Here is a 284208-nt window from a genome sequence, read left to right on the forward strand (position 1 = left end):
GCCACACCAAGAGGTCTGACTGTATTTCTCGAGGTAATGCAAAAACTTAGAGGTTGGTAAGAAAACAAGGGGCTCCTTCCACCTCTCCTGGACCCTCCGGTCACGTCTGAGAGCATTTTCTCAAGAGAAGAACTGGAATTTCTCATCTCTCCCACATTCCTGCTTGTTTTTAAACCTCACGAAGCTCTTTTTCCAGCCTGTGGGCTGTTTCTTGCCCCAGTAAAGAGGAATCTTAGTTGTTGTCATCCCATGGAGACTGGGTTTATAGAAAAAGAGATTGCCGTGGCCTACAGACCTTTTCCCAACCAATTTGAAAAGGACCTGGCTTTAAAACACACACACGCGTGCGCACACACACACACATGAACACACATATGAAATCATCACAAAACTGCCCACAGATCTTTAGGCTTTCTGCATTGACATAAATACATTTTTTAAGGGGGAAAAAAAAGAAATTAAAAAACACCTGTTTAATTTTAAACACATTTTTTTAAGAAAAAAATAACTAAAAAAGAAACAGTGCTCATGTCATAAGCTATGTTGACAGTTGCCAGTGGAAATGTTGGGTTGGTTTAAAAAAAAAATAAAAGCTATACTTATATCTCTCTAAATACAGCTTGCTTCTCCCATGTTTCTTCAGGAAAAGGTCCAGGGGGCCACGTGGGGTTTCTTCTGGAGCAGATGTGGTTGAGGTGAAAGTGTCTTCTCCTATTTGTATCTCCTGTTGGCATCTGTTGTCCCCTCAGATGCCGGTGTGGCAGACCCAGTATTTTTAAAGCAAAAAATCCTTCAGGGAAATGCCACCTGTCAGAAGCTAGACGTTTGGACACTGGGGTACAGAGGTAGCAGAACTGTGGTGATTACAGGAAAGAGCCTTTTGAATCAGAGAGGCATGGTGGGGCAGGAGTCCAGCCGGGCAAACGGCGCCCTGCATTGATTACCAAGAGGCACATTCGTTCATGCGTTTACTCGTCGCCCATTCCACAGGTGGATTTTGAACACCTTCTATGCACCGATCTACACTCTGGTGATACAAGGAAGACCTCAAGCAACTCATAGTCCAGAGGGGGAGGTAACACTTTTTTAACCAAGACTCTTTTGGTTACAAGAAACAGAAGCCCATTAACTTAGCCCGAGAAGTGGAGGGGGGCAGTGCTGCAAAGGGCCGGTGGGGGCTCTCGTGGAAGCCAAGGCAGAACCACAGCTGGTGATGGGGTGCTGAAAGCCCTCAGGAACCAAGTCCGCTCTCCCCATTCCCCAAGTGGCATCGTCTCCCCAGTCCTTGCTTTCTTCTCTCCATCAGACCCAGCTGCTTCCCCTCCCTTCTGAGGTGCTCCCTCTACTGTGCTTGTCTGACACAGGGCCAGGCACCGCCACCAGCCCTGACACTGTGTCGTGAATGTACAGCTCCATTCCCCCAACCGACTGGGACATCCCTCTTTTTCTCTGGGCGTGAATTCTCAATGGAGTGAATGTGACCAATCCCCCCACCCCCATCCTCAAAGGGCCACTCCCAAAAGGCAGAACCCTCTGTAGCCGGCTGCGTCATGGTGCTGGAGTGCCTGTGGATTGGTAGCTTTGTCCGAATTCCTGGTCTGAACAACTCAGGCAAGAAGAGGGGTGACAGCATTGTATGTGCTATTGCCCTTTCTGAAAAGCGAAGTGATGGGAAGGAGCCTCTGAAGCATATGAACCAGCAAGGTAGAAATAAAAATTACCTTTCTATGCCATGAGTGCTCTAGGAATGGCATAAACAGGTGCCATGGGAAACACCAACTCAGCCTGGAAGCACTGGGGAAATCATACGGAGAATATAACCTTTAAGTAGGGTCTTGAAGGAAGAATACAGTGATTACCTTGGTGAGGGGGTTTGGTGCTGAAGGAGAGGCAGAAGGAAGCGGCACGCTCCAGGGCACAGGGATAGAACAGGATCTGGTGTGGTCCTGGAATAATGATGGTTGGCATGGCTGGCAGATAGAGTTCAAGAGGACACAGAACAACACAAGAAAGTAGGCGAGGAGAAGGGTTTGGCTAACGGGCTCGCTTCGTTCTTTGCCAGCCACCACGTTGACAATGAAAAATGCCCTTTAGCTGATTACATGGTAGGTGTAACGTCATGAAATCCATTCATACCTCTCATTCCCCCCTTTTGAGTCATTTCTGGGTTATCTCAATGTTAGACTCTGTCAAGGGAGAAGCTGGGATAAACCAGAGAGAATGGGAAAGAGGGTTGAGAAGAAGAGCCTGGGAATCTGAAGACCTGGGTGCTGGTCTAGATGCCACCACTGCTTAGTTCCAAGGACTTGCACCGCTGTCTCCATCTGGGTCAGCTTCCTGAACTACACATAAGGTCCTAAGAGATGGCCTCGGAGGCCTATTGTATCTTTAACACTGGCATTCTGGAATATACACACTAAGTGATGTGTGCGTGTGCGTGTGCATGCATGTGTGTGTGTGTGTGTGTAACATCAAACTGCCTATCCACCTTATCTGACGGCACTGCAGATGTCCTTTTGAAATACCTTGGCCCTATGGTCTGTGTATTAGTGTGAAAAAAGACATTTCCGGGCATTGTGCACACGTCCATCTTCAGCACTTTTTACTGCCTGAGACACACATTCCCATTCCCTTGATTCGTTTCTTACTTAGGCTAATGGTAGCTGCTATAACAAATAAACCCCAATATTGCAGACCCTGAGCAAGATGAAAGTTTGTTTCTCACTCACATGATAATCCAGTGAGGATGTTCCCAGGTAGCAGGTGGCTTTCTCCCACATGATGATTCAGGAACTCGATTTCCTTTCATTTTGCGATTCGGCCACTCTCTGAGGCCTTAGAGCCCTCTTCATCCAGTGGAAGATGGGAAGAAAATTAAAGAAGGAACACAGACTTCTAATCACCTTTGGCTCTGAAGCGACACTCATTTACTTTTGCTTATATCCCATTAGTAAACACTAATCACTTTATCCCACCCAAATGCAAAGGAGACTGGAAAATACAGACCTAGCTGGCCAAACACTTCCCAGTGACCGCTCTATTTTATAGGAGGATGAACTTTTTGTGAATGTGTGCCTCTGCCACAACCCCTCCGTGATTAAAGATAGAATTTTATAAAATTTATTTATTTATTTATTTATTTTTGAGAGAAACAGAGAGACAGAGAATCCCAGGCAGATCCCGAGCTGTCAGCACAGAGTCTGACACAGGGCTCAAACTCACGTGACACAGGGCTCAAACTCACGAACCATGAGACCACGTGGTGACCTGAGCCAAAATCAAGTGTTGGACGCTTAACCAACTGAGCCACCCAGGTGCCCCAGAATTTTTTTTTTAAGGAGGCTTCACAGCCAGGGTGGAGCCCAACATGGGGCTTGAACTCATTACCCTGGGATCAAGACCTGAGCTGAGATCAAGAGTCAGATACTTAACCAACAGAGCCATCCAGGCATAGTATCAACGGCCAAAAGCAATCTGACCAATGTGTATGTGAGGTTTTATGGTTTACAAAAAGTTTCTTATATACATGTGTTTCAGCTGGATAAGAACCACAGAGTAGATATTATCCTCATTTTATCAATGAAGTTCTGAGTGGCTAACTGATTGCCAGGAGTACATAGATCATCGAAGCAGGACACAAACACAAGTCTTCTGATTCCAAATCTAAGCTCTTCCCAGAATATCATGGCCTTTGACGACAAACACCAGAACAGAGAACAAGACCCCCAGGAGGCTGATCTAGCCAGGGAGGGAGTCCCTTGAAAGCAGCCAGGGTCTGGAAGGGAAGGCAAAAGAAATCAGCCAGCAACTGGCCCTCTTATTCTCCTTCAGTTCCCTTCTCCTCCCTTTTGTCTCCATCCTTGCTGATCAAGGAGCTTCCTCTAGAGGCAGCTGAATGGACTGATGTTCCAGTAGGAGCCAAACTGGTAGAAATTTCCAAAGGGGAAATTACACCATGGTAAAGTGATTTGGATCGAGGAGTCTAATTACAATTAATGATGGAGAGTTACCAGGCCCCAGAGAAGGGGTGATTCAAAAAACATCTTGGGAAAGAGTACCCCGAAGAGATTCCTGGAAAACTGCCCTAGTAGGTAAATCATGTGATACTTCATGACATTTTCAGAAGACTCCAGGGGAATCAAACTGTCTTAAAAGAAATGAGATTAGCTTTTACTCATAAACTCAAAGGGAATTCATCATTCTTTCTTTTTTTTAAGTTTATTTATTTATTTTGAGAGAGACAGAGAGAAAGAGTGGGGGAAAGGCAGGGAGAGAATCCCAAGCACTGTCAGTGCAGAGCCTGATGCAGAGCTTGAACCCATGAACCGTGGGATTATGACCTGAGCCGAAGTCAAGAGTCAGACACGTAACTGACTGAGCCACCCAGGTGCCCCTCATCATTCTTTCTTAAATATCTGGAAAGGAGGTGACCCAAGGGAAACTATTCTGGTGCCTCAAAATCCTCAGATTCTGATTTCTAGTCTTAGTCCTTTTTGCTGTATCTCAGGTTCATCCTGATATCCACATCAGTGGAGCTGGTTGTCACTCTGTTTTTCCCCAGTCCCCTTTATTAGAATTGCATATTACATGAATGGCGTTGCTTCTCTACATTGTGTGATAACTATTCACTCTTCTATGATCAACACCTCTGGCTTGGATCCTCATTCAATCAATTTTTTCTTTCCCTGATCATAGGATAGCAACTAAAACCTGGTAGCCAGGAAGCTTGACACGTTTGGTCAACAAAGCGGGGTATTTTTTGGGAATAATTATTAATGTTTTGAAATTAAAATGTTTTGTGTAAAAACGTGGACTTTGGCTTCTTTGGCCATACTACATGGGCATTATGGGTGACTGAGCCTGGGTGGCTCAGTCAGTTAAGCCTCTGACTTTGGCTCAGGTCATGATCTTGTGGTTCGTGAGTTCAAGCTCTGTGTGACAGCTCAGAGCCAGGAGCCTGCTTTGGATTCTGTGTCTCCCTCTCTCTCTGCCCCTTCCTTGCTTGTGCTCTCTCTTTCTCTCTCAAAAATAAACATTAAACAAATTTTTAAAAAATACTACATGGGCATTATCATGTGGAAATCCAATGGAACTGATAAGCGGCCACCCCATGTAGACAGGGTTTGTGCTGTCAGATCACTAGAGACCCTCCCAGCCAACCTCTATCATTCACATGACCCACCTGGCCCTTGTAAGTATTTGTACATGTGACACCTGCTATGGGGTCAAGGCTTGAGGTATCTGCCTTTTGGCTTTTCACATGTTGGTGCTACAGGTTCTACCATTTTTACACTTGTGGGATTTTAAACAAGTGACTTTAACCTCCTTGTGCCTCAGTTTTCTCAAACAAATGTACAATTGTTGCAAAGGTTAAATGAACCATTTTTTTAAAGGCAAATACCATAGTGCCCAGTACCTGGCAGGCACCCTGGCAATGTTCCTTTCACTTTATTTGTGGTAAAATACTTTACAATTTGTGTCATCAAGTTCTGAAATGTTTCAGAGGTCTGGCAATGCTCCAGGGAGGTAGGTGGATGGCCTCAGACCAAGGCCACCATGCCATCCCTCCATGTGTCGGGCCAGGCCGGCTCCATGAAGATGGAGAAAAACTCCATAGTCTTGCTTCTGTGGAAGGAGCAAGCCTGTATGGGACACAGAAGTTAAGATCTGGAGGGACGACCAATGGGCACCAGGACCCCCAAGTCAGGGATGCCCCTTGGCACGGTGGAAAAGTGAGACCGCTATGTTTGATATCAAAGAAAGAGTGATACGTAATAAATAAGGTGGATAATGGTGGACAGAAATACCTGTGGGCTTACAGAAGGAGGTGAAGCCTTGAGAGAATCTAAGTAGTCTCTCCAAGGTCATCCCACGAGTAAGTAGCAGAGTTGGATTTAACGTCTAGGTCTACCAGATTCCAAAGTAGCCACTCATTATCTTCACATGCACCTGTTGGGTATGTAAGACAAGCATTATTTATTTCATGGTATTTATTAATGCAGAAAGTGAAAAGCATAAATAGGATGAGTTATTCTCATTTTCCAAGGACTTTCCTGGGTTCTGTCACTGACATTCCTGTGTCCTAGGAAACCCTGAGTCCTGGGAAACTGGAATGGTCGGTCACCCTAAAATATTACAACCATCTTACATGGTGAGAGTACGGTACCCTGGCTACCTGTGAGTGGTAGTCTCTATGCATACACCTCCTACTGTGTAACGCTGTCATCTTTTACCAGCCATTCCATGGGACCCAGCCAGCACCTCAGCTGGCAGGGTGGCTCCAACCTTCATTCCCACAAAATCTGAATTATTGGTATGTTGCTCCCGTTTTTTATTGACCAGGTCTTTCAGGCAAGGGACATCCCTAGTGAATCCCCAGTTTCCAAACATAGTCCTTCTTTTTCTCATTGTGTAGCAGGAATACAGTTTCTTCCAAGTAATTAGGATAATCCCCCCACCCAATTCAGTGATCTTCCTCTCTGCTTATTGGTTTATTGGCATAAAGTGCCTTGAATGATTAGGAGACATACTCAGCTTTTAAGTCGTGAGAACCGTAAGCGTTCCCTGGTGGAAGCATTTCTCCCTTGGGCACTAGGGCCTCCAAACCTACTGAGCCCAAGGTTGTAGGAACAAAAAGCAGAATTCTTCAAGGGCTTAATTAGGCATAATCATGAAAAGGATCACCCCGTCTCTACCCCTTGGTCTCCAGACCTATGCATCCTAAGGGGCAGTCAGCACTATATGCTGATCTCTAAAGTATAAGTGCATTCAGTAGGAGAGCAACTCAACAAGGTATTATCTCTTAGCTGGTACTGTATTCGAGCATCAGTCAGGCCATTCCAGTATTATGTCAAGCTAGCTGCCTTTGAGTAATGGGTAATGTGCCAAGACTAGTGCCTCTGATCAGAGGCGGTATTGTGAAAGATCTCTTGCAATGGATAAGGCATTCTGAAGTCCATGAATGGCAATGTTAGCAGGAACTCTATGGGCAACCCCACACCCAGAATTTGTGTCCATCGCCTGTGAAAACTAACTACTATCTCCTCTATGATGGGAATGATCCAATGTAATCAACCTCATACCAAGTAACTAGTTGATTGGGGAGATAGTACCATATCAAGGGCTTAGCAGTTGCTATTAGCAGGTTGTCTAATTCATCCATGGGTGTGCCAGATGAAACTCAGTGAGGGGACCCATGTAATTGAACTCAAGCATAGCTTCCATCCCTATTGCCAAGGCCATTTTATAGACGGGTCCACTGAACAAGCATCAGAGTGACTAGGAAAAAGGCCAACTAAGATCCACAGCATGAGTCAGCTTGTCCACTTGATTATATGGAGCCTCCACTACCCTGATTGTTCTCAGGATGGCATTCATGCAGAACACCGGTATCTTCACACACTATGGGTCTCATTTAAGAGGTCCATACATACATACCTTCCCCAAACTTTCTTATCACCAGTTAATTTTCTTTCAAAGCGTCAGTATCCAGTCACCCATTCTCCATTGCATATGAGTCAGTGTAGATCCACAGTTCAGGCCAAAGTGGAAAATCACATATACTGCCTGATGTTCTGTCCCCTGGGAGGATCTCCATTGACTACAGTCTTTGAAGGCTGCCCAAGTGGGGCTGGAGCATGGCGCCGTTCACTTCTGGCTTGTGCTGGCACACTGTGCAGATCCACTCCCAAACTGGTTGTGTGCTTTTCCCGTGTTGTTAACTGGTGGTGGGGACTTCTCTATGAAACTATAGTGTGGTTGAAGCATAGGCACCACAGTTGCAGGTACAGGTACCACAGGAGTCTAGGTCATCTGTTTTTGCAGCTTACTGGTGCCTTCTTGACCTGACTGGCCTGGGTTCAATATTTGTACCTTCCATTTTATAATGGAATTCTGCCTTGCAAGTCTAATTTTATAGTTTTTGGGGTAAGGCACCGGTTCTTCCTGAGTAATGTAAGCCACATGTCACTTGGTTTCTTCCCCATTCATGTCCTTAAGAGAACTAATGATATTGAGCACATACTTGACACAGTGACTTGGGCTTGGTCTGTATCTCCGTCCTCCCAGTGCCTACAGGAGAGAAGGGACTGGTTTAGAGTTTTCTGGGTGTACTTCCACTTGCCCTTGTGCACATTCACAGCTTTTAATTTGTCTTTTCCCCCTATGTATGATGTGTAAGGTCATACAAAGAATCAGGTGACTCCACACCTTTTAAATTTTTTTTTTCAACGTTTATTTATTTTTGGGACAGAGAGAGACAGAGCATGAACGGGCGAGGGGCAGAGAGAGAGGGAGACACAGAATCGGAAACAGGCTCCAGGCTCTGAGCCATCAGCCCAGAGCCCGACGCGGGGCTCGAACTCACGGACCGCGAGATCGTGACCTGGCTGAAGTCGGACGCTTAACCGACTGCGCCACCCAGGCGCCCCAGACTCCACACCTTTTATAATCACTGTTGTTACCCTGGTGACTAGGTGCTAGAACCACTTGATCTCCCAACACTTTGCCCTCCATCTTATGCCATGCTGCCTTCAGTGATATTTTGTTATCATGATGCCACCATCTCCCATGAGCTACTCGTGTCCCATTTGCCCTCATCAGGGAAGTTTTCCTTGGGCTGCTCACACATGACCAACCCAAACCAGAGTCCCATTGTATGAGTTTGCTCCTGGGACCACTTCTTCTGTCAATTCTGTATCAGTCAGAATCCAGTAGAAGCAAATGGAACATTGAAATTGGGGTAGTCCAACGGTGGACAGGGTTGGAAATCCAGGGCCAACAGCAGTGGAGATGTCACCACCGCTTGGTACAAGTTTCAGAGGTGAAGAGGTTTTGGGACCTGAGAAGGAGAGTCATGTAGACAAGCCTCTGAGAGGGGAGCAGTTTCAGTTGAAAAACACAACCAGCCCAAGGCAGCCTCACTGGAAAAGCCAGGAGAATAATTGCCCTGTCCTCCTTCCCCTCCCACTTCCCAGCCATTTCCTGCTGGACTCCTGGCATCCAGAGGGCACAGGAGCTCCATTGACACAGTTCATACAAGCCAGCCTCCCGTGGCAGAGCAGACAGCAGGTAGAGAAGGGGAAAGAATGGACCTGGAGAGTCAGGCAGGCGATTTCTGGCACACCATATGGAGTTGTTGCAATGATTTTATGAGAACAAACCTAGCAAAGTGCCTGACATATAGTAAGCACTCACAAGTGCAAACATTGAGGAGGCCCAGACAGGTGATGCTAACTGCTCAAGGACACACGACTAGGTCATAGCAAGGCCAGGTGGAGACTCCATACTTGATGCTGTCTTCACTGTCCCTTCCCGCCCTGATAGTCCATGTGGCTCTGCTACTGACATTAAGTTGTCCCTTCACCCTTAGTTTCTCCTCAAGGAGTTATCTCCCTATAATACAGCTTTTCGCAATGGGATGCACATCTCATCACGCTATTTCTACCTTATTTCATTGCCTCGGCGAATATATCTCATTGACCTCCTTCCTGAACATCTCGGGTTTTAGATACCGACGTGATGCACCGCTCAACATCGTAGTAGACATACTCCTTTTGCCACGGTTAATGGATTTTTCTGTTCATAGATGTCATACCCCTCTTTCGATACCAAAGTAAGTGCTATTAAGAATACTAAATTAAGCATCACAAGAAATGGGTTATAATTCTGGCTCTGCCATGAGCTAGGTGCCTGATCTGGAGAAGGCCCCTTCACTTACGGGGGGTCTTGCATTTTTCACGTATAAGCCATAAAGCAGGTGACTTCCTAGGTTCCTCCCAGCACCAAAGTTCACTGATGATGCAGAGGAAGAGCGGGAGGAGGATGGCTCACAGAATGAGCCCCGGCTTTGTACCAGGCACTGTGCACAGTACTTTACCCTCATTGTCTCACTGAGCCAGCGTGACCACCATTATCCTCATTTTACAAATGAGGAAACTGAGACTCAGGACAGACTAGTGATGTACCCAGGGTCACCCAAATACCTTTTAGCAGCACCAGAATGTGTACTGGAATCCATCTGATACTAGAAACCAAACCCTAAACCAATGGTTCTCAAAGTACAGCTCCAGATAAGCAACAAAAGCATCACCTGGGAATTTATTATAAATGCAAATTCTCGGGCTCCACCTTAACTCCAGACTACTGGGGATGGGTCCCAGCAAACTGCGGTGGTTAACAAGCCTTCCATGAGTCTGATGCATGTTCAAAGGTGGAGTCCCCTGTTCCAGTCATTATGTCTACTGTTCCCCCGCCATCAATCTCATCATATGCATCTCATTACATGCTCAAATATGCAGCTAGCAATATTGCTCTATAAATACAGACTCAGTGTCTTTCTATTCATGTATCCAATTTTACCACTAAGTGTGCTAATTGCATAATTCTTCCTACATTAAGATCTCAGTATCTCTCATACTCCCTTTATTTTTCTTAATTTATTTATTTACCTTGAGAAAGAGAGAGAGGGTGGAAGGGCTACAGAGAAGGAGAGAGAATCCCAAGCAGGCTTCACACAAATGAGCACAGAGCCCGACATGGGGCTCGATGTGGGGCTTGATGCGGGACTCACTGCAGGGCTCCAACTGACAAACCGTGAGATCATGACCCGAGCCCAAGTTGATGCTTAACCAACTGAGCCACCCCGGTGCCCCTTTCATAGACCCTTTAAGTGCTTTCCTACAACTGCCCTCATTCAGGTTTGGAAGATATTCTAAGCCTCAAGTTGGTGGCTCCTGGTCTAGCAGAAGGATTAGACATGAGAATTGATTATTTCCTGGTAGGGATATGTGCTAGGATGGATATAGGAAGCAGCAGCATTAGATTCTAAAGCGGTATGTTACGAACAAAGAAGTTGGGGATTTTTTCCAAACAGAAGTGATGCTTGGATAGAGTTTCAAACATTAGCAAGAAGAATAGTTACTGTTAGTGAGGAGATATTTTCGTGTTAATCTTGGTTCATTTCAAAAAAATCAAACAAAAGAGAAAATCATTTCACCAACTCAAAGATTTTAGCTAGCTGCCCCCTGCCATGATAACTGAGAAGGGACCTTAAAACAGAGACTCCAGTTTTAACTATCTTCCCCCTGAAAGCTCAGGATTATAGCTGAGGTTAGAACAGGGTGGTTTGGGGGCATTCAGGAAAAGCACCGAGATTCAGATGAGGTGGACAAGTTTTGAAGGACCAGGCATCGTTAACCATAAAGACAGATGAGGGCATTCATTCCAGGCAGGTTAATAATGCTGTAGGGAGACGCGATTGAGAGCAGAGAGTGGTTTATTATTTGTGAAGATCTGCTCTCACATTATGGCAGGGTGACCTTGACTGTGTCACCTAAGGTACTTAAGACTTGTATTTTCCACTTGGTTACATACTTAAGATACTGTTCTTTAGAGTTTGGGAGGGACTAAAATACATAACTGCTCTAATTTGTGCATCACACTGCATCGTAGATTCGCGATTATTAGGTTGTTGACACTGCAGTTGTTTAGGAGAAATGGGAAGGCGTTTAGTAGGTGGCCCAGAGCACTGTCACTTATACGACTTACAGAGTGTGTGGCTGTGCACCGGAGCTGCATGTCAATATCACAGTAATGAGACTGTGTATTTTGCAGGAAAAGTGTGTGTGGGAGGAGTGGCTGAAGAAGAGGACCAGACCGAAGAGTTTAGTTTCTTGGGCTAAACTGAGGCTATTGTGTTAGTCTGCTCTGGTGACCATAACTCAGTACCACAGGCAGGTGGCTCAAACAACAGAAACTTATTTTCTCACAGTTCTGGAAGCTAGATATTCATGGTCAAGGTACCATCAGGGTTGGTTTCTGGTTTGGCCCCTTCCTGGCTTGCAAATGGCCACTCTCTCACTTTGTCTAAGTGGCTTTTTCTCTACACAGAGACATTCTCTGGGGTCTCCTCCTCCTCCTCCTCCTTCTTCTTTGAGAGAGCACATGCCCACAAGCAGAGGGCAATGGGGGAGGGCAAAGGGGGAGAGACGGAGAGAATCTCAAGCAGGCTTCATGCTCAGCATGGAACCTGACACGGGGCTCAATTTCACAACTGTGAGATCATGACCTGAGCCGAAATCAAGAGTTGGATGCTTGGGGCACCTGGGTGGCTCAGTCGGTTAAGCGTCCGACTTCAGGTCGTGATCTCATGGTCAGTGAGTTCGAGCCCCGCATCCGGCACTGTGCTGACAGCTCAGACCCTGGGGCCTGGAGCCTGCTTCAAATTCTGTGTCTCCCTCTCTCTCTGCCCCTCCCCCGCTCATGCTCTGTCTCTGTCTCTCAAAAATGAATAAAGGTTAAAAAAAAAAAAAAGAGTTGGATGCTTAACCAATTGAGCCACCCAGGTGCCCCTCTTCCTCTTCTTATAAGGACACCAGTCCTATTGGATCAGTCACACCTTTCTGACCTCATTTACCTTAATTACCTCCTTTAAGGGTCCATCTTCAAATACAGTCACATTGGAAGTTAAGGCTTCAATACTTGAATGTTTGGGGACACAATTTGGTGTCTACCCCCCCCCCCACTTAGGGACTCTAAAAAGATGAGTAACATGGTCTGATTTGCCTTTCACTTAACTCAGTCCCAGAGGTGGGGAGTGGGTAGAGACCAGAGGCGACTCACAGCTAAGGACTCCTGCAGGAAGCACATGGAATGGTGGCAGTGTGGGAAGGAGGGCACAGAGACTTAGTGGGGGGACGATTTACAGGACATGGTGACTGAAGAGACAGGGAAGGAAGGGCAGTGAAAGGAGGAGGCACAGAGGGCTCTAGGGTGCCAGGCTTAGGGAGGGACTGTGTCCAGCACCAGTGAGAGGTGGGTAGGGATGATGTGTCCAGTTTTAGGCATATTGAGTTTTGGGGGGCTGTGGGGCACCCAAGGGGAGGTGTCCAGGAGCCTGGACTCTGCAGACACCCGGGCCGGAGTCTGAGACAGGGACAATCTCAGTAGCAGATTTCAAGCGCAGTCACAACTCTCCTGAGCATCTATTCCGGACTGAAAATAGCTCACACACGGCCCTGCAAGCCTTCTAGTCACAAATGCGAAAACCTCAAACACCAACAGCCTAGTGGGGGCAACACCTTAGCCTATTTCTAGTTTGTTTTTCCAGTTGGAGGTGCCTCGTTCCTCCCACCCCTCTTCCTCCACCCCCACCATGCCTTTCATCCCCCCTCCCAGGCTTTTCTCCTGGGGCCAGCCTGCCAGCCTCTCTCGGCCCCTCCTCCGACTACTCCCTGCCTTTCTTCTGTACATCTCTACCTCTTGTTCCGTCTGCATCTTATCTCCTCCCTAAGCATGCACATCTCCTGTCTTTTCTTCTTCCTTCCCTGCTAACGGGCCCCTTAATGTGGATCCCCTCCAAGGGGACCTACTCACAGCCGCCCCACTTGCTGAGGGGCACTAGCCCCTCTTGTCTCTGTTGGCCCTCAGCCTGTCCGGACCCCTCCCCTCTCGGTGGGTGCCTCCCCCGCCCCTGAAACACATGAGCCTTGGATGCAAGACCAGCTTACTGGTGCAATGGAGCACGGAGCCCGGCCAGAAGGAATCCAGGTCTGTGAAGGTGAAGGGAGCTACCCAAAGCCAAAGGTGGGGGTGCAGTGGCTAAAGCAGATGAGAAGCTGATCTTCTGACTCTCAGTCCAGAACTCATCCGGAGGCGCCTGGGAATTAACATCACAGGTGTCTAGGACCACGCAGACCCCTACTCTCTCACCTCGGCGGGGCATTCGCTGCTGCCCTGGGGTCCTCTTCATCATCTGCTGATGCCCCATCGCCGCCCCCCTCCAGGATAATGCTGCAAAGCTTTCCCGCCCTCCTGCAGCCAGCCTGTAGTCCTGCTCTGCTCTCTGGCTGTGCGGCATCCTGGTCCCCACCGGGCCCGTCCCACGCCCAGTTGAGGGTTTTGAAGGGACTTGTGTTCAGGGAGGTCAGCTCAACCGTCCTGGAGTCCACTCAGCCCAGCACTGCTCTACCTGGGTCTCCAGAAAGCAGAGTTCCTGTCTCTAACAGGGAGGAGGTCCGCCTAAAGGAAAGAATCGCTGAACACTGGGCAGCGGGGAGCCTGGAAAAACTGAAAAGACTGGGGCTCCCTCTTGCAGTTACAGGTCACATCTCTAAAAGGACTCCCCTTAAAGAGAGCCAACTGCTTCCACTGTGTCAGCATCGCAGGGGGTCACTTGTGGGAATGTTGGCCATGTTTTTACACAGCCCAGAGGGCAGTGTGAGGAGTGATGAGTGGGTCCCCAGGGGTCCTAGCTGGCCTCGGGGTAGACGCCCTAAAGGACTGTCTGGGACAGCAGGCCCACTAGCGGCGGTCACTGATGATGGGAGCCCGGAGGTCCCTGGTCCTGGGGTTGGAGCTACTGGGGGATTCTCTCTGGGATCTTCTCTTGCATCTATCCCTCAACCCACAGTAACAAGACTTTGACGAGGGACAACTCTATTTCCCCAGAATAACTGATTAGGGTCCAAACTAGGAAAAAAGATGCTAAGTATCCCATACCCTAAAGAGCAACAGCTGGGGCCTGACACCCTCCCCAAAGGGAGCATAACACTTGAAATAGCTCTGCACTTGGCCACCATTCCCCACTCCAATCCATACAAGAAGGTTGGGGAAGAGCAAAGAGGGAGCGGGCCAGGAATCACTACATTGCTTCTTCTCCTCTCCGTGAAGCCGAAGAAGCTGGGAAACTCAGAGAGAACTGCTTCCGGAGATTTAGGCCAGTGACACCTCATTTTGCAACTGGACGTCTGTGACGTAGCAGACTTGCTGACCAGCCTCCCCAACCTGCTGCAGACAGGCAGGGGGGAGGTGGGAGAGAGGCAGGGGAGAGGTGGGAGAGACGCAGGGGGGAGGTGGGAGAGAGGCAGAGCCAAGACGGGAGGCACTGAGGATCCCCCTGCACCCGCGCAATGATGTGTGCGTTTCTCAAGGGTGAATGGACACCCCAGAAGGGAGCCAGGCATGAGCCATATCGCAGATACAAAACCAAAGGCAGGCTCCTTAGAACGAAGTGGGTGTGGGGAAGTATAGAAGAGGTCAAGTCTGGGCTGAATTTCCCACAGAAAGGCCCTACGTGGTGGGGAGGCCCCACTCTAGGAGCTGCCTTGGGCCCCCTACGAGAGCCAGCATTGGGGCACCTACCACACGGCCGTCCATGCTAATCTGTGAGGCCTCCACAGTGAACAGAGGGGAACGTGACTGTTGTCATGGTTTCCGCTCCCTCCACGGCCCCATCACTCGCAAGAGCGGAGTCATGAGAAGGCAGAGGAGGGGTTGTCTCAGAGCCTGAGCATAGCCCCCGATCTCCTCCCAGAAGTCAGGGTGCCCGCTCAAGAATGTGCCAGGGCGGGGGCGGGGGGAGAAGGATCTAGATCAAGCCGGAGATTGAAGTTTGTAATGGGCAGAACTGGGCTTATAAAGAAGCGAAGTAACCAGGAGGTTCCCAGAAGGGAAGGCACATTTGTACTAAACCATAAATGTGATCTATCAGAGCAGTGGACACAAAATGCATAAAATGAGCCTGGGTGGCTCAGTCAGTTGAGCATCTGACTCTTGATTTCAGCTCAGGTCATGATCCCAGGGCCGTGGGATCGAGCCTCACGTTGGGCTCCCAGCTGAGCAAGGGGCCTGCTTGTGATTCTCTCTCTCTCTCTCTCTCTCTCCCTCTCTCTCTCTCTCCCTCTGTCCATCTCCCCCACTCCCACACTCACTCTCTAAAATTAAAAAAAAAAAAGTCCTTTTCTTCTTGGACAATGTAGGAATTGCAAATGTTTAATCAACATAGAAAAGAAAACACAAAGATAATCTACACTGTGAAACTCACCAGGTTGTTCGCTAAATGTTTCTAATTCTACTCTGGGCACTTACCAGCAAGCACGGACATACTTAGTGGCAGGCGTATAACCAAGGTCATGACCCTTCTCTGTATCAATTTATGGAAGTCACACAAAGGGGACCAGTGACCCAGGCCGTAGGGGTGAGGGCTTGATTTGGTGGCACTGCGCGAAAAAGGTCAAGTTTCACGTCCCCGCCTGAACAATCGAAAAAGAGGCAAGTGCCACAGGGCAGATGATGGGAGTGCCCCAAAGGTCTTCAACCCCACTGGTGGCTTTATGTGGGTCATTCGGGAACTTGGGAGGAAAAGGCCAGATGATCAGTCTGGCTCTTTCTGGTTTTTTTTGTATAAGGCGGTGGGTGCTGCCAGCTTCCCATCCCACCCTGGACCCCCAGAGAACCAAGGCTAGGTACCCATCCGGAGGCCCCTCCTCTGATGCGAGCGCAGGCCCACATCCCGACTGAAAATGTCCTCAACCCTTCCCTCCCTGTAGAGGCTAGGCATGGCTCAGGAGCCTCTTGGTGAAGGAAGAAACAGGATGGATCCGTCTTTTCCTTGACTGCTACTGGTGATGGCCCTCCTGTCCTCGGAGAGAACAGAGGAAGGCCGAATGGGGCTGCAGGCTGGCCCTGCACTCAGCTGTGAGCTGGGGCCTGTCCTCTCCCATGCCACGCTGGGCATCTCTGCTGGAGGCTAGGTCTGCCCCAAGTCTCCCACTGATGTCCTGCGTGGCCCAATGCCCCCCTTCTTTCTCTCCCCCCAATCCCTGAAGCATATGATAGGCCTCTGCAAACCAGTAGGCTTTTAACGTGATTCTAAACTGCTCAGAGAGGGGCGCCTGGGTGGCTTCGTCGGTTGCGTGTTCAACTTTGGCTCAGGTCGTGATCTTGCGGCTTGTGAGTTCGAGCCCCGCATCGGGCTCTGTGCTGACAGCTCAGAGCCTGGAGCCTGCTTCAGATTCTGTGTCTCCCTCTCTCTCTCTGCCCCTCCCCTGCTCACTCTCTCTCTATCCCCCCTCAAAATTAAACAAACATTTAAAAAAATTTTAAAAAAAGTTGTTTTTAACTGCTCAGAGAAAAACTGTGCTCGCAGCTGAATGCAAGCACCTGGGGTCTGAGCTGGATGGGAGGGGAGAGAGGTGGCTATTCTAGCTCCTCGAGGAAGGGAGGCGGCAGTGGGCAGAAAAATCTGAGGGTGGGTGCCACCAGTAAGTCATTGGACTCCTGAGTCTGAATCCTGTGAAATGGGGAGAAAGAGACACGTGTCACTGGGCTGTGGCATTAGGTATAGCAGGGCCTGTAGACACCGGGAGCTCTGGAGCCTGGAGCGAGCCTGGAGACACAGTGTCAGCACTAAACCTGTGTGACAACATTGAAGGGCTTAGACCCTTTCCCAGGAACACTTACCTGCAGAGAGGGTTAGGGGAGAATTTTCGAGAGGAATTATCCTGTTCGCCTACAAAGGACAAAGGGATGGGGTGTGGCAAAAGAAACCTTGGGGGTTTCTCAGAGGGTGGTGGGGAAACCATTTCCAGGCACAGCGGTGCACGGGGAGAGGGGGCGAAAGAAAGAGATACCAGTAGCATTGGAGAAAATCTAAAGCCTCACCTTGGCCGCCAGTCCCCACCCTGAAGCTCTCCAGCAACGTGAACCAGACTAGCAGCCTCTGCCTGAATATGTACCCCCATCAAATTGGGGCAGAGACAGCATGCACCCCTTTGGGGGGGGCTGCACCCTGTCCACAGCTGCTTCCCACCTGGGGTCTTAAGATGGGGATTATGGCCGAGGTGCCCACCTCCACCAGCCTGAAGCCACAGGGCAGGTTTCCCCCCCCCCGAGCCCTGCCCCCGAAGCACGGCCAGCAATGTTCACTATGTTCCAGTGAGGGTTTGTGGGGGCAGCTGTCTGAGGAGGTAAGAGGGAGAACCGCAGAGATCACAAACATGGTAAGCGAGGGCCAAAGGGACCAGTCAACGTCCTCACGGCAAAGCGTGGGGGCACCTCGTAGCCACTCGAGGGTTCCCTTCTAGTCTGACAACTCGGACTTCCTAGGATCAGAGCGAGGGCACCTGGACCGGGGAAAACACCAAACTTTTAAGAGAAAGCAATCTTCCCATCAGAGTAAGCCCCCCAAAGAAAGAGGCAACGGCTACCAAGGTTTACCCATTTTTATTTTTTTTATAAAACCAGCTACAAATAGTCTCCTTCCCTCCTCACAAACGAAAGCCACACAACACAGCCTACACGTGTGTGAGAGAGAAGATGGCAGGGTTGGGTGGGTGGGTTCTGAGTTTCCGCAGGCACCCCCTCTGTGTTTTCATGCTTCCTCTGGGCCCGGGAAAGGGGCCGGGGCATTGAGGAAGGTCGATCTAGCTCCAGGACACCAAGTCATCTGGTCCAGGCCAAGGGGGATGGCGGGGTTTCCTTTCCTCCCTACCATGTTGGGATGGGGCCTCCAGTCACCCCTGAGATACCTTCTAGGATTTTCTCCATGATAGCAAGAACCTTCTCTAGCCCGAGGCCCCACCAGAGCATGTCTTGAGAAGGTGCACTCCCCTCTCCGGGCCCTCCCTGAGCACGGCCTTGAGTGGGCCAGTGCTTACGATGCCAATGCCTTCCAGACCCAAAATGGGGTACACAGTCCACCGAGGTGGGCACACTTATGGGAATGCTGGCTGGGATGTGAGAGGGGCAATCCAACAGGGGCATCAGTCTTGGGCTACCTGCCTTCCTTCGAGGCCACCATGGCCGCTCATGGGAAAAGAGGCTAAATGTCACTTGTTGCCCTCTGACAGCTGTCTGAATGGGCGCAGCCACCAGGCCAGAGGAAGGCTGGACAGCCCACAATGGAATCCCAGTAAAATGTCTGCAGAAAGCTAGGCCTCATTTCCTCCTAGCTGGGCTATTATCCCTGCACTTCTACAAGAGGCAGAGGCAGGAGGCCTGAGATTAGTTTTATTCTGGAATTGGCCTTGAGCCTGGGAGCCCTTAGAAGAGCTTGAGAAACAGGAAGAACTTCAGTATTGGGTTAAAAAACAAACCATTGGGTTTACCAACAAGGTGGCTCTCTGGCCCACCCCCCCCCCTCCCAGCTTGTAACCACTGAGGACAGGATGGCAGGGGAGATAGAGAATGGATGGGAAGCCCCAGTCTGACCTCGCTGCTGAGAGTCTGTCTTGGGAAGCCTCACTCGTGCATTTGCAGGAGGCTGGCACTGCACTCATCAGTGTGGGCCTTCTGTCCTCTTCCCTCCACTGCTTAAAATTGTCAAAAATCGACTAATAGAAGGCCCCACTGTGTGTCTTTTTCTTCTTTGCCTCCCCTCTCCTGCTTTACAGAGTAGATGCTGAACGTGGGTGAAAATGTTTCAAGTGGCTTCATGCAAATGGTCTGAGGGTCATTTGCTCGGTGGGTCATGAGGATACTGGTGTGCCCACAGATGGATTCTGGGCCACCCAACGGTCTGGAGAGCAGGAACATGTGAGCAGGGGGGAATTGACGCCAGTGCTGGCTACTGCCTGCCCTCCAGGGGCAACTCCCACCCGCCCCCCAGCCCAACCTCCCTTGAGAAGGCCAGCCTCCCAGTGACTTGCCAGATCTGACAGCCAAATCAAGGGGCAGTGCCCTCCTCCCACCAGAAAAGACCCCATGGAGTCTACAATGCGATCACAGGGCTCCCATCTACATGCACACAGGGGTCGGTCTCCGGCGTGGCTGGGGATGCCGTTCTGGGTTCTAGAAAGCCGGGCCGTGTGTCCGGAGCCCCACAGCAAGAGCAGGGAAGGGGGTGGAATAAACAAACAGCAATGCCAACACCTGTACAAAAGAACTATACAATTTACATATATATTTATGTACAGTATATAAATCTCTTTCTTCTCAGTCCCAGCAACAAACACCTTCCCCCCCCACCCCAAAAAAAAAAACCCTCAAAGTTGTCAGTAGCAGATCCAAAAACGTACAATAAGAGAGAGAATAAACAGTCTTTTTCCCTTTCCTTTTCCCACTGTGGTATTAGATATTGGTATTTAAAAATGAAACCAAAAAGAAAACACGCAAATGGGAGTTATCAAAAGTGCAAACATGGTGGGCACCACTTATGTTACATGGGATGTGGCTGGGCCGGGGCGGGCGGGGAAGGGGGAGGGGGGGCGTCGCGGAATCGGTGAAGGTTGGGTGTGTCGGATGGTCTGGATGGTCCGTCCTGCCTCCCTGGTCTCTCCACCTGCCCACTGGTTTTCCACTCCTTAGACGAGGCGTCCTACTGGGAAAGGGAATAAGCAAGGAGTTAGAGGTAGGTTTCCGAGGAACCCAACGACACGCATCAACTACTCCCAACCTGGGAGTGGCAGCGGTGGGCTTACAGGTGGGGACAGCAGGACCCTTGTAGTGCTAACCAATCCTTCTCTTCGTTCTCGGCACAAAAAAAAAAAAAAAAAGAAGACGAAGAAGAAAGAAAATGGGAGCCAAAGTTACTTGGCCGATTCCTCCACTCCTGCCGTACTACAACGCTGCATTTAGGGGGCCCGTGGCAGGACCCCAAAAAGAAGACAACTTCCTGAATCGGTTTGGACCTGCTCATTTTTCCTGGGGGAAGCTGCCAACACTACCACCTGCAACAAACAGGAACATACGACACTCACGTGGCCTTGGCCCCGAGAACTGGTGGAGCTTCCTTTCTACCTGGGTGCCTGTCTCCTGCAACCCCCTGAATGAGGAACGGACTCGAGAAAGAGCCAGAGGTTGTGTGGCCGTGCCTCCTGCTCTGGGGGTATTGGTGGCCCTCTTCTGCCCGGGTGAACCCACTGCTGGCCAGCATCTTTAAACAGAGTCGCTTTTCCAAAAGGCCAGGCCCTCGTTGGGGTATCTCTCTGAAATCCCCTCAACTATTAGCTAAGAGGGCTTTGGTGCTGAGGGACATCGGCATAAGCTTCTTGGGTCCTGGTTCTCCAGGTCACAGAACATCAGGGTGGAGAGAATCTTGGCGGTGACCATGTGGTCCAGCCTCATCATCTAGAAACTGAGGCTTGCAGCAACTGAGGGACTTAGCCAAGGCCCAAGCCTCCCCCTGCTAACGCCCACTCTGCCCCATTGGGGGCTTATGGATCTTGGAGGCTTCTGCAGGGCCCAGGTCTCCTCGAAGAGGAGTGGGAGCTGAGAGGCGGATGCACCAAGAACTGGGCCAGCTCTGCGTGACCCCTGGAGGCCGCGTGACTTTGTGCGTGTACCTCAACGCCACTGGGTCAGTCTACAGACTGGGAATCGGGGCCATGGCTGTGCTGCCTCCGCTCTGCCTCTGACAGGATCGCCTTGAGGGCTGACTGAATTGATGAAGTGGAGAAAGGGCTTTGAAGAGCATGAAGTGCTGAGGGGACCCGCGCCCACCCAGCCGGTCACACGAACCCACAGCTCAATGCTCCCGCCCCCGGTTTTGCTAACATTCCTAAGCCCTGAGAAAGTGACACAACCCAGGGTGGGCTGGGGTAGATGCTGGTATGTCTGATTTGACAGGTGAGGAAACCAGCCTGGAAAGGGAGTGGCGGGCCCAGGGCAGGCAGGTGGGCAGTGACGGGATCCGGCCTGGCTCTGAATCCCATCGCTCATCCACTCGGCCCAGCAGCAGAAAGATTCCCACAGAGAAGGAGGGCCCTCTAATCGTGCCGCCCGCCGAGCTGAGAAGTGCAGGGCCCCTGGTGTCCAGGCCTGGCTTGTGGAGGCTCCCAGCACTAATGCTTTGCCTACATCGCATGGCTTACTCCTCGGGGCAATTTTATATGATTGTTATAAAATGACCACGTTGTCTCCATCGTATGACGGTGGAGCTGTGGCTCGGAGACGACACAGCTTTTACGTGGTGAAGCAAACTCGGACCTGGCTACCTTCTCCCAGGACCGTGCTTTGAACCACCGAGGAGGGCAGGGGACAGAAAAAGCCTGAACCCAGGGCAGGCGGCATCCTTGGGCAATTCCAAGGGAGGGCTGGGATTTTTTTCACCAACGGAGGAACTAGTCTCCACGCTGCCTGTACTGACGCAGGGTGGGGACGATAATCCTGATGAAGATGTTTTCAAACTGAGGAAATGCGGACCCTCGGACCCAAAGCCACACTCATCCCTAAACTTCGTGCACTCCCCCAGCCCCCGGGAGCCCCCCACCTAGCCTGCAAGCCTCTCTCAGCCCACCAGAGGGCACCGCATGACACCAGATGACCAATGCAAGGGCTCATTCCCCACATACCTTCGGCCCAAGCGACTTTTCTGGGGCTCTCCAGAGCAGAGTGACCCAGGGACGCTGCCTTCAGGCCCTGGGTGTGTTCGTCCACTACTAGCAATTTCTTTTGCGCGTTCACTACGAACCGGGTCACTGGGCTAAGTTCCTCACGTGCACCATCTTGTTAAACTTTCGCACCCAATCTAGGAGGTAGATGCTATCATCTCCATTTTGCAGACGAGGAAACTGAGGCTCAGAGGTTCCAGAGCTAGCAAGCGGCAGGGCTGGGATTAAAAGCTAGGTCAGGCTGCCCTCAGAGCCTCTGCTCTCACCCCCAGCTCCCGCCCCCACCTCCCCGATGTCTCTCACTAATGCTCCCTTCTCCTGCAGGCACTGCCTGCTTGGAAGCTACAGGTCTCCCCACCCCGAGTTTGAAGGTGGTGCCCCGGGCCCAGCAGCCTCTACTCCTGCTCATGTCACCCCCAGCTGGGCCTGCTCCCCCGCTTTCCCGGACTCACCGCTGGTCTTGTCTCCCTTGGCCTTCCTCAGGCAAGCAAAACTGGCCTGCTCACACAAGGGACCACCTTCAAACACTCTGGGGTCCTTCTCATGGAGGGGACAGCATTCCGGCCTGGGAATCCTGAGGCTGGGTCCAAATGCCAGCAATGATGCCACCTCACGAAGGCCCTCTGACCTCGAGCAAAGTGCTATTCCTCTCTAGGCTCGTCTAGACTCCTCGACTGCAAAATGGGTTGAGGACGCACACACACAGTGACCTGCTTATATACGTACACAGACACACACACACACACACACACACACACAGAGGGACACATGTACAGACATGCACACATGTATGCACACGCACAGACCATGTACACACATAGGGAGACATGCACACAGACACCTGCACACACACACACACAGACATGCTCGCAGGGACACTCACGGACATGCCTATGCATGACACACGCAGAGACACGCACGCGGACACAGGCACCCCAGCCATACTTTCAACCAGGCAGTGCATTCAGGGGTCAGTGGCGGCCGCAGTGCTCTTGGGCCTCTCTGTCCCACTTCTGGGGTGAGGAGCTCAGGGGGAGGGTCGAAGGTGTTGGGTGAGGAAGGATGGCAGCTGCACTCTAGGGGCCTCCCTGGGCACAGCTGTGAAGGTAACTTGAAACTATCGCCTGTTCTCAGCTGAGTCCGGCTTGAGGAGGAGCAGTGCTCCCTAAATACCACAATCCAGGGGACAGTTTTCCTGGGTGCTTCCCTTAGGTCCCGTGTATCGCCCAGGGATGGCAGACACCTGGGGCCTGGCAAGGCTTCAGAGAAAGCCTAGGAAGCCCCTCTCCGCTCTGTGGCCAAGAGGTCACCATACTCGGCCTCCCCTTGGCATCTGTGTGCTGGGTAGACCAGAGGGGACTGAGGGCAGAGTCATTACAGATCCCTGTGGGTCCATCCCTCCTCGATCCTTACACGCCCCTACGTGGGCCTCGGGTCTACGCTAACGCTGGGTGGTCTCTTTCCAAGACTGGTCCTCTGCCTATGCTCTGAAAAATGGGCACAAACCCCACGGGTGTCAAAGCGTGATGTCACCACAGGGGGCAAGCCCCTCATTCATTCATTCATTCATTCACTTGTCCGACAAGGATCTGATGGCACCGTGCACCGTGCTGGGGGTAGAACCGAGGTGACTCAACCCAGGGCTCCACGGGGGAATCAGAAAAGTCAGCTGCAACACAGTGTGAGAAGTGCTGCTGACCGAGGCAATAATCTGAAGAAGAACAGTCATGTGGAACTTCGATTCAGTTCCTTCATTGTCTCGGGCACCGTGATAAGTGTTTTCACTCACTGTCCCACTGAGTCAGCACAACAGTCCTTTGAGGTAGATACCATAGTTGTTCCCATTTTACAGATGAAGAAACTAAACTCCAGAGTGGTGGAGTAATTTGTATTTGGTGAAGGAGCCAGTCTGTGGCAAAGGCGGGGTTTGAGCCAGGACATTGCACTGTGTCCTGGGGACCCAGAGTACTATGGGAACACAGAGAGTCGTCCTCAATCAGACAGGAGTGCCCAGAGCCATGAGCTCACTCACCCTGGGTCACACACCCCAGAATGAAGGCCAGAACCAGCTACGGAGGGGGCAGGTCCCGAGACACGGTACTTGGCGGTAATTCATCCACTTCCTGTGCTATCCTTTGGGTTCACCGAGGGTTATGAGCCAGAAAAAGCCCTTAAGTTTTCTCCCTGGGCAATCTCAGCTTTTTTCAAAGCTTCCATTTCAAGCAAATCGGTGTCACCCAGGTTGGCATCTTCAGCCCCGACCCTTCGCCTGCACTTAGAGAACCACTGGTCCTTGAGATGCATCCAACTTGACACGTTCAATCCATACCGGTTGTCTTCTCCATCCCCCTATGCCTGCTCTGTTCGTCCTTCCATGTTGCCCAACTCGGTGAACAGACCTGCCCTCCAGTTGCCCAAAGCAACTTCCATCCCTATATCCACTCGGTCACCAGAACTGCAGCTCTATGTTTCTCAAAACCACTCACTTCCCTTCACTCCCACTGTGCTTTCATTAACTCAAGCCTCTGTCGCCTCCTGCCACAGCCTCCTGGGGGGACCTTGCCTCGCTCGTGTGCTATCTTTTTTTCCCACACTGCAGCCAAAATGCATTTTTGAAGCAAAAACCAATCCTATCATTTCTTGGACTGAACCCCTTCCATGGTTCTCTGCTGCCCTTATGAAGTTGGGACTCTCCCCTTACCTCCTGTCACCCCCCAGCTCCTGCCACCTTTACGTACGCATTTCAGTCCCACTAACATCTTTCAGTTCCTCTAGAACCGTTCCTCACCGCTACATCTTCGCTCTAGGCTGTAGCTTAGAACACTTCTTCCTCTGCTGACCCCTTGCCTCGGCCATCTCCTACCCATTCCGCAGGTATCGGTTTAGATTAGGGGCTGGCAAACTCATCTGTAAAGAACTAGGTAGTAGATACTTTAGGCTCTGCAGGCCGTGTACAATCTATCCTTTATTCCTGTTTTTTGAAAATGACGTCCCTTGAGAAATATAAAAACCATCCTTAGCTCACAAGCCATGCAAAAATAGGCCAGCGACTAGATTGAGCCTGTGGCCCATGGCTGGTTTAGACATCGCTTCCTTCACAAAGTTTTCCGAGGCTGTCTGCCCCTGAGCTAATTTAAGTGCCCCTACATATGTTCCTACAACACTCTGCACTTGTTCTATCATGACAGAGATGATTAGGTTTCCACCAGAAAACCTAATCCACGTTCTCCTCCTCTTCCGGGGCGCTCCCAGATTTCCTTACTATTGGGTGTGGTCTGGTGGCAGTTCCAGCCACTACGAGGTATGAGAGGTAACGTGTGTCACTTCCTGGACTGGAGCATAACCCCCCCACCCCCCCATGAGCACTGTTCATGCTTTACTCCATCTGGTTTACTGAGAATGGAAACAACCGCCATGGTGACCTTGGAAGCCACCTGATAAAGAAGGAAGAGTCATTCTTAGCCAAGATAGATCTCACAGTGACTGCACAGTACAGTCTCCATTCGTGTTCCTCCCCTTGCACGCACAGGCACGCGCGCACACACACACACACACACACACATGCATGCACACACCATGACCTGGAATCATGCTGAAGTATTACAAAGGCAAGATGAACAAATTTCTCCTGTGTTGGGCCACTACATGTGTGGGTCTGCTTGTCACTGCAGCCTGGCCTCTCCTAATACCCTCTCCTAGCGCTTACCACAATGCACATAAACACTTTAAGATCTATCTCCTCAGTAGGCTGTGGAAGGACAGGGACCTTATCTGTCAACTGTACCAGGCATCCAGCATAAAGCATAACACACTCTTCATAAGCAGTTGAATAAATGAGTACCTGGGATCTCGTCTATTGAAGGAGCCCGTGGTCCCTGTGCCTGGGTGGGGCACGTACTGGAAGGCCAGGAACACCCGAGTGAGCACTCACCTTCTTTGCTAACACCCAGGCAGCCCTTCAGCTCAGGCAGTGAGATGACCTTGTCCTTGTTCAGGTCACAGTAGTCAGTGAAACGCCGGGCACACTTCTTGGGCTTGGCTTTCTTCTTCACGTAACGCTTGAAGGGCTTCATCTCCCGCTTGTTAATGTCATTGCTGCTGTTGCTGTCCAACTGGCTGAAGTACCAGTGCACCACTCGCTCCTCCAGTGTGTGGCTGGGATCTGGTTCTGAAAACCTGGGCCACAGGCAGACACCCCCCCACCCCCACCCCAGACAGCACCACTCAGGATCCTGCAGGAACCAATGGCCCCACTGCACGTCTCTCCCACGTGGTCAATGCCAGGGTGGTCGTGCTGAGCTGCCAGCAGTCAGGTAGCAAAGGCTCTTTCAAGCCAAAGACCTCCCAGCCCCACTCAGCCTGCAGCAGAATCAAGCCATCCTCTCCAGCTAGACTCTCGAGACCAGATAATTTATTTCTCAGGGGTCCCCGAGTGGGTCACCCTTCTTACGTGAACCTGCCTCACCCTCTACCACAGGCAGGAACGTTCTTGCATAAGATGGGGGCTCAAGATATATTGAATGGATTTCATTCACCTGAGTAGACCACAGCTGGGATCCACGTTGTCCTCCTGGCCTAGGGTTCATCGCCAGACAAGCTGCGGTTCACACGTGAACGTGTACGCTCACTCAATGAACGTGACTATGGGAAAGGGCGGTCTGAGCACGCACACACGCCCAACACCAGGCCAGGTCCCGGGAGGCATTGCCCCCGGCCTCAAACTGCTCAATGTCTTGGTAAGACTGAGCCAAATACGTTGAGATCAGCCAGTGACAATTCAGTGTGAAGTTCCCAGGGCCCGTCACTGTCGGGCAACAGGTGCAGTAGGAATCGAGAGAAGAAGACAATTGTGATGGACACAAACAGAGCAAGTCTAAAACTGGCGAGTCCCAGACGTACTAGGGGTGAGTCTCTCCATGGAGAGGTTTTAAGTCTGGAGGTCTGGGATGGACCTAGGAAACCACATGTATGCTAGAACCCCGGGGGATTGTGCTTAAAAGTACCAGACTATAGCAACCAAGAAGGCTTCCTCGTGTCAAGGTGCACAGTAGTGACCACGTCTAACACAGCCCACGTATGCACAGTACTGCATCTGGCAGGTAGAAACTATATCTTGCAAGAAAAATATTCACGGCACTTGCCAACACCTTGGGGTTCTTCTCTGGGGTTTGCCAAGTTTTCCAGAAGGGAGGGGACCATCTCTGACCCCACCCCTATGAACGAGCCAGCAAACTCTTTCCCTTTCCCATCCCCAAGTGCCCTCGATGTTTAGGGAAAAAGAAGTTTCATTACCAAAAAAAAGCCAAGCATCCCTGCTAAATGCCCATTCCTAATTAAGTGGATTGCAGTCTTGGGCAGCCCCCCCCTCCCCCCGGGCACCCTGGGCTGATTCCAAGGCAGTACAATTGGTGGATCTGCCAGCAGGATGTCTTCTGGACAGGTTTAATGCAGGGAGTACCTGGACAAAGTGTGAGGGACCATCAGCCCCTGGTTCTTTGGGAATCTGCCTGGTCTGTCATGGCAAGCAGGCTCAGAGGGTCCTTCAAACAGGAATGGAGTTATTTGTCGTAGAGCTCAGATTTTTGTTTCTGCCAGTACGTGGTATTTTGGCGTGTCAGAGCTCCCTCTGTTTCACCCATAACATTCACTCTCAAGCCTGCAGGGTGTACCAGGTGAGCAGCAGAAAATTCTCTATCAAGATGCTTGTGGCACAGGAGGGAGGGTGGTCAGCTCCCTCTCTGAGCACCCTGCCTACCTGTGTTTCCCTGAACGCGAGGGAGGGCGTGGGCTGCAGAGGACAGCCAGGAAGAGCCCCAAGGGAGGTACTCCAGCTATTCCCACTGGGGACTCTCCCTTTGGACCCCTCCTGCCAGAGGCCATAAGAGCCCCATGGCGGCAAAGGCAGATCTTTCTCTAACCTTTAGGCTCAGCATAGCGTCATGTCTACCTAGAGGCTGGAATAATAAAGCCTCAGTCGCTGAGCTGGGAAGGGATGAGGTCATCCCGCCCAGCCGCCCTGCCAGGAGAGGCCCACTGCCTCCGACACGTGTTGCTGGGGCTCCAGCCTGTCCGGTTCTCAGCAGCTCCACCGATGGAGCTCCCGCACCGTCCTTTGGGCTGGTCTTCTTCCGACTTTACAACCTCTGGGAGTTTCTTCCCATGCACAGAGACCATCACTTGGCTTTGCTCCCTTTTCCTTCCTTTCCTTCTGACTCTCCCTCCCTCCCCTGTCTCCTTTTGTCCGCTTGGTCCTGCCCTCCTCACTCCCAGCAGTGTCTCATAGCCATGACCACTGGCCTGACCTGGCCCTGGAGACTCCGAGGATACTTCCTTCTCCCGGGAGAAGTCTTCTGAGGCCCCTCCGAGTGGTGCTTCTCGCTCCGCCGCACCCTCAGCCTGTCAAGGTCCTGCCTATTCCCCCTTCCTCCCCCTTCCTCTGCCCTCCACGTAGGGCTCCCTGCTTCTGAACTCCTTTGACTTCCAGAAACCCACCGTCCCACCTCCACTCCTGACAACAGAGCCCAGCTCTACCTGTGACGCTGGCAGCACTAGGGGCCTACTTTGGAACCCAACACTTAGCGCAGGCCAAGCTCTAAGTACATTTAAAGCAAGAATTTCTTAGCCTTGAGGGCTCATGGACCCTTCTGAGAACCTGAACAAAGCTATAGTCTTCTCTGGAAAAGCGCACATGCACATAGCACTGTGCTGACTTCCAGGGTTTAATGGACTCCCTAAACCTCATCCAAGCTCATGGACTCAGGTAAAGAACGCTTGATCTACAGGGAAGGATCTCCAGCCCCGGCCCCAGAACACTGTTTAACCATGAGCCCTCTGGAAGAAGATGGGGTGAGAAAAAGGACGGTAGCTAGAGGGGTTTAGGGATAGTTTCCATGTTTCCAACAACACATAATAAAAAACTGCAGAAGGCATTCAGCTTAAAACTCTGAAAATCAGGTTCTGAGTTTGCAACAATCTTAAGTCTCTGCCATACTTCATACATGATCGAGTCAGGATTGAGCTGTGTCAGGAGTCCGGGTTTAGTCACACCAGCAGCAGGCACGCATGTGCAAAAGAGCCAAGAGGCCTAGTTGGCTCAGGAGAAGCTGAGATTTTCCCAGGGGAGTGCCCGATGGGCGGGGCCAAAGGGCCTCCCGCAGAATTTCCAGGAATCTCTCAAGCAGTTTTATTAGAGCCCTTTCCATCACAGTGAGACTCCCCAAAACTTACCCCTGCCCTCAAAGCCATACCCCCCCCTGATCCCTCCAGCTCCTGCGGCCTTCTAGAAGTATCCTTTAAAAACACTGGGAACTTGCCCTCCCAGCTCTAGGCTTCCTTCTGCTGGCATCAGACCTCCAACCTTTCTCTCACATGTATACACACAACCCCTGCTGGAGACTGGGACTGTTGGGATTCAAATCTGCTCATCAGGCAAGGGCTGGGGACCCTACATCAGAGGGTGTAACGGTTCCTTAAATGACCTAACAGCGCTGGTCCATGCCATGGGCCTCCCTACAGGTGAGGTTCCACTCTACTAAAAGGGCTCACTGGGTGTGTAGAGTTATCCAAGCGTCCTTGGAGATGGTGTGGCAGGTCACACCCAAATGATACCGAATTCTAGATTTTGGAAAAACAAATCCAAAGACTGGTGTCCGCTCTGTCTCTGGGCTGTTTTGGTGGCTGTCCTGTTGACTTTGACCTCCAGGGATGACGAAACACACTAGAGCTGGGTGCCTCCCTGGCCACACTGACTGTTCTCCCAAATTCAGAGGTGACAGGTGCTGCCCTTCTCCTGCATTCAGTTTTGCTTCTGCATCCTCACTCTGCCAGGCCTTGGCTGCAATGCACAGCTGGAGAGCCAGCCCATTTGCCACAAGAAAACTTGCTTTGGCCAGGATCTTGGGCCTTGTTCTGCTGTCCCAAGCAGTTTTAAAGAAGGTGAGGCGGGACGGCCTGGAAGCACTGGCCAAGCCAAGCAGACCAACGGAGCCCCATCTGGAGTGGGGTCCGAGCCCTGCCAGCTGTGCAGGGGGGTGGGGCTGGGAAACGCCGAGTCAGCCATATTCCACACTTTGCCTTACAAGGCCATCAACAAGTAACCACGCGAGGCAGGAAGGAGGAAGCCACAGTACAGATGGTCTCTCCGTGGGGGACCGCATGAGGGGCCAGAAGGCTCACGCAGCCCATCCCACCTCCCCGGAAAGTTCACGTTCTCTGGGGCGAGATGGAAAAAGGAGAGGGCTCCCCTGCTTGAGAAGACTGCCAGCTGGGATCTCAGAACTTTTCCTTTGGGTCTGATGAATGCTAATGGGTGCCATGGGAGGGCTGATCTCAGGAGGAGCTCACCTCCTAGAGCCCTGGAAGGAAGGAGCATGAGGATAATTCAATCATCCTGCAAACTTTCATTGAGAACTGCTATCCTCAAATGATACTTGCAGGCTGCCCCTCCCATGTACTAACCACGGACGTTTCTATGGACACCCTATTCTACTTTGCCTATTCTTAGATTTGGGCAGGACCGCTCCCCCCCAGCCCCCCCAATGAGGCTGGAAGCCCAGAAAAGGAAGCAGGCATCTCCCTCCATGCCATGTCCGATCACTAATAAGTCTTCAAATCTGATTACTTTCACTGCTAAAGCTTCAGAAAACCATCCCTTCCCCCATAGCTGTAGTGGGGTTCCCCCTCGCCTATCGCTCTGATGATGACTGGAATCCTCCCAGCCCGTCTTGCTCTCTTCCCATCCAGCTTCCCTATGGCCTTCGGGATGATTCTTCAAAAATGCTCATGGGGCACCTGGGTGGCTCAGTCGGTTAAGCGTCTGACTTTGGCTAAGGTCATAACCTCACCGTTTGTGAGTTCGAGCCCCATGTCAGGCTCTGTGCTGACAGCTCAGAGACTGGAGCCTGCTTCAGATTCTGTGTCTCCCTCTCTCTCTGCTCTTCCCCCACTTGTACTCTCTCTCTCTCAAAAATAAATAAATATTAAAAAAAAAAAAAAGCTCACCTAATCATGGGCATCGTCCTGCACTTGGCGTGAATCACAAGGCCTGGCGTGACCTGGTCTCTGCCCCAATCCACAGCTCCACCTTCTGCCTGCCTCCCAGATTTAAGGCACACTTCTTACAACTCCTTGCACAGGCCCTGCCTCATTACGCCGAGGGCCTCTTTGCCCTGGTCCATCTAGGTTGGGGCATTACCCCTTTGTTCACGAAGATGTCGCTCAGGTGAAGGATCATCTCATATATAAAGCCTTCCCTCACGTGCCCTCCTGCCCCTGAAGCCCCCCAGCACTCTCTCTGCCTCTATTACCCCACTGACCTCATAGTGCAATCCTGTGATTCTATACCCCTTCTCTCGATCAGATCGGAAGCCCCTCCAGGCAGTGACCATGACTTCGTCCCCGGAACCCGACCCAGAGCTTATACCAGGGAAGAATGGAAATGTAAGAGTTGGTGCGAAGCCAGAATCTGTAGGCCTGACAGGTGTTACGTTGCGGGGAGGGGGGGAGACATGACTTCTTTGTCCCTTCTTCCCACTGGCCCCAGCTGATGTCCAGCTTTAATTGCCAGACCCTGAGAGGATGTAGGAGGGATCAGATGTGCCTTCCCTGACTTCAGTCTTCCGTGCCTATGATCCCAATTCTGCCCGAATTCAGAGCAGAGGCCAAAACCCAGCCTGGATCCCTGAATTCTCTTCAACAGCCCTACTCTAGCTGTGCTCCCCAGCCTCCAGCTGCCCCGTGCCTTTGCTCTTTTATCATAGAAGAGTGCCTGGCCAGGGTCTCTCCACATGGGGTCCCAAGTCTCTTGGGCCCATCCAGGGTGCTGTAGGGACAAAGAAGTACCGTGGTGAATTTGATGGCTAGATTTGGCCTCTTGGTCTTCCAGTAGTTGGTGAACCCTCTGATGTGCGGGATAAGGATCAAGAGGCCTTATCAAGACATGTCTCTCTGTATCACATAGGGATCTATCCATCTATCTACCCATCCTTCTAGCTGTTTATTCATTCAGCAAATATTTATTGCACCTCTCCTATGTGCCAAGGATTATTTTGAGTTCTAGGAACACAGCAGGGAAGAAGACAGATAATGCTCCTTCTCCATAGAACTTAAATTTTCATTAAGTAAGGTAAGCCAGACAATAAATAAACAAGCCAGCAAAATACCAGCTAGGGTAAGTGCCTGGCTGAGAAATTAAAAAGAGGTGTGGCGACAGAGGGTGACTGGCAGCCCCTTTAGATGGGTTGGTTGCTAAGAAGTTGACATTTAAATGGACAGTCGGGACCAATCACAGGAGGATGGGGCCTCATATTCCAGGCTGCGGCAGCAGCTGGCATGGAGGTCCTGGGGCAGGCAGGAACCTGGAGGGTTCTTCAAGGCCTGTTTGAGGGACTGAGAAGGACCAGCAGCTGGGACACGGCCAGTGAGACCCTCCTTGCAGGGCCAGCTCAGGTGGGAGCTACAGCTTAAAACCTGGAGAACCTGCTACCCCTGGCCGTGGCCTCCCCATGTAAATGCTGCTCTTTCTTCCTGCATTCCCCAATTCCTGCCACACCCCCCGGCCCCCAACTCTCCTCCCGGATTTCTAAACTATTTCTTGGTTCATGTGGTGTGTCTTTTGATTACAAGTCCAGCCTCCAGGTAACACAGTTACCAAATGCATTGCAAACTTTTCATTCTCATCAACACCAAACCCAGTTTTGGCATAATATGAGCTTAACGTGAAAAATGTGTTTAGGAAAGAATCCTTTTTTAATCTTCTCCCCACTCTAAATTACACCTAAAAGAGAGGGTTTTTAAAAAGAAAAAGAAAAATCTCTTCCCCAAGGATACGTTGGTATTAAAAACTGGTATTAAAAACATTGTAAACTTCTTAGTTTTTATTTTCTGTAAAGATCCCTGCAACCTGTGATTTGAAGGCAAGGCATCAGTCCTGATGCCGCCTGGCCAGGGGGACCTACCTGTGCCTTTGACCTCCATGGACCCCTCACCCACTGGCCCAGGACCCAGCCGGATCTGGTACTTTCCTGGCACCCTCAGTCTGCCTGGGGCCGAGGCAAGGCCCATGCTCGGAAGCTGGGCTGGGCTCCCAAGGAAGCAAGTGGGAGAAATTTGAAGTCTTGTCTTCTCAGGAGTGCGGAGAAAGCACCAGGCAGGCTCCCTAAGTGGCTGGTCAGAGCCAGCAGCCCCAGGTGGTTGTGGATGGGAAACACTCAGACCTGGAAGTTTTAAGCCCATGTCCCTCCTGTTTACTTTTTCCATTTTCTTCTTCTTCTTCTTTTTTTTTTTTTAATGTTTATTTGTTTTTGAGAGAGAGAGAAACAGAGCGTGAGCATGGGAGGGGCAAAGAGGGAGGGAGACACAGAATCTGAAGCAGGCTCCAGGCTCTGAGCTGTCAGCACAGAGCCTGACACGGGGCTCGAACTCACAAAGCACGAGATGATGACCTGAGCTGAAGTCGGATGCTTAACCGACTGAGCCACCCAGGTGCCTCTCCATTTTCTTCTAATAAATATCTCATCCCAATTTTTGCATGAAACGACAGGCGTTTTTCATATTCCGAGCATGAGTAACAAAGGCAATAAATACTGAATATGCTTCCACAAACTCCCCTGCCCCCTCTTCTTGGAGAAATGGATACAGTCCTCTCTATTTTAAATGCCCAGTCGCTGAGCACCGTCGGCTGCCTCCAAGCTGTTCCCATCTCCCAGCCTATCAGACCCTGTCTCCATCTTCTCAGACTCAGTGCTGTGTCCCCCTGGGGAGGCCTGATGTCATCCACAGGGTGTGCAAACCCAGAAACCAGCCTGAGAGCTCACATGGGGCTGCTGAGAGGAAGTGCACCAGACCAGCACCTTCCAAGAGTGGCAACCAGGAGGCAACCTCTGCGTTCACTTGGACGTGACCTAAAACTGGGTCTTCCGGACAGCCACCCTCGCCTGCCGCAGGATGCAGCACCCCTGAGCTTGCAGTCCTGGTTCCCTACGCTAGACACACACCCTGTTCTCCTGCGGATCGCCGGCAAGGCGGCTACGCCGGGGCCTCTCCCCAGGCCTGGAGCCTGGACCTGCCACCGTGGTGGCACTCCTTGCCTTGCTGATGACGGCTCTGTCTCTGGGCAGATGCGGAGGAACTGGGCCTCAGAGCTCAGAGACAGGTGCCCGTCCCTGCCAACATGGGTACTTCCTCCACTGCTGTAGGAGCCCGACGCCCCCCTCCCCAACACACACCCCTTCTGTGCCTCCCCTCTGGCTTCCTGGTCCCTGGCCGTCTCTTCTGTCTCATCTGTCGCTGCTCTCCTCTCCTCCTCACCCCCTCCAGCCCAGCCCAGCCATACTGGACGATGGGTGTGCCCTTTCTTGGAGCCACAGTGTTCTTTCCCTTTTCCTGGGGTGGTTTTCCTTCTTTCACTGGCTAAGTCCTACTTGTCTTTCAAAACTCAGCTCAGCTATCACCTCCTCCAGGAAGCCTTTCTGATTCCTCCAGACTGAGTTAGCAAACGCTTTTCTGTTCTTCCACCTTATTCTGGCACTGACCATGCAATTTGCAAGTATCCCCACTAAGCTGCATACTTTGCGGACATGAACATGCCTCACATCCCTGGGTTCCTAGTCCTTAGACCAGTGCTTGTTCAACAGGTGCTAAATGTGTGGATGGGTGGATGGATACGTGCGTGTGTGCGTGCGTGCGTGCGTGCTCCAACCACTGACCTAATGGGCCCAACTAGTGAGGCCTGGGATGCTGGTCACTGGGGAGTGTGTGCATTTGAGCCTCATGTCAGGACTGCCTCAGCCAGCGTATCAGCTGCTGAACTAAGTTGGATTTGGATATGGCGATGTCCAATCCCACTGCCCAGAGCCCTTGGGGTTCTCAGGAAGCCAAAAAGGCACATGATTCCTGCCTTCTCAGAAGAGAAGAAAAATCACCAAGTGCTGTGTACTCCCTCCCTGCCCTCACTGGCCGGTTACATGCCCCTCCCCCTTCCTGCTATTCAGGACTCTCACCCCAGTGCATCCACTCCTGAGGCTAAGGTGCTGGAAGTCTCTAGACATCCCTAAACTTGCCTGTAATCAGGTAACTAAAAGGCAGAGAAAAGCAATTCCCAAAGAACAGGGAGGGGAGACTTTTGGCAGAAGGCAGGACCAGTCCTTGCCCTACCCAACCCGTAGCCCCTCTCCCAGCCTCCTGAAGCATCCGGAAAGCCAGGCACCCACATTCCCGGCTGGGCCTGCATCCCACTCACGTTCTCACCTCCCACCTCCAGTAGGCGCTGCTGAGTTAATGGCCTGCACCATGTCGGTGGTGAGGGCATCCAGGAGGCTGGTGATAAATTCCATTTTCTTCCCTTCTGGACACCCTGAAAGATAAAGTGAGATTTGAGGGCAGATCCCAGGGCCCCTGTGATGCCCCCCGCCGTCTCCATCCTACAGAAGGGGAAGCAGAGCCAGAGGAGGGAGCTGCTTCTGCACCACGGGAATTGGAAGAACAGAAAGAGGTGAGGGGGACCAGCAAGGGGCAGCCTCTCCTCCCACCTGGCAGCTCCCTGTCCTTGAAGGGATCGTCCACCTCTGCACTCTTGGCCCTGGCGTCGCTCTCACAGCTGGGCATCACGTAGCTGGGAGGAGAGAGACACGGGGGAGGGTAAGGAGGGGCCGGGAACTGGAGCCACTGCCAGCCGCAACCACCCTGTTGTCACTAAGCCTGGAACTCCCGGGGCCAGCAGCAGAATGGCGCCTGTGCTGTCCAGCAGCCACCCGGCAATCCCAGTACCAATGTTTCCAGAGGCGTGTTCAGGCATGGCATGGCAACCACTCAAGCAGAGCGGCGCCTCAGTCACCTGAGGTCTGCACGCAGGATCTTTGGGATCCGCAGAACCTAGGGACTTGGGGTGATAACCTTCTCGCCGGTAAACTGGAGTTCGGAGAGGTTACCTCCTTTTCCGAGGTCACCCAGCGAAGAAGGGACAGAATTGTTACCGGAATCTGGGACCCAGGTCTTTCTACCAGGACCAAATCTGCCCAGGAGCAGAAATGTTCTCCTCGTGCCTTGATTCCCGCCGGGCCGGGCCAGTAAAGGAGGGAAACACGAGCCTAGCCTAACAGGGAGCTGGGTCTCCTACCCCAGGGTCCCCCTAGGGGCAGGATGGGCTCGGGGGCGGGGGGCGGGGGGCAGAGCAGGCTTACCGTGTGGAGGTCCCGGGCAGTGGGCGCCCTGTGTCGACTAGCACACACCAGCAGTAGCCAGTGGACTGGTGGCACTGCACTGGCTTGTAGAGGCCCCCGGGGGCGCACTCAGGGATGACGATGCCCTCCCGGGGATTCTGCCTGGCCTCTTCCAGGGCACTCTGCCTCTCCTGGTCACACGAATGGACCTTCTCTGCAAGAGAAGATGCAGCCTTTGGGGGCTCTCCCTCCCGTGGCTTCTCACCACTGCTTTTGGGGTAAGGATCCAGCCCGGCCCCCAAGGAACTGATGGCTGCTGAATCACCACGGAGAGCTGTGGCTCCCACACTGGCCCACGGTGGCGGGGGCTGGCGGCCCAGAACCTGCCTGCAGCCTCTCCACGGCCAGGGCTCATTAGCATTCACACCCAGTAGGTTCTACCGCACGCGCAACCAGCCGGCCCTGGACGGCAGGGCTGTTCCTCATCAGAATGGCAGTTTGCCCCCGGGGGTGGAATTTCCCCGACTGTTTTCAGAGTGGCTCCTGCTGATGCACTGTCTCCTGGCTCCTGGAGGTGCAGGAGCCTGGCCCCTGGGAGCTGACAAGCTGACGCAGGAACGCCTGTGTGTGCGGACGCTCTCCCGAGCCCAGACACAGCAGGACAGCGCCCCGGCCGCCAGCCTCGGAGAAGCGATGCTCAGTGCCCAAGAGGAGCAGAGACAAGGCCCATCCCCACTCCTTCCCAGGCTCCAACAGGAGGCTTGACAGGCCCCAGCCGATGACACAACACTGCCCCATCCAGCGGGAAAGAGAAACGCCCACAGGAAGCGTCTGCGCTCAGCAGCCTCGGGCAACACGCGAAGGCGGCCTTACAGCCAAACCCGGAGTCCCAGGCTGTGTGCGGTGCCCCTCACCAGGCAAGGCCGGCTTGGGGGGGCCTCAGCCCCACAAGGCCCCTGGCCTGAAAATTCCACCCAACAGTCTACCTGCCTGACTTCCCTTTCCTGTTGTGTTGTTGCTGCTGTGTTTTCTTTTGTCTTTTAATTATTAAAAATAAATAGCACTGCGTTTCCTTTCTTGGTATAAAGAAAATTTTGAAAAACCCATGATCCCACCAAAGGTAAACACTACCTTTCCTAGACCTTTTCTTTTGCACATACAACATGAAAATACATATGCACACACCTACCTCGTTGTTTGGGTTGTTTTGTTTTGTTTTGTTTTTTTGTTTTTTTACAATAAAAGAGATCACGTCATAAACGAGTACTATTATTTCCTCTTGTCTGTTTTTTTTTAAATGTTTATTTATTTTTGAGACAGAGAGAGACAGAGCATGAACGGGGGAGGATCAGAGAGAGGGAGACACAGAATCTGAAGCAGGCTCCAGGCTCTGAGCTGTCAGCACAGAGCCCGACGCGGGGCTCGAACTCACAGACCGTGAGATCATGACCTGAGCCGAAGTCGGAAGCTCAACCGACTGAGCCACCCAGGCGCCCCTCCTCTTGTCTATTTATTTACTTTATTATCTCTTTAATGAACACGAGTCTATAACTTTCCTCTTGAAGATGACAAGAATGGTCTTGAGCGACCCGTGAAGTTTCACAGTGTATTATAAAAATACCATTCTTAGAGGGGCCACGGAGTGGCTCGGTCGCTTGGGCAACTGACTCTTGATATCTGCTCCGGCCATGATCTCACCGTTCTTGGGTTCAAGCCCTGCACCGGACTCCACGCTGATGGCGTGGAGCCTGCTTGGGATTCTCTCTCTCTGCCCCTCCCTCACTCGTGCGCATGCGCACTCTCTCTCTCTCTCTCAAAATAAATAAACATTTAAAAAAATTTAAAAAATACCATTCTTAGAGCCAGGAAGTTGGTACCAGCAACCTGGAGATTCATGCTGCTCACTGAACAGCACAAATGGTCCAAATAACAGCAACTCAATTCTAAAGGAGCCAAACCTCTGAATTAATGGCTCTGTGAACGATCGACAAATGAGCAGTACAGATGCTTGAGCGAAGCAGGTGGACACAGAGATGCGAAGCAGCCCAAAGCAGTCTTAGAGAAAAGTCACACAACGGGGACAAGATTCTTTGTCTCACTCCTAGGAGAAACGCTGAAAAGCAATAGCCTACTGAGTCTCATTGCAGGGAGAGGGAGAGGGGGATGTTTCCTTAGGGGCATAAAGATATCTAAGGGTCAGGAGGCAGCTATGCTGAGCACATTCATTATTAAACTATAACTCTGATTTTGGAGAATGAAAAAGAATACTACTGTTTTCATAATGTAAACACACACACACACACACACACACACACACACACACACAAAACTAAACAGGATCTCCTCGGCTGGAGGAACAGAAGTTTAAAACAGTTGACAGACTTTAGACTAGGGATTCTAAACCTGATTAGAACTACCACCAGGACAGCCTCTAGAGGCAGCTTAAGTAAGAGACATAAACTGATTGGTTTATCATAGACATAAAGCTGGCTTGAAGACCCAGAGTTTTGGCTTTGGCCCCTGGCTGGGATAGAGCCATGGCCCCTTTTAGGGATTACACAAGAGTTTCTCAATACCTCCCCCAACCCCAATTTGGTTACCTTATTTCCCGACCTCATATTTCATGCCACGGGAGAGGCGACAGAGAAGCAAAACCCAAAGAAAAACAGCTTTTTTTACTGGCACCACGTTCGTGTAACAACCTCTGACAGAGGCTTTAAATTAAGGTCCTCCGGGCCAACATTCTAAAGCCATAAATCAGACGGAAAGGGAGAGGTGCAAAGAGAGTGGGGGGCAGAGCGAATGATAACCTGACTTCGCACCGTCGGGGATCCTGGAACTGCAGAAATGTGGAGAGAAGCCATCTAAGAAGGTGGGACCCCGTGGTTTGGGGGCCGTCGGCAGACTTCTGGAAGCCCTTGAAGGCTGTTCGGAAATGTTTCCAGCCGGTTCCCATAGAGGCTGCACTGAGTGGTATGGAGAATAGAAACCATACAAGTGATAAAGCTCGCTAATTTGGAAAAATGGGGGCTAGCGTGGAATTAGAGAGAAGGCCAAATGTAGGGTTTATTGCTTGTTTGCTTATTACTTTATGACAGGCCCTGAAAATTCCAGATGCTCCTCTAAGAAAAAGACAGGAGAGGTTTATAATAAATCACTAACCCTCTGTGAAGAGTACCCAGGGAATTTGTCTTCCAACAGAGAGAAAATCTCCCTTAAAACCATCTTTATACTAACAGTCAAAGCAAATATTCATTGAGTATATGTGCCAGGTGACAAGACAGCTTGCTTAATCTCCTTCTGTGTGAGGTGGGCACCATTATTTTATGCCCATTTTGTAGACAAAGATGCTGAGCTTTGGAGGGATTCATGAATTTTCCCAAGTGTGCTCAGCCAGAGGGAAGAGAGCTGGGACCCCAGTCAAGGGCTTCTGACAGTCAAGCCTGTGTCTTGCGAAATTTTATACAGAGGTTACTGCCTCTAATCGGTTACCCTGGGAGAAAAATGCATTTCTTTTTAGTGTGAACCTCTTCCGGGTCAGTCACTTTGCAGACTACCCCAAATCTGCTGCATTTAAAACCAAGTGTGTAAAATCACATCCTTGCACATGGACACAGCACAGCCTCTTCTGAACCTCTGATTGTTCTCGGCCTAAATATACTGCACATCTTGCACCCGAGGATTTTTGCCCACTTTGCTCTGGAACTGAAAACTTAAAGCCAAATTTGCCACTCGCCTGCCATCACAGAACAGCAAAATGAATACTAAGAGCTCGCACTCTATCTGAGTGTTTAGCATGTGCCAAGCTTGGTACTGGGCACTTGACTTGTATTAACTCACTTCAAACTCATCACAAACCTGAAGACAGGGGTCACTATGACCCTCACCGAGCAGAAAAGGACCCAGGAACAGAGGCGGACCGCATGGTTTCCTCAAGGTCATCCAACCAGAAAATGGCAGAGCTGGGGATCCAGCCCAGGGAGCCTGCCCCCGAGGCTATGCTGTCCACTCTTCTTCAATACCATCTCTCACTGCCACATGCTAATCTAATTTTTATTCTAACCCATATTTTTATTTTCCTTGGTGCGGCAGATGGTTAGAAAATGGTTCCAGTGAATCGCACCTCTCTGTATCTGCGCCCTCTTGCAGACCCCTCCACGTTGACTCTGATTTGCTTTGACGAATGGGAAGGGCAGGGGTGACAGTGTGTGACTTCCAGGCCTAGGCCTTAAGGGGCCTTGCAGTTTCAACTTTCACCTTCCTGGAAGCTGCCCTGAGGCTACCATGTAAGGAAGCCAGTCCAGCCCACTGGAGGATGAAAAGCATATGAAAGAAAACAGGACTGACGCGGTCCCCAGCCAGCACCAACTGCCAGATGTGTGACCTTGATCATCGAGGCCGCTCCCGCCCCATGGACCCTCCAGCTGGATGAGTCCAGGAGTGCGTTCAGACAGAGCCAGTCAAGGAACCACCCAGCCAATGCACAGAAACATTCCAGCATCTATTGCTGGAACACCCAGTGTAGAAGTACGTCACACCCTTCAGCCGATCGATCACTATTAGATCGATCAATTGATTATTCTTCCAGTCAGTGCTTTTCCAGAAGTCATGAAAATATGAGTCAGTAGGTACCAAGGGACATAAACTCACTCTGTGTCTGAGGACCCAGAAACCAGCCCCATCCTTAGGGCCACTGGCACCCTCTGCCCTTTTGGGTTACCTCCCAAATGAACCTTAAAATTCACCACTCTCAGTCTTCCCAGGTACCAAGAAGTCACCTTGCAGTAATGTAAGGCAAAGGGTCTACTTCAAGGATCTCTTCTTGACCCTCGGTTCAGAGAGGGAGCTCCCCAGAAGGAAACGCCCCCTGCTCTAGAACATTCCGTCTCTGCTTAACGAAGTTCAGGGAAGGATGACAACATCACAAGATCTGGCCTGATGGTGATGAGAAGGACCGGTCCATCGGCAAACACTTGCAAGGCGTAATCAGCAGCACAGAGGAGCAGTCAGGGCTGTCTAGGGGACACGCGGATACATGACACATTGTCACACAGTCACGTGCCCCACCCCTACAATCCTACCCCAGGAGGGTAGGGTACGGAGGAGAGATGAGAGCCAGGTCACTCCCCACCTGGCAATGGGTGCTCTGAGTCTCACAAACCTCTGCCTGAGAGAAGAAATACAACAGAACGGTATCCCGTGGAAGAAATGAGGACACGGTCAGGCCCTTGTCACCAGAAAACACACAGCCCTCTCTGTCACCATGTATACTCGCACCACAGCAAAGCAGGCCTGAAGCAGGGAGGGAGTGGCAGGGAGGGGTAGAGGAGAGGGAAAGACTAGGCTGAACCAGACAAACCTAAACTCTGTCTGCAGGCCCAGGGCATGGGTTCTTTGTGTCCAGCCAAGACAGGATAAGCATGGAGAACCGCTCTGTCTGCTTCGGCTGGCCCCTGCCCCTGTGCTTCTCAATTACTCGTGGTAATGAGGAGCAAAGGAGAGCGAGGACAACCTAAATCCTCGGCTAATCCCCAGTCCTGATTTTAGCCCAGAGTTTATCCTTTTGTCCTGGGAACTTTTTCTCCCTTATCATTTTTTTTTCTTTTTTTCTTCTTTACTTTTTTCCTTTTTAAACAAAAATGGCCAACAAACATAAACATTAGAAGATTCAAGTTTCAGGTCCTTGGGCTGGGCTTTCTCTCCGGTTGCTGCCTTCCAGAAGACGAGCTGCTAAAGAAAGAGACAGACAGCAAAGCTAAGACACTGGGTAACCTGAGTCAGCAGGAATCCGTGAGCCAGTCACATCGTGGACTCTTTGGAGAAAGAGCAGGGGTGACGGAGGCAGTAGGAAGAAGGCAGAGATCAGGGCAGGTCAGTAGCATTCAGGGTTCTACAGAGTCACGGAACCAAGGACAGACCTACATCTACATCTATATCTGTATCCGGATATCTAGATCTGTCTACATTTAGAGCCACCTATCTATATATGTGTGTGTATTCATCCATATATAGATATAGATAGATGTAGATATATAGAGAGAAAGCGGAAGAGGCAGAGAGATATTTATTTTAAAGCATTGGCTCACACTATCATGGGGACCTGGCAAGTGTGAAATCCTCAGGGCAGGCTAGAAATTCAAGTAGGAGTAATGGTACAATCTTGAGTCCAAAATCAATAGGTCAGGCCAGGAGGCTGGAAACTCAGGCAGGATTTCTATGCTACAGTCTGGAGGCAAAATCCTTTGTTCAGGAAATCTCAGTTTTTGCTTTTAAGACCTTCAACTGATTGGATGAGGCCCACCCATGTTATGGAGGGTCATCTGCTTTACTTAAAGTCAACTGATTGCAAATGTTCATCTCATCTAAAAAATAACTTTGCAGCAACATCCACACGAGTGTAGGAACTAGTCTACTAGTGTAGAAACTGGGCACTGCAGCCTAGTCACGTTCACCTACAAAATGAACCATCATGACGTCCATATGAAAAATGAGAGTAAGAAAAAAAAACCCAATCTTACAGAAAACCACACCGAGAAGGGCCATGGGCCATAGAAATGTGCACCGGGAAGGTGCCCTGATGAACGATGCAGTATTCGTGGAGAAAGAACCAGAAGCTCTCCTCCCAGGGGAGGTGCAGTTGCTAATTAAGGGCAGCTGCTCAGGCCACCCTGACGGAGGGCTGCTGATCTGAGAGAAAAGGAAGTGGGAAGCTGATGGAGTGGAGGGCAGTGTCCTGGGAGAGGACGGGGCTCCTGGAGTCTCGGACCTAACGTGGGATCCTGAGAGACCCACGAGATGAGGGCTCACAGAGAGGATGCAGAGGAGGTCAGGGGCCCCCGTGGACACAATTTCTCCCAACGTCGTACTGGCTGTGTGCTGGCACCATGTCACGCTATGGAGAGGTCAGAAAAGTTCTGGAAGACATAGCAAGAAGGAAGAACCAGTCCTGAGATCTTAACCTATCCTTACCCCAGGCATTCCTCCATTCCTGGAACTTTCCCTGAGGGCCCCAAGCTTGAGCGCAGTCTCCCTGTGCTGAGTCTAGGACTGAGGATGCCTCCCGTAGCCCTTACCCTTGGGGCTGTGACTTGCCAGCTCTGTATGTTCCCGAGAGCGAGGCCTAATGGCAGCCTTTCTCCCCCCTTCCTCATCCCCACCCCCGGCCCCCAGCTCCTCCTTCGTAGCAGAGCCATGGAGTCTCCATTTAAAGGACACATAAGGAGGATTTCGTCCAGGAGCCCCCATGCTGCTGGAATCCCTGCAATGCACTCTCCAGCCGCGGAATTCTGCTCCAGCCTGACATTTCAGAGACGGGGCCACCCATTGTTGAGTAAATGCCAAACGGTGGGGATGAGACCACAGAGGCTGAGAAGAGAATGCCTGTCCCCTTGACTCATCCTGGAAAATGCTACACTCAACCCTCAGACTATCAAGCATTGGATTTTCTTGGGGGGGAACAAATCAGCAGAGGTTACCCGCCTGGAAAGTGAGAGGAACTTATTTATGCTTCGCTGCGAAAGGAACCATCCCACCAGGCCAAGAACATTAAGGAAAACACTAGCGTGGTGTCGCCTGCAATTATCCTGAAACCCCTTCAAACACCACACGCCCACCTAGCCTCTTATCAAAAATGAATGAAATGCTGAACGATAACCCAAAATAACAAACCGTGCTGTGAAAAACAACCTTTCCTCAATCACAACATGAAATTCCAGAGGCGGAAGAAATCGCGTGGCTCCTGCCTCGGGCTTCTCTGAGTCAGCGTGTGAGGGTGGGAGTCGCGTGCGCTGCCGAGGAGGGGACCGCAGACACGAGAGGAGGGGCAGGTGGGCCCAGGTCCGAAGGCACTGACCTTCCTGGTGTTGAAGGGCCAGAGATGTGGTCTCCGGGGGGAGGAGATGCCGCTGGAGCCCATACTCTTCAGGAGAGATTTATGGAACGTCATGGAACAGACCCTTTTTTGTTGACTCGGCCACACAGCGTTTTAGCACCTATGGTTTCAAGCCAACTATGTGAAGAAGTTATTTTTCTTACTTGTAGACTTCGCACTTTTTCACAGGAAGGGCCAAGCAGCCCCCCGGGGGACCATTCTTCCAAGCATCGTGTGCTGGGCTGGCTCCACCCTTCCACCGTGGACCCTTGCATCACACCTCACACTGACCTGCCATGTGGCCATCGCCAGTTCCCGAGTCTGAGTCATCCAGGGACCTAAGCACCCTCTGGAGGGGAGGGGGACGCGCAGAACTATCGCCCAGGGCTCCCGTCAGAACAGAGGACAGACCAGAGGCCTAGAAAAGGACAAGCCCAGAGGAGAGGCCCAGGTGAGAAGCAGCAGACTCACTGACAAACAGAATTGAGTCAAACCCCTAAAACCGTGTTCAGGTGTGTATCAAGTAGAGGTGGGAGTGGGGAGAACAGAAACCAAATAGGCACAAATTTAAAACAGTCACCTCTTCCACTGGAATGGGTGCCCCCATCTCTTTAATCTAAAGGCCATTTTCCCCATGGAGTGGGCGGCCAAAGGAAGTAAAAATGATATCATCACCCAATCTTAACCTGCAGAGGGACTTTGGACCCCTTCTCTGGAGGAGGGCACCCCTTCTGAGGGACTCACTGGCCAAGAGATGCTCTTTAGCTCTGGCCCATTAGAAGTGACGGTGGCATTAATCCTCAGCGGGACAGCCGTTCCCAAATGCCAGAGGGAACACAGGGCAGTCAGAGGAGCCAGTGTGGGGACACCCGGGCTTCTTGGCAAGGCTGAAAGCGAGAGCAAGGGCCTAGAACTCCCATCCTGCGCACGTCACCAGGGCCTGGCATGTAGAAGGCTCCGTCGCCATTTCATGGGAGTCAACAACGGCTGTAACAGATGCAGTGCAGCATGGTGGCCAAGGGCATGGGCTCTGGGGTCAGATGGACCAGCCTCTACCACGTGTTACCTCTGTGACCTTGGGCAGTTTCCTTCAGCTCTCTAAGTCCCAGCTTCCTTACCTGGGAAAATAGGGTAACGATAGCGATCTCACAGGGTCACTGTGAGGCTGTGATGAAATAGTGTATGTCAAGCATCTCACCTGGTCCCAGAGTCAGTTAATAAATGGCCTAAGGTCTTAGCTGGTGTAAGGGAGCAGTGTCCTCAGCCAATGTGGAGGGAACCTGGGCTTCCTGACCCATCCTTGTGAATAACTAGTCTCTGCAGTTAGCCTTCAGGGATGGATCAAGGGTGGGTAGTGGGCACAGTCTTCCCCAATGCAGGCAATAAAGGGGCACGCTGGCTGTAGGCAAACTAAAAAATATAATAATAGAACTAAGAATCAGTCTGCCTTTTATGATCGCCATCCCAGCAACTCAAAACAGTATCAGTGACGGAACATTTCCCTCCACTGGAGTGGAGGGCACCACTGCCCCCCTCCCTCTGGGACCCCATCGCTCGACAGTCGGCTCCTTCCTTAGACACCCCTTGTATTTCTTCCCCTTAGCACCAGGCAGAGGCCTTGGCACACAGCAGTTGTTGATGGGCCTGTGACCCTGAACAAGGCCCTCAACCAGCCTGAGCTCCTTTCTGTCATTTAAAATGAAGCGGGGGGTGGGGCGCCTAGGTGGCTCAGTCAGTGAAGTGGCTGACTTTGTCTCGGGTCATGATCTCACAGTTCATGAGTTCGAGCCCCACACTGGGCTCTGTGCTGACAGCTCAGAGCCTGGAGCCTGCTTCGGATTCTCTCTCTGTCCCTTCCCCATTCACGTTCTCTCTCTCTCTCTCTCTCTCTTTCTCTCTCTCTCAAAAATAAATAAACATTAAAAAGTAATAATAAAAAGATACGCTCTCTTGGCCCACAATTTTATAATTAGGCAACATTGGGGGCAGGTCCCCACAGCTCAGCTACCTGATCGACATTCAGTCTCCCATGTCCCAGTGAACCCAAGCACCAGGAAGGGGTTAAGTGAGGGGCACCCAGTGAACCCAAGCACCAGGAAGGGGTTAAGTGAGGGGCACTGTTGGGGCTTTCAGGTTCTCCTTTGCACCACTCAGCCCCCACAGGGTCACGCTGCGTGGCCTGACCTGCTGTGGCTCAGAGGCCCCATCTCCAGAACAAAAGTAACCGTGCCCGTCCCACATGCCTGACACTGGCTGAGGGCACCTACTCACGCGGGTGTTTGCAGTAGGCTCTGTAAATAGGGCGTGTTGCTGGGATGAAATGTCGTGGGTGAGGACGTGTAAGGGAAAATTACAAACCAGCCAGCCTGTCTAAATAATTTCTCTCTGTGGAACCCAAAATGGCCAGGCATGGCTCACCATTGTCGGAAGCAGTGACCTCTGCCTTCCCACGCAGAAGAAACTGAGGAGTGGAGGAAAACAAGATATAAATTCTACGGAAGATATTTCTTCGAGGATGGATGGTCCCAATATAGCATATAGGCACTTTTTTTTTTTTTAACTTTTCCCCCAAAGCATCACTGACTCATATCCCTTCAAATTTTAGAAAAGGCTCCATCTCTACTGCCTCATGCCATTCCGGGAGCTCATATGACCCTTCCACCAAAAAGAATGTGAAATGCTTCCCAGTGGTTTTGCAATGACATGTACTGAGAAGGGGCAAGCTGTCTTCTTTCTAGTTTTGCTCAGTAACTTCATTGACCTTGATCTGACAAGCTCTGTCCTTTAAGGGCAAGAGCTAGCAAATCAAACTTCAGGCGAGACAGGAAGGAGGGAGCCCACGCCCGGGGGGGGGGGGGGGGGGGGAGGGAGTGGTGATGGGAGAGATATAGCTTTTGTCAAATAAAGTATCATAACTTCACCCTTCATCTCCCAAAACACTAATGCATGAGTGTGCTTATAAGATATGTACCCTGACTTCTTCCAAAGCCATTTTACAAATAAACACAGAATGAGGATCCTCACACAGGGAAGAGATGGTATTTGACTTCTAGTAAACTGGAAGGAGCCAATTACAATACCTCAGCAGGACCTCTGGGTTCAGGTTTTCAGCAGCAGAGGCCAAAAGGAAAATGCTGGGCGCATGGTTTTTCTATCAACACCAAAAAGCATACAGACTCACCTACAGAAAAAAACCTTTGCTGTTCGAGCAAGTCCCAGATAGATGCTGGTCATACTTCCGCCCAGCACCCCTCTGTCTGAAGCAGATGGGGGGGGTGAGGGAACAAGACAGGGAAAGCTAATTTGAAAACAGGGCAATAATATACTGTGGGGCTGGGCTCTCTAGGGCCTGCAAACGTGTTTATGGCTCCTCTCTGCAAAGGGAAAGCTTGAGAAAGGCCTTTGTTGCTATGGAGAGAGCCATAGGGATGACCACCCTTCCCTGTCCCCAGCTCCCTTCTACTGGCCGTGAGTGGCCAAGACACCTGCAGAAGATAGATGGGCAGACATCCAGGAGGCCAGTTATAGAAATAAACATCAAGGGTTTGTTTTTATATAGATACTTTAAATGCTCACAAGCCCAGACCCGTCCTCGGCTGCTAACGTTAGCGGATTACTCATTCTTCCTTCCAATCACGTCATGTGCAAGGTTCCAGGTGGCTGTGGGGTATTTGCTCACAACGGCTACCGCTGGTTTCCCTGAGAGCTGTTTATTTTTCCAGGCCTCAGGTCATTACATCACCCCGCGGTTTCTGGGCAGGCCAAGAGTGCTGGTTTTGGGGGGGTGGGGGATCCGGCCGGGAGGTGCAATTGCCTCAGTGACCCCACATCCCAGTCACAGCAGCTGTCCCGGCAGGAGCTTCCTGGCGAGGAAGGAGCAATCCCAAATGCAGCCAAGGGAACCACAGCAGGCCCAGAGGAGCAACGCTCTGACACTGACACCGGCAGGTAAGGGTCAGGGGGCTGCAAACCCCTTACCTGCGACATGGATGGTGAGTTAGGCAAACGCTCCCACGTAGGAGGAGACGGGGTCGTTTTCATGACAAAACTTACAAGAAACGCATTCCACCCTGTGTCCCTGCTGACAGCTCTGTCTCCCGGAGACAGAGTTTCCACAAGACGCTGCCTTCGGGGACACCCGGAAGGAAGCTGTGCGGGACAAAGAGGCAAGGGAGGAAAAGCGAATCCTTCTGGATTTCACCCACAGTGCCAGGTTCTAGGGCCTTCCTGAAATCCCAGATGAGATCGTGAAAGAAGTTAACTAGGAAAGGTGGCAATAAAGGAACGAAACAGACGGATAAGGAAGAAGGGAAGTCAAATGACTCCACCAGTGGCCCCGAGAGCTAGCCACGTAGGGGCAGAGGGAAAGGGCCTGTGTGCCTTGAGGGCATTGCTATGCTGCTCCAAGAGAAGAGTTAAGGCTCACACGACCATACGTCCTGAGAGTATTTTCCCAGGCCAGAAAGCACAGAATTTTGTCATACTGGGGGGTGGGGGGGTGGAAATCAAGAGAGAGAGACTTTTGTAAATCACAACTGTAGGACAGTGTCTGCACCCAGTAAAATTAGAAGCCGTGGGATATGGCGTATGGGACGGAGAATGAGACAGCCTAGTTTTCGTCATTTCGTTAATCTCTCCGCTCTTTCCTATAAAAATGCAGATGACTAAAAAGACTTTTAAGTTCTAGTTATATCAAGAAATGCCTTAGTAGCTAGCCTCTGATACCAAAAACTCCGCAAGAGTTCGTATTTTCTTACAAAAGCAGAACAGAGTCTCTGGCCAACACTCATATGTGGGAACACACCTGCTCTCAGGTTCTAGGGTGTCGGCTGGCCAGGTACGTCGTCCTCCTGAAAGTGGGAGAGCTCCTGGTACAGCGGAGACAAGGATCCGAGAGAGAAGTCTGAAGAGGCAAACCCGTCAATGCCGAGGCTGCCAAGTACTCAACAGGCGACACTGACCATGGTGAACACAAGACAAAGCCTTAAAAACAAGGATCGACACCTCCAGGAGGAGAGAAGGAGACAGGATAAGTCTGCAGGCGTATGCGTCATGTTATTGCAAAGCTTCAGCTGCCCCGTGGAACCTCTCCAACATCAACAGTCCCCAGGCCAGAAAACAAACCTGGCGTCACAGGGTCTGAGTGTGAAAGACGGATGTTTGGGGTGTAGAGGGAACTGGGATGGCCTTCTTGCCTCCGAGAGCGAGTGGGAAGAGCTCTCACCTAGACTGGCTTCTGAGGCCCACTTCACCCTCCCCAGAGGTGGGGGCTGAAGCTCACCTAACCCAGAATCTTCTGGCAAACTCTGACGGGAAACCTGCCTCGGGGGCTTGACCCAGAGGCTCCAGTCCATAGCAGAGCCAGCACCCCAGAGATGAGTTATCATTAAGGTAGATCTGACTTCTCAACAAACCAAATGGAATAGCATGACCGGTGGCTAGCAGAGAAGCCATTCTTTTTTAAATCGTTTATGACACACCTACTATGTGTTAGGCATTTCATATATTGTTGAATCCTCAGAAAAACCCTGCAAGGCGCTAATACCTTTGTTTCACGTACGAACTTTCTCGAGGTCACTTAGCTCTCACGGGAAGCTAGCACTGGAAGCCAGGTCTATGCTATCCCATTTATTTACATATTGTCTATGGCCGTTTTTGTGCTGTGACAGTAGAGTTGAATAGGTGACAGACTGTCTGGCCTGCAAAACCTAAAATGTTTACTATCTGGCTGACCCTTTACAGGAAGCAGTTTGCTGGCCTTTGGCATATAGGAATGAAATAGAAGCATTTGGATGGGAATGTGTGCCTGGGGGTGTCTTTTTTGTGGTTTTTGGCCCCTCTCATAGACCAGGCAGAACGAAGGGCCATGCCTCCTGAGATGTTTCCCAACATGCCCAGGGAAGCCTGACTCAGCCCAGGAGCTCTGGGCAGCTTACGTAGCCCTGCCCAATCCCCACCCCCCACCCCCCAACATGAACCTTTGCCAAGCGCTAACATTCTGTTCTAGTGCACGCTCTCACAAATGAGAGGTCTGACTTTTGTGGGCAAGGGTAGGGGCTCATTTGTACGTAGAAGGTGGTAAACCTTGTAATGGCAACAGCATGGGCTTTGGTATCGGACAAACCTACAGACCTGGCCTGGGCTGAGTCAGGCTTCCCTGGGCACGCTGGGAAACATCTCAGGAGGCATGGCCCTTCGTTCTGCCTGGTCTATGAGAGGGGCCAAAAACCACAAAAAAGACACCCCCAGGCACACATTCGCATCCAAATGCTTCTATTTCATTCCCATATGCCAAAGGCCAGCAAACTGCTTTCTGTCACTTCCAGTGAGGTACCACAGGCACCAAAACCACCTCTCTTTGACTTATATTTGCCTGACAGCAAGAGGGGAGGTGGGAAAAGGTTCTGCAAAGAAGCTTTTGCTCACAATGACAGTCACACATTCTTTCCTGATTGAGAGATTCTCGCGGTAAGCAGTATCATTAATATTTCCATTGTTCCCTACCTACCATGATGATGAGAATGACAAAGATAGGTACTTACCGTTTATCCTGCACTTACTATCACTTAGCCAGGCACTGGTTAAGTTCCACACAGACAGTAACTCAGCTAACCTTTAACCACAGTCCCCTGAGGGAAAGATCATAATCCCAGGTGAGAACTGAGGCTCAGGGGCGGATTATGTGCCTTGACTGGGTCACTCACTAGTGTCGGAGCCAGGAAGCGAATGCAGGTTTTGCCGATTCCAACGTCTATGCTTTAACCATGGCACGATTGTGTCAAAGACTCTGGCCCACAGGATTCACAAGGTCTTCTTCCCACCCCACCATCCCATACCTCCATCTTTGATAAAAAAGGGAACCAGAGGGGCGCCTGGGTGGCTCAGTCGGTTGAGCGTCCGACTTCAGCTCAGGTCATGACCTGTGCTTACAGCTCAGGGCCTGGAGCCTGCTTCGGATTCTGTATCTCCGTCTCTCTCTGCCCCTAACCCATTAGCATTCTGTCTCTGTCTCCCTCAAAAATAAATAAAACATTAAAAAAAAATTAAAAAAAAAAAGGGAACCAAACACATGTAGCCCAAGTCACAGAGAAAATCAACCAATGCTGTATGGATCTACCTCATGGGCTAACTCACTTCATGCACTCAAGTTTCCCCACTACCACCTTTAGGACAAAGCTGGCATACAGATAAACCTAAAGGGGGCCAATGAGAGCCCACTCATTAATTAATGGTCTTGTAAAACTCTGCCCATCAGTTCAAAGGGATGTGTCTTTTGTTTATAGACCTTGATATCCATAAGGAAAAAATGATATGGCTGAAATGAAATTCACCAACCAGGCATAAATTATGCAGAGGGGCATTTCTCACAATGAGGTCTTAGGCTAAAAGAAGGATGATTTCCCCATGATAGAGATACAGATTGGGTTTGTTAATACATTTTCCTGTTGGTGGACTTCTGGTCTTTACTGATGGTAGATGAACTTTATTGCTTTTGTCTTCATTGATGATCAATGAACTCTACAAGTGAGTCCTACAAATCTAATCACCCTTCAAAAATTATCACCTTTCCACAAGGGGTTCAGCCAGCACCAAAACTTGACCACTCATAAGACCCTCAAAAGATCATATCAGGAAATACATGACTGTAAGCAGCCATTTTGAGCCTTAAAAAACACACAGAAGCAAGTCTCTTATGGCTTGAAGTCCAACTTTTCCATGCCAGGCCATTTTTAAAAATTCTCTGCCTGGCATATAAAGAGCCACTTGAAAGTATTAAAACATGTAGTCAAAAGATTTTTTTGCTAAAAGGATCAAATACTCATGAAAGACGATCCCTGACATACTAACTGAAGAAAATTAAAGTTGGAGGGGATTAACTCATCTAATCTCATTTTATAGCTGTAGAAATTGAAGATAAGACAGGTTAAAGGACTTGCCCAAGCCCACACAACAGGTAGTTGTGGAGTAACCACAGGGCAACCATAGGCGAATCGGCATGTATACAATCCCAGGCAGATCATTTACCTGAATTTCTTACATTGGTGTTGTTCAGTTTGGAGTCCTTGATTACCAAGTGCTTAATCCATAGAGTGGGGGCCGTAATTTCTGAAAAAAAAAAAAAAAAGAAGAAGAAGAAGGGAGAAAATAAAGTCTGGGCAAAGGGAGTAGATAACTTGTAGTGCAGCCCCCAGACTTCAGGAGCTTTTTCTGAAGCCTGGGGCATCAAGGCTTGGAGATTTCTCCCTCATTCCACATCCACTTTGTCCCAATGCCCTCTCCCTTCTCAGTAAGGAAGCTCCTCTACCCGCCAGCTCATAGGAGCCAACGAGGGCCTCCCATACTCAGAGGCAGAGTGGTCTAAGTCCAGAGGCGCTGAGCCGCTCCATCCAGGAATAAAAATATTATCCCAGGAGGTGAGGAGCATGGGCCCAGCCAAGTCTCTCTCAGCTGCTTCCCTGGAAGAAGATTTAAAGGGGATAAATCAACAAACGAATGCCAAACAAACCACAGAGACCATTTTGGAGGAAACGGCTGAGCCACAACAGATTTCAGCTTGCTGAGACTCTGTTCCACATGGGAAGGAAAGTGATGAGTCCAACGTGTGCATCAATACCTTTCCTAATGGATTCTCACTGAACAGAGGCTGAATCCCTCCATCCAGAGAGCTTGGGGGAACCTCTAGGGCCTTCATGGCTTGGGTCGCTCAGTGGACAAGTGGTATGGGAATCAGGAGAACCCTGATCAACTTTAGAGTCATGAAGTCTTCAGTGGGATTGTTGGGGCGATCTCCCAAGGTGACACGGTCTCCACCTCCCACCTGATCCCCCAGGATCCCAGACCTGCCAATAATCCAGGAGATTTGTGGATCACAGAAACATCTGAATTTCTAGGCATGAACACACGTATGTTCCACTAAATGACCAGTTGTAAAGGACAGCTCACATTCAATCCTATCTAGAGTTGAGCCTGTGCTAGAGACATCCCTAGCCACAGTACCAACCAATGGCATAATTTCTTTTTACTCCTGTCTCCCTGTCCAGTCTCGTGATTTAGGCCTGGATACACTCAGCCGAAAGCTGCTCAGAGGTCGCTGCATGTTGCACTCAGAGTCAAACCTCATTGTCAGACTTTCTAGAAATTGCACTCTGCCAAGCTTCCTGCTCTTCTTCATGGGAACTTGGAGTACACAGCAAAGCATCCTGAAGAATGCAGGCCAGGAGCAACCCAAGCTCAAAGAGAGGCCAGCCTTCTGCACTCCACGCCTCACCTGTCATTCCTCATACCTCCAGGGACATCCAGCCTCTATCTTGCTACCAGCCACACTATTTCTCTTGCCCTAGAATTCTTCTCTTACAAACGTCTTGACTCAGCTCTCACGGTCCAACTTAGCTAAACCAGGTCCACTAACCAATCCCTTTCCCCCTACTTTCCTACAATACCCCATCCCCACCATATGCTCCCCTCCCCACCACCCCAACTACAATGCCCTGATTCTTCCCATCTCCTTTCAAGATCCAGTCCACGTTCCATCTCTTGACACAGTCTTTTCCCAGACCATGGTGATCTCTTTCTCCCTTAAATGTCCATTATAATAAAAACTGAGACCGTGTAATTTAACACATAAAGTTCTCTGATAGTTGCCATTGTCTTGAGAGCAAAGGCTTCATCTCATCTAATCCTCCATTGTCCCCCACAGGCCTAGCACAACGCTGGGCACAGAGAAGGAACTTGTGAGTGTCGGTTCATCTACTGAAGGGACAGTGCTGGCCTGTCTTTCTCAGCCATGGCTCCTTGGTCTTGGCAGCTCAAAGGGTCCATCCAGGCTGTGTTATTGTTGGACATCAGCAGCCAGGCAGGAAGCCTGGCTAGAACAGAGGACCTTTCCAGAAGTAGAGAGTGTACCAGTTCCTGGGAGGATTTGCATTTTTTAAAAGGTTAAAACAACCCAGACTAAACTGGGAAAAAATTGAAATTAAAAAAGAAAAAACTAATAATAAAGCTTACACAAACATCCAAAGAAAGGATGTTCCTCAAATCTAAACACGGGTGGGAGAATTAGAGTCGTAAGTAATAAAAGAGCTTACCATCTCCATCGAATACTGGCTGAGTCTCCATCGTGGGTGTCGGCTTAGACCCGTCATCTGAATTGAGGGTTAAAAAGAATCGAAAAGAGACTACCATTATTGAGGTAAATACTATCTACTCTCCAGCACTGTTGAATGGTTGGGGTTTGCACATGGCCCGGCCAAGTCCCAGTGAAGAGACCAAAGAGAAAGGAAAGATAGAAAGCAAGAACAGGAAGGAAAAAAGAACCACAGAGACACGCCAAGAGTAAGACAAACCCAGCTGTGTGTTCACCATTCCAGGGGAGGGACAAAAGGGAGCTCAACTGTCATGGCTTTGGAGGGCCCTCCCTCACTAACCTGCACGTACCAGCATGATGACTCTGTCAGCCCTGGTCCTCCCCACAGGAAAACTGAGTTGGGGGGCAGGCATCTTCCCCAGGAGCCCTGGGTTTTGCCCAGGCAGGTTAGGATAAGGTTAGCATACTTGGTGGCATAAAATTCTGGTGTCCCCAGTTCTGTCCTGCCCTCTTATGAAAGGTACCAGCATAGTACCTAGTGGCCCTCGTTGAAGAGCTTCAGGAAAACACCAGACCGTGGTGCTATTCCCTCTTGAACACCTAGCTATTTCTCTGGCCTCACCTAAAAGGGAAGAGAAGAGCAGGTGGGCCCATCCTGTCTCCAGGATGCCAAAGTGAAGAGAATCAGGAACGCTTAGAACATTTTTTTAACTGTGAAACATCATGCCCTCCAATTCCCAGTGAGGTGGGGGCAAACAAAATGGAAGGGGATGTGGCAAACTGCACCCTGGATTTGTTCTGAAATTTGTACCAGAGATGATGGGAGCAGGAGGTGCCCAGTAACAAAACGCTAATCTACATCATTCCAGCAACATTGGCAGCTCCCTGCGGGGCAAGACCCTCTGTGGGTCAGGAGCGAGTGAAGACTTTACCCACCTTTCAGGACTCTTGAGTTTTTTTCATCAAGATCCCCAACCTTAGTGTCGGGCAGTGTCTCTCAACCTCTTTTCATTATCGCCCACCTAGACCTTCTCTCTTTTTTTTTTTTTAAATCATCTACCTAATGAACTATCAATAACACAGGTACACTGTGTTTCTGTTGATGTGGTGTATGTATAGCTGTGCTTTCTATGTAAAAAGAGCAAAGAGTTCTTTTTCCTCCTGCCGCCCCCAATCCATTTTCACCTGCTTGGTATCTCTGCCCCCATTGAGAATGCATAGATGAGAGATTTCTCTGTGTTCTCCCTGGGCGGGGGTGGGGGAAGAAGAACCCCAGGGTCTCAGGCAGTGTGATGATTACACCATCCCCCAGAAATCTTCTACGACCGAACACTCTATTCTCCAAGCATCGACTATTTTGTTGTCATTTTATTCAATCAGTCATTTATTTCTATTTGCTTGCTTGTTTTGCCAATGGCTCTTATTTTTAAGCTTTCGGTTTTGTTTGCTTATTTTAGCAGAAGAATAATTCACATGCAGTATTGTATTCGTTTCAAGCATACAGCCTACAGTAAGGCTAGTGACTATCTGTCACCACACCAAGTTGTTACACTATTATTGACTATATTCCCTATGCACGTTACATCCCCGTATCTTATTTGTTTCATAACCAGAAGGTGGTACCTCTTAATCCCCTTCACCTATTTCATTAACTATGGAGAATGCAAGTTCTCAGATAGTCTCTGCGACGCCAGTCAGATCACCCATAATAACAACCCTCCACCATTTGGAGCTCCCGAGACCTTTGGCCGACTTCCCTGCATCTTATCAAGGAGGGAGGAAGAACACAGAGTTCTGATCCCTTTCTTGCACCAACACCCCACCCTTGGGATCTTAAGACTGGAGAGCTATAGAGACCCTAATCGTGGCTGGAGGCTGAGGCCAGCAATCCGACAGTTGTGTGACACCTGACCCTGCTATTATTCCCCTGTGCTGACACCAAGACCCCACTCCGACAGGGGCCAAGGCGATCCCCAACTATGTGACAATCATTCCAGGGAACGAGATATAGCAGAGGGAGAGGAGTTAACTAGCTGGACATCTTATTTGCCTCACACTGGAGTCCTGAACAGGCATCTTTTGATGCAAAACTGTGGAAGTTTGATCTGGAAGTCATTGAGGGAGAATAAACACAGAGCAGCACCACACAATGTCATTTTGTTTAATAGCATCACTTCCCCTGACTCCATTAACACCTCCTTCCATTGAATTCAATGAGCCACTGAATGAAGTCTTTTGGCAGCTGCAATGCACATTTGGTTGCTCCTGCCGGATGCAGAGTTCACAGTCTAAATAGCCTAGTGTGGTGTGCTCGGCCTCTCCACACCGGGTGGCTTCACTTTAGAAGTCTTAAGGGCAACAAAGGGAAAGTGAGAAATCAAACATTCCCAGGAGGGCAACGGTGAGAACCCAAGTGAAAAGCGGTTCATGCAGCATTTTCGTATTCAACTAAGATCCTCCCGTATTCCAAGAGCTGTAACTCTCTCTGGAGCAGGATAAGAGAAAGCATTCTGCTTATTTCGCCCGTCATCCAGATGAGAGTCTGGGACTGCCCATCTGGTGTAGCAATCAGCAGAGGTCTGTTGCTCAAGGAGAGGAAGAAGTGTTTCCAGTCTCCCCAGGGGAAGTTCTGCACTTCTGCAGGCCAAGGACCTCCGCGATTACCCAGATGCAGGCCCAGAGCCCACATCGCATGAAGCCACGTGCAGGGAGTGGATCTTCCTGCAGCGTAGGGTCACCAAGGGTGAAGAGATACAGCTGCGCTGCCACAATGGAGGCCCTAGATGGAAATCTTTATGAAGTGAGAAAAGACAAAGTGCCCTGCCACCAGGAGAGCCACCTGTGAAACTCAGCTGCCCAAAGGCTGAGAAGCCAAGCCAAAGCCAACAGGACCCTCTGACCATCATCTCCGGGCACCTGGGCACCTGGCTTCCAACCCAGCAAACAAGCGCACCCTTCTACCAAACATAGGTCCAAGGCCTGGGTCCAAGGTCCACATCAGTGCTGCTTCCTGGCAAGCCTTGGGACAATACCAGGTCCCACACTGGGCCCCGGGGAGAGGGAAAAGCTTCCACTCAATTCCCCAGTCTCTAGTGGGGTCACACTCCAGATTCTGGCTTTACATCCCATAAACTGAAAACTGAACCCTGCACTTTTCTTCTCTGGGCAGGGATATCCTCTTCTAAAAATGAAGTATGCCTGCCTTCCCAGTCTCAGGATACTGTGCAGGAGTAAGGACTTTAAAGGCCTTAGGACACTAAGTATGGGCAAGGACTTTAAAGGTATAAATACCACGAGAATAAACCATTTTATCCAACCACTTACTTTTAAAATTGGATTTACAAAATTAAAATCCTATCAAAGTTTTTAATTAAAAAAATAAAGTAAACCTTACAACTCAGTTAGAAGATGAACAGCCTAATTTTAAAGTGGACAAAATATCTTAATAGACATTTCACCAAAGAAGATGCATAGACAGCTAATGGATACATGAAAAGATGCTCAACGTCATTAGTTGTCAGGAAAATGCAGATTAAGACCACAATGAGGTGCTACTATGAACCTGCTAGAATAGCTAAAATTTAAAAAAATAGAAAATACCAAATGTTGGCAAGGATGCAGAGAAACTGAAACCTTCATTCATTGCTGTGGAGTAGCCATGTTGGAGAACGGTTTGGCAATTTCTTTTTTTTTTTAATTTATTAAAAATGTTTAAAAAACATTAGACACAGAATCTGAAGCAGGCTCCAGGCTCTGAGCCATTAGCACAGAGCCCGACGCAGGGCTCGAACTCACGAACCATGAGATCATGACCTGAGCCAAAGTCAGACGCTTAACAGACTAAGCCACCCAGGTGCCCCTGTTTTTGCAATTTCTTTAAAATGTTAAACATAAACTTATCATTCTACCAGACATTCCACTCTTGAGAAGCCAACCAAGAGAAAGAAAAACATGTCCACTCAGAGGCATGTATGCCAATATCCATAGCAGCATTATGTGTATAGCCTCAAACTGGAAACAATCCAAATGTTTGTCGACTGGCGAACACATAAACAAATGGTGATATATCCAGATGATGGAATATTACTCAGCAATGAAAAAGAATGAATTACTAATACGTGTGACAATATAAACCTCAAAAGCATTATACTAAATGAAAGAAGCCATAAGCCATGTGCAAATACTACATATTGTATGATTCCACTTCTATGAAATGCCTAGTAAAGATCAGCCCATAGAGATAGACAGCAGCTGTGTAGTTGCCTAGGACTGGAGGAGGCAGTGGGTTATAACTATAAATGGGTACAAGGTTTCTTTTTGGAACGATGGAAATGTTCACCAGTAATGGCTGCACAACGCTCTGTGCTAAATCCAGTGAACTGGACGTTTATGATGGGTAAATTTTATGGCATGTAATTATGCTTCAATAAAGCTGTTAAAACAAAAGGGGAGGTAGTGCTGTTATTTCAGTGATTCTTAATCTGGGTGGAGACCCTCCCATGTACTTTAAAGAAAAACGTATCTGAAATCTCAGTTTACATATATGCACAGGACGATGTGATGCCTGATGCTCATTGTCGGTGGTTCTTTTGGACCTCAAATAGTAAGACTTTAGTTCTCTTTAATACCACAATACTCTTCCAGAACAAGGAGAAGAGGAGAGAACACTGGGGAAAAAAAAAAAAAAAAGCCAATTCAAAGATTATCACTTTCTTCCAGGCCAAAAAAAGAAAAAAAAAAATTAAGTTTGGAAACACAAAAAAAGTAAAAAAATAAAACAATTAAAAAAACAAGGCAAGCTTACACGAATGAATGAATGAATGAATGAGGCAAACCTGACAGAGCATCTCAAGGATAACGTCAAGATCAGCAATAATGGTACCACATTTTGCAACACTCGAGTTTTTGGCAGGTGGTTTTCCTCATCTGTTCTCACCACTGGCCAGCACAGAGGAAGCCACCAGGCAGATAAAAAGAGATCGAGTCTTGGGGATAGAAAGTGATGTGCTCAAGCCCCAAAGGAGTGAGCAGCAGTGGAAATGGCCCAGCCCCAGGGCCCTGGCAATTTCTTCAACCCCCAGCCATGCCTCGGCCTCGAGGTGCGGCCCCAGAGAGTTACAGCCCCACACGGGCTCTGCAAGGCTGTCGAGACAGTGGGTTTGTGTGACAGCACGATTCCTTGCCCTGCGAGAAGGCCTGGCCCACGCACAGACAGCTGGAAGTCACTTCGACCCCCGATGACACCGTTCAAAGCCTCCTCTGTTTGGCTTTTTGATTCCTGATTGACACTCGCTGGCAAGTGGAGATAAATGCGGGCTGAGGACAATGTTGATCCGCTCTGACTATTCTCAGCGAAAGACTTTTCAGAATAACAAACAAAACAAAACAAAAACTCAAAAACATTGGTGTGCTTAAGGGATTGAATAGAGCCCAAGAGGTCCAGGGAAGCAGGGCCGCGCCTTTCAAGGCGCTGGCAAGTCCATTGAGGAGTTAATTGTTTGGGTGTACAATGAGTTTATTCTGACCACATACAAAGAGCTTTCTCTTCCAGGTCCTTCAAAAGCAAATGTGTCAAAGGGGCCAGAGGAGGAATCTGTATTAATGGCATCTCTTGGGGTCTCTGAGACTGAGGAGCCTTGGAGAATGAAGAAAAAAGAAATCACCACCCCCCTCCTGAGATTCGGAAGGTCTCTCAGTGATCCCAAGTCCCCCTTGGATTCTTGGGCTCTGCCCAAACCATGTCCATCACGGGTCACGCTCCCTCTTGAATTCTTTTTAGGCTGCCATTGGTCATCTTTTCCAAAGACACAGAGATAAACTTCAGCCTGGTGGAACTGGAAGGTTCGCGCTTTTGAAGGGACCACATTTACACCAGAGCCACCAACCCCTTCAGTGTGTTACTCAGAGACCTTGTGTAGAAGTTGAAATGATGTAATCTGGGCATCACAGGGAGACAACAGTGCCTGTTTGCGAAAGTCCTGTAAGGCACCGGCCCAAATCATACCAGGAGGAGGATGGAATTTTAGTCAACCTCAACATTTCCTAAGATGCATGTCCCATGACCACAAGGCTCGGAAATGTACTGTGAGCTTTCCTAATCCTGACCTTTGAGAACAGAGGTTATCTGGGCCCTTCAGGTCCTTTCCAGAGCAAGAGATCAATGTTTTGCATTCCATCTACCCACCTGCACACTCCCTCCCAAAAGAAGTAAAAACAAGCTTAAAGTGGTCTTTTTGCAAACAATTCCCTAAGTCCTCAAGCTCCACATTCCCATGAATAAGAGTAAAAACATGATGCTGGTGGAAAAAATAGACCAGACATGGAAGAAGAAGAGGAGAAAAAGGAACAGGGAGTGGAGCGGGGAGAGTAGGGAGAAGGAGCCACCAGTGGCAAAGTCAGTTCAGAGCTGGGTGCACAAAGAGAACTGTGCTGATTTTTTTAACTCTTTATTTTGAAATGATGATGGGTTCCCAGGAAACTGTAGAAATAATACAGTACGCTTCACCCAGTTTCCCCAGGGGTAACATATTTATAGTTAACACAAATATATAGGTAACCTGAAATTATATAGGTAACCTCATTATTGTACAATATCAGAGTCAGGGCACTGATACTGGTGAAATCCACAGAGCTTATTCACACTCCACCAGTTTTACACGTACTTATTTGCGTATATGTGTGTGTGGGGGGGGGTGTAATTCTATGCAATTTTATCCATGTGCAGATTCATGTAACCACCATCAATAAAACACAGAACGAGTTCATCACCACCAAGATCTCCCTTTATAATCACACTTCCCTTCGTGCACCCCATCTCTCACTCCTGGCAACCACTAATCCTTTCTCTGTCTCTATAATTTTGTCCTTTCTAGAATGTTCTCTAAATGGAATCATACAGTATATGACCTTTGGAAATCAGCTTCTCTCACTTCGCATAATGCCCTTGAGATCTATCCAAGCCATAGTTGTGCATACCGACAGTTTATTTCCTCCTATGGCTGAGTCGTACAGGCACCATTGTGTTTCACCCACTGAAGGATGCCTGCGTTGTTTCCCTCTTTGATTACTACAGGTAAAGCTGCCATGATCGCCCCCGCACAGGTTTTTGTGTACGCGCAAGTTCTCTTTTCTCTGGAATAAATGCTCACGAGTGCAATTGCCAGACTATATGGTAAATGGATGTTTAGTTCTTTACTTTGTAAAGAAACTTCCAAAGTATTTTCCAGAGTGGCTGTATCATTTTGCATTCTTACCAATAATGCATGAAGGACCCAGTCTCACCACAGCCTTTGGTACTGTCACTATTTTTTATTTTAGCTCTTCTAACAGGTGCACAGTGATACCGTATCATGATCTTACTTTGCATTTCTTTTTGGTTAATGATGTTGAGCATCTTTTTTGTGTGTTTATTTGCCCCCTGCATAGATGCTCTTGTGAAATGTCTATTCGTGTATTTTGTTGAGTTTCTGAGAGTTCTTTACATGTCCTAAGTAGAAGTCCTATGTCATATATGTGGTTTGTAAGTATTTCCTCCCCGTCTGTACTTTTTTTTTGTTCTCTTAACAAGATCTTTCAGAGCGAGTTCTTAACCCCAATTAGGTCCAATTTGTCAATTTCTTAGATCATGTGTTAGTTGTTCTAAGACACAAAAGCTCTAGGTTCACCTAGCTGTGATTTCTTCTAAACGTTTTAAGAGTTTTTACATTTTACATTTCGGTCCGAGGTCCATTTTGAATTAATTTTTGTATAAGTTGTGAGGTTTGGGGTTTTCTGTTTTTGCCTATGGATGTCCAGTCACTGTGGTGCCTTCTACCTTGGAACTACTTGTACACCTTAGTCATGTCAGTTGGCCATAGAAGTGCAGGCCTGGGTTCTTTGCTCTGTTCCATTCATCTCTGTGTCTATCCCTTGGCCAAGGCCACACTGTCCTGATTACTACAGCAGTATAAGTCTTAATCAGAGTACTAGGACGTCAACTTTGTGACATTCTGGAAAAGGCAAAATTATGGAGACAGTAAAAAGACCAGGGGTTGCCAGGGGTGGGGAGTGGGGGTGAAAAGGCATATACAGGCAGAGCACAGAGGATTTTTAGAAGAGTGAAGCAACTCTGATACTATAACGGTGGATATATGTCATTATACATTTGTCCATTCCCATAGAAAGTAAAACACCAAGAGTGACCCCTAATGTAAACTATGGACTTTGGGTGATAATGATGTGTCAGTGAAGATTCACTAATTGTAACAAATGTGCCACTCTGGTGCAGATGTTGATAATGGGGGAGTCTGTGCCTTTATCAGGACAGGGGCTATATGGGAAATCTGTGCACTTTCCTCTTAATTTTGCCACGAACCTAAAAGCGCTCAAAAAAAAAAAGTCATTTTTAAAATAGGAAATGAAACAAACATATCTAAAAGGGGAGAGGTCAGAGCATTTGTTCAGAAGAACACAGGGAATTATGAGTTGGAAATTCATAACGAGACATGGAGGAGTAAAGCACTAAAGATCTCTTTGTTTAAAAAAAATCAGATAGAATGGTCCCTCCCACGTAATTTTTCGTTTCAAGATTGTTTTACCTCTTCTAGCTCCGTTGCCTTTCCGTAGAAACTTTACAACAAGCTGCTTTTGAATCTCAGTTTTCTTTCAGCAGTCACAAAATTGGGAGAGGAGGACCTGAGAGCCGCCCCTCCCCTGGGAGCTCCATGGCACTCAGAGCTAGCGATAAGTGGTTCAGACATGGTCCTGAGGCCTTTGCACCCACTGGCTGAAATCCCTGCCTCTATCCAGGTTGCTGGGCCACGCCTGGAACTGAACTCACTCAGTCAAGGGACAGTGTAGTCTCGATGGCCTGACAATTTCTGAGCCTTCACCTGCACTCCGGGGGGTCCCACAAAGGTACCAGGCAGAGGGATCAAGAACTTGTGAGTGGGCCATGCTCATCCCAGGCAGCCTCCTCCGAGGGCCTTTCCTGAGAGGCTCTGGCCATGGGAACTACCAACCAGGGCTGCTTGAAGGGGTCACCTGCTTTGCCTCCCTGCCCAGGTGACAGCTTCCCAGCATCTAGATGTCTGTGCTCCCTGGGAGGCTTTACCTCCATCTGAAGATAACCTCTGTAAGAAGAGGCTAAGAACCATTAGAATGGCTCCACAGGGTAAGGCCAGGACTCTCATCATGTTACTTGTCACTGGGTCCTCAGTGACTGCAACGAGCCTGACACTTAGGAAGCTCTCAATAAATATCTGTTGAATAAAAGAATAAGAAGCCAAGTAGATACACCGAAGGTTACTAGTAACACCAGGGACTCATAAGGATCTATGACTAGGAGGCTTTTCCAGATGCCTAAACCCCATTTCCTCTCCGGTCCTCGGAAGTGGGGATATGGCAGGGATTCAAACTCTCTGTTTAGTAGCCTCCACACATAGTTTTCTTTCAGAGACCCCAGAATAGGGACTGAGACGGAGGGCCAGGATTGAGTGCCATGAGCCAACTGGGGGGTGGGGCAGGAAAGAGATACAGCACACGCATGAGCGCTCAAACACACCCAGGCACACCCCTCTGCAACCGAACCCCACAAAGCAGGTACACGGAGGTGCCAGGCTTGGTCAGGGCAGCTCGGGACACCAGCAAACAGCGGCAACACACATGCAGAGAGCAAAAAACCGCCTCTCGCGGGCCTGGAGCTGCCGAGGCACAGTTCTGTTTCAGCAGGCACCGTATCAGAGAGAATGCTTCTCCCTGGGGAAATCTGATGTGAGCAGAGGCCCGACCCCTAGAGGTCAGCAGCTGCCCGTCTCCAATCAAATCCAGCCCCAGACGGTGGGCAGTCAGACTTTTGCCATCTGACGACAATGCCGACAGGTCGACTACTGACCCAGCCTCTCCTTCAGTGCTGGGGGAAGAGAAAAGAGAGGTAGCTGGGAAGAGGTTAAAGTCATCTGAGCAGGAACGATGCTCCGCTTGTGGAATGTTCTGAGACAGCCAGCCTCGCACACCTCAGCTAGGCTCAGGGCGGCGAGGTGAACCTCCTTTAGGTGTGCCGATCACAGGAGGGCCGCGGCTGGAGGCCACACAGTCCCCTTTGCCTGGGGACTGCCAGACCCTGCCCTAAGCACATCCCTCAGCCCTGAATGAGAGCTCTGCTTCATCCACCACCGCAGCGATAGGTCCTCTGAGCCGGCACCAACCTGTAGACCAGGCTCCGTGAAAGATTCTAAACACTGAGATGCAGAGAGGGACCCACGATAAATAACTGTGACTCACTGTTTACTGAGAGCACACAGTATGGAGCAGCTCAGGGGGGATAACAAGTCTCCACAAATTAAAGGTGGGTTGGGTTTTGGGAGTACTGCCCCTCTCCAACACTGGCTTGACAAGTACAGAAGTCTGTGCAGAAAATGCAGGCAGAGCCTGCTAATGTTTTCATTTTTCTCTCACTTTCCTTAAACAGCTAAATCCTAGACCTCTTACAAGTAGGAAATACTCAAACTGCAGAAAACTCCTGACGGCCCTCAACTTTCACTCGCTGTGCACAGAAGCACCAGCCCGGGATCTCCGTGGTCCTGGGTGCACAGAAGAAAGCTCCCAGAGAACTGGCAGAAAGAATTTTACAAATGCTCTCCGGCCCTCACCCCCTAGAGGCTGAGAACTCCCCTCCTGCACCTCACAAGCAATCAAGCCCAGGACCAGTCCCTGACTCCGTATTCAGCAATCCTGGAAGCTCCCCAAATCGTCCACTTTCATTAGCATCAAGACCCCAGAAAGAGGCACCTCGGGAAAATCTGCAAGTCTTGGTTGGCCGGGAAAATCTGCTCTGGGTAAATTCATGATCTCTAAACGCATTTTGCCTCCCAGCCTCTGCCCAGCTGTCCTTCGACCTGCTTCGGTTGAAACCAAAAATTTATCTCTACCTCAGCTTCTGCGGCCTCCAACTGTTTTAGCAGCAGATTGTCAGAGCTCAAGGGCGGCCTTCTTCCTCTCTTCTGATAGTCCTCTGAAGCACCAATAACACACATGTGGAGGCACGTGTGCCCCCCCAGCTCCCCCTCACCCCCCCCCCCCCCACCGCATCACTCTTCAAGGGCAAGGACCAAAGGAGAAGAAGGGGAGGGGAGCCAAGATGGGAGTGCCCCAGATCAATGGATATTTGAAACTCAAACACATGGCCCGGGACCTACACTGCACGTGTTAATTACCACACATGTGCCCATAAAGGGGTCCGTGAAACACAAGGGGCCCAAAGAACAGAGCGAGGAAAGGACATTCCAAGGGATTAAGTAAATAGTCTGAAGTTCTGACCCTCCTCCCCTCCCAGAGCACGTGCATCTGGGTAAGATAACAGCGCCTCCCTCCCTCCTTCCCCCACTTCTCCCCTCGGGCCTCACACCTGTGGACCCAGGAGCCGCAACCCAGGCCTCCTGTCTGGGCCAGCCGCCTGTGACCCGCTACCGCCCGGCCTCTCTCCCTCCTCCCTACCTCCTGTTATCTCTCTGAGCCTCCTCCCCCAGCCTCCTCTGCTCGGCCTTCTCCTCCTCTCCTCCGCAGGACTAATTCCTGGCTGGCAACCAGACCTTCCTTCTTCGCACAATACACCTTTTCATTCCTTCCAGGCAGAGGGAACCGATCCCTCCGAGCCCTGTCGGCAGAGCAGGCTCCAAAAGGCAAGAGGGCGGGAGAGGAAAGGCTGGGCCTGCGCCTCTCCCCTCAACCCCCGCTCCCCGCTGCCACCCCCTACCACTCTCACACCCAGACCCGGGGCCTGGCTTGTACCCCTCACTCTGCACAAGGGCCCAGGCCTCGCATCTCTGCAGCAGGCCTCAGGGCTGTGAGCTCCAGCTCCCGGGAGATGCCGTCTAGGAGACCCCACGTGTGGGCACCAGCTCAGACAAGGGGCCTTTGTGTCTTCCCACCTGCTGCCCTTCGGAGCACATTCCATTCTTAAGTGGCAGCCGAGAGAGGGACCTCAGCGGCCGACACAGGATATTACAAATGCCCTCTCGCACCCTGTCCCCCTTCAAACCCCAGCTTCCTGGACAGGTGTGGCTTCAGGTGGCCCTTCCTACAGGTGGCCTGAGCCTGCTTTTCTCTGCACGGCCTACGACAGACAAAGAGGAGAGGGTTAGCACCTATATAGGTCCTCCAAAGTAGAAGGAAGGAGAGGCTATGGGCAAAAGTCAAGTCTCCAGAGATGAGCGAGTCCTAGCATCCCCCACTGGGCTTCTGCACCACAGAGGAAGCCTCCGCAGAGCCATCTGGGAGGCAGGAACCCATCTGGAGTAGGGGAACAAAATGCTGGAAACTGAGCAACTTGTCTCTGAGAGGAGGCGTCAGACTCTACCCCTATTCCTTGCACCATCCCTGGAGGAATCAGGGTCCCCTGCCCTCTTCCAGCTGGATCACCAGGAAGCCACAATGACCACAGGTCTGTTTCTTTTGTTGCCCACTGGGTGCAAAGCCACATCAACCTGGAAAGTACTTCTCTGTGCGGTTTAAGAACTAAAATCCTATCGTCTGCCTTTCTCAGTGTGGGGGCTTCATTCAGCCTCATGCCCTCAGTTCTCTCTGGTGGGGAAAATCTGGGTGGTATGTTTTGCACGATTGCCAAGCGTTTTTTCTACTACCACGACCTCATGCCCCAGGATAGAGGCGATGTTCCTGAAGTCTTTAGTTGCAACAAGCAAAATTAAAGGCAGCTCCCCTTTCCAATTCCAGCAAACTATAGACGGGCACGTGCCATTCACAGGGTTGAGGAGTTCAGGTCTTTGCAGGAAGAATGATTCACGCCCTTCTCCCACTTTCCCACCCAAAAGGGAACCACCAACACACACGGCTACCTCTCCCTGTCCTGGGAGAGACCTAGAAAGGCATTTGCTCCCTTCTTTTTACCCACTTACTCATTCCTGCTTGCGGGAAGGCCCATTAGTCCACGTTTTCTAGTGGTATCACTATGCTCCGCTTCCGTGACTTCTCGGAGCACCTGCACTGGGGGGCAGCAGGCTCTCCAGATTCTCGTTTCCCGCAATCGGGCAGGGTGACCTTGCCTCTTCTTCCTACCCCCATGGAATAAGGATTCGGGGCAGGGGACCAGGGTCTTGCCTCAGTCTCCTCGTGACAGCACGTGCAGGACAAGCCCGGGGAACCTCACACTGATCCTCTGTAGGCCCGGCTCTCCACGTGGGCATTTACAAACATGAAATTCCCGAGGCCCAGATTCGGATGCAATCATCCCCCGTCTGGATTTTACCCAAGAGCCCGAAATGGAGGTTCTAGAGTGCCTGCGCACACAGTGAAATTGATACTTGTTCTGCATGCCGCTACAAGCTGTGTGTGTGTGCGTGTGTGTGTGTGTGTGTGTGTGTGGTCCTGAAGGTAAGCGGTGGTGGAGCTTAGTGTCCTCCACGCTGGAAATTATGGTCCGCATATCCCAGGGACCTGTTCCTCATGTCGGCGGCTCCACTAAATAGCACTCAGACAAATGCCTTAATTGAGGTTAGCCACATAATTTGTAGGGCCCAGTGCAAAATGAAAATGCAAGGCCCTTTGTTCAAAAGGCGGGAACACCGTGCCATTAAGGGCACTAAACTATAAAGTTTTATCCTCTCTTCCATGGCGTCTCTCTTGACTTGTCGTGGTGTTTTACATTTTTTTATTTGATGTTGTTCTGGGGAAAGCGTACTGCGTGCATCACAAAAACCATAGGCCAACAGGGTGACGCGGATGTGCACATGCAGGCTTCACTGTCCCGCTGGACTTAACAAGACACAAGTTTAAAGACAGGATGATTGGGAATCCCAAGACAACGGCTGCCCAGGTGGCAAGCCCGTGCAGCCAGGCTAGTCTTAGCGAAGAAAATCCAGATGGGCTGGAACAATGAATTATTAAGGAGAGTCGGGGAAGGGAAAAAATGTTCAACCGACTTTCCAAAGCAAGAGGGTCGGGGCAGACTTGGACATGCCTGCCTTCATCGTCTTTTTTGGCGTAATGCCGGCTACGTGGTAGCTGATGGACTGAACTGCCCAGGAACCAAGATTCTCAGGGGCCCTGCCAGCTCTGTATGCCGTACTCACTCCCATCCCTCAGAACGTCTGCGAGCTTGGTCCCCACCACGGTACGAGCCTTACTTACCTCCGGTGCTTCTAGGAGGAAGCCCAGAATAAGAATGGAGGTTTTCTGTGGGGGACTTTTAGCTTACACCCAGGCTCCTTCCATCTTGTCTAGAACTCTCCTTGGACTGGCTTTAGAAGCAAACATTTGGATAGAGCATAAAACTCTACTCACCTTTCCTTCCTGAGTTACCCTGGCTCAAGGGCTTGTCGGTGACTGAACCTTGGGTAAAAGGGAAACAAAAACATAGACATTCAGAATGCATTGTGGTTGTTGGTTTCTTTCAAAGAGCTGGCAAAGCCTCATGTTATGAGCGTGTGGTTGGTTATGTATATACATACATTGTATACACGTCTAGGGACATTATATACAAAGCTAGTACATACATACATGTCAAGTGGGGTTTGTTTAACATCAATGTCACTGATATCACAGTACCGGTGAGGTGAACCATGATTTCCAGGCAACAGCCGTGACCAGATTTTTTATAAAACTCCACATCTACATAACTCCCTGGTGAGTAACGTTCCGATAACTGCCCCTCACCTTCGCTCCCCATCTCCCCCAGTTCCCACCACCGCCATGTTCTGAGCCATGTCCACTCAGTAGGGCCAACTGAAAAGAAACCCCTCTTACTGCAAATGCAATGATTCACATCCCTTGCTGGTTAGGGCAGGAAATCGGCGATTTTCCATCTGCATTAAGTAGAAAATTGTTGGCCCAATTGTACTGAATGGGCCAAAATAGTCTGAGGCATGGAAACAATTTTCTAGACGCGGCCTATTCCTCGAGGAGGGGGTGGTGTGTGTGTGTTTGGCCGAACGCTTCGCCCTGCATGTGCTAGGATGCCACATGCACCCATCCCACGGTCCTGACCCTGTGGCACCTGTCTTCCTCATGGAACCCACAACATGCAGGGCAGGGGCAGCTCACCCACATAAGGGCATATGCAGAGAGGTCCCACCACCAGGAGAAACAAAGAATCCCTATTTTCTCACTCCGTATCATACCCCTTCTCCATATACTAGTTTTGTGAGAATTCAATTATATTCCCCTGCGTGGCCTGTTTCTGGTGCATTTGTTTGCTTTAAATGAAACTTTCCAGGTCATTTGCAAGGAGGGCTCATTCCTGCCCTGCCCCACACCAACCCCAATTAAGGTTTCCAGTTTCCATGTAAACCACAAATAAAGTAAACTTTCCATTTTGGCCTGCAAATCTTGGTTTCCTAATGTAGATGCTCACTGCCCTTTCTTACCGCTCCCTTTATATAGCAGGGCCAGTAGAAAATGAATACGTTTTATGAAAACAGAAAAACGTTAGGATGGCAGGACTGCTAACCCTTGGAGTTTCCCATAGGTTTTAGAAAAATGTTTTATAATTTGCTTGCACTTAAAAATTAAAAATAAGTAAATAAATAAAACCTTATACACAGAGATACGAAGAAATATGAAGCAGCTTGTGGCTGGACAGGCTTTCTTGAATGAGGACTGAGCCACATAGTGAATTAAGGGAGTGACTCCCAAGTCCCCTACTATCTGAATGGAAGTGGAAAGTGTGGAGCTTATATAAATCCAAAACGCACAATCCCACGAGGCTGACCTGAGAGCAAAATGTCTCTATGCTTATAGAGTTTGAAATAGAAAGGAACTTAATTATGCTATGGGCTTATGTAATGGGTCACTAGAAAGCAATGATTCCCCTAGCTTGTCTAGTCACCAAAACCACCTGAGAAGCTTCGCGAACATGTGGACTCCAGGTCTCATTCCAGACCTACTGGATCAGACTATATGGGGAGGAGCCTCGACACCTGGGCTCTTTAATTCCCCAGGCACTGCCGATGACAGCCAGAATTGAGGGCCACTGCCATGGAAGTTTTCCGTTACTCTACATTACATTTGTCGGGGGCGGGGGGGGGGAGGGACAAATATATGGCATCATGCCACCACTCTCCTCTCGTGTGCCCATGACAGACATCACTAGTTGATCATTCAGCCTCTGATGCTGAACTCCCATAACGGTCTTAAAATCTATCTCAATAAAGTGCTCCTGAGGCCACCAGCAAGCAGAGCACCCAAGCTAAAAATTTATATGCCATTCTCGAGGGGTCACAGCTGATGCTTGGGAAGAGAGCACTGAACCAGAAACCTAAACTCAAAATAAAGAAATACACACACATGGGCCTATACGGACCCCATCATCCAGCTGACTGCAGAGCAGCGTGTTCGAATGGAACCCTCCCTGACCTGGAAGAGGGCTCCTAACCACCACCCGTCTTTCAACCAGTTTTCAAAGGTTCCCCCGCGAGAGGCAGGAGACCAGCTAAGGGTCTCTCTCCAGCTCTTTTCTTTCTTCCCGCCCCTCCCTACGGTACCTGAACATACAGGAGTTTTATTCTGCACAGAAGAGCCACTGATGGGCTTCCCATCTGGGGTGACACACCAGCAGTACCCTGTGTAAGTATGGCACTGCACCTGTTCGGGGAAGCGGGGGGGGGGGGGGAAGAGAACCGTAAGTCTGGCGTCGCCATATCAGCAGTCATCTCCCACCCCTTCCAAGGCGTTGCCACCGTGGCAGAGGAGCTCTTTCCTCCTCTCACCCAGCCTCTGTCCCCACTGTCTATTGCAGGTGGGTCAGTCGGCCAACAACATGGATTATGCGTCTTCTGTGTAATTCCCAGGCACAACCACACAACCTACCTATTTCTTTCTCATGACTTTGAATGATGAATAGCCTATCTCATACCCAGATATATCCACTTCGTCCTCCCTGTGATGGTTCTCACCAAGACCTGCACATTTTCCCCCCTGAGCACTGGCATACGGCCCCATCCACTCGTAAACAATTCTGGCTGGTGAGCTAATTTGGCAAGTGCAAGTTGGAAATTCACCGCTGCAGGCTGATAGGACTCTTCTTTAACAGGCATCGACAGGTAGTGAGCTCTTCTTCTTTTTCTAGCTTTTCCCAGCATCCGTTCGTTCACATAGTCAGCCTGCCTACTGATCGGGTGGCACGTCACTAGCAGTTGCCCGCTAGATGACGGGGTTAAGGTAAGAACAAAGCCACTTCCACCTGCAGGTTCTAGAGGCCCCGCTGTAACACTGAGCGATTCACCTCAAGCCTCCATAATCAGGCCCACCCTGTCTAGGAATAGTAAATAAAAATGAGGCTTTTGCTTCATTCAGGGTGACTTTTCTCTCTCTTGCAACAGCCGTCACTCTGTCCATTTCCTCCCACCCCACCCCACCATCCTCTTTCCCAACCGTTTCCCAACATGGAGCTCCTCTACACAAATCAGGGCATCACCCCCCCGGCTGAAAACCACTCGGTGATTTGCCATTGGATTCAGGATGGAGATTAAGCTCATTTGTGTGGAGCTCAAGGTCCCCCAAGATCTGCCCCCTGCCTATCCCTGCGACCTCATTTTACACCCATGTCTCCACAAGTGCCCTCCACTGGAACCACAGCAAACCCTTTGAAGCCGGCAAACGCCTCACAGGATTTCATGATTCTGAACATTTGTCTGCTCCGACTAGTCAGTGGTCCAGAATACCATTCCCCAAACCATCCCCACCCCCTCCTAGCCCCTTTGTATTCCCACCCTCTTCACGATGCACCTTCTCCGCCAAGTGGTCCCCGACTCCCCGCCTTCTCTCCTCTGATCCTCCATACACCCTGGCTCCTTAAATTAGGAGCCCTTATCTCCCCCTCAAGACTGTGACCTTCCTAAGGCAAGGGATTGCATGCTGGTTATTTATATCTCCTAAGCATCTAGCATAATGGAGGCATCTGATGAGTTGAATAAATGCTTGAATTATCATATGGCCCCCGTTCTTGGTCCCCATCAGTTCTAAAAAGGTAGCAGCAATTTAAACAGCCCCACTACTTTAAACGTAGACCTCAATGACAGAATGGGTGCCAACTGCAAAGATATTAACATGTGAAAAAAGTGCCTCTGGGGATCAAGGGCATAATTGGAATCAAGGATGGACAGTAATAAAATACACATTGACTGGGGAAGAAGAGAGGGTTTACACGGAAGACAGATCCGATGGCCCGGGTGAGAAAGGCAGAAAACCGCGGAATGGCTTCGGCTCTTGTGTGTGTACCAAAAGCTGTAGTTGTCCCCAAGACCGGTTGTCTGGCTACAGGCCTACCCACAGAAATCAGGGTAAGACCAAGACGGAGGACGTACCAGTATGATGACTGTGTATCAATGAGGCGCTCACCTTGACTGCCCACGTAGAGAAACTACACTCAGTGCCTGTACTCCAGTGCCATTTTCCACTCCCATTTCATCTCGTGGAGCTATCCATAAACTCCATGGCTGCGGTTGCTGCCCTAGATGCTCACCCCCTGATCAATATCTTGGGTCGAGTCAGTGCTACCCTCTGAGAAAGCTAAGGATGGAATAGGAGAAACCCATTCCCGGGTTTGCATCCGGGTCTGGCCAGTTACAAATGAGGCACGTGACTTAGCTCTTTGAGCCCCATTTATGAAATGGGGATAACGTCGCCAAGCCTGGAGGGCTCTGGCAAAGAAAACAGACAGTGTGAGTCCAGTCCTGGCACGGGAGATGGCTGGATACAAGGTGGCTGCAGTGATGATTGCTCTCAGCTGTGTCAGAAACACCTGGCAAGCCGGCCTCCTCTGGGGCCGGAGCTCCCTTAGTAACCTCCAGAGGCTTGGGTGGGAAACCCTGCTGGAGACTTGGGAGTTTACCCCTCCAGACTCTGTCAGCCCTGCAGGGGACAGTTCCTAGATGATTCCTTGCCCGTGGCAGCATTTTAATGGAGCCTGGCTGGCTGCTTTCTCCTCCCTGGCCAATAATCACCTGTGGAGAAACCAGTCCCCAGGGCTGGGCGGCCACACTGACTCACTCCAAGGCCCCACGGCTCCCCTGGCCGTGGCTGGCCTCCCTCTCTCTCTGCGAGGACTCTGTCGCCAAAGTCCAACACTGGAAGTCGTGCCTCTGGCCAAGTGCTGCCTGCCGGGGCTGGATGCTGTGGTCACGCAGGCCCAGGCCGTGGAGAATGGCTGGATAAAAGCCCCCTCCTTCTGGGCATGCAGAGTCCCAGCCAGAGCTACTGAGGAGCGAACGAAATGAATGAGTAGGAGGCTAAACCCAACGCTTTGTTTCAGGGGATATAATCTGACCTCTGGGCTGAAGCAGGTCCCCAGGGCCACATGCCCACTGAGTGTGCCCATTGTATCCCTACCGGCATGGGGACGCTGCCTTCCAGCCCCCAGCCAGGCCCACAGGCCCAAACACAGACCCTTTTTCCTCAGGGCCCTCAGCATTTTCCTCAAACCAGGCTCCGGGAATAGACTCCAGATTACAAAATCCTCAGGTTGGGAGGTGCTGCTGAGTCCCAGAGCACTGGACTTGAACAAGGAATTATTGTCACACTCCTCTGAGGCCTGGGGCACGCAGCAACGGGCGCTCGGAGGAGCCGAGCGAGATCTCGGGCTGCCGGAAGTCAAGAGGCAACCAGTAAGGTCACCTCCCTTTGCTCAAGGAGCCCCAAGCTATTCGTCTGTGATTCTTCATCGAGGGGCTGCTTGTGAGTTGTCCTGGGGAGTTTTCAAGATGTCTTCTTGAGGAAAAAGAAGTTATAGGGAGACAGAAAGCATGGGTCATGGAGTCAGACAGTAGCCCAGCTTGACTAACCAGCTCCACCACGGAAGCTAACCACTTCTCTTTCCAACCCTCTGCGGCCTGGGTACGTCTCTTCATCAAACCAAGCCTCAGACTGCCCGTGGCTACTTATAAACCGGAGACCATTGTACTTACCTCACTTGGTGGTTGCAAGAATTAAATTAGAAAATGTAAATAAAGCACTGAGCTCACATGGTAAGTGCCCAGAGAAGCTTAGCTATTTATTTTTATTATCATCGTGTTATTTTTCACCAAACTATCTGTACACTCAAAAAGGGCCCAGCTAGGGGCGCCTGGGTGGCTCAGTTGGTTAAGCGTCCGACTTCGGCTCAGGTCATGATCTCGTGGTCTGTGAGTTCGAGCCCCGCGTCGGGCTCTGTGCTGACAGCTCAGAGCCTGGGGCCCGCTTCGGATTCTGTGTCTCCCTCTCTCTCTGCCCCTCCCCCGTTCATGCTCTGTCTCTCTCTGTCTCAAAAATAAATAAACGTTAAAAAAACAATTTAAAAAAAAAGGGCACAGCCAGATTCTCTGATAGAAACCAAAGAACATCCTAGTCTGACCAGTCCCAGGGGGAAGAGGTAGTTTAAAGTCAGCAAAAAGTTTGAGAAAGTTTTAGTGGGAGAAGGGAAATTCTGTTTTCATATAGGAACAGTTCAATTAGTCTCAGAGGAGAGAAGTACAACTTCCTGCAGAAAAGCAACCAGGCTGTAAATTCTGTGGAATTGATGGTTTATATACACACAATCAACATGTAAATTCTACTTAGTTTGGCTTCCTCCCTTGAAAACTTAAAGCTTTAAGTTAATAGGTCATCCCCTTTGTTCCAACTCCCCCCACCCCAGCCTCAAATTAATCAACTCTCATACTTAATTTATGGGAAAATCCGGGGCCAAGAGGAATTGAAAAGGTGATTAGCTACTTCTAGTATCTCGCTACGCAGGTTTCAAAGCTCGGGGTTGTTCCAGGCCCAATGGTATTGATAACAAACCATGGGATTTGCTCCTATTCCACTCTGGAGCATCCTGGGAAAGCTGAAATATTAATTGATGGGTCTTCCCTCAGACACAAAGTGTTTGCACATCAACCTAAGTGAGGCTACTCACTGCTTAACTATACTGTTGAATGTAACTGACATACTTAATATAGGCTTTTATACACCAAGGATACTGTATATGAACTTCACAGTAACCACAAACCCAAAACCTATAATTGATACACAAAAAATAAAGAGAAAGAAAGCCAAACAGAACACCACAGAAACTCATCCATCACAAAGAAAGAGAGCAAAAGAGTAAGAAAGGAACAGAGAAGAACAAGAAAACAATCAACAAAATGTCAATAAATACATACCTATCAATGATTATTTTAAATGTAAATGGCCTAAATGCTCTAATCAAAAGACACAGAGTGGTGGAATGGGTTAAAAAAATACAAAACCCATCTAAATGCTGCCTATAAGAGACTCATCTCAGACCTAAAGACACATATAGACTGAAAGTGAGGGGACAGAAAAATATTTACCACGCAAATGGGAGTGAAAAAAGAAGCCAGGGTAGTGATACTAATATCAGACAAAATAGACTTTAGCATGAAGACTATCACAAGAGACAAAGAAGGACATTACATAATGATAAAGAGATTAATACAGGAAGATAGAACAACGGCAAATATGTATGCACCCAACACTAGAGCATCTAAATACATAAAGCAAATATTAATGGACATAAAGAGAGAAATTGATGGTAATATAATAATAGTAGGGGACTTTAACTAATCTCACTTGCATCAGTGGATACATCATCCAGGCAGAAAAATCACTAAAGGTACTTTAAAACAGTGTGTTTTAGGTAAGCAAATTTCATCTCTGACTCATATACTTAAATATTTTTGGCAAGAGGCCCTTTGCATAAACAGCCCAATGGTATATTTCAGGTCAACCTCTGTCTAAATTAAGACAAATGTGAAATTATTTTAAGCCTGTTAGTCTTCAACATTAGCCCAACTCCTGGACATCTGGAAGAACGTGGGAGGCTAGCACACTCAACAAATGCATTTGAGTAACTGAGGAGTACAGAGGAGCAAAGCGAATACCAGCTCACAGGACAAAGCAGACAGGGGACTGAAGGCAAGGACAGCAGTGAGAAAAACAAAGGAGACTAACAGACTACACACATAGACAACTATCACCCACTGCCACCATGCCCCAAATGGAAAATACCACTTCAGCTTTACGGGGGCTCCTCACTCACCACCGATGATCTATGCATGATCTCACTGGGGCGTCAGGGTCACCCTGTGTGCCAATCTTTTATAGGAGAGGCACACAAAGCAGAAGTTATTTGTTCAAATGTTGCAGCTAGTTCTTAACAGCACAAGAATCTGGAGCCCTGGCTCCCAACTGTCATAAAATTTCAGAATTGAGAGAGCTGGAAAAAAAGGAAAATCTTAATGATCACCAGTGTAACCCAAACATTTCACAGAGGAGGAAACAGGTCCAGAGACAGAGAGGTGGCATGATTGCAGCACCTAGTCCTAGCAGCTGGCAGTCCCCCAGACCTGGAAGGGAGAAGGAGAAAGACGTGACTCCTTGTGCTGGCATCTGAGGGGACTGACAGGGTCTCTTTGTGCCTTGTAATTCTCTGGCATATGGAACTCTTTTGGGGAAAGAGGAGAGGGAGATGGGATACATATTCAAATCAAGGAGGTGGCCGGAAGAGTCTCTTGCTCCAGCTTCAGTGAGAGGCTGTCTCAGGAGTGGGTTGGGTGACAGCATGGGGGCCTCTGCTGCACCCCATTGGCTGGCCTGCTTGCCTCTGGCTGTTCTTGGGGGGCTTCTGACAGGGGTGGGACCTCACGTCCCAGAGCAGCTTCTCTGTTGTTGGACTTTGCTCTCCTTGCTACCAAGGGGCCCCAGCTGTCACCCAAACAGTCCACGCCAGTCTCCCCTGCACACGTCCACCTGATTCTAACTCCTGCCTCTCTGATACAGTCCTGAATACCACTGGTGTTCTATGGGGTGTGACGAGCAATTATTGGGGATGAAGGGGTTCTCTAGCCAAATAATTTTGGAAATACTGGGTTGAATAAAATTAAAAGATTTCTTGACTGCACCACTTCTCAGAGTCTTAAGTCAAATGATGATGATTTAGCTCTAAGAGGAAGATGTCGTTGGCTGCAATTCCTAAACTTATTTAACTGGAGGACCCTCCATCGACTTCGAGTGGGGAGCGTTTTGTGGCACTAGCGTTCTCTGAAACACGCTTTCAGAACAAGGCAACGTAATGAGGTGCAAGGCCTTGCTGTGTTTCCTTGCTTTTCCCAGTCCGACTTGCTTCCAGCCCAGTGTCAGGTTCTCATTTTAGCTCAATCTTCCCTGAAATGATTTCCCTCCGGCAACCCCCCGCCGCCCCCCCCCCCCACCTTTTTTGTAACGCTTTCTCCAGCTCTCTATCTGCGAAGAAATCCATCTTGAATTGCCTCGGACCTTCACTGACAGCTGGGATCCCCTCCAAGGCACAGCACCTTCCCACCCCGTCGCTTCATTTCCCCCCTTTCTTTGTGCCTCGTTTGTGAACTAGAAAATGTGAGCCATATGCAAAGGGACAGGCTTGATCCAGCATTCTTAGTAGCAACTCCCAAACTTGTCATGAGATGACTACTATCATGTACACGAACATTTCCCAGCGGGGGCAAAAAAATGAAACTAAAAGCAGAAGGCATGTGGATATTTGTCTCTTTTGGCAGTGGGAGTACGAGACTTTTTTTTTTTTTTTTTCCTTCCTTATCTGCCAGTTGCTCCAAATCAGTTAGCAGGTTCTCTGGATTAAGTTAATGCACAGTGAAAGTTAAGCATCGTGCTATTGGTCCGACTGATAACTTTGTTTCAGGGCAGGATTTCCAGCTGCCCCACTTTCCTTTTGTCCGCATCCTCTATAGGACCTCTGAGAAGCTGTGTTTCTCCATGGGCGCCACGGGCCCTGGCTGAAAGAATGAGTCCCCAGGCCATCTGAGACCACCACGTGTTCCCCTAGAACATCTCTCTCCATCAGAAGCTGCAGGAGAACATTGTTTATTGGGTGTGCATTAGAGCACCTGGAGGACTTATAAAACAAACTGGCTGGACCCTACCCACAGAGTTTCTGGATTCATTAGGTCTGGGGTCAGCTGGGGAATCTGCATTTCTAACAAATTCCCAGGCGTTCAGGCCGCTAGTCCAGGAACCACAGTTCAAGAGCCACTGATTGAAAGGAAACTTCTCCCACCCCACCCTTTCTGGCATTTATCATTAAATGCTCAAGAAACAAGTACTTTTCTAGGTGGGAATTTGGGAACGAGGAGCCCTATGATCATACTTCTCTCCAAAGTTTTTACGTTCCAGTTGTTTTGACGACATGTGGTCTTTTAATTCATGGATTTAGTGATTGCAGCATTAAATTGTCTGGGTGATTTCACACATGGAAGAGAGTTTGATTGCAGTGAGAAGAAAGAGGGAAGAGGGAAGGGATGGTATAATTCTTTCAGTCTGGCTAGCATGAGCTGTTCTTTCCTCAGTTTGGAAAAGCTTATCCCACAAGCATCCCCCTCCTCTTTAGTCAGGTTCGGCTCAGAAGGAACAAGATGCAGAAGGAAAAACATGGCTTTGGAGTCAAAATGACCTGGGTTTAAATACCAAACTCTGCCAAAAGCTGTGTGACTCTGGCAAAGTCACTTAACTTCTCTGAGCCTCTCTATGATACAGGGCTAAGGGCTCCCACCTTGAAGGTTACTGAGAAGACAAAGTGAGACAAGATATATAAAGCATCTAAAGCGGTGTAGGGAGTAGTTTGTGCTCAGCACCGCTGATTTTGTCTTTTTCCCCTTCCCTTTGCACGGAGGATGGGGTCAGAGCTTCAAGGTTCTGCTCTTCTTTGGGGCTGTCTCTTACCTTATGCCAGGTTAGGGAAGACAGTATGTTGGGGAATGAGGGATTTTCCTTTTAGAGTATTTACATCATCCTCCAGAGTTTAAAGGGGGGGGGGAGGGATGCAGGGGAGGAAGATAACCTTTCAATTTTAAATACTCCTAAATATGGGAGTCTTTGTTGACTCTGGTTTTTATGTGTTGTTCATGTAACAGAGCTGCCAGCATGATATTTGTTAGAAGTGGTGTGTTTAGAAAGAGAGACAGAGCCATTCATTCCTGGGCTATTTACGTCCACATCTGAAATACTGTGTCCGGTTTTGGGAAGGACACTCTATCTAAGAGGGACCTTGGCAAATTGAATCCCAAGGAAAGAGAGACATAAATCCCCATTATATAGGAATTACTGATAGAACTAAGGACTTCTGCCAGGGCAAAAAGAAATATTTGTTGGCTAAAAGAAAGAATTTCACAAGGACTTAATGGTGTCTGTCTTCAAATCTTTCTGTGGAGCGTGAGATTTCTGTGGGTTCAGCGAGTCCTATAGCTAGAGCAGGGGTCATCTGTTGCAAATTATAGCTCTCCCATCAGTGTAGAGAAGGACTTTCCAAATAAATTGCCCCGAAATGCATTATGTATGTTGTCTCTGGTGGTAATAAGCTTCCTGTCTCTGGCGGCAATCAAGCAGAAGGTAGGTGACTGGGTCTTGAGCCCTGGATTGAGACAGGGTAGGGAGAGGAAAGAGAAGATGAACTAGATACTTGTGAGGTTTCCTTTGACCCAAAAGTTTTGTGATTCTACAACCTTGCTCCAAATTGAACTTTTGCTGCGTAGGAGTAAGGTGAAAATCTATAAACTAGTACCTACTTAGCAGTTAAGACTACTCCTCCAAATATATGGCACATATTTTTTGTATTTTTCAAAATGCTTAAACACCATCCCCTCAGCATACACATAAGGGATGTTTAAAAAACCTGAGTATTAGAACTTCAGGGATCCAAAGAACTTTATTTTCTCCATTCCCTCTGTTTGGTGCCTAAAATAGCCCAGGCTTGGTGAACACCAAGTATGTCACCTCTTGTTTACTCGCTTTTATTTCCATTTGGGGGAAACTATCAAAGATGCTTTCTTTCTTTTTTTAAACTTTGATTTCAGTATAGTTGACTCACATATACTGTTTTGTTTAAAAAAGAAAATGTACAATAATAAAGCCCCACAGGGATTGGAGCTTTATTCAGAGCAGAAGGGTGAAAATCTGGCCAGCGGAGGGCTGAAGGCGGGCTGAGGGCGGGCTGAGGGCGGGCTGAGGGCGGGCCGAGGGTGGGAGGGGGCGGGGACAGGGGCGGGGCGAGGCTAGCTGAGGATTGCTGAGGGGCTGACGAGCGTGGGCAAGATGGGTGGGCGGGGCGAGGTGGGGCAGGACCGGGGCAGGAAGAGGGCGGGACAAAGGTGGCCGGCTGGAGTGGGCCTCTTCCTTGCTACCGACCGCAGCTGACTTCACTTTTAATGAAACTTTTCTGTCTCCATATCTCCCTCTCGTGTTCTTATTTATCACCTTTCCCTACTATGATGAAAAAAAAAAAATCCCACCCCTTAAATTTTGTAGAAAAGCTTAGTTGACTGATCCGCAGATCACCTCCTGGCTTGTGGTGTGCGCCCACAGTGGAGTGGCAATGGCCCTAGATGGGCATGTGTTCATGGCCCTGCCTGAAAGCTTCCTTAATAAGCGTTTGCTGTAGGCCAACTTGTGCCTTCCCCCCCCCCCCCCCCCCCGGATTGAACATTACCTAGTGTCTTACAAAATCCAAAGGTTTAGAGGTCACCTCCCAGAGGCCATCAGTTGAACCTCCCTCCCAGGGCAGTAGCACTCTATCCCCTCACCAAGAGCACCCCTGCTGGGTGCCCCATTCAGTCCCCAGGATGGGAAGGTTAAGTTCTCTTTGAGTCAGACATTCCATTGGTGGACTGCTCTACTTGAAAAAGCTTCTTCCCTATTTTGAGTCAGAATCTGAGTCACTATAGATTTTACTCAGTGATCCTGGGTCAGCTCTGTGGCACTATTCAGTAAAGCTTATTGTGGTCCACAAAGGTGTGAAGACAGTTCTCTGTATTGCTTTGGTCATCCCTCTTCCCCCATCTGTTGGTTCTTCTCATGTGCAAACCAAACATGTCTGGCTCCTTTGAGTATTCCTCATGTGACATAATTTCCTGACCTTACTCACCTGAGTCACCCTGACTAACCTGCAGTTAGGCAACATCACTTTAAAAGATGGCAATGTCCTTTACAGAGAGTAGTAGAGAGCAGTGGTTAGGACCAAGTGCTGAAGCCAGGCTGTTTGGGTCTGAATCCTGACTCTACACTTGCAAGCTATGTGACCCGGGCAAGCGTACGGGGTCTGGGTGCTCCCAGCTGGGCATCTGAGCTCCCCGTGGTCCCTGGTGAGTCCAACCCTCTATCTGTCTACCACAGAAATCAAAGGTGCAAGAGGGGGTATACTTGGGAAGAAGGGGAGGATAGAGGCCTGCTCCTCTAGCCTTCCTGCTGCCTGTGGGAAAAGTGAGGCTCAGAGATGGGGGGCTTCAATCACCCTCTCCTTCTCTTTCTAAGTGCCTGGGCTTGAGCTATGATGCAGTCTGGATATTCCTTTTTAGCTCTCCCTCCTCCCCATCCTCCCATTACAGAACTGTGCTTCCTTAAGTCACCTCTGCAGGCCTGAGTTGTGAGACTAGCTTGCAAAGCAAACGATGCCAGCCAATCTGGGAGAGGATGCTAGGTGGCCATTCAGCATTGAAGAGGAGGACAGAGCAGTGGTTGGGCAGGCGAGTCCTCACAGTACACAGTGGATAGATACAGTGTTCGAGCGTAAAGCAGGCTCCATCCACCCACATTGCCCTGCACTCATTGAAAAGAGGAGAGCAGTGGCTCCCACCGTTTATGAGCGAGTAGATGAGCCACTTGCTAGACAAGTCCTTCCTACACCTGGAAGGATCAGGCCCTGTCCTTACCATCATTTACAAAAGTAAAAATTCACTTTCACGGTACCAGCGGGTACAGGAGTTGTTCTTAGGTGATGACAGTGTCCTGGCATTACGGTGTGAAGGTGACTGCACAACCCCGTGAATGCACAACCCTGTGAATGCTAAAAGCCACCGAACTGTGCACTTGAAAGGATAAATGTTATGGAATGTGAATTATATCTCAAGAAAGCTGTTATTTTAAAGAACAAAACCAGGTGGCCAGCCCACAGGTCACAGTTTGCCGACCTCTGAAATAGCTCAACTAGTTCTCCCATTTTAGAGTTGAGCAAACCTAAAGAGGGAGAAAACTAACATTTGCCTAAGAGCAATTATGTGCTAACTCGTGGGCACTTTCATGTAAACTTTCACATGCAACATCTGGTTGTTTGGAACAAAAGCAATGCCATGAAAAACACACGTAAAGCAAGGAATAAGATGCCGTTGGCACAGTAGATGTTCAAATTATAACAATAATAATATGGTTATTGAGTATTTACCCAAAAAGAAAAAAGAAAAGCAACAACTTGACCAACAGTGGGTCTATTTACCATTATGCCATTTATACATAAAGGATGGGCTTGATTTTTTTTAACAGTGTAACTGCTTTAAAAAAAAAAAAAGAAAAAAAGAGAAGTTGGCATTGTACACGCTATAGGAGGCTTAGGAAGCCTAGAGCAAGCCACCATCCACTAAAACATACAGAACTGGCTTTGTTTGGGGGCTTCCAAAGGAGCCATTTATGGCTAGAGAAGCTCAGAACACTCGAGCTTATGGAAGCAGCCAGGGTTTCAGTACTTTACCTAGAGAGGCCTCTGCACTGAGCCGAGACCCACATGATCGCTCTAGGTAACACAGTTCCACACGAAGACAAAACGACATAGCTTCTAGAGTCAACAAAGACAGGACAAGCCCTTCCCCCATGACAATGCTTAGCACTCCAGCCCTGCCGATGTTCAATCACCAGGGTCAGCAGACCATCAATCCCTTCCATACGCGCTGGGGACCTGGAAGAAGAGGGCCCAGGTGGTTAACCTGGGTGCTTCCAGGTCAAGCCAGTCACACAGTGCAGGCCTGCAGGGGTGACTTCAGGAATGGTAGTTCTGCATGATGGGGGCGGGGAGGAGGAGGAGCTAAAAATGAACACTCACACCTGCTTCATAGCTCGGCCCAGGCACTTAGGGAATAATTTGTAATTCCCGAAGTTGCAGGAAATCTAACGGTAAGACAAGGGGAGCACAGAATGTTTTATTTGCACTTCCAACTTCAAAACAAAGCATCATCAAAAAAAAAAAAAATTACAGCTCCCCAGGCCCCTCAAGGCCAAAAAAAAAAAAAAAATGACCTCAGGAAATAAAAAAGCATGTATATGTGTGCATTCGTGTGGGGAGTAGTGATTAGAACAAGTAAAAGTGAGAAAAGTGTTAGTGCCAAATAAAGCGTTATCAAGGAAGACTGTTCCTGGAACATGGAATCAAAGATGGGAAACAGAAAATATTTTTTCACATAGATATAACATTACAGGGGCGCCAGGGTGGCTCAGTGGGTTAGGTGCCTGACTCATGATTTCGGCTCTGGTCATGATCTCACTGTTCATGAGATTCAGCCCTGCGTCAGGCTCTGTGCTGACAACGTGGAGCCTACTTGGGATTCTCCACCCCTCTCTCTCTCTCTGCTCCTACCCCTCTTTAAATAAATAAAAACATTTTAAAAAGAAATAACATTACAAATGGTGTTTTATATTCCATAATATTCTTAGAACTACAAATCCATCTACACAAAAAAATTTAAATGGCTTGGGAATATATTTGATAACAACCACAAATCAACCACACCGTGCTCAACACTATGGAAGGCAATCTGGTCGTATGTATCAGATGCCTTAAAAAGTGCATGTCCTTCCAGGGTGCCTGGGTGGCTCAGTCAGTTAACTGGCTTCAGTTCAGGTCATGATCTCGCAGTTTGTGGGTTCGAGCCCCATGTCGGGCTCTGTGCTGACAGCTCAATGCCTGGAGCCTGCTTTGGATTCTGTGTCTCCCTCTTGCTCTGCTCCTCCCCTGCTCATGTCTCTCTCTCTCTTTCTCTCTCTCAAAAATAAACATGAAAAAAAATTTTTTTTTAATCCATGTCCTTTTGACCCAATATTCAGCTTCTGGAAATTGAATCCCTGAATTTCCAGGATTCATGGTACAGTCATACACTGGAATGCAATGCAGCCATTAACAATGAGGTAGACAGGAGGTGTCCGAGATGGTGGTGTAGGAAGAACCTGAACTCACCACGACCTCCTGTCATGGCACGTATGGATCTCTAGCTGCAAACGGATCGTCGTTCTCTGAAAAAGACCTGAAAACTAGATTAACTGCTCCTCTACAACAAAGGATAAAAGGACCACATCAAGGGGCGCCTGGCTGGCTCCGCTGAGCGTCCGACTTCAGCCCAGGTCCTGATCTCATAGTTCGTGAGTTTGAGCCCCATGTCAGGCTCTCTGCTGTCAGTACGAAGCCCACTTCAGATCCTCTGTCCCTCTCTCTCTCTCTCTCTCTCTCTCTCTCTCTGCACCTTCCCTGCTAGCACGCGCTCTCTTTCTCAAAAATAAACATTGAAAAAAAAAACAAAAACAAGAACCACATCCAAATGGGTTGGAGAGGTTGAGACATCTCAGCATTTCTCTGAGAACCCTGGGATCTACACCAGAGATGAGCCCCCCAAAACACCTGTCTTAGAAAACCAAGGGGCTGATACCCAAGGTACCCAAAATGCTATCGGAAACTGAGATTCCCCCTTTTTTTTAAATTTTTTTTAACGTTTATTTATTTTTGAGACAGAGAGAGACAGAGCATGAACGGGGGAGGGACAGAGAGAGAGGGAGACACAGAATCGGAAGCAGGCTCCAGGCTCTGAGCCATCAGCCCAGAGCCGGACGCGGGGCTCGAACTCGCGGACCGCGAGATCGTGACCTGAGCTGAAGTCGGACGCTTAACCGACTGGGCCACCCAGGCGCCCCTGAGATTCCCCTTTTAAGAGTCCCACATGCAGTCTCACTCATGCCAAGGATCCAGTGCAAAAGCAATTTGCAAAGCACCTCGACTGTATGTAAAGGAGACTCACTTGCTGGTCTGGGGCATCTGCTGGAGGGGCAGGTGACAGTTGGGGCTCTCTCTAGAGACAGAAGTGCTAGCAGATGCTATTTGGGTACTCTCCACCTACCCTGCGACTGCAGGCAGGGCTGTGCAGACACAGCACCTCCCCCTGCCTGCACTGTCCCATTGCCTTGCTGAGGCCAGAGAGCACAGGCAGGTGTCGCACTACCCTGCTCTCTGGCTGGGGTGGACGAGCACGAACAGTCATGGCATTCTCTCACTCCTTTCCTAAAGTCAGCAGCACAGGTGGTCGTGACACTCTCCCATACCCTAACTGGGGCTGGGGAGTTAAGTGGTCATGGATTTCTCCAGCACCCAATCTGGAGCCAGCATTCCCAGTGCAGACAAGGCCCTCTCCAGTCCCATGGCTGAAGCCCTCAAGTGCACACAGTTGAGGCATTATCCTACTCCATTTCTGAAGTCAGAGAGCGTGCCCTGACCCCTACACTCTCCAGCTGCCCTGCTAAAGCCAGTGCACACAAACCACACAGGGGATACCCCTTGTTTTCCTGGCCCCAGTGGCCCAGGGGGCTGGCTTTCCTGAGCTCCCAGGGACTATAACAGACAGTTATAAATTCTCAGACAGTTCTTGGCAGGCCAACACCTTATCCAGGACTGCAAAGACTGCAGACTGAAACACATACCCAGTCTTCCTGTGAAAAAGGCCTATTTACTTATCCTGGAGCTTCAGCCTGAGGGACAAACTTCAGGTTTCCCATATATCTAGAGGCTACTAAGGCACTCCTAGGAAACATAACCAGGGAGACACCATTCTTGTGAAACTCTAGGGCTTGCTACGTCTTGAGAAGACCTCCCAGAAAGAAGTTTGTACACTCGTCCGGAGCCCCAATTTTTGCAACTGCCACCCAGGGAACACCTCCATATATCCTGACCTGGAGGTTGGAAGGTATTATGACTGCAGGCCCCAAGAACCACACACACACACACACACACACACACACACACACACACACATGTTCTTTAAAAGCTGCTGCCTGAGAATCTGGCTTCCAGTCAGCCTGAAACCGGTGCTAAATGAGATTCTTTCCCTCGTAACATTGACAGGTCTTGGCATACCTTCAGCAACAGGGGCATACCAGGAATAAATCAGGCTATTTAAATAATCACAAAGGTTTAAGAGACAACCAAGAACTCGGGCAAAGTTGAACTATCAGGTTCATCATCTACACAAGGCCACTGCCTCAAGACTGGGAGAGGTGGCTGTTTTGCTTAATGCATTGAAACAAACACAGAGAGTCAACCAAAATAAGGAACCAGAACTATGTTTCAAATGAAAGAACAAGACAAAACCTCAGAAAAAGACCTCTGTAATTATACAGAGCTAAGTATTCAAATTGGTAAAGAACTCAAATGATCATAAAGATGCTCACTGACCTTGGGAGAAGAATGGAGGAACCCAGTGAGAACTTTAACAAAGATAGAAAATATTTTTAAAGTGCCAAACAGAAGTCACAGCAAAGTGCCAAAGAATACAAAAACTGAGCTGAAAAATACACTACAGGGGTTCAACAGCAGGCTGGATGAAGCAGAAGAATGGATCAGCGAGTTGGAAGACAAAGCACTGGAACTTATCCAGACAGAGCAGCAAAAAGAAAAAAGCATTTTAAAAATGAAGATAACTTAAGAGACATATGGGACAACATCAGGCAGAATGACATTCATATTATAGGAGTCCCAGAAGGAGAAGAGAAAAAGAAGAAAAGAAGAGCAGAAAACTTATTTGCTGACAACTTTTTGACCTGGGGGAGGGGGGTGGTGGGGGAGACATCCAGGTCAAGGAATCCCAGAGAGTTCCAAATGAAATGAACCCAAAGAGATACATGCCAAGGCACATTATAATTAAAATGTCAAAAATTAAAGAGAGAATCTTGAAAGCAGCAAGAGAAAAGCAACTTGTTATATACAAAGGAAACCCCAAAAGGCTATGAGCAGATTTTCAGCAACTTCCAACCACAATTACTCTACCTGGCAAGATTATCATTCAGAAGTGAAGAAGAGACAAAGTTTCCCAGATAAACAAAAGCTAAAAGAATTCATCACCATGAAGCCAGCGTTATAAGAAATGTTAAAGAGACTTCTCTAAGCTGAAAATAAATGGCACTAATTAACAACAAAAAAAATGCAAAAGTAAAAAGTCTCACTAGAAAAGGTAAATATACAGTAAAGTAGTGGATAAGTCACTAATAAAGCTAGTATGAAGGTTAAAAGGCAAAAGTAGCAGAATTAACTAAAACTACATTAGTTATAAGATATATAAAATGAAAGAAGGTAAAGTGTAATGTCAAAAATGTAAAACCTTGGGGGACGGTGTACTAAAAATATAGTTTTGGAATGTATTCAAATTCAAGTTGCTATCAGCCTAAAATAGACTGTTACATACATACATAGAATGCATATGTAAACCTTGGGGTAACCACAAAGCAAAACTTATACACAAAAGAAAATGAGAAAGGAATTTAAACATAATACTAAAGACATCATACCACAATGGAAGAGAGAAAAAGGGGCAGAGAGAAACTACAAAAACAGCCAGAAAACAATTAACAAAATGGCAATAATTACATACTTATCAATAAGTACTTTAAATGTAAATAAACTAAATTCTCCAATCAAAAGACATAGAGTGGTTGAGTGGATTAAAAAAAACACACAACAGGGGCGCCTGGGTGGCGCAGTAGGTTAAGCGTCTGACTTCAGCCAGGTCACGATCTCACGGTCCATGAGTTCGAGCCCCACGTCAGGCTCTGGGCTGATGGCTCAGAGCCTGGAGCCTGTTTCCGATTCTGTGTTTCCCTCTCTCTCTGCCCCTCCCCCGTTCATGCTCTGTCTCTCTCCCCCCCAAAAAATAAATAAACGTTGAAAAAAAAAATTAAAAAAAAAAACACACAACAATAAGACCCATCTATATGCTGCCTACATATAAGAGACTCACTTCAGAAGTAAGGACACACAGACACACACACACACACACACACACACACACACACACACACGAAGTGAAAGGATGGAAAAATACCTTCCATGCAAATGGAAACAAAGAGAAAGCTGGTGTAGCAATACTTAGATCCAACAAAAGACTTTAAAATAAACACTGAAATAAAAGTCAAAGAAAGGCATTACGTAATGATAAAGAGATTAACCCAGCAAAAAGATGCAACATTTATAAATATTTTTGTACCCAACATAGAAGCACCAAGATATATAAAGCAAATATTAACAGACATAAAGGGGGAAATCAACAGCAATATAAGAATAGCAGCTTACATCAATGGGCAGATCATCTAGGCAAAAAATTAATAAGGAAACGATGGTCATAAATGACATATAAGACCATATGGACTTCATAGATATATACATAACAGTCTATCCAAAAGCAGCAGAATACACATTCTTCTCAAGTGCACATAGAACATTCCACAGGATAAATCATATGTTAGGCCACAAAACAAATCTCAATAAATAGAAGAAAATTAAAATTATTTCAAGCATCTTTTCTGACCACAATGGTATGAAACTAAGAATCAATCACAAGAGGAAAACTGGAAAAACCACAAATACTTGGAGGTTAAACAACATGCTACTGAACAACTACCAGGTCACAGAAAAAAAACAAAGAAGAAAAAAAAAACTTAGATACAAATTAAAACAGAAAAATAACATAGCAAAATCTATGGATGAAGCTAGAGTGGCTCTGAGAGAGAAGTTCATAACAATACAGGTCTACCTGAAGGAACAAGAAAAATCTCAAATGAATAATCTAACTTTACACTTGAATGACTAGAAAAAGAAGAACAAACAAAGCCCAAAGGTAGCAGAAGAAGATTAGAGCAGAAATAAATAGAATAGAGAATAAAAAGACAATAGATAAGATCAGTGAAACCAAGAACTGGTTCTTTGAAAAAAATAAATAAAATTGACAAACCTTCAGCTGGACTCACCAAGAAAAAAAGAGAAAGAACTCAAATAAATAAAATAAAAAATGAAAGAGAAGTTACAACAGATACCACAGAAATACAAAGGATTATAAGAGACTACTATGAACAGCTGCATACCAACAAATTGAACAAACCAGAAGAAAGGGATAAATCCCTAAAAACATACAATCTTCTAAAGTTGAATCAAGAAGAAATAGAACGTCTGAACAGACTGATCACTTAGTAAGGATACTGAATCAGTAAGCAAAATCCTCACAACAAGCAAAAGTCCAGGGCTAGATGGCTTCACTGACAAATTCTACTAAACATTCAAAGAAGATTTAATACCTATCCTTCTTAAACTCTTCCAAAAAGATGAAGAGGAGGGAACACTCTCAAACTCATTTTATGAGGCCAGCATCACTGTGATACCAAAACCAGACAAGGACAACAACAGAAGAAAAGTGAAGGCTAATATCCCTGAAGAACATAGAGGCAAAACTCCTCAACAAAGTATTGGGAAACCAAATTCAACAATACATTAAAGGATTGGGAGGAGCCAAGATGGCAGAGCAGCATGGAAGTTTTTTGTGTCTCACATCCATGAAATACAGCCAGACCAATGCTAAACCACCCTGCACACCTAGGAAACTGACCTGGGGATTAACACAACAATCTGCACAACCTGAACCACAGAATTCAGCAGGTAGGCAGCGTGGAGAGGTGAACTTGGGGAGAGAGAAGCCACGGAGGGCAGGGAGCCGCTTTTGGGTGCGGAGAGAGAATGGACACAGGGGGCAGGGGGGAGAATACGAGAAAAGCACCCTCCCCAAAAGCAGCTGGAGAGAAAGTGGAAAATTGGAAACAGCCACAGGGACTGAACTAAAAAGGGAGAAACGAGAAAGGAGAGGGTTTAAATTCCATTAAGACTGTAAACAGGGGGAGTGCAGTCTGCAACTCTGTAGCTCAATACCTGGTGGTGCTCTGGTGGGAAGGGCGAATCCCCAGGAGAAGAGTGAGGTCTGGGAGGTTCTCAGACCACATGGGGAGAAGTGGTTCCACTGCCAGAAGGACACTTGGTAGAGGCTGTGAGGCCACCTGGGCCCAGCAGACCCCAGAGAACGGCCACATTTGCTGGTGCTGGAACAAGGTCGTTGGGGGTAAAGCCTGGTGCCAGATGTGTGTTGTGATTTTCCATAATCCCTGAGGTGCTGCTGCTACACTGTCTCACGAAGTTTTACTGGGGCAGGCTGGCACCTGGCCACAATCTCTGAGCACCGGCAGCAGCATGGTCCTGCAAGCATTCCTGGGTGCGGCCAGCACCTGGTCACTGCTCCGTGAAACCCTCCGCAGAGGGGCAGAAGTGGGGGGCCAGGGAAGGCAGCTGCATCTGAGACAAAACTTGGGAGGGAGGCGCTGCCTGGGGCTTGGCCACGGACAGTGTGGAAGCGGGGAGTGGATAGAAGCCAAAGATGAAGGACGGGTGCATGACTGCTGATCAGGGAGAACAGAGTTCCAATACTAGAGATGGGTAGCTGGGTGACGCCATTTTCACCACTCCCCAGCATGTGCATACATGCCTACAAGTGCCACAACAATCCACCCCAGTAAGCTAAGCAGCCCCATCTAGTGGAGAACAGAGCCATTACACTAACCCCCACCTAACTGGGCCAACCTCACTCTTCAAGAACACAAGTCTCACCGCTGCTTAGTTTATGGACTATAAAGCGCTTCATAGTTTGACTTCTAGGGGAAAACGAAGTAATTTTAGTAGTATTTCAGTCTGTTAGCTGGTCCAACTATTCAATTTTCTTTCTTTTTTTTTCTCTTTTTCGTTTCTTTTCTGTTTCTTGATACAGAAAGAGAAAAATTCATTTTTATTTTCAATTTTTATTAACAATATTTTTAATTTTTTTCTGCTATATTTTTAAAAATTTTTTTAATGTTTATTTATTTTTGAGACAGAGAGAGAGAAAGAGCGCAAGTGGGGGAGGGGCAGAGAGAGAGGAAGACACAGAATCCGAAACAGGCTCCAGGCTCTGAGCTGTCAGCACAGAGCCCGATGCGGGGCTCGAACCCACAAACTGTGAGATCATGACCTGAGCCGAAGTCAGACGCTTAACCGACTGAGCCACCCAGGCGCTCCTGTACTATATTTTTTACTTTTGTGTAAATTTTTTCAAATTCTATTTTACTTCCATCATTTCACTTTAGTCTACTTCAGTGTATTCATTTTTTCAAATTTTCAAACAATTTCCTTTTTTTCCCTCTTTTTCCCCTTTTTTCTCTAATCTATCAAGCCACTTTCAACACCCAGACCAAAACACACCTACGATCAAGCATCATTTATTCGATTTTGTGTATGTGTGTGTGTTTAATTTTTTAATTTTAATAGTTCTTTAATTTTAATTTTTTCTACCTCATTAATTCCTTTTCTCCCTTCAAAATGACAAAATGAAGAATTCACCCCAAAAGAAAGAGCAGGAGGAAACGCCAGCCAGGGACTTAACCAACACAGATACAAGCAAGATGTCTGAACCAGAATTTAGAATCATGATAATAAGAATACTAGCTGGAGCCAAAAATGGATTAGAATCGCTTTCTGCAGAGATAAAAGAAGTAAAAGCCAGTCAGGATGAAATAAAAAATACTATAACTGAGCTGCAATCTTGAATGGATGCTATGGCAGCCAGGATGGATGATACAGAACAGAGAATCAGTGATATAGAGGACAAACGTATGGAGAATAATGAAACAGAGAAGAAGAGGGAGATTAAGGCAAAAGAGCACGATTTAAGAATTAGAGAAATCAGTGACTCATTAAAAAGGAAAAACATCAGAATCATAGGGGTCCCAGAAGAGGAAGAGAGAGAAATAGGGGTAGAAGGGTTATGTGAGCAAATCATAGCAGAAAACTTTCCTAACCTGGGGAAAGACACAGACATCAAAATCCAGAAAGCACAGAGGACCCCCATTAGATTCAACAAAACCGACCATCAACAAGGCATATCATACACAAATTCACAAAATACTCAGGCAAGGAGAGAATCATGAAAGCAGCAAGGGACAAGAAGTCCTTGACCTACAAGGGAAGACAGATCAAGTTTGCAGCAGACCTATCTACAGAAACTTGGCAAGCCAGAAAGGAGTGGCAGGATATAGTCAATGTGCTGAATCAGAAAAATATGCAGCCAAGAATTCTTTATCCAGCAAGGCTATCATTCAAAATAAAAGGAGAGATAAAAAGTTTCCCAGACAAACACAAATTAAAGGAGTTTGTGACCACTAAACCAGCCCTGCAAGAAATTTTAAGCGGGACTCTCTGAGGGGAGAAAAGATGAAAAAATACATACATACATACCAAAAGCAACAAAGATTAGAAAGGACCAGAGAACAACACATTAAAGGATCATACACCATGATCAAGTGGGATTTATTCCAGGGATGCAAGGATAGTTCAATATCCACAAATCAATCAAAGTGATAGAGCACATCAACTAAATGAAAGATAAAAATGATATGATCATCTTAACAGATACAGAAAAGGTATTTGAAAAAATTCAACATCCATTTATGATTAAAACTTCTCAACAAAGTGGATATAGAGTGAATGTACCTCCACATAATAAAGACCATATATGACAAACTCAATGCTAATATTATTCTCAATAATGAAAAGGTAAAAGCTTTTCCTCTAAGATCAGGAGCAAGATAAGGAGCCTTATCTTCCCCCATTTTTATTCAACATAGTATTGGAAATCCTAGCCACAATAATTAGGCAAAGAAAAGAAAGAAAGGCCATTTAAATAGGAAAAGAAGTAAAACTTGCAGTATTTGCAGATGACATGATACTATATATAGAAAACCTTAAAGCTTCCACCAAAAAGCTGTTAGAATAAGCGAGTTCTGTAAAGTTGAAGGACACAAGATTAATATACAAAAATCTGTTGTGTTTCTATGCAGTAATAACAAAATATTAGAAAGAGAAATCAAGAAAACAATCCTATTTACAATTGCATCAAAAAGAATATATATTTACAAATAAATTTAACCAAGGAGGTGAAAGACCTATACACTGAAAACTGTAAGACATTAGAGAAAGAAAGTAAGAAAGACACAAATAAGTGCAAAGATATTTTGTGCTCATGGATTGTAAGAATTAATATTGCTTAAATGTCCACACTACCCAAAGCAATCTACAGATCCAATGCAATCCCTTTCAAAATTCCAATGGCATTTTCAACAGAACTAGAAGAAATAACTATAAAATTTGTATGGAACCTACAAGCCCCTGAATAGCCAAAGTAATCTGGTGAAAGAACAAAGTCAGAGGTACCATACTTCCAGATTTCAAACTATACTACAAAGCTACAGTAATCAAAACAGTATGGTATTGTTATTCAAACAGACACATACACCAATGGACCAGAATCGAGAGCCCAGAAATTAACCCATGCCTGTATGGTCAGTTCATATATGACAAAGGAGGCAAGAATATACAAAGAGGAAAGGACAATCTTCAATAAACAGTATTGGAAAAATTGGACAGCCACATGCAAAAGAATGAAACTGGACCACTATTTTACACCATATACCAAAATAAACTCAAAATGGGTTAAATTTTGAATGTGAGACCTGAAACCATAAAAATCCTAGAAGAAAACATAAGCAATAAGCTCCTTGACATAAGTCTTAGCAATGTTTCATTCTGGGGTTTTTTTTTTTTTTTTTGGTTTTTTATTGGTTTGTTTTTGTGTTTTGTTTTGTTTTGGATCTGACCCCAAAGGCAAGGGAAACAAAAGCAAAAATAGACAAATGGGACTATATCAAACTAAAAAGCTTCTGCACAAAGAAGGAAACCATCAAGCAAATGAAAAGGCAACCTATATATTCAATAAGAGGTTAATATCCAAATATATAAAGAACTCATGCAACTTAAACACAACAAAAAACACAATCCCATTTAAAAATGAACAAAGGATCTGAATAGACATTTTTACAAAGAAGACATACAGATGGCCAACAGGCACATGAAAAGATATTCAGTATCACTAATTGTCAGGAAAATGAAAATCAAAACCACAGTGAGATAGCATTCAGAATGGCTAGTATAAAAAAGACAAGAAATAACAAGTGGTGGCAAGGAGGTGGAGAAAAGGGAACCTTTATACTCTATTGGTGGGAATGTATATTGGTGCACCACTATAGAAATAATATGGAGGTTCCTAAAAAAAAAATTAAAAATAGAACTACCATATAACCCAATAATTCCACTTCTGGGTATTATCTAAAGAAAATGAAAATATTAATTCAAAAAGATATAAGAACCCCTATGTTCACTGCAGCATTATTTACAATAGCCAAGATACGAAGACAATCTAAGGGTCCAACAACAGATGAATGGATAAAGAAAACATGGTGTGTGTGTGTGTGTGTGTGTGTGTGTGTGTGTGTGCGTGTGCACAATGGAATACTATTCAGCCATAAAAAAGGATTAAATCTTGCCATTTGTGACAACATGGATGAACCTTGACAGTATTATGCTAAGTGAAATAAGTCAGACAGTGAAAGACAAACGGCATGATTTCGTTTATATGTAGACTCTAAAAAGCAAAACAAACAAACAAAACAAAACCGAGATACAGAGAACAGACTGTGGTTCCAAGGGGAGAGGGGTTGGCAGGTGTGAAATAGATCAAGGGAACAAGAAGTATAAACTTCCAGTTATAAAATAAATAAGTCATGAGGATGTAATGTAGAGCATAAGGAATATCATCAATAATATTATATTAAATTTGTATGGGGATGGATGGTAACTAGACTTATTGAGATGATCATTTCACTATGTGTACAAAAGTTGAATCATTATGTTGTACACCTGAAACTAATATAATATGGTAATGGTATGTCAATTATACTTCAATAACATTTTTTTACATTAGGTAGATTTATATGTAATTAACCTGGAAGTAAGTCCACAATGTAATTAGCTTAAGAAAATATTATTAAAAGATATATGATATCACACCATTTTTGTCCTAAATAATGATAATCCTGCACAAAGGAAAAAAACTGGAGGGTTAGAGAATTAATTGTTGCTCTTTCATGGAGATGAGATCATTGGCTCTACTTTTTTACCTTATGTCCTTGTGCATTATCAGAATTCTTCTCTTACAAAGTAGGTGTAACTTTTCTATTTAGAACAAAATGAAAATATTTCTATTTTAAATTATTTGATTAATGAAGTTCCTACCATACCCACATACACCTATTACATGAAATGAGCCTCAGTAACACATCATTTTACTAGATGCAGAGTATGGCAGCCGTGAATTGCATATAAATTATGTCTAATTTATTTATGTAATTCTCTATTATTGGATATTTACATTGTTTGCAAATGTTTGCTACTATAAGCAGAACTTAGATAAAATTCCTTGTGGCTACGGATTTGCACAGATTTTTAATTGTTTCCTTAGAATAAATTCCTAGAAGTGGAAGTATAGGCACAAGATGTGGCCACAACCAAGGGCTTTTGACCCATTTTGCAAAATTATCCCACAAACTGCCAATGCCAATTTACTTTCCAAACTGCAAAGTGGGGGTAGGTTTTTCCCTTTAGCAATTCTCAATAGTTAATAGTATTCAAGCCTGAATATTACCATCTTTTCTCCGATTTTTAACAATTTGGTCAGCAAAATGACATTTTTTTAAATGTGTATTTCCTTCATTACTAAGGAAAGTGACAGGACTCATATTCACTCATTGGCTATTTGTTACTACTGTGTGGCTGCTGGTTGGTTATCTCTTGTCTGCTTTTCTACTAGGATCTCCTTCCTTCTGGTGTGTAAGAATTCTTTATATATTAGTCCTTTGTCATTAAGGCTAATATATGTCATGTGTGTTTTAGTACTGGTTAAGGTTTTATGTTCAGAAATTTTAATTGGTATTTATTTTCTCAACAATAAAATGTGCTCAGAATTCCAAATTACTGACTTGTAAATGGGCGTTTGAAATATAACCAGTTGTACATGTATGGCTTTGTATACTAGCTACTTTATTATTGGTTCTCGTATCTTTTCTGCACATAAGCTCCTTGAAGGCACATGTCGTGACATTTCTTAAACCCTCCATGCCAACCAGCACACGGTGCACAACACAGAGGAACTCCAAAATGTTTGAGATGAAAAAACACCGTGTCTGGGATGTGCTTTGAAGCAATCCAGTTTGGGATGTGAGATGAAAACGAGGCAGAAATGAAACAGAATCGGCCACATGTTAATTATTGTTGAAGCTGGGTGACAGATACATGGAGTTCATTATACTATTATTTCTTTTTTGTATATTTGAAGATTTCTATAACCAAAAGGATTTTTTCTTTTTTCTTTCTTTCTCTTTTTCCCTTTCTTTCTTTCTTTCTTTCTTTCTTTCTTTCTTTCTTTCTTTCTTCCTTTTTCCCCCCATTATCGATTGATCACCAGCATCACAGTGGGGACTTCTAGAATAACAATGGTGATGAAAATGAATTACATACGCATCAAGGCCACTTTTATAGCATAAAAAAGTCAAAAGCACAGGCCTTGAAATTAGGTAGCCCTGGGTACAAATCCTTTCTAGTGCAGTGACCTTGAACCAGTTATTCAACCTCTTTGAAATTTAGTTTTCTTTTATAAATAAGGGTATTAGTAACTACCTCAAAGGGTTCCAGTGAAGATTAATGGGTGTAAAACCCAGTGCCTAGCACCAAGTAACACTCAGTAGAGTAGATCATTATTACTCAGTGATGCACAAGCCTGACAAACTCCAGCCAACATTTCCTGGTGGTGCTAATCCAATCCCCTTCCACTACGGGCCGGGCTTTCAGTTCATCAGTTTGGGCATCAGACAACTGCTTGGCAGAGGACTTGGCAGAACAGATGTCGGGAATTTCGTTCCTGACGCCCAGAAGAGAAAACAGATAAGGCCGCAGGAAAGGACAAAGCACTTAACTCCCAGCCTTACTCAGCAGGTCACCAGAGAGCCTTAACTCCACATTCCGATGATGCAATCAAGAACAAGAGTGATGAAGTCCTTCCAACAGCAGGTCATTCAAAACCTTGACCAAACACTATCATCACCTGGGGAGCTTAAAATGTTTGGGGTCCCACTCCTAGCATTTGGGGGGCAGACTCGGTATCAAGGTTTTTAAAAGGCACATGTGACCTAATGTGCACCACCCTGCTGTGTTAAGTTGGGGTGGGGGCTGGGGCACACAAAGAGGACAGGGAAAACAAGGAAGAGAACAGAGACCTCTGCGTCCCACATGAACCCCATTAAAACCAACCAACTCATGTGGTCCCAAGCTGTGTCCCATGCCAAACAAATCCAGTCCCATTAGGGTCCCCTTGCTCCCTCCATAAACCTCAAGAGCGTGATACTGCGTTACAATTCACAGGGCCAAGATACGGTAATAACATCATGATGCGTGCATATCAATATTCTAAAGAATATTAAAGCAGCACAGCTGGTCGCTGGATTTGGGTCTTAACAAAACAAAACAAGACAAAAGTCCAGCTAAGTGACAGTAGAGGCTGGGGGAGGGAGAAAGCATTTTGTCTCACAGCCCTTGGGCAGCCTGTCGTTGCGACTGAAGCACACTCAAAGAGGCAGCCTCATTTTGTGAAGCTGTCGCAGCGTCTTTGATCAAGGGAAAGAGCACATCCATTTCAATCACTGTAACGAGGACGGGCCGGCGGGTCGGCTGTCTGGCTGCCCGGCTGCCCACCGGGGCTGAGCCAGCCTCGAGCCTGGAGACACATGGCAGTGCTTAGCGTGTCAAACAAATGAAGGGGTTCTCGACTGTCTATCCAACCTCTGCTGAACTTCAGAGGCCCTCTCTTTTAGCAATTCTGCCCCGACTAATCTGGAAGTTCCTTTCCGGCAAACACCACCTGGCCTGCCCTGGCCTCGCCAAAAGAAAAGCTGGCCAGCAGCTGTGTGTCGCGAGGCAGAGGACACTTCAGAACCAGGAGGGCAGGGGTCAACCTTCTCATAAGCAACACACTGGCGATTACACAATCCTAGAGAAAGGGGGAAATGACGGCCATCCACTCCGCCTCCTCCCTATGACCTCTACCCCCATCCTGGCCCCAAAGTGGTAGAGGGAGGTCTGATGATCTCCCCTGCACGTGAATTCCCAGCAGTGCAGTTTCAAATACATACGCAAACGTCACCTGCGTTCTTTTCACCAGAAGACATAAAAAAATAAAACACTGATGAGGGGGGAGGCTCAACAAAAGGCTTCATGTTCCTTAAGTGACGTCACCCGTAACACCTCGGGGAGACGTGAGTAGAACCAGAGTAGATATGGGAGTAATGATGACGAATGTGCAAGATGCTTAAATAGCATTTGTGTGTTCCCAGTGTCGTGCACATGATAACATATTTAGCCCTCACCCTGGCCCTATGAGGGAAGCTATAGCGACTCTCGTTAAGAATGGTAGTCACCGTAGTAACATGTAATGATATGTACAGTGTAATTATTATGGTTATATAGGATAATAACGGAGATCATAATCCCCGTTGCTCACAGAAGGACACTGAAGCCCAGAGATGCTCAGTGACCCGCCTGACGTGGGGGGCTGGGCATCACACCCGGGGGTTGTGGCTCCAGGGCCCACACTCGAACCACAGCATGAGACCGCCTCCCTGCACTCCCCACCTCAGTCTCTCCCTGGCAGCTGCCAGTTTAGAGGGCACCAGAACACGGAGGACCAGGAGGACATGGGCACTAGCGGGGTCTGAGTGTGAATCCCGGGTCTGCCACTCCTTGTCTCTATAAATGGGGACACCAACACCCACCTCACAGGCCTGCGGTGAGGCTTACGTGAGAAAATGAACAAGGGCGCCTCTCACAGGGTCGGCAGCCAAGGTCGGTGTAATCTAGGGGCTCTCAATCCTGGCCAAATGTGTGAACTGGCTACGAACTTTAAGAAATACAATGCCTAGGGGCGCGTGGGGTGTCAGTTAAGTGTCGGACTCTTGGTTTCCGCCCAGGTCATGATCTCACGATTCGTAAGTTCAAGCCCCACGTCTGCACTGACAGCTAGGAGCCTGCTTGCGATCCTCTCTCTCCCTCTCTCTATGTCCCTCCCCTACTCACGTGCACACTTTCTAAATAAATAAACTTAAAAAATATGATGCCCAAACCCTTCCCCAACACCCGTCCACGCTTCCCAACAAGCGTCAGTCTGAAATCAGCAAGCCCCAGGCCCAGCCCTGAAAAGAAACACGAAACCCATGAAACCAAAGGCCAGGCTACACCCTTTGCCCCCTTGATTCAGAATTACAGAGAAGCTTTGAAACCTCTGAAGCCTCTGCTTCCAGCCCTAAGGTAGTGGGACTCCCCCAAATGGGGCCCTATTCCACAAAGGGAGAAGCAGGCACCACCATCACCCCAACCATGTGGCTGACTCACCCTCATCCAGCGAACTTCCCTGCTTTCACCCTGACAACACCTTCATCCAGCTGCCTCCCACCCCCCCAGACGACATCCCCCATCTAGCCTCAAAGCTTTGTAAAGGGGCATCCTATTGTCCCCATGCTGCCTTTTTTAGAAATAGTTGTGCCAACGTCACTATTACACAAAGCAGTAGCCAGAATACAATGCAGGATGAGAGGTGGGACTGCCTGAAAAGAAATGTTAAAATCTGGGGGCGTGCATGCGCACACACGCGTGCACACGCTCACACTCACACCAAGAATCGTGGGACAATGCGTACTCAGAGGGAGCACTGCTTCGTTCAAGGACTGGGGGTAGGAAGAAGGGGAGTGCAGAAGGGGTAGAAATAAACAGTGATGGGATTACCAGGGGTTGCCCATGGAAACTGGCTGGGATAAGAAAAATAATCAGTCAGCATTTGACAGAAGAGAAAAATGGAGACAGCCAGCAGGGAGCATGGGGACCAAGCAATACCAGTTTCCTGGCTCAGACTTCCATGCCCCTTTTTCAGGACCCACTGCCAGCTGGCAAAGGGTGGCATGGAGAGCCCAGGAGGGGGAATGCAGGCACCAGAAGGTAGTACCAGAAGGTGTCAAAGAGCCCTCAGCTGTTTCCCAGAAAGCAAAGGCTCTGAGGGGCCCTCCCACTCTCAAGCGCCTCCCCTTGGCCTCAGTCCAGGAAATCGGGCTGAGAGACTTGGCCAAGGCTTCACCTGGGTAAAAGAGCCATCCTCGCTGCACTCCGGGACAAACACCGCCTCCTGGGGCTTCTTGGCTTGCTCTAGGGCCTGCGCTCGCTCCAGGCGACACTTGCTCTGGCCAGCGTCTATAAGAGGAGAGAAGGAGCACATTTCATATTTCACCCGGATCCGCACTGGAGCCATGGGACAAAATGGCTGCCCAGTACTAGGAATGCTGAGAGAAAACCTCTCTGCCTGTGGGTGAGCCCACAATACCACCAACTGGATTTTCTAACAACACAAAGGCAGTGGCTAATAAGTGCTGCTCGGCCTCATCGTCCCCTTAATGTTGACCTTAGAAAAGCCAGGGAGGCGTATTTATACCCGATTCTGCTTATTTTTTTCTCCCAAGTACCTTCAGCCACACCCACCCCCAACCAGGGGAAAATTTTTTTCACTGGGCTTATTAAAAAACTTGCAAGCCCAAGGGGTCTCAAAGATGTTTTATGGTTTAAGAATTGCAAGCACTTTCTTTGGAACACCAAAAGCTCTAGGGCAGCCTGCTCAGTCTTATGCCATTTCCGACAACAGCTCGAAGCAGCCCAGAGCTGATTAAATCACAAACTCCAATCTCCACAGGGCCTAGGAAAGTGATATAAATTAGGGGACTGAACTGGGTGTGCAAAGAACGGCACTCAGCTTGGAGACACCACAGGGAGTTCTGGGGACTGCGGCAAAGTGGAGAACGGGCTCCCCTTTAGAGGACGAAGCTGCTACTCAGGTCTAGCCATGCGTTTCCCTGTGGGAGGGAACACAGACCTAAACATTACCAGGGCTTCCAATTATTTATGAGAAGTACCAAAATCCAGATTTTTATGTTGAATCTCTCAATTTTGAAATGTTGTCTCAAATGTTTTTAATATTTTTAAACACGCGAGCAGCCCAAACAAAACCCATCTGTTGGCCAGCCATTTGGAATCCCTATTCGGGAGCCAACAATAACGTCTTGCCATTTTAAGCATCTCCATTTACAAAAACGAAAAATACAAATAAAGGGCACCAGCCAGATAGCAGCACATCTCTCTAAGCCCTAGCCTGGTGGCAGTGTTGGAAGGACAGAAAAGTACTCATTCCTTCAGGTAGGCCAGTTCTCCTTCCCATGTTCCCTGGTGGGAGGGCGGAGGGTTAGTGGCAAACAAAATGAACAGACGCATTCTGAGTTTCCCACGAAACTTCAAGCACAGCACGAAGGGAGCCATGCGGCCCGGGAGCCTCGTTGCGGCTGGGCGAATGTGCCCATACTCACCTTTGCATCTACCGCGATGTACCACACCCAGGGTCGGGTCTCTGCACTTGGCTCGCTGGTACTCACACATGGACTCGTAGGACCTGCCATCGGAGGCACAGATGGGTTTGGGCTGGGTCCTGGAGCAGTGGAGGTTGCACTGCGGGTCACGGTCACTTATGAGGAACTAGGTTGGAGAAAAGTGAAAGAGTACAGAGGTTACGTTTGCAAGAAAAGCAGGGGTGAGCCCGTGTCTTACAATACTGCCTCGCCTTGGGGCGCAGGTCCAGAATAAACCCAAAGTCATTAACCCCTAGAAGTGGAAGGGAACTCAGCCGCCACGAAGTCTAACCAAGGAAAGCATCTTGTGCTAAGTCATTCACAGGCAGGATCTCATTAATCCTCACAACAGCCCTATGAAATAGGAACTATTTATTTTGCAGATAAAGAAAATCAAGCCAGAAAGAGGGAACTTGTCCAACGTTACACAGCTAGAAGTGACGGATTTGAACCTAGATCGGTCAGAAGTCAAATCAAAGCTTTCGCCACCGGGATATTCAGCCTCTCCATCCTTGTATGTAGTCACATGACCCCTGTTTGGGTACTTCCCCAAATCAGCAACTCACTAGCAATCTCTGCATCCCAGCTTTGGGGAGTTTCATTTATTAGAGAGTAGTACTGAGACCCAACTCCATCACCCTTCAACTTCTGACCATTGTTCTCTGGCAGAGGTAAGTGATTTTCTCTGAGAAAAGGAATTCCTGATTTAAAAAGATAATAATCGGATTGGGAAATACTGAGTTAAACAGGTTTCCTTGCTTCAGGACTGCTCGACATCTTTGATATATTCTTATACATTGTGATAGCAGCAAATTGTGTGCTACTCTTCCTGTTGAGCTAATTCCCTCCCTTGAATCTGGGCCAGCCTCAGTAATTTGACCAATAAAATGCTGTGGAAATGATGTTTGGGGCCTTTTGAGCAAGGTCATAGGAAGCTTTACAGTTTCCTCCCAGGCCTCTCACAACACTCACTCTGAAGGAACTCAGTCAGTACATAAGAAGCCGAAGAGCCCTGAGACTGCCATGCTATGAGGAAGCCCAAGCTAGCATGTGACAAAACCAGGTGCAGAAATGCCCAACCAGAGAAATGCCCAACCAACCCAGGCACAGAGATATGTGAGTGAAGAAGCCGTTAGATGAGTCCACCCCCCACTATCATCTGATTGCATAAAAATAATAAAAATAAATAAAAATAATCGCATGAGACACCCCAAGTGAGAACCACCCAGCTGATCCCAGTCAACCCATGGAACTGTAAGGGATGATAATAAACTGATGTATTAGGCCATTAAATTTTGTGGTAGCTTGTTACACAGCAATAGATAACCAGGTCAAGGGGCATGCAGAATGATGCATCTCCCACTTACCTGACCGTGAACCCTTTTTTTAGTGAATCCCTGTTAGCAAGTATAGGATACAGCTGGAAAACAGTAATTGGATCACAGAATCTGTGAGCTTCTGTTGAATAACCCATGATTAGGCTGCAGGGGCTGCATCCACTCTTATCTACCCCTAAAGAGCAGAGCTCTAAGCCCACTCAAGGCTCTTCATCAGTACAAGTTGACAGAATGCATATTCCACAATAATGTACGGCAATGTCGTGAGCACACATCTGGCCACTGGTGATACTGGAGTGACTGAATAATCACACCAAACTCATAGGATCTAGGGAGGGTGTGAATACAACCCCTGTTTCCGATGTATCTTCAGGCCCTTTGTGCAAAGCAAATAAATGAGAGTTTGACCCTTTTCCAGAACAGCAGAGGGAGTCCGCAGGCAGTACCTCTCCCTTCAAGGGAGCACCAGGAAAACATACCCCACCCCGGCCAAATTCCAGGAGAGTCCAAGCCTGTCCCATAGGGCACACACTGTCCCCCAAATGTGAGACCGGTTCCTCCTGCGACCCTGACCTCCTGCCTGAATGCTGGCTGGTCAGCACAGGGAGAGAACAGCTGAGGGCTGAAACCATGCAGCCCTCCTCAGGATGGACAGTACAACTTGCCTTCCCTGCAGACCCTCTGGGCTCCCACACACACGGGTTCAACATGAATCCTGCCCAAGCCCAAAAGGAAATGTCCTGATAGCATCTCATAGTAGAGTCTAGTGCTCTGGGAGGGAAACCAATAATATAGAGAACCATATCCAGAGGAAGCCCACTGCCTCCCAGGCTGCCACACAGAGGAGAGAGCTTGAGCTGACAGGATAGTGGACACCTCAACCCTGCATGAGATCCTTGGCCTCACTGCCCTCAGGTTCACCCTGTTTGAAGCCCTTGAGTGGTGTCCTATTGCCCCTCAGGACCTTCACACAGTCTCACAGGCCTGGCGGAATCTGACCTCGGGGCCTCCTCCCCGGCCTCAGCTCTTACCGCTTCGTCCTCACCTCGCCCACCGCTGGTCAGGCACACTGGCCTGCTTTCCATTTCCCAAATGAGCTTCATTTGCTCCTACTTCCAGGCCTTTGGACACACTGTGCCTTCTCCCTTCCCTCCCACCCCTACTTCAGATTTCAGCTCACATCATCTCTTTTAGGAGGCTTTCCCTGACTCTCACAGATGAGCACGGGTCTCCTAGAATAACTTCTCACACGTCACTTTTCCTTCCCAGCACTGAATACAGTTTGTAACGATGAACTGTGTGGGTTGATTAACAATGGAATCCCCAACTCCGAATCCCTCAAAGACAAGGAGAATGTCTATTTGGCCTGTGAATACATCCCCAGCATCGAGCACAAGGCCGGGGCACTCAGGCATCTGAGGGGTGAATGTGTCCCCGTAGCAGCATCTCCCATGTGCTATTACCTCAGAAGCAACTGGTGTAATGTGACAGGTCTGGCCTTGAAGGCTCCTGCCATAACCCCAGGGGATCACTGGGCCACTCCCGCACCCCCATGCTCTGAGCTTTCCCCTCTGTGCCAACCCCACATTCTATGGTGGCTGAGGTGGTCCACAACTTCCTGCCCCAGCTCCACCTCAGAACTTAAGCTGGCTCTGAGATTGAACGGTGGGTCTTTTCTCTCCTACCCCACCCAGGCCCGTCTGCCACTACGACTGTCTCTGCCTAAAGCGACCGCCCGCCATGGAAAACTTGGACCCCAAAGGTCCAGCTGAACGAGGCGGGTTTGGGAAGCCCTGGCCACAGGCTCCTGGATGGACACAGGACACAGGGGGCTGCAACCCACAAAGCCGGTCTCAAAACATCTCTCTTCCCCCCTCTGGATGGATGGCTCTCCCAGACCCATGCCTAACCTGTCCGCAGCCTAGAAATGCAGCCAGACCTGGCTCTATAATTCTGCCTGGTGAGCAGCCGGCACCTGGGCCGAGGGTGGGATCGGTGTCCTCACACCCAGGCTTCTCCAGGCCAACCAGTGACCCCGAGACCGTCTGAGAGCGCGAGCCATGGCTCTGCTGTTACCACCACCGCCTCATCTGTGGACCCACGTGCTACTTACCTGCAGTGTGGCCTGCCTTTAAGACCTACTTGGTTAGGTTAATTTGCCACGGGAATCAGCAGGATCCAAGGAAAAACGTGCCCTTTTTTTCTCAGGATCGGACAAGGACAGAACTATCTGTATCTCCTAAAGCCTGGGAAAACCCAGGAACTCATCCTTGGTCACAAAGGGATTTGGTAGCCAGACCTTAACTCTGAAGATCGGTAATAACAGGAACTAATAATTAGGTATCACTTCCACTGTGTTCGCTAATTTAATCTTTACAATAAGCCTGTGATAGGCAGAGTAAGCTACAAACCTAATGTTACAGATGAGGAGACCAAAGCCCAGGTAACTCTTCTAAGCACAGGGTGTGAGTGTTGGAAGTGACACCCACGGCCTGGCTCGAAGCCGTGCTTCCAACTACACCAAAACCACCCTTCTTTATTACAGGGCAAATCTGCAAACAGAAGGTCCGCCCCTCCTGCACAACTGGATTCCCAAAGTCAAAAGCCACTTACCAAAAGCCTACTGTGTGCCAGCCACCAACCGCTAAAGACCCAGACAAGACAGGACTGCCTGGGAGAAGAACCTCACAGGGCTCATGTTCACCTTAAAAAGCAGGCATCGAAAGAGACAAAGTTCCTTTTCAAACCCAAGGAGATTGCCCTGTTCTCTCTTCCTCAGCTCACGGGAGAGGAGAGCTGTGGGCGTCACCGTGGCATTGAACTGCAAGCCATAAATTTGGTTTGGAAATGGCTTGCTCTGGGCCAACAGAGACGCTACAACAGCTGTGCCAGAGACAAGCTTAATGACTAGGGGAACATTCTGTCTGAAAACAGGTTAAAGAGCTTCAGAGGAAGCCCCACCCACCCCCAACACACGGAGATCCTTCCCACCTCCACAAGGGCTCCCCAAAGGTTCCATCTAGAAATTACTGGCCCCTGAGGCCAAGTAAAAAAGTTCCGAGACAGCACGGGGCCATTGCTAAAAGACTGTCTTGCCCCGTCTGTGGTGTCTCATTTTCATCTGTTTTAGGAACTGTGTGTATTTGTGGTTGTTTGAAAAAAAAAAAAAGGCAATGAGTTCTATAAAATGGACTTTTAATAGGATGACTATGCCCTAATATGATCACCCAAACCTCCACGGCCTGAGGGGATTACTTTAGGTCCACAGACACTATTTACTGAGCCATCCATTCATCTACTTCTGTCCTCAATAAGCCAGCACTATGAGCCCAGCACTGCATGAGGCATGGCAAACAGAACATAACCAACATAGTCCCACCCCCCAGTGAGCTTACACTCTAGGGTGGAGACAACAAGCAAGCAGACAGTGGCCATACAGCAAGGGAACAGGATACTGCAGGGCCTCGAGAGGATTTAGTCCTAGGGACTCTGCAAGGCTAAAAGCCACACAGTCCAACAGAACTGTCTGCAATGACAAACGAGCTCTATATCTGTGCTGTCCAACACAGTAGCCACAAACCACATGTGGCTATTAAGCCCTGAAATGTAGCTAATGCAACCGAGGAACTGAATTTTTAGTTGCATTTAATTTTAGTTAAATTTGCATAGCCGCATGTGGCTAGGGGCTACCATATTCGCGAGCACAGTTACAGAGGTGGGGGTGTGGGGGGAGGGGACAGACACTCATCCTTGCTGGAGTTTCTCCTAGTTGAGCCAAGCTAAGACTCACTGGACCATGGAAAAAAAGAAGCAGATCATTTCTGCATTTTGAGACTGGACATGAAATCAGTTCATTACTTATTGGTCAATAGCAGGACTGCCTAGGAGTTCATCAATCTACCTGAGGTCACAAAGTTGGCTTTTTCCTCTCTTCTGCAGGGGTTAGGGGTTCAGGCTACAAGTGCCCAGCACCGGCCTATGGCCTGGGTCAGTTCTCTCAACACAGAGACCAAACTCAGAGTCTGAGTCACCCTGTTGTACCTGAACCTCTGAGCCACAGACATCTGCTGTAGGCTCAAAAGCCGCCATGGTTGAAGGAAGTTTTTGGTATTGGGTTGGGGGCCGGGGGAGGGCAAGCTGTCTCCCCAGCTAGACAAAGCCTGGACTATTTCCTTCTGGGGGGGGGGAATAGTATTTTCATAAAAATCCTCACATACATTCCCTTCCTTCTTCCTAACCAAAAGACAACAAAAACAAAACAATTATGCTAAATATGATTGCATAATACGGAAACCAAACAAAAGGGGCCAGGACAATTGTGAGTTTGCAATCATCTGCTACTCCCACCCTCTCTCTCCTTGGGGAGTGAATGATTCCAAAGCAAACACACAGCAGTTTATGTTTTGCTCACATTTGTAAAGTAGGACAAGCACTTGAAATACATATAAACAACCCATCCTTCCTAGTGGAAAAGTAAGCTACCAGCTGGGGACTGTCGTCTCCAGAGAAGAGACGGAGGTGGATGAAGCCGGTGTCAGATTAACAATTCCTTCTGTCCGAAATGCACACAGGCTCCAACAGAGTAGAATGCAAACCCTTTTGCACTGGAAGACCACTCCAATGCCACAAGCTGTGTTAGGTTTGACTGACTTCCAAGTTTCCATGACAATACAGGGAACAACAGAGGCAGCCCAAGGTTCCATCTAGGAGGAGATGTTCGAGTCTGTAGAATATGGAATTGGTTTTGCAGTCTTCACTTCCACCTGTACCACGCTGATTTAACCAGCATCTGAAATTCTTAATCGGCATTTTTCTGGTAACACGCGTACCTCTCTACTTTTCCCAGCTATAGAAGAGGGGGCAGGAGCCCTTCTAAACAGCTGGGGCAGCGCCCCAGCCACTGTGCCTAGAAATGGGAAGGCCACAGTTTGGAGTAGCAAGTGGCTTTCCCCTTTATGAGATCAGAGCCAAAACTCACAGGCCAAACTCTACTGATGTGAGGTTTTCTTCAGTAAACTTCTGCATAACACGGCTCTAGCTACTCACTTTTAATATTTTTGCTTCGCTTATCTGTTGCTGCGAAGCAAACAGTCCCCGAACTTAGTGACTTTAAATAACTGATCATTTCTCTCGAGTCCATGGCTTGGCTGGGCTCAGCTGGGAGATTCTTCTGCTCCGCGAGGTGTCAGCTGAGGTGACACATTTGGCTACCTTCAGTTGGGAGCTTGTCTGGGGCTGGAACATCCACTGTGGCTTCACTCACTGGTGCCTCCGTTGGAGCCTCTGAAAAAACTATGGTGCTGGCTGGGCCTCTCTCTCCAGCAGGCTTTTCTCGCTTATCCATAATGACTTCATTCAGTCCTTTACCTCCTGCCTAGATGTCTGACCCTGCCACCTATGTTTTCTCCCCATTCAAGTTCAAATTCCGTACTGCGCTGAGCTCATCATCCCAAAGAGCAAATGTTTTCATGTTTTAAACACCACCAGTAGCTCCTTGGAGCTCTTGCTGCATTGTGCTCAGATTTCCATCAAAACCCTCAGCACACCGCACCATCATTCGTGTGTTTATATGTCTGTGAAGGACTGTGTCCTGTGTCTCTTTACATACATGGGGCCTAACACTGCCCGATCTAAAGCAGTGTTCAGTAACAAACCTTACCTAAAACATATCCTGGATAAGAAGCTCCCCCCACTTTTTTTTTATCACTTACTGTGAAAAGAGATCTTTGTCCAACCACCGCCAAAAGCTTAAAATTCTCAAACGCATAGAGTAATGTAAGCTGTTTGTTCTTGTCTTTCCTTTGAAGGAACATCTATTAGATAAGGAAAGCCGTACATTAAACACAGGATTTTTTCCCTTGAATTAAAGGAAAAGGAGTCACAAAGACATTGAAGGGGATGTACCGGAGTGGCTGAGACAGGACCCATATACCCACGGCAGATATCATCATTAAGCAGCCAAGCAACTCATTCCCGGTGAGGCTGCCCCTGCAGGAATCCTTCTCACACAGCCCTCCCCCAGCCTTCCTATGACCCTGCAGATAAGTTATCCCTTCCCTAAGTTAGGCAGTAATCTGAGGGGCCCAGGGTTGCTGAGCCCGAAGTGAGTATGTGTCAAGGTAGAAAACTCTGATAATGGTATCAATGAGTCCTTTATAAGTCAGATTTTTGGCACCCTGAATTCACTTTTCCACAGGATGAAGATTGTAAGTAATGGTGAGTTTCCCGGCCCAAACTGCAAACGCTTACTTGGAAGGACTGGGTAGGGGAATGATCCCTACCTGTGCGCCTGCTCTGTCGGTACTGGTATCACAGTACAGGTCCCTCCCGTCCGCGCCCCCAGCTGCATAGGAATGGTTAGCCCCCACTGTGCTGTTCCTGCCTCAGGACTTGCTGGCCCTTCCCCTGGACTGGGCCCCAACCTCATACCTCCCATCCATCCTTCCAATTTCAGCGCAGATGCTGCTTCTTTGGGGCACTGACTTCCCAAGTCAATCAGGACCCCTGTGACGAGTCTCCTTAACAGCCTCTGCTTTCCACTGTGCTCTGTGTCACAACTGCAATTAAGTCACCAGCAGTTTAATTGTATGTTCCTTGCCCAGGAACCAAGATTTGGGTGCCACACCGCCGGATCCCCAGTTCCCAGCAGGGGCCTTGCCCCAAGCGGGCACTCGATAAGTACTTATGATGGAATAAATGAGGAGGAGGCCGAGGCCCCGCTGGGTCAGGCTAGTTAAGTGGTAGGCACTCTTTCTGTCTGCCTCTAAAAGGCCAGACTCCTTCTGCTACACCACACTGCCTCCTTTGGCACAGGGTAGAGCACTGAGCCCAAGGCTGGCTGGGGGCGGAGGGGGCTCTGTTGATAGCTCTGGTAGCAGTAGGCAGGGTCTCCGGCCTTGGCTCCTCGGTGGCAGGAGAGGAGAAGGGTCTACAGGCAAAGCGAGCTTTCCCAAGGGAGGGATGTTTTCCCGTCACGTTTGTGACTCAAAGTCCAGCTCGAGTTTTTAGAACCCAGGCACCACAGAGCATTTCCGGGAGGTAACTCTGCCATTGAAAAAGGCAAAAAAGCCACTCCTAGAGCCAGTGCCTGGAACAAAGAGTAGAGAACCACATTCCAGATGCCGAGCCGTAGCTCAGCCTCTTACTCTCCGGCCAGGGACTGTCCACCTCTTGTCACTTGCTTCACCATCTGCAAAGCCGGGCTTTGGTCTTTTCCCCCCGGGGGCCTGCGTCTTTGGGAACAAAGAGCAATTTCACATTAAAATGTCACTCACCCACCCACTATCTAATCCATCATCTGCATGGAAAGTCCACATCCCTATTTCTGCCAGCTCGCTCTCACCCTTCTTTGACCCCACGACCACTGCATTTACACAGGTGCAACGGAGGGTCTCGATCTGGCGGCTGCGGGGTGGGGCGCGAGAAGATGGAGGAGGGGAGATAAGGGAGGTCAAAGGGAAGGGGAGGTCTGCAGCCACGGTGGTGTCTGCTCTTCTTCTACACGCTTCCACCGCGGGGCCTGACAACAGCATGCCCCCCGATTAAAGGGCTTTTCACGCTGCTGAGGGAAAGCAGACATCCCCCTCCAGCTGTTCGGCAGCTGGAACCACTTCTGTTGTTTTAGCCAGGAGAGGCCTGACCTTTGTCACCCCACTCCCATCCCCTCCCCAAGGGAGGAATTTAGTGGTCACCCCACCCCATCCACCCAGCTTCCCTCCTCCCCTGTGCCCCCCACCGCTATGGGGCTGACCGGTCAGGACCCAGGGGAGAAGGCTGTCCCAGGCCAGGTGCCACAGTGGGGGACAGGAAGGGAGGGAGGGTCAGTAGGTTGGACAAAGCATCTGGGACCCTGGGTCCAAAGAGGCACTGACAAGGTAGGCACTAACAAGAGGTAGGACTGACTCAGATGCTTGCAGTTCACACAGACCCATCCACACCCCGCTACGTGCCCCCTGCTCATCTATGAGAAAGGCAGGGCAGACAAAGTGTGGGTTAGGGTCCACATCATCAAATTCCAAAATAGGAAGCGTGATTCTAAGTGAAAGGAACCAGACTCAAAAAGCCACATACTGCATGACTCCCTGTATATGACATTCGGAAAGAGGCAAAGCTATTCGGATATCAGTGATTGCCAAGGGATTGGAAGGAGGCAGAGAAGCATGAGAGAATGGGGGTGGGCGGAATATTCTCTATCTTGGTTATGTTGCTGGTCATACAACTACATAAACATTAAAGACCATAAAAGTGTCCACCTAATAAGGGCGATTTCTACTATATGTACATCGTACCTCAATAACCAAAAATAACCCTAAAACTAAAGAAAAATAATGCCAAAGCATGTTTGTTTTGAATGCACATCAGGCCTCCCAGAGGCAGTCGAAGAGGTTTCTGGAGATTTCTTTGCCCACTCCCTCAATTACCAGGCATTGCTCCGTGCATTGAGGGTTATAAAAAAAAAAAAAAGCAAGAACAAAGGCCCTGCCCCCCTAAAGCTGAGCTGGTTGCAAACACTGGCATGCACACAGCTAACTCCATAGGGATTGTATTTGCAACAGCAGCGACCAGGAAGCAAAGACTAAGTCACAGACAAAAGGGAGGCATGTTTGAAAATGGGATGCCAAGAAGTCTGAGATGTGGTGTGGCTAACTCTAAAGAAGAGAGAGGGGAAAAGAGGAGAGGGGAGAAAAGAAAGAATAAAGAGGCATCCATTCAGCAAAGAACTCCTGAGCGCCTATTCTGCCCCCAGACTATGCTGAGTGCTGAGGACAGACCAGCTGCCCCCTTGTTCTAGGGGGTCAGAGGAAGAGGCCCATTCAGACTAGAAGGATCCAGGAGGATTTCTCAAAGAAGGGGCCATTAAGGGGATTGTAAAGAATTTCCATAAGCAGGAAGGGATGTCGCAAGGGCATCTTAAGCAACAGTGATGGGTACACGGAAATAAAGAAGCAAACTCATTTTAAAAAATAGATTAGAGGGGCACCTGGGTGGCTCAGTCAGTTGAGCATCCAACTCTTGGTTTTGGCTCAGGTCGTGATCTCACGGTCTGTGAGTTCAAGCTCACTGCACAGAGCCTGCTTTGGATCCCCTGTGTCCTTCTTTCTGGCTCTCTCCCACTCGCTCTCTCTCAAAAATAAATTTAAAATAATTAATAATAATAATAATAATAATAATAATAATAGATAAGAAATGACCATTTATGGGAGAAATAAGGCTCTTGGGCCAGGTTGGGAGGGTCTTGAAAATTCCCAGTTGGGGCGCCTGGGTGGCGCAGTCGGTTAAGCGTCCGACTTCAGCCAGGTCACGATCTCGCGGTCCGGGAGTTCGAGCCCCGCGTCGGGCTCTGGGCTGATGGCTCGGAGCCTGGAGCCTGTTTCCGATTCTGTGTCTCCCTCTCTCTCTGCCCCTCCCCTGCTCGTGCTCTGTCTCTCTCTGTCCCAAAAATAAATAAACGTTGAAAAAAAAAATTTAAAAAAAAGAAAATTCCCAGTTGTCTTTTTTTTTTTTTTTTTAAAGAATTGGAAGCCAGTGGAGGAAGTAAAAGGCAAGGTCAGACAAATCCCTGGTAGGGGTATGAAAGACCACAGAGACTGATCGGGAAGTTATGGTAGCTACATGCAGCAGGAAGGGAGAAAGGGGGACATACTGGGGCCAAGGAAGTGGCTGGGGAAGGCCACTGGATGAGCTAAGAGCATCAGGAACCAAACAGCTGTCTGTAGAGAGTAGGCGTGCTTGCTGCCCAGGGGGGATGGTCTGTGGACTCTGTCACAGCCCTGTTGGACTCCCACAGGCGATGAAGGGACACGTGGGGTGCCACAGGCATGCATGTTGGCAAGGAAGAAGAAATGGAGGATGAGTGGAGATAAAAATATCTTTTTGAATGAGTGGAGTCCTTACAGCTTAAAAACCGTTTCATTTCAGCCCTCCCTGGTCACAAACAGGGAATCAGCCTTTCAATCAGAGGCAAACAGCATTGATTTTTATTTCCTGCCTGCACTCCTCATCACTAAATACTAGCCAGTGAACTTATGAAGTGAGGGCGTGGAGAGTCACCTGCCTATCTGCCCCCCATCTCTGCCACCAGCATAAATAAAAACTCCGTCACTACAAATAAACACAGCACTCTCCAGGACCCAGGACCCACATTTTTTTCACTTCTCTCAGCCCACAAGCACTGGGGAAAAAATAAGTAAAGGTTAAGTTGATGGCTAATAAGGAGCAACAAAGTGGTCTTGTATTTGGACTGTACCCAAGAGATGGTGGGTTACAGACAGAACCCAGACTTGGATGCAAAGCCAAGAGCACAGGGAAGGAGCTCTTAAGTGCCTGCTTGGGTCTAGATGCCCAGCCCTTCAATCAAAGAGACACACACATCTGATAGTAAGGATCTGCTAAATTAGCACTATCTCTCCACCTGGCAACAGCAATGGATTCTGCCAAGGGGAGTGGCTCCTTACAAGGTTATCCTGACATTCTTACAGGCTCCGTCCAGTGACATGCTCCAAGTTTTCACTGGGTGTTACTAAGAATGGACTAACACGTCACTGAACATCCTGGCTAGTGGCAGTGAACCAGACAAGGCTGCACACCCTGGCCCCGCCCCCCCCATATTCTGTCCCACTGTCACTAGCAGCATTTTATGTGATATGTTACATGTGTTTTACAATGGGGAGCGGGGGGGTGGTAATGAGTGAGGAGATTGGTCAGGATCAGAGCTACCAACTATGGGGCTGGGGGTTAGCTGGGGTCAGTCCTGATATAGCTGGGTGCTGGGCAGTGACTGAGCCCCTCTGGTTGGAAGGACAAGGTCCCAAAACAGAATTGTTTTCACAAAAGACTTGAAGGGATTCTGGGCAAAGTGGGAGGTGAAGAATCTGAAAAGGCTGTTCAAGAGACTCAAGAACACTCTGTGAGATTCTAGGCATGCACAGAGCTACTTGAGGGCCTAGGTGACAAAGAGACACAGAAATGAGGCAGGTCTTTCCCCCACTTGTGCATGAAACCCAGCCCTGCTCTGGCAACTGAATCAACAGCTTTGGCCGCAGCTGGAGAGAGTTCCATTGGCACAGATGCTGGTGTTCTCATGGTGGGAACTGCCAGCAATGAGGTTCCTTTGGGCAAAGGGGAAAATCATGACCAATTTGTGGAAATATTTAAAGCACCCCAATGCTGTTTGAGTAGATGAGGGTCTTGAAGTCATTGCAATTTGAGAGTAAAGGTAAATGTGGCACCATTTTGTAATCACAGGCAGAAGAGGTTTGGAAATACCAGTTGTAGGAATAGACGCTAACGGGAGTGAAGTCTACTTAGCAGGCTGTGGGAGTCAAAACAAGCAGCCCCGAGCTTAGGAAGAATTTGCGAAGGCCAAATGAAAATCTGGAGATCAATTTTCCAAAACAGTGACACTGCGTATGATCGTAGGCTCCCAGGCTGGTCAACAAAATGCCTCAGTAGCTCATAATATGGCTGAAATAAAGCTAACAACACTTGGCCCAGAGTAGGCTGGAGAGTTTTGAGGCAGGTGGGAGTTGGATAGTCTCCCCCAAAAAAGAGCTAGTCAACTGAACCTGTTCGTGGCTGAGGCATGAGTATATCCACAGTATGGATGCCTGTACACACGTGTGTGCACATGCACAAACACTTGGAAGTATCTTCAGCGGGGTGCACAATCACTAGCTTTTGTTCAAGGGTCCAGGGTCAAGCACGTTGAAGAAGAGAGCCGCTAACTAAGTTACTTGAAAAAGCAACAGCACTGGAAGTCTATTTCCCTCTCCTGGTGGATTTACCCTGCACTCTCAGATGTAACAATATGTTCCCCAAAGAGGTGAATTGAGAACCTATTTAGTGAGCCCTCACACCATCCACAGAAGTCATGATCAGACACTCCTAGTCCCTCCTACAACAGGCCAGTTGTGCCAAGTGAGCCCCCCACACACAGAGTGCTCCATGCCCCCACCCCTCACCCCAACAGCCCCCCTCTAGCAACCTAGGTGGTGAAGAAGCCTACAAGCCTCCTTCAGGACTAACCCGCTTCACCTGAAAGACAGACTTTTGTGTTGGCCAAGTCTCCTCTCTCATCGAGCCCCTGGGCTGCCTTTAACCCTCTCAAGCCCACCAGTTGGGATTCCTGGTGCTGCTACTATTAGTTTTCTGACCTTAGGAGATATTTGTCCACTCACATTTGTCACAGTGAATCCTGCGACTCTTACCACTGACTGCTCCCATTATCAGCACAAAGGGTCCCAAACCATCCCCACCATGGCCCACCCACGATAAAAGACTTCCACACTAAGTCTAAACATGGTGGGAGGAAGAGGCAGGAGTATTACACCCTGGGAACTACTTCATGGCTCCATAATAACTAAATGGAGAAACCGGTGTACTTCCAAGGTCATGGGATTATCACGAAGAAAAATGTCATCGTAATGCCGGTCTCATTTGGTCAAGATACGGTGGCATTTGTATAGGCTCATCTTCGTATCCACAGACACGGTGGAGCAATTTATACCGACAAGGGAGATAACAGAGGAAGAAGCACTTTATCCACAGCACTTGAGGAAATCCACTCCCTCCCAGCACTAAGCCCTGGGGATGAAAGCTGAGCAAGTACAGACTGAAACAAACAGAAGAGGAAATCCCAGGCTTGCTATGTCATCGAATTATGCTGGGCTGTGTGCTTCCACTGTGTGTGTCCTTTTATTGCTATTTCCACAGTCATCTTGAGATCCTGCTATACTGGTTCTGGGCACCAGATCACCAAGCACACCTACACACACACACACACACACACACACACACGCACGCACGCGCTCGTGCTCAGACATAGGCGCGTGCATGCGCGCACACACACACAGCCCGCAAAGTCACTTACAGACAAAAGGGAAGAAGAAATAGTTTGGCCCACGTGGGACTCCCATGCGCCATGTAAAAACCTGGTGCTGTCAGACCATCTTGGGCTGAAAATCCCCACTGTGTCACTCAGACAAGGATTAATTACTGCTGTCCAGAGCCCAGGCTCACATCTTACTTCACACAAGTGTGAGGCTGTTCTGGGCAGGAGAGAAATCCTGTTGACCCAAACTGGGCCAAGGAAAAGTAAATAGAACCATGTCAAATTCTACAGGCAGGAATGGAAGATTAGTGGAAAACCAAAGCAAGCCCACTCCTAAGGGAGAGAGAGAATGGTTCTTCCGCTTTCCAACCCTTCTGGTTTGTGGGCACAGAGAAAGTCTTTCTTTTAAGGATAAAGCCTGTATTTGACTTTGGAGGATCTTTTTCTTTTAGTCCAGACATTCATAATATTTCCCTCAAACACCAGGTCAGACAACACGATGGGGAGGACATCTACCTTTGCAACAAGCAGCTTGTGTCTGGTAAGCAAGACTGTGGAAATGACATAGCAGAGGGCAGGCTGAATCTACCTGGGAGAGCCTCAGGACGCACCAAGCAAGCCTGCACATCCCTAAGGATGGGGACTTCTCGGGCTTTCTGACGTGATGTATGATGTCCAATGCCCACAAAGACTCAGCACCGAAGACTTTTAATCCAGCCTCCAAAGGGGTTCTCAAGACTTTTTATTAGCCAAAGAAATGTTCACAGTATAAAGTTCGGTAAAACCAAAGCAGAATATCAAATATATACGTGTATAGATAGCTAGATATAGATAATAGACATGTGAATATATACACACATACGCATATATATGCATACATATAATACATACATGTGCACATATATACATATGTATATCTTCCGCTCCAGGGAGAGGCAACGAAAGATAGAAGGAAATACACCAAAATGTTAATAGTGGCTATCTCTAAATGGTAGAAACACAAATAGGTTTGCTTTTTTCCTTTGTACTTTTTATTTTCCAAGTTTCCTATTAGGAGATTGGGGATGGAGCACACACAAAAATCCAGATAGATGGATCTAGACCTGCCCCTTAAGCACAGCTGCCCCCGAAGCTCTACCGTGAACTCTGGTGTTCCCTCAGGCTCATCAAAGCCTGACAGCCACAGGCCCACACGAGGCTAGGGACTGCGAGAAGCTTGCCTCCGCATGAAGTGGGAGGACAAAGTTCTTTCCTCTTGGCTTCTTTCTCTCCCGGAGTCTGATCAGGTTTCCTGTTCTTCTGTATCACACACACAGCTCCCATAAGCAGGCGCAGAACTTTCCAGAGGGTGTCATGCTGGGCCCAGATGACCCTTCGGCAGCATCCATCCAGGCAACAGCCTGGTCACCAGGTGGTCTCCCTCTGTGGTTCAGGTTGCACAGCAGGCAGTCCAGCCTTCTCTACAGAAGGAACTCTGAATCTCACAGGTCAGGTCAGAATGAACTCCCATCTTCCAGTCCCAAGCAGCGCTGTGACAGGAATCTGCCAGCAGCCTCCAGCAGCCTTTGAAAGGCACACGTGCACCTGCACCAACCATCACAATGCAGGGTGATGAAGGGTGGTGACTATGCTGTCATCTGGGCGTATGGGAGAGGAATGAAAAATCACATGGCTAAAAATAAGGCTTTGCAGAACGAGCAGCTCCAGCACCAGGTGTACAAGAGGGAAGCAGAGGGCTCTCTGCTCTCCCATCATGCCTGAAAACTGCCTTTAGAACAAAAATGTCCTTGCCTTTACTTCCTTGCAAAACAAACCAAAACCTATAAGGCAGTTTTGCAACCTTCTCCCCAACCTGCTGCATTCATTCATTGGATAGAAATTTATTAACCCCTCTATGGGCCAGGCATGGCGCTGGGCACTGGGCACACTACGTGGAACATACTGGCCCAGTCCCCACCCTCACGGGGTGTGCTGAGTCTCTACGATCCCGCAGTTCCTATTTCACATACAGATGCCGTCCTTCGAAGCCCTTGGTGCCATCAGGTTACAGTCAGGACCCAAGCACAGACTTCAAGGATGGGGTGAGCCGAAGTAGGATATGCCACCCACACACGGCAAACTCTTTGCAGAAGGTTCTTCTGGGTCTGAATCACAACACGACTGCCCCCCCCCCACAAAGACAATGCTATTCTTCAGCTGATCCAGAAAAACAGATTGACTCTAAGGAGAACCCAGAGGCTTTTCTGGAAGAGGGACTCGTGAGGCGCTCAGACCAACTCCGGATGCTGCTCAAGCTAGCCAGTGCACTCAGGCTGTGTCAAGATCCGGGGGTGACTGTTTCCCAGCCTGGCCTCCAAGAGGATAGGGCTAAGGGTAATGTGCTGGAATGCCTGGTGTTGTACAAGAAACTATCCTTGTAGGGAAAACAGAAGAAGACAATTTCTAAACTGCATTCTTTTACCTCAATAGATATATCCTCCTAAGCCCTGATGCATTTTATTTATTTTTTTAAATTCTTTTTAGTGTGTGTTTATTTTTGAGAGACAGAGAGAAATAGAGCACGAGAGAGGGAGGGACAGACGCAGAGAGGGAGACACAGAATCCAAAGCAGACTCCAGGCTCTGAGCTGTGAGCACAGAGCCTCATGTGGGTCTCGAACCCACAAACCGTGAGATCATGACCTGAGCCAAAGTTGGTGCTTAACCAACTGAGCCACCCAGGCGCCCAGCCCTGATGCATTTTAAAGCATCTTGGAAGAAGAGGCTTAAAGTAGAAGTTTTTTGCTTCAAATAGATTCTCTATGCCAGATCTAAATCTGTTAGAGTCTCGGCATCCACCAAAAAACTGCCTAAAAACTATACTTTTTAGCACAGAAATTCCAAGAAAAAAAGAGTGTATTTATATAACCTAGACTAGAAAACACGTAATTGCACAGCTACAATTTCAAAGCCCTCAGAGCAAAAGTTAGAGGGGAAGAGGCCATAGCAGAAATAAATTTAGGGGCGAATCCTCATCTATTGTAGGACTTGTGACTGCCAGGTACAGTGCTGGACATCTTATACAAATTAATGTCATCAGTCCTAACAATGACCCAAGAGGTAATGTTTTCCATTCCACTTTGCAGATGAGCAAACTGGAGCTCAGAGAAGTTAAGCGATTGCTCCAGGCCACACAGTCAGAATCCAAGCCCAGACTTATGACTCCACAATATCACAGGCCAAAGCACCGTGTGAGGACCCACAACCATTCCCTGACCTAACTTTGGGCTACATAAAAACTCAGAATTTTATTTAATTTTAATTTTTAAAAGTTTTATTTATTTTGAGAGAGACGGAAATAGCATGAGTGGGGGAGGGGCAGAGAGCGATGGGAGAGAGAGAATCCCAAGCAGGCTCCCTGTTGCCAGCCCGGAGCCTGCTATGGGTCTCAAACTCACGAAACCAAGAGTCGGAGGCTTAACAAACTGAGCCACTCAGGCACCCCAATTTTTTTAAGCTTATTTATTTATTTGGGGAAAGAGAACACAAGCAGAGGAGGACCAGAGAGAGAGGCAGAGAGAGAGAGAGAGAGAGAGAGAGAGAGAGAGAATCCCAAGCAGGCTCCAAGCTGTCATCCCGATGCGGGGCTCGATCTCATGAACTATGTGATCATGACCTGAGCTGATATCAAGAGTTAAATACTCAGGACACCTGGGTGGCTCAATCGGTTAAGCGTCTGACTCTTGATTTCACCTCATGAGTCCCTGGTTTGTAGGTACGAGCCCCACATCAGGCTCTGTGCTGACAGCTTGAAGCCTGCTGGGGATTCTCTCTCTCCCTCTCTCTCTGCCCCTCCCTTGCTCACGTTCTCTTTCTCTCTCTCAAAATAAATAAACTTAAAAAAAAAATTTAAAGAGTCAAACATTCAACTGACTGAGCCACCCAGGCACCTCAACACTCAGAATTTTAAAAATTCACTCTGACATGGTTATGTCCTTGCACAACTGAGTCAAGAAAATAGACTCCTACCACCCGGCCACCACATTCTCACCTTCTCCTGACCACCCCCTTAAAGAAAAATGGTACAAGAGGGCAGTGGGGCAGAGTGGGGAGAAACAAAGAGTCTGATCCTTCACAGGCCACAGCACCTGGTCCCCAGCAGCAACCTTCCCAGGACCCAACACTTCCAGCCCCTGTAGTCCAGCTCTACCCCATCTCCTCATCTCACCTGGCTGGGAGCTGCTCTCAGCAGGTAAAAATATCAGGCACAGAGTTCAGAGTCCATGCCTTTCTATTTCTGATGGGGGGTGGGGGGGAGGGCAGTCCTCATTTATGAGCTGGGGGGAAGATGTATACCAGACTCGCTCACTGCCCCGACTATCAGGCAGCTGTGATGCTTTTTAACAGAAACCAAATCTGAGCCTTTCACAGGACACAGTAAAGGTGTTGTTTGGAAAGTCACCTGTACCTGGCAGAAAATGCATGTGTAGCACGCATAGGCCATGTGGAGTACAGACTGGATAGACAGACCCGGGATCCCATCCCTGAACTGTGGGCCTCATCCAAGATACTTACCTCTATGAATCTCTGTTTCCTCATCTGTGAAGACAAGGAAATAGAGCGGTTCCTATCAAAGGCTGATCTGGGGGCACCTGAGTGGCTCAGTCGGTTAAGCGTCCGACATCAGCTCAGGTCATGATCTCATGGTTTGCGGGTTCATGCCCCGGATCAGGCTCTGTGCCGACGGCTCAGAGCCTGGAGCCTGCTTCGGATTCTGTGTCTCCCTCCCTCTCTCTGCCCCTCCCCCGCTCATGCTCTGTCTCTCAAAAATAAATAAATGTTTAAAAAAATTTTTTTAATTTAAAAAAAAGGTTGATCTAAAGATAAAAGAATAGGTTGGCACATTAAAGGTTCTTGATAAATCTTAGAAATCATTATATTATTACTTCTGTTATCAATTCAAATCAGATACTTATTCTCATTGGAGATCCTAGGGATTGTTTTCCAAGTAAAGTTCAACTTTGTGCAACTTGTAGTCACTTTCCTTTGTATTTTACATTTGTGTGGGCGCATTTCTTTCTGATTTCCTATTACGCTGATTTTCAACCCACACAGCACTATCATCAAGAACCACGGCAAAAAGAAGTGGAAAATATTTGTTCTGTAAAGTTATAAATTAAAAAACAGGAGCTCCTGGGTGGCTCAGGCAGTTGGGCCACTGACTGGCTCAGGTCATGATCTCATGGCTCATGAGTTTGAGCCCCGTGTCAGGCTCTGTGCTGACAGCTCAGAGCCTGGGGCCTGCTTCAGATTCTGTGTCTCCCTCTCTCTCTGCCCCTCCCCTGCTCACAGTCTGCCTCTCTCTCTCTCTCTCTCTCTCTCAAAATAAATAAATGTTAAAAAAAAATTTTAAACAGTACAACTGTTCCTAACTATACTCAAAAAAGTCTTTTACTTGTCTTATGGAGATGGCTACAACGAATGTTTTTAATGAGAAAATAATGTGATCACAACTCTACGATCACCATCTGAATCTCACAAGAAGTAAATACGACCTCTTTAAACACTTTATTTTAGATAGACCTCATTCTTTCCAGTAAGGGTCACTTGCCTGAATTAATGAATAAAATAAAAACTTTATCTTAAGGATGCATTTCTCAATAAAACTATACTCTTTTTTTTTTTCCTGTCTATGCCTTTCTATGGGCAAAACCCAGAGGATCCTATCAATTTCAACGTTCTGCTTTGCATATCGCAGTATGCAAACCCTACACATAGTAAAAGTGTGGTTTGGTTTAATGTAAGAGTTCTGTGTCTTCAAGAAGTCTGAAAAGTGCGATCCAAGGCTGGTCTCATCTTGTGCCTCTTATCTCACAATTGCTCGAACTCCTTGCAGGGTGACAGAAGGAGAACCGGTGTCCCCGTCCCCTCAAAGCTTTTGGTCCTGACAGGGCACCTAGGCTCCCTCCCTCCTTCCCATCACCACTCCTGTGGTCACCAGGAGACAGCCAGCGGCGTCCCTCCCTCGTCCAGCACAGGAGGTCCCTAAGCAAAAGGGCCTCCCTTGAATAATGACAGCTGTGGGCCACTGAATGCCCCAATCTGGGCCATCGAGAGCAGGAAGGAGGCACCTGTACGCACAATGCTAGTACACGTACATATGTACGTATGTATGTACGTACACCTACTTAAGCATCTGAAGCCCCAACGGCACCAAAAGTCCTGGCTCCCACTGCCCCCTTCCTCCTGACTCGTTTCTGGCTGCCTTTTTCTCACTTCTGTTGCTCCTTTCACTCGGTGCCCCCCCGCCGGACCCCCGGGGAGACAGGGGGCACGGGGGCTGGGAGCAGCCTGGCGGCGGTCTGGGAGTGCCCTCCGCAGAGGCGCCCGAACAGCAGAGGAAGAGCATCACCTGTGTCTCAGCTATAGTCCCATGTCGCAGGGGCGCACTAGACTGCACAATATACACCCACGTTTACTACAAAACCAGGGTCCCACCGCCTCCCCCAGTGAGCGAGCCCTTCTGGAAGCTGTGCCCGCCCAGGCACTGTGCCCGTGGCTCCACACATCTCTGGCAACCCAGAGCAGCCTTCCCCGCGGGCTGCTTGTGTTCGGGAGAACACGGGGCAGTGGCGATGGGGGAGGGGGGGAGTGTTTCCATTCTTCTGAGCACGCCAGCCCCAGGTACCCAAGCGTGCTCCTGGCGGCTGCCGATGACCGCCTCAGCTTGCAGGTAACAGGGTGGCAAAGCCACTCTTCGGCTGGGGACTCCTGGGACAGGTGAGCGGCTCCGTGGCTCTGGCCCTGACGAGGCTGGCGTCCCCTCCTCCCTGCATGCCTCCTGCTTCCCTTCTCGTTCCACACCTTGAATCCAGTTCAGCTATGGCCACAGGATGGTTGGGCAGCAAGCGGGAAGAGTGCAGAAAGCCCCGAGCCAGTGATGAGAATCAGAAGTAGAAGGGTGGATTGCAGCCAAAAATCTGGAGTCCGTAAAGGAGGCTAAAACGAGGGTGGCCATTCGTTTCTTTCCTGCCCCACCTTTCTCTCTCTGCCCCCCCCCCCACCCTTGACGGCTGCCACAAACTCCCACCACACACCTACCAGCGTGACTCAGGGGAATTTTCTCTTATTTTCACAGACAGGACAAGACGTAGACTGCTGCAGCCTTCCTTGGTCGTCCTTTCTAAACAGCTAACTGCTCTCTAAAAATCTTCCCTTTAGGCTCATCTAAGTCCCTCCTGCTGCAATTTAAGCTTATTTCCTTTTGATCGATTCAGCAGTTATTTCTTGAGAACCCATCGGAGGCCTGACCCAGGGCTGCAAAAACAATGCAATCTGGCTCCTTCCTTCCAGAAGCCGATGCTCTGGTTGAAGAGAAAAGATCGACGCGTAAGAAGAGGCTGACCGGCCTGCCTCACTGACTAACTGTCAAAAGCAGTGACGGCAGGCGGGGCATAGGGTCTGGGAGAAGGATGAGTTGAGGCGGTGGGGGACCCTGCAGAAGGCGTAGCACCTGGCTCCTTGAAGGGTAAATGCTGTTTGTGCTCACGGCTGAGAGGAGGAAGGGAGAGCACTTTGAGCAGTGGACCGCGCATGTGCAGGGAACCAGGCACAGACCAGCTTGGCTGCAGCAGAAGGTCCGAGTGAGGACGGAGTGGGGTGCCTCTTTCCTTCGGGCCAGAAGGACCCCTTGGAGGCCCCGGGTAGGAAAGTCACTTCATAAAACTGGTATTTTCAGCTAGTTAATCTGGCCGCGGCAGGGAGAAGGGACGGGAGGGAAAGAGAGTCAGTGCAGAGTGGACAGTTAAGAGGCACTGGCAGAAATCCAGGCATGAGGTGTTGACAGGGGCCTGGGCTACCCAGTGGCAGTGGGGCTGGAAAGTAAGAATCAATATGGGAGGTGGTTCAGAGGAAGGTTCTGGAAATGGCTGTCACCATCCTCGGGTTCCCGCCTACTTCAGTAAATGCGATGTAATTAGGTCACCTCCCGCATTCCCTGCTCCAGGCCAAGCGCCGCTTCCGCTTCCGGTGCGGGGAGGGGGAGTGGGGGGATGAGCGTCCTTGTCAGGGAGTGAGCTTCAGAAGTGCTCTCTGGCCAGGCCGGCTCCTCTCGGGAGAGTCTCTCCAGGTCCTCCCCAAGAGGGACCTTTCCCGAACCCCAATCCTGGAGGCTAGCAGCTCTGACTCTTGTGTCCCCGGGGGTGGGGGGCCCGCCTCAGACCCCTGAGCCTCCAAACTCCACCCAGGGCCCCGGCTGCTGGCTCCTACCCAAGAGGGTTGGGAAGTGGCTGGGTGATGTTACTCTGCACCCTGTCGGCTGCCAAAGGGAAAAAAAAAATCCTTCCCCAAAGCCACACTTTGGTTCAGGCAATTTCAACGGATGTTCCACAAAAGACTCCACCTCCCCCGCCCCTCGCCCCAAGCACAGACCCATCGACCCTCTGAACCGCGTCTGGCGCAAAGCAAGTGCCACGCGGACCTCCTGAGGGGTGTGGCCCACTGACCGTGGAATCACTCCCGTGACCTGGCTGGAGATGTGCAGAGATGGGGAGGGCACCATCAGGGGTGTCGGTCGGCAAGGGCTGGAACAGGGTCGAGGCAGAGGATGGAACGGAGCCAGGGGTGACCCAGAAGCAAGGCAGCAGAAGCACGTGCGCATGTTGCAGCCCAGTCTCCAAGGTGGACCTGGGGGTCGGGCTGCTCTCTCCAGGGCTGTGAAGCCCCCCTGGCCTGCCCCCCAACCTCCTGAGGGGGAAGACCACTGTGGGCCCCTGGCGGTTGTGCACCAGAGCTCACTTGAACCTCCAGAAAAGAGACTATCGCCAGCTTGGCCCAGACACCACAAAGAGGTTTCCCTGAAGCAAGGCTTCTCTCCTCCTTTGCCAGCCTGACACCCATGGGCCTGCCTCTTTCCATGGCCACACCGACGAACAAGCCCCATGGAGTCTGGCCAAACTCCCAGTTACTGCTAACAAGTCCCACCTGTGTTTAAGCCAGGCCCGAGAAGGTCTTTATTGACTTGTACTTTTCCCCTAGAGATCACGTAGCTGTCTCTCTGTCCCCCTCTCTGGGGGCTCAGATTCCTAAAGAAGGCTCCGACGTTCAGTACCCTTTGTCCCGGGATTAACTTTCAAATGGCTTCCAGAACATCTCTCTCCAACACTCATCCCAACATCCTGGAAGGCACTCAGTTTCTTCAGGCATTTCTGTGGCCAATGTAGCACAGTATTGAAGAGCGTGACCTTTAGAATCAGACCAGGATTTCCAATCCCAGCTCCAGCACTTACCTGCTGTGTGACCTCAGGACAGTCACTTAACCTCTCTGAGCCTCAGCTTCTTCATCTATAAAATAAGAATGCCATTCCACGATTTGTCATGAGGACTAGTGCGGTGATGCTCATAAAGCACTTAGCACAGTGCCTGCTACACCATAAACACTAGACGAAGGGTGGCCATCTTTATTAGGACCACTCCAAAATTGGATAGGGGCAAAAGAGGCCGTAGGGAATGGAAGAGAAAGACTTCAACACGTGGAATGGCTCCAGCTTCCTCTTCCTCCTCTAACCGGTCAGCCCAGAGCCCCCAGGGACCTTGGAGGTGGCAGACACTGGCCTCAAGAAGGTCTCTTCCTGTGCAACGTGTGAGCTTGTCTCTCCCGGGGAGGCTCCAGTCCTGCAAACACATCTTCCTTCGGAGAGATCCAGGCCCTTCAGGGAGAGTGCAGACAGATTTCCAGATGGTCATTTCCTCTCCAGAAAGGCATCTGTCTTTGTCATACATCCCAGCACCTACACCACCTTTCACTTGGGGCGTTTAAGAGGCACACTTTGCTGACCCTCCTTGGTGAATTTATGATAAAGGTGGAAACTGAGAACAGATATAAGCATAGGAAATAGGTGTATGTATGTGTAAATACACATACAGACGTATCTATGTGTGTATGCATATATGTGTGTTTTTATATAATGTGTGTGTGTGTATATATATATATATATATATATATATATATGAATGACTTAACCCTTTGGGCTCTGAAGATATGTAATATGAGTAACTCTACCCCGATGAGCACATTAGTTGGACAAAATAGATGAACGTAGATTTTCTCCCAAATTGTTGTTAGGTGGTTCCTAACACTCTGAAATACAGGTCCCAGGAAGCCGATAAAGGGCCCACTGAAGAGAACCCCACAAAGTAGGGCACCTAGGAAACCCAGGGCACACAGCCACACTACATGCACCAATGACCAGAAAGATCCAGACCTGGAGCCATGCTGGAGTTTGCAAATCCAGCTACAAAGCTGTCTGGGCTGGGCCGGACCCTCACCCCTGGCTGGATCTGGCGCTGGCCTCAAACACACTGAGCCTGCATAAACAAACGGGATTACGCTGACCCAAGCTACGAGGAGACTGCATTTTTGCTTTCTGAAAAAGTTGCGATTTGCCAAGAAAAACCATCTCTGATGCAGACGAGGAAAATCTTGAAATAAATCAGAGCTGCGCATGGGCACGGTGCAGCGGAGGAAGCCTGCCTGCTTCCTGGAGGAGGAGGAAGCGGACTCCAGGTCAGCCCGACCTCCCGTTTCCCAGACTGGGTGCCAACTGCGGACACTCGGACGCGTCGTCCTCCAGGCCTCGGGCAAGTGTCTTCTCCAGTCTAGGCCTCAGGTCTGAAGCTTCCTGGGTTTACTCGAGGCATCCCTTCTCTTCTGGCAGGAATCCTACTACATCAAACCCCGCGGCTCTCCTTGTCCAGTTCCCGGTCACCTTCTCTTCCCCATACTGACCCCTGCCTTCTGTTTGTTCCACTTCTCGTTTCCTCGAGTTACAGGACACCCCCGGCCAAGGTGGCTTGGAGGTCCTGCTGGGTGATCGGTCCCGCCAAACCCTTGGTTCACAGGTGAGCGAGGAAGGGGGGACCGGGCCCATCCAGCCTCCCTCCAGAAAACCAGAGCAGTGGTTGGAGAAGTGGCCTCACCCCCATGCAATCCTGCACCCCCTCTGAGGTTTTCTGGCGGGGGAGAGAGGTTTCCTCTTACCCATGTCACTGAGCTCAGCTCCCTATCCTGCCAGCCCTTTCACATTCTCAAGCAATCGCAAAGCCCTTCCTGTCTGGCGTTTGTGGGTCCCAGCACACACGCGGCAAATGCTCAGATGTCAGTGACCTCCAAAACCAAGCCCCGGGGCCTGGACCTCGTGAAGCCAGCCTGGATGTGTAATACTGAAACAACTGGAAGCCGGCCAACACTTACAAAACACATTCTGCATATATTATCTCCACTGGTCATGCGAAATAAGCACACAGGCTCCATCCCTAGCTCTCGTTTGTGGCCTTGGCCATGCTGTCTGACTCCTCTGTGCCTCCATTCCCACAGCTGTGGGATGGCCACAACAGAACCACCCCAGGAGGATGTCATGAGCAAAGTGAAGACTTGTAAAGAAAGCAGAGGGCGCCTGGGTGGCGCAGTCGGTTAAGCGTCCGACTTCAGCCAGGTCACGATCTCGCGGTCCGTGAGTTCGAGCCCCGCGTCGGGCTCTGGGCTGATGGCTCGGAGCCTGGAGCCTGTTTCCGATTCTGTGTCTCCCTCTCTCTCTGCCCCTCCCCCGTTCATGCTCTGTCTCTCTCTGTCCCAAAAATAAATAAACGTTGAAAAAAAATTAAAAAAAAAAAAAAAAGCAGAATCATGGCCGCCACAGACCGAGGCCTCAGTAAATGTTGGCCATTATTGTTGTCGTCATCCTGGCTCCCACAGCAACATGCGAGCCATCCTGGGCACACTGACCAAGGTTCAGAGAGGTCAAGCAACGTCCTCAAGGTCACCACACAAAGGAGTGCTAGAACACGGCTTTCAATGAGATCTTCTTACTCCAACATACTTTCCGCCATTCAACATCCAGGAATGGCTATTTGGTACCTATGTGTCATTCTGCCCGAGGACTGCCGACCGTGAGCAGGGCAAGTGTGGTCCCCAACTATGCCCCAGTGAGGAACAGAAAGTATAAAGAGAGGAAGCTGGTCTGGGAGCGATCTGACAGGACTGGTCAGAGTGCTGGCTGCAGGACAAAAGCAGGGTTCAGCTGTCTCTGAAGGAAGGGCCATTTGATCCTCTGCAGAGCCTCAAGGGCTGGAGGCCACGAGAGGGAGATACAACAGGAGAAGGAATCCAAATCTCTCCTGCATCCGCTGCCCGGCCCCTAGAGCCCTATTTTTTCCACTTTCCCTTCCCTATGCTCTCAAAGTTATCAAGCCCATCACCTGACCTGAAGCTTGAAGCAGGGAGGATGGCTCCGTCCTCCCTGGCACAAAATCAAACACTAAGATTCAACCTAGCTATCCCTTGGGGAGTGATTGGTCCTGATATCGAGGCTGTTCCTTCCGAAACTTCTCAGAACACAATGCGGAGGCCTGAATGGCTTGACTTCATTATGCCCCAAGAATCTCCCATCGGGGAAAACCCTGCTTCTCGTTCTTCACACAAAGTTGTCATCCAGGAGAACATAGTTCATTTGTGTTTGTTCCCTAGCTGTGCGATGTCCAGACTTCATCAGGGCTTTGGTTAATACCAAGCCAGGAGATGGAAAAAAATGTAAAAGACTGTGATATTAACCAGCTCCGCAGGCCTCCATGCCAGAGGGTTCCTGAGACGAGCCTCTCATGGAGCCCTAACAAGTCCCCAGGGAGGTGAGTCTTCATTTGGGAAGAGCCAGCACACCACTCCGGGGTATGCTCAGATTTTTCCAGAATTTGTCTGTCTTTCCTGGTGGTCTGAGGTATAAGCAGGAAACTGGGTTTCCTTTCCTGCTTTGCTTATTTTGATAAGAAGAAAGTTGGAAAAAGGACAACGTCTAACCTACGATGGAAGATTCCGGAGAACTGGCAGGCCTCAAGTCTCTTCACTCACTTCTCCTAGGGTTCAGTCACTTAGTCCACAGATATCTGAGCCTACTATGTGCCCAGCACTGTTCTTGGTACTGGTGAGACAGCAGTGAGCCCCTGCTCTCACAGGCTTTACATCTCACACACAAACAAAAGGACAAACCATTTCAGACAGTAATTTATGTTCAGAAGGAAACAGAACAAGGTGATGGCACAGCAAATGACTGGATCATATGGTCAAAGAAAGACTAGACAGTTGGGGGTGGGGTAACACTTGAGCACAGACTTGAATGTCAAGAATGTGCTACCCACACAAAATCCAGGGAGGATCATGGCTCCTCCACTCAAGAACCTTCCAGTCGAGGGGCGCCCGGGTGGCTCAGTCAGTTAAACATCTGACTTCGGCTCAGGTCATGATCTCACAGTTTGTGGGTTCAAGCCCCACATCGGGCCCTGTGCTGATAGCTCAGAGCCTGGAGCCTGCTTCAGATGTTTTAGCTTCATAGTAAGGATGTTTTCACTTACTAAGTGAAAGAAGCCAATGTGAAAAGGCTACATACTATACGACTCCAACTATATGCTATTCTGGAAAAGGCAACACTGAGGAGATAGTAAAAAGATCAGTGGTTGCCAGCGACTGCAGAAGAGGGATGAATAGGCAGATCACAGAGGATTTGGGGGGCAGCGAAAACACGTGATACTACAATTGCAGATTCACGCCATTAACCATTTGTCCAAACCCATAGGATGTACAACACCAAAAGTGAACCCTAATGTAAACTATGGACTTTGGGTGATTACAATGGGTCAGTATGGGTTCACCAGTTGTAATAAATGTGCCACTCTGGCAGGGGGAGGCTGACAATGAGGGAGGCTGTGCATGTGTGGGGGCAGGGATTATATGGGAAATTTCTGTAGCTTCCTTTTAATTTTTCTGTGAACCTAAAACTGCTCTAAAAAAAAAATAATAATAAAGTCCTTAGGGAAAAAAAAAAAAAAAAGATTCACCCAGGCGTGCTTTCTGAAGAGGGTAAGAAAAGAAGCAGGGAAATTGATTTTGAGGTTACTGATGCTATCCAGGCCCAAGATATGGGGGTAGCAGTTTAAAGTAAGACGGTATACATGGAGAGAGAGAGAGGACAGTATGGAATGGATATAGTCTGGAGGCAGACTCCACAGGATTTGCTGATGTTCCAGATGTGGGTGGTTAAGGGGGGAAAAACGGACCAAGAATGATCTCTAGATTTTTGGCTTGAGCAAATAAATGGGTGAGTGGTAGTGCCATTTACTGGGATAAGAAAGTCTGGGTAGGACTCAATTTGCAAGGAAAGAACAATTTAAGGCTTATTAAGTTGTAGATGTTTACAAGACGTCAAGAGTAGCTGCTAGTGATGCCCTACTTAGATCCCGTCTTCTGGCTGGTGCATCCATTGCCCATTTGCTGAAAGTACAGAAATGCCTTAGGAAGGCAGCTGTTCCACCAGGAGACACCAGGGAGGTTATGTGCCTGCCTTCCCCACCCCCACCCAGGTGATCAGGCCAAGGCCAGACATTACCTGGCACCACATAGTTTTTTTCCCCAGCTTTACTGAAATATAATTGAAAAATAAAAATTGTATATATTTAGGGGGTACAACATGATGTTTTGATATATGTATATACTGTGAAATGATTACTACAATCAAGCTAATAAGGTAACTTCACATATTATCTTTTTTTTTTTTTTTTTTTTGCATGGTGAGAACACTTAAGACCTACTCTTAGCAACTTTCAAGTATACAGTACATTATTAACTATAGTCACCACACTGTACATTAGGTCCCCATAAAATTTATTTTCCTCTTCTAACTGGAAGTTTATACCTTTTAGCCAACATCTCCCCATCCCCACCCCCAGCCTCTGGCAACCACCATTCTATGAGTTTGATTTCTTTAGATTCCATGTATAAGGGAGTGGATCGTATCTTGCTAGCCAGTTCCCCTGCCCTATCCTGCTTCCCTCACTCTCTTTCCCCTCAGCATGCTGTCAGTAAATCTCATGCACCAGAATCCCTGTTTCAGGCTCTGTCTGCAACTCTTAAGACAACCCTTCAATGGGGCGCCTGGGTGGCTCAGTCGGTTAAACATCCGACTTCGGCTCGGGTCATGATCTCACGGTTTGTGAGTTCGAGCCCCGCATCAGGCTCTGTGCCGACAGCTTGGAGCCTGGAGCCTGCTTTGGATTTTGTGTCTCCTTCTCTCTGTGTCCCTCTCCCACATGTGCTCTGTCTCTCTCTATCAAAAATAAATAAATGTAAAAACAAAACAAAACAAAACAAAACAAAACAAAAAAGACAACCCTTCAATGAAGATGTCCAAGAGGCAGCTGCCATAGGAGTCTAGAGGTAAGGGCTAGAGATGTAAACGAGGGTCACCAGGTCACGGATTTAAACCCATCTAGGGGAAAGAGTACAGCTCCAGACAGAAAGTCCAGGAAGGCATGGGGCAATGCCATACGAAGAGGGGGGCCTCCTTCCAGTCCACAGCAAGTTACCCCTTGCACATCCATTGCCCCCCCCCCCAACCACCACTTCCTGCGCCTGGCTTTCAGAACCAATGAGAGGAAACACACCTCCTAGAAATCATTTTGCTGCATTTACTCAAACGTATATTGAGTCCTACTGTGAACCAGGCAGTGAGCTGGCACGGAAGGTGTATGGTGAGTACCTGCCCCAGGAGCTCACCTGAGGGAGGAGTCAACAGGAGAATGAGGTTCAGTGTGGCAACCGACTCAAGGCAGGAAGTTCCAGTCAAGTTCTGTTGGCTTTCAGTTGTCTCATCTGCTCACTCCTCTCCCCTCTTCTGCCCATCTGCAGCCTTGCCCGCCCCCTCCCCCCACCACCAAAAATACAGTGAGGGCTCTATCCCCATGAGCTGATATGAGGTTAAGCAGGCTTCCCGAACTTTAAGGTGCATATGAATCACCTGGGATCTTGTTAACATGCAGATTCTCATGCAGTGGGTCGGGGGGGGGGGGGGGGCCGGATGCTGCATTCCTAGCAAGACCCTAGCGATGCCAACGATGCTGGCTGGCAGACCACACCACACTTCAAGCATCAAGGGCATAAAGAACACATTTCACCCAACAGCGATGGCCAAGGGCAACAGCAGGAGGTCAACTCGAGGCATGACTTTCCCCAGGAAAGCCAGTTCCTGTGGCAGGAAGGGTTCAGAGAACCCTGGGCCTCATGCCAGCCTTTCTGCCTGAGCATATAATGATGCACAGAACCTTTCAGCCTAAAGCGTGACGGGAAGGGTAAAAGAAGCAGGTAGCAACATTCACCACTGTTTACTGAGCTTGCCAACTTTATGCCAGCCACTGTGCAAAGGACATTACTCGGGGCTTTCTAGCCACACAACGTGCGGTATTCGCACTTCTATCGTATACCAGCAAGAAAGCGCCAGAGGCTTTGTTACTAGCCCAGGACGACACAGCCAGGCAAATGCCACTCTAAAGCCTGGCTCTGTATCATGACAGACGAGCTGCCTCTCCAATGAGCCAATTGAGTATAAAGCCCGGTGGCTCTGCCTGATTCTGCGACAGATCGCTGCGGGTCCTCCGAGGTTGTGGCTGATAGGAGCAGCGTGCCCAGGTGGGCATCCCATGACCACAGCCAGCCAAATTCCTCCGGAACACCCCGGGGTCCTGGGGCAGACACGGATATCACCCCCACCGTGATGCCTAGCCTGCTATTTCTGGTTGCCACTGCAAAGCACTGCGGGCTTCAAGACCCTTGGAGCCATTTTATAAAAGGAAAGAAACACATGAGAAGCACCGTTTCGTGGTCCGGCTGGACGATGCAGTGAGACCGCGCAAGTTAGGGCCCCAGCCCAGCCCCGGGGAATGCTCTTTCGTAGCACACGGAAAACTGCTAAGGTTGCCCTGGGGTTTGCCAGGCGTCTCCCTCCCCAGAATACAAAGCCCTACACGATATGGGATTTCATTCACCCTCCTCACAGGCTACTTGAGAGAGGTGAAGGGGGCTGCCACTGTCACAGTCTGGGAGCCCCCGAGGACAGGGGACAGAGCCTGTTCACCTCTGAGGCCTTGGGCCGGAGCGCCCAGGGACTCGGGGCCTGACACATCAGGGTGTGCAGTAAATGTTGGCTAAATGAACCGATGTCTCCCGCTCTACTGGGAAAGTTGGCCCAGAACAGAGGAGGACTCATCACTCTAAATTCTGCAGTGAGTAAGTGGAAATGAAAACCAGTGCAGGCTGTGAGCCTCATGTCCTAACGGCCTGCCCTGGGACGGGTCAGGCATCCTCTGCAAGGCATGAGGGCCGGTTGGGCCAGCCTGCAAGATCTTGCCCATGATGGAATGACCAAGGCAGAAGTCTGCGGGGCTGGGGCTGCTCAGGCAAGCTCGCTCCCTCCTAATCCTGCCCCTGGCCTCCCCAGGCTGTGACTCAGGCAGGAGGCAGAGCTCAAGAGGCATCCTGCCAGCCCTGCGGCAGGAAGCTGGTGTGAGAAAGGATAGTTCGTGGCCCTTCCGGGCAACCAAGTGTGGACCCTCGCCCCCAAGGAATTTAGACCCTCACAGGAGCCTGGGTGTATCAAACACCATAAGTAACCCAGGGCTCAGGAGCATACAGCAGGGCTCCCCATGTAAATGGTGACTGTGAATTGGCTTGAAGAACGGGGAGAATTTTGGGGCGCCTGGGTGGCTCAGTCAGTTAAGCATCTGACTTCGGCTCAGGTCATGATCTCATGGTTCGTGGTTTGAGCCCCACAAGAGGCTATTTGCTGACAGTTCAGAGCCTGGAGCCTGCTTCTGACTCTGTGTCTCCCTCTCTCTCTGCCCCTCCCCAGCTTGTGCTCTGTCTCTGTCTCTCAAAAATGAATAAACGTTAAAAAATTAAAAAAAAAATGGGGAGAATTTGGGGGCACCTGAGTGACTCAGTCAGTTAAGCGCCCGGCTCTTGACTTTGGCTCAGGTCATGATTTCACAGTTCATGAGTTCAAGCCCCACATCAGGCTCGATGCTGACAGTGCAGAGCCTGCTTGGGATTCTCTCTCTCCCTCTCTCTCTTCCCCTCCCGGGCTCATGCTCTCTTTCTCTCTCAAAATAAATAAATAAACTTAAAAAAAAAAAAAAAGAATGGGGAGAATTTCAACCACTCACCTCCAGCCACCAAGCCTATCCCTGTCTGTCCCGTCCATGCCCTCTGGCTACAATGCCTCTCTTCCCTCCACCCATGCAAGTTCTCCTCCTGCCCCTCCACACCCCACTGGAGCATCGCACCCTCAGGGAAGCCCTCACTGCCCCCCCCACCGACCTTCCAGGTGGGTCACAGCGGCAGGGCCAAGCAGTGCCCACTCTGAAGCTGGATTTTATCTGTGCGATTGTCTGCCCCTCCCCGCAGATCAAAAATCCACGAGAGCACTGGCCGTGTCCATTTTGCTCTCATCATTGTATCCTCACCTGGCTGTGTCTGGTTCACAGCTGGATGAATAGTGCAACGGACCTGGGAGGACAGAGCAATGGCACTTGGGGCGGGGCGCATCGTGTGCACGTGGCGGGAGGCTGTCGCGATGTCTCAGCACACAAATTAGGACTGTGAGTCCCAGTCCCAGCAACAGCCTTTCATCAATAATGATGTTGATGTGCTGCCTGCTCCCAGGGAGGGCTCCCATAGCTCATCTGCACCTGTCTAATCTGCATATCCATAAAACCGACAGCCAGGTGGGTGGCAAGCACAGAGCCAGCAACCACACTCACCGTATCCAGAATCAGCACATTAGGGTTCATTCATTCACAAAGAGTCGATCGTGGCAAAGCCCTGGAGAAGCCAATCCCACAAAGAGCTTCCCACGACAGCATATAAGGGTCCAGGGGCCTTCACAGCTCACAGTCCTTCTGCCTGTGGGTCCAGTCCCCGCTAAAGGCTCTGGGCTTCGCTCTGAGGGGGTCCCTTAAGCCAAATCCACTCCATGCCAACAGCCTTGGCAGCCACCAAGGAAAGAGACCCATACCTCCCGGGAGACTAGGGATGTGGCAGAAAGCCACCTTGACGGTAAAGATAGGATGTGGGGTGTGTGTGTGTGTGTGTGTGTGTGTGTGTGTGCACACATGTGCGCACATGCACATGGTAGTTATCTTAATAGGATGATTTCGTACAGATGGTTATACTACTTCTATATTGAATAATACTTTTTTTTATTTTTTTAACGTTTTATTTATTTTTGAGAGAGAGAGAGACAGAGCATGAACGGGGGAGGGGCAGAGAGAGAGGGAGACACAGAATCTGAAGCAGGTTCCAGGCGCTCAGCTGTCAGCCCAGAGCCCAACGCGGGGCTCGAACTCACGGACCGCGAGATCGTGACCTGAGCTGAAGTCGGACACTTAACCGACTGAGCCACCCAGGTGCCCCGATACTTCTACAAACCTATATTGAATAACTGTGTAATAAAAACACACGTTTTGAAGACTCTACTTCTGCCAGGTTTCCGCTGACTTTGCCAAAGCCAGGAGCATGGACAAAGCAGGTTTCCCTGCAGGTCTCAGGCATACCCGATCCCGAGTGCAGCTTTGACAACGATGAGGGAAGAGGATACGATCTGCGATCATGGTCAGAGTTGCAAGCCCAGCTGTACATTCACAAGCCAAGTGGTCTTGGGCTTAGGTCGCATTTAATATGTTTCCTCTGCATGTCCAGGAAATGTAAATAATCACAGGTATATTAGGATATTGCATGTGCCTTGCACCTTCTAGGTCTCAGTAAACAGTAATAGTAATAATTCCTGTGGTAAAAATAAAAATCATTATTTTTTAAAGTACAGAAAGCTGAGGCTCCTGGGTGGCTCAGTCAGTTAAGTGTCTGACTCTCGATTTTGGCTCAGGTCATGATCTCTCAGTTCTTGGGATCGAGCCCTGCATGGGCTCTCTGCTGACAGTGCATAGCCTGCTTTGGGATTCTCTCTCTCTCTCTCTCTCTCTCTGCCCCTCTCCTCTCACTTGTGTGCTCTCTCTATCTCTCTCTCTTTCTCTCAAACAAATAAATAAACATTAGGGGAAAACGTACAGAAGGCAAAGATCCAGGGTCTGTGTGGGAAATAACTTGCCTCTTGGGTGGGACATAAGCTGGACAAGGAGACACGATGCTGGGGAGGCAGAGTCCAGATCGGACAAGGGGGCAGGAAGGGCTGCACCAGGGAGATGGGTGCCATTCTTCACCCTCCACAGGAAACACCCAGGTTTCTAAGCATCCTCTCTGTCCCAGAATGGGAGACGGTTGCTTAGTCCAGCTCTTCCCATAGGCCCGACCTGGCTGTAAGAGGCAACAACAGAGTTTCCCAATGGGAAATCAGCCCCATGGGAAAGAAGATTCTATCCCCTTCTACAGAAAATAACCCTAAATCAGCACTTAGGCACCCCATCCCGGGGGGGGGTGTGCCCCGAGAAGCAACAGCAAAGAAAATCTATACCTTAATCTCCAGAGAAGCAGGAATCAGAGACCCCCACAACGCCACTGCTGATTCACATTGCCAGAAAGAGGATGTGTCCTCACCCTTGTACCATTTGCTTGGGTCTGTCTGATGTCCTGAGAATCGCCTGAAGCACTCCAAAATCTACAAGTTCAAAAAGGACAGAGAATCTTCGTTCTAAGCTCAATGTCCTGTGGTTTCTGCCAGATGGGCAGCTATGAAAACCATCATCTCTCATCATCATCATAATAATGGTAATGATGGCACACATTTTTTTTCTTATTGCCTGGTATTATTCTAGGTGTTTTAATACGTTAATTCATTTAACCCTCAAAACAGTCCTATGAAAATATATTTTTAAATAGGTATTTTTAAATAGATTTTAGAGAAGAAGAAACTGAGGCACAGGGAAGTTCTGTGACTTGGCCAAGGTCGCCACCTGGTAAGTGATGGTGCCAGGAATGGAATCCAGCCCATCTGACCCTAGGGTTCATGGTCAAAATCACATCATATAGGGAGAAGGTGGGGGGGGGGGGTTAGGCAAGGTTTCATTTTTTAAAGAAGACACTGCATATTTGCTCCCCTTCTGACTTCTGCTGTGTTCCTTCAACATCTAACATTCATTAACTGAGTGGCTACCGTGTGCTTAGAAATTGTCTTTGGAATCATTCCTAACGGCTCTTTGGAAAAGACACACGAGTTCACTGACCTCCAGCATCCTGCTCAGTAGATTTTCTTCATATAGACACCAAAAAACAGTATTTGCTATTTAAAAAAAAAAGCTTAAGAGAGTGTAAGTTTGAAGAATCTGTTTTAAATAACTATTTTTAATGTTTCTTTTTTTGAGAGAGAGCATGTGCAAGTGGGAGAGGGGCAGAGACAGAGAGGAAGAGAGAGACTCCCAAGCAGGCTCCACACCACCAGCACAGGAGGGCCAGATGTGGGGCTCGATCCCACAACCATGAAATCATGACCTGAGCTGCAATCAAGAATTGGACACTTAAGTGACTGAGCCACCCAGGCGCCCCTGAAACCATTTTTTCAATGGCCAACTGATGCATCCCAAGTCCAAATGTTAACACGCTGCAGCCTGCCAACGAGTTGCGCTGTGCTCCCAAATACACTGCCATGTGCTCCCAAGGTGTTTGCACCAACACTCAGGAACAAAACTTCTCCCAGGCCATCTCTGTGTGTCTATTTAAATGTTTGTTTTCTAAATACGCCATTCGTTGATTAATGAAGAAGCTGCGGCTTTATGTATTTTGTTTTGCTTTTTAAAATTCAGGCTGCACATGTCTGTTCCTGTCAAATTCTAGAATCAAGTAGTGTTCCCTACAGCAGCACGTGTAAACCACATTCAAATGCTCAGGCACATACTCAGCAGCTACTGTCATCATGCATCAATTGTTTAAGAGCCCATGAATGTGTAACTTATTGCATCATAGTAACAGCCCATTAGTAACAGTTTAAGACATTATAAATCTGGACCCTTCTTCCCTGATGGCTTGTGTGTGCTCCCACACTCTTGCAATAAGAAACAACCAGTTGTTAAGTGCTGCTAATAATTCCACTTTGAAATAAAAATATCTGACTACCCTTCCTTTAAAATTTCTGGGTCAGTTCAACTCATGAGTATTCTGCTATCGCAATGTAAATCAGGACTTTCTCAACACTTCACAGGAAAGACAACTAAACAAGACTACCATTGGATGAATTCTAATATCGTTGATATCTGTCCTACAAACTGAGGTTTCTTCTTTTTTTTTCATGTTTATTTATTTTTGACAGAGAGAGAGAAAGACAGAGCATGAGTGGGGGAGGAATAGAGAGATAGGGAGACACAGAATCCGAAGCGGGCTCCAGGCTCTGAGCTGTCAGCACAGAGCCTGATGCAGGGCTCAAACTCACAGACGGTGAGATCATGACCTGAGCTGAAGTCGGACGCTTAACTGACTAAGCCACCCAGGCACCCTGCTATCCTACTTTTCAATGATTAATAAATCAGGTATGCTTATTTTTTTAAGTTTATTTATTTTTGAGAGAGACAGAGTGTGAGCGGGGAGGGGCAGAGAGAGAGGGAGACACAGAATCTGAAGCAGGCTCCAGTCTCTGAGCTGTCAGCACAGAGCCCGATGCGGGACTCGAACCCACGAACCGTGAGATCGTGACGAGCTGAAGTCGGATGCTTAAATGACTCAGCCACCCAGGCGCCCCTAAACTGAGGCTCCTTCTAAATGTGTCTGGGAAAAGCATTATTGTGATTTTTTAAAGTTTAAAAAAAAAAAAAAACTAAACATGGAGGGAATTGGATGAAGGTGGCCAAAAAGTACAAGCTTCCAGATACAAAACAACTAAGTCCTGGAGACGTGACGTGAACATGACAGCCAAAGCTGACACTGCTGCTTGGTGCACTTGAGAGTTGCTAAAGGAAGAGATCCCCAAAGTTCTCATCACAAAGGAAAAAAGAAACATTTTTTGTATTAATATGAGGGGATGGATGTTAACTAAATGTTACTGGGCTGATGGTTCCGCAATATATAGAACTCAAACCATTATGCTGTACAACTTAAACTTCACGGTGCTGTATGTCAATTTTATCTCAATCAAACCGGGGGTTACAATAAAGTTCAAGTTAGTCTGAGAAGGGAGCGTTCGTTCATTCCAGAAGCTTCTGTCTGTTCTCAAGCTCAGGCTCTGTTCCAGGCACCGGGGTGCCGGCGGCCATGAAGCTTCCATTCCACTGGAAGGACACAGCTGATAATAAACAGGAAAATACATAATCCGGCAGATGGGGATGCTAGGGAGAAAAGTAAAGCAGACAAAAAGTAAAGGTACAAGGAGGTCGGGGGATGGCAGTTCTTATACACGAGTTGGTCAGGGAAGAGTCTCTCGGAAGGTGACATCCGAGCAGAGGTCTGAAGGAAGTGAAGGAATGAGCTATTTGGTTCTCTGGCGAGAGAACATTCCATACAAAGGGAAGGGCAGGTGTAAAGGCCCCGAGGAGGGACTGTACCTGGAGTGCTCAGGGAACAGTAAGGAGGCCAGAGCAGCTGGACCAAAGAGGCAGCATCAGGAGGTCAGATCAGAGAGGCAGCAGAGGAAGGCATCACAGGGGCCTTTGGAAGCCACTGTGAGATGACAAGCACGTACAGGCGACCCTCCTCGAGAGTTTTGCTGTCAGAGGCAGCAGAGAAATGGGGTGGCGAGAAGGATACGTGGGAGAACTTACAGCAGTTTTGACACCAAGGGAATGATGGGGGGTGAATAGTGATACAGAATGCAGGGAGGCGGTTGTGAAAGGAATGTCCTCAAGGAGGCGGGAAGAGATGAGGTCTGGTGCAAAAGTAGAGGGTTTGGTTCGGCAGCTCATCTGCTGGGACAGGGGGACAGAGTCCTGAGGCCACAAACAAGTAGGTTCAGAGATACCGGGACGGCAGCCTGAGGAAATGCTCCTCTCTTGCCTCTGGCTTCTCGATGAAAGGGGATGAAGGCCGTGAGCCAAGTGCAAGGAGGGAGAAAGACGTGCTGGGGGTTGAGAGGAGAATGTGTAGACCAGTCTCCTGGTGAGAGAAACAGAGCAGGACTGCCAGGTGGCACTAGGGACACACGGGAGCGAACTGCTGGTGAGAACAGTCAGGACGGTCTCATTAGTGAGCATTACAGCTGGCAACAGGGTAGGGCTCACAGGTGGACAGAGACACCCTAGTCACCGGGCCGGTTGAGAGGGAGCCTCCTCTAATGACGGCAACGACTTCACCAGACCCGGCGGCTCTGTTTTGTTTGGTTTCCTCCTTCTGGTATCTCTCACGTCTGACTGGCTGTTTAAGAGCACTTCCCATCTCTCAATGAATAGAAGAGAGAAGTGACAAGCAAGTCTGACTACTCTGCGGGTGTCTTCGTTGTCGCAGGGGTCAGGGAGCTACGTCTGGCCCAGCTCCCTGTTTCTGTCATCGAAAGCTGTACTTAACTTTGTAACAGAGCCACGCCCGTCCGTGCACATCTCGTCCGTAGCGCCTTTTGCACCACCGTGGCGGAGTTGAGTAGTAGAGACCCTATGGCCCCCAAGCCTAAAACATTTGCTATCTGCTCCTTTACCAAAAAAAAAAGAAAAAAGAAAAAAAAGTTTGCCTACCCCTGATTTACAGCCACCTTCTCAATTTACAGCCACGCTTCTCAATCCTTACCGTGCATCAGACACCTCCAGAACTTGTTAAAAACGGACTGCTGGGCCTAACACTAAGAGTTTCTGATTCAGTGGGTCTGAGGTAGGGCCCAAATTTACATTTCTAACAACTTTCTAGGTGGTACTGATGGTGCTGGTCCAGGGACCACACGTGGAGAACCACTGGCTTAGAGGAAGCCCCAAACATGTCAACATTGGCCTATTGTGCTCACATCGAGAGGGTCCTATTCATGACTCTGCAGTGAACTGAGCTTTCCTGTTCTAATTCTAGGTCCAAACGCATAAACAGATATTCAAAGAAAGCATACACAACTCGAAAAAATTCTCTGGACCCTACAACCCAGCAATTGCACTAGTAGGTACTTATCCAAGGGATACAGGTGTGCTGTTTCGAAGGGACACATGCACCCCCATGTTTATAGCAGCACTATCAACAATAGCCAAAGTATGGAAAGAGCCCAAATGTCCATCCACGGATGAATGGATAAAGAAGATGTGGTATATATATACCTGTGTATATATATACATATATGTATACATACACACACATACATACACACACACACACACACACAATGGGGTATTAATCGGCAATCAAAAAAAATGAAATCTTGCCATTTGCAACTACATGGATGGAACTGGAGGGTATAATGCTAAGTGAAATTAGTCAGAAAAAGACAAATATTATATGACTTCACTCATATGAGGACTTTAAGAGACAAAACAGATGAACATAAGGGAAGGTAAGCAAAAATAATATAAAAACAGGGAAGGGGACAAAACAGAAGAGACTCATAAATATGGAGAACAAACAGAGGGTTAATGGAGGGGGTGTGGGAGGGGGGAATGGGCTAAATGGGTAAGGGGCACTAAGGAATCTATTCCTGAAATCACTGTTGCACTATATGCTAACTAATTTGGATGTGAATTTTAAAAATAAATAAAACTAAAAATTAAAAACAAATTCTCTAAACAGGCGAGGGAGTAGCCAAAGAGATAACAAACCCCCATGTCATCCCTACGTCTCTTCAACCTGAGCGACGCTATATTCAATTAGCTTACTAGCTGCTGTGAAAAGGGAAACTTCTTTTCCCTGCTCCAGAAGGGCACCCGAAGTCCCACACTCAGAGCAAAATTAGGTCAACAAACTTTCTACCATTGTGCCAAGTCTGGGTGTGTTTCATTAAAATCTATTCTATCCCTCCAGCTACGTCAGGCCGGAAGGTAATCAGGGCCTTCTCCAGACACCCATGTGCTCCAAGTAGGGTTACCAGCTTTAATAAATAAAAATAAAGAATGCCTAGTTAGTATGAATTTCAGATAAGCAGTGAACATATTTTTAATATAAGTATATCCCAGGGCGCCTAGGTGGCTCATTAAGTTAAGCGTCCAACTCTTGGTTTCAGCTCGTCACGATCTCTCAGTTTATGGGTCCGAGCCCCACGTCAGGCTCCACGCTGAGGGTGCGGAGCCTGCTTGAGATTCTCACTCTCTCCTTCTCTCTCTGCTCCTCCCCTGCTGGTGAGCTCTCTCTCTCAAAAAAAAAAATAAATAAATAAATAAAAATAAACAAACAAAACAAAACAAACAAAAGCAGGTATATCCCATGCACTATTAGGGACATACTCATACTAAAAATGAACAAAAAACATTGTTTATCTGAAATTCAAAGTTAATAGGTGTCCTATGTTTTATTTGGCCGCCCTAACTCTATGTTCTGCAAAGCATCCAGTCTTATTTCACTTTATTTGGTCTTCCTAGAAAGCTGGCAAAAAGTACATAATTTTCATGTATAGGTAAATAAAACGTTGGATACACAAGTACAAGCTACCATGTTCCTGCCCTGGGGTTGGGGGGAGGGAGATACAGTCTCATAGAAAGGAAAGATACAGAAACTATTTTGTTACACAGCAAGCCTACCCTCCAGGTACACAATCCAGGTGCCAGAGGCTTTGAAGCCACACACAGCTGTCTGCCCCTGCCCTAGCTAGCCTTCGGCTATCCCTTGGGTTTGTTCTGCCTCTCCCTTCATTGTCAAACTGTCAGTGATCAGTGTCCCCACAGGCAAGCCGTTGGCCGTCCCTCCTCCGATTTTCTCAGGCTTCCAATTCGAGGCTTCCAATTTCCAAATGCGCAAAAGTAAAGGACTCGTTCAAACTGTGTTTTAACTGAAAATAAACAGGTCCCAGGTGAAAGTCCGGATATTTCTCCTAGACAGAAAGTAGTTCCCAGGTCTGAAGGATGCAGATCAACGAAGGCCTGAGCAGGGATACAACGAGGAAGGTGAAGACATAAATGCACGTCCCTGAGGCATGGGGAAAAGCTGAAAGAGCCATTCTCCATTCCCCATTCCCTCTCTCCTGCCTGGAAGGTACTGTGATAGCCAGAGCTCTAAAAACTATCTGTGACCTTGGGAAAGGAAGCGACCATCGAAGGATGGTGGCATAGAAAGACAGAAGAGGCTAGGTCCCTCGTGCTTTTAAAACCACCACGCGTCTAGAATTCCTTCGCACGAGAGAATAAACCCAGACGTAATTAAACCTCGCCTATAGTTCAGTACCTGTAATCGTAGCCAGACACCATTTCTAAATGCTGCAGGCTCAGGGTATATGAAAATAGGGAAAGCCAAAACAAGGTTACCAAAATTGTGTTACATTTTAAGTATATACACTTCACAAGTTGGGGGGGGGGCAGGGTTTCCCACATACAAAAATATAATTTAATACCATTGTGCTATTTGCTTTTTTCAATCCCGAAAACTGTGACTGTATACGTAACCTCATTTGGAAACAAGGTGCAAAACGTTGACATAGAAATGCAAGTTAAAACCACAACAAGATGCCACATACCTATGCTAAAAATAAATATAAGCACACACACACACACACACACACACACACACACACACACGCACACACACACACTACCCAGCGCTGGTAAGGATATAGAGCAGCTAGAACCTCACACTCTTGATGAAGGGAATGCAAAATGGTCCAGCCACTCTGGAAAAGAACTGGGCAATTTCTCATAAAGTTAGGTGTTCACTCACTCATGAGCCAACAATCCCACTCCTAGAAATGAAAACTCATGTTTACGCAGAAACCTGCACATGGATGTTTCCAGCCGCTTTATCCATAATCTCTAAACACTGAAAACAACCCATACTCAGCAACAAAAAGGAATACATAATTGATACGTGCAGTAACACGAATGAACCTCCGATGTACTACAACACAGGAAAGAAGCCACACTCAAAAGACCACGTAATTCCATTTACACAACGTTCTGGAAAAGGCAAAACTATAAGGACAGAAAAAAGACCAGTGTTTGTCAGGAGTTCAAGAAGGGTGGGTCAGTTCAAAGGAGCAACGCAGGGGGCACCTAGGTGGCTCATTGGGTTGAGTGCCCAGGACTCCTGACTCTTGATTTCAGCTGGGGTCATAATCTCATGGTGCGTGGGTTCGAGCCCCACCTCGGGCTCGTCGCTGACACTGAGGAGCCTGCTTGGGATTCTCTCTCTCTGTCCCTCCCTTCAAGTGCGTGCACACACACGCACACACACACACACTCTCTCTCTCTCTATGAATAATAAATAAATAAGTAAAACTTTTAAAAAAGGAGCAACACAAGAGAATTTGGGAGGTGACAGAACTGTTCTGTATCTTCACCGTGGTGATTTACAACTCCATGCATTTGGCAAATCTTACAGAACTGCACACCAGAAAGAGTAAGCATTTCATCTACTCTATGTAAACTGAAAAATAAATTTTTAAAAAGTTTAAATGAGTGCCCCTCGGGAAAATAGTCCCGGGCCGCACGGCCTCCCTGGAATGCCCCCCCCTGGGCCCCAGTCTCCGTGTCTGCCCCAATCTATTCTCCCCCCACCCCCGAGACCAGACACCGTCTGGACTTCCCTCCAGAATCCAATGCAGTGGTAGGCAGAGAAGACTCTCCATCCGAATCCTGAACACGTTTTAACACCAGCCACTAACTGGCACCCCTGAAATGCAGAACAATAGCCATACTGTATGCAGCTCCATACAGGCCACTGCATAAACATTAGCAACAAGTTCCATGGTGACTCCCTGCCACTGGCCTTTGCAGCTGCCCAACTCATGGGGCTTGAGGACCCGCCCAGGGTAACACAGAGTCTGGATACAGCTCCACGCGTCGGTCTTCAACCTACAGTTCAGAACAGTCTCGGTCCTCGGAAACTCCCTGGTGATAATACAGACCACAGGCCCCTACCCACCAAAGTTCCCAGTTTCAGGCTTCCTATTAGTCATCCCTGATGACCTCCCAGAGGACACTCTGCCCTGAAGCCGTGAATGTCCAGGGTTAATCCCTGAGAGTCAGGCCATGGAAAATCCATCTTTTCAGGGGGGATTCTGACCGGGGGCGCGTTTGACTTGACACCTCCCCAGCATAAACGCAGTCTGTCTCTCTTGACCTTATGCAACTACTCTGCCTGGTTTGTTAACCAAACTGAGAATCCAAGGCTTATAGCAATAGGAGTATTTTTGTTGACAAAAAAAATCTTTCAAACATAAATCATTTAAGGCACCCTCCACGTTAGCTGGCATGAAATAAACAGAGCCTGTCTTGTGGGCAGAAGGTGCCAGAGAAGCTTTGCCAGCTTTAAGCCTCCCGCTTGGCCATCACAAACTCCACCCTAATGCTTCAAATATAGTAAAAAACCTTCAGAAAGGTTTCTTCCCAACGATTTCTTTCCACTCACCTGTGCTGGGTAACCTGAACCCATAACGTGCTATGAATGCACCATCGTGTACTGGAAGGCATAGGACTTGGTAACTAGACAGACTTGGATACAAATCCAGTCCCTTCCTAGGGGCCCTGAGCACTTTTCTTAAATTCTCAGTTTGCTTGCCTATAAGTGGGGGTAATAACTGGTCCCCTTTGTAGGACTGTTAGCTGAAATAAATGAGAGTCTATGTAAAACACCTGAATGGGACTTACTCCTACAGCACGCCCAACCCATTTAAGCCCCCCTTCCCCAGAGGTAATCTGCTCTATCTGGAGTTATCCCACATCAGCCCTAAAAACACAGCTAAAAACAGAGCAGAGGCAAATGATCAGACAGCAGGAAGAAGCCATCTGCTCCAAGTTGGGAAACCTGGCTCAAAGAGGTGACTGATTTGTGAGTGAAGAAAAGAAATCTGGTCTCCAATTGTGTCACTTGGACGAGTAACCCAGTGGCTCCCTCCCCAGGGAGTGAGACCAAGAATCCACTGCTCTCTCACTCACACTATCCTTATTCACACCCAGCTGGAATTCTTTTTGGCCCAAGAATCAATGAAAAACAAATTAAATGGCCAACATCCATCAGAATACAGATTTTTTTTTAAGTGTTTTAACGGCTCCCACCTCCTAGGGTGCTCTTGGAAAATGCCCTGACATTTTCTGGAAACTTTTTACACAGCAGAACTTAAAACCCAAGATTGTTTTCCAATGGAAAATAGCTCCTCACAAAAATAAGGGACTGAACATTCATTAAAGATACAGTCACAATTTTGAAAAGCTTTTACATAAATCCTTGCCAGAAATCATGTTTCCCCAATGCTACACCCTGAACTAGAAGCTGTCTCCCTCCACAGCCAAACTTTCCATCACCCAGATACTGCAGTGGGAACTCTGTACGTCAGAATTTGATGTATCAGTCCATAAAGTCAAAGTGAAGTCTGTCAGAGGATTTGTATTTGCTTAGAGACGCTTACCACAGGCAGGGAGGAACATCAGCCAATCTCTGCTATCAGATGTAGTTTATTACACATTCAGGCTGTAAGGCAACATTTCATACACTAGTTAAAGTAAAATTACACACTGCATAGAGTCAATGCATACTATGATTCGGAATACAGGGAACTCACATATTTATGATGAAATGCTGGCTGCTGCCATTACCAACAGATGGTTATTCAGCACTTGATGCAGTGTTGGGTGCTGGGAATACAGAGATGGAAAATAAGTTTCTGTCTGCTGAGTTCTTTTGATGCAGCTGGTAATATGGGGTTCCTGCCCTCAAGGAGCCCACAATCTAGTAGGCAAAAAGATAAATGGCCAGTGAGCAAACCAATCCATCACCATAGAGGGCTTTAGGAGACGGGAGTATAAAGTGCGGGGGACAGAGAGGAAGAGGAGAGGGACATTTCAAAGAAACAAGCTAGAAAGAAGAATTCCCCCAAATAAAATTCTCCCCACCCCAAATAAATAAATAAATAAATACACACACACACACACACACACACACACACACACACACACACAATAGGATTGACAGTCACAGGATAAGGAAAGAGAAGGAACATAGAAAAACAACTTCCCTGTGCTGTTTCAGCCCAGCTGCCCCACTCCTAACTGTATCTGAGCAGGTTACCACAATACACCAGAATGGTCTCCTACTTCACCTCCAACACTAACAGAAGACCATCTCAGGGCACTGCAAAGGTAGCAGGGCACCCAAAGAACCCAAGGCACTGTTGGAATTAGAGAAGCATCCCACATACGCGTATTTTTCAAAGAAAGGGGACAGAGGCCAGATGAGAAAAAGAGGACAGAATGGATGCTGAGGCTCAGGCCCTCGCCGTCCTGGCTAGCAGATTCTCAGGGCTGTAGCTGTGTTCTTTCCTTTTCTGTGTTTAAATGCAGAGGGTCCTGCAGTCAGAGTCTGTCTTGTTCCCGCCACCCTCTGACCAGCAGCCATCAGGAAGGTACGGCGTGGCTGCATTCAAGGGGGTGAAACATCAGGAAAGTTAAGCTGACAGCTAGGCCTTACCTTCTTGCTATAGATAACTGAGCAACACTATTGGCCAGCTTTCACGTTTGAAATGAACAGACAGATTCAGTGGTTGCTTCATTTTTACTAATTGTATTTACACACACAAGAAATGCATGCTCCTTTTAAACAAGGAAAGTGGAAAGTCTCCTCATTAATCCCACTACTTTCTTACACCACACACAAAAATAAATTCAAAATGGATGAAAGGCCTAAATGTGAGACAGGAAGCCATCAAAATCCTAGAGAAGAAAACAGGCAGCAACCTCTTTGACCTTGGCCGCAGCAACCTCTTACTAGACATGTCTCCAGAGGCACGGGAAATAAAAGCAAAATGATCTATTGGGACCTCATCAAGATAAAAAGCTTCTGCATAGCAAAGGAAACAGTCAACAAAACTAAAAGGCAACCAATGGAATGGGTGAAGATATTTCCAAAAGACAGCAGATAAATGGTTACTATCCAAAATCCATAGAGAAGTTACCAAACTCAACACCCAAAAAACAAATAATCCACTGAAGAAATGGGCAAAAGACACGAATAGACACTTTCCAAAGAAGACATCCAAATGGCCAACAGACACAGAAAAGATGCTCAACATCACTCATCATCAGGGAAACACAAATCAAAACCACAATGAGATACCACCTCCCACCTGTCAGAATGGCTAAAATTAACAACTCTGGAAACAACAGATGCTGGCGGAGATGTGGAGAAAGGGGAACCCTTTTGCACTGTTGGTGGGAATGCAAATTGGTGCAGCCACTCTGGAAAACAGTGTGGAGGTTCCAAAAATAATTAAAAAGAGAACTACCCTACGACCAGCAATTGCACTACTAGGTATTTATCCAAAGGATCCAAAAATGCTGATTCAAAGGGGCACACGCACCCCAAGGTTCATAGCAGCGCTATCGACAATAGCCAAATTATGGAAAGAGCCCAAGTGTCCATTGATTGATGAATGGATAAAGAAGATGTGGTATACACACACACACACACACACACACACACACACACACACACACACACAACGGAGTATCATTCGGCAATCAAAAAGAATGAAATCTTGCCATTTGCAACAATGTGTGTGGAACTAGAGCATATTATGCCAAGGAAATAAGTCAGTCAGAGAAAGACCAAGTATCAAATGATTTCACTCACGGGTGGAATTTAAGAAACACAACAGATGAACATAGGGGAGGGGAAGTAAAAATAAGGTAAAAACGCAGAGGGAGGCAAACCATAAGAGACTCTTAAATACAGAGAACAAACTGAGGGTTGCTGGAGGGGAGGTGGGTGGCAGGATGGCCTAAGTGGGTGATGGGCATCTAGGAGGGCACTTGTTGGGATGAGCACTGGGTGTTATATGAAAGTGATGAATCACTGGGTTCTACTCCTGAAACCAATACTACACTCTATTTTAACTAATTTGAATTCAAATAAACAAATTTAAAAAAAAGAAAGAAAGAAATCAGCCACCATGGGAATATTTACACCACGGGAACTGGCAAACACTGACCAAAAAAAAAAAAAAAAAAAGTCTCCATAATCCCCCACCCAGAGAAAAAGAAACAATTAACTTTTTAATGTGAACTTTTTCCATATTTATCATTTACAAAAAGGACTCTATAATACAACAAATAGTGTTTTAAATTCCTTTTTTTTCCCATACTAAATCCATTGGGAATTATCTATGTCACAAACACAAGACCATTTTTATAGATTGTGGCATAGATCTGTGCCATAACTTACTCACTTACTTTCTTTGAAAAAAAAATGCTTTAATGTTTATTTTTGAGAGAGAGAGAGAGAGAGAGCGCAAGCAAGGGGGGGCAGAGAGAAGGAGACAGAATCCAAAGCAGACTCCAGGCTCTGAGCTGTCAACACAGAGCCTGACACAGGGCTCAGCCTCACGAGTTGTGAGATCATGACCTAAGCCTAAGTCGGACGCTTAACCGACTGAGCCACCCAGGTAACCCTGAATGCCAACTGTTTTGTGTAGCTCCAAAGGGAGACCTAGGACCAATGGGTAGAAGTCATAGAAAGGTAGAATTACATTTAATAATCAATCACTTATGCACTTAAGAAAATAGGCCTTCAGGGGCGCCTGGGTGGCGCAGTCGGTTAAGCGTCCGACTTCAGCCAGGTCACGATCTCGCGGTCCATGAGTTCGAGCCCCGCATCGGGCTCTGGGCTGATGGCTCAGAGCCTGGAGCCTGTTTCCGATTCTGTGTCTCCCTCTCTCTCTGCCCCTCCCCCGTTCATGCTCTGTCTCTCTCTGTCCCAAAAATAAATAAACGTTGAAAAAAAAAATTAAAAAAAAAAAAAAGAAAATAGGCCTTCAGTTAAGGATGTTATAGAAGTAATTTCTTAATCATGGTAGAAGCAAAAAAGATATGCAAGATTTCTTCTGATAGGTTTCACCTTTTATAGACAGTGAAGTTACCTAAGTTTTGCTATCAAAACAATAACACAATTCCTCAATAGTAAGACATTAAATGGAATAGTACTGCTTCTTGTGGCGGTCAATCCCTGAATTCTAAGCCAATGTCTATTCCACCAAGTACCTCACAACAGCCACCAAAGTAGAAGCAATTATGATTCCCAGCCTCAGAAACTATCTCCACCACCACCCATTCAACCTCCTTCCCTCTTCACCAAAGGTTGTTCAAGACCATTTCTTCACAAGGGCCGTTGTTCTCATCCAACCCCTCCTGTCTCCTTTAAGACCTTCCTCCAATTCTGCATCTCTAACCTCTTGCTCCTCTCAGTGAGGAGTTATCCTACCATCTTCCAAAGAAAATTCTTTGACCCTGCATCTCCATCTAATTCTTACCCTTCCTGTCCCATGCTTCATGGGCAAGCTTGTTGAAAAGGTGGCGTGCGCTCCCTTTTCACTTTTCTCCTCCGTGGCCATCTGACTTGGGCCTTCACGATGCACTGAAAGTGCTCCTGCTGAAGTGGCCAGTGGTCTCCTGGTGGCCAAACCCGCTGGACACCTCCTATGTGTTAGCCATCTGGACCTCTTCCAGGTTTCTCTTTCTCTCTCCCGTAGCTTCCAACTTCTCTGACTCTTCCTTGTTGTCCCTGTCCCACACCTATTACTGTGCAGCATACTGTGCCACGCCATTGTCAGTTTGGGTTACTACCACAAAAATACCAGACTGCTGTCTGTTAAGCACACATCTATTTCTCACAGTTCTGGAGGCTGGCAAGTCCAAGATGAAGGTGCTAACAGATTCGGTGTCCGGTGAGAACCTGCTTCCTGGCTCACAGACAACCATCTTCTCACTGTGTCCTCACATGGCAGAAGGGGAGAGAGAGTTCACCAGGGTCTCTGTTATAAGGCACTGATCCCATTCATGTGGGCCCCACCTTCATCACCTAATCACTTCCCAAAGGCCCCCGCTCCTAATACCATCACAGTAGAGATTAGGATGTCAACATATGAATTTAGTGGGAGACACAAACTCAGGCCATAACATCCTAAAAGTTGGTAACTCTTTGTCATGCTCACAGATTCTGTGGGTCAGGATTTCAGAAAGGGTACAGTGGGGATGGCCTTTCTGTGCTTCGTGAAGAACTCAAAGGCTATGGGTGAATTGACAGCTGGGGCCAGGGAAAACCTGGAAGCGTCTTCATTCACACGTCTGGCAGTTGACGCTGGTTGCCATTGGGGACTTCAGCTAGCCGAAATATCTATACATAGCTTCTTCCCGTGGCCTGAGTTCTTCAAAACATGGCAACCTCAGGTTTTCCGGGCTCCAAAGGGGAATGCCCTAAGGGAACCAGTGGAAGCTGCATTTTTTTTTTAATTACCTAACCTTGAAAGTCACCCAACATTACCTCTACTGGAGTCACAAGTGTGCCCAGATCATGGGAAAGGGACGTAGACCCTCCCTTCTCTAGGAGGCACGGCACTGGTGCTGTAGGATAGAGGGTATTGTTACAGTCATCTTTGGAAAATGCAGACTGCCACTGTTCTCTTCCATGGCTTTTCTTCTATGCCCAACTTAATGGAAACACCATCCAGAAATTGATCACACATTTTCCCTGGACCACGTTATTCACACCCATGGCTTTAACACTCCTCTACACATTGGTAGCTGCTCAGTCTACAGCTGATCTAGAAGCTGTCCTGACAGCTTCACCCGATAGCTTCACCCGATAGCTTCATCTTTCTCAAGATGCCTCAAATTCAACAAGTCGGAAACACTCCTTCCTTGTCCTGCCCCAGGTCTGCTTCTTTTCCTGTATGCCCCATGTGGTTTGTGGCACCACCTAATTTCTGGAATCTAAGTAAGAAAACAAATGGGCACCCTCGATTTCTCCCTGTCTTTCACCCACATCCAATTGGCCACCAATTCCTAGCACCGCTGCCCTCTTTAGTCCTTCATCTCTCCCACAGTCATGAGAACAACCTTAACTCGGATCCTCGTTATCCCTAGACGGACTTTTGTAATTAGTTCATAACTGGTCCCGCACCTCTAGCCTTGCACCCCTACAACTCTTCACTGCCTGGACTTTTATGTCATTCCCCTGCTTAGGGTCCCCCAACAATGCCCTACGATCCACAGTACAAAGTCCAACTCCTTCGCAGATAGAGGCATCATCCCTCAAGATTGGCTGCCACCTCTCTGTCCAGCCTCCCTCCTTCCCAATCGCCCCACCTCACAGCATACTGAACTTCCTGCAATCTCTAGAACATACCACTCTCTCATACCTCCATACCCTTGCCTGGAAATTCCTCTCCAGTCCCTGCCTTGGAAACTCCCACTCAGTGTTAAATACCCAGATCAAGTGGGACTTCTTTGATGCTGCTCCCAGAAGAATTTTAGCCGTTCTTTCCTACATGTTGCCATAGCACCCCTTCTCACCATTATCATATTTTTATTACATACCTTATCACATGATGCTATAATTTGTTTATATCATCACCATCCTTTTTTAATGTTTATTTATTTTTTGAGAGAGAGAGCACGAGCAGTGGAGGTGCAGAGAGAGAGGCGGACAGAGGATCTGAAGCAGGCTCTGTGCTGACAGCAGTGAGCCAATGTGGGGTTTGAACTCCTGAACCATGAGATCATGACTCATGAGTCAGACGCTCAACTGACTGAGCCACCCAGGCACCCCTATATCATCACCATTCTGATCATCGAGATTATATGCATCATATTTGAAAGGCAACAAACAGATACACTATCAGAAAAATTCTCTTTATTAGAGATAACCCATTACAACCTTGATTCCAAACCAAACAATGCATGACTCCTTCCAGTGTTAACTATGAACTACAGGGAGAAGGAAAAAAATATGTTCTGTGACACTCTGCCTTCAACAAGAGAGACAGTGTTGAAGGCCACTGCTAAATGTGGGCTGTCCACACTGCCTGCTAGGCACTCCCCACACCTTCCCTCCCAGAATGGGCACCACAAGCCCATGAAGTAGGATTATTACCTCCCACTGTACCTGTAAGGAAGCCAAACTCAGATGACGAAGTGATTGCACAGGGCCCTCGGCCAGCAGGTATAAGAGCCAGCCTTTGAACCTACATATGTCCAACTCTAGGGACTATGCTATTTCACTGCCTCTAGGTTGTTCCTTAGTCTCAAATCACTGATGCTTCATATCGCCTAAGCATTTTAAGGACAGACCAGAACCCCAGAAGTCATGTGTGAGAGTCTATAAAAAGGAACTACAACTTCAAGAAGTCATCTTGGAGACAACTTCCTCCAATGAGATGGAGGAATGTCAAGTGTCAAGTCACATAAGTGACCAGTAAAGACAAGTTGTCGAATGGTCTCCCCGCCCTTGCATGTGCTGGAGAAAGCCACCTCTTTGGGCACAGTGGTACTATCATTCAGATAAGTTATACAACCATGAGCAAGAAATGGCTTCCACCGAGTGAGCTCACATGTGCACACCCAACAAGTGAAGACACAGGTGAAGACTGCTGTTCTCACTGCCCCCGTGGCACAGGTAGGAAGAAGTTCTGCAAAGGTATACTTCTGCTAAGGCTCGGTATGTTACATAAGTGTATCGGTCAGAACTGTTGCAAAGCAGTCTCTGTTACAAATGACAGAAAATAAAATCAAACTGACTTAAGCCAAAAGAGGAGTGTATCAGCTACGCATTGGTGCATAACAAGCCGCTCCAAACTTTAGTGGCTTAAAATACCAACTTGTGATGCTGTGGACAGACTGAGAGTTTCCTCTGCTGGCTTCTCCCGGGCTCATTCGTGCAGCTACATTCAGCAGGAAGGTCAATTAGGCTGGAAGGTCCAAAATGGTCTCAAGGTCATGTTAGGCAACTGGCACTCATGATTGGTGCTTCAGCTCTCCTATCCATGGCCCCTTGTCCTCTAGTAGACTGACTTTCTTACATGGTGGCCTTGGGACAGAGGTCCAAAGGGGTGAAGGCATAAGCTTCAAGTCTCCTTGGGGCCCAGTGTCCAGAAATCAGTGTTGCTCCCACCAATTTCCATGAGGCAAAGCAAGTCACAGCCCAGCCCAAGTTCAAGAGATGGGGAAACAGACTCCACCCCTTGATGAAAGGAGTCACAAAGAAACTGTGGCCATATTGAATCTATCACAGGAAGTTACTGGCACATGTAATGGCAGATACGAAGGAGCGTCAGTATAGCTACAGCCAGATGCTCACAATACATTATCAGAAACCAGTCTCTTTCCTTGCTCACCTTTGTGAGCTTTTCATTTCTAGTGACCAAGGGACCGCCAACCACCACGGCCCTACCTCCTCACAGTGTCCCAACTCCAGACATTCTCCTCCCTAGGAGTTGCACTTCAGAGTCCCAAACCTGAATTCATTGGCCCAGCTTGGGTCACCGGAGCATCCCTGACCTGAGAGAAAGCACACACTGATTGACTAAGCCCAGGTCACACACCCACCCTGTGACTGGGAAGTGGGATCAGTCCACCTGAGCTATGGGGACTGAGAGTGAGGGAGGGGCTTTTCCCCTAAAGAAAGTAGAGGTTTTATTACCAGAAAAGAGAGAATAGATATTAGGCAGACCAAAACAACAGATGTTTACTATAATAGGCTTCTCAGGATGGTGACGGGGCAAACAACCACTACAGAATGCGTTGAATTTCTCACTCCCAACGCATCACACAACTTTGCCAGCTGACAAGCCCCAGCTTCCCGGCGGGGTGGTACATGACCACTGAACAGTTTGTTGTGCATTTGAAAAACAAAGAATTAGGACAAAGCCTTTTGCAATGAGCACTTGCACAATTCTTCCATCTGGCCTCAGCTATCCTTTCTCCGACATTTGTCACGTTGGTCCTGAAGACACCCCTCCCTGATAGGAATCACAATGCTTTGTCTTCTAACTTAGTGGTTTTTCTAGATCAGATGCAAACAATTTCCTTCCTGCCTCCTACAGCCCTCTCAAAGGCCAACTCATCAATGAATAAATGGCTGAGAGAATGAATCACAACGTCCCTGCCTAGAGCTGTGCTCACATCCAAAGCCCCCAGCTACAGGAGAGGCAAAGATGGTTAATGGAGCAATCCAACTAGCAATCCAACTCTTTGGAAGCTCTTGGACTCCAACGTACTAATTTGCATTGTAGCGCTCATTTTCCTCTCACCGGATATCTCCTGAGTATGGGACAAGGGACTGGGGAAAGAAATTTCATTTTAAATTTCATCTCATGGTATAGCAGGTTCACATGGCCCTAAAGACTTGGTCTTCCATGGAATTGGACGTCACCCTTTTAGAACTGCAGCTACCCAGTTACGATGCTCAACTTCTTGTCAGTACACAAATGGCTCTAACCCCAAAACGAGATGCTTTTCTACCCTCAAATATGAGCAAAACATCTGGGAAAGAAGAGGCCAGAGGCTTCAAGAGGCTCCCTTCCTTCCAAGGGAGCTTGTCTTCATATATGTAAGTAGCCATTAGTGAAAGCAAGTGGAATTTGAATCCATTTACGTTCTTTAAAGTCACAGTTCGCATAGGCCCTGGGTCCAGGCCTTGCCTGATAGATTTTATTCCCTTCTATAATTTTAGCCTAAAGAAGTCCCAAACTAGACTATGCATGAGAATCACCTGCAGTACTTTTTAGAAATGCACATTCCTGGACCCCGCAACATCTCAGGTGAGCTACGGACTATTCTTTAGGAAATAGACTCTTTGAGAAATATTCTCATTGAGGATGTAACAAGATTCTTAACCGCTGGGTCTCGGCTCCTCAGAGAAGAGGCCAAGATTTTGTTACTGACACCCAGTTACAGGCTGACATGGCTGAAGTTTCCATGAACTGGACCAGGCCATTGTGGTATGTGGTCATTAGCCCAGGAAGCATGGTGAGCACAGGGACAGACAAGCACTCTTCACTGGGATGTATAACTCATGTTAGCACTGGGGAGCACCCGGTTATTGTTTTTTTTCACAATTAACATGAAGAAAGAGCCTTTGGGTGTTGGGGAGAGGCAAGAACAATGTACCAGGGTCTCAATGATTATCAAAGAAAAATCTCCCGTGCTTCCAGCAGGGAGCACAGCCATTATGAAATAGCCAGAGCATTCAGTTCTTTTTGACAAGGCCTACCATCAAAAGAAACCATTTAATCAGAGCCTAACTTATTGGGGTTTTATCAGAGCCTAATCAACCTGAGTTGGGAAAATAAATACCCAACTCCAGCCTGCTCTAGCCATCCTACCCCATCTAATGGGAGGAAAACACTGAGACACACATATGAAGTTCACAGTCCAGAAGTCCAGGCTCACTAAAAGACAGATCTAATCATAGGACAACACAATGTTTCCCAACTCCCTACACCTGACCACAACATCACTGAAGGTCTGTTTATCACAGTTCTTCTTATGCAATACATCATGTCTGGTTTCAATAAAAAAAATTACAAGGCTTGCTAAAAAGCAAAAAACATAATTTGTAGAGAGAGCTACCATCAGAACCAAATTCAGATAATGAAAGAGATGTCTGAATTAGGATATCAGTAATTGTAAAGCACTATGATTAATATTCTAAGGGCTCTAATGGAAAAAGTAGACAACACGCAAGAACAGATGGGTAATGTGAGCAGAGAGGTGGAAATTCTAAAGAAGAATCTACAAGAAATACTAGAGGTCAAAAACACGGTAACAGAAATGAAGAATGCCTTTTTTAGTTATTATTGAAGTATAATTGACATACAATGTGATATTGGTTTAGACATACATCAAAACATGCCTTTGGTGGGCTCATTAGTAGACAAGACACAGGTGAGGAAACAATCTCTAAACGTGAGGATGTATCAATAGAAACTTCCAAAACTGCGAGGGAGCCTGGGTGGCTCAGTTGAGCGTCTGACTTCAGCATAGGTCATGATCTTGCGGTAATGAGTTCAAAGCCCTGCATCGCGCTCTGTGCTGACAGCTCAGAGACTGGAGCCTGCTTCAGATTCTGTGTCTCCCACTCTATCTGCCCCTCCCCCATTCTCTCTCTCTCTCTCTCTCTCTCTGTCAGAAAATAAACATTAAGAAAGAAAGAAAGAAAAAAAGAAAGAAAGAAAGAAAAAGAGAGAGAGAAAAACCTCCAGAACAGAAAAGCAAAGAGAAAAAAGGACAGGGGAAAAAGAAACAATATCCAATGACTATAGGACAAGTACAAAAGGTGTAACATACATGTAGCAGGATTACAGGAAGGAGAGAAAAGACAGAAAGGATCCTAAGAAATATTTGAAGCAATAATAACTGAGAATTTTCCCCAAATTAATGTCAGATATCAAACCACAGAAAGTTCAGAGAATAGCAAACAGGATAAATGCAAAAAAAAAAAACAAAAAACAAAAAAAACTACACCGTGGCATGTCATATTCAAACTGCAGAAAATCAAAAATAAAGAAAAATTCTCAAAAGAAGCCAGAGGGGGGGAACACCCTTAAACTATAAAATGGCAAAAATAAGAATTGCATTGGGGTTCTCCTTGGAAACCACGCAAACAAGAAGATAGCATAGTGAAATATTTAAAGTGTTGTTAAGAGGGAAAAATCCATCAGCCTAGAATTCTGTATCCTGAAAAATTATCCTTCAAAAGTAAAGAAGTAAAGACTCCCAGACAAAAAAAAAAAAAAACTAAGGGAATTTGTTGCCAGCAGACAAGCCTTATGAGAAATGTTAAAAGAAGTTCTCCAGGGAAAAGAGCGAGGATATAGGTCAGAAACTCAAACCTACATAAAGAAAGAAAGAGCATTAAAGAAGGAAAAATTTTTTTTTCAGGGTGCCTGGGTGGCTCAGTCAGTTGAACATCTGACTCTTGATTTCAGCTCACGTCATGATCCCAGGCTGGTGAGATTGAGCCCCCACATCGGGCTCCACACTGAGCGTGGAGTCTGCTTAAGATTCTCTCTCTTTCTGCTTCTGCCCCTCTACCCCACTCACACGCACGCTCTGTCTAAAAAAAAAATAAATAAATAAAATAATAATAATAAATTAAAAACTAAAAAAGGCAAACTTTTTTTTCTTACTCTTAATTGATCTAACATGTAACTTTGTTCAAAACAATAACAACAATGTATTCAATGATTATACTTTATGTATAAGTGAGATGAATTACATCAATGACACAAAAGCCAGGATTGAAGAATTAGGGATATTTTGTTATTTTAAGGTACTGACCCTGCCCATAAAGCAGTAGAATGAAATTTAAAAGTGGATTTTGGGATTGGGAAAATGGGACAGGTACATGCAAAAGAATAAAACTGGACCACTATTTTACAGCACACATACAAAGAAACTCAAAATGAATTAAAGACCCAAATGTACGACCTGAAACCATAAAACTCCTTGAAGAAAATGTAGGCAGCAATTTCTTTGACATTGGCTCTAGAAAAAATTTTTCTAAATATGTCTCCTCAGGCAAGGGAAACAAAAATAAAAATAAACTATTGGAACTACATCAAAATAAAAAGATTTTCACAGCAAAGGAAACCATCAACAAAATGGAAAGGCAGCCTACGAAATGGAAGATATCTGAAAATGATATATCCGATAAGGGGTTAGTATCCAAAATATGTAAAGAACTTAAACAACTGAACACCAAAAAAATAAACAATCTGATTAAAAATGGGCAGAGGGCCTGAATAGACATTATGCCAAAGAAGACATACAAATGGCCAACCAAAGCATGAAAAGATGCTCAACATCACTTACCACAGGGAAATGCAAATCAAAACCACGATGAGATATCACCTTACACCTATCAGAATGACTAGAATCAAAAAGACAAGAAATAACAAGTGTTGGCGAGGATGTGGAGAAAAAGAAACACTGCGTACTGTTGGTGGGAATGTAAAATGATGCAGTCCCTGTGAAAACAGTATGGAGTTTCCTCAAAACAATTAAAAATAGAATTACCATACGATCCAGTAATTTCACTAATGGTTATTTACCCAAAGAAAATGAAAACACTAATTCAAAAATATGCACCCCTGTGTTTACTGCAGCATTATTTATAATAGCCAACATATGGAAGCAACCCAAGTGTCCATCAATAGATGATTGGATAGGGGCGGCTGGGTGGCTCAGTTGGTTGAGCATCCGACTTCGGCTCAGGTCATGATCTCACGGTCTGTGGGTTTGAGCCCTGCATTGGGCTCTGTGCTGACAGCGCAGAGCCTGGAGCCTGCTTCCGATCTGGTGTCTCCCTCTCTTTCTGCCCCTCCCCCACTCTCACTTTGTCTCACTCTGTCTCTCAAAAATAAATAAATGTAAAAATAAATAAACAAATAAATAAATAAATAAATATAGATGATTGGATAAAGATGATGTGGTATATATATAAAATATATATATGGAATATTATTCAGCCATAAAAAAGAGTGAAATCTTGCCATCTGCAACAACTTGGATGGACCTTGAGAGTATTATGCTAAGTGAAATAAGTCAGACAGAGAAAGACAAATACCATATGATTTCACTCATGTGTGGAATTTAAGAAACAAAACAAATGAACAAAGAAGAAAAGAGTCAAACAAACAACAAAAGGACTCTTAAACACAGGAAAAGAACTGGTGGTTGCCCGAAGGGGGAGGCAGGCGGGGGAGGGTGAAATAGATAAAGTGGATTAAGAGGTAGGAACTTCCAGGGTTGCCTGGGTGGCTCCGTCGGTTGAGTGTCCGACTTCAGCTCAGGTCATGATCTCACAGTCCGTGAGTTCGAGCCCCACGTCGGGCTCTGTGCTGACGCTTGGAGCTCAGAGCCTGGAGCCTGCTGCGGATTCTGTGTTTCCCTCTCTCTCTGCCCCTCCCCTGCTCATGTTCTGTCTCTCTCTGTCTCAAAAATAAATAAAAACATTAAAAAGAATTGAAGAGGTACAAACTTCCAGTTACAAAATAAATAAGTCATGGCAATGAAAAGTACAACATAGGGAATGCAGTCAAGAAATAATATTGTAATAAGGTTGTTTGGTGACAGATGGGACTATACTTACTATGGGGAGCACTGAGTAATGTATAGGATTGTTGGTTCATGTTGTACACCTGAAACTAACATAATAGTGCAGTTTAATTATACTGGAATTTTAAAAATAAATAAACAAACATGTTTTGTAAAAAAAAAAAAAAAAGAAAGAAAGTGAACTTGAATTCGTTGCCAATGTATATTGCAAACTCTAAGGCAACTACTAAAAAAAGTTAAAAAAAAAAGAGAAGTATAATTGATAGGCTAAAAAATGAGTGAAAAAAGAATCACAGAAAATACTCAATTACAAGCACGAAGGTAGAAAAAGAGTGGAAGACAAAAATAGGAACCAAACCGGGCGCCTGGGTGGCTCAGTCGGTTAAGCGGCTGACTTCGGCTCAGGTCACGATCTCGCGGTCCGTGAGTTCGAGCCCCGCGTCGGGCTCTGTGCTGACAGCTCAGAGCCTGGAGCCTGTTTCAGATTCTGCGTCTCCCTCTCTCTGACCCTCCCCTGTTCATGCTCTTTCTCTGTCTCAAAAATAAATAAATGTTAAAAAAAAAAATTAAAAAAAATAGGAACCAAAAATAGGAAGAAGGAATAGAAAACTAAACAAATATAGTAGATACTGACCCAACTATACCAGTAATCACTTTAAATGTCAATGGTCCAAGTATATCAATTTAAGCTATTTAGAAGGGAGGATCATCTGGGTGGCTTAGTCTGTTGAGCACGTGACTCTTGATTTCAGCTCAGGTCATGATCCCACACTGAGTGTGGAGCCCACTTGAGATTCTTTCTCTCTCCCCCTATGCCCCTCTCCTCCACTCATGCATGCGCTCACTCTCTCTTTCTCTAAAATAATATAAAAAAAAAATAATTACATAAATTAAACTATTTAGAAGGGAGAAAAAGTGTATGCCGACGGCCTAAGCCACCTTATCTGGAACTATCCCTCCAGGAAGCCATGCTGACAGCCAGGAGTTTTCCTTTCTGAAATGCTGTTCTAAAAGCAGCCTGGGGGATCAGGTTTGGGCCCACCCATAGGCCCTGCTGGGATTGGCTTTCCAACTCAGGCCAAGGGAAAAGGCTGGCCCAGGAATAGAGGAAGAGGAGCTCCAGAGAAATCTGGCACCGCTCCTCTGGCTCCTGGGGGCAGTGTCTCGGGGACCCAATCTGGGAACATCTTGGGCAGTCACCAGCCTGACCCCTGAGCCCAGAAGGTACAAGAAGGGCACAGAGGCATGGCCCTCCAGTTGTCTCCTAACAGCAAGACTGCCTCCCACGGTCTTAGAGAAAATAGGAAAGGTGATCAGGCTCACTCAAGCTTCCTTCAGATGCTAAACCCAGGAAAACAACCTCCCATCCAGGGAAAGAGAAAATGAAGGAAGATTTTAGGAAGCAGAGTGTGTCTAGTTGCCGGCAGGAGAAGAAACGGTCACAGAGCAAATGGAGAAAGATCACACCAAAGAGCATCTCTCCCCCATTTGAGAGAGTCCTCCTGACCTGTGTCTGGTTGGGAAAGGAGAGGAATTTGATTTCTCTCTCTCTCTCTCTCTCTCTCTCTCTCTCTCTCTCTCTCTCCCTCCCTCACACACACACACACACACACACACACACACACACACACACACACACGACTAGTTTCATTTTAAACAAAAGATAATAGAACCACAGAGTTGAAATCTTCCACATATTGATGGGCTTTATGGCTTTCATTCCAAGGAGGAAAGCTAAGGGAAACAAAACAATTTGGGGTCCTTCTATGAATCTCTCACACTTTCCCATTACAGCCATTATTTTTACAAATACTTAACATCTCCTGAGCATCCTGCCATTATTTCATTTAAGCTCCACAATGACCCAATGAGGCAGATAAAATTTTCAGTTTACAGCTGAGGGAGCTGAAGGTCGGAGCTTACTCTGCCCAAGCATACGCGGCAAGAAAGCACTGGGCCTTGGACTTAATCCAGGTCTCTTTGGCCCCAAAGCACTGTGCTATGCTGCCTTCTCGATGGGCAAGAAAGCTCCCAACAACTCATGGGATGGTCACGGCTCAGACTTCTCTCGCCACCTAGCAACGATATGGGCGATGCATTTCATTCTCAAGGTAGATGTAGCTCGAGGGAAAGAAAAGTTAGAAGCTGGGAATCAGCAGTACATGGAGCCCGGGCTGTGGTCCCATCTTTCAGTAGGCCTCTATCTTGATGGAGAGAATTTATAACAACATACCAACACAAGTGAGGACGTGATCCTCAAAGCCAAAGAGAAGTCAAGTCAGGTAATGAAGCATCCAGTCTTCCATTCACCCCATACCTTCAGGTCGCCTGGGCCAGTGCAGCCCCAGATCTGCCCTAAGGTTTTCTGAAGTCACTGCCCAAGAGGCAAGGAGAACGTGTCCATCGAAGTGTCTAGGCACCTTCAAACCCTCTTCAACAAATACAAAGGACTTCCACTTCAACCCTCAAACTGGATATTGATTTTAAAAAGGCCTCCCAGGGAAATATTGTACCAACCATAAAACATGCTTCCTATACTCCAGACCATTTGCCCTTTGACTCCGTCCATGTCTTCACTGACTGCATTGCTATTAACAAGCATTAAGAGTCTTACACCAAGCTCAACCTTTACTTCTTCACATTATATCACTGGTTACTTGTTCTGTCTGCTCTGCTGCACATTCCTACCTAAAACTTTCAGCATTTGCTGAGACCAGGAATGCATCTCTTTCAGGGGCTGAGAACCCAGAGCCCTATGAACTGGAAGATATGATAATGCCAACAGTCAGATGGCAAGAATGGTGAAGTTGCCACCTGTCCTGAGTTTGGGGCCACATGTTAATCGGTGAGCTGGCCAAAGGCAACTCAGAAATTCAATCCTCTACTGGCATTCAAACTATCTCCTCCCCTTGGCTGGACCTTTGCCACTTTCCCAAGTTCTCCAGGGCATCTTTAAATGCAAAAGTCACAGAGCAAGAAGGCAGGGATCTGGGTTCTGGCTCTGGCTCTGCCACACTGGTTGGCTGTGTGGGCTGAGGACAGGTCTCACCCCATGCATAAAAGCAAGGCGTCCCTGAGACTTCTTCCCACTGTAGGACTCAGCCATCAAGCTTACCTCATTTGGGGGGCCTTCTGGAATCCTCTTCATTTGGCCTATTTATCCTACCCTGGAAGTGTCCAAATTTTTCCTACGTTCCCTTTTTCCTATCAGCTCCTAATCTCAGAACATCTGTGCTCGTAGTCATTTAATCTCCCTATAATAGAGGAAGGAACTGATCCCACTGTAATAGGAGAGCTCCCCGTTTGCTGGGCTGTGACCATCAGTGCCCAGCACACTTCTCACCACACATCCTACCCCACCACTCTGCTGGTTCCAAATGCTACAAATCCTAAAGTGGACACTGTGCTTGCTGCCCTCACATCCCGCTCACTCCCCCACTTGTGCAGTCATGTGGTCAGGGGGACAGAAGAGGAAAAACCTGAACCCCAGCTCCAGAAATGGGTATACTGTCTCCTACCCTTCCACAGTAACCACCCTAAGGAACCTAGACCTAAGTCACGCACAGCACGGCAATCTCCCGGCAGAAGGGACTGGTGAAAAGAATGGGCATTCGATCCAATTTAGATGGATAAGCTAACAGCAAAAATTTTCTAACATCATCTAGGAATGAAGGTTGTCCCTTCTGTGAAAGGGCTACTTGAAGTCAATTCTCTCTTCTGTAGTCTAAAAAGTAGGATGTTTAGATAAGAAGTGTAGAATCATTGCAGCAATTCTGCCACCATGAAAATCCAGGCTTGAAATTAAACAGACAACACAAAAGGCAGAGGGGAGAAACAAAGACAACACAAAAGGCAGAGGGGAACGTCTGACAGCATTAATAAGCTGCTGAATCAAACCAATCCTGAAACCCACCTTGGACCTTCATTGGGTAAGCCAGTTCAAAACGTAGTTATCAGTTCTTTTAAACTCCTAACTGATGTGTACATACCGATGATCATACACAAAGCTGATCTACAATTACACTTTAAAGGCACTAGAGAGTAAAACCAGCTCATGCTCTTACTGCTTCTGCTAGAAACCAGGAAGATTCTCCTTCCTAGACCACCGACCAAGAACTCAGGGCAGAGTATCCCTCTCAGGGCTCTGCAGTCACACACAGCCTCCCTGTCAGGTCAGTGCTGAAAAGAGAACATTGGCACCTAAGCCGCTTTCTCTGTAGGCAACACCAGACCCAAGAGAGATCGCAATGCCACACAAAACTTAGAAGCCTTTTTCAGCTTAACCTGTTATTTGTCTAAAAATCAGTGATAACTCGGGACACCTGGGTGGCTCAGTCAGTTAAGCGTCTGACTCTTGTATTTTGGGTCAGGTCATGATCTCAAGTTTGTGAGTTTGATCCCCATGTCGGGCTCTGGGCTGACAGTGCAGAGCCTGCTTGGGATTCTCTTTCTCTCCCTCTCTCTCTGCCCCTCCCCCTCTCACTCTCTCTGTCTCTGTCTCAAAATAAGTAAATAAACATTTTTTAAAAATCAGTGACAACTCGGGGCGACTGGGTGGCTCAGTCAGTTGAGCGTCCAACTTCGGCTCAGGTCATGATCTCACAGTTTGTGAGTTGGGGCCCCATGTTGGGCTCTGTGCTGACAGCTCAGAGCCTGGAGCCTGCTTTGGATTCTGTGTCCCCCTCTCTCTCTGCTCTTCCCCCACTCGTGCTCTGTCTCTCTCTCTCCTTCAAAAATAAACACTTAAAAATTTTTTTTAAAAATCAGTGACAACTCCTAATAAATTAATGGATCCCCTGAATGATACTAATATCACAGATGTTTATATGCCTCCTGATGGAAGTGCACACCAACTCCTATGAAGTATACTTGCCAAAAAATATATCAAATCTGTATCTGATCAAGTCTCTAGATCTACCTATCACAGGACAAGAAATATAAGGGATAGAGGAACACGTTACACAACACTATGGGAATGCAGTCAATAAAATCTAGTATAGAAAACCCTAGAACAACCTATTGATTCAAAACTAAATTACAAATTAAAAGGAGACAGAGGGAAACTCACAGATTAAAAGAGATTTAAGATACGGATTAACCAATATGTGGACCTTCTTTGGATCTTGATGCAAACAAATACAAAACCATATCTAAGAGATAATCAGGGAGATTTCAATGTTGATTGGATTATATTATACAGGTTTCCCCTGCTATCTCAAAGTAGAGCCTTCCTATGAAACATCTCATAAACAGAAAAGGCAAAAAGTGAAGAAGCAATTACTAGTAATTTATGTGGAAAAGTTCTTCAGCATTCCCAGACCCAAAAAATAACCTCTCAGGCTTTTCTGATACCTTAGGACACATCGTGCTAACGGATGCACAGAATAAACTGAGATAAAGCAAGATGCTCACAGACAGAGTTCAAAGCTCTGGTGGCTTGATGCCGAGATGCTGAGTGTGGTTCCCGGGGAAGGAGCTGCACCCTGCCTCTAGAAGGGTTGGCTGCAAAACAAACGCTAAACGCTACTTTTGCTTTTTGCCTTCTTTTTGTGAGGACAAAAATCCCCCTGGGATTTCTGTCGGTTAGCAAAAACCGGTACCACTGCAAGTCTTTCAAAAAAGCAAAGTGGCCGAATGCCCACTGTCCAAATATGGGAAATACCTGTACTAAGCAATTAGTATTCTTTGGTTGTGATACGGTACTGTGGGTAGGTTTCTTTTAACATCTTTGTCTTTTACAGATAGATTTGAAAATATTTACAGATGATAAAAATATAATGTCTGGACTTGCAAAATAATCTGAACAGGAGCCTGGGGGGATGGGTGGAAGAAACGAGATTGGCCAGGAGTCGTGCGTTATTGAATCCGTGTGTACATTCTATGTATGGGATTCGTTATACTACTCTCTCCTCTTTGTGTATATTTGAAAGTCTTCATAATAAGGAAAAGTCTTTTTAAATGAATGGAACAAATCCAAAGATGAAAGAGAGTCCAAATTCTTTGCCAAAACCCTGCTCTCTTTTCCAGGATAGTCTGCTTACCCAAAGTAACACTTTTTATATAAAATTCCCCAAGTAATTACCTTGGATAAAATACTTTCAGGTGACACATCTTCTTTCCAAATATTATAGGGAATTTCTGAAATACGAGTGCTCTTTCCATAGGGTTACATAAAGAAGTTTAGTTCACAGAAAATACTATATAAAGCCCTATCAAATATTAAATCGATGACCAGTGTGATGGATTTCACACTGCTTGTGAATCTTTAGAAACTTATTCACCTTAATTTCTACAATCTTAGCAGGGGAAGACCTTTCTCATCCTGATCCCAAAGATGATAGAAACCATAAAGATGTAAAATTTAGTAGATTGAAACCACAGTCTTACCACAATGCATTTGCCAGACTTGACAGAAAAACAGATTAATATCCTTAGAATTAAAAAACAAACAAACAAAAAATCTCTTCCAAGTCAGCCAGTGAGGCAGGGAAAAAAATTACCACTGTTGTTTTTAAAATGAGCAAAAGATCTGGACAGATGATTCCCAAAAGAAAAGAAGTTAATGTAGGATTGCCAGATACAATGCAAGATACCCAATTAAATTTGAATTTCAGATGAACGACAAACAATTCCAGGGGCACCTGGGTGGCTTAGTCGGTTAAGCATCTGACTCTTGGTTTCGGCTCAGGTCACCATCTCATGGTTTGTGAGTTCAAGTCCCACATCAGGTTCTGTGGTGTTGGCATAGAGCTTGCTTGGAATTCTCTCTCTCTCTCTTTCTCTCTCTCCCTTTCTCTTTCTCCCTCTCTCTCTGCCCCTTGTGCACACATGTGTATGCTCTCTCTCTCTCTTTCAAAATAAATAAACATTTAAAAACAAACAATTCCAGGTAAATAATAAGTTTTTATTTGGGCCATACTTACACTAAAACATTATTTGTTATTTATCTGAATGCAAATTTCTGTAATTTATATTATTTTACATTATATTATTCAATTCCATTATTCAAATTTATGCAATTTACAATTTAGGTAATCCTATATTAGTATTTTTATTTGTCAACTCTGGCAGCCCTAAGCTAATGACCAGTAAATTTGAGAAAATGATCAACCTCATTTCCAATCATCCGGGGACAGCAAGGACAACAGGCAGAACAGCAGGAAGCACCAGCAGGGAGAAGGAACCACACAGGCACCAGGCCCTGGGCTGTGGGGAGGCGTGGCCTCAGGGCCCCGGGAGGGCAGGAGGGAGGTGGCCAGCAACACAAGGAGGCAGGGGAGGCTGTATGCTTGGTTCAATGTCCCTGAACATGTTCTTCAGGGGAAAGGAAAAGTGTGATCAGCACCCTGGAACAGAGGACCCCTTAGAGAAGCATCACTTTTATTATTTGCTCTTAAAACTTTGTTGTGATGTATCCAAATACATTTTTATCTTTTCTGGAAAACGTTATTATGTATCATGTAATGCATACAAAACAGAATTTAAAAACCCATGTACTTCCCTCCTACTTTAAAAATGGAAAACACTGGGGCACCTGGGTGGCTCAGCCGGTTAAACATCCAACTTCCGCTCAGGCCATGAACTCATGGGTTCGTGAGTTTGAGCCCTGCGTTGGGCTCTGGGCTGACAGCTCAGAGCTTGGAGCCTGCTTCGGATTCTGTGTCTCCCTCTCTCTCTGTTCCTCCCCCACTCGCACTCTGGTGCTCTCTCTCTCTCTCTCTTTCAAAATAAAGATTTTAAAAAATAAATAAAAAAAATTTTAAAAAAGGAAAACATTACCAATTCAACAGGAGCCTTCCATGTCCCCTCCAATGTGTCACTCACCCTCCTGGCCTCACACCTAAGTAATCACTAACCTGAGCTTCAAAGTTATCATTGCCCTTAATTTTCTCATGCGTTTTTTACATAGGCATGCACTCCTAAACAATGTATCATTTTTGCATGCTTTGTCCTTTATATAAATAGCATAATGTATGTGTTTTTGTACATTTTGCCTTTTTTCACTCAACATTTTGATGATGAAATCAATCCACAATAATGAGTATAGATCAGCCATTTTTGGTACTGTGTAGTATTCTACCCCTTGTATATACCATAATTCTAGTCTCCTGTTGAAGGGCATTTAGCTGGTTTCCAATTTTTTTATTGTTGCCAAACAATGCTGCTATGAACGTTCTTACACATGGGTCTTGGCATATGTTTAAGCACATTTCTCTAGGGCATATATTAGAGTAAAATTAAAAGGTCAGTGCTGCGAAGTGATCGTGCAAATTTATATTCCCACCAGCAGCAATAAGTACATTTTATACCTATGTCCTGCTAAGGTTAATTGGAAACTCTCCTTTAAAGCAGATTGAGTTCAAAGTCTGCTGAAAATGAATAGGAGGCCTGGTCTTAGTAGTTACGAAACCTGAAAATCAGCCCCAAATGAGCACAGACTGACTGTCAGATGTATACTGAATCCAAGGGGATTTGGGCTGCATTGAGACAGGTTTGGAACTTTTTTAAAATCACGCATGTTTTCATCTTTATTATTGTCCTCTAAGATTAAAAAATGCTCATTATAAACAAAACTAGTTAAATAATTCCTAAAACACATCTCATAGAAATGTAACATCTCTATGATGGTCACCGTTAGCCACATGACTTACAATCTATGTGATTTTTTTTTAATTTTTTTTTTTAACATTTATTTATTTTTGAGACAGAGAGAGACAGAGCATGAATGGGGGAGGGGCAGAGAGAGAGGGAGACACAGAATCTGAAGCAGGCTCCAGGCTCTGAGCCATCAGCCCAGAGCCCAACAAGGGGCTCGAACTCATGGACCGCGAGATAGTGACCTGAGCTGAAGTTGGACGCTTAACCGACTGAGCCACCCAGGCACCCCTTATGTGATTTTTTTATACACAAACCAACTTTTTTTTTTTTTTTTTTGCACAAACAGGATCAAATATTCTGATTTGCAGTTTACTTTTTCTACTGTTCAATATATCTTTTCGGGGAAAGAAACAATCTACATTTATTGAAAATTCTACTATTCAATGAACATTTGCCAAGCACATGTTCTTGGGCAGGATGGAGTCTATAAAGAAAATTAAACAACTCCACCATTAAGAGACTCCCACTCTAAAAGGAAAGAAACAAATACACGTGGATCGTTGTAATGGGACCCTGTTTATCAAGCACCTTGTGTAAGCCAGGAACTATATTTGACCCTTAATGAATGTGGTAAGCAGAAAAATGGCCCCCCAAAGATGCCCATGTCCTAGGCTTAATAATGGTATGTTACATGGCAAAGAGCAATCAAGATTGCTAATCAGCTAACCTTAAGATAAGGAGAACATCTGGACTCTGGATTGCACCAGGGACCCAGTGCAATCAATTGTAAGAGTCCTTGGGTGGGGAGGAGGGAAGCAGAAGAGTCACAACCAGAGAAATGGAAGCATGGAAAAGACTTGGGTCATCTATTGCTGGATTTGAAGATAGAAGGGGCTATGAGCCAAGGAATGCAGGCACTTTCCAGAAGCTGGAAAAGGCAATAAAATGAATTCTCTCCCCTACAGCCTCCAGAAAGAACTCAGCTCTGCTGCTTTTTTAGCCCATTGAGGCCCACGTCAGACTTCCGAGCTCCAGAAATGAGTGTTACTTAAGCCAACGTCTGTGGTATTTGTGACATCCCACTAAGCATCCTCCCTGCCCCCCTTGGACATAGATGCTATGGCCTCCACAGGACAAATCAGGAAACTGAGGACCCAGGAAGTTAAATTACTAACTCGGGATCACAGTGGCAGAGCCAGAGTCAAACTTGGGTCTGTCTACCTTCAAAGCCCACCCTGAGGCTGCCGCACCACCTTCCTGCATGTGGCCGGCTGCAACACAAGGCAGATGGGGACACGCACTGCCCCTGGGGAAAGCAAAGTGCAGGGTGCATACAGAACTCTGCTTGGGGCCAGCCTGGGAGGGCTGTGTGGAGCCCTTTGAGCCTTTCAAATGACAGGCAGAATTTTGACAGACAGAGATGGGAAGGAAAGGAAAGGTTAGGAAATGCAATGGAGCTCGGTGAGGCCGCACTTTGGGACACGTGGTAGTATCCAGCAGGACGCGAGGCTGGGCACGATGGCTAGAGACCGATACGCTTCCTGCGGGATAGCCACTAGCCATCTGTGGCTAGGAACATTAAAATTTAAATTAACTGATACCAAGTTAATTAAAAGTTCAGTTCCTCAGTTGTGCTAACCACATTTAAAACTTCAACGGGGGCGCCTGGGTGGCTCAGTCGGTTAAGCGTCCTACTTCAGCTCAGGTCACGATCTTGCAGTCCGTGAGTCCGAGCCCCGCGTCGGGCTCTGTGCTGACAGCCCAGAGCCTGGAGCCTGCTTCCGATTCTGTGTCTCCCTCTCTCTCTGTCCCTCCCCCATTCATGCTCTGTCTCTCTGTCTCAAAAATAAATAAACATTAAAAAAAAAAATTTTAAAACTTCAACAGCCACATGTGTCTAATATTGGACAGTGTGGATACAGAACATTACCATCCTGGCAAAAAGGTCTACTGGGCAGGGCTGCTGACAGTGGGAAGTCCTTGTGTCCGAGCTGGTCAGTGGCACTGTCCCCTTGAGGGAACGATTCGTGGGCTGCCACAACACTCTCCACCTCACCCCTCGACTTACTATCTTATTTTGTGCCCTCTCCCCAGAAGCTCTGCAGACTTCTTCAAGAACAGATACACAATAAACATCCACAAACCTACTTAAAACTCCCAGCACTGTCCTACAGATCCTTATCTGGTCCTAAAAATAAACTATTCTGGGAAGTAGGTCCAGTTTTTCTCCACTGTCAATACTTGAAAAAAAAAAAAAAAAAGAACATTCAGCCCTTTTCTGAATCAGATCCACGCTGCCCTGTGAAATGGTTTTTAAGGAGGAGGGACAGAGCCACTCACATGTGTGGTGTATTTGTCAGGTTACAAAGCACCTGACACATTGCCTGCCCAACCCCCCCAACCTCATTCAGTACTGTCCTCCCCAATCAGGGGAGGGGCTGTACCGAAGCTCCAGCTTCCCCCCCACCCCCCCCCACCCCCACCCCAGGGGCCTTTCCTGTTCCGCAGAGGCTGCCCCATTCTGGTTCCCAAAAAAAGGAGGCTGAAATCTACATCTGGAAAGTACGCAGGGCTCCACACCTAACAAGCTTAGATTTCTGCCAAAGGTAAGATTATTTTGTGATCTAGCAATTGAGTTTAGAATGATGTCAGATGCAAAGGGAAATCCAATTAATTGCCATAATGACCTATGTTGCTTTGGGGTCTTTATGGGGCTGTTGGGAGTGTTCTTGGAGATCCGATTTTCCTATCCCCTCAGCGACTCTGGATGCGTGCAGAGCATGTATGTACAATGCTAACCCTGTTTGGCAGGCCTCGCAAGCAGCTCTGATCGATTTCTCATCCGCAACTCAACCCTTGTCCTCTCCCAAACAGCCTCGCAGTGACAAACGAGGAAGGAGGGAGACTCCACACAGACATTCCCTCCCCTCCAACAACCACCACCCCCCCCCCCACCCCGCCAGCAATGCCAGGAACTTGGCTGCTTAAACAATAGATCTCTATGTGGTCGGGAGAGAAAGGGTGCCCTGTACCTGCTAAGCAGGGCCATGCCCCCCCTCCCCCAGCCTCTGCCAGGGGGGTGAGGGAGGAGGCCAGAATGCAGACAGGCATCAAACCAGAAACACGCCTCCCTAGCCCTCCACTGGCAAGTAAGGCTTCTGACCGAAGCATCAGCTAGTGAATTTTCTCCTCTGCGGGGCTAAGGACTCAAGATGTACAGGGGTGACCCCCCTGAGCAAGGGAGAGGGAAGACTGCCCACTGCCGACTCAGCCTTACAAATGAGCCCTTTGGCCAGCTGATGGAGATGTTGATGCCAGGGCCTGGGCCTGCTCTGGGTCTAACCGGCCAAAAATTGAAACGAAAGCCAATAATCACTCCCCAGTGTGGTATTTTAGGTAGGGCCATGCACATCTGGAGTGATGGGGCGGGGGGGGGGGGGTGCGGTGGAACAGAAGGAGGCAAGATAGGAGTTCCTAGTCTGGGAACTTTTTGTTTGTTTGTCTGATCACAGGTGCCAAGAATTGAATGAATCATAAAGTTTGGTTCATGACACTCAGCACTGGTCTACACAGGGACCACTTTCATCTTTCATTTAATCAGCCACTCCTCTTTACTAATGGACAAATTCCTTCAAACCCATCCTTCCCTCCCCCTAAAGGTAGCCTACTGACACTAACTTACACTCACTGTGTGGTTTCCCCAGCCATACGGTTTCCAACCCCTTGCTCCCCCTAACTTCACCCGGAGCCCCATGTCCAGCATTGCCTTGCTTTTCTTTTCATAGAGCAGTATTGTAGCTCTAAGTATTCTAAGAGATTTTTTTCCCTTGAATTTTAGCTCTTTTTGAGCTTACGAAACATAACATGTTCCATCTTTTGGTATATTTTACTTTCATGTCATATTCCCAAGGTTCGTCCATAGTTTTGTACATCACTGTTGCTCATTTGTTTTGCCTTAGCGTAATTCTCCACTGTGTGTGGGCATCAGTTCATCTGTCCTCCAACTCATGGGCATCTGGGCTTTTTCCAGGCTTATAGCGTTATGAAGAAGGTTAAAAATGTCCCCTTCTGGACACGAGTTTCTCTTGGGCATATGTACCTAGGAGTGGAATTGCTGGGCCCTAAGAAATGGGAATTTCAACCCTGGGAGATAATGAGATAATATCAAAGTGCTTTCCACTTGATAACATTTCCTATAGTTTCTAAGATGATTATTTCCTCTTCCTGTCCTTCTCAATTTGATTTCTTTAAATTTCCCATGTCAGCTCTATCAAAATGTTTCTGTCGTGTTCTTTGCCTACCACATGAGTAGCATCTTGGATAAATCCTCCACGTGGGAAAGAAAGGTTCCTGTCAGGCACACAAGTAATAAGAAGGGTGTCTACACAGACACAAGGACCCACCCGGTCCAGACACCGAGACAGACTAGTCAAATGGAAGGGAATGGTCTAGAAGCTGCTTCACATTTGGCAAATGGAAGATAGAAAAGAGAATGAGGGTGCAGCCAAAGCCTGTCCCCCATCCAAGTTTGTTTGCTCAGTCTCTCCTCCCCCAAACCTCCCATATCCACCACACTTACTAATTTTTAAACAAAGCACAAAAGCCTACAAATGGGGGGAAATGATTTGTGAAGTAACCAATTTCAGGTTTCAATGAGAGCAAGGCAAAAGTTGGTTCACCCAAGTGAACCAGATACAGGAGTCGGTCGAAGGTAAGAGTGACCGATTCTCACCAAAAGGCGGTCTACGGTAAAGTGCCTGAAGAGTCGCGCAGGAGTCAGGTTTTGAAGGTCAAAACAAGCCAGCGAGGGCAGAGAGAACAAATAATATACGTAAAACAACTAAGAAATCAAATTCCTTGCTCAGGCTTCTTGACCTTCCCATTTTTTTTTCCTATTTTCAAACTTCTTAAATCTACTTCCTGCCTCCAGTCATGCTAAGCGCTAAGAAAGTGGAACCCGTAGAATGCTGTTAAACATGCACTATCTGAATGTATTTGTTTTTTCCATCAACACCACCAGAGTCCATCCCCACCAGGCACTTGGCCCTGTGCTGAGCTCTGGGGATGCACCGGCAGAGAAGATGGGCCCAGTTCCCGCCCTCACCCAGCTCCTGGTCTTCCAGGGCAGACAGAGGCTTAGACAAAGACAGGCAGTTGACTTGGCCTGACCATCAGCCAAACTCTCTCAGCCTGGGAGAGCCCCTCCCCCATCCCATCCTGCCCTGAAACATTTTCAGTAAATTGTACAGGATTAAAGAAATGGCTGCCTCCTTGGTAATTAAAAGGATCCTGACCAGCGTCCCAGGTAGCCAAGGGGCTGCTCAGAAGTCAGAGACCAAAAAATCAGGTGCTTCCTACATAATAGCCTCCAATCTGATACTTGATAGCTGTCGGTTTCCAGAGTCAAACAAATGTCAGGAATTTTATGAAGGCAGGAAGCACATAAGGGAACAAGGATTGGGGTCTAGGCCTCGAGGGAGCTCAATTAGTGAGCCAGATAAAGTTAAACCCAAAGGGCATGCTCTCGGTTTCCTAGAAAGCCAGCTGGAAAAGATGCCAATCCTTAAGCCTCTGTCACTCAAAAGATTAACAGAAGAGACCCAGGGGTGCCCAAGGGAATACTGCAACAAGCCAGATGTTTCTGCTCCTCCTGTGATACTGCCACTAGCAACCAGAGCCACACCTCTCAGGCCACCGAGAAGCCACAGAGGGGAGCTGGCGACTTTGGGGCTAGGTTGAAACTCAAAGACATCACCCTTTAGCGATTCGGACACCAAGAAATGCTATCAGCATGTTCTTACAGACTCCCCTGCTGCCTCTGGGCTCAGTGTTGTCTCACTGAGCCATCTCCTCCTCTAACAGGAAGGGCACCACGAGCAGGAGAGCACTCCCTGAGCACTCCCTGAGCACTCCCTGCAGCTGCTCCGTGGCAGGGAAAGCACGCCACCTGTAAATCCATAAAAAACTGGGATTTGGTTTCCAGAACTACATATGCACCACGAGTGTTTCAAGCCAGCCATTGAGCTTCCCCGAGACTCACTTGCAAAAAGGGCACTAAAAAGACTCACCTTCTTGTTCTTACAAGCGTAAGCCATCATGGAAGGTGCCAGCCCCAGCGTTCCTAAATGACAGCTCTTATTGTTGTCCATAAATGAACCCAAGTAACCACACGATCAAAACAACAGCTTCCCCTTGGTACTTTCTAAACGTGTGTGTGTGTGTGTGTGTGTGTGTGTGTGTGTGTGTGTGTGTGACAGAGAGAGAGAGAGAGAGAGAGAGAGAGAGAGAGAAAGAGAAAGAGACAGAGAATGCAGCTGGGATACACATAAGCCTATTTACAGTTCTTGCTTTGTTTCATCATGCCTATCAAATTCTTAAACTAAAGAAGCTGGAGGGAAACCTAACCAATGTCCCTATTTTCCCCTGAAGTCCCTAGCTTTCCCCTAAAAGTTGCTTCCTCCAATTTCAGAAGGCAGTTCTAGAAGGAAAGCCATATGGCTTGAGATGCTAGACATGCCCAGCAGCAAACCAGCCCCCCACCATTTGTCTCCGGGCCTCTCATGTGGGCGGGCATCCAGATTTCAGTCGGGGCGCTCTGCTCTGCGTCTCTGTCTTGACTGTTCCTAATTATTGGAGGGAACGCTGTGGCTCTCCTGACCTCGGAGTTTAAGAGCTGCGAGCCCTAATATCAAACCAAGCAGCTTCATTTAAAAGGCATCCTCATCTGCATCCATAAAAGTCCCTCCCGGAGCCCTTACTTGCCCCAGCTTCGGGAATGCCTGCTGTCGAGGATTTATGACACGCCCTGGATCTAATCTGCCGCACCTTAACTGCTGCTGTTGCACATCTGGTCATAAAAGCAAGGGCCGGCCCAACACGGGGACAAACACTTTTCTTTCCTAAGTGGCTGCAAATCTGATCTCACAGTGATAGCTGGGCTCCCCACCTCAGCAAGCCAGCATCTGGGCAGTCATTAAAGCTTGTCAACCTTTGCAAGGCTTTTTTTCCTCCACACACGACAGCTATAAAGATGATTCTCATACAGCAAGAGTTACGAATAAAGAACCTGCAATCTGAACAGGTGGGAAGGGGGCTAGGCCCGGAGATATCCAGGAAAGCACGCGCTGGTCAAGGAGCCAACCTTATTTTCACAAAGATCCCGGCTACTTGCACACGGACACTCAGGCTACCCGTGGAGGCAAGCGGCTATCCCGAGAGACCGCCCTGACATACACTGCTTTTTGGCCAGAGATCGCCTGGATTAAGTTTGATCAAATGAGCCGCCGGGTTTAATAGTACATTTTTTAAGGCAACGGAATCCATCATTAGACCAACTGGGGGGAGAGGGGGGCAATAATCGAGGCCAGAAATGAACACAATGCGGTCAGTTCCAGGAGATTCTACAATGCCCTGGGCAGCCTGTCCTGTGCACAGAATTGGCACGTTTCGTATCGTTCAGAGACTCCAATCAGACCAAGGTTCAACAAGTAGTTCAACCTCCCAGCCTCGCAGCCAGGGGAAGAGACTCGAACACTGCGCGGCTCCTCTCCACAGCCGCCGCCCCCCCCCCCCCCCCGCGCCTCCACCCCTCCTCCCGGGCTGTGCCCAGCAGGAGGGAACATTAAAATTATCTGCTGTGGGTTTTACGAGCAGCGATCGCTTTTTAAAACAACAACAACACAAGGTCCTTGTGTGGCTCTCGGGTAACCTAAAACTCTGCAGTCAGAGCTGCCCCCCCCCCCCCCCCCGCCGCCTGCCAAGAACGCCAGCGCTCTGGGACCCGGACCGGGCGCAGCGTGAGACCACAGGGCAGCCGACTGGAGCGGAGAGCGAGCCTCTTTCGGACGCAGGAGGCACCCGCTCGGAGCAAAATGCCCTGGGAGAAGAGACCGGGAAAGAAAACCCACCAGTGACAGTTCGGAGGGAGGCGGGAGGCAGAGTCGGCGCTGCAAGAAAGGATGGGGGTGGGGGAGAACGGGAGAAATTTTTATTTCAGCAACTTCGCCCAGAAGCCCGCGATGACTAGGTGGTAGGTGGGGGGGGGGGGGGCGGGGGCGATACCTCCTTCCCCCTCCCCCAGCCCCGAGGGTCGTGGGCCGGGGACCTCAGTCTCCCTCCGCAGGTGGGCGCGCGGCCGGGGGCGCACTTACCCTGGGGCCCGTGGTGCGGTGGCCGCGAGCCGGGGACAGCTGCACCAACACGAGCAGCAAGTGGGGCGTGAGCAGACGGGCGCAGCGCGCGGGCAGCATGGTGCCAGCCGGGCCGGGCAGCCGGCTGCGGGCGGGGGGCGCGGGCTCCGCGGGGCGCACGGCCGCGCCTGCCTTCCTGCCTTCCTTCCCTCGGGGGCCCTCGCGGCGGCGGGGCGGCGGGGCGGCGGGGGCGGCGGGGCGGCGGGGCTGGCGGGGCTGCGCTCAGAGCGCGCGGTCATGAACCGCCCGGGAGGGGAGCTGAAGCGCGAGCGTGTGCCCTGCGCGCAGCGCTCGCTCGCTCGGCTCGGCCGGGCCGCGGCGGCAGCAGGTTGGACGCCAGAGCGCGGGCCATGGGAATTCCCGTTATAAACCCCCGGGAGGGGCGGGGCGGAGCCCGGCGGCCCTGATTGACGGGCCGAGGGGCCCGTAGCAGCCGTCCCTTTGGCAGGTGAAAGCCAATGAGAGAGCGTGAAAAGGGGCGGCTTGCGGTCAACCCCACTGAGGAGCGACACCCGCTTGCTGTGCCAGAGTGGGCTCCCGGAGAGGCTGGGAGGGAGAGGAACTTTCTCTCGGCCCTTCTGTCTGAGGCAGCCTCGGAGAGCTCCGGCAGCCCCAACTCCCAGAATGCCCACCCGGCTAAAAATCATGCCTTAAGCACGTGTAGTTTTCATCATAAGCCCACGAGTTGTCACAACAGGCCTGTAAAATAAGCAGGAAAAATACTCCTAGCCCCCTTTTTCTGATGAGGATACTAGGGCGCAGAGGAGCTGAGAAATCTGCTTCCCCGCCGCATCAACACCAAGAACAACCGAGAAGGTGGCCCACGCAGGCCAGGCTGTGACTTGGCGTTGGGAGTGGGGAATGGGTGCATTCATTTGTTTCAGAGAAGCTTCGAGGGGGGTGACACCCCAAGTCCTACAGCATTTTCCCCCAGAGAAGTGTCGAGGATATTAGGTGAAGTGGGTCCTAGGCGTCTGCCCGCTGGGGAGGGCCCCAGTGGGTATGGGGTAATGCCCACCTGTGGCCCTGTGGTGGCTCCAGGCCTCCTGGCTCCCCACCTTGGACTGGAGGGCCAAGGGGCAGCCACTCTGTGGCCTAGGAGTCCTGAAGGAGGAAGTCAGAGGAGGGCTCTTCTGTGGGGGAGCAGAAGAAAAAAGTATTGACGGGGAGGGGTCTGTGGGGGCAAAGACCCCACGGCTGGGTCAGAGTGGGGAGAGGAGACCTCTCCTGGGTGCCCAGCCCACTGGGAGATAATAGCACAACACAGGGTCCAGCGGATGTTGGAGGGCTCTCCCCAGGGTGGTCCCCAAAGGGCCATCTTGGGAACAGTCCCAGCTGCTTCACACCAGCTCCTCGAATGGAGCCTGATGATCCACTACCCTCAACCCAAGAGAACCCCGGTTTCTCTTTTTGTGTGGAGTACAACCCTTAGTGTTCACTTCCATTGGTATAGACCACTCCGTTCACGAGGAGGGAATCTTTTCTCTAACCAGACAGGAAGCGGCACCACCAGAGCTTAACTCCTCCTCCCTGTCTGCGCCTAGAGGTCCTAACAAGGGTCAGCTCTGCTCCCTTACACCTTCTCTCCCGGACTGTGTGAACATGCTTCCCGTCCAGCTCCTGCGTTCAGTTTTGCCCATTCCCCTTGCCTGCCCCCATCCAGCCTCCACCCTGCATCCTTCCAAAGAGCAAACCTGAATATACCACTCACTACTTAATAGACTTATACTCTCCCCAGTGCCCTCAGATAAAACAGCCCAGACTGGATGCTGGAACTGTAATGGAGTGCTCATGGTTCTCCAAACAAAAGTGAAGAACATCTCTAAGAGAATTGCCTGTCTTCCTCTGCTGAGAAATAACACAGTGGTCAGACAGGCTTTCCGACAGGAGGGGTTCAAATCCTGGGTCTGCCACCTAGTGGCATAACCTTGCACAAGTCAGTTTCCTTGTCTGGGGTGCAGTCTTCCCCTCTGTAAAATGGGAATGAAAATAGTCCCTACTTCATGAGTTGTCAGGATCTAAGGATATGGTTAAGTGAGAGATAGCGCATCTAGCGTAAGAAGAGAGCAAGACAAATGCCTCATCCCACTTTATCCTCAGAATGATCCTGTAAGATAGATCCAACTTTACAGGTGAGTAAATTGATACGCCACGAGATTGTGACTTTCTTCCCTCATTTGGCTGCTAAATTCCATCCACAATTCAAGGCCAGGTGTTCAGATTCTAATCCTGTCTCTGTCATGTGGTGACTACAGTGTCCAGTCTCAAATGCCATAGGGCTCGGTGTTCCCTGTGTGCACACTGGGAATTTCTTGAGCGATCTGCAAAGGACCTGACACTTGCGAGCTTCGCTGAGCTTCTGGGGAAGAGCCTGGAAACAGCCTCTGTGACCTGGCATCCTGGGGATTGGCCCCAGCTGGACTTGTGACATTTGTCCAGTACTGCTGTGCCTCATGCAGCCCTTATATCAATTTCCGCGTGCCCCATGTATTTGCCTAGCAGGGGTCGGCAGGGTGGAAATGTTATCTTTGGGCTCAGCGGCCCGACAGGTTTGTTCTGACTCTACCACCTGGCCTTGTGCGCACCATCGAGCTGGTCAACTTCTTTCCGTTGCTGGAATTATTGAGAAATCTGTTGGAGTAAGTAAATACGCCTGCAATGGCCCCCAGTATCTGGCAGCACAATGCACCCAGGGAAAAGGCATTGCAATCGTCCTTTTCATCCATAACACCACATGCTGCTTTCCAGCCAGAAAGCCTATTTCCAAGCGGTTGCTGGTCCAAAAGTCTACATTTTCTGGATTTCAACCATGTAGCTCAGTTTAAAATATGAGCAACTGCTTTCCAGTTACTTTGCTCAGCAAGTATTTTCTTTCCCTCCGGTTGGCATGCAGGCCCTGTCGTAACCATGGCCATCATTCAAATGATGCATTTTCTTCTCCCGACTCCTCCCAACCCCAGAGAAGGTTAGAAATTCCAGAGAACTACTAGTCCCAAACAGCGTCTCTCTGCCAGGCTCAATCTTCTGATCCAAGCAAAAAGTGAAATTGACAAGTTCCTTCTTTCCCTGGAGGCCAGGCTTATGGTCCAAAAATAAATGTAGCTATTCTGGCATCTGGTCTGTCCAGTTTCAGCCATACCCCTTGCCCCTGGGACTTCTATTTGCAAGGGGATATTTCAGTAGAAGAAAAATAATACTTTATATCTCATATTGAAGCCCGAGGGCCTCAAATATTTAGTACTAGCTACGGATGCCTATCAAGTCTATCTGTGTTTCTGTATAATCCAGAGGAGTCTTGCCTTGCCTCATTTCCATTTACTTTAACAAGCAGTTTGGTGCCTCTCCTCCTGTGCCCCTGTACCATGCTCATTATTATGAGGAATCTTTGGACGCACGCCCTGCCCTCTGAGAAATTACAATCTAATTTAAAACACAAAGCAGACAGATACTTGGAAACAGATATTTAAAAGCAATGTGTTTGGGGGACCTAGCGGGCAGGGAAGGCCTCATGGAGAAGGTAGGTCTTGAACGGGGCTTTGGAGAAAAGTGCTTCTGTAATATAAATATACCTTGATTTATATTTGCTTCCCTTGTGGCAACAGCTACCAACAGGAAAAGGTGAGTTGTGTCCGAGGTCTTGGGCTCTTTTCACATACACTGCTGCACCGAGAAACCTGGGACACCAAGAATCTTGGGTTTAAAGAAAGAAAGGTAAATACGTGAGGTGATGGATATGTTAATTAAGCTGATGGGAAAAAACCTTCACAATGTATACATATAACAAATCATCATGTTGTACCCTTCCAATATCTTATAATTTTATTTGCCAATTATACCTCAATGAAGCTGGAGAAACAGACATGTCAAAAAGAATTAGAGTGACTTAAACAATTTGGAAGCTTACCTCTCTCTTTCATACACAAACTCCCTTCAAAGTCGAGGGTAGCTCCCTCTAACCCAGGTTTCTTCTAGCATCCCTGTCATTCTTAATAAGCAGCTTCTGCCTCAAAGTCCAAGATGGCTGCATAAGCTCTAGCGATCACACCTATTTTCTAGTCAGCGGGGAGGAAAATGGGTAAAAGAAGAGAATGCCCCTCTCCCATTTTATTGTATCCAAATGACCACATCTAGCTACCAAAAAAAAAAAAAAAGGTAATCTTAATTTGAGGTGGGCATAGCTGTCCGGCTAAAACTCAGGGTTTATGTGACCAAGGAAGAATCCAGGAGACAGTTAACAACAGGGGCTATTATCATTGTGATACCTGGAGTTGCCAACCAAAAGAACCATGGACAATGCAAGAGAGTTCAGAGTGTTCAGTTGTGTGCCTTTCCTCTACCTCCGCATGTCCGACTCTGTCATGACGAAAAATATTAATAGGCTTAGGGCCAGACACATAGACTCTTTTAAAATATAGTTGACGAATAGTATTGTGCTAACACAATGATTTGATATATGTATGTATATAAAATGATTACCATAATAAGTTAACATCCATGTCCTCAAAGAGTTACCTTTCTTTTTTATGTTAAGAACTTTATTTCTTTTTTTAATTAAAATTTTAGTTAGTCAACGTACAGTGTAATTTTGGTTTCAGGAGTAGAATTCAGCGATTCGTCACTTACATGTAACACCCGGGGCTCATCACAAGTGCCCTCCTTAATATCCATCACCTATCTAGCCCATCCCCCACCCCCTCCCCCTGTCAACGCATAGTTTGTTTTCTATCATTAAGAGTCTTTTGTGGTTTATTTCCGTCTCTTCTCTTTTTTCCCCCTTCCCATATGTTCATCTGTTTTGTTTCTTAAATTCCACACATATGAGTAAAATCATATGGTATTTGTCTTCCTCTGATTGACTAATTTCGCTTAGCATAATACATCCTAGTTTCATCCATGTCATTGCACACGATTTCATTCCTTTTGATGGCTGAGTTATATTCCATCGTGTGTATGTATACCACATCTTCTTTATCCATCAGTCGATGAATGTTTGGGCTCTCTCCATAGTTTGGCTATTGATAAGAACTTTTAGGATCTATTCTGTTATCAACTTTCGATACAGCATCATTGGGTCTCATTATGCAGATGAGGAGCTGAGGCTTAACCACAAAGGTTAACCTTACCAAAGATGGCCCTTACATTTTACATGCACATCAAAAGTTTTGGCATCCTCTTAAATCTGTTAGTCCTAAGAGTCGGAAGCACATACTGTATTCACACATGCTAGTTTGCGTATTAGTGAAGGTTATTTCCACATGTATGAGTTTTCCCCACTCACCTACTTTATCTTTCATTTGCCTGTTTTATTGGTCTGTATTTTTTACACTGGAACCCATGAGGCAAGGAGCCTTTGTAATGTCTTCAAACCCATAACCGCCATGCTTCGGTACTCCAGAGAAAGCACTGTTACAAGGACCCTGTTTAGACTGGGGTTTAAGACTCCATTGCAAATCATCACCATTTAGTCCTAATCTATTGACAGAAACAATCCAGTCAATCAGACAAATGTTACTGCTTTCCTACAGTGTGCCAAACGCTGCACTGGGCTCTGGGTATACAGTGAGAACAAAGAGAGAGAATGACTGCTCTCACGGAGCTTACAGTTTAGTAGGAAGACAGACATTAAGCAACTGATTATCAACAATCAATTCACGAATTCCAGTGTCCACAGTATGGCAAAGATGTACAGGGTATTTGGGGAGTTATAAAAAGGAGTGTCTAACTCATGCTGGAGGGTCAACTTTCCTGAGAAAAGTTGAGATCTAAAGGATGTCCAGTTTAAGCTGGACAAAAGGGGAAGAACATACTGGGCATAGTGAACAGCATGTGCAAAGGCACCAAGGCAGGAGAAAATGTGGAACTAAATTTACAACTAACTGGATCATTCTTTTTTTTTTAAAGTATGCTCTGCATCCAGTGTGGAGCCCAAAGAGGAGCTTGAATTCACAACCCTGAGATCATGACCTGAGCTGATATCAAGAGTTGGACGCTTAACCGACTGAGCCACCCCTACGGGCGCAGGATCATTCTTACCTCTTTAATTCTCAGTAGCCCAGGAAAAATAGTTATCATCATTCACCATCTGGGGCTGATGGACTCATTTCATGTTTCTACATTTCTAAGTCATTTTACAAGTAATTTACAGAAGTATGAATAAAAGGCGAGTGTATTAGTTAACTAGTGCTACATGACAAATTACTCCCCAAACTTAGCTTAAACAACAAACATTATCTTAGAGTTGCTGTGGGTCAGGAATCTGGGAGTGGCTTAGCTGGATGGTTCTGGCTCAGGGTCTCTCAGGAGGTTGCAGTCAGGGTTAGCCAGCTTCATAGGCATCTGACCTGTACAATCATGAAAAGTCCCATGCTTCATAGTCTATCGCCATCTTGAAATTTTTAATAATTTTTGATCAGGGAGCCCCCCATTTTCATTTTGCACCGGCCCCATAAATTACGTAACCAGTTCTGGTTGTAGTCAACCTATTAGCCAGGACTATAATCATCTAGGGCTAGAAGACCCACTTTCTAGCTCACTCTCTGTTAGCAAGTTTCTGTTCCTCACTGGCTATAGGCCAGATATGTTCCTTCTTCTCCACATGGGTCCTCACAGTGGGATATCTGGCTTCCCCGGGAGCAAGTGATCAGAACAAGAGCCCAAAATGGAAGCTACAGTCTTTAATAACCTAGTCTCAGTAGTGACATACCATCACTTCTGCCATATTCTATGGGTCACATGGATCAACCCTGGAACAATGTAGGAAGGAACGACACAGGGGTGTGAATACCAGCAGGCAGAGATCCATGGAAGCCATCTTGGAGGCTGGCTACCACAGGTAGCTAAAAACTTTGTTAGTTGTTTGTTTGTTTGTTTGTTAGTTTGTTAGTTGTTGTTTCTAACTTTGTTAGAAATGTTAGTAAGAACTTAAATACGACAAAATTTTATTTCGTATTTTCCTAGTTTTAAAAGTAACACACTGAAGTGACTAAAAACTTCCACACGTCAAACGTCATGAGCTTGGAACATATTCATCATGCAAACAGTGATTCCAGATTTCAAAAGTATCTCTGAATGACCTAGCTTATTATTCCTTATGGTCCTTCTTCACAAACGCAACCCTTTTGAAAGTGGTGCCGCTTTTGGTGGGTCATAATTTTGTTGAAGAGAGTATGGCCATCTTCTTTGGTCCACAATTGCAAAACATTTTCATTTACAGATTTACAAACATAATTTGAAATCTTCATGGGGTGCCTGGGTGGCTCAGTCATTTGGGCATCCGACTTTGGCTCAGGTCATGGTCTCATGGTCTGTGAGCTCAAGCCGGGCGTTGAGCTGTGTGCTGACGGCTCAGAGCCTGGAGCCTCCTTCAGACTCTGTGTCTCCCTCTCTCTCTGCCCCTCCCCTGCTCATGCTCTGTCTCTGTCTCTCAAAGATGAATAAACGTTCTTTTTAAAAAAAGGAAAAAATAAAGATAAAATCTTCAACCCAGTTAATATTCCATTTCTTCACCGTCTATTTCCTCTTTGCACCTATACCTCTCTTCAAAGTCTATCCACTCACAAACCACCTCAAATGCATGTTGGTGCGCAAAGAATCTAAATGTTTAAAGAATATTGTCAGCCTTTTTTTTTTTTTAGCAAAACAGGAAGGTGCAGGCTCTTCTCGGTAAATATTGTATAATCAAGCCCATCTTGCTGAGTGATTAACTGAATGAAAATATATTTCCTCTTTGTCTTTAAAAAACATATTCTTAATTCATTGATAACTAAGTTGGAGAAAAATCCACCAAGATCTCATTGTCCAAAGATTCCTAGGCTAAGATTTCTCTTACATAATCAATTTCACCATCGTCATTTGCTTATATTCTGGAGTGCTAGCACCTCTTTTCATTCATGTTCTGATTTACGTAGGAACCGTGAAACCTCTTTATCAACTTACTTCTCTTTGCCACTAACGATGGAAAAAACTAAAAATCCAGAATTTTCATTTATATGCAATGAAACTAAAAGCACATCACAAAGATGGTACCTCCTGCTGTATATCATCTTGGAAAATGATATCATACTTTAGGCAATGAATTAAGAAAACCAAAGGAGGATAAAATACCAGTGATCAATGACACTGCTACCTTCTCCTTCTAGGTAATTCCGCCATTCTTCAGCTTCCTTATTTTAGTCTTTTTCAGCATAGTTGGGGATAAATGATGAGCAATGATGAAATAATTCCTAGGATGACAAAATAAATGTTTCAAGACATAGGAAAAACTGGGATCACTAAGAGCTCGTAATGTATCTTACATTTATAAGAGGGTTCCAGGGCACCCATATCATAATTGCAAGATAGAATGAGTTTTGGTCTCTATGGAGAAAAAGGTAAATTTTATCTTTGTGTTTTGGAAGACATCTGAAAAAAGACTAAAAACCAAGGAATGTCGACGCTTTGCAAAAGGTACAAGTGCTTTTTAAAATCAACTAAGGGGGGCGCCTGGGTGGCGCAGTCGGTTAAGCGTCCGACTTCAGCCAGGTCACGATCTCGCGGTCCGTGAGTTCGAGCCCCGCGTCGGGCTCTGGGCTGATGGCTCAGAGCCTGGAGCCTGTTTCCGATTCTGTGTCTCCCTCTCTCTCTGCCCCTCCCCCGTTCATGCTCTGTCTCTCTCTGTCCCAAAAATAAATAAACGTTGAAAAAAAATTAAAAAAATAAATAAATAAATAAAATCAACTAAAATTGGGTCCTATTGACCCCAGGCGGGATTGACACAAGTCATCTAGGGGATTTGGGAGAAGTAGCACCCCTGAAGTGACCCAAACAGGCACTCCTCATGCCCCACCCCCATCCTTCCAGCCTAGAAGTCTCCTTGCAGGTGCCTCTTCTCTCTGCCTGAGGACTTCCTCTGGCTGCAGGTGCCTGCTCATCCGATGCAGAGGACAGGCAGAAGTGCCTTGGGAGGTAATCCCCCCAGGAGCAGCCCTCACCCAACGGAGACCCAGAATTAGTGGGCACATTCCTCAACTTCCTTACCGCCCAGCAAGACAACTCTGAGGCGTGCTCCACAGTCTCTCAGTGGGTCCCCCACAGGATTAAGTCCCAGCTGCCCACAGCAGTAGCCCTCTCGTTAATGAACCATTAGCTGGCATTTCTCCCTTCCCTGTTGCACGTCCACATTCCCTGATTGTGCTTCCTTGGATCACCTCCAAACAAACTACTCGACCAAAATCCCTTGTCTCAGACTCTGCCATTGAGAGAACCTAAGCCAGGACACGAGGTGAAACCACATCACTATAGAGCAGCCGCAGCTCCAAAACTCATTGGTAGCGCTATCCTTGCTCTACCAGAACCCGGGTGCTATCTACACAGAACGAGAAAAGTGGGCTGATCCAAGCAAGCCAAACAGCGAGGAGAGTGGCTAATGATGGCAGATTGCAGTTTAGGAGAAATGCCTTTAGAGGTCATTAGAATAAGAAGCTGTCTAAAACCATCAGAAATGCTTTATCCGTTTGACAAAAAGTTGGAATAGGCTCCCAGGGGTGGCAGATGGACAGTCTGATCTCATTTAAGAAACATCCTGGGGCAGTGGACCAGCCCTGGGCATGGAGACAGGAGACTTGGATTCCAATCCAGACCTCCGTAGCCATTCCCGCCACCACCGCCACGGAAGAGGAAAGAGGGGTATGGACCCTTCACAGAGTTGCTGTGAGGAATGAATGAAACCATGAGTTGTAGTAGAATGCTCTGTGGCTTTCATCTTCTTTAGCAAGATAATTTGCCAGCTCCCTTGGGGTACAGGCTGGGGCAGACACTGGCCTCCAGCAGATGGCCTTATTTTGGAGAAGCCATGTGAGTCCCTTTAGTCATGTAAATGAAGGGTCAGTAGGCACCGGTGTCCTGGGAGAAAGAGTAAAACAAGCCCTTTCTTGTGCTGTGAGCTCTGCTCCTTTAGAGGAGTCTGGTCACCCGGGAGACAGAGGGATCGGTTCTACCTCTGGACAGTGGGAGGCTGGAGTCCTCCTGGAGCTGCGGCACCCAGAGAGTGGCTGCAGGGGTGAGCTGGGACCCTGGGGCTCAGACCTGGGCGAGGCCCGCTCAGTCCTGTGGCTGGGGGTGGGGGGCAAGCACTATCCCTTGAGGCATTTCAGTACCTGCAACAGCCCCAAGATCAGAGGATTCGCCCACCCCCCCCAACCCCACCCCGGCTCTGCCTCCCACCTTAGAGGATTCCTTCACCAGCTCAGCTACTGTGTCCCCTCTGTCTGGCTGCTGAAAGGACGCAGGCATGTCCTGTCCATAAGCCACCTCACAGCGGTATGGGCAACCTCCCACGGTGGCATTCTGGGGACTTGACCAATGTGGGCATCTAGAACTTACCCTCTTCACCGAGGTTGGTCCTAGCTATCCTGGCAGCTTGGTCACTATCAGCCACGGAGAGACATAAAAGAGGCAGATGTGAGTCCTCCATGGAAAGGTCACAAGCACCAAGGGATGCCTGATGCACAATGAGGAGAAAGGGGAGCACCGGCCCTGGAGACTTGCATCCATTTCCAGCAGGTGTAGGCCTGTACGGCACAGCCTCGAACATGCTCTCCACATGCCAGGCTGTACTAAGATGTGCATGCCAGCTGTCTAGCAGAACCCGTGCACCATGCCTGGGCACCGTTCCGTACATTTGTCCCCTCCCTGGACCAGTTTCCTATTGCTGCTGTAACAAATCACCACAGTGCTTAAACACAACCCAGATTTACTGTCTGTCGAGTATGGAGCTCAGAAGTGCAAAAGCAGTCTCAAGGAGCTAAAACCAAAGTCTCCTCAGGGCTGCATTCCTTCTGGAGGCTCTGGGGAAGAGTCTGCTTCCTGGCCTTTTTCCGGTGGCCGCCTGCATTCCCTGGCCTGTGGCCCCACCCTCCGTCTGGAACGCCACACCGGCAGTATAGCATCTTCCCATCTCTCTCTGATCCGACGCTCCCACCTCCTCGCGTGAGGCCTCCTGCGATTCCATGCAGCCCACCGGATAATCCAGAATAATCTTTCTATCTCAAGACACGTATTTAATCCTATCTGCAAAGTCCCTCTTGCCATCGAAAGCAACATATTCACAGGTTTCGGGGATTCGGATGTGGACATCTTCAGGGGTCAGTAGCACTGAGCCTACCGCATTCCCACACACCTCACTTCCCCTCTGATCCCCTCCCACCTTTTCTTTAACTGAAGCGTCACTAACTCCGGGGCTTCTGTTCACCCACCTCGGGCCCATGCCCAGTTATCTGTATTTGCTATTTTTTCTATAATGAGCTTTGTATCCGTGGCAAGGGGAAAGTGCTGTTTCAAACAGAAAAAGGAAAGATCCGGGTACCTGGGTGGCTCGGTCATTAAGCATCGACTTCAGATCAGGTCATGATTTCACAGTTCATGAGTTTGAGCCACGCATCCCAGGAGCTTGAATCCCGCTTTGGGTGAGCCCAACTTCTCTCTCTCTCTCTCTCTCTCTCTCTCTCTCTCTCCCTCCCTCACTCACTTGCACCCTCTCTCTCAAAAAAAAAAAAAAAGAAAGAAAAGAAAAGGAAATGTCAAGAGCCAATCCAATCCCCTCTCCCTTCTCACCACACAGCTGTCCAATGTTTTCATGCCCCTCACTCCCATGGCCCCACATCAGGAACCCCCGGCCCAACTGAAATGTTCAGAATTCAGACCACATCCTCACCTAGACCACCTTCTTTCCAGCATGTCAGCTGACCACCTCCCGCAGAGGTCAACGGTGGTGATGTAACCAAACTGAAAAAACTGGCCAAAAAGAAGACATAAACATGAACCCAGTGGGGTTTTTTTTCCCCACAAGCCCTACATATGTATGTATTTTCATGGCTAACATTTATTGAGCATTTACAACATACGAAACATTTTATAAACACAACTCATTTTGTCCTCACGACAAACTTATTGTCCCCAATATTTTCCCCGTTTTTCAGTTCAGGAAACTGAATTGTGGAGAGGCTAAGGCACTACCCTGGGGTTAAACAGACCCCAGTGGCAAAGTTGTTTCCAAACCCGAACATGTCTAACCCCACAAGCCACGTTCCTCACCACTAGGCTATAAGAACTAGGCAACTAGTTGGAGCTGCTCCTGTGAGACAGTCTAAGGGCCCGGCTGGCACCCAAGGCAGGAGCCAGATGGGGTCCATGGGACCTAGGTTCAAGGTTAATGGTATGGCCCGAGGGCTCTAGCCTCTGGACAAAGCGGTCCTCGGGAACGATCTGTGTCCGAGAGGTAAGGCAACAGCAAACACAACCCCGTTCCCTCAGGGGCACAGCACAGAGGCACACGGGGCTTCACATCCAGCCAAAGACACCCTCCACTGCCCACAGGGGCACTGCCATTGGCCTACCCCTTCTGAATTTTGTCCTCCCAACAACCCGCTGCTGCCTGGGGTCCTGTGTCTGTGCTGCTGGACAATGCCCCTCAGAAAGCCACAACTCTCTGACCATTTAGACCACAGACACGGTGAGGTCGGGGCCCTTAGCTTCTATTTATCTGGCTTCTCTACCCTCTCCCACCAGGTCAAAATTCATGCTCGATCACACTTGTTAGTTTGACCATTTAAATGGCCAGATGACATCGAGGTAAGCGACTACGGGTGAGCCAAATTGAATAAATCACTTTATTTTTTTTTTTAATTTTTTTTTCAACGTTTTTATTTATTTATTTTTGGGACAGAGAGAGACAGAGCATGAACGGGGGAGGGGCAGAGAGAGAGGGAGACACAGAATCGGAAACAGGCTCCAGGCTCTGAGCCATCAGCCCAGAGCCCGACGCGGGGCTCGAACTCACGGACCGCGAGATCGTGACCTGGCTGAAGTCGGACGCTTAACCGACTGCGCCACCCAGGCGCCCCGAACAAATCACTTTAAAATTAACTAGGATGAAATGCAAATTAAGAGAAATTATTTTCTATTGCTATGTTCCCGTGGGAGAAGCGTATTTTTAATAAGGCCATGTAAAAGTCCTTGGACGTACTTCATTCCGACGTCTGTGCCTTTACCAGATGTCTTGCACCATTAGACATCTGTGCGAAGACAGAACAACTTGCATTTGGATGCATGGATTAGAGGCAGAAAATACAACATCCCAGTTAAGAGTTCCAACCTGGGAGTCAGACAGACCTTGATTCAAATTCCATCTCTGTGACTTGCTGGCTGACCACGGACAAGCCACCCGCCCTCTCTAGGCCTCAGCTTTCTCACTTGAGAGAAGCTAATTCAACGTGCCTTCCTCCTTCACACCCATTGGGATGGCTGTTATTAAAAAACAACAACAACAGGGGCGCCTGGGTGGCGCAGTCGGTTAAGCGTCCGACTTCAGCCAGGTCACGATCTCGCGGTCCGTGAGTTCGAGCCCCGCGTCAGGCTCTGGGCTGATGGCTCGGAGCCTGGAGCCTGTTTCCGATTCTGTGTCTCCCTCTCTCTCTGCCCCTCCCCCGTTCATGCTCTGTCTCTCTCTGTCCCAAAAATAAATAAATAAAAACGTTGAAAAAAAAAATTAAAAAAAAAAAAAAACAACAACAACAAAAAATCCAAAAATAAGTGTCAACAAGCCTGTGGAGAAATTAAACCCTGGCGCATGCCTGGTGGGGATATAACATGGTGTGGCTGCTGTGGAAAAGAGGTTCTGACGCATGCTGCCACATAGATAAAGCTTGAAGACGTGACGCTAAGTGAAATAGGCCCCACACAAAGGGCAGATATTACAAGATCCCACTTCTATGAGGTAACTAGAGTAGTCAAATTCACAGACACGGAAAGGAGAATGCTGGTTCCCAGGAGCTGGAGGCGGCGAGGAAGGGGGAGGCGGTGCTTGATGGTTTTGGCGTTTTTGCTTGGAAAGATAGAGTTTTGGAAATAAATGATGGTGATAGTTACACTATAGGGTGAACATACTTAATGCCGAACTGTATAACCTACAAAGAGTTAAAATGGTAATTTCTATGTTGTCTGTATTTTACCACCCAAAAAAAGTGCCTTCCCGGTAGTCTCGTTGCGAGGGCTGAATGGATCAACATCGGCAGAGCCGCGGGCAGTGCCTGGCGAAGAGCAGCGTGTTACCATCGTTGATGTCGCTATCATTGGCCTTAGTCCCCAGAACCAGTGGCTGAGTCTTGACAAACTCGGGACCTACAAGTAGGACTGAATGAGGGAGAGCAGATGAGGAACCTCCCAGTGAGATATGAGGGGATTCTAACCTGACAGAAAAGTAGGAGGACCACAGGGCCCAGGGAGACCTGAGTGCCCAAAGCATCCCAGGACAAAAAAGAGAAGGACCTAGAAGAAACCAACAGAGAAAAGAATCTTCAGGGGCTCGTATGAAAGAGGGCCACAGCAGGCTTGCCAGAAAAACCACAGAGTGCCCTGTTAAAATTGGAATGTCAGATAAACGATGAATCATTTTTTTGTAGTAAGTGTGTCCCAAATACCACATAACCCTGATTTATTGCGTGGGACATACTTATGCTAAAAATTTATTCACTGTTGGTCTGAAATTCAAATTCAATTAGGTGTCCTGTATTTTCATCTGCCAAATCTAGCAACCCTATGCCAGAGGCATGGCTCAGCCTTCAGTCTTTATACTAAGTCGCTTTTAAGATGATTATAGATTCTAGAGTATCCTGGTAGCTAAAAATCTGGTCAGGACAACTGTTGGGGAGCAGAGGATGGGACAGGATTCTTTGCTTTGCAAATTTATTCTTTCACAGTTGAGGTCCTAGAAATAGCAAGCTCCCTTAACTGTCTTAACATAGAAATTAGTTTTTAAAACTTACATTTGCAGGCCCACTTTTGAAGGAGCCCACCCAGCAAGCCACAGTCCCAAAAAGCTGTGGTTCTGGCTTCTGAGAGCCGGAGAGGGGGGTAAGCCATACTAAGGCCCACTGCAGACAGAGGTCCGGTTGATAAAAGCCAAATCGCCATCCTGCACCCAGAGGGTCTGGTGTTTCCCCCAGGCCTGGCTGAGCCCCAGCACCTCCTGCCCAGGCTGCCGTGGCCATTTGCATAAAGCGCAGTCGAAGATTCCTCTGAAAGCAGAGACCTAAAAAGGGCTTTGTCTCTGGAAAAACCAAACACGATTCTTCCGCCTCAGCCCTAAACTGATTAAAAGCTGGAGTCATTCGTTTTGTTTTGAGAAGTGCCAGGGTTTTATGCTCGAGGTACCCCCTTCCCTCCTCAGTATTTCCAGCTGCTGAGGCATATCCGTGTGACAGACCACACACCAGCAGGCCCAGCGGTGCAGAGGCCTGGCGGAGATTAAACCCCAGGCTCAAGGGAGGGCCCCCTGTGCAGGAGGGGAGCTGAGCCCTGAGAGCGGAGTTCAAGGAGAGAACCCTCCTTGCCCACCTGGATCCCCGTTCACCCCAGCCATGCCTCTGGTCCTTCCCGCAGTCACACAAGAGAGGGGTCAAAGGCAAGTCCACGGGAAAAGATCAGCACTGTACTGAACGTGGCCCAACATGCCTTCCGCCATCTTGACTTTCTCTTTGAACTTAACCAGATTTATTTACTCCACATCGAACTTCACTGGGCAAGATGTCCAAGGGCAGAGGGGGAGGAGGAACCACAAGGAGACATAGTCTGGGTTTTCATCCCAGCTCCACCAGGTGATGGGGGACCCGGGGCCCTTTGCCAGAGCGTGGCCATGCTTTCCAGCTGGAGGCTATAACCGGGACGAAAACCAGATAAAACGTGCGACCTGAAAGCATGTGTTTGCTCCCTTGTTTATTTTCTGTGTCACCCAGCAGAATTCATTAGCTCTGGGCTGGAGACACACTAGCTAGAACAGAGCCAGGCACCAAGCTGGGGCTCCATAAGTAGTTCTGGTCGAATGAATAAAGAACGGCAGGTGCACTGATCAAGGAAGGGAGTGCAGGGCACGAGAGCTGCCCTTCCCACCTGAGCAAACCTTATCTCTTCCCTGTGACATTTTCTTGGGATCAGAAGGGGATCTTTCTGACTGCTCAGGGCTCCTGAGCAATTTTTCTCACACCAAGTCCCGAAGCAAATGGCAGTCAAGTACGTGGTATTGGGTGCTCGTATCTTACCACTCTCTCCTTTGCCTTTGGAGCCCTGTCGTCATCAGCAGCGTCAAGGCAGGGCGTGGGGGACACAGCAGGGGTGTCCTTTCTGAGACCCCAGCAGGGAGCCTTTGGTGACCACCCCCCTCCTTCTGACCCTAACTGCCAAGTGCCCTACCCGGAGAATGGGGTTATGTGGGGTTAAAGGAAATGAAAACAGGGCAGAAGGTACTTGAGGGAGGAGGCCAGAGAAACAGGCCTGGGCCCTGAGTGTCCTGGAGACGGAAGAGGCTTCCCATCCCCCCGTGGGGACTATTGGTGCTTTCCCTGCCCCTGCTTCTTCCTCCCCGCCTCCCCGTCCCCACCCCCACCCAACGCTGTAATGAAAAATTCATGTTCAAAGCCTCACATGTGATCTGATTTTCAACACTTTAATTGGATTTAATAGGAGCAGGGAGTGTAATGCGCCCGTGGCCCTTTCTCCCCAGGGTGCTCCTCACCACCCCTTCCACTCACCCCTTCTCCTTCTCCTTCGACTCTTCAGAGACTCGAGACTCACTTTGCCTCTCCTCTCCCCCTCTCTGTGCTCTCTTCCCACCCGTTACTCCCCTTCTCCCTCCCTGCCAGCTCTTCCGCTCGGGGCCCAGCACTTTCGGAGCTCCAGTTACAATTAATTTTCTCTTCCTTCCCCAACTGCTGGAAGAGCAACCTCATCACTTACAACCCCGATGATCGGAATATTACCAAATACCTGGTGAACGAGACGTTTCTCAAGAAACTCCATTTTATCAGGTTCTAGAATATACACTACCTACTAAGAGACTTACAGGGTTCACACCCACAATCTTTAATAGACGTGAATTAAGTATAATTAGTCTATTGGTTATTAGTGTGCAAGTGTTGCCATTTAAGGCCCTCCTTCTTGAGGTGACTGACATTTCCTGGACACAGTCTGGGCCTCGGCACTGCCACCCCATTTTTTTTTCCACAGATACAGCTAAACTACAGAGGAAAAGAAAACAATCTAAGCTGTTTCCATGATGCATAGTAAATGGCTGGCAAGTGCCATATCTATATCCTTAGCAACAACAACAAAATCCCATACAGTTAAAAAGTTCTGGACACCGGCCTCCCAGCGCCCGTGCCTCAGGACTAGCTCCCAGGAAGACCCAGAAAACATGCCTTTAGTCCTCTGCCCTCCCTTGCTTCATCTACACAACCAGAAGAGCATGGGCGGGCTCTTAACTTTTTATATTGAATGTCTCTATAGGTAAAAACATTATAAGTATGCATTCCCACTATATATATTTACGTATCTAGTTATAATATACCCTTAATAATATAATATATCTAGTTATAATATACCCTTTTGTGCCGATACATTATGTACACAGCGCATAGAATATGTTAAAGAGAAACACGAAATAACTGATATTTTTATGTTTTACTCACCACGATGGCTTCAATTGATCACTCGCTAATACTTGAAGGCAAAATATTTACTTAGGACAAGACTCTCCCTGAGAGTTGCTAGCAATTCATATTTTAAGTAGGCTCCAAGAGAATCTCCATTGGCTTTTGTCACTGATTTCTTGCCAGATCATTGTTTTCACCTTGTAATGTGGCCGGCTGAAAAGTACAACCCATAAGAAAAGTGAGAGAAGTATCAGTTCGGCCACTGTTATTGCTTTTGCTTGAAAAACAATATTTGATTACTTTAGGGTGTGTTATCAATACTATCGTGAAAACTCAGTTTTTTGCCGGAATCTTTCGGCTTCCTGATTACCTTGTGAGGGTAGGTATTAGTTAAACAGCACGGTTTATAAATTATTGTGAACAGACACAAACAGTGCAAGGCATCACAACCCAGGTTTTGCTTAACCAGCCCCATTTCTCCTGCCGGGAGAGGTGAGGAGAGCTCCTGTTGATGTGCAGAAGGTATTCACGCAGGTGGAGCAACACTGGGCTTTCCCCTAGGACCTTCTAACCAGCTATGCTTCTACAGAGAGTAAGTGACTTGACCTGGGTCACAATGCTACCACATGGCAAAACTAGAATTTGAAGGTGAGATCTAGATAATTCCAAAACCCACATTGTTTCCAACTCCCCAAAAGCGGGGGATGACTAGGGTTTCTATGTGTATCATGTGTTTCCATGTGCACATATAAATGTAATATAATCATACAATATAGTTCAGTACGGGGGGAATGGGTAGATAAATGCTGACATTTATCCCATAAAAAAGTCAGTATGGACTGACAGTTCGAGAGCCCCCAGAACAAGCAATCTCCTTCGTCCGCATCTATGACCAGCTCTTGGTGGCTGGTAAGAGAACGAGGGTGTGCCCATTTAACAACCTCCTGGGGAAACTGAAAACCAAGACTCAGATTTGTTCCTGACTCATCTGTTTGGCCTCTTTGAAGGGATGGCATTTACTCTGGCCTCGGACAGAAACCTGTTCCCGTTTGAATACGAATCAGATTCCTTGCCAAGGTGATAATGACCCACATACCATTTGGGGACCTTCTGCGTCAGCTGTTCAAGCTCAAGAGAATGAACTCTGTGAGAAATCCGTGGTCCTGCATCTACATGACTATGCCATTGGCAACCAGTACAAGTTTTAGGAGTAAGAGAGCAAAGGAATAAAGAGCGGCAACAGGGGGCTTGGCTTACCACCCTTGAGTGTGATTGGCTGGAGAGAGAATTTCAAAATAAAAGACCCCATTCCCTTTTGTCCCTTCTGCCCACGGTATCGCCATGCCTCCGGCAGCCCCACCCTCAGTGATGGGGGATCTTGGCCCCAAAATAATAAAGATGATGACGACCATGATGACAATGGTGCACCATTTGTCCTACATACACTTTGTGCCAAGAATTGTCCTAAACACGTCTCAAACATCTCAAATCACCCCACGGTCTTCGAGGCAGCACCCATTATTATCTTGGGATGAGGAAAGGGAGATTCAGAAGCACTGAGCAATTATCTCAAGTTCACATTGCTATTGAGGGGGGGAGCCAAGATTTGAATCCAGAGTCATCTGGCTTCAAAGACCATGATTCTAACCTCTGCTCTAGGAACCCCAGGTCAGGACCCAAAGAGAGAAGGGCCACCCTCTTACAGTGCATTTATTATGAAGTAACTCGACCCCACAAATATTTAGGGCCAGGTATTCTCTTCCTGTGAGGTGATCAGTCACTACCTCATCCATTCACTCAGTAAATACTAACTGAGCATCTATTATATGTCAGGCGCTATTCTAAGTGCTATGGATACAGCAGTGAACAAAACAAATGAGTTCCTATTCTCATAAAACTCAAGATGTGATAACAGAAGATAGGTAACACACAAATCAACTGATACGTTATATGTCAGGGACTGATAGCACCATAAGGAAGACAAAGCAGGTAAGGGACACAGAGAGTGGTGGGCGGGGGGTGTTGCTATTTTGGATAGGGTGCTGGAAGAAGACCACCCCAATGGGTGACGTTGGAGCAGGGATCTGAAGGAGGGAGGGACTGAGCCCTGCAGAGATCTGCCGAGAAGTGCATTCTAGGCAGAGGGAAGAACAAAGACCTGCAGGTGGGCGGTGAGCTCATGCCCATTTGGCCTGCTTTCGGGTTTGCTAATTTGCAGGACTACATTATCCTTATTTTGCAGAGGCCTAGATTCAAAAAGTCCTTCTCCTAACTGGTTGAGGAAGGAAAAGGAAGCAACTCCTGTTGCTTATCCGAGCTTACTTATCCTTACAATGGCTCTGAAAAGTCAACGTATCCAAGTTGTGATCTGCTGGCTCCAAAGCCTACGTCCTTTCCACTGTACCACATAGAAGTGAACCACATGACTTCAGCCTGATATAATTCCTTCCTTATTGAGCACTCAGAGCACCTGGAAACCAGAACTTCAGGTCTTCACCCACCATCTGACATTAGCTGAGACCCTCCTGCGTGCCAGGCTCAGGCCGGGCGCTGAGGACACGGCCAGGAGCAAGATAGACATGGCCCCTCCTCCAAGGGTGGTTCTGACCGACCACTCAGCAGGGCCACTTCTAAGACAACAGCAGTGTGTGTGACACACTCTCACCCACCGCCCAGCCCTAAGCCAGGACCCCAGAGGAATTCCCCCCATCCTAGCTCTGGCAGAGGGGAAATGAGTTCTGAGTCTCTGGTCCTCAGCCAACTTTGAGCTGGCACCTGGGGCTCAGCCTCTTCTACCTGCCCCCACTCACCCTCCACCCTGCTCGGTGAAGTCCTTCTGGGTAACAGAGAGCCAGTTTTCAAGTAGAACTCCCCAAGTCTTGTCCACTGACCGAGGTAGACTGAAGGATGTAACTAAGAACCTATTGCTTCCCGGGGAATGGAATCCGAGAGACTCCCTAGGGTGGGCCAAGCCATTAGAAGAGTCCAAGATGGGTTTGCGGATTCAGACAAAAGTCTAGCCAGCTCTCATGTGATCCAAACAATATGCCTGACAATGAGCCCACCACACCCCCTGCCTCAAAGGGAATTAAACTCCATCAAGTGTCGCCAGGAACCCGGCTCTCAAGCTATCCCATAGTGGGACATAACTTCTAAACCCAGTGCTTCAACGAATGGATCCAGGGACAGCCAGCAGATGAGACACGAGTCCGATTGGGGGCTGTCAAAGCTTATTCAGAAATGGGCCTGTCAGCGCACTGCTTTCCTCCATCCGGAAAAACCGAACGGGGCGGTTGGAAAATCAGCCTTGGAGGGATTGGCTGAGTGGAGGAGTGCTAAGTTGTAGCTGCAATCCACCTCCCCCAACCTCAAGGGCTTTGCCCTCGGTGTCAACAAATATGCAACCAATTAATGTAATTGCAGAGTTATTTATGGTGCCCAGCAAAGTGCAGCTGGGTCCTAAAAGACAAGGGTGGAAGCAGAGAAAAAAAAAAAAAAACCTCATTCTCAGTGTTTGGTGTGCGGTTTTGTTGGTTGGATTTTTTTTTTTTTCCCTTTTCTTTCAGATGTTTTAGTCGACTTGTGGTATCCATGTGTCTGGTGGTCATGGCCCCTTCCAGTCTGTTTGCAGGTGTTCCTGCCTGGGGGGAGGAAGAGGGGGGAAAACTGGGGGGAAAGCTAAAGGTCTTCAGATTTCAAACTGTGACCCTGACATAGAAAACTTTTTTCAAGGTTCCCCACTCTGACTGCACCCCCGTCTTAATCCTCCCCGTTGACCCTTTCCGTAACAACCACCACCAAAAATTGCACGTAGAGACCATTTTTTTTTTCTTTCTATAGCTCTGTTATGTGATTGTTTGGAATGACAGCTGTGTTGCCATTCAGCGCCCCACACAAGACAGGTTTTAATTAGAGTTATTGAGGGGGTTGAATTGGCACAATTAGGGCCAGCATTAATGGGGTCTCCATGTGTTCTTTTGAACACTTTGGCCCCATTTTTTGTCCCAGGGCGGGAGGGGGGTTGCAGCTAACGAAGTTGGAGAGTGCAAATCATCTCAGCAAAAGGAGGGCAAGTGTGAACCACCCAGGGGAAGGGGCACGCAGAGAAAAGAAGCGTTTACACATGGTAGAGACATACACATGTGTTCACACATGCTTACTTTCATGTCTTCTATTTTTGACATGGTCCTTTCAGAAGAAAGTGGTGGCCACCAAATATGCGTCATTGGGGACATAAAAGGACGCAGAGGAGATGTGATTCGTATGCCAAACTAAACTAAGTCTGTGTGTGTGAGTGCGTGCGTTGCATGTACATGTTTTACACTCACCCCAAATGCTTGTGGGCATATTAGAGAAAGAACAAGATACAAAGACAAAATTCAATGGTCAAAAGTCCTAACCCTTCATTATCTGAAATGTTGATCGCCCTTTACTATCCCCATTCCCCATTTCCTTTCTCTCCAGATGTTTATTCTTCTAACTCCTCCAAACCTTACCCTCTACGGTCTCTTGACAGGGCTCAGTCAAAAAGGAAAAGCCCCAACCCCAAGTCTCTGAGCCTCCCTCTTGTGAGCTGCAGCCCCAGGAGGGTGCTGGGGGCAAGCCTAAAGCCTGTAGGCCCTCATGTCTCTGACTTCCCTATAACCCTGACACTCTTCCCAGAGGGGCCTTTTATAAATGGCATTTCCAATAAAAAGTCAATGCAGCTGACTGGGTAGTAGGAAGGTCAGAATTAGGAAGACAAATATGATGCCATCCAGTCATTAATCAACTCCGTCTAATGAGAAGGAGGCAGTTGAACTGAAACAGGCCGCAGATCAGTGTGGCCCCTGAGCCTGGGGTTGGCTTTTGAGAGACCTGAGTAGCTCTGGGGACAGGGGAGTTGAGCCATTTGGTAAGTTAAAGCAGCTGCACACCAGAGCCGGACACGGAGGGGGAGGAAGGATCACACACGCCATTCCCGGGTTGCAGCTAAAAAGGTTGTGAGGCACTTACTTACGAAAATCAGGGTAAAGCCCCTTCCCATCACTGTGGGCCACCAGTGGCGCCAGTGGCTGCAACAAGGTCCCTTTATTTCACAAGGAGGCTCAGGCTCTATTCTGTATGGGTGACATCACCTTTTCTCATTCTGCCTTCACTGGGTGCGTTCCCTCATGTTTTAGCTCTTCTAGTGGCCAAGGCTACTGTTGCTCTCTGGCAGAGTGACTGGAAGGAAGAAGGTTGGCTCCCCCTCTGTGGGACAGTCTTGGCAGAAAGAAATGGGGGAGAGCAGTTAAGGGGGCTGAGGACCACTCCAGACAGACAAATACGCAATTCAAAATGCCTCCGGCACTCAGTGTGACTTTGGGCTCTGGGGTCCAGACAATGTGGTCTGATTAATCTGATCTGATTAATCCAACTCTTTTGCCTTCTGCCATACCCTCTACAAACCACAGGGCCAACCTTTATGAAAATCGGGATCCCACGTTGCTGACCAGATGGGTTTCCCCAATTTTCATCCTCAGATGAAATACTGAGCTGAAGGGAAACCACCCGGCCAGCACAGGAAGCATGTCAAGATGGCTTTGCTTTCAAATGGGTTCTCAACAGGGAGGAAGTGCCTCCCAGGGCGCATTTGGCAACGTCCGGAGATATGTTGGGTTGCCACAACTGGAAGGGGGGTAATGCTGGCATCTAGAAGGTGAGGGCCATGGAGGCTGCCATTTTGCAACATGCTGGACAGCACCCCCAGCAAGAGTTCTCAAGGCCAAAATGTCAATAGTGTCCACGTTGGGAAACCCTGCTTTAAAGCCAAATAGACTTGGGCTCAAACTCCAGTTCTGCCTGTACCTAGCTGTGCAATTTAGCAAACCCATAACCTCTCTAAACCTTGGTTTCCACACCTGTAAAAACTCACTCCTAGACAGAGCATTGCAGTGGAGCAAGAAATACCATGCTCTCCTCCTCCCGCCCAACTTAGAAAGAATGTTCTAGGCTATCTTTACGAGAACCACTAAAAGAATGTGGCATTTGGTAATCACTAACGGGGTCTTCCAGCCCTGAAACTTTTACACTTGCAGTGGTCACCTGCCCCCTTCCCGGAGTGTATTTCTCCCTCAGAAACTGAAGGCGGGGCGCCCCAGCCCTTCGGGACACACCTTTGGGACACCTTACATCCAGAGCCAACAGAGTCAACGCAACACCGGGGAGGGAGGGATTCTGCAGGCGCAGGCTGCGCTGTGGTCCCCAGCTGCGCCCCCAGAGACCGACCGACGTGGGGGGGGCTCATTTCCGGTGGAAGTGGACTTGAGGAGCTCAGCCTTTTCTTTTGAACCACACGGCGGCTCAACGTCAATTAGCCTAGGCCTGAAAAATGAGAGCCCTCTCCGCTTTCCGCGGGGAGGGCAGGGCGCCCCCGGCCCGGCCCGGCCCCGGGGTTGCTGCCCTGTTCCCCCTATTGTGCCGCCAACAAGAGCGTTTCATTGAAAAGAGTGGAGTGCATCTAATGCAGTTATCCGTGTCCGCCCCATCGGGCCATGGGCTGGGGGTGAGGGCGCAGCTGCCGCAGCCTCACACGCCCGCAACAAAGGACAGCGCCCGTGGAGAATGGGCTCCCCTTTGAAAGGCTCATCTGGTTTCCATTTTTGAAAGGTCCCCAATCTTCGCTTCCACCCAGCCCCCACCCACCTTCACCCCTCTCCTCCCCCCACCCTCCTCGGTGCTCTGGCTGGGCCCCTTGGAGGGGGTGCCCCACGCTCCCCCCGCGCGGCAGCTCCCCTGGAGGCGTGGGCTTCACCCCGCTTTGGGCAGCGCCTTCGGCCAGCCTGAACCACCTGGGCAGGCCTGAGCCTCAGTTTCCCCACGGTGAAAATGCCCTGGTTGGAGACCACCTCGTTGGCTTGCAGCTCCAGTGGTCCGTGAGTCACTGAACTGATTTGCAGATTATGCGGCAAGTACATAATAGTGTAATTAAGAAGTTTTGAATTGCCCTAAAATTTCACAGCCTGGAGACAACCACTACCCACGTTCCAGAGTGTATTCTTCTAGTGTTTTTCTATGTATATAAAACTGTCATTGTTGGTCGGGATCATGTTGTGTCAACAATTTTATCTCCTGCTTTGGCTTTATCTGGAGCACTTTCCTATGGAAGTCTGAAAATATTTTTAAGCATATACACACAGTTAAGAGCTTGTATCCTAATTGATTTCACTGGTTCCCCCAGTGTCAGACATGTGTGCTGTCTTCCTGTTTGCTTGGGGTTTCTTGTTTTGGTTTGTTTTCACTCTTATAAATTACAAGGTGATTTTTTTTTCTTTAATAGAATCCTCCAGTGGCTTCCCCAGTTGACCCCTGGGACTAAATGATAAATCAAAGGTGCGAGGCAGGCACTTCCACCTCTTCCTAGGGCTGGCACGGAGGGGAAAGGTCATCCCCGGCCTCCTCCTCCCCTCCCTGACACGTCCAGGCACCTGCAAGTTGGAAATTCACATGTGAATCATGGCCCCTGTAAATCATGGCCTCCGGCAACTTGTATAAACCTCACAGTCTTCCGTGCGGTGAAGATACAATCACATCCCCTCGGAGGGCTATTGTGAGCACTGAGTGAAACAAGATCTGCACGGTATTAGCCGATGCCTGGCACTCGGCAGTCCCCCTGGTTAACTGAGGCCAAAGGCTTGGTGAATCTCAGGCCTGCCAGGCTTGGTGGGGACTGGAAGGCGAGTGTGAGCAGAGCTCTCATACCGGGCCCTCAGAGCAGAGCGTGTGGCTAGGGCACAGCTGCCTGGCTCTCCCATTTACTGTGTGACCTCAGGCAAGTTTCCTGACCCTTCCGTGGCTTAGTCTCCCCACCAAAAAGTGGGGAAGTGTGAGAATTAAATGAGGTAAAACGGTAAACGTCCATGACACCTCACATCTATCAGAACGGCTATCATCAAACCGATGAGATCAGTGCTTGGCAAGGCTGTAGAGAAGAGGGAGCCATCAGGTTCTGTTGGTGGGTACATAAACCAGTGTAGCCACCATGGAAAACAGTATGAAAGGCTCCCCAAAAACTTAAAAATAGAACTACCATATGATCCACATCTGGATATATATCCAAAGGAAACAGAATCACTATCTCAAAAAAAGTATCTGTGTCCCATGATCATTGCAGTATTATTTACACTAGCCAAGACTTGGAAACAACCTACGTGTCCACCAATGGATAAAGAAGGTAGATAGACAGATACACACACACACACACACACACACACACACACACACACACAGGAACATTTTTCAGCCATAAAAAAGAAATTCTGACATCATGGATGGACTTTGAGGGCACCATGCTAAGTGAAATAAGTCAGAGAAAGGCAAATACTGTATGAGTTCGCTTATATGTGGAATCTAAAAAACAAAACAAAACAAAACAAAACAAAACTCCAAACTCATAGATACAGAGAACAGACTGGCGGTTGCCAGCAGCAGGCAGGAGGAGAGGGGTGTGGTTTAAAAGCTGAAAGGTGGTCAGGGGCACCTGGGTGGCTCAGTCAGTAAAGCATCCGACTTCAGCTCAGGTCACGATCTCGAGGTCCGTGAGTTCGAGCCCCACGTCGGGCTCTGGGCTGATGGCTCAGAGCCTGGAGACTGCTTCCCAGTGTCTCCCTCTCTCTCTCTGTCCCTCCCCTGTTCATGCTCTTTCTCTCTCTGTCTCAAAAATAAACATTAAAAAAAATTAAAAAAAAAATACAAGCTGAAAGGTGGTCAAAAGCTGAGAACTTTCACTTACAAATAAGTTCTGGGAATGTTAGGTACAGCATGGTGACTATTGTTATCGATGCTGTATTGTAGCTGTATTGAAACTTGTTAAGAGAGTAAATCTTAAAAGTTCTCAACACAGGGAAAAACTTGTCAGTATGTGGATTTGTGGTGATCATTTTGCAATCTGCACATATATCAAATCGTTACGTTGTATACCTTAGGCTACCACCATGTTATATATCATTTATATCTCAAAACGAGTGGGAAGTACATAAAATCGTGTCTGGCACACAGTAAGTGTTCAATAAATGTAACTGTCATCATTTGGACCTACCAGCCCTCCTTGTGAAGAGTAAGGCCAGCCTCCCCCAAGGACTAGTTTTCTCTTTTGTCTCCCCAGATAGCCCCTTCTAGACTCTTATCAACACAGGCTCCTGCCTTCAACCTCAGGCCCAGCTCCGTCTTGAGGACCCCAAGACCCTAGAAAGCTGGGCCCCAATGAGATGCTGGTCCTCAACAAAGAGCCCAGGCCCACAGATATCCTCACAGAGTGCCCATGCCCCATCCACACCCTGGCCTCTACTTCTGGGAGTTGGCCTTCCCGGCGGCTCAGAGAAGGGGACAGATTGGGAGTGAGGAGGGTGCCTTACCGTGACCTTGAATCTCCTCTCTTGCCCTCTCAGGACTTTCTGTTCATCTGACCAGATAAGAGTGACATCAGTAGCAGCCACCGTTGACTGAGTGCCCGCTAGGTGTCAGACCCGTAGCTCATTTAATCCTCATAGAACCCTTGCAAAGTGTTATGATGGCATCCATGAACTATCAGCCCCCTGAACGATGAAGTATGGAAACAGGGCTCAGAATGGTTGAGCAACTTGCCCAAAGTGGTGGAGCAGAGGTTTGACTCATGAGAGTCTGGCCACAAAATCCTACTCTTCCCCAAACACCACACGGCTCAAGTTCCCTCATCAGTGAGGCTGGAGCTAGAGTCCCTTGCCTGCAGTCCATGCCCTGAGGAACCTAAAAATGGGACGGCCTTTGGGATAGGGTTGCCAGATTTAGCAAATAAAGATACAGGACCTCCAGTTAGCTTTGAATTTCAGATAAACAATGATTTTTTTTTTTTTAGTGTAAGTATATCCCCATGCAGTACTTGGGATATACTTAGACAAAAGTCTTTCATTATTTATCTGAAGTTAGCTAGGTGTCCTATATTTTATCTGGCAGCCCTCCTTCTTATGAGCTTCCTTTACGCTCCCCAGCAGCTGGCTTAGCAGACGAGAGGCACAGTCTTGGCCTCTGGATCAAATCACAATGGTGTGATGTTATTTAATCCCTTCTCATCTCTGTGCCACTTTTAGAACCCAGAGATTACATGACTTGTCTAAGACCACAAGGCTGGAACTTGAACCACACACAGCCCCAGTCTGCTGAGCCTCCTGATATTATTACAATGTTCAGCGAACTGTTTGCCACAGCCCGAAGGAAGATCTGTGCTTTCCAGTGTAAAATTGTCACATAAGCTGCACTGACATCAGAAACGTGTGAGATTTTCAACCAGTAATGCGACCCAAGGACTCTCTCTCTCCTCTTTTGAAATTTTTAAAGAATCTTTTGTTTACAAGTGACGGAAACCCTGATCTAAACTGACTAAGAAGGACTGGATGGCTCTTGTCACTGAAAAGTGCAGGTGACCGAAGTGATGGGAGCCAACTGACAGATCTCCCCCCGATGCCCAAAGTTGGAATTTTTTGAGCAACAAAATACGGTTGGCTTATGTCCCAAGTATAAAAAAAAATACACAGGAGCCCATATTTATATACATAAATGATTGAATAAATAAATCAGAGAGAAGAGACAAATCTCGCACGCAGAAGAATTCCAAATAATTTATGTACTACTCTATCCTCAAAGGGAAGAAACATAAATCCCCACTCCTTAAGCATGAGCTACACATGCTGACTCCCTTCCAAAAAGTACAGCGTGGAAAGGGAAATTAAAAAGTAACTTTATGGGGCGCTGGGGTGGCTCAGTCGGTTGAGTATCCGACTCTTGATGTCAGCTCAGGTCATGATCTCACGGTCGTGAGACAGAGCCCCACGCTGGGCTCCACACTGCACGTAGAGCCTGCTTTAGATTCTCTTTCTCCCCTGCCCCTCTCCTGCTCATGCCCTCTCTTTCTTGCTCGCTCTAAAAAAAAAGAAAGTTAACTTTACAACGGACAAAGCTGACCAACCCTACCTCAGCTGGGTGATTAACAGTGGTAAGTCATGTCAACAGTGTGTACCTTTGATACATTGTGGTGGGGAGGCGCTTTACTTCTGCGGTCTTCCGCTGAAACATATAACCTCAGTCTAATTATGAGAAAAACATTAGACAAACCCCGAGTGAGGGGCATTTTACAAAATACCTGACCAGTATTTAATAAGGGAAACTGGGTTTGGGGTCTATGGGAACTCTCTATACTATTTTCATAATTTTTCTATAAATCTAAAACTACTCTAAATTTAAAAGGTTTCCTGAAAGAAAGAAAGAAAGAAAGAAAGAAAGAAAGAAAGAGAAAGAGAGAGAGAGAGAAAGAAAGAAAAAGAAAGAAAGAGAGAGAAAGAAAGAAAGAAAGAAAGAAAGAAAGAAAGAAAGAAAGAAAGAGAAAAGAAGAGACTTCAGGCATGGCTGCACTTGGAATTCAAATAACAGCCTCATCTTCTGACTCTGCCTTCCTTCCTATTGGCTTCGTGCTCCGTGTGACAGCAATATGGCGCCACCACCCCCACCATGATGTCCTCTCAGATTAGAGTTCAGCAAAAAGGAGCAGCCGCTCCTGTCCCAGAAGCCCAGTACATCTCTTTGTACCTTGCTGCGTCTGGCTGAGCCACAGGGTTCAATTACTGGGGCTGGAGGAAGGAGAAACCCTGACTGGCTTGGACTGGGCTTCAGCTCTGAGTGGGGGGCTGACTGTGGAGGAGAGAGGTAGGCAGCAAAAACTTGGGAGCCGTTACCTACAGGAGGCGAATGGATGTTTGAAGGTCAAAAATCATCAATGTCCAGTGTCCCCTTCTGCTCAAATGTCCCTATATGAAACGATGATGATGACTCTTCCTTTAATATCCCCACTTGCCAAAATGTTAACTACTCTGTCTCTGTCCTTCCATTTTTTCTATCCGATTCAAGAAATCCTAACATGGAGGAACCACTGTTCAAGTCTGACCTATAGAGTTAAAGCGTCTCAGGTGAAAGAGTGGGAAAATGAATTTCTGGGCCATCCTGACCTCTTCTTTCTTAGGACTTCATCTTGAGAACCTAAGGAACTGAGGTGACAGCCTGTACCAGGGCCAATGGAGCATAGAAGCCAGACAGCTCCCCCCAAAAGAGCCCTCCTTGGGCTGAAACAGGAAAGTGTGGGAAACCCCTGGTTGTCATAATAATATTTAGTGATGCTTACAATGAGCCAGCACGCCCCTAAGCAAGTACATGCAGGGATTTCTGTGATCTTCCTAATAGTGCCGTGTGCAGCAGGTACTATTATCCCCCTCTTACAGGTGGGGAAACTAAGGCAGAGAGCACGTAAGTAAATTTGCCCAAAGTCACACAGCTGGCAGTTGATCTGATCCCAGGCTCTGGCTCCAGCACCACGATACTAGAAACCATGATTTTAAAACTAAAATAGAAGAATGGCCCCCCAATATAGATAGTTACCATTGTCCTTCCTTTGGTTGGAGAGTCACTGCCGTTTCTAACCTCATTTCTGTTGCCTGGCTTTGCAGGAGAAAGAATAATTTCTCTCTCTCTCTCTCTCTCTCTCTCTCTCTCTCTCTCTGTGTGTGTGTGTGTGTGTCTCAAAAAAAAAAAAAAGGCAATAAAAACAAGCAGCAGGGAGATACTGAACAGGCTACCTGAAGAAAACATGGATTCAAGATTTTGAGTTCAATTCGAGTCTGTGCATTGTTTTCCTTGGCTTATACATGAGATACTTTAATGCCAACTTGATTTTTCTCCCCCTCTTCCGAGCCCAAAGCCAGTTCGCACAACCAGTTTACCCCGCCTGCTCCCCACCTCCAGGCCGGACACCCAGCAGGTGTTTAGAAGGAGCTTGGCACTCCTGGGCAGGGCACTGCCTGCTGGGAACTCAGCCTGGCCCAGCGCCCTCAGCTGAGACTAGATGTGGGGACCCTGCGTGCTGACCCTCCTTCAGCAAATGCACACGGGACTCTTTGTTGGCTCTCAGTTCCTCACTATTACCAACCTTGAATCCACGGTAACCATCAGAAGGAAAGCCATTCCAAATTCCACTCAGGCCGTCACACCCCGAAACCAACCAACCCTGAAGTCCTGGGAATTCATCTCCTCGAGGTCTCTCAATTCAGCCTTCCCCCAACTCCACTGCCTTGCCTGTCCCCACTCCTCACCTGGTTTTGTATGGCTCCTTCTTCAAACCTTCTACCAAGCCATTTCTCCACTCTCTAAGTCCTCACACTGTGGCCAGCACTGTCTAAAACCCAAAGCCCGTCAAGTACCAGGACAGACATGCACCCCCACTGCCTACAGGATAAAGGCTGAACGCTTGGGATTTCTGAGGGCCCAAGTGAGTTCCAGGAATCATGGGAGAGACGAGAGAAATGGCGGACATTGCTTCTGTTCCCAGAGAGTCACAAAAAAACTAGGAAGACAGAGAAACACAGGAAGCTGCCTGTGAGGCACACCCACAGGTTTGTATAAGCCCAGTGTTGAGCAGAGCGCACACAGTAAGCGCTCAATAAGTAGAATCTATAATAATAATAAGCAGCATTATCATTATCACAGGATGTTATGTGCCAAACTCTAGCAGTGCTTGCTCTGAGTGGACCGGGCAGATGCTAGAAGCTGGCTGTGGCCCTGCAGAGAACTCACCCCTATCCTGTGCACTAGGGGCCTCCGTTTTTACATTTGCCAGGAAATGTACCTTTGCCATTTTACGTTGTTTTCGAAAAAAAGCTCTGGTATGCTCAGATGAAAAGTGTTGGAATGTCCGGGCTTCTCTGGGTCCGTCTCTCAGCATCTGTCCAATTCTTGACAACTACCGCCTTCCCACCCAAATCAGGCTGGACGTCCCACGCTGCTTCAGGGGACTCCGCAGGAACATCTCTGGGCCCTCAGACCCTAGGACCCAAAGACCACGAGGAGCGGTCTCCAGCAGCCTGGAGCAGTGGACCGCAGCCCCCAGCCCTGACCCAAGTCCAACACCCTAAGCTGTTATTGAAAGTCCAGCCTTGCTTTCCAGAGAGCCAGCGGCCTGTCTGGGGGTCGGCCAGATGCAGGTGGTGCACACACACACACACGCACGCACGCACGCGCGTGCACACCCTCCACAGTTCTCCCACGCCTCGGCCCCCCCACTCCGTCTCCCGCTTCTTCCCCTCTGCGCCCGACCGCTCGCTCTGTGCCAAACTCCAACACCCTCAACGGTTTCCCAACTGCTGCCACCAATCTGGTTCTGGGGAGCAGGTCAGCAGTGAAGGAGCGGCAGCTCGTGTGAAAACAGCCCCAGCTGGCCCCAGCCGCTCACACCTGCACCCTCCATTCATCCCCACTGTTTACACATTGTCATCCGCAATTAATGCTTTCCCAGGAACTGCAGCAGGCTGATTGCCTCACCGCCACACAGGGACCCCATTCTGAGCCCTTGTGTCTGTTAAATTGAGCATGGGGCCCTGTGATTAAATTAAGGTTTGTGGCTCTGCCACTCTGGCCCCCACTCCACCCTCCTCCCCCTCATGCACCCCCCCCATCCTCCTGCTCCTCCTTCTCTTGTCTCCCTCCCTCTCCTTCCGCTTTCCCTTCCCATTCATCACGGGGGCCTCTTTGCAACCCGATGGGGGGAGGTGGGCCAGGGGGAAATGGCCTGACCCCTGGACAGGGAGGAAGAGTGGACGTCTTCCATTTAAAGCCAGGATAAAAGGGATGTACGACCCCTTGTGAGAGGGGGAGAGGAGACAGTGTGGAGCTAGAAAGAGGAGGGTGGTGTGGGGCCTTTGCTAAATTAATTAATCCATCCCTAGCACGACGGAGTGGTTAAGGGTACAGGCTCCAACGTAAGACAGACTGAATTTGGGTTCAATTCTTGGCTCTGCCGCTTTCTACCTTTGGGGTCTGATCCCAGTGTGGTGAATCTTGGCTTCTCTGAGCTGGGCAGGGGCATCAGAATGAGCAAGGAACCAGAGGGAGCCTATACCCTTGATACGATGTGAGGAGAATAGCATTTTGCCTCTGTGGTCTTCCTCCCAAAAGCCCATAAATGCAGTCTACTCGTGAGAAAAAACATCAGGCAAATCCCAAGCGAGGGACATTCTACAAAACAGCCGACCAGTTCTCAAAAACACGGGAAGTCTGAGACGCCTTCACAGCTAAGGGAAGCCTGAGGAGACACCTGACTACAGGTAAGGTAGTATCCTAGACCCTCCTGGAACAGAAAAAGGACACAAGGGAAAAGCTGGGGGAAGTCTGAATACAATATTGACTTTAATTAATAATAATGTATTGATGTTGGTTTAATGATTAAAACGAATGTACCATACAAATGTCGTAGGATGTTGATAACAGAGAAACCAGGATGCAGTCTATGGGAACTCTCTGTACCACCTTTGCAGTATTTCTGTAAACCTAAAACATTCTTAGAGGATAGTTTATGATTAAAAAGTGGGGGTGATGAGGCGCCTGGGTGGCTCAGTCGGTTGAGCATCCGTCTTCAGCTCAGGTCATGACCTCGCAGTTTGTGAGTTCAAGCCCCGCGTCGGGCTCTGTGCTGACAGCTCAGAGCCTGGAGCCTGCTTCGGATTCTGTGTCCCCCACTCTCTCTCTCTGCCCCTCCTCCACCTGTGCTCTCTCTCTCTCTCTCTCTCAAAAAATAAATTAAAAAAAAATTTTTTAAGTGGGGGTAAGAGTGTAGCTTCTACGAAAATGGTGAGTGTAGCAGTTTTTAAACTTCTGTAAGTCCCCCCGAAACATATGGAAAAACCAGCACAGCAAAGTCAAACACCCACAGAAAGCATTAGACAGGCTATCCCAAAACACCGCTAGGTAACCCCAAATTCCCCAAACTCACTGGAAATGCGGCAAGTCAATCTAAGGAAAGTAGCTACAATGGAGAGGGGCTTTGGCGTGACCTGACTCATGTCGCGCCACAGTATGACAATGTCTGATGACGCTAGAGACGTCTGACTCCTATGAACTCTCAAAACTAACAAGCCATGGCCCCTTACCAGAGAAGGCCACACCCTGAAGGGAAAGTGCTGGAAATGTATGGACGTGGAACAGGGTTAGACAGTAATAAGAGCGAAGGACAGAAAATGTCAAAACAGGAGAGTGAGGCAGAGGAAACAGGCGTCAGAAAAATACCAGGCCATCTTTTTTTTTTTAATTTTTTCATCATTTTGCAAAAACAACCAAAGTTCTAGGGCCGAGAAGAAACTCTCCTGACTCAACCGTGTCTCCAAAAAATACTCCATTCACTTAAAAAAGTAGTAACAGAAAAGGATCATTTGAACATCTAAGCAGTAAGACCAAGTAAATCAGTTACAAAGGAAAGAAAATGCGGTTGTCATCGGACCTTCCAAAAGGAATTCTTTTTTTGCCAAAATACGATGAAATAACATATTTAAGACACCCAGGAAAAGAAAATATGAGCTGTGGAGACTGTATCCAGCCAAACTGAACTTCAGGTACAAAGGCCACAGGTAAGCTTTCAGCAACATGCAAAAACTCGAGAATATTTTTTCTGTAATCCCTTCCTGAGGAATCTACAAAAAAATTAGTTTTCGAAAACAACAACAACAACAAAGTGACTGGAAAACATCTATATGAGCACTGGTGGTAAGTATCAAATATAAATTTACCTGTAAAATTAAGACCAGGTGCTGGTCATAAATGAGGCAACATAGGCTGTGATGCTTTACCTGCTCTGACAGGGTAAATAAATACACTTTAACCACCACAAGTGGGGCAAGAAGGGAGAGTGTCTAGGGAAAGAAGAAGTATGCTGACTGCCTTGTAAGCGTTATCTGGGAATAAGAATATTTCGTCAAATACCAGCGGAAGAGGAGGGTATAGGGAGAGGAAGTTACCACCTAAGTTTAACATGGTTCATATTATGGGGGCACCTGGGTGGCTCAGTCGGTCAAGCGTCCGACTTTGGCTCAGGTCATGATCTCACCGATCCCGAGTTCAGGCCCCAAGCAGGGCTCTGTGCTGACAGCTCAGAGCCCGGAGCCTGTTTCAGATTCTGTGTCTCCCTCTCTCTCTCTCTGCCCCTCCCCTGCTAGCTTGCTCTCTCTCTCTCTCTCTCAAAAATAAATAAACATTAAAAACTTAAAAACAAACAAACATGGTTCATATTATGGCATCAAAAGACAATCTGCCACCACCAAAGTAGAGAAAGTGCTACATGCATGATATAAAGGTATGAAAATAAAGATAGCTGTTAGAACAAAAGTAAAACCTTCCTACGGCTTTTGCAAGGAAAAACATGAACACACCAACAGATCATGGCATTTTTATGAACCGGCCTCGGAAGTCACATAGCACCATTTCCACCATACTCTACAGGCCATGGTAATTACAAAGGCCCACGCAGTTTCAAGCAAAGAGACTTAGGTCTCATCTCTTGATGAAGGAGAAGGTTTTAGAAGAGCACGTGGGATGGGGAATAGTGTTGCAACCACCTTTGAAAATTGCTCTCCACCACAACCATTTACTGGGTTGGGAAGACTACCGGGAGAATGCTAGTGAGAATTTCATTTCAAAAGTTTAAAAACGAAGACAGGGGTGCCTCGGTGGCTCAGTTGGTTGAGCATCTGACTCTTGATTTCAGCTCAGATCATAAACTTACGGTTGGTGGGATAGAGCCCTCCTTCAGGCTCTGTGCTGATAGCGTGGGGCCTGCTTGAGATTCTCTCTTTCCTTCTCTCTCTCTGCCCGGCCTCCCCCCCCCCCCCTGCTCACGTATGCACTCTCTCTCTCTCTCAAAATAAATAAACATTTAAAATAATAGTAAAATAAAATAATAAATAAATAAGTAGGAAGACAAATGGAGGGGAAGGACAGAACACTGGCCTGCCAAGATCTCTGACAACCATACTTCCATGATATGAGGTAGTTGTGAATCTATTCCAGTTAAAATCATGATCAAGGGGTGCTTGGGTGGCTCATTTAGTTGAGTGTCCCACTCTTGATCTCAGTTCAGGTCTTGATCTCAGGGTCATGAGTTCAAGGCCCACGCGGCGCGTGGAGCCTACTTTAAAAATACAAAGTAAAATCACGCTCAAAAAGGTTCCCAGAATTTTCGTTGACTTACGTGTAGGTGGCGCTCTAAGACATAACATCAAGATGAGGGTAATATGCACCAGCGAGACCTCAGCACCTGGGTCCTGGATTCTAGTCCTCACCCTGAGGGATCATCTTGCTGCCCCGCAGGTCCCTATTGCTCGATTCTACTTTAAACCTTGTTTCATTCTTATGTTCTATGACCTGCACTGTTGCGGTTGGTATTAATTTCTACACTATAGTAAGATCTTAGGCAAATTGTTGAATACTTAATCAACGCATTAAATCTTTCAGAAATTTTAATTTAAACGATCACTAAAGAACACACAATTGAGGAGCGCCTCGGTGGCTCAGTCGGTTGAGCGTCTGACTTTGGCTAGGGTTATGATCTCACGGTTCATGAGTTCGAGCCCCACGTCAGGCTCTGTGCTGACAGCTCGGAGCCTGGAGCCTGCTGCAGACTCTGTGTCTCCCTCTCTCTCTGCCCCAACCCACTCACATTCCGTCTCTGTCTCTCTCAAAAATAAATAAACATTAAAAACCAAAACCAAAAAGAACACACAATTGAAAGGGAGAAAAATGAGGGGATGGGAGAGGTCAGGCGGGAATGTGAAACCAGCAGGTAGAAGAGCCTTCAGCATGGACTCCGAGGTTGCCTGGGGGGAGGCGGGGGCAGGACCAAAAGGAGAATGGAACGGGCCGTCCAGGCATCATCTAGAATGTCTTCTAAATCAGTTTCCTGCCCTCACCCACTGCTGTTTAGATGCAAGTCTATAGTACCATGGTACTGGAACACCAGCATCAGCTACTATCTCAGTCCATTTGGGCTATTACAACAGAAATTGGTGGCTTATAAACAACAGAAGTTTATTTCTCACAGTTCTGGAGGCCGGAAGTCAAAGATCATGGCAGTTCTGGTGACGGCACTCTTCCGGGGTGTGGAGTGCCACCAGCTCATTGTATCCTCACATGGGGGAAAGCAGAGATGGAAGCAGCCTTCCTTATGACTCTTAACATAAAGGTACTAATCCCATCCTAGGGGCTCCACCCTGATGAACTCATCTAATCCTAATCGCTTCCCAAAGTGACATTGAAAGAAACAAACAAGGGCATTTTCTATTGATAAAGCCTGTAATTCACCATGGAGCTATAATGTCATTAATATACAGCAGCCACTTTCGTAAAGAAGAAACTACAGCAAGGACAAATATGAACACACCAACAGATCATGGCATTTTTATGAACCTCTGAACACCATCACACTGGGGCATCGGGCTGCAACACTGCAATTTGGGGGGACACAAACATTCGGTCTGTAAAAGATCCCAAAGCCCAAGGCGAGGGCTCGGAGGCACAGGGTTTCCACATACTCACCAGAAGTCACAAGTTTCCTGGCACCGGTGTGACCCACGGGGAGCTGACTCTTCATTTGTGAGCCCGCTTTCACCCCACAGTTCACTCTGCCAGCGGTGACTAAGCCAGTGCCTCAACCCCAGCTGTGGCTGCATGTAAGGAAAGAGAGAAGAATCCACATGACAGGGAGGTGAAGGAACAAGGGAGCTGGGTTTCTAACCCTCCCTAATGGGAGCTCATTGAAGACATAAAAGACGTTATCCTAGCGTCTTCAGTGCCGAGCACAAGTCATGACACCCAAATCAATACATGTACGTGCACACACACACACACACACAGCAACCCCAGACCCAGAGATAGGCATGAGAAATAAAATAAAAAAGAAATTGACAATAACAGGAAAAACATCGCGAAGGCTCTCATGTGTTACTTGTGTTATTAACAGAATTTTTTTTTTGGGGGGCGCCTGGGTGGCGCAGTCGGTTAAGCGTCCAACTTCAGCTCAGGTCACAATCTTGCGGTCCGTGAGTTCGAGCCCCGCGTCAGGCTCTGGGCTGATGGCTCAGAGCCTGAGGCCTGTTTCCGATTCTATGTCTCCTTCTCTCTCTGCCCCTCCCCCCTTCATGCTCTGTTTCTCTCTGTCTCAAAAATAAATAAACGTTAAAAAAAAATTTAAAAAAAAAAGAATTTTTTTTTAAAGAATGAAGGAAATTTGGGGCACCTGGGTGTCGGTTAACTATTCGACTCTTGATTTCAGCTGAGGTCATGATCTCACAGTTTGTGAGTTTCAGACCTGTGTCAGGCTTTGCGCTGACAATGTGGAGCCTGCTTGGGATTCTCTCTCTCTCTCTCTCTCTCTCTCTCAATCTCTCTCTCTTCCCCTTCCCCCCAATACCACGCTCTCACTCTCGCTCTCTCGCAAATAAATAAGCTTAAAAAAAAAAAAGAATGAGGCAAGTTTAGCTACATTGAATTTGGAATAAATTTCAGTCTATACAAGCAATACACATATATCAGGTAAATGTCCCTGAGTGTTGACAATCACAAACCAAGCTGGCTTTCAGCACGGGTCACCCTCACTCCCACCCTCCACCTTCGCCGAGCCCCCGGGGCTTCTTGGCCGGCCCTGGCAGCACGTAGCTCGACTCCAGCCGTGCGGAAGCACCAGTTATCCTTGGCAGCAAGAACCAGGCTTGTGACTGGCCAAAGGAGGTCTGAGGGTCATTTCAGCATGAACCTCTCAAACTATTTATTTTCAAGCAGGCCGAGAAGTGAGGTAGAGATGGGTCTAACACTGGGAGAAACCTTAGACCCATCTCATTTCCCTAGCTGGGTCATCCCAAAACACACATCCAGGGCTTGCCGTGCAACGTGCAGGAAATTTGAGGAGTTAGTCCTAACGGGAGAAGAAGGAGGAAGCCTCCACTTTATCGTGGAAGTGAGGAAGGCTAGCTGCAAAGAAGGAAGGTTGGAATCTGAGTGAAAATCTGGAAAAATCCCGTGTCTGTGGGGTTTCCCACAACACAGGAGACAAGAAGACCCATAGTCTGCATTGTCACAGCACTTTTGCAACCCCTTCCACCCAGTGGCAATGTCACATGACCCGAAGGTGTGCATGGGCTTCACAGCTCCAGGTTCTAAAATTCAATTAAAAAAAAAAAAAAAAAAAAAAGCAGGTTCATGGGGAACAATAGCTTAATGGGCAAGAGGTTTTTTCCAGGGTGATTAAATGTTTTGGAACTAGGGGCACCTGGGTGGCTCAGTTGGTTAAACGTCTAACTTCTGCTCAAGGTCATGATCTCACAGTTCGTGGGTTTGAGCCCCGCATCTGGCTCTGCACTGACGGTGTGGAGCCTGCTTGGGATTCTCTCTCTCTCCCCCTCCCCCACTTGCGTTCTCTCCCAAAATAAATAAATAAATCTGGAAAAAGTTTTAGAACTAGACAGGGGTGGTGGGTGCACAACATTGTAAATGTACTAAATATCACTGAATTTGTTAACTTTTAAATGGCTAATTTCAGGTTATATGAATTTTACCTCAACTTAAAAACAAATTAGATGGTTTGATGCTGTGGCTAAATAAAAATTAACACCCAAGAACCAATTACCTTGACTTAGAACAGAAATAACCAGTTAGAAAAGGAAACTGGAAAGAAAGTCCATTTTAAAGTTGCAACCAGAACTAAAATTAAATTTAACAAGAAAGGTGTGAAATCCATGCGTTTAACATTAACACACTTAATTTAAGGGCAGGACAGAAATAACTTGAATATGTATGGAAAGATCTGCCGTATTCCTAGACAGGAATCCTGAAAATTATGTAGATGGTAATTCTGCCCCCAGCGTTCTATAAATTAAATGCCGTCTTGGTCAAAATCACAAATTTTTTTCTGGAAGTTGACAAATTTACTATATAATTGGTTTAAAATTTAGAGAGTAGAAAGACTAATCCCATAATCCTAAACAGCACAGATCACTTCCTCCTCGTATGTACACCTTTTTGGAAAAGCCATAGAGCACAATGACGGAGATCTCAGGCTCTGTAGTCAGAGTTGGTCCCAACTACACAACTCAAGGTCGTGTGTATGACTTAGCCATGTTCCTTAACCTTCCTACATCTCACTCATCTTTTGCATAATGGAGAAGCTAATACCTACCTCACAGATATAAGGGTTAAGTGAAGTTCTCATATATGAGTGCTTACTCTCGTTCTTCAGGCATGGTGAATCCCAGCACTCAGGAAATATTCACTATTACATTTATATAAATACATAATAGCATATATGTGATTGTATATATGTGACTGTAAGCTGGCTTTTTAAGCTTAATGTTCTATAATGGACTTCTTTGGAAGTCAAAACACATATTTTTATTATCCAGTGCCTAACTCAGCACCAACATCAACTATGTGCTCAGAATGTATTTGTTACACAAATAAATAAGGAAATTGATCTTGGCTCGTGTTGGGGGCGCCTGGGTGGCTCAGTTAAGTGTCCAACTCTTGGTTACGGCTCAGGTCATGATCTCATGGTTCGTGACTTCGAGCCCTGAATCGGGCTCTGTGCTGACGGTATGGAGCCTGCTTGGGATTCTCTCTCTCCCTCTCTCTCTCTCTCTGCCCCATCCCTGCTCATGCTCTCTAAATAAATAAATAAATAAATAAACGCTTAAAAAAATAAATAAATCTTGGCTCACCTTTATACGCTTGCTACCCATTGCACTGGTTGCTCTTTCTTTCTTTCTAGAGAGAGAGAGAGAGTGAGAGACCGTGCACATTCACACAAGCAGAGAAGAGGCAGAGGGAGAGGGAGAGGGAGAGAGAGAGAATCCCAAGCAGGCTCCTTACCATCAGTGCAGAGCCCAAAGCAGGGCTTAGTCCCACAAACCAGGAGACCATGACCTGAGCCAAGATCAAAAGTCAGACCCCAACCAACCGAGCCACCCAGATGCCCCTCTAATGGTTGTTTTGGGTTCCAGCATGTGGATGCACCATAAATAAATAACCAGTCCCTCCACTGACAGACATGTATTACTTATAATGTACAAAAAAACTGAAAAGAACATTATAAATATCCAGTAATGGGGATTAGGGATAGACTTTGTGCTTTAAATAATTCCAAATAGGTGAAAACATTCCCACGACTTGTGACCGTTTATACCTGGAGATCCTTTCAATGTGAATATCGTGAAGACTGTCCCATTTGCGGGGTGAAGGGACCCATGATTTTGAGCTGAATACACCCGCTTCTCCAAGCACCTTTACTGGTTTGACTCCTTTCTGCTTTTCCAGGAGAAACATGGTAACTGCTTGTGAGACATAACCACCAAGTGAAAAGTAAATATGGTAAACATCTCTCTACAGAAAATGTGATTCAGGAGAAAGCCTGGAACCCTGAGAGCCTTTCTATGTTGGCAAAACATGGCGATTCTGAGGTCTTCAACTGCTGTGTCAGAATGTGTGACCTGTACCCACATCTCCCATCAGCTCTGCCAGTAGCTGGGGTCTGGAGAGAGACTGCCCCGATATTTGCAAGCTGAGTCAAGATAGAAATGGAAGCCCCCGCCCACAGCCCATCACCCTTCTCTTCCAACACCGTCTTCCACTGGAAGGTCCTTGTTTACCCATTTGTGTCCAAACAACCCAGCTGGCATGGCCAGCTCTACCCACCTCCCTCCCACCTCAGTAGACACCCTGCACCACCTTTCAGGGGCCACCCACCCTTCCATCAGCGAGGAAAACTGGCAGAAAGCCCACTCAGGCCCTGAAATACGGAATATGGTTCTGAAAGTTGGGGTTGCCAAAGGTAGGCATGTTTTCTTGGCTCTGTGAATGGCTCACTCTTAGGGAGGACAGCAGCTGAAAGAAGGCAAAACAGGACTCTTGAAAAGCCCGTGCCTAGCAGAACCCCATCTTCCTGCTCTAAGGCAGCACTAGCCTGTAGCAAGCAAAGCCCAGCCAAAGCTTCTAATACATCAGTGGTTCTCAGAGGTGATGTATTTGCCTCTCAGGGGTCATTTGGCAATATCCGCAGACATCTTCAGCTCTCACAAGTAGGGTAGAGGGGTGTTACCAGCATCTAGTGGGTAGAGGTCAGGGATGCCACTGAACAATAGCCCCCCCACGTCCCTGCCAACAAAGAATTATCTAGTCCAAAATGTCAATAGTGCCAACGTTGAGAAACCCTATGATCCATGCATGAGTGTGGAGACCAACAGATTTAGGGTTCAGACCCTTCGTCTGCCACTGAGTCATTAGGGAACCAATTATTTTCTCTCTCTGTATCTCTGTTTTCTCATCTGTAAAATGGGGTAAATGAAAACCATTTCCCAAAGGCTAGTGTGAGAAATAAAAGGAACTTGCCGTGTAAAATGCTTGGTGCAAAGTAGGTCCCCTTTGTAGGTCCCCAAAGTAGGTATCCGTTCAGCGAGGAGGGAAGCAGACTTCATATTCTTAAATGCCTTTTGTGAACCTATTAGAAGCCTCTAACTTTGGAAGAGAAAAGTTGGGCCATAAAAGCAAAAGAAGCTCATATTATTTCAGAACTACTGTGGATGAAAAGTCAAGAGGAAACAGGGATTTGTAGAAAGATATTCTCAAATTATGTTAATCAACAAGAAATCTGGGGGTGCCTGGCTAGCTCAGTTGGTTAAGCGTCTGACTCCTGATTTCAGCCCACGTCTGATGTCACTGTTCCTGGCTGTAGGCCCCTCAATGGCTCTGTGCTGGCAGGGCAGTGCCTGTTTGGGAGAGCGTGTGAGCTCTCTCTCTGTCCCTTTCTCTCTCTCAAAAATAATTTTTTTAAAAAATGAGTTGTATATACACAGTGCTTTATGAAGCTCTGAACTGTGAAAAACTGAATTATACTTTTGGCAGATTTTTCTCTTTTCCAACAAAGGATTCGCCGTATCAAAAACCACACCTACACTTTCCATGGCCTCTGCACACACCCAGATTTACTCCCCTCACTCCCAACCCAGCAGTGGCCCCAGGTGTAGGGCAATCCCATCAGAGGTGACTTACTGCCATCTGGTGGTAGAACTGGTAAGGGCGGCCAGGACTTTGTCCATTGGTTTGAATCTCCCAATGATACCAGGACGTGGTTTTACCACGCGGAAAGCAATCATTTATCTAACAGCATTCTATGCTGAGAATGTAAAGACGGACAAATACACACCTCTTCCCAGAATCAGATGAGACATTTGGGTTCTTGGGCAGCTGCTGATAACTTGGGGCCCCTTCAAATCTGTTTAGTTTAAATGCTAATAAAAACAAATTATATAATTCCTATACTCAAATAAGTAATTTCTTACATGTGCTCATATAAAGCTTTAATCATTCACACTTAACCAAGAGATCATGTATAAGCATATGCATATAAAACAATGTCCAAAAGTACTGACAAATTCTTTTTCTGACCCCAGCAGCAAAATGTTTTCAACTTTCTAATATTTCTTCTTCTCTCCTCTGTTTTTTCTTTCACGATTGTCCTAGTTGGGCTACTTTTTGACAAGCAAATTGAAGGATTTCAAATGTAGATAATAGATCACCCCTTCGCGATAACACTGCTATTGACTGGTTTCACAATTTCAGCTGACTTCAAATGGCTCTCAGGCTGGTAGTCTGACCTAACATTGCACAGAACAGAGTGCATTTCAGGGCACAAACATACTCACTAGATCCAGTCTGGTGTTGCCAAGGACTGTTTTATTCCCGATCGAGAACACTGACTCAATGGAAGTGGGACCTGTTTACTTTTCCCCAGATACGAACAGAGTTGCGTGTGGAAACCTGAGTTAACTAGTACTCCATTTCCGATTCATTCCAGTCATTGTTTTGATGCTTATGGTTATCATGAAATATTTTCTACATCTAAATAATACATACATGCATATACATATACACATATATAAGTTACAAAGAATAAGAAAATATATACATAAGTACATATCACTCAGATCAAGAAAGAGCAATGATAGTGACTTCTGAGTCCCTGTATGCTATATCTCTCTCCCTCTACCAAGGGGACTCCAATCTGACAATGTTTTTGCATCTTGTGTGAGTCAGAGCGCCTGGTTGAAAACCACAGAAAGCAACTTCGACAGTCTTTTTTTTTTTTTTTTAATGTTTGTTTTTGAGAGAGAGACAGACAGAGCATGAGCAGGGGAGGGACAGCGACAGAGAGGGAGACACAAAATCCGAAGCAGGTTCCAGGCTGCGAACTGTCAGCACAGAGCCTGACGCGGGGCTCATACCCATGAACCATGAGATCATGACCTGAGCTGAAGTCAGATGCTTAACCCACTGAGCCACCCAGGCACCCCAACTTTGATGGTCTTAAACAAAAAAAGGGATTGTTGGAAGAAGAGAGGGGTTCTCACAGAAGTCTTACGGGCCGAGGGATCAGATCAGACTTGAACTGGCAGGAACCATCTAGGCTGGGGGCTGTCGTGCCACCATAGACATTGAGTACCCCGCCCCCCTAGATAGGAACCCAGGCTTTGCATCCTTCACTCACAATAGAATTATTTTTTGAACCTGGGTCCTGTGCCCACAGCGGGCAGCAGGGTGGCTTCTGGTATAGTCAAAAACTAAAAACTGTCCGCTGCAGTTGAGGACCCCAGAGCTGGTCCACCCACCTGTCTCTGCTCTCATCCTCCAGAAACTTTCCATCTGGGAGGGAAGCTACACAGGGAAATGAGGAACTGAAGAGTGTAGGAAAAGTGTCCTGAGGGTTCCCAGAGACTTATTGAGCACCTTTGCTGAGTACTCACAGATGTGACAAACATTCCATGGAGGAAAAAAATATGTCCCTCCGACGAGAGCTGAGCCCCTACAGGATGGGGATACAGAGGAATCTGAAAATGCATCAAGTCATGGACAGCCTTGGACGCCTTGCTAATGATTTTGAATTTTTTTTAAGTTTATTTATTTTGAGAGACAGAAAGAGAGAGACAGAGACAGAGAATCCCAAGCAGGCCCTGTGCTGACAGCACAGATGTGGGGCTCAAACTCACGAACCATGAGATCATGACCTGAGCCGAAATCAAGACTTAGATGCTTACCTGACTGAGCCACCCAGCGCCCCCGAGATTAATTTTAATAATATATATATTATGTAACCAAACATAGTCAAAGTAGTACCACTTCAACATGTAATAAATATTTTTTAATTATCAATGCGGTATTTTATTTTTGGAGTAAGTCTTCAGATTTCAGCATGTATTTTTACCCTTTTCCAGTACTCACGTTTCCAGTACTCACATCCAATATGGAAGCCACTAGCCACATTTCCAGCACTCACAGCCAGCATGCGGCTAGCGGCTTCCATATTGGACACCCCAGGGAGAGTCTAAGCAACCTTTGGATCTAGTGTGGATTATTGCAATAGGCTTCTTGCCTCCACTCTTGGTCTCCTGAAGGCATTTTCCACAAATGCCTGTCAGATCACATCACTTCCCTTTTTAAAGCCCTCCATGATTTCCCACCATTCTAAGGATGAAGTCAAGGATTCTGCCCATGTCCAACAAGCACCAGCAGGGTCTAGCCACAGGTGCTCTCTCTCTCCTCATCAACTGCTCCTGGCTCCCTCCCTTGACTGCTTCTACTACCTGACCACCCTTGCTGCTCTCCAACAACCCCCCAGCCCAGAGCCTCCCTACAGGTTATTCCCTCTGCTCAGGACACTCATCCCCATCATGATCTATCCATGTGCCCTGTTTCCCTGTTTCCCAAACCCAGCTAGACACATGCCCTTTGGGCAGCCGGAGTCTCAGAGAGGAGGAGTTCACCAACTTTGGACCCTCTGTGCCCAGATGTGCCATCCTGCCACCAGCCACAGCAGGGGGCTCTAGATCTGTGGATTTCCCCAGGGAAATCCCCAGTACAAGTCCTCTCTGTCCTCAGAGCACCCAGATTTATTCAGGTGACTGTCCCCAACCTGGAGTTGTGATCCTGAGCAAGATAGTGGGGCAGGGTGCCACCCCTTCCCGAGGGACTTTACTTCCCTCAGATTCTCTTCCCTTCCTTTGGTCATAAAAGCGATCAAGACTCTTCTCTCTGTTTTGAGTTTCAGATGAAAAGCTGAGTATCCACATGCTCTGTTCTTGAAAAGAACAGCTTTAAATCCAAATGACAGCCCTGCCTTAGTTTAAAGCTAAAGTTCTCTTTTCTGCTTATTATGGATCTTTGATAAGAAATACAATTGCTGAGAAGTCTGTTTTGCTTGCTGTTTGCTACGAGCATTGTGAGGCCTTTCCTGAATGTAACCCACTGTGTAGTAGAATGGGTTGTAAACCTTCCTAAATGTAGTCTGATATGTAATGGAATGAGTGATTGTACATAAACTAACCGGCATTTCTCGCTTCTGTAAACCTGCTTGCTCAACACATTCCTCCCCTTCCCCCTTCCCTCTTCCCCCTTCCCCCTTTTTTCCTCCCGCCACAAGTAACGGACAAAGCCTTCCCGCCAAAGGACAGACAAAGGACACCCAATCAGAGAACAACAAATGTCCTTACTTTAAAATCAACTAATCAGGCCCCTCATAATTTGAAACCTCCCCTGTGCTATTTGTCTCTGTCTATAAAAACGCTGTACCAACCCTGATCGAGGCCTCTTGCGTCACCGGCGACGAGTGCGCAGAGGACCAGGTTCGAACCTGCAATAAACGACCCTTGCCGCTTGGCTTTGACTTACGACTCTGGTGGACTTTTGTGGGAGGTTTCGGAACTTCGGGCATTACATTCTCTCTGCATTTCTGAAATCCTCCTGTAAAGGCATAAGAACTCACCAGCCAGGCAGACAAGGGACCAGAGAATGCAGGACAGTTGGGTTTAGGGATGGGGAAGATTAACATTCAGCATTATCATCCTGCCACTTATTAAAAAGGTATTTCTATTAAAAGATATTTGCTGGGGCACCTGTGTGGCTCAGTCGGTTAAGCATCAGACTTCGGCTTAGGTCATGATCTCACGGTTTGTGAGTTCAAGCCCCGAGTCGGGCTCTGTGCTGGCAGCTCAGAGCCTGGAGCCTGCTTCAGATTCTGTGTCTCCTCCTCTCTCTCTGTCCTTCCCATGCTCATGCTCTGACTCTGTCTCTCAATAATAAATAAACGTTAAAAAAAATAAAAAATAAAAAGATATTTGCCATACTGTGAGAAGTAAGCCCCCTGGCCCAAAGGAGGGACACGAACATCTGGAGCACAGTGAAGCGAGGCTTTGATCAACGTTCTTGCAAGAGCCAGTGTCTGATGGGCAGGCACACTCGGGGCAGTTACAGCAGACAATTTATCTCCTAGCGGGCAAGTCCCTCCCCTGCTTCCTCATTGGCTGAGTAATACAGAGGTCACAGCCTTACCCGGAAGTGCCTATGCCCATGTAAGGCAAAAAGTATTCTGACTGGAACAAATGTCCATTCCTTGAGGTGACGCAGAGACTTCAGTTCTTTGGTGCATGCTCATTGCAAAGCCTGTGAAAAATAAGCCTGTGAAATGGAGAGGGGAAGAAGAACCAGGAAGTGAAGTGTCTAAGGGTTTGGGACTCCACTGTGGTGGTGGGGGGGAAGGGCTCAAACACATTTCCAATAGGTTGTAAACCTATTGGTAGCCAGACAGCACAGCTTTTATTCGGTATTTCTGAAAATGAATCATCTCCCTTACTTCTCACAATACCTCAATAACAAAAATAAAAGACCAGCGCTAAAATGATCCATAATATGATGTCACATGTGTTACAAATTCCCCTCTCGATGCACAGCCCATGATTGCCCCGTGAGGTGAATGCAAGGGCAGCCCCGGAGCCTTCTGGGCCTTTAATCCTGAACTGCACTTGGCGCTGACTTAGTGTGGGATCCCATAGGATTGCCCGTGGGCACACCTGCGGGGCCACAGGGCTCCAGCCTGCCCACCAGCCACATGGACGACAGGCACAAATGGAGGCCCAGGGACAGCAGGAGGGGCTGGGCAGAGAGGCGCACATATTCCTACACTGGCAGTCTCCACCAGGTTATTGCTCACCCAAGCTCACCTGTGCATTTGCTTCCTGCAGGTGTTATACGGGCGGAGTCTTGTAACCCCTCTTGATTAAATTCTAATTAGCATTTGTGGAGTCTTAGAAGCACCTCCACAGAGTCTTGGGTCCTCTATGAACCCAGATGGAAACTGCTTTTAAAATATTAACCATGTTTAAAGACACGAATAGACACTTCTCCAAAGAAGACATCCAGATGGCCAACCAACACATGATAAAAATGCTCCACATCACTCATCATCAGGGAACTACAAATCAAAACCACAATGAGATACCACCTCACACCTGTCAGAATGGCTCACATTAACAACTCGGGCAACACCAGATGTTGGCAAGGATTGTGGAGAAAGAGCATCTCTTTTGCACTGTTGCTGGGAATGCAGACTGGTGCAGCCACTCTGGAAAATAGTATGAAGGTTCCTCAAAAAACTAAAATTAGAACTACCCTATGACCCAGCAATTGCACTACTAGGCATTTATCCATGGGATACAGGGGTGCTGTTTCGAAGGGACACATGCACCCCCATGTTTATAGCAGCACTATCAACAATGGCCAAAGTATGGAAAGAACCCAAATGTCCATTGATGGATGAATGGATAAAGAAGATGTGGTAAATACATACAATGGAATATTACTCAGCAATCAAAAAGAATGAAATCTTGCCATTTGCAACTACATGGATGGAACTGGAGGGTATTATGCTAAGTGAAATTAGCCAGTCAGAGAAAGACAAAAATCATATGACTTCACTCATATGAGAGCTTTAAGAGAAAAAACAGATGAACATAAGGGAAGGGAAACAAAAATAATATAAAAACAGGGAGGGGGACAAAACAGAAGAGACTCATAAATATAGAGAACAAAGTGAGGGTTACTAGAGGGGTGATGGGAGGGGGGATGGGCTAAATGGGTAAGGGGCACTAAGGAATCTACTCCTGAAATCATTGTTTTACTATATGCTAACTAATTTGGGTGTAAATTTAAAAAAAAATTTTTTTAATAAAATAAAATATTAACCATGCTTATCTCTAGGTGGTGAGATTTTTGTTTTCTTCTTTGTGCTTATCTTTATTTTCTGCCTACTCTAAAATACACCTGTGTGACTTGTGTAATTTTGTTGAAGCCAAAAAGAAATCGATGCTATAAAGGACTCCTGACCGTATGAGTCTTGCAGCTGTCTGCCCTCCGGGACTTTAGTCTCCCATGCACTTTGCTCTCTCCTGGACATGGAATATTTGCTCACATTTACAAGCAGGTGAGAAATGCTTAAGGGGTGAGGCTTACCCCCCCCCTCCAGCAGTCTCCTTATTTTCCAGGCTGAGTTGTAGAGAAACCATAAGGAGTGTGACAATAACCACCGCCTGAGTGATTCCGGAGGATAATTGAAGAACTTCTTCAGGAAAGGTTGGGAGACCCTGGGAGCTATCTCCCCAGCTCTGAGTGCTAGCTCACCATTATCAGGTCGGCCAATCATGGCCCGCCAAAGGCCCAATGCCCTCTGCCCACACCACATCCGCTCAGCATCTAGCTGACCTATCAGCTCTCAGAGACGGGTCAAGGTCTCTGTTATCAGTCTCACTGGGACCACCTGCAAACCTGCTGAGCCCTCCAGCTATGCACTATTCCATTCAGACATTGACAAATGTGTCCTATGGAACAGAAAGAGTCCAGAAGGACTCCTGGGGTGGGGTTACCGTCTCTGGCCCCAGGAAGCTCCAGCCAATGTGCCAATGCCCACTTGTTATCCTTATGTTTTAGCACATTTTGTATTTATTGTGAATTTATAGTGCATTTAGTGTGGGAAAGAGAGTGTGTGTCATCCTTGCTGATTTAGTAGCGAGAACATTGGATGGTCCCACTTTGCTTTAATCTCAACACACACGTAACAGACAATGCTTAGGATTGTGTGAGCTCCTTTCATTCATCCCCCTTTGCTAACCTATATCCTTCCAAGTCGTCTTAACCCTAGAGTCTCAGGTTATGTTGATTATTGATGTTTGAGTCCCCTGAGAAAGTCATCTCTGCTTGAACCTCTTCCACCCACCCAGCCCCAGTGACAGGCACTTTCAAGATCCTTCATTTCCTTTTAATTTTTTTATTTTTTTTAATTTTTTTTTAACATTTTATTTATTTTTGAGACAGAGAGAGACAGAGCATGAACAGGGGAGGGGCGGAGAGAGAGGGAGACACAGAATCGGAAGCAGGCTCCAGGCTCTGGGCCATCAGCCCAGAGCCCAACGCGGGGCTCAAACTCACGGACCGCGAGATCGTGACCTGAGCTGAAGTCGGACGTTTAACCGACTGAGCCACCCAGGCGCCCCCTTCATTTCCTTTTTAGACAGTGAAAGGTTAAAAGTTTTCCCTGTGTGACATTAGATACAGATTCATTTTCCCAACTCTGTAGTCTCCAAACCCAAAATATTCTGCCATCTAAAGCTTGTTTTGTGGTTCCTTTCACAGCAAATTCTATTCTGAACTGGTGAAGCTATTTACGGTTTTTACTTACCCCATTCTATGATCCACGGCTGAAACACCGGAAATATTGGGAATATCAATACCCCAACTGGGATGTCACCCCTCAACTGGGACGTCACCTAATCTGCAGTATATGCACTATATAACTTCGAAAAGTCATGGCAGGTTTTGGATAAGAAATTATGAACCCGAATCTGCTTCTCTAAATGCAACATTTGGTTCTCTATATCCCAATTTATTTTTTCTAGATGGTCTATAACTGACTGAGAGGCATGCATTCAAGTCTCCTACTACTTGCTGGCTTCTTTGTTTTTAACTTCTATCTCCTACAATTGTAGCTTCATGAATATCAGGCTTTGTTACTTGGGACATATGCATAATCATTGTCTTCGATGTGAATTGCATCTTTGAGCAAACAAAGTACTTCTCTTTATCTTCACCTTATATGGTGCTAAGATTACAACCTGTGCTTTATTTTCTTTGTATTTGCCTCCTGTATCTTTGTACGTAGGCTCCTTGTCGACCTTTCAGGAAATGCTTCGTCTTAGATGGGTCATTTGGCTACAGGATAAAGGCAGGTCTTGCCTAGGGGACAGTCTGAATCCTTTTTTATCATAGGAGAGTTAACTCTACTTCAACATTTATTGATATGTCATGCGTTAGCCTTCTTTCATGTCAATATCATATAATACTTTATGGTTTTTAAAAAGCTTTCACCGAGGTCTTTTGTCTTCGTTGCCGTAATTCCTCTCAAATTTCAGGTTTTTATTTTTGCTCCAGTTTTTCCTTTTATAACGAAAACGACAGGTTCAAATAATGCCTCCAGGTCTCTATTATTTAGTAATTAAAAATAAGCACATTTCTCTTCTTCCTTTCCTCTCCTCTTCTGCCCCATTTTAGTCCCTCATATCCTTCTCAGAGGCAGTCTGGTTTGGTTTGGATTTTAGGTTTTGTCAGTTTTGAGGAATGTCTTTTGACCCTCCGCTCTTGCAAATGTAGCAATCAGGAAACGGAGCTTACCTCTCACCTACTTTCCACCCCCGCAGGCATCATGACTCTTTGTCCGCAAAAACATCAGCCTGCATTTCCTAAAATGAGAACATTGTTCGACATAACCTCAATGCCAGTTTAACAATGATTCTGTAATATCATCTAACATCATGTAATATCGGTTACGTGATTTATATGTCAGAACACACCATTATTATCCTTTTCAGTCACTGTGAATGTGTAGGATAAGGTTAGCCTTCATCCACAGGAAATATGTTCAAAGCTGGCTGCCAATCTTCCTTCCAGAATCTCCCAAATTATCCCTGAGTTGACTGACATTCATCCCCAAGAAAGGTTCATAGAATCGGGGCACCTGCATGGCTCAGTTCATTGGGCGTTCAACTTCGGCTCAGGTCATGATCTCACGGTTCACGAGTTCAAGCCCCAGGTCGGGCTCTGTGCTGACAGTGCAGAGCCTGCTTGGGATTCTGTCTCTCCTCCTCTCTCTGCCCCACCCTGTTTGTGCTCTCTCTCTCTCTCTCTCAAATAAATAAATAAACTTAAAAAAAAAAAAAAGAAAGTTCATAGAATCAATATTCTCTGAATTTTTTCATGTTCAAGACTATCTGTAGTCTTTATAGTTGAAGGGTAATTTGGTTGGATATAAAATCCTTTGGTAACACTTTTTTTTCCCCCTTGTGAGCATCCACAGACTCTCCACAGAGATTCACTGGTTGTTATCATTGTGCCGGACCTGCTTTGGCTCTCTCTATACACACACACACACACAATACGCACATTTTTCCAAACCACTTCAGAATAAGCCGCAGGCATCATGACACTTTATCCGCAAAAACGCCAGCCTGCATTTCCTAAAATGAGGACATTCTTCTACATAACCACAATATGAGTTTAACAATAATTCCATTATATCACCTAATATATAGTCCATATTAAAATTTCCTCAATTATCCCCTAAAACGTTCTCACACATTTTTAAAGCAGTATCCAATCATACATTGCATTTGGTTGTTATGTCTCTTTATTCTCTTTTAATGTAGAACAGCCCCCCAACTTTTGTTGTACTTACTTTTTCAAAAACACATCCATATTCTAGTGCCCCGTTGTCTAGATTTGTCTTGTTTGTTCTTTATATTTCATTTGTTTTGTAACACTTATATTTTCAATAAACTACCAGCTAGGTCTAAAGATTTAACATTCATAATAAACGTATTTGGCTCTAATTATTTCATATTCATTTCATATTACATTCCATCAGGAGGCATATGGTATCAGGTTGTCTCATTATTAGTAATCCACAGTTTGATCACTTGGTTAAGGTGGGTAACTACCAAGCTTCCCCAAAGTAAACATACATATCTTCCCTCTATAATTACTAATTAATCTGTATGGTGATATTTTGTCACCATATGAACATCTCGTTCCCCAATTACCTTTTCCTCAAAGGCTTCAGCATCTATCGAGAATTCTTACCTGAATCAACTGTTATGTTAAGGATTCCAGAATTGTGACTCAAAACAATTATTTGTGTTCTTGTGTTTCTATTTTGTGGTTTTCTTTCATAGAAGCAATGACTAGATTCCCTTTTCAGAATTCAACAGCACAGTGTTTGCAGGGGCGCCCGGGTGGCTCAGTCGGTTAAGCATCTGACTTCAGCTCAGGTCACGATCTTGTGGTTCATGAATTTGAGCCCTGTGTCAGGCTCTCTGCTGTCGGCATAGTACCCGCTTCTGATCCTCTGTCCGCCTCTCTCTCTGCCCCTCCCCTGCTCTCTCTCTCTCAAAAATAAGTAAACATTAAAAAGATTTTTTTAAGCAAACAGCACAACGTTCGGATAGCTTTCATCTGCTCTATGGCAGGGTTTTCCTGATGAGTATTCTTCAGTTGTTGAAATTTTTGCTACTTTTTTCCTCTTTTCTTTTATAGTGGATTTAATTCGTTGCTGTGTATGACTCGTCATTGAACGGGCTCATTATCTGCTTGAGGCTCCTGCGGAGGAGGCCAGGGTAGCCTTCCAGACGGGCTGGCTTTCCCCACCACCAGCAGCTACAGACACAGGCGGCTTTCTAGAATTGCTGTTCACCCATACGCTGCTTCGTATAATCTTCTGTGATCCTGATTCCCCCGTCCCTCGAATCTGAGACGTCTAGCAAGTTGCCTGCTAAATAGACTGTGGTGAAAATGACATCATGGGGCTTCCACACTGGGTCGTAAGACACCCTGTTGCTTGGACTCAGGCCACTCGAAGCAATTGCTTCGGCGGAAGGCAGCTCCCCTGTTAAGAAGGCAGGCTATGCTGAGACCACCAAGCTCTGAGGAGACCCGGCCTGGCCACATGGAAGGAGAGGGCCAAGGCAAACTGAGGCAGCGAGCGTGTGAGTGAAGAAGGCTCAGGTGGCTCACCCTTGGCCACCCTCTGGTAACAGCTGTACACAGGACCCCAAGCAAACACTGCCAGTTGAGACTGCCGTCCCAGAATTGTGAAAGACCGTAAGTTGGTGTGTTAAGGCACTAAGTTGGGAGGTGGTTGGTTACCCAGTAATGGAGAATGTGAACACCCACTTCGACCGGTTAGAGGAACCTAACTGGGATCTAAAATGTCTTCTGCGGTCACCCCTGTTCACCCAATTCCCCTAACTGCTGTTACAAAGAAGGGATACCACTTTGGCACTGGAAATTGCCTTCTTCACATTCAGGGGGCACAGATAGTTCTGGAACTTTCTCATATCTGTCTCCTTTGAGCCCTCCTGTTTGTCACTCTCCGTCCCTCTTCCCTTCACATTCTTCTCTGTGACTTCTGCCTGCTGTCGGGCACTTGGGTGGCCTTTTCACGTATTTTGGAGTCTGCAAATTGTATTTGTCCCCTACTTTCATTAAAAAATATTGTCTGGGGGGCGCCTGGGTGGCTCAGTCAGAAGTGCATGCAACTCTTGATCTCAAGCCCCAGGATGGGTGTAGAAATTACTTAAATAAATGAATAAATGAAAAACTTAAGAAAACAAACAAAAATATCGTCTGTGGGGTTTTCCCTCCTTTTTTTTGTTGTTGCTTTTGAATGATTTCCAAGAAAAGAGAGGGAAATGCTGATTTCTAAAACCATTTTCATACCGTAAGTCACTACTACATTTTTAATAGCTACGCTCTTTCAAATGCATCATCACCAATCCCTTACTAAAAGACAGTAAGGTTGTTTCCAATATTTCACTGCTCCAAGCAATGCTGCAGTGAAAGTCCTTTACCTATATCCTTTGTGCACTCAAACAAATGTTTCTGCAGGATAATTTTCTATAAGTCAGATTTTGGGGCCAAAGGCAATGGCTGATTGAAGGGTTTTGATGCCACATCAGAATATGGGGAAATGGCTCTGTTTTGCTAAGAGCTGAGCTACAGTGCCCCTTAAGGAAATTCACTGGGCTCCCCCTACCCCTGTGAAATTGTTCTGATGCTGTGCTGCTTGCTGTATCCGGCCTGTGAAAGAACTGGTCCAGTCCCGTTTGGAAAATCTATGCCATCACAAGAGCTCTTCCCTTCAAAGCTTTGAGACCTCAGAAAGCAAGGCAACAAAAAGCAGAGGTGCAACGAGGAACGTGACAGCACAACACAGCACAGCAGTTAGGGGCACAGAGCCAGACTGCCATTGCGAAAAACAAGTCCACTGACCCAAAGGAGGGACGTGGAGACTCGGAGCACAGTGAAGCGAGGCTTTAATCAATGTTTTTGTCTGACGGACGGGCACACTCTGGGCAGTTACAGCAGACAATTTATCTCCTAGCAGGCAAGTCCCTCCCCTGCTTCCTCATTGGCTGAGTACTACAGAGGTTACAGCCTTACCCGGAAGTACCTATGCCCATGTAAGGCAAAAACTAGTCTGAATAGAACAAAAAGTAGTCTAAGGTGACACAGAGACTTTCAGTCCCTCCTTTGTTCTTTGGCGCATGCTTCTTGCAAAGCCCGTGAAAATAAGCCCACAAAGGGAGAGGGGAAGATCCAGGAAGTGAAGTGTCTAAAGGTTTGGGACTCCACTGAGGGGGTGAGGGGTGTTCATACATATTTCCAGTAGGATGGAAACCTGCTGTTAACTAGACAGCACAGCTTTTACTGTAACAGCAAATACTTGGTGCCCAGAAAGAGACAAGTGACATGCACTTGAGGAATCAAGAACGACCGTTTATTTCGCACCAGTGCGGGCCCAGCAGAGTCACCTCCAAAGACTGAGCCCTGAGCCCTGGTGTCAGCCTCTTTCTATGGGTGGGATTGCAGGGGATTGAGGGAAGGAAAAAGAAAGAAAGAAAGAGGTGGGGGCACTTATTGGTTGTGCTACGTGGGCAGCAGCGGATGCAGGAGGCAAACAAGATTACAGAAGCCAAAAGCATGCAACAGGAGTATCTGGCCTGGGACCTCTGGCTGGCCCCTTTTATCTGCTTTTACCAGCTTTCCTTCTCGTTATTTGGTATTTCTGAAAAAGGAATCATCTCCCTTACTTCTCACGCTATGAGCACTCAGACTCTCAAACCTGGGTGGGCACACACATCCCACTCACAGCAATGCAAACTGGGCTGATTGCTTAACCTCTCTGAGCCTGACTTTCCTAATCCGTGAAAGGGTAGTGATAGTACCTCACGTGCACAGTGACTTCTGGCTATCATTAATGCAACACAAAAAAATCCTCTGTCCCCCAAATTTTATGGCATCAGAATAGGTTCAAAGAAGACATGGAGAAAAGGTTGTCAGCTTCCTAGACGAGATTTTTTTCCTTTTCCGTGCAAAGGCACTTTGCTGGGGGCAAACAGACTGGATGAGAGGGGGTGAGTGAAGAGCGGGAAGGGAGGACATAGCCAGGGCAAGAAAGTGTGTTTTCCCAAAGGGAAAAGTCCACAGTAGGAGGTAGAACCTCGGGTTTCTGAGAAGAGGTGAGCTGGTGAATTAGTGTCCAGTTTACAGTGTTAAGGGGAGCTCTTGTTCTATGTGCACAACCTGATTAATAGATACATGTCCATACTCTGGGTTGCTTTTAACAGATCTTTTAACAGATACTGATTGATTATGCCTCACCCCCCCCCCTTGGACATCAGATAACTGTGTAAAAAATAATATCTTTTTTTTTTTTTGGGGGGGCTTCAGCGTCCCAAGTATGGTTGCACATGTTAAAAAAAACAAAAATAAAAACAAAGAATATTGGGCGCTTAGGTGGCTTAGTCAGTTAAGCGTCTGACTTCAGCTCAGGACATGATCTCCTGGTTTGTGAGTTTGAGCCCCACGTTGGGCTCTACACTGACAGTGCAGAGCCTGCCTGGGATTCTTGCTCTGCCTCTCTCTCTCTTTCTCTCTGTCTCAAAATAAATAAACTTTAAAAATGTTTGGAAGATCTAATTGGGTTTATTAAGTGATTCTCTACCTGCTCCATGTAGCAAGCAGAGAACTTGTATAAAATGGAAGGTTTTTATTGGAAGGAGGTGAGGCAGGGAAGTTATTAGCAAAAGAAAAGAAAGGATTGTTTCAGGCAAGATTACCTTTCCCTCAGGGAAAGGGCACTGGGATCTTATTATGCAGATCTCTTCCTTTTCCTTTAGGGGCTATGGGGAGATGTAGAAGGCCCATGTGACAGATTACCTCATTGATGCTTACCATAAAATTCCTGACTGATCATTTAAGACTACATTTCTGGGGGAGGTTGAAAACTGCAATTAGGTTAGGTAGGAAGTCCCGCTTTGGTGACTTGGCCTGGCCCAAGTGACATTTTGGGCCTGTGGTTTTCTTTTTATTACTCAGGATGTCTATGTGGGTGATAATCTTAGTCTTGGGCAGTGCACAACCTGCACAACTGCACATTGAACTCCTGCATGAACTCAACCTTCTAATGCTTCTCCTTTGCATTGTTACCACCCATGGTCCCATATGGACTATAAAGTCCCTGAGGAAAGGAACACAGAGTTTTTTATACTCATATAGTACCTGGCATTTAGTTGATGATCAATCATTCTCCCCTAGTACTCTGTTAGGGGGCCTCTTCCGATCAGCTCCAGGGAGAGAAAGCAACCGTCTTTCGGGCTGCTCCTGACCCTCCAGGTACACCCAATCCAAGTTGCACACACACACCCCATCAGCCTCCAGTACCCAACATTATGCCTGCCCTCCCCTTGAGACCAGATTAACTCGAACACCAGGAAATCGTTACTATCAGAGACTCACAGAGGGAAAGGGGCTTTGTAGCTGGGGCGCAGGGGTGCAAAAGCACCTGGCTCCAGGGGTCCCACACAGGCCAGGTTTGGCCACTGGCCACTGACAAAACCCAAAGGCTTTACCACCACTATGAGTGGTGGTAAAACAAGAAAGGAATTTATTTCAGCGAGGCCAGCGCTGGGAAGACAGTGCACTGGCATCTCAAAACTGTCTCCAAAGGGCCAAAAATACTTTCAGGTTTCTATAGGAAAATGTTGGGCAAAGCCCGATGGGTAGATGCAGGATAATCAGGTCAGTCATTGCCTTGGGGTCAGTTATACAGGGTCTTGCTGGCTCTAGGCAGCCCTTTATCGCTCTCAAGGGGGTAGTTTCAAAGGGGGTGGTTTCAGTTCCCTTCAGGGGATGTTTGGCCCTCAGGGTCTTTTGTCTGAGTTAAGAGATAGCCTGGAAAGAAGAACTTGATCAGTTAGAAAGTTTGAGGTCAGAATGGAGGTAGTTGAAGTTCTCATTCAGCCTCACGGTTCCGTGGCCCAGGGTTGCGGTATTCAGCGCCTCTCAACCCCAGGAAGCAGCTTTCTCACGCAGGTGGTAGAAAAGGTGTGGATCTGGTCACCTAGCCTTTGTCTATGCAGGATTCCAGAGGCCCCAGGGGCCATTGTTGGAGAGAGCTCATTTTTAGGTGGTTCCTCATTCCAAACCCAAATCTGCCCCCCGCCCCCCAGCCTCCAGCCCTTCACACCCTGGTCCCTGGTCTGCCCTCTGCAGTCCCACACAAAAAGCCTAATCTCCTCTTTCAGCAAATAAGAAACTACGAGACCACCCCCCCCCCTCGTGGGTTCCAACCCAGAAGAGGTGATTGTTCTTCAGAGGACTGCTCCTTTGTCCCACACCTGCACTAGGATGGGGGAGGAAGGCTCAGGAGGCGCCTGAGGTGTTGGCCTCAGGTGCTTGCCTCTTTCTACATCCGGGCCCAGAGCCTGGCTCCCAGCCAGAGACACACAGGCACAGAGCAAAAGTAGAGCGGTCCGGAAATCAAAAAGGAAAGCCTGTGCATTCCTGCTTCCTTCTCAGCAAGTTGCCCAAGCAACGAGGCCACTGAGGCTGCTGGCTGGGACATCGGAGCACAAACAAATCTCCTCAGCCAGGATTCCCTGAGAGCTGCCTTTTAGGAAAAAAGCCCCCCAGGCTTCTTGAGAGCCCCTCACCATCCCAGCAGGCTCTACCCCCTTGCACCTGTTCTGTCCGGGTTTGGGAATAAGATAAGGGCTTCCGCAGGCACCTGTCAGCTTCCAGGAGAATATCCAGGGACTTAATTCCTTCTGGAAGCCAGCAGCACACCTGCCCCTACCTTGTCCCACAGCACCTTGAGATAGGCTACCTATGTCCGGGAAGGAAATGCAACACCCGACAGTCTCACTACATGGGTTTGGGGGCAGACGGAGGGGACCCGCTGGGCATGGGGAGGGCGTCTTCCCCGAATGAGAATCGAGGCATCAGAGACTGAACAGAGAACAAGAAGGGCCTGGCCTGGATCAGTGCTGGCCGTGGACGGGTCCCCAGAGACGGAATGCTTGTGGCACATGCTCTGTGGGCAGTAAAGGACAGAAATGGCCCTCTTGTCCCAGAGGCAGCCAAGTGTTAAGGGGGGGTGGGGGGAGGGAGTGTAAGTGACATCCGGGAAGGGTGCAGAGGTACAGAAACTGGAAGAAGCAGGGAAGGCCAGGCAGATAAGGCTCTGGGTTCTCTCCCCTTTGGGGCCACAGCCAGAGGACAGAACACCCAGTTGCATAATCCTTCTATTTGCCCAGAGCCACATTTTGTCCTGAAGCTTGCTGCCCCTGGAGGTGACGGAAGAAGGCACCCAGCAAAGACGGGGCAGGGAAGGGAGTCGGCAGCGAACGAGGGGTGTGCCGGGTGCCCCTGGCCTTCCGCCACCACACAGGAGAATGGAGCCCCACAATGTGACTGTCACGCTCAACTTCACCCTCCCACCCAACTTCGGCAAGCGCCCCACCGACAAGGCACTGAGCGTCATCCTGGTGTTCCTGCTCCTTATCATCATGCTCTCGCTGGGCTGCACCATGGAGTTCAGCAAGATCAAGGCTCACTTCTGGAAGCCTAAGGGGCTGGCCATCGCCCTGATAGCACAGTACGGCATCATGCCCCTCACCGCCTTTGCACTGGGCAAGGTCTTCCAGCTCAACAACATTGAGGCACTGGCCATCCTTGTCTGCGGCTGCTCACCCGGGGGGACCCTGTCCAACATCTTCAGTCTGGCCATGAAGGGGGACATGAACCTCAGGTAGGACTGGAGGCGAGGAGGGAGCAGGCTGGGCATGGGAGCTGCATTGGAGATGTCAGAGTCTAGGGGGAAAGCTGGGCTAAAGCCAGGATCGGGCGTGAGCGGGGGCCAGGTGGATGCTAGGGCAGGGGGTGGTGGGCATTGTCGTCCAGAGTCTATGCAGGGCTGGAGGTAGGATCTGGGGTAGACCTTGGTTTAAACACCAAGTCAAAGGGGCCCACCTGGTCCAGGGGCCTCCTGAAGACTCCCTCACAAGTGGGCCACAAGGACTGTCTTGAAGGAGTAGTGATTTAAACCCGAGGGGCCTCTGGGAAACTCTGCCCACTTACCATGGTGGGCAAGTGGTCTGCCTTGAGACCAGAGGTCCGAAAGGGAGTGCAGATGGTCCAAGCCACCCTGGAACCACAGAGCACTTCCAATCCCTGCAGAATAGGCAAGACATTCCAAAGATCCTTCCAACTATCCAGGCAGTGAGGGGTTCTTTTAACTTTCCCTGTGGGCCCATCGGGCACAGGAACGCATCTGTGCAAACACATAACCAGGCAGATCCTTGAGTTTCCTAACACTGGCACAGGCCATGCTTGGCCACATCTCAGCCCAACTGGGAGGGAAAACACCAGCAGTGTCCTCTCACCCAAAGCCTCCGAGCAGAAGTTGGCAAAGGCTCATTTCCGCAGGGGCCAGCTGAACACCTGTCCTTCCAAACAGGTGGGACTCTGATCTAGAACACCTGCCAGAATGAGGCCATTTCAGTCCGGGGCTCCAGCCCCAGCAGCAGCCCACGCTGGCTGAAGGAAACTCATCAGCGAAAGCTCTTGCCTTTCTGTGAGGCTCAGTCCCCAGCCTGCCTCCTCTGACGTTCAGTCCTCAGTGGAGACCTTCTTCCATCCATGCCTGTGTTGGCCAGCACCCTACCAACTCCAGTAAGCAAACCAGACAACTAAGGAAACCCCGCCTGTGATGTAGAGTGAGACCACCGCTCTTTAAACGAAAAAAAGAGTGAGCTGGTCCTTCCTGGGACCCACCACCCCAGCTCTGGCCTCTCCACCCAGGAGACTCAGCCCTCACAGAGGTAGCTGATGGGAAGAGAGGCACAAAGAGGGGACTTGGCTCGTACAGTCTTCCCTGGGAACACGTTCAACTACCTGTGAGGAAATTCTTCCCTCCGTCTGATCCGAGTCCTTCCTGCTGCACAGCAAACCGTCAGTCTTTGGTCTGCCCTGTGGACGCGGCTCATTGCAGCCTCTGTGTCCTGAGAAATCCAGACTGTATCTTAATTCCAGTGCAGAAGGGGTGCAGGAAGTCGGGGGTCAGGGAAGGGGTATTCTCAGGGCTCTGTGAACCTGCAGAAACGGCAGAGCAAGGAAGGACCATGTAAAGAACAAGGAGACATTTTTAAGTGTAAGTGACCAGATGTCCCAGCCTCATCAGCCAATGGGTGCCAGTGAGGTCTCTCCAGTTAGGCCTGCCTGCATTTCTGAGGTTCGAGACCCGCCCCCCACCGGCCCAGCCTCAGTGACTCAGGAACGTGGGCCTTCATGCTCGCCTGCTCAGCCTCCCTGTCTGGGCCCGTGGGGACTCTCACTTCTACCAAGACTCCACAAAGACAATGTTGGGATGGCCACCTCCTGCCATATCGTCCCTGCAAACAGACAAACCTCCCACGCACATTAAACCATGCCTTAGAGCCCAATGGTGCAATATGTATCTCATCATCTACCTTCACACGCTGCCAGACTTTAAATTACAATTGGAGTTCATCTGGGACAACATGTTACATGTATTATACAGAAAGGATACTGATAATAAAAAACAGCCAGGCACTGCTCCAAGCACTTTCCATGAAATCCTCATACAGCATCCTGTGAGGAGGTGCTGTAAATAGTCCCATTTTAAAGATGAGGAAATTGAGGGGCGCCTGGGTGGCTCAGTCAGTTGAGCATCTGACTTTGGCTCAGGTCGTGATCTCACGGTTCACGGGTTCAAGCCCCACGTCGGGCTCTGTGCTGACAGCTCGGAGCCTGGAGCCTGCTTCGGATTCTGTGTCTCCCTCTCTTTCTGCCTCTCCCCCGCTCATGCTCTGTCTCTCTCTCTTTCTCAAAAATGAATAAACATTAAATAATTATTAATAAATAAAGATGAGGAAACTGAGCCTAAGAAAGGTTAATACATTTGTCCAAGATCTGGGAGACTCCAGATCCTGCACTTCTACTCAAATACCTTCATGGGGTGCCTGGGTGGCTCAGCCGGTTGAGTGTCCAACTCTTGATTTCCACTCAGGTCATGATCAGGTGGTGGGATCGAGCCCTGTGTGGGGCTCCGTGTTAAGCATGGAACCTACTTGGGATTCTCTGTCTCTCTCTCTCTCTCTCACCTCTCTCCCTCTGCCCCTCCCCCTGCTCAGACACTCTCTAAAATAAATTTTTTTTTTATAAAAAAAGAATTTTTTAAAAATCCTTTCAGGGCCCGGCATGTGTATAGATGAGCCAAGTGGCTGATGGGCCCGCCCCCTAAGCAGGGCAGATGCCGCATGTCTGCTGTGGGTGTTCTATGGGAGCCACTGTGGCCGATTCAAGAGAAGGCATTTTTAAGTGAATCTCCATTTTTAAGTGAAATCTCCAAATTTTTCAATATCGGCAACTCATTAAAAAATTTTAAAACACGGTGCAAGCCAAAAAAAACGTGTGTTCAGGAGCCAGCTGTAGCTCAAAGGCTGCCAGTACGAGACCTCTCTTTAAGTGCAAAACGATAGGATTTGCCATTGAGAGTTGGGGTGGGGGCGGTTAAGACTCCCATTGCATTTTATAGACGAGGAGCTGAAGTCCAGAGACCTGACAGAGGTTTCCCAGAATTTGGGGGGAAAGTGTACAGATGTCCAAAAGCAGGGTGTGCGCAGTGCTCTGAGAACTTAAGCAGGAAGGAGGAGTAAGGAACTCCACGTGCCCCTTTCCCTCTGGCCCTCCGTCCCCCGAGGGACAGCCAGGTCCATGATGTTCCTACGGAACAGGCTCCAGTCTCCGAAATGGAGCCTGGTCAAGTCACCTCCCCTCCCTGTCTCTCAGGGTAAACTGAGGATCACGACAGTCATAGACACCAGCAAGGTAGGAGGTGCACCCGGCACCTGCACAGCAGTCCACCAGAGGTCTTGGGGCATGGTTTCCAAGGCACACCCCGAGGCACACCACGTCCCAGAGCAAATTCCAGAACTCCTGACACACCAAGCCAAAGTAAGCATGACTCCTCTGCTCAAGGACATCAAAACAAGCACACTAGTTGTGTGTGGCTCTTCTCCTCAGAAGAGATCAATAGTAGCCCTGTAGCCCCTGTGCGCCCCTCCCCAATCCCGTGTCCCCTACCCACCCCGAGGGAGCACAGACCCTTTTATACTATTGCTACAGGCAGTACTTGTATATATCCATAGGCAAGATACATTGTTGTGCTTGTACGTTCTTAAAATTTGTATAAACAGTACCACACTGCCCCTATCATTTGCCAGCTTGCTTTTTTGAGATATAGGCATATGAATAAAATAGCTACTTTGTGCCTCTGGACTGCAGTGTCCTTTGCTTGAATGTATCTGTTCTAGTCGCAGACGTTTCGGGGGATTTCTCGTTCTGCTGCTGTGAACAGTCTTGTACCCTATGCCCCTGCGCTGCCACGTGAGAGTGTATATAATAAAAACAGCACTTCTAGGTCGTAGGGTTCACACATCCACAAACGAGTCTCCAGAGTAGTCATTCCGGGTCACACTTTCCCGAGCAGTGTAGATAGATCCTTCTTCCTCCTTGTCTTCGCTGTACTCGGAGTTGTCAGACTCTGATAGTTTTCGCCACCTGGTAAGAGTGAAATGGGTCACAGCAGTGTTAAATGTGATCTCAAGAGAGGCTTAGCACATTGTCATAGGTTTATTGACCATTTGGCGGAAGACTGGTTCACCATTGGTCTTCCAGAAATAAGTCTTTGCCTATTTCTCTAATGAACTGTTGTGTTTTTCTCTTTGATTTGTAGTTATTTGTTGTTTTGACGCGTTGCAGTGGTCTACTCACAGTTTGGGGCTGGCCTTTATATTTTGATAATGATGTCTCATAACACAGAGTGCTTATTTTAATTTAGTTGAATTTGCCAATATTTTTTCTTAGTTTGTGTTTGGTGGGGGGTCCTTTAGGAAATCATTTACTACACTCAAGGTCATGAAGATATTCCCCTACATTTTCTTTGACAAGTTTCAAAGTTATGCTTTTCACATGGAGATTTGCAATCAACCTAGCACTTATTTTTACGTATGGTGTGATCTAATTTTATCTTTTCCATATGAATAGAGAAAATTCCCAGTACCACTGAGTGAATTTTTCTCCAGTAAGTTGTACTGCCATCTCTCACATAGATAACATTCACAAATGTGCATGGGTTTGTGTCTGGAATGTCTCCTCTATTGGTCTATGTGGCTCTTTGCACGAGCACCAAATTTTCTTAATTACAATGACTTTATAAGTCTCAGTATTTGAAAGGCAAATCCCCACACCGTGTTCTTCCTGAAAATGTTAGCTGTTGTTGGCCCTTAACTCTTCACTTGAATTTGGGGATTAGTTCTCAAGTCTACAAAAATATTTCTGGACTGTTGATTAAATTCATAGATAAATTTAGAGGCCATCTTTATAATATTGGGTCTTCCCATCCATGAAAATGATAGAGCTTTTCTTTTTATTTGGACTTTATTTTATACCTTTCAATGGAGTTTTATAATTTCTTCTATAAAGATCTTGCATATCTCTTTTAGATTTCTAAACATTTTATATTTGTTTCTTTTTTTTTTCTTAATCTTATTTATTTATTTTGAGAAAGAGACAGAGAATGAGCAGGGGAGGGGGAGAAAGAGAGAGAATCCTAAGCAGCCTCTGCAGATCCCGACGTGGGGCTTGAACTCACCAACAGTGAGATCATGACCTGAGCTGAAGCCCAAAAGTCGGATGCTTAACTGACTGAGCCACCCAGGTGCCTCCTTCATATTGTTAATGTTTTTAGAAACTCATGGATTCTCTTCCTTACTAGTTATGAATTCACTTGGATTTCCTCTGTTGACAGTCCAATCATTGGCATGTAATGAAAGTCTGGTTTCTTTTTTTCCCATCCCATACAGTTTCTATTTCTTGTTTTGCTGTGCTAGCAAAGACATATATAGGATGATTTACAATAACTGTGATGGTAATAGATATCATTTGCTTTATCTTTCTTCTTAGAGGAAACTTTTTTTTTAATGTTTAGTTTTGAGAGACCAAGAGAGTGTGAGCAGGGCAAGTGCAGCGAGGAGAGGGGGACAGAGAATCCCAGGTTGGTTCCACCCTGACAGCAAAGAGCCCTATGTGGGGCTGGAACCCATGAATCAGGAGACCATGACTTGAGCTAAGGTCAGATGCTTAACCAACCGAGTCACCCAGGTGCGCCCTAAGAGGAAACTTTCTAATTTTTCACCATGAAGTTTACTGTTTGCTGTACTTTTTGATAGATACCCTTTTCAGGTTAAGGAATTCTATTCTGTTGCTAGTGTGCTAATTTTTGTAATGCATGAGCATTGAATTTTGTTGAATGACAATTTTCTGTATCTATCAAATGATACCATTTTTACTTTAATGTGATAATACAGTGATATAGGTCAGTGGATTTAGTCTAATGTTAACCCACTCTTACATTGCTGGGACAAACCCATCTTATTTTTTGTAATATTTTATAAAAGCATTGCTAATCTGCTAATAATGTATTTATGACTTCTCCTTCTTTATTCACAAGAATGGCCCCTAACTTTCCTTCCTCATGATATCCTTTTGCAGCTTTGGTTCTAAAATTACACTATTCATATACAATAAATTGGGGCATACAATTTACAATACAAAAGGTTTCCCCCTTTTGTATTGTCTGTATAATAGTGAGACCACCTGTACTTTGAATGTCTGGCCGAGCTCTGCTATAAAACCACATACATCATGTGGGGTTTGGAGGGTAGGTTTTCACTTCCTTCATATCCTTCAGCAATACTAAGGTTTCAGCTTCATTTTGAATTGGTTTTTGTAGTTTATATTTCCCAGGAAATTGTCCATTCAATCTAAACTGAAAAATGAAAGTACAAAACTGGCCTTGGTTTCTTCTAGAACTCTCTAAAATCTTTAATGTGTCTGCAGTTATGTTCCCTTTTTCATTCCTAATACAATCAATGGTGCCTTCTCCCTTTTTCCTGGGTTAGCATGCCAGAGGAGTCTTTTCTTGGACTTGGCAGAGAAACTACTCTTGGTTTAATTGATCCTCTCATTGTATGTAATTTTTGTACATCATTTCTTTCCTCTATTTTCATGAGTTTCCTTTGTTTTTCTCTAAGTTTCTGGGTAAGATATTTAGCTCGTTTTTACTCTTCTGCTTTCCCTATATAAACATTTAAGGCTCTAAACATTTTCCTCTAAGAATTATTTTAGCTGCTCCCCGGATTTAATTGTTTTTTATTGAGCTATAATTCATATACTGCGAAGTTCACTCTCTTAGAGTGTACCATCCAATAGTTTTCCGTATGCTCGCAAGGTTGTACAACTGTCGCCACTATCTACTTCCAGAACATTTAATCATCCCCAAAAGAAACCAGTTAGCAGTCACTACACATTCCTCTCTCACCTGAGCCCCTGGCAACCACTAATCTATTTCATGTCTATCAATTTTATATAAGTGGCATCACACACTATGTGGTCTTTTATGTTTCTCCTTCTTCCACGTAGCGCACTGTTGTCAAGGTTCACCCATGTGGTAACACGTAGCAGTACTTAACACATTGCTTTTCGTGGCTGAATAATATTCAGTTGTATGGATACACTGTATTTTGCTTATCCGTTCTTCAGTTGACATTTTTACTGTTTTCCACTTCTTGGCTATTATGAATAATGCTTCTATGAACATTAGTATACAAGTCTTTGTGTCAACATATGTAACAACGTATGTTTTGATTCTCTTGAGTATGTATCTAGTAGAATTGCTGGGTCGTTCTGTAACTGTCCCATCAACAACACAGGAAGATTCCTGCTTCTTCACATCCTCACCAAACTTATTATCCATCATTTTTATTGTAGCCATACTATTGGGTGTGGTGATCTCCTCATGGTTTTGATTTATATTTCTCTAATGACTAATGATGTGGAGCATCTTTTCATGTGTTTATTTGCCATTGGTATATCTTCCTGGATAGTGTCCTTTGAAACACAAACATTTTTAATTCTGAAGAAGTTAAATATATCTATTTTTTTCTTTGGTTGTTTGTGCTTTAGGTGTCATTTGAAAAAAAATTTTTTTAAGTTTATTGAAAGGGACAGGGACAGCGCGAGTGTGATAGGGGCAGAGAGAGAGGGAGACCGAGAATCCCAAGCAGGCTCTGCACTGTCAGCAGAGTCTGACATGATCGAATTCATGAAACCGTGAGATCATGACCCGAGCCAAAATCAAGAGTCGGACACTTACGACTGAGCCAGCCATGTGCCCCTCATTTCTACGAATTATTGTGTAATCCAAGGTCAGCTCCCATGTGTTTTAAAACATGTGTGGCATCATTATGCTTTTCCAAATATTTTTTCCTTTATGATTTTATATTTGACATGTGAGATAATTAGATCTTTTCTTTTCCAACAGTTCTTTTTATTATGGATATCTCGGTTTCAACTCTCCTTTATAAGCATAAGACCTCAGTTCTGGTCCCTCCCTTGGGCAATAAAACCTAAGCCTCCAGATTCCCAGACAAACACCCCCCTCCCTCCCCACTCCACGCGGTGCAGCTCCAGCCTGACTTCACCCACCAACTCCTTTGCATTCTGTCTCTGGTACCTGGAAACTTCCCTAATTTTCCTACAAGCTCAAATATGTGTTCATAGGTGTTTTAGATGTTCACAGAGGAAGGATTTTCCCATTATTAAGTTCTCAGCATTTTTTGAGGGTCTCTCCTCACCTCTGATGTCTTTTTTTAAGTTTTAATTAAGTAATCTCTACACCCCACATGGGGCTCCAATTCATGACCCCAAGATCTAGAGTCATATGCTTTTCTGACCGAGCCAGCCACGTGCCTTGCTCTGACATCTTACTCCTAATGATGATACCTCTACCTGTTGCTGTTCTTGATGGCTACATTCTGGCCCCGTTGACCTAGGCCATGCTTGATGTTCAGTTAAGCTATAGTTCACCTCTGTGGAAACAACAAATTAATGCAGATAGTTAGGGCTGTGGGAGGGGAAACACACACTTAGTGGGGATTTCCTGGGCTCTTGCCAAGCCCTCATGACTAACATGCCCGCAAGAATGGAAACCAGAGTCGCATATTGTCACACGAATATCCGCAAATCCAACAATGTTCCCTAGCAGCTTCATTCTTTCGGGTGGCCTTTCTGGAAGGCCTCTCCCTGTACAGGGTCCTGTGACCAACATGTACTGGATTCCAAATAGAAATGGTAATAGTACAATTAGGATACAAATTAGAGCTGAGAATATATATTATGACTCAGGCTTTGGAACTCACACTCTATCATAAATAAAGATAAAGCAGAAAGTAACAAACATGAGACTATCAACCTGTAGCCTGTATCTCTTAAGCCTACTGGGAAAAGGAAAGGAATTAATGTATGTAGAGTGCTTAGCACGGTGCCTGGCACTTAGCAGGCACTCAACAAATAGTCTATATTAACGGGCGCTGTCTCTCTGTACTCTCCCCTGCTTCTCCCACCCAGTATCGTGATGACCACCTGCTCCACCTTCTGTGCCCTGGGCATGATGCCCCTCCTCCTGTATGTCTACTCCAGGGGGATCTATGCCGGGGATCTGAAGGACAAGGTACCTTATGGAGGCATTGTGATATCACTAATCCTGGTTCTCATTCCCTGTGCCACTGGGATCTTCCTCAATGCCAAACGGCCACAATATGTACCCTATGTCAAGAAGGTAAGAACCTGGGGCCCTGTGCAGGGAACAAGAGCACCACCATCATCTCAATGTATGGCTTGAACAGAGTCATTTGTGCTTTTTCCGTGTCCGTTTCCTTCCTCGTTGGAGAATGCAAAGGGTCTAGTATTGGTACACTTACCTCGTGGGCTGGTAATGTACATGAGAATCCTTTGGAAAAGTTAGGAGGAAAATTGTCTTTGTAACACATTTCATAACACAATTATCAGCCATCATTATTTTAATAACCAAAAGGCTTGTGTGATGCACCGCCCAGATGCTAAGTTTTATGCTACACACTCTGAGGCTTCATTGCCATCAAGGAGTCGGGTACTAGCAGAAAGTGGAGGAACACACGAGGAAGAATATCACATACAGCGCACGGGCAGGTGGGTGTGGTTGGATATAAGAAGGTGGGGTGAGGAGCAGGGAGTCTAGAAAGGCTTCCTGGAGAGGACAGGCTTGGAAAGGGTAGGATGTGGGTCAGCCTGGGGAGAAGTCTGGATAGAGGACACTCGGGGGGAACGAGGGCAAACTTGGCTGACTTTACGAGAAGCCACAGAAGAGCCCAGGGCAACAGGTGGCGTATGTGCTCCTAGCATTTCAGGTGTGGGGTGGAAGGGAGAGGGGTAGGGCCCCAGAGGGCTGGGGGTGGAGGGGCACTGTGGTCACACTCAGGACATCATGCCACTGCCTTGCCCTTGGAAGAATTACAGACTCTTGGAGCGTCACCTTGGTCCCTCTACCAACTTTGTGACCCTGGAGCTCAGTCCCAGTCAGTCTCCCCTCCAGCTCACTGCTCACCCCCCAGAGCCCCAGCTCATCCTGGTACTCCTGACACTCCGAGAGCCTGCTTTTGTCTCTGCCCTGGGTCGATGCCTTGGGCCAACCTACGGGGCATGCTGCCTGGAAGCCCAAGGCTTGGCAGCAGTTTGGGGCTTGGAACAAAGAAGCTGCAAGTCAGGTTCTCAGGACTTTTTGGTTTTCACACTACCACCGTCCAGGGTAGTTCTGCCCTTGTCCTGGCACAGTCCCCATACAGTGGCCACAGCGCCCCTTCCCACCCTGTTGGAAGACCCAGAAAGGTCATTCCTCCTTTCCGAGTTTGAACACCCCACCTCAGCTCTAGATGGCATCATCCATCCCCCCTACTCTCGCTTCTCAGAGATGTCCTTTCATCGATTATGGCCCCCAACCTCCAAAGCCTCCCCCAACTTCATTCTCATTTCTTAAGTCTCCGCATGTTTTTTCACAATTGGTGTTGACACAAGTTCACTGCTCTCCAATCCTAAAAAAAACAAAACAATCCCTACAGGGCTCCAACACTTCCCTTTCCTTCCCTACCTACACTTCAGGAAACATCCCTCCAGCACACACCTTTCCCCCACCACTCCCGCCAGGGCTGCTCTCACAGGTAGCAGGCTCTCAAGTTAGTCTCAGCTACTTGAATCCCTCTTCTCTCCTCCTTGGTCTCCCATCCATTCAGCGTCTCGATGACCACCTGTTCTTTCTTCACCAAATCCAACAGACATTTCTCATCCATCCTTAACGTTTTAGCAACTTTTGGCATGGTTGACCACCGCTTCCCTCTCAGAAGCCTCCTCCCTCAGTTGGACGCTCCTGCTTTTCCTCTCATCTTTCTGGCACGTCTCTTTGTACTCCCTGATGAGTTCCTCTGGTAAAAGTTACTTCTCTGCCTTCGCCCAAGCTTTCTTTTCTTGCCAAATTTCCCAAAGCCCAGGGTCTCTCCACCATAGATCTGGTCCTTCTCAATGACCATCTACAAGCTGATGACTTCCAGAACACCATCTTCAGCCCTCAACCTTTTCCAACTGCAGGATCCACCCATCCATCCATCCGTCCATCATTTAAGCAGGCTTCACACCTAGCAGAGTGCAACATGGGGCTTCAACTCACAACACCGAGTTGGAGACGTGAGCTGAGATCAAGAGTTGCATGCTTAACCAACTGAGCCACCTACCCACGTGCCCCAGGATCCATTTAACTGCCAAATCTTTCTACCTGAATGTCTCATGCATTTAAAACTCAGTATGTCTTTTTTGTTTCAAGTTCCTTAAATTCCACTTAGTTAACATATAGTGTGATATTAGCTTCAGGAGAATTTAGTGATCCATCAGTTCCATATAATACCCGGTGCTCATCACAAGTGCCCTCCCTAATATGCATCACCTACTTAGCCCATACCCTGCCCACCTCCCCTCCAGCAACCCTCATCTTGTTCTCTATAGTTACGGTTTGCCTCTCTCTTTTCCCCTTATGTTCATCTGTTTTGTTTCTTAAATTCCACATGAGTGGAATCATGTCTTTTTTCTTATTTTCTAATCACATTACACTGTAGTTCCATCCACACCATTGTAAATGGCAAGATTTCATTCTTTTTTATGGCTGAGTAGTATTCCATTTGTGTGTGTGTATCACAATTTCTTTTTTTTTTAAAATTTTTTTTTTCAACGTTTTTTATTTATTTTTGGGACAGAGAGAGACAGAGCATGAACGGGGGAGGGGCAGAGAGAGAGGGAGACACAGAATCGGAAACAGGCTCCAGGCTCCGAGCCATCAGCCCAGAGCCTGACGCGGGGCTCGAACTCACGGACCGCGAGATCGTGACCTGGCTGAAGTCGGACGCTTAACCGACTGCGCCACCCAGGCGCCCCCACAATTTCTTTACCCATTCATCAGTTGATGGACATTTGAGCTCTTTCCATAATTTGGCTATTATTTATCTTTATTTTTAAAAATTTGTAACTTATAATCTGATAGTGCTGCTATAAACATCAGGTGCATGTGCCCCTTCAAATCAGTTTTGTATCCTTTGGGTAAATACCTAGTAGTGCAATTGGTGGGTCCCAGGGTAGCTCTATTTTGAGCTTTTTGAGGAACCTCTGTACTGTTTTCCAGAGTGGCTGCACCAGTTTGCATTCCTGCCAACAGTGTAAGAGGGTTCCCTTTCTCCACATCTTTGCCAACATCCGTTGTTTCCTGAGTTAATTTTAGCCATTCTGACAGGTGTAAGGTGGTATCTTATTGTAGTTTTGATTTGTATTTCCCTGATGAGTGATGAACATCTTTTCATGTGTCTGTTGGCCATCTGTATATCTTCTTTGGAAAAATGTCTATTTGTGTCTTCTGCCCATTTCTTCACTGGATTATTTGGTTTTTGGGTGTGGAGTTTGAGAAGTTCTTTATAGATTTTGGATACTAACCCTTTATCAGTTATGTCATTTTGCAAATCTCTTCTTTTAGTTTTGTTGTTTCCTTCACTGTGCAAAAAAGGTTTTTAGCTTGTAGAAGTCATAACAAATGAAAGGTGGTTCAAGATGGTGGCACAGAAAATTCTTGCAGTCACTTCCCACAGACACACCAAACACACTTATATATGGTCAGTATGTCTTAAAGCCATCTCCTCCCCGTTATTATCTCAAAGAATGGCATTCCATGTGCCCAGCTGCCTAAGCCACAAAACCGTTTGGTCTTTTTCTTTTTTTTTTTTTTTCTTTTTTTTTTTTTTTTTCAACGTTTTATTTATTTTTGGGACAGAGAGAGACAGAGCATGAACGGGGGAGGGGCAGAGAGAGAGGGAGACACAGAATCGGAAACAGGCTCCAGGCTCTGAGCCATCAGCCCAGAGCCCGACGCGGGGCTCGAACTCACGGACCGCGAGATCGTGACCTGGCTGAAGTCGGACGCTTAACCGACTGCGCCACCCAGGCGCCCCCCGTTTGGTCTTTTTCAATGTCCTCTCCATTCCCTGTCACATTCACCTGAAGAGGTGATTGGCTATTCTGCTGTCGCTCACTTGGATCCATCTATTCCTCTCCACCTGTGACAACACTACCGTCACTTGGGCCACTATCCTCTCTCACAACTGAAACGGCCTTCGAACCTGGCTCCTCGATCAGGTTCAACCTGAGGATGGAGACGGAAAGAACAAACTCCGTCACGTCTCTCCACTGCTTAAAACACCTCCCTGGTTCCATACTCTCTGCAGGATAAACTTTCAATCTCCTTATGTAGCCTCCCCGGCTCTTCTTGATTTGCTAAAGCCAACCACCCACCCCACCCCTCCTCAAGTGTTAGCTCTTTTCTCTTTGCACATGTCCTTCCCTCTGCCTGGACCACTCCCCACATTAGCAGGGGAAGAAAAACCCAGAAATGTTTGTGTCTATCACTTAATTGCATTCAAGATAGTTTGTGGAGGTACAGGAATACTAAAAAGAAAAAAAATGTAAAAATGTGAAGTGACCTCTGATAATCATTTAATCCAACTCTGTTCTTCCTCATCTTATAGGTGAAGAAGCCAAGGACCATAGTTAGTCACAACTAATATAAGAATATATCTCCTTCTTAGCTCAGAATTTAAAATATTTTTAATATTTATTTTTGAGAGAGGGAGATGGACAGAGGAACAGAGCATGAGCGGGGAGGGGCAGAGAGGGAGACACAGAATCCGGAGTAGGCTCCAGGCTCCAAGCTGTCAGCACAGAGCCTGATGCGGGGCTCAAACCACAAACTGTGAGATCCATGATCTGAGCCAAGTCAGACGGTTAACCAACTGAGTCACCCAGGCGCCCCCTAGAGACTTTCAAATCAAAATCACCCAATTTCTAACTGGCTCTGGCAAAAGGTATCTGCTCATAAACACATTACCTAGTGGGAGGTCACACGTAGATAATGCCAAGATACAATTTCTTTGACGCTCTATTTGGAACGGCAATTCAAGTAATACTTTAACTTAACGAGGCAAGGGCTTATTCGAGTCCGTGTGGTTAGGTCGATGAACCTCAGCATGACCTGGTCGACAAGCCACTTTTACCACAAGCCATCCACCTCCCTTAAATAAGGAAGTCACTCGCTGTTCGAGTGACTCAGCCAGTCCACCTATGCTTTTCCCATACCTGCTGCTACTGGTGAACTGCCTCACCCGTCTCACGGCGTCTGCCAACCTGTGGCTTACGCTGCTGCCAGGGTGCTGTGTCTTTTAACACTTGCCTCTGCGCCTGCTTCCCTCGCTGTAGTTCCGCAAACTCCCTCAACGAGAGGATCTGATTTGTTCGGTCATTCAGCAAGCTGTGGAGGCCACCTTTGTGGGAAGCGCAAGCCAGGTCATCTCCTGGGTCACCGGCAAGCTGATTTGATTGGCTGCCCACGAAATGGACATTCAGCACATGGCTTCAGTGAAGTCAGGTGGTACAAAAAACGCAGTGACCTATGAAGAAACAACTACCTATGGCCTCCGGTCTCAGCGGCAGGTTGTGGACAAACGGCAAGACTGAAGTTTTTCAACTCTGTACCTCTCTCTACAGAAGGGGCACACCAATAGGGAGGTATTAGCTCAGACAAGATGCTCTCCAAAGCCTTCAATCTTGACAATATATAGACCTCAGATGGGAAATGCCTCAGAGTTCTCCCTCACACCCTTCCTTGGTACTCATGTGGCCTCAACAGTTCCCAATCTAAGCACTTTCCAACGTGGGACAGGACAACCAGGAAAAACCCTTCCTGGCAGTGACAGACAAAGCCACTTTAGTGAATACACAGACTCTTCATCAGCGATGTTTCTGAAGATCGATCTTGATCGAAAGGGAACAACGTGGGGTGTCTGGGTGGCTCAGTTGGTTAAGCCTCTGACTCTGGCAGGTTATGATCTCACGGTTCGGGAGTTTGAGCCCCCCATCGTTGTCAGCAAGGAGCCTGCTTTGGATTCTCTCCCCCCCTTGCTCTTTGCCTTCCCCATGCACATGCTCACTCAAAATAAACTTAAAAAGGGGGGGACAAATGTGCAAAGAAAATCTCGTATGAAATGGAGCCTGTAAGTCTTGAAGGGAAAGCTCTCATACACTACCACTGGCCTAATGGAAAGCTTACTTTACACACCCCAGCACGAGGAAGTATTTCTCCTTCCCAGCAATAGCCCAGCCAAGGAGAACTGCATGAAGCAGACCCTCCCGGGTTCTTTTCCTCTCTAAAAGCAAGTCCCTGTCCCGTGTACTCAGGACTTGCCTATGGTTCGTCATGGCTTGCTTGTCCCAAACTGAACTTCCTCTATTTCCAAATAAATTAATTTTGCTGGTAAACATCTGGCTCTTTTCTAAGTCAACAGTAACAAGAATGTTAATTATTAGGTCTCTGTCCTCCAAGAAGCTTCCTAGCTACTGATTAGGAATTCCAAATAGATGGGAGATAAAAGGTTTTTCTGCACTCCCTTGCTTTCCACCTCTGATACCCACCACCCATGCTCCGTCACTCTGCTCCTCCCCATCCCCCACCACCCTAATTGCCTTTTCTTCCTGTTTTCATTTACAGGTAGGGACCATCACCATGCTTTTGTTAAGTGTGGCCATCATAGCGCTCTCAGTCATCAATGTGGGCAAGAGTATCATGTTTGTCATGACACCACACTTGCTGGCCACCTCCTCCCTGATGCCTTTCATCGGCTTCCTGCTGGGCTACATCCTCTCTGCTCTCTTCCGCCTCAATGGACGGTAAGTATTGTTTTAGACCTCTGTGTTCCATCAGCCTCATTCTTGTCCTGGTCCCTCAGGAAAAGGAGACCCAAAACCTAGGAGAGGCATTTTCCTGGCAGTATGTGCAAATGCACCCACTGAACCAGGAACCCTGGACTCGGAGACATATTGGAGATAAGGTATCGAATGGCTTAGGAACAAGAGCATCTAATACCCCAAAGAGCTCATGACAAAGTGCTCCCTCCAGAGCCTAGGCTCCACCTCCTGCTGAAATCTGGTAGGTAACAACACTGGAGCAGTTCCATGCCATCGTGGTAAGTGTTAATATTCCTCCTTCCCCACTCTTCCGCCCTTTCTGCCTAGGCTTCAGTCTTGACAAGGACACCACTGGGTGACAGCTCTGCTAAGTGGCCCTAAGAGCTTTAGTGGTTGTGGACCTCTGCTGAGTCTAATCCAATTTCAAACTCAGGGGCTACTTGCAGGGACAGTCGGCCTGACAATCTGGTGTGGGATAGAGACCCTGTCTAGAGTAGCACATTTCAGGAGCTTTGCCTCTTGTCAGCCCTAGACAAATGCTGCTGGAGTCTGAACATTAGTAGCACTCTAGTATCCCCCCCCCCAAAAACCCACTGCCTTAAAAATAAAACTTACAAAGTTACCTATTTTAAAAAAACACACTAATAAAAAAATTACTGTAGAACATATGTAGCATGTGGTTATACAGTTGAGTCAAAAGGCTGTCAATGACTTACTGTACATTGTTTTAAGAGTGACAGGTAATAAATGGCCACACAATCAAGGGCCATCACGGTAGTCTCCCCCTAATAAATGTGTTTTCAGAATTTCTGGTAAGACACTGACCACAACTCCATGAATTAAATATGTATTCATTAGATGTAAACATCCCATCCCCCCTCCCCTTTTTAATGTTTGTTTTTTAAGAGAGGAAGAGGGACAGGAGGGGCCGGAGAGAGAATCCCAAGCAGGCTCCTCACTGTGAGCACAGAGCCCATGCGGGGCTTGATCCCACGAACTGAGAGTTCATGACGTGAGCCAAAATCAAGAGTCAGATGCTTAACAGACTGAGCCACCCAGGTGCCTGTTCTTTAGTCCATAAAACGAGAGCAAAACCATGAATATGTTCCAAAGATATTGGGGCTGAACCAAGTTTGGTTTTTAATCATGAAGTGTTTTGGACTCAGAGATACCCAAACCAGAAACTAGGGAACTGGACAAGGGGCCCAAGCATTTCAGATCATCTTCTGTATGTTCACACTGCAACTGCCCTGTGTGTAAACCCAACATACAAGCCAATGAAGGATAGTGGCTCACATCTTCCCTCCATCCCTCATCAGCCAGCCATTCTCCCAATTTTAATCTGGTAGTCCTGCAGAAGCAAATGGTGAAACCCCCAAGCTGCTCAAAAATTCTCACGAAAACTCCTGGCCACAAAACTACTAGTCACCACTGACTTCCACGTTCATTCAATGGGTCTTGGGTGATTTGGGAGGGAGAAGGGCCAGTGTCGCACCCTCCTGTCCCTTCTGAGGGCATATAGGGTTGCTTTGTTTGAACCTAACACAGGTGCAGGCGCACTGTCAGCATGGAAACTGGATGCCAAAACGTTCAACTTTGTTCTACCATTCTCAATGTGACGTTCCCCCCTCAAGTCATTGGGCCACTTTTCTTCTTCCCTCTCCTCTACATGATTTTCCAGCTTGGAGAAGGGCTTCTTCTCATCTCCATCTTTCGTTGCTATGAGAAAATCAAGCCTTCCAAAGGTGAGTACTGAATCATTCTCCTTTGAGTTCTCCCATATCTGACCTGATCCTTTCCAGCAAGTGAGTCTCTGGCAGGGACCTTTGCAAGGGGCTTCAACTCCTATCAAGTCACTAGGAACCAGGTAGCACCAAGAAGTACAAAGGGACTTCAAAGAGCCAAGGCTCTTCTTGTAACTCCACTCCATCTCTGCCTTCTAGCTAGGAGAATCAACTGTGGACAGACTTTGCACTTATGGGAGTAAGGCAAAGGGGAGGCCATGGAAGACTCAGGATGAAGAAATGGTCTTGGATATTAAATAGCTATGAGGTGTCAGTTGTGTGAAATGCCCCTATTCACAATCTGGAAAATGCAGTGTTTCCTAGGACTAGGTTCTCCGGTCCTAGAACCAGGTCAGACCACAGTACCACTGGTACTCCTTTATGAAGAAAAACATATTGAAGCAATGCAATCGAATTAGCCAAAATCCAAAAAAAGACTCCCAACTCTGGTTACACAGTAAATACAACTTAAATATAAGCTTATTAAATAGCTATCACAAGGGGCGCCTGGGTGGCTCAGTCGGTTAAGCGTCCGACTTCAGCTCAGGTCACGATCTCGCGGTCCGCGAGTTCGAGCCCCGCGTCGGGCTCTGGGCTGATGGCTCAGAGCCTGGAGCCTGCTTCCGATTCTGTGTCTCCCTCTCTCTCTGCCCCTCCCCCGTTCATGCTCTGTCTGTCTCAAAAATAAATAAACATTAAAAAAAAAAAAATTAAATAGCTATCACAGTAGTTTGATACTTTAAAACCTGATCACTATTGAATTACTTTCTAAACAGCACCTCCTCTAAGATGCTCAGAGCATTTTGCATTCTCTTTAAACTATAATAAACCTCCAGGAAACCCACTAAGTCCCTTCCTTTAAGTGGATCGTTAATGTCTTTTTTTTTTCAAGTCAGGAAACTTTATTTGGAATGACATTTTCAGTATTTTATAATTCTAAACGTATTATATTCATATTATAAAGTATATTCTTAACCACTCAAATCCTTCATTTCCCATGAACTTGAGGACTCCTTCAAGATGTTTTCTACACCCTGGGGATGGACTTAGACCATAGGAGACAACTTCCCCTGGTGATTATCTTCTGGTAGTAAAAGCAAACAAACAATTAGCATATAACTGTATCAAGCAGCCAAAAAGAAACAAGTAGCTGAGCATACTTCAGAACTTTGCATTTGTTCAAAACTACAGTGTTGTGGAAAACAACCTCCTCTAATGCTCACCTGAAAGTGACTCAAATCTGTTGCCCGTGAAGTCTGAAATCTCCACCCTCTTGCAAAAGCAGTGAGAAGTGGAATTTTCTAAACTAACCAACCACGTTCCCAAGTTTGCAGGGCTACAACACACTTAAGACCCTCTTCAGAGCCAGTGCACTGTAAGGGCTGATGCGGCTGTGCTGAGGGGGGAGATGCACAACTTTTCACGCTTCTGAGTCCTGTATCTTCTACAAAAATGGGGACAAGATAGGTGAATCCCGACTCCTATGACCACGACTCCTCACCACCTCCATACAGGCAGAAAAAGGGCTAGGCCAAATACAATGAGGGGGCCATGGAAACTCCACACTTAGAAGACCTCTTAAAGCTATCTCCTCCAGGGGCGCCTGGGTGGCGCAGTCGGTTAGGCGTCCGACTTCAGCCAGGTCACGATCTCGCGGTCTGCGAGTTCGAGCCCCGCGTCGGGCTCTGGGCTGATGGCTCGGAGCCTGGAGCCTGTTTCCGATTCTGTGTCTCCCTCTCTCTCTGCCCCTCCCCCGTTCATGCTCTGTCTCTCTCTGTCCCAAAAATAAATAAACGTTGAAAAAAAAAATTAAAAAAAAAAAAAAAAAAGCTATCTCCTCCCTGCGCTTCCTTGCAGAACGCAAGTCCATTCTGCTGAACGTAAACTCTTCCACTGCACTGTCTGTACCAAGAAGTTGGAGAGGAAGTGATTTAAGAGTCAATAATTTATTAGATTGATTGGTAGTATTACCATTAGGAATGTTCAAGGGAAAGCAAAATTAAGTCATGGGAGGGAGCACCTGGGTGGCTCAGTCAGTTAAGTGTCCGATTCCTGATTTTGGCTCAGGTCATGATCTCTAGATTTGTGAGTTTAAGGCCCCCATCAGGCTGCGTGTGGATAGTGCAAAGCCTGCTTGGAATCCTCTCTCTGCCCTTCCCCTGCTCATGCTCTCAAAATAAACAAAACTTAAAAAAAAAAAAAAATAATTAAAGTAATGGAAGGATGCACGGTAAAAGAGATGGGGGTGGGGGGGAACCACACAAAAACATATAGAATACAACTTAACCCCTAGGATGTGCTGTCTTCCACTGAATAAGCTTTTTTATTAACAGTTACTCTCCTTCCCCACCCTTGACCCTCTTCAACTTTCCAGATAAAACAAAAATGACCTACACAGCTGCTCCAACTGAAGACACGATTCCAGGAGCTCTAGGAAATGGCACCCACAAAGGGGAGGAATGCTCCCCTTGCACAGCCTAGCTCCCCCAGGGGACTGGATTCTGGTCAGAGGATATTTCAGAAAGCCAGTGTGATAGAGTAAAAAGATGAAAGCAACACCAGAAATGAGAGTCTTTCTCCAGCACTGCCAGCAGAAACTATCAGAACTGACAAACCTCGCCTGGTGGGAGGACACAGAGGGAGTCTACCTGAAGAGCCTCGCCTAGCCCCAGCTTAAAAGTTGATGCCTGTTTAAAAAATAAAGACTTGTGGGGTGCCTAGGTGGCTCAGTCAGTTAAGTATCCAACTCTTAATGCTAGCTCAAGTCATGATCTCATGGTTTGGGAGTTCAAGTCTGGCATTAGGCGCCATGCTGTCAGTACAGAGCCCGCGTGGGATTCTCTCTGTGACACCCCCTCTCAAAAAAATAAAAAAGCTAAAAAATAAATAAAAGAATTCTTCAATGACAGTCCTATGAAGGCAAAAACCAAAATTGCCTTTTGCCCCTGCATCTCCGAAGTGTTCCATAGGCATATGGAAGGCACTCAATTTCTCAACTAGGCAACAAATAGGAACTTTTACCTAAAATCAAATACCCAAATCCTGTTCCAACTTTTGTGACACAAGAGGGAAATAAATGCTCAGTGCTCCCAGATTTAAACTTCAGAAGTCCTTTCTAACCTTAAAATTTCTCATTCCTTCCCTTTTGAAATCCTATTTGGGGATGGATTAAAGCTCCTAAAAACACCAACGTGATACTACATGTACAAAAAACAGACATAGAATGCAAATGCAATTAAACAAGACTGGCTCAAAATCTCAGTTGTAATGAAATGAACGGACATTTCTGGAGAATACCATCGAAAGTAGAGGGGGACAGCCAGGAAACAAGAAAACACAACAAAATTGCCCACTAATCTAAAAGTCTAGCCCATCAATTCATGAGCTATCAGTGGTTTTCCTATTGTATCCCCTCAAAACTCAGAGAGCTGCAAGCTACTGCAAAAGGGGTCGTTTCTCCATTTAAATCAGATTTCTAAAATTTCAAATTTCCTATGAAATGCTTTACATAACGCTGATACACAATCGTTAGATTCATGAACATCTCATCCTTGCAAATAGCAGACCGTGCCTAATTAAGATTTTCATGCCATTCAGTATGATTAAGTTCAACTGACTGTAAACCCAAGTTAATTTTAAGGCAGCATCTGGCGAATGTCCAAGACCATCAGTACTCCCAATACCATAGTAATTTTAAGAATCACCAGTTTGGGTCACTAACATGCTCTTAATCTGTGAAAAGGTCTATCCACCTACCACTTTTACATATTCTCTTAAACTTAACTGTTCAACTGATTTTGTCTACCACCCAGCCGACATCACCTGCTAGGAAACTTGGTTAAGCAGAATAGTTTTTTCACGAAAGGAAGGCTGGACTTGGGACCTACTACCCTCAAATTGTCCTTTTAAAGGACTAGATTTTGAGGACTAGATAAAAGGAACATATAAAGAAAAAAGTTAACACATGTCCCACAAACTCTGGCCCTAAATTTGCTTAGAATAACACACTCCTCTATTTCTCAGGTCTTGGATCTGGGAATTCAGGTTTATTTGCTGGTTCAAATTAACTCCCGGTCACCTCCCATTTGCTCAAAGGGCCTTATATTTTATTGCTTCACCGTGTAACAAATGTTTGTTAATATTAAAATGGTAAGCCACGGCTATCATTTACTGAAAAACTATCAGAATAGAGTCAACTGGTAAAATATCAAGAAGTATCTACACCATACTATCCAGTTACATCTATCAAACCTAAGAACAAAAAAATTGTCTCTTTCCATTTGACATTAACTTCTGGCGGACTTGCAGCCTTCCGAAGCAACCCAATAAAAGAACCTGGGGCGCCTGGCTGGCTCAGCTGGTGGAACACACGACTTGACCTCGTTCAGAGTTCAAGCCCCACGTTGGGTGCAAAGATTACTTATAAAATCTTAAAAAAAAAAAAAAAAAAAAAAAGAAAAAAAAAATCTAGGTTCCACTGATTTCCACATGCCTCCACCTCAGTAAACAAACAAGCATACTAAACTCTCCCTAAAATCCATCTCATTCATGGTAGAAGGTTCGGCTTCCCATTTTCTGGCCTCAATTTCTAGTCTGGGGTATGAGAAGCAAATGTATACCAAAAACCTTTCAAACCTATCCCCCCAAATGGGGTCCCACTACCCAATGCCCACACTTCTGGAAAGCCAATTGGTACTTCCAACTGTTTTGCTCAAAAAACCCCTGCAAGGCTAAGGCAGATTTGTCTACACTAAGAAAACGTGGTGCTTGGGTTCTGGGGAACTGGACTCCAATGCCCATACTAGTTCACCACTTACTTGCTCTTCTTTGGCCCCAATTTCGCTCCTAGAAGATGCGTTCTTGTATGTAGGAAGTAACTGAGATTGAAGAACACACAGGGAAGACAACTGTCAGAGTATCTGCCTACTACGTGTCACTCACTGTTACCATTTATCCAACTCAGCACTCCTGCATGGGACCAAGAGAATCTAAGTAGTCTCTAGAGAGTCCTAGAAGAGACTATTAACAGCGCTCATCATCTACACATATAGGCTCCCAGAACAAAAACGGGTGTAGAACCTTCAGCAGTCTTCTCTAGTAAACTGTTTTCCCCTTAACATACGGTTACACCCACGTCACAGCATTGAAAACAAGAAACACGAAACCTCTTAAAGCACTCTTGTACGTGGAGTTAAAATAAGCTGTCATCACCTCTGACCTTCAAAATTACATACAACACATAAAAACAAATTTTTATAATTTCCTTCCCAAATTATCGTTCTCTTGGCTACGGAAGCCTTTGAAACAACCTGATGTCAATACAATACAGTAATAAAGAGAAAGAGCATGGAAGGTCACACACAGGAAACCAAAACAACAGTTACCATTATTCTGAACAGTTCATGGTCTTCTCTGCCCCAGTTTTGACTAGCCCTGAAATGGCAAGATTTAAATTTTCAAAAAATTTAAAAAACCCACCACACCAAACTCCAGGATTCTCTATAAAGGCATTTTAAATGTGCTGAATGTAGATGGGGAGGGAGGAGTAAACCGCATTCGTCCTTCAGACAGACAGACAAAAGCAGTTTTATAATCTTTTATTATCAATAACAAACAGCTGCTTTAACGTGTCGTCAGGCAGCTGTTAAAGGGTGGGTGGGAGGACACCCTTGACCCTAACAAGGAAAACTCAAGCCTTTATGTACAAGCAAATTTAGAGCTCTTTTAAGTGTCCAAAGCTATTAATTAGTTTAATTGAGGCATTAAACTAATTCTGAATTAACATATTTGAATAACCAAGAACTAAAATGTTCAAATCTTTTCTAGTACAAAAAAATTAAATTTGCTTTAGTTATAAAAGAGCTCTCTCAATATACACAAACTATACACTTCAGACATTCACAAAAATGTGAGCAGAAGGCTTATCAAAAGACATTTAATACAATTAGTTTTCAACAACCCCTTGGTGGTCCACATCTACAAAGATATCCAGCCCAACCCAACCCCCCTCCAAATCCCACCCCCAACCCCCCCACAGAAAAGCACATACTTACCAGAATTTTTAGCAAGTATGGTTTGGGAATTTTTGTGTGTGTGTTTTTAAAAAAGGCCCCCAGGGCAAGTTATTTACAGTTTAATTGCCACTGTCAACTGATCTGGACCTTGACCGGGATCGGGACCTGGACCTCTGGCGATCCACAGATGCTGGAGACTTAGATCTACTTGAAGAACCACGTTTCTGGCTCTTTTCAGGCACAGGAGACCTACTAACAGAACGGGACTTGCTCCGGCTCCGGCTCCGGCTCCTGGACCGGCTGTAAGACTTGCGACTCCGGGAACGAGATCGGCTACGAGACCTAGAGGAACTCCTGGTTCGGGAACGAGACCTGCTTCGTGACCTACTAGGAAGGGAGGAAAAATACAACATAAGAGGCAGTCCCTACAAACCTATTAACTAAAACTTTGTCTGAAAAATGTTAAAGAGATACCTGTGCCTTTTGCTGCCTTCGATTAATTTGATTTTTCTCCCATTTATTTCCTTTCCAGAAAGTTTTTCAATAGCATTCTTTAAATCACCATAAGAGGCAAACTCTACCACCCTACAATTAAAAAAAAAAAAAAGCCCTTTATAAAGGTACATACATGTTATAGCCTAGTCTCACACTACACACAGCAAACTAAAATACCTTCTCCATGCACCTTTTGTTAATACTACATTGTCTTAGATCTTAATGGAGAACAGCATTGCAACAAGGTTTCTCAACCTTTCCAAACAACTGAAATTTTTAATTCTCAGTTGTGGAAGGCTTTCCTATGCACCATCAGATGTTTAGCAGCATCCCTGGCCTCTACCCAGATGCCAGTGGTGACCTCAACCAGTTACAACCACCAAAACTGTTGTCCAGTGCTCCCTACTGAGCAAACTCCTCCTGGATTGAGAACCACTGCACTACAGCATGTCCAAATTTTATGTTCTCTAAAAAAATCCCCAGTAAAATTTTCAGTATGTTTTAAAAGGCGGTTATGATCTCCAATACACACTCACCCTTCATTTAATTTAGGTCGATGTGCATCCGCAAAGGTTACTTCCCCAGCTTGTCTCATGAAATCTTTGAGATCCTTAACACAAGACAATCGTGTCAAGCAAAGAAAAGGCGATGTGACACACAAACAACCACATGGTATAAAAAACAAGACTACTGGAAGAGAAGATGTTAGATAAAGTACAAACATGGCATTTACCACACTTGTATTCTATCAGAATTGAAAAATTATCTAGGTCAGGGCACGAAATAAGCAAAAAAGCATATTGCTTTTAAGCAAAATGCTAGAGGAAATTCAGATCTTAACATTAAAGTAGTATTAGTCTATACTGAGCTCAATACATAAGAAAAAAAGCAAAACAAAAAACAAAACAAAAAGAAACAAAAAGAAACAGTACATATTTTAAAAGTAAAGACTAAAGTAGAAATTTTATATTAAAAAAAAACAAAACAGAACATTTACAAGACACCAGTTATTTTGTGCCCCATATGTCATTAAAAAAGTTTACTTTACCTTTATTATTATTTCCCTAGGCTAGTCAAGCAGCAAACCGTTAATCGGTCGGAGAAACCTTCATGACATATGCCCGACTGGCTCTTCGCCACCCACTTGAAGGACACTACCCAATCGATGGAAGCCTTTAATCGCACAGCCCTCCCTATTAGCAGACTACAGGCGGATGCAGACATGTTCTACTCTTGTGCAGTTACCAAGGAACACTTTACTGCGATCAGGATTCCAACGACCACCTAATTTCGTATCTTTCAACTCTTTTCGACCAGGACCTCTTATTCGGAAGCGTTACAGGAAGACCGCTCTCAACTTAGGGATCAGATCACGTTATCAACGTTCTGGGATCGCTGCAACCTGGCACTTCAAGTTAAGTGCACCGATTACGTCTAGACCGGCAAACACAGATCTAGAGGTGGCCAATTGATCACTGTAGGAGCTGACTGGCAAAGTCAACCAGGCCCAACCAAGAGTGACCAAGACAACGATTAGGATAACCCACAGGCACTCCTCGTCATAAGGCCAACGACACAGATAGGCTGGCAAATAAAGGGTTTAATATTTGGTTAAAATTTATTTTAATAAACAAGAAAATATATCCTCAAAACATTAAACATTTGATCACTAATTATTAAAGTTTGAAATATCCCCCAATTACGTTTAATTAAAATTTAAAAATTACAATTAAATCCATTTTAAAATTAATTAAAGATAAAATTACTTTTAATAAAACATAATAAAACATTAACTGCCCATTAATTTTTAAAAAGCCACATTAAAATAGCTCAAAACTGTATTTCAACAAACCTGCCAGCTGACTCTTGAAGATAAATTTTCAACTATAAGCCGATTTTCTGTTCTTACAGGTGGAGCATTTCTGAGGAAGAAAATGAGTACTCACAATGGAAGAAATGCAGCAGTGTGTACCTACTGTGTTCGACTGTGGACAAGTTCAAGCAACGAGACGGAACAAGTCATTCAAAGGACTCCCATCAAGTTTCTACATTATTTTACAGGACTTACTACACGCACTAATCAGGAACAGTGGATTAACATATGAAAAGGAGAAACGATTACTCAGTAAGTACCAGAATCACTTATTGCTAATGGTTCTTAAACATTAAAAGCTCCTCCTGCGGTAAAGATTGTTCAAAGCAGCCATCCACCATCTATCACATACCGTCTATCATTTCGAGGTCTGCGACTACTAAAACGGTCAGAATAGCGTCCTCTACCTCTTCCACCTCGAGATCGAGCCCTAGCATGTTCAATAGTAACCCTACAGGAAGGGGGGAAAAAAGACTTTGTTATCTCCACACAAGCCACAAGAGATAGACTTTGAAAAATATCCCAGCCGATCTTGTCCATCTTACGGTGCTAACTGGTTACAAAACTAACGTTCTCACCTTTCACTGCAGAGTTCTTTTCCATCAAGTTCATATACAGCATCATCTGCATCCCTGGGATCCTCAAATTCCTAAAATGTAAACATGGGGGAAAAAAAACAAACAAACCGACCCCCTGCTTAATGTGGCTCTAAGATATATTCCACAACATAGTAAGAGCACTGCAAACGTGTGATAGAATGACTATCTTAAAGACAGCGATCAGGAGTGGTTTCCCTCCAACCAACAGCGAGGTTATCCCTCAAGAAAATTCACTGCTCTAAGAACATACAAAGTTTTCCAAAGATACCCTACCTGAACTCAGTAAAATCAAAACACACTGCTCATCAAAATCTTTAGCGACTTAACAGTAGTTCTAAAACACTTACCACAAAACCAAAGCCTCTTTTCAGATCAATATCTCTTATTCGTCCATACCCCTTGAAGAATCTTTCCACGTCCTTCTCCCTGGCCGCGGGATTTAGCCTCCCGATGAATACTCGACAGCCACTCATGATATCCGGCTAGTATTTCCTGTTAGAAAATGATTCGATTGAAACAATACCAGTGAATGTCAGAAGAATGCATAGTTAAGGGGCCAAAAACATAAACGGCATAAAATAAAATGTTTACCCGGTGATGTTATAAACAAGATTGCCAAGAGTGCCTCTTATTAGGCCAGGTCCCTTGCAGACAAAATTAAAACTCGGCTCCCAACACGATCCTTCCCTGGGCCCAGACCGCAGCAACCGCAACGCCCACTGCCGCCTCTGGAACTGCGCAGCCGCACTCTCTCCCTGGCTCTTCTGGCCCCCTCCCATCTGCCGCAGTTAGGAAAGGCCGAGAAGTGCGGGCGGAGCCGACCCCGCCCTCCGCAAGGCCAGCCCAATGGTGACGGGCCGCGCGCGCGTCGCCGCCTCCCAGGAGCGTCACAGCGGGTGGAAGCCGGAATCTCGCGACGCCACCGCCGCGCCTGCGCAAACGGCGGCGGGCGGACGCCGGCAGCCACAAAATGGCGGCGGCGGAGACAGCGGTGGGGGAGAGCCGCGCGTGCCAAACGCCCTCCTCCCACCCCCTCCCACGACTCCATAGTTCCGGAGTCATCGTGCCCTCCCGCAGAAAACCCTAGCCACACCCCCGAGCAAAGGTCTCCGCCCAAACTCGGGGGTTTCGGGTAGTGAAGAGGTAAGGAGGCAGGGAGGAGCATAGACCCCTGTGTAAAAATGACCATACCACGACCACCCTTCCACCTTCAGTTCCCCTCAAACAGTACCCAAAGGGAGACGTGCCCCAGCGCCCACCTCGAATAAACTGCGCTCATTGGACGCCGTCCTCCGCAAAGAGAGCAGCCCTGGCCACTCACGATCTGAGCGGCCATGAAGAAGCCTCGATCCGAGAAGCCTTTCCCTCAAAGTGAGTCACTCACCTACCGGACAGGATCTTTGGCAGCTGAGAGACCAGAGAGGTCCGTAGTCTGCGACGGAGCCGTCTGCCTCCCCGCAAACCAGGACTAAACTCGTCTACGTCTTTCCAAAACTGACGCACTTAGCTGCTCCTGCGTTCCACAAAATGGAGGGCGCGCCCCTACGTCACTTCCGGTACCGCCCCGGGAACCTCCCCACTGAATCCAGGGATGACGTTTCCGCGGAGCCGGAAGTTTACGTGCAGTAGGGACCGCTTTACGGTGACCGCGCCGGCGATCCACATCAGCGATGGGCGGGGCCGAGGGGCGGGAATTGGCGTGGGTGTGGTCGTCAGGTGCCGGAAGCTGCACGGGGCACGGATGAAGGTGTTTGCTCCTTGAGTGGGGCTCGTCAGTGTCTTTCCAGCATTGTCATTGCTAGAGCAAATGGCACTTATTTTTTAGCTGAATTTTTTTTTTTAAGATACTCCGGAGAGTACTGGGTAAAAGAAACTCACGTTTTGCAAAAATATTTGGCCATCTCTGACTCCTTGCTTCCTGCAGTTTATGCTTGTACTTTGGAGGAGGCTGCTTAGTGCACAAGTGAATATCTTAACCATACCATACCACGGACGTGTGGTTTATAGTAAGAAGACTAAAGAACTGCAGTGTTTTTTAAATGGAAGTTTTTTGCATGATGAAATATTAAAATTGGGACTGCAGCTAGCAGGCCATCTTGAATTGAGGTCAGAATGCATATTTCTGCACTACAACTGAACCGGTTGGGAGATGTTTCAAGATACTTTTAAAGTCCAAATGGTATTTAGTTAACCCTCCCTGTTCAGGTTTCCGTAATGTAACACATAAAGTATACCATTACTCAGAAACAGAAAAGATTGTGTTTTCAAAATGAGGGTGAAATAGCCTTAGGCATCTTTAACTCCACATTTTCCCAGCGAAGTACTCAGGTTCAGAAATTGAGGCATAAATAGAATGATTGTAAAAGGTTACTTTTTTTTAAGGCTTTTAGGTGGAAACGAAGGCATGCCATTTTCAGAGTGTCCTGTATCTAGGGTTGCTGTTTGCAACTAAAGTTACACAGAGATGAAGTTCGAGAAGGAGAAGAGCTACTGGCCCTTTCTTTTACTGATCTCCCAGCCCTTAGAAACTGTAGGTTCGAATTTAGATAGTTTATATGGAATGAGCTCCACCATTTAAACATTTTTTTATTTTAAAAAGAGCCTTGGGGGCGCCTGGGTGGCTCAGTCAGTTGAGTGTCTGACTTCAGCTCAGGTCGTAATCTCACAGCTTGTGAGTTCGAGCCCCACATCGGGCTCCGTGCTGACAGCTGGGACCCTGGAGCCTACTTCTGATTCCGTGCCTCCCTCTCTCTCTGCCCCTCCCCTGATCACAAACGCTCACACGCGCTCACGCGCACTCTCTCTCAAAAATAAACGTTAGGAAAATAAATAAACATTAGGGGTGCCTGGGTGGCCCAGTCGGTTAAGCGTCTGACTTCAGCTCAGGTCATGATCTCACAGCTGGTGGGTTGGAGCCCTTCATCAGGCTCTGTGCTGACAGCTCAGAGCCTGGAAACTTCTTCGGATTCTTTGTCTCCCCCTCTCTCTGCTCTTCCCCTCGTGCTCTCTCTCTTTCTCTCAGTAATAAACAATCATTAAAAAAATTTTTTTTAAAAACAAACATTAAAAAATTTTAATAAGTAAATAAATAAAAAGAGCCTCAGTCAGTATATAGCAAAATTGTGAACTTGGTTATCTATGGTATGGGTAATGAGGATGGATTTAAAAGAAAATAATGAGTTTGTTCAAAGGAAACACCTTTAGGGGTGCATGGGTGGTTCTTTGGGTTAAGCATCTGACCCTTGATGCTGGGCACGAAGCCTGATTAAAAGAAAATACCTTTAGGGGCACCTGGGTGGCTCAGTTGGTTAAGCGTCCGACTTCGGCTCAGGTCATGATCTCACGGTCCGTGAGTTCGAGCCCCGCGTCAGGCTCTGTGCTGACAGCTCGGAGCCTGTTTCAGATTCTGTGTCTCCCTCTCTCTCTGACCCTCCCCCATTCATGCTCTGTCTCTCTCTGTCTCAAAAATAAATAAAACATTAAAAAAAATTAAAAAAAAATACCTTTAGCCACTAGCCTAATAAACACTGGAATCCTGTAATGTACAAATTGTCCCAAACCAGCATTTATTTAGTTACACTTGTTTACTTTCTGCATAATTAAAAAAAAATGGTCTTCCAGTTATTTTCTATATTTTCAGTTGAGTGTGGAAGCAATTGCTTGTGATTTCACTCACTAAATGCTATTTTTGCTGCAATAACAAAGTAATCTAGAAAAAGTTTTCTGGGAGTGAAAAACAAGAATGTTGGTGCTGTACACCATGAAAAAAGTTGCTGTCTTCAGCCCACAGCATTTGATTTTCTTCAGGACTATTTTTTTTTTTTCAGTAGGCATCACACCCACCATGGAGCCCAACGTGGGGCTTGAACTCACAACCCTGAGATCAAGACCTGAGCTGAGATCAAGAGTCAGTTGCTTAACCGACTGAGCCACCCCAGGACTAATTTTTTTTACAAAGCCTGTGAATCTTAAAAATAAGGGGTGCCTGGGTGGCTCAGTCAGTTAAGCATCAGACTTTAGCTCAAGTCATGATCTCACGGTTCATGGGTTCGAGCCCCACGTAGGGCTCTGTGCTGACATCTCAGAGCCTGGAGCCTGCTTTGGATTTTGTGTCTCCCTCTCTGCTCCTCGCACACTCATGCTGTCTCTTTCTCTCTCTCTCTCTCTCTCTCTCTCTCAAAAATAAACATTAAAAAAAATTTTAATCTTAAAAATAAAACAGTGATTTGGCCATAAAAATGGGTTTATTCAGGAATAGTGGAGAGTTGTAATTTGGGACTCGGAAGCTGCTGAAAAACCATAGGCACATTCAACAAAGAAGAGGAACAGCATGTTTCTTGAGAAGCAGGAAGAATTTGGAACGGATCGTTTTGAAGGCAAGTCTAAAGTTCGTTAGAGAAAAGCATGGTTTCTCAGCAGCTAAGTTGCAGGGGTAGTTGTTGTCTTATAGAAGATGCAGTGTGCGTCTTTTCTGTGTGAGGGACTGTGATGATGCTTTCTTCTCGAGGTTTCTTCTGTTGGGGTCTGTAACTGACACTTCTTCCGGTAATTGCAGAGGAATGCTTTGACTCCCACTGCCTCCCTCCAGACTCTAGTGAGGTTTCCCTTCGTTAGTTTTCACAAGGCCTTTCTCGATTTGTTTAGTGCTTAAACGTTTGTCATCTCCACAAAGGTAATTTTTCATTAGTGCCTAGTGACTTAATCTACTGGTTTTTTTAAATGACTTTTTGCAGTATTTGTTTTTTCCATGACACTCGCTTAATAAGTCTTCCTACCAGCTTGTTTCTGCCTCCTGTGTGATCCTACAAAATTCTGCATGTGCCCCTATAATTCCTGCATAATGATACGCCTTATTTCTGCTTTTGTTTCCCAGAAATACCTAGCACAGCAAAGATTCAGTATCTGTAGACCTGGATTTTCATTACTATTTTTTTTTTCAGGTTGTCCTGCTCCTATATTCGTGTTTCAACCAAATGGCATCTTTTTCCTCAGATACCCAAGTAAGTACCAAATTCTTTAGTAAAGGAATAAGATGATGCAGAGAAATCACAGGTTTAAATAAATACAATAAAATAAAGGAAAGGAAAGGAAATGGAGTTTATTGGCCATCTCTTTTGGGGGTCTTTCAGCCTAACTACAGGATGTTTCATTCATCACGTTCCTGATCTCTAACTCAGGAGTCAGCAAATTATGGCCTCTGGGGGGTAATTCAGTCTGCCACTTGTTTTTGTATGGTCTGAGGATGGTTTTACATTTTTAATGGTTGGGGTTGGGGGAAGGTGATCAAAAGAAGACTTCATGACACATGAAAATTAGATTAAATTCAAAGGTCAGTATCCATCAATAAAGTTTTTAAGAACACAGCCACTCCAGTTCATTTACTTAGCGTCTATATCTGTTGTCCTGCTACAAAAGCAGGGCTGAATAGTTGTAATACACACCATATGAACCACACTATCCGGCTAATATATTTACCATCCGGCTCCTTACAGAAAACATTTGCCACCCCCTGAGCTGACTCCTAAACTTTAAACTGTTTTACGAATGCTCCATCCAGCTCCCTCCATCAGATAATAAAATTGTAAACAAGAACAGAGGATTCAATCTTTATTTTTAAATAGAATTTATGGTATTCCCATTATTAAAAAACACATACACTTGGGACACCTGGGTGGCTCAGTCAGTTGAGTGTCTGACATTGGCTCAGTCATGATCTCACAGTTTGTGGGTTTGAGCCCCACGTAGGGCTCTGTGCTGACGGCTGGGAGCCTGCATCCTGCTTCAGATTCCGTATCTCCCTCTCTCTCTGCCTCTCCTCTCCTCGTGCTCTATCTCTCAAAGATGAATAAATGTTAACAAGAAAGAGAGAGAGAAAAATACCTGTGCTTATTATCACAAAATGTACAACAGGAGAAATAATTGAAAGACAAGAAGAACACTCAGAATCCCATTTCACCAAATCAACCTTGGATTATGTTTTCCTGTGTTTCCTTCTCGTGTTTTCTTTCCTGGGTGTTTAATATATGTTTTATGTTCCAATTCAAAAGTAATACATCGTCGTTTAAAAAAAAAACATAGATATTTTTTAAAAGATGTCAAAAGGCTATCCTTGTTTTTCAAACCCCGAAGGATAATTACTTGGCTTTTTCAATAATTTCTCTGTAGTGTTCTTCTATATATACAAACGCGTTTTTAAAATATGAGTCATCTTCACATATAGAATTTGGTATCATTTGGTATGAAGATTTTTTATTCATGAAACATAATCATGGGCACTTTCCATGTTTCTTTAATATATTTATGATCAAAAGTGTATATTCAAACTTGTGGCCGTTTTTCCACTTAACATGACCCAACCACGTGACTGGGGAAAATGCTCATTCTGACTGGTAACTCTGTTTTTCTGAAAATGTCCTAAAGATCACCAGATACCTTCCAACACAAAGAAAAAGTATTGCTTCCTTGTTCCTAGCTAATTCTAAATATTTTTTGAAAGGCTTTTCTTAAATCTCTCTTGGAAATGCATGGTTTTAAAAAATGCTCCATTTTCCACTGATTCACCCCTACATCCCTATCTGACTTCTTTCAGTTGCCACACTGTGATTTTTTTGTCGCTGTTTTCATTTTGTACATAATAATCAAAAGTCCTGTGAACCTTCTACTTTAACCTGAGTGCTTTAACCTCAACACCAGATGCACACTAAAATCACCTGACAAGTGTTCATAATATTCCACTGCCTGGGTCCCTACTGGCAGAAATTCTAATGTAATTGGTCTGGACGAGAGTCCTAGTTAGTTAGTAAGGGCTGCAGGTGGCTCTAATACTCAACCAGGAGACCTAGAGGAATGCTGCCCTAGGTCTAGGAACTCACTTTTTGTTCTCCATAAAATCCACCTATCATCTAGTTCCATCTTTCCTCCTCCGAGGACCCATATCTCACTCGGGTTATGGCTGGAGCCCTGATTGGGACAGTCATGGGGAAGCAGATTTGGGACAGAAACAATCATAACACCAAGATAAATTTAAATTCAGAGCACCAATCATAGCCTCCTTACCACACCTCTTAATATTGGCAGCTCCCATTTTCTGAGCCGCTATTGTGTGCCAGGCATCGTGCTAGGGACACTGCACACATCACCTCAGTCACTCCTCACACAACCCTTCATGTAGCCGTATAACATTTTAATTTTTTTTAATTTTTAATTTTTTTATAATTATTTATCTTAGAGAGAGAGTGCGAACAGCGGAGGGGCAGAGAGAGAGGGAGACACAGAATCCGAAGCAGGCTCCAAGCTCTGAGCTGTCAGCACAGAGCCCGACGTGGGGCTTAAACCCACAAACTGTGAGATCACGACCTGAGCAGAAGTTGGACGCTCAACTGATTGAGCCATCCAGGTACCCCGGCATATAACATTTTTTAAATGAAGAAACTGAGGCTTACAGAATCCACTGATCTCTTCTGCCCAGAACATTCCACTTTCTGATTTTCCTGCCAAGGCCCTTCTCACAAAAGCTGCAGCATGACCCTCATGTGAGGCCTCTCTGTGCATTAGGGTGGCCGCAGAAACCCCAGAAACAGGAAGCACTTCTGTGCACTTCTGGCCTACTTTGCAGGACTTTGCAGAGTCCTGACCGCCAAGACCAGAGAAGGTTGGAGTGAGGTCGAAATCGGAATAGGGAGAGCTTCTTTCTCCACACAGGGTGAACTGAAGGAGAAATAGGGCAGTCTCTTTACAAAGAAAGGGAAGAGAAGGTTAGCATAAGGACTCCTGAGAATGTTTTCTTAGGGATACAAAGTAATCCCCACTAACTCAGAATTTGCTGAATTGTTGGCGAAACTTAGCAATTCTTTGTATGTCCACAGCGTAGTGCTTATGTGATGCCAGCCTGTGCTGTGAGTTACCCAGTTTAAATTCTAGCTTTTTGCCTCTGCTGGCAATTATCCTCGAACTCAATGGCTCTTTAAAAGAATCACTTGGGCACTTTTTCAAATGCAGATCGCCAGTGCCATTTTCCCAGCGAAAAGCCTGATTCAGGAACGCAAGGCTCAGGAATCTGAATATTTAACTGGTACCCAAGTCAGGTGGTTCTGAACTACAGTTTGCAACCACTAATCAGACCTTTATTGTGGGTCCACCGCTCCCTTTCTCGTGATCTCAGCGGCCATTCCGTGCTCTGTCTCTTTGCAAGCAACCACGCCTCCTTCCTTGTTAGCAGGTATATCAAATATCACTGTGTAACAAATTACCCTAAAAGTGAATCGCTTAAACAACAATCATTTATTCTCTCATAGTCCTTGTGATCTGAGAAATTCAGGAGTGGCTTGACTGGGTGGTTCCAGTTTAGAGTCTCTCTTGAAACTGTAGTCGAACCGTAGGCTGGGGCCACAGTCTTTTCTGAAGCCTCAACTGGAGGAGGGGGGGGTCGGGATCTCCTTCCAAGTTCACTCCCACAACTCTTGACACACCGCGGACCCTTGCTGGCTGGAGACTTAGGTTCTTTCCCAGGTGGGCCTCTCCCTAGGCTGCCTGATCGTCCTCAGGACTCGGCAGCTGAGTATCCCAAGAGGGAGTGATCTGACAGCGTGCACCTCATGTGGAAGCTACAGTCTTTTTACCAACCCATCTTGGCAATGACACCCCGTAGTGTATTCGTTCGCTAGGGCTGCCGTTACAAAATACCGAGAACTGGGTGGTTTACAACAAGAGAAATGGATTCAGTCACAGTTCCGGAGGCCAGATGTCCCAAACCGAAGTGTCCCCAACTCGAACTGCTCTAGAGGAGGATCCTTCCTTGCCTCTTCCCAGTGACTGGTGTTTGCCAGTAATCCTTGGTGTTCTGGCTGGTAGCAGCAGTACTCCATTGCCATGGAGTCACATGGCCGTCTTCTCCATCTTCCCCCTGTGCACATCTGTCTTTGTTTGAACTTGTGTCCAAGTTTCCCCCCGCCATTTTTAATGTTTATTTATTTTTGAGAGAGAGAGAGAAAGAGAGAACTTGAGCGGGTGAGGGGCAGAGAGAGAGGGGGACACAGAATCCGAAGCAGGCTCCAGGCTCCAAGCGTCAGCACAGAGCCCGACGCAGGGCTCGAACTCACAAACAACGAGATCATGACCCGAGCAAAGTCAGATGCTTAGCCAATTGAGCAACCCAGGTGCCCCACGTCCCCCCCACCCTTAAAAAAAAAAGTTTATTTACTTTGAGAAAGAGAGAGAAATGGGGGAGGAGCAGAGAGAGGGAGAGGGAGAGAATCCCAAGCAGGCTCTGTGCTGTCAGCGCAGAGCTCGATTCGGGGCTCGATCTCATCCCATGAACAGTGAGATCAAGACCTGAGCCGAAATCAAGAGTTGGACACTCAGCTGACTGAGCCACCCAGGTGCCCCATAAATGTCTCCTTTTTATAAGGCCAGCAATCATATTGGATGAGGGCCTGCCCTAACGACCTATTTTAGCTTAATTACTTCTGGAAAGACCCGATTTCCAACTCAGGTCACATCCTGAGGTGCTGGGGGTTAGAACTTCAGCACGCCTTACCGCGGGACACAGTTCAACCCCTAACACATAGCTTCTGCTCTATGCTGTTGGTCACACAGCACATCCCTGGTACAGTGTGGACAGCGTGGGAGGCAGCTGCACAGACTGAGGACCAGGAGGAGGGATGGCGGGGTCATCGAAGGCGGGCTACCATAACGACCCCTACGTCACACAGAAAATAGACGTTATCTTCAATTACGAATAAAGAAAAAAGAATTTATCAAGCGGCCATTGCTTCCATCTTTCCCCATCTTTAGATCACCTGTATCTTTGCCCATCTTCTCCTTCTTTCTGTCTCAGAGAAACAACGGGTTTGATTTCTGCCCAAGCCTTTGGTTCTTTGTGCACCAGATTACACCCCTTGTTCCATTAAGTATTTTTCTTTTTTTTTCTCTTTTTTTTTAATTAAAAAAAAAAAATTTTTTAACGTTTTACTTTTTTGAGACAGAGAGAGAGCATGAGCAGGGGAGAGGCAGAGAGAGAGGGAGACACAGAATCTGAAGCAGGTTCCAGGCTCTGAGCTGACAGCACAGAGCCCGACATGGGGCTTGAATTCATGAACCATGAGATCATGACCTGAGCTGAAGTCAGATGCTTAACCAACTGAGCCACCCAGGCGCACCATCTTTTTGATTTTTTTTTTAAATTTTTAAGTTTATTTATTTATTTTGAGAGAGACAGAGACGGCATGAGTGGGGGAGGGGCAGCTAGAGAGGGAGACAGTGCTGCCCTGCCAGCACAGAGCCTGACGCAGGGCTCGAACCCACAAAGCCATGATATCATGAACTGAGCCAAAACCAATAGTCGGATGCTTAGCCGACTGAGCCAGCCAGGCACCCCTTTTTTCTATCTTAAGTCTCACCCTGTCCACTACCTCTTTGATCCCTGTCAAACCTACTTTGTTTTTCCCATTAAAAGTTGTTTTTTTTAGTTTTTTAATGTTTTTATTCAGTTTTTGAGAGACACAGAGAGACTGTGAGTGGGGGAGGGGCAGAGAGAGAGGGGGACACAGAATCCGAAGCAGGCCCCAGGCTCTGAGCTGTCAGCACAGAGCCGGACGCAGGGGCTCGAACTCACGAACCCCGAGACCATGACCTGAGCCGAAGTCGGACACTCAACTGACTGAGCCACCCAGGCACCCCTCCCCTTAAAACTGTTTTTCAAGAAACCCTCCTCTGAACCTCTGTCACTTGTCAACCTGCCCCATCTCACCTTTCCTAAGCCAACATGTTTCTTTACAGAGCAGGTAGTCTTTATACACGAGGTGCCACTTTCTCAAGCTCTCACTCACCTGCAGTCAGACTCCCCCCCCCGCCGCCCGCCCCGTTCCCCTCCCTACCACCCCCAAAACTGCCCTCGAGACATTCACCATTCACCAGATTGCAAAATCCAGTGGCCTGTTAGCAACTCTCATCCTCCGCAATGAAAGCTGTGTTCACCCTCCCCTCACTGTGCGCCAAGCATAGCACTCAGGACTTCGGATTAAGTACCCAATTCCGTCCTCATGCAACTCTCTAAACTCTCGTTTAAAAAAAAATATGTGGAACCCCAAGCTGAAAGTCACACAGCTGGAAGCAGTGGAACCCTGAACCGAACCCAGCACGCCTCTTCCAACTCTGTGGTTCCAAAGGATTTCCTTTCCAAAGTTTGCCCAAAGGGGAAATCTATAACCTCGTAGCATTATTAAATCAGGAGAGAACATTTCACATCACGGGTAAGTCACCCTGGCTGCATTTTGGTCTCTGTCTTACAAATGTGTGAGCTCGAACGTGCCAATGGTTGCAGCCCTTACAAGTAAGGACCGAAGCATCTAGGCTGTGTCACACGGGACACCCGCAGGCCAAACATGCGGGCGAAGCCCTGAGCCTATCGGCTAAGCCTACAGGAGCTGCAATCGTGTGTGCTGGAATTTCGGTCCCAACGCCTACCCTGGCAGCTCCAGAGCTGAATTATGGCCTGGCGCATCCAACAACTTTTGTTAAGGAGTGACTCTATGACTTGCAGCATGCTGCTGGACCTTTCTAAGCCGCAGTTTCCTCGTGTCCGAAATAGGTCAGTAATAGTACTTAATTCATAGGGTTGTCATGAGGATTCAGTGAGGCAGCGTGTGTAATGTATTGGATCTGGAGCCTGGTCCATTCAGCACATTTCAGCTGTAGTAAGTCATACAGTAAGCAATGTGTCCTCATTCAGAAAGGACAAAAATCGTAGAGGAGGTTAGGCTGCTCTAACAGAGAGAACCAACAAGACTGAGTTGAAGAACATGGACGTTTCTTTCTCATGTCCCCAAATCCTCTGTAGGTAGAAGATAAAAGATTGCAACGTCCCAAAGACCAAACCATTCAAGGGGTTTATGAAAACCAGAGAGAACTGGACAAGAGCCCACCATTGTTTGTTGACTCCTATACCCACTCCGTCCTCCACCCTGTCAGGAACTGGGACCAACCAATCACCGAGCTCTTTCCATCTTTAACATCAAGGGGAAAGCCTCAGAAGTATTAACTCTCCATACCCATTTATAACAGAGCCATTGTGGCAGGGCACACAGGAGAGATCCACCAGAGAGGGACATACCCCAACCCCTGCAAGATCAGCCCCAGTACTGGAAATTATGCCTTCTCTAATGCGACAATTAGGGTCGAGACACAGGGGGCCAATCCAGTGCTGCACAATTGACATCTGCCTCTTTGACAAGTCAGCGTGCCTACTAGTGGCCAAGTTTAGCCAGAAGAAATGGATGCTTCGGCTACAGAGCTGTAGAGGGGAATGAGAAGCTCTACCGTGTGTTTCTTCCTGATCATTGTACCTCAAGTAAACAATCTCCTATTTTAGGAGCTTGGATACTGAGTATTTGAGTTAAATTCAATGCCCGTGGCTTGGGTGTAATGTGTAATGAGCTTCCGTAGAGATCTGGTTGAATCCGCAGTGAGACACTGCGAGGAACCCAGAGCTGCAGAGACTGGGGGCCTGATGGAAAACCAGAAGCCCAGCATCTCCAGGGTTAGCACGGGAGAACTAGTGCAGCTTCTGGTAGGTCTGGGGCTTCCAGGCTATCTTGGTGAGGCTGACCCTAGTTCTCTCCTATGTTTTTTACCACCCTAATTCCCGATGAAGGCTCATGTGCTCCCAGCCAAGGACCCTCTTCAGAACAGTAGAGCATATGGTAGAAATAGTTGAGTGTTCCTCAAAGCAGAAGCATGGTGGGGCACTTGGGTGGCTCAGCCGGTTAAGTGTCCGACTTTGGCTCAGGTCATGATCTCACAGTTCGTGGGTTCGAGCCCCACACTGGGCTCTGTGCTGATGGCTCAGAGCCTGGAGCCTGCTTCAGATTCTGTGTCTCCCACTCTCTCTGCCCCTCCCCCACTCTCTCTCTTCTCTCTCTCTCTGTCTCAAAAAGTAAATAAACATTAAATTTTTTTTTAAGTGGAAGCATGGAAAGAAGAGGCTGGAGGTGGATGGAGATAGACGGGATTACGGTAGGCTAGCTACCATGTTAATGAGCTCAGACTTTACCCAGTGAACACTGAGAGATGTAAGGTTTTAAGTTGGCAGGGACCCCCACAGACGTGACATGGAAATTGATGAAGTCATCCAGGTTTTTGTTGAGGCCAAGATGTATTCTAAGAACAGATTAGGAATGTATTTGCCGTAACATAAATCAGTCCTGCGGATGTCACGTACAGCATGGTCACTACAGTTAATAACACGGTATCGCATACTCGAAAGTTGCTAGGAGAGCAGATTTTAAAAGTTCTCATCACAAGGAGAAAAATTTCTAACTATATGTGATGAGCAGAGTTGTGATCATTTAGCAATATATACATATATTAAATCATTATGTTGTACATTTGACGCTAATATAATGTTAAATGTCAATTATATAGCAATAAAAATAAATTTTTTGAAAAAATGTATTTGCCTTGGAAGGAGGCTTCCAGTGACCAGTGGGCCCTGGAGATTCCAAGCATGAACACTATGGGAACGAGAGTTCAGGGGAAACGGGCTGACCAGAGGCTTACAATCAGGGCTGGGTTTCAGGGATATGATCGACTTGCCTGGCAATTCCGGCAGGACCCTGGTGCAATCAGTGTGTATTTTCTCTTCACTGGGTGCATTTGCAAATGTCAGTGCCTCACGCACTCTGGATTCGTCCACCAAAGAACACGTTCTTACTCTATTGCCTTGAACATTTTTTTAAGCTGTTAATTTGTTCATTTATTTTGAGAGAGAGAGGCCTGACTCAGGGCTCAATCTCAAGACCATGATATCGTGACCTGAGCCGAAATCGAGAGTGGGACGCTTAACCAACTGAGTCACCCAGGAGCCCCTCACATTTGATTTTAAATACATGCTTCTTCTGGTTATGATTATAAGGCATGTCAAGTGCATTTTTAGTGTTTTGTTCAGTAAGCCATTGGCCAACCTTGACCTAGTCTGGAATCTGGGCTGTCGTCCCCACACTTCCAAGGCATCTTGCCTTTCTCTAAATTCCCGTGGCGTCCATGCTCTCCGTCTCTTCTAGCAGTTGTCACAGGCTGCCCTGGAACAGGATTGTTAGCAGCTAGATTATAAATTCTTTGATGTTAGAGACCCTGTTTTATAAATCTTGTATCCCTCTCAGCACGAAGACAGTCCCCCATATACAGTAGGCAGCCACACAAACCAGCCCACAGGGAACACCACCTTGTTCTTGAGGAGCGTTATGTCCTGTCCTCCTGATCAGACTCTCTGGGCAGATATGTTGCTGCTGCCTGAAGCCATCCCGTAGCCATTAGCAACTGGCTCATCATGGCTCAACGAGGTTCTCTCTACCTTAGGAACTTTGAGTTTGGAACTGAGAAACCCAACGCTGAGGCATCTTAATGGCAGCACGCCAGAAGGAAGCTGGCTTCCCAGTCTGTGGCCAAAGCACTCAGAAAGGCTTTGGTGCTGGCTCCTCCTTAAATGAACTTGTTCCAACCTCCTGGATCTCATGAGATCCCCAGCACTTTCCACTGATTTCCTCTTTATGCTTGAACTGGCTTCTGTAACTTGAGCACAAAATAGCCTAACACACGTCTTTCGGTGCAAGCAATGAGAGGTGTGTTTATCATTAAGTACTCAGAAGCGTCGAACGAAATCCCGGGGCCAGGATGTGTCCGGGTCTAGGAAGGCATCTGGAAACAGGAAGTGGGAACTGTCAAGAACCCAGAAATACAGACTTTCTCTTTCCTTTCTCTCTCTCTCTCTCTTTCTGATTTCATTTGCTCTCTCCCTGCCGCCTGGCTTTCCCTGCCTCACTATCCATATGGCAGAAGCTGGCCACACCATGTCCCCCAGTTTTTATATCTTCTGCATCCAAAAGCAGATCTCAGGACGAGGGCAGAATCTCTTAGTCCCAATTCCAAGTTCCAGGGAGAGGGAAATCTGATTAGTCCAGTTTGGGCATGGTGTCTATTCTCATCCTGGCAGAGGAGATAAGGTCACATGGTACAAGCAGAGCTATCAGAGAGCCCACCTCTTAGGTGAGGACAAAGTGCAAACAGGGTCATTGTGAACGAGGCTGGCCGCCTACGTGTTAGACAAATGAGCCGCTCAACTTCAAAATGGCCCAGTCTGCCTTAGGTCCAACTTACAACCACCCACCACCCTTCTACCAGAGCAGGCCCAACCGGCTTATCTGTCTTCCTACACCAGGCTCTGCTTTGGCAAAGACGTGTGAAACCACCTTATTTACCTGAGTCGTGTGTATTTTTTTCACTATGTCTGCTGTAGGAAGATACCCTAGTAATTACCTACTGTACCTGGTGACATTCAGGAATTGTCGGAGGCCTGCTATGTGCCAAGTACCATGCAAGGATTTTTGGAGACTTAGCTCATTTGGCTTTCTCAATACCTAATGTGGGTATTGTTAACGCCATTTTAGGGAAGAGGAAATACGTTCCAAGAGCCCTGTTTCCCAAGTTCAATAACTATTAGCGGCAGTGCGAAGATTCAAACCCAAGTTTGTCTAAACTCAAAGCCCATTTGCTCTTTCCACTGGGTCAAGGTCAATTTCAGTATGGAATGGAGAGGCCAGCAGAGTGGGGCCACATCTCTTAGAAAACAGAGGATGAGGGGTGCCTGGGTGGCTCAGTCAGTTAAGTGTCCAACTTTGGCTCAGGTCACGATCTCACAGTTCACAAGTTCGAGCCCCGCGTCAGACTCTGTGCTGACAGCTCGGAGCCTGGAGCCTGCTTCGGATTCTGTGTCTCCCTCTCTCTCTGCCTCTCCTGCACTCGTGCTCCGTCTCTGTCTCTCTCAGAAATAAACAAACATTAAAAAAAATTTTTTTTTTTAAATGAAAGAAAACAGAGGCTGAGAGGGAAACAGAGCTCTGGCTGAGGGACTGTCGCGTTGAGTCTGTTGGCCTGTTCTGCGGCTCGGGCATCGACTCCCCACAGCCCTCACTCAGCGCACTGCCTCCCCAACCCAACCTCCTCTAGGAAAATGGGGCTAACGAGGAACACAGTAATATGACACTAGCAACAAGGCCTGAGGTTCTGTGCGGTCATTTATCTTTCGAGTCTCCGAGCATTTTACGAGTATCACCTGTCCCAGGAAGGTTTAAAAGAGGCTGAATTTAGGGCAGTGCCAATAATAATAATAACAGCTTACAGTTACTGAGCGTTTACTGTTCCTGACGTTGTGCTGCCCAGACCTCGTGTGCATTCAATCATGTAAACCTGAAAACAAACCAAGTTTTCATCAGAGGTGACCGACACTGAGACTTTAAGAAAGTAACATCCAAGGGGGTCACACAACCAGCAAGTGTGGAGGGACCCACGCCAGTTCTCTCAAAGAGCTCGAACTGACTCTGCCATGACAAAAAGTGCATACTGGATACCTCCCCAACGAAAACTTAGGGACACACCTAGAAATGTTTCAGAAAGCAATCTATCACACAAGAGGGAAGGCGAGGCCAAGGAAAGGCAGCCTGGGTGTGATGGGTCCTGAAGAGCACCCCGAGAGGCCAACGGTCAAGGTTATCTTTTCTTTTTTTAATTTTTTAAAGTCTATTTACTTATTTTTGAGGGAGAGAGAAAGAGAGAGCACACCCAGGAGGGAAAGAGAGAGAGGGAGAGAGAGAATCCCAAGCAGGCTCCGTGCTGTTAGCACACCACCCCACACAGGGCTCCATCCCACGAACCATAAGAACATGACTTGAGCCGAAAGCAAGAGTCAGATGCCCAACCAACCGAGCCACCCAGGCAGCCCAAAGTTATCTTTACTTAGAGTTTGAAGCTGCATCAGCCGCTTGCCCCGCCTGCCTGTGCAGGACCACCTGGAGTATGTGAGCCCTTGGGGACACACCAAGACTTTCCAAGGGATAGCTGGGCATTAGATTCCGTTTAAGGGACCCACCTGTAATTCTAGATGCTTGTCTTAGCCAGTCTGAGCTGCGAGAACAGAATACCATAAACTGAGCGGCTCATAAAAAATAAAATTTATTTTTCGCAGTTCTGGAGACGAAGTCTAAGATCGAGGCACCAAGAGATTCCTTGTCAGACGAGAGCCCACTTCCTGGTTCACAGATGAGCCAGCCATCTTCTTGCCGCGTCCTCACTTGGAGGAAGTCGTGAGGGCACTGTCTGGGGTCTCCTTAATAGAGGCACTAATCCCATTACCTGATCATCTCCTAGATGTTCGACCTCCAAACACCATCTCATTGGGGGTTAGGATCTCTGCATCCGAAGGAGTGGGGGGCAGGGGCAGATACAGACATTCAATCCACAACAGCTCTCCTTGCCAATCCTTTGCTTTTAACTGAATTGGAGGAGGTTATTACCAAGTTGCCAGCCAACAACTTACTAAGTATAATTTTAATCAGTCATAAAATCATTTTTGACATATTAACTCATAAGGAATTTTACAAATTGAGTGACATTACTTTAACAAAACTCCATCCATTCCCATCTGTATAAGCAAAATTCTTAGCACTTACACATATAAATGTCTCTTTCTTGCAATGACTATTATTCATCCAAGGTTATATGGGAAAAGCAGCCTGACCCACCTCATTAAAAGATGTCTTTCCAGTAAAATTACTTTTGAAATGGAATAACTGTCAGAAATTGTAATATATTTATTGTGGTGGGAGCTGGTGATGCGGGAGATGGAAGAATTCACCCAAGGCAGAACAAAAGAGATAGAAGTTTATTGAATACATTGCAACAGAGTAGTGGGCAGGACAACCACAGAGATTCTGTCTGCCAGGAGGTGGTGGTGAGGGACTATAGCAATAGGGTAGAGTGAGGGAATATGGGATGTATGGAATTTTCCCTTTTTTTGGTAATCTTAAGAACTGTGCCCGGTTGTAAGTAGCCCACTGATGGGTGAGGGCCTAGGGCTTAATGAATCTGGCTGCATCAGCTTGGTGGCCGGTGGTTACCGTGGGCCCTTCTGCCTTGTTCAAATTTCCATCACTAAAAGCCTCTACAGGCTGGGTGGCTCAGTCGGTTAAGCCTCCGACTTTGGCTCAGGTCATGATCTCACAGTTTGTGGGTTCAGGACCTGCATTGGACTCTGTGCTGACAGCTCAGAGCCTGGAGCCTGCTTTGGATTCTGTGTCTCCCTCTCTCTCTGCCCCTCCCCTGCTTGCACTCTGTCTCTGTCTCTCTCTCTCTCTCTCTCTCAAAAATAAAACAAAACATTAAAAACTTTTTTAAAAAAGGAAAGGAATGATACAAATTTCTGTCTTAGAAGAGCTGCTTTCCATGTTTTAAAATGATCAGGGGGGCGCCTGGGTGGCGCAGTCGGTTAAGTGTCCGACTTTGGCCAGGTCACGATCTCGCGGTCCGGGAGTTCGAGCCCCGCGTCGGGCTCTGGGCTGATGGCTCAGAGCCTGGAGCCTGTTTCCGATTCTGTGTCTCCCTCTCTCTCTGCCCCTCCCCCGTTCATGATCTGTCTCTCTCTGTCCCAAAAATAAATAAACGTTGAAAAAAAAAAAATTAAAAAAAAAAAATTAAAAAAAAAAATAAAATGATCAGGATAGGAGGGCTGCCTGACTGGCTCAGCCAGTGGAGCCTGCAACTCTTGATCTCAGGGTGTAGAAATTACTTAAGTAAATAAAACTTTAAAACAAAATAAAATGATCAGGATGGGTAGCAAATTGCAATGGTATGCAGATCTCAATGGATCTATTTAAGAGTGATGTAATCGTTTTGTTTTGGAATGTCAATACTGAAAATGCACTAGAAATTCTACCCTCTGTAACTATGTCAACTGATGATGAAAAGTTTCCACTGTCAACTTAAAAATGCGGGGACAAGTCCATCATTTTTCAAAGTTCTTTTTAAAAGCAAAGTGCACAGTGAGATTGGAAGGCCACAGGCGGGAGCCCCGCAACACTCAACACGGGCACGTGGGGAGGTAGATCCAAAAGAGTTAAGTGTAGTGGGAGTGACCTCACCTCAGGGAGAGACTGGAGCCTGGCCTCGTGCTGAATCTTGTCCCCTGCTTCCCCATCGGGTGGCATTCTGTGACGCAGATGGCTTCTCTAAAAGGCCATTTCCCCCTCCCTCTTATGGGGTTGCCAAGCCTATATAATCGCCTTCAGAGTCAACAGCTCTGAACCTCAGAATTAGACTCATCGAAGGGTCTGGTTAACAATGCGATTTCTGGGTCCTCCTCAGACCCATGGAATCATGTTTTCTGGGGCTGAGAAAGAAACTGTTCCCAACCCAAGCTGGCATGGCATGGTGTGGTCTGGTACGAACAGCTGTTTCCTCCCAGAAAAACTTGGCATTCCTGAGAAAACACTGAGCAATTTTCTGATGGACTTTAACTGGCTTAAGAACCTTTTCTGAGAACTTCACCTAGCCTACAACAGTCTTGGGAGAAGCCTACGGAGATTTAACCAGTGCTGGGAGGTTCTAATAACCTTCAACCAGACACTCTTCAAACCTCTTGCTGTCCACAGTCTAACAATGACCATCTAACCCAGCACTGTCTGACAGAAATATAATGCCAGTGGCCAATGCTTTTAAAAAGTAAAATAAAAGTCCCTACAACCCAGCAATTGCACTACTAGGTATTTATCCATGGGATACAGGTGTGCTGTTTCGAAGGGACACATGCACCCCAACGTTTATAGCAGCACTATCAACAATAGCCAAAGTATGGAAAGAGCCCAAATGTCCATCGATGGATGACTGGATAAAGAAGATGTGGTAAATACATACCATGGAATAGTACTTGGCGATCAAAAAGAATGAAATCTTGCCATTTGCCACTATGTGGATGGAACTGGAGGGTATTATGCTAAGTGAAATTAGTCAGAGAAAGACAAATATCATATGACTTCACTCATATGAGGAATTCAAGATACAAAACAGATGAACATAGGGAAGGGAAGCAAAAATAATATAAAAACAAGGAGGGGGACAAAACATAAGAGACTCTTTAATACAGAGAACAAACTGAGGGTTGCTGGAGGGGTTAGGGGTTGGGGGTTGGGGGAAGGGCTAAATGAGCAAGAGGCATTAAGGAAGACACTTGTTGGGATGAGCATTGGGTGTTATACATAGGGGATGAACATTGGAATCTACTCCTGAAATCATTATTACACTATATGCTAACTAATGTAAATTAAAAAATTAATTAATTCAAATAAAGCAAACTAAAATAAAAGAAGTGAAATTAATTTTCCTAACACAGTTTAGCTCAAGAAATGCAAAATATTATCATTTCAATATGCAATCAATATAAAAATTATTAATGTGATATTTTACATATTTACTTCCTCAAAAGCTGGCATGTGTTTTATAGTTACAGCATGTCACTATCAGACTGGTCACATTTCAAGTGCTCAATAATCCCGTGTGGCTGTGACTCTCACATTGGACAGCAGAGATTTAATTAAAAAAAATTAATTTCAGCATTTTACTTATCTTGGGGAGACGGAGGGCAAGCAGGGGAGGGGCAGAGAGAGAAGGAGACACAGAATCCAAAGCAGGCTCCAGGCTCTGAACTGTCAGCACAGAGCCCCATGTGGGACTTGAACTCATGAACCGTATGACTCACGAGACCATGACCTCAGCTGAAGCCAGACACTTAACCCTCTGAGCCACCCAGGTGCCTCAGGAGAGCAGAGATTTAAATACTCTTAAGATTTGCTTTTAAAATGTCTCCACCAAGAAAGAAGTCTTTGAATTAGGTTTTTCTTTTCTTTTTTTTTTTTCTTTTAGAAAGCCTCCTCCCTTGCAGCAAGTTTAAAAAGAAACTTTGACGTGCTTGTAACTAATGCGTCTGGAAAGTGGATTTAACGAGAGGGAGGTGTTTGGAAATCTGCCTTTTCACAACTGCTGCAGGTGATTCTTGTGCACGCTTTGGTTTCCAGATCACTCCCCCAAGCAGTCCACACCTACTCTAGTCACAGGCGGCCAATCCTTCTCCAGCCACCTTTGCGGCAACCTGTCTGTTGGCCAAATTCTCTCCTACTCCAGAGGCCATGACTGATACAGCTGCTCAATGGAGTTCTTCTCTTATTTTTTTTTAATGTTTTTATTTATTTTTGAGACAGAGACAGAGCGTGAGTGGAGGAGGGGCAGAGAGAGAGGGGGACACAGAATCTGAAGCAGGCTCCAGGGCTCTGAGCTGTCAGCACAGAGCCCGATGCGGGGCTTGAACTCACAGACTGTGAGATCATGACCTGAGCCAAAGTCGGATGCTCAACCGACTGAGCCACCCAGGCACCCCTTCTCCTGAGTTATTGACCTCAACAAGGGGATACCAGACTCCTGATTCCAGGCCCTGCTGCGTGTCCCAGAGGTCTTGAGCATGTGCTTTATACGTGGAAAAGCTCAGTAAATGGTGGCTGCTATTTTTAGGTAGCCTGGATTTAGAACCAAGTTCTACCATTCAAAAGCCATGTGTTTCAGACACATGACGAACCTCAGGTTTTCATCTTCACTTTTTACTTTTTTTTTTTTTTAAGTAGGCTTCATGCCCAGCGTGGAGCCCAAGTCGGGGCTTGAACTCACAACCCTGAGATCAAGACCTGAGCTGAGATCAAGAGTTGGATGCTTCACCTACTGAGCCACTCATCCTTTTTTATTTTTTTAAATTTTTTTAATCTTTATTTATTTTTGAGAGAGAGAGACAGAGTGTGAGCAGAGAGAGAGGGAGACACAGAATCCGAAGCAGGCTCCAGGCCCTGAGCTGTCAGCACGGAGCCCGACGTGGGGCTGGAACTCATGAACCGTGAGATCATGACCTGAGCCGAAGTTGGACGCTCAGCCGACTGAGCCACGTGGGCGTCCCGATGAGCCACTCATCCTTAAATATAGGGATAAAAATGCTCCTACTTCATAGAGTTGGACCCATTAGGTCAAGTCCCCTGGACCATCCCTTTATCCCAAAAGGGCAGATGTTAAAGAAGCCCATATGCCATGGCAAACCACGGGCATCTCAGCCAAAGAAAGTAGGAGGGGATTTTCAGAGTTTGGGGCATATGCTGAATGGTTCGGGGAACGAACGAGGGTAAGCAGGAGCAGGTCTGGACTGAGTGCCATCATGAAGTAAGGACAGTTTGGTAGCTGAGTTTTGCAGGAATCTTTGCCCAGGAGGCAGGAAGAACAAGAGTGTTACTGGTAACAAAATAGCAATGATTCAAAAGAGGGGTTATCGGGCCTTCGGAGCATTGGTTTAGGCTCTGTTAGAAACTTGAAGTCTGGGGGCGCCTGGGTGGCGCAGTCTGTTAAGTGTCCGACTTCAGCCAGGTCACGATCTCGCGGTCCGTGAGTTCGAGCCCCGCGTCAGGCTCTGGGCTGATGGCTCAGAGCCTGGAGCCTGTTTCCGATTCTGTGTCTCCCTCTCTCTCTGCCCCTCCCCCGTTCATGATCTGTCTCTCTCTGTCCCAAAAATAAATAAACGTTGAAAAAAAAAAAAAGAAACTTGAAGTCTGATGACCCTCAGGGCTAGGGAGTGAATTCAGAACTTTGTTTCCTCG

At 47.2% G+C, this 284208-nt stretch overlaps 3 protein-coding genes across 7 annotated transcripts; 1 reads left to right on the plus strand and 2 right to left on the minus strand.

The window, feature by feature from the left end:
• Positions 1-20158: 20158 nt before the first annotated feature.
• On the minus strand, positions 20159-176203 carry SMOC1 (SPARC related modular calcium binding 1). The gene is given in 13 exon segments (XM_047079746.1): positions 20159-20173; positions 20413-20447; positions 26041-26285; positions 35355-35460; positions 35636-35718; positions 36287-36479; positions 52161-52241; positions 54221-54277; positions 68494-68541; positions 70692-70791; positions 100161-100273; positions 101434-101599; positions 176105-176203. Coding segments are annotated over 13 exon segments (1341 nt in total).
• A 58906-nt stretch (positions 176204-235109) lies between these two features.
• SLC10A1 (solute carrier family 10 member 1) lies at positions 235110-255203 on the plus strand. Its single transcript, XM_047079426.1, has 5 exons — positions 235110-235465; positions 244207-244417; positions 250742-250920; positions 252487-252683; positions 255097-255203. Exons 1-5 carry the CDS (start codon positions 235110-235112, stop codon positions 255201-255203), a joined length of 1050 nt encoding a protein of 349 aa, XP_046935382.1.
• A 3101-nt stretch (positions 255204-258304) lies between these two features.
• Positions 258305-263208, minus strand: SRSF5 (serine and arginine rich splicing factor 5). 5 transcript variants are annotated; one of them, XM_047079430.1, is made up of 8 exons: positions 263092-263207; positions 262051-262195; positions 261683-261753; positions 261457-261555; positions 261084-261153; positions 259768-259841; positions 259211-259321; positions 258305-259123 (listed from the first exon to the last, which is right to left on the minus strand). In XM_047079430.1, exons 2-8 carry the CDS (start codon positions 262174-262176, stop codon positions 258856-258858), a joined length of 819 nt encoding a protein of 272 aa, XP_046935386.1. In that variant the 5' UTR covers positions 262177-262195; positions 263092-263207; the 3' UTR covers positions 258305-258855. The 5 variants fall into 5 exon arrangements, with proteins under 5 accessions (XP_046935386.1, XP_046935385.1, XP_046935384.1 ...); XM_047079429.1 differs by having other exon boundaries at positions 263088-263207; XM_047079428.1 differs by having other exon boundaries at positions 262963-263207.
• Positions 263209-284208: the final 21000 nt, after the last annotated feature.

The sequence above is a fragment of the Lynx rufus genome, unplaced genomic scaffold (genome assembly GCF_022079265.1).
Source record: "Lynx rufus isolate CCGP_SWC_20201006 ecotype Redwood Valley unplaced genomic scaffold, mLynRuf1.p SCAF_17, whole genome shotgun sequence".
Classification (NCBI taxonomy): domain Eukaryota; kingdom Metazoa; phylum Chordata; class Mammalia; order Carnivora; family Felidae; genus Lynx; species Lynx rufus.

Coding starts and splice junctions, on each gene's coding strand:
- SLC10A1 (XM_047079426.1), top strand. CDS start 235,110: ATGGAGCCCCACAATGTGACTGTCACGCTCAACTTCACCCTCCCACCC. Junction 235,466..244,206: donor AAGGGGGACATGAACCTCAG/GTAGGACTGGAG, acceptor TCTCCCACCCAG/TATCGTGATGACCACCTGCT. Junction 252,684..255,096: donor GAAAATCAAGCCTTCCAAAG/GTGAGTACTGAA, acceptor TCAACTTTCCAG/ATAAAACAAAAATGACCTAC.
- SRSF5 (XM_047079430.1), bottom strand. CDS start 262,176: ATGAGTGGCTGTCGAGTATTCATCGGGAGGCTAAATCCCGCGGCCAGG. Junction 261,154..261,456: donor AGACCTCGAAATGATAGACG/GTATGTGATAGA, acceptor TTTCTTCCTCAG/AAATGCTCCACCTGTAAGAA. Junction 259,842..261,083: donor CTTCAAGAGTCAGCTGGCAG/GTTTGTTGAAAT, acceptor TCTTGTGTTAAG/GATCTCAAAGATTTCATGAG.